General features: G+C 39.6%; 2 protein-coding genes and 1 long non-coding RNA gene across 3 annotated transcripts; 1 reads left to right on the top strand and 2 right to left on the bottom strand.

Moving 5' to 3' along the window:
* Nucleotides 1–26,593: 26,593 nt before the first annotated feature.
* syne3 (spectrin repeat containing, nuclear envelope family member 3) lies at nt 26,594–91,091 on the bottom strand. Its single transcript, XM_042500605.2, has 18 exons — nt 90,970–91,091; nt 85,976–86,133; nt 84,420–84,592; nt 83,171–83,480; nt 81,873–82,028; nt 79,194–79,553; nt 72,872–73,008; nt 68,739–68,913; nt 64,507–64,689; nt 62,357–62,500; nt 60,453–60,587; nt 56,212–56,373; nt 48,289–48,461; nt 45,948–46,572; nt 41,594–41,737; nt 37,538–37,723; nt 36,334–36,384; nt 26,594–29,631 (listed from the first exon to the last, which is right to left on the bottom strand). The coding sequence occupies exons 2-18, from the start codon at nt 86,117–86,119 to the stop codon at nt 29,449–29,451; spliced, it is 3,441 nt and encodes a 1,146-aa protein (XP_042356539.2). The 5' UTR covers nt 86,120–86,133; nt 90,970–91,091; the 3' UTR covers nt 26,594–29,448.
* On the top strand, nt 89,151–92,897 carry LOC148187563 (uncharacterized). Its single transcript, XR_015778602.1, has 2 exons — nt 89,151–90,563; nt 90,987–92,897. It is a non-coding gene; the product is annotated as an uncharacterized LOC148187563 (long non-coding RNA).
* A 2,764-nt stretch (nt 92,898–95,661) lies between these two features.
* gabrr2a (gamma-aminobutyric acid type A receptor subunit rho2a) lies at nt 95,662–168,161 on the bottom strand. Its single transcript, XM_042500606.2, has 9 exons — nt 167,747–168,161; nt 164,035–164,141; nt 135,848–135,915; nt 127,388–127,611; nt 120,417–120,499; nt 115,118–115,258; nt 111,369–111,521; nt 107,925–108,133; nt 95,662–99,561 (listed from the first exon to the last, which is right to left on the bottom strand). Exons 1-9 carry the CDS (start codon nt 168,133–168,135, stop codon nt 99,226–99,228), a joined length of 1,710 nt encoding a protein of 569 aa, XP_042356540.2. The 5' UTR covers nt 168,136–168,161; the 3' UTR covers nt 95,662–99,225.
* Nucleotides 168,162–246,228: the final 78,067 nt, after the last annotated feature.

The raw sequence follows: 246,228 nt of genomic DNA, 5'->3' as shown, positions 1-246,228 counted from the left end.
TTTTTTTGCTTTCAGCAGGATTTGTGGAATAATCTGGTATGGAAATTCAAAGCCAAACTACCATGGTGTTTCTCAGAGGTAGACTATCTCAGTTGTGTTGTATTTCCATTATATGCTCATTTGAAGACATTTATTAAAAAGTTGAAATAACTTGTCCTCTCAGGCAAATTGTTATTTGTGATAATGGGCTGTATAAATAAGACTGACTTGACTAAGCAGATCACATTTTGGTATTCAGCATTTGGTCAAATACATCACCTTGGAATGTGAGAAATTAGAACAGGCGTTTTTATTGTTTTCTGACATTTTTGTAGACTAACTGAGTAATAGATTTTCTTTTAAAGTGGTAGATTAAGTGATTGTTGCAGACCTAATTGGATGGTAAATGGACCTGCACTTGTAAAGCATATTTCTAGTCATTTTTGATCACTCAAAGTGCGTGCACACTACGAGTCAAATTCACCCATTCACACACACATTCACACACTGGTGACCACAAGGTGCCACCTGCTTTTCAGTTTATTAACCATTCACACACACTCACACAGCAATGGAACAGCCACCAGGAGCAATTTTGGGGTTCAGTATCTTGCCCAAGGATACTTTGACATGTTGACTGGAGGATTCAGGGATCAAACCACCAAACTTCTGATTAGAGGACTACCTATATACCACAGCTGCATCTTCAGAGATGATGCTATAGGCAGATTTTTCTACTTTGAACAGAGCCAGGCTAGCTGTTTCCTTCTGCTTCTAGTCTTTATGCTAAGCTAAGCTGACCATGTCCTGACTCCAGTTGTGTTTTTAACACACAGACATGAGATTGATATCCTTCTCATCGCACTCAGAGAGGAAGTGGATAAACATATTTCCCAACACCCCTGTAATATTCAAATGGAAATGACCTAAACCATGTCTGGGACTATTTAAAAAAGGCTCTAGAAAGTGAGTTGGAACCCATAATAATAGGAGACCTTAAGAACTGTATGTTAGATATTCAAATTAAAAATCATTTATTTGTGCGGAACTTTTTATGGACTAGCCCACACTCTGTTTAACCCACATGTAGATCATACACAAACTGGGATTTCTATTAATAAATAGAGATGAGAGAGATGGTGATTTTCAGAGAAGAGCACATTTGCATGCTGGCCCACATTAGTGTTACAGTTAGATGTTATTTTCCTCCTCTCCGATGCTGTCTTTTAAACAGCAGAGTCAGTACACTCCTGCCCACACTATGTAAAGCACTGGCTGATTTCATGGAACTATTTAAAGAGCAAAGTGATCATCTTCCTACTGACAAAAAAAATGTTTTTGAGGCAAAAGCAACTGAAGTGAATCAACCTTACAGTTTATCCTAATCTTTGGTGAGCTAAAATCAGTAACGGGCCAGCCTATCATCAGGAGTAATCTGTTTAAAAGCCATCTGGCACACTTTACCGCACCCAGCTGTTCAACAAATAATCAAATCACAGTGCAATACTTCCCCCACAACAATGTATTTGTTACAATTTATCATCTTACAATCAGCACACAGCATGACTCATCCAGTCCCAGCGCTAAAAATGGCTCTGCATGATGTTCCACTGCCGTCGTCTCTGATGCGGATTTATGAGACTCAATCTCATGTGTAATCACATACTTGTGTTGGGTTCGTTGACTCTGTTGGTGTGTGCAGCTTCTATCTGTAAGTGCATCAGCCTTGTAATTGCTAATGAAGAATGCAGAGAATGCCTCAGATGAGAGGGGCCTTCAGTGTTATTACATGTGTCAGAAGGCTCAGGAAGCCATTATGTACAATAACATGAAGAATGATAGCTGCAAGTTGCTAAAAAAAGAGCAGAAGCCAGGAAGTTTGCAACCAGGAGGTTTTCATGTAGGTTGTCCTGTTTCTTACAATGAAAAAAATAGCCATTAAAGCAGTGTTCTCATTATTTTAGTGTGCAAACCTCTGTAGTTTTAGAACAACAATCCTACACTAGAAACTCTGTGATGTTGTACTTATGCTAAATGCAACCACCAGCATGAGAACATGCTATAATTTGACAACATTAACATGCTAATGTTTCAGCCTGTTCTCACTCCGAACTCGTCAAATTTGACGGCTCTGTCAGTGCATTTGGTGTACGAGCGCGATGCCAAAAGTCACCTTCCGTGTCCAACACGAATGCAGCTGGACAGGGTCAAATGAGAACGCGCTTGGACAGAACGAGTGGCGTTGTAATTATACACCAGCGGATGGCACTGTGTGCGTCCACATGCAACCTGTATCACAGCATCACTTGAAAACGCATTTGGACAGAACTGTCAATGTCTGGTAATTACGCTGCTGGTAACCATGTAATCTAAGGAGCGCGAGTACGCTTATAGGGCGGGTGGGTGTGGAGATGGCTGGTTCCCACAAACAACTGACTTTAGTATGGGAGTCTGGAGTTCGCTTTCTGTGTAGATGTTAGTTTCTTTTTTCTACACTTGTAACGGGTGGTTGTAGGACCCAGATGCAGTACACCAACACGCTCGTTCAGTTGGTAATAACTTTTATTTAAACCAACACAGTCAATGCTCAGCTCACAGGCAAAGAGTTCGTTCTTCGGGCAGGAAGCCCTAGCAAAGTCTCTGGGTATCACACGAAGCGAAGAAACGAAGCTTGTACCCACAGTGGCTGGCGAGGAGGAAACCCCGTAGCTCCACGAGCCATCTCCACGTGCTGGAACGCCGACTGGAATCGAGCAGAGGGATGGTCTGGGACAGGCAGGGGTTCGGTAACCAGGAAGTCCGTCCGCGGATGTAACAGCACCGACAGGGATCAGGCAGAAGGAGGCGTCTTAGCGGCGAAGGAGTCTTTACCAGGAGAGCCGTCAGATTTCCGGAACGCCGAAACTGAACACGTGGTCGAGGACAAAGAGCAGGTAGGTTCACGGGGAGTCAGGCGAGGAGAGCAGGTCAGGAACAGGCAGAGTCAGCAACGGGAGATCTGATAGAGAAACGCTGGAAAGACATGCATAGTGCAGAGGAACAATCTGGCAATGAGTGAGTGAACTGGAGTGTCTTAAATACTGCACTGATTGGAGATGAGCTGCAGCTGAGGGGAGAGCAGGCTGCAGCAGTGGGGGTGGTTAACAGGTAGAGCAGAGCAGAAGGAGGGTGAGTGGAAAAGTACTGGCAGCAGGTAAGGAGGAGAAACAGCAGGTCCATGACAGAACCCCCCCCTCAAGGGGCGGCCCATGACGTCCCAACACAGGGCCACCGAAACCGGGTGGGCGGAGGGGGCCAGGAGGAGGGTCAGAATTCCTCCGACATGCCGGAACCCGCGTCGTCATCACCAGAGGGAGGACCATCCACCAGCCGCGACGTCGAAGCCCCCAAGCAGGAACCCAGCCCGGACGTCCCAGGAACAGGAGAAGGAGGGGCCGGGACAGAGGCGGAGGAACACCGTCTCCGGACCGCACAGGAGGGCTGATCGGGATTCAGGCGGTGGAACTCCTTCACCAACTGGTCATCAAAGATCTGCCGCGCAGGAACCCAGGACCGCTCCTCTGGGCCGTAACCCTCCCAGTCCACCAGATACTGCAGACCCCTACCCCGTCGACGGGAGCGAAGCAAGCGACGCACCGTGTAAGCCGGAGCCCCATCGATGAGACGGGGCGGTGGTCGAGAGGCGGGCTGCAGAGGACACTCCCTGGCCGGCTTGACCTTGGAGACGTGGAACGTGGGATGGATGCGCATGGAGCGGGGCAATTTGAGGCGGACCGCCAGCGGGTTGACGACCTGTTCCACCGGAAACGGACCAACAAACTTAGGAGCCAGCTTGCGGGATTCCACCCTCAGGGGAAGGTCCTTGGTGGACAGCCAAACCTTTTGTCCGACCCGGTACGGAGGAGCCTGGGAGCGGCGACGGTTGGCCGAGGAGGCGTAGCGAGCAGTGGTCCGCAGGAGTGCAGACCGAGCTCGGGACCAGGTGCGCTTACAGCGGCGGATGATATTCTCCACTGACGGGTAAGCAGTCTCTTTTTCTTGGTCAGGAAACAGGGGAGGCTGGAAGCCGTACGCACACTGGAATGGCGAGAGCCCGGTGGCAGAACTGACCAGGGTGTTGTGGGCGTATTCCACCCACAAAAGCTGTGATGACCAGGAGGCGGGCTGATTGGAAGCCATACATCGCAGCGCCGTCTCCATCTCCTGGTTTAGCTGCTCCGACTGACCGTTCGACTGTGGGTGGTATCCAGAAGACAGACTGGTGGATGCCCCCAAGAGCCGACAGAATTCCTTCCAGAACGCCGAGGTAAACTGAGGGCCCCGGTCAGAAACCACATCTGTAGGGAAGCCGTGTAGTCGGAAGACATGCAGGAGCATTAATTCAGCAGTTTCTTTGGCAGAGGGAAGCTTTGGTAATGGCACAAAGTGCGCCATCTTGCTGAACCGGTCTACCACTGTCAGGATGGCAGTGTTTCCTTCTGACAGTGGCAGACTGGTAACAAAGTCCAGAGAGATGTGAGACCAGGGACGATGAGGTACAGGGAGTGGGTGCAGGAATCCGGCAGGGGCTTGGCGGGAGGTCTTGCTCTGACTACAGACTGGGCAGGCATTGACAAAGTTCCTTGTGTCTTCATCTAGGGTGGCCCACCAAAACCGCCTTTGCAGGACCTCCTTGGTGCGGGAAACCCCAGGATGACAGGTCAGACGGGAAGCATGGGCCCACTGCAGGACCTCGGACCTGAAGTCTTGGGGGACGAACAGACAACCCTGAGGGCATGAACTGGGGCCCGGCTGGTCCTCCAACGCCGATTTAATCCTCTCCTCAATCTCCCAGGTAAGAGCTGCTAGGAGATGAGAGGAGGGAAGAATGTTGTCAGGCTGAGATGAGTCCCCCTCCTCCTCCAGGAACTGTCTGGACAGCGCGTCGGGCTTAACGTTACGGGAGCCAGGGCGGTAGGAGAGGGTAAACAAGAAACGGGTGAAGAACAGAACCCAACGAGCCGGCGAGAATTCAGTCTTTTAGCCGTTCTGATATACTCCAGGTTCTTATGATCTGTCCATACCAGAAAGGGAACAGTGGTGCCCTCCAGCCAATGACGCCACTCCTCCAATGCCAACTTGACCGCTAATAGCTCGCGGTTGCCGATGTCATAGTTCCTCTCAGCAGGGGAAAGGCGCCGGGAGAAAAAGGCGCAGGGATGCAGCTTGTCGTCTTCTGCCGAGCGCTGAGAGAGGACGGCCCCTACCCCCACATCCGAAGCGTCCACCTCCACCACAAACTGCCTCTCGGGGTCGGGAATGAGGAGAATGGGCGCCGAAGTGAAGCGTCTCTTTAAGTCTAGGAAGGCGTCATTAGCAGCTGGGGACCACCGGAATGGCACCTTGGATGAGGTGAGGGCAGAGAGGGGAGCCGCCACCGTGCTGTAGCCACGAATGAACCTGCGGTAGAAATTGGCGAACCCCAGGAATCGCTGCAGCTGCTTGCGGGAGTCGGGAATGGGCCAGGAGGAAACCGCGGAGACCTTGGCAGGGTCCATCTCCATGCGGTTGTGTCCGATGATGTAGCCAAGGAAGGAAACAGAACTGGCGTGGAATTCACACTTCTCAGCCTTTACGAACAGGGAATTCCTTAGTAGAAGCTGCAGGACCGTCTGGACATGGTGGATGTGCTCCTCTTTGGAACGAGAGAAGATCAGGATGTCATCTAGGTAGACAAAGACGTATTTATTCAACAGGTCCCTGAGAACGTCATTGACCAGAGCCTGGAAAACAGCTGGGGCGTTAGTGAGTCCGAACGGCATCACCAAATATTCGTAGTGACCCGTGGGAGTATTGAAAGCCGTCTTCCATTCGTCTCCCTCTCGGATTCGTACCAGATGGTAGGCGTTGCGTAGATCCAGCTTGGTGAAGATTGTGGCATCTTGCAACAGTTCAAAAGCCGAGGAGATGAGAGGAAGAGGGTAGCGATTTTTAACGGTGATCTCGTTCAGGCCCCGATAGTCGATGCAGGGTCGGAGAGAACCATCTTTCTTCCCCACGAAGAAGAAGCCAGCCCCTGCAGGAGACGAAGAGGGCCGGATAATTCCAGCGGCCAACGAGTCTTTAATATAGGTCACCATGGCCTCTCTTTCTGGTGCGGACAGGGAGTAGAGACGGCCCTTGGGAGGAACCGAGCCAGGCAAGAGGTCGATGGCGCAGTCATAAGCTCGGTGCGGAGGGAGAGAAGTGGCCCTGGCTTTGTTGAACACCTCGCTGTAGTCAACATACTCAGCAGGCACCATGGACAGGTCTGGAACAGAGCCGGAATTGGTGGATGGCGTGGGAGAAGCTGGTCGTGGTAGACAGACCTGTTGACAAGATGGCGCCCAAGACTGGATCGAACCCGTGGATCAGTCAATATGCGGGTTGTGACGACGAAGCCAAGGGTACCCGAGGATCAGCGGCAATCTTGGAGAGTTCAGAACGTGAAACTGGATGGTCTCACGATGACTCCCTGCCAGTAGCATGGGAACCGGAGCCGTCTGATGAGTCACCGTTCCCAGGAGATGACCGTCTAAGGCGCTGGCCGGCAGGGAACGAGGAAGAGGGACCAGCTTCATTCCCAGCTGACGAGCTAGCTCTTTGTCGATCAGGTTGACATCGGCCCCAGAATCGATGAACGTGGCGAGAGTGTGTGAACCTTCCTTGAGCTGTAGCTGGACATGGAATAGTGGGCGGGGGCTGGAAACAGAGTTCTGAAATCGGCTCAGCAGTATGCCCCCCTCTACTGTTGAGCCCGCCCTTTTACTGGACACTGGGAAACAAAGTGGCCGGCCTGTCCACAGGAGAGGCACAGGTTTCCCCGTCGTCGTCTCTCCCGTTCTTCGGTGGTTAGCCGAGTGTGTCCCACCTGCATGGGTTCTGCTCCTCCCATCACAGGATCAGAAGGAGGACTGACAAGTACAGGAGAACCATGCAGGACGTTCTGGCCCCGACGAGCACCTCCCTCCCGGATCTGCTCTCTTCTCCTTGCCTGGATGCGTCGGTCTAATCGTGTGGTGAGTTCGATTAAACCGTCTAGAGATGGAGGGAGATCGAATGAGATCAGTTCATCTTTGATATATGGGGCTAAACCACTGAGGAAGGCGTCACACTGGGCTGCCGAGTTCCAGTCGCTTTGTCGAGCCTTCGTCCTGAATTCAATGGCAAAATCAGCCACCGTCCGGTTGCCCTGTCGCTGGCTCAAAAGTCCTCCGGTGGCGTCAGGACCCACAGGAACCGGCCCAAAAACCTTGCGGAGCTCCTCAGCGAAGGCAGAAAAAGACACACAAGCCGGCGTGCCTCTCTCCCACTCCGCAGTTCCCCATAGGCGTGCTCGACCAGTGAGATGGTTGATGGTGAAGGCGACCTTAGCTGCCTCTGTGGAGAATGTGAGTGGTTGCAGTGCGAACAGGATTGAACAGTTAGTCAGGAAGGGATTGCAACCCTCTGGATCTCCGGCGTATCGCTCCGGCGTCCCAACCCGGGGCTCGTGAGCGATGCTTGGGGGTGGTGCAGGAGCGGGAGCAGACTGGACCGGACTCGGAGCAGGAGCGGTGTGCTGAGTCAGCGAGGAAGCCATTTGCTGCACTTGGTTAGCCAGTAGCGTTAGCGCCTGTTCCAACGCCGAAGCGGACTGACGAGCCTCCGCTGCGTTGGAGGTTAGTTGAGCCTCATGTTGCTGCAACATTCCCTCAACACGGGCTAAGCGGGACTGGAGAGCGCTGGGATCTGCTGGGTCCATATTTGGCCAGATTGTATTGTAACGGGTGGTTGTAGGACCCAGATGCAGTACACCAACACGCTCGTTCAGTTGGTAATAACTTTTATTTAAACCAACACAGTCAATGCTCAGCTTACAGGCAAAGAGTTCGTTCTTCGGGCAGGAAGCCCTAGCAAAGTCTCTGGGTATCACACGAAGCGAAGAAACGAAGCTTGTACCCACAGTGGCTGGCGAGGAGGAAACCCCGTAGCTCCACGAGCCGTCTCCACGTGCTGGAACGCCGACTGGAATCGAGCAGAGGGATGGTCTGGGACAGGCAGGGGTTCGGTAACCAGGAAGTCCGTCCGCGGATGTAACAGCACCGACAGGGATCAGGCAGAAGGAGCGTCTTAGCCGAGCGAAGGAGTCTTTACCAGGAGAGCCGTCAGATTTCCGGAACGCCGAAACTGAACACGTGGTCGAGGACAAAGAGCAGGTAGGTTCACGGGGAGTCAGGCGAGGAGAGCAGGTCAGGAACAGGCAGAGTCGGCAACGGGAGATCTGATAGAGAAACGCTGGAAAGACATGCATAGTGCAGAGAAACAATCTGGCAATGAGTGAGTGAACTGGAGTGTCTCATATACTGCACTGATTGGAGATGAGCTGCAGCTGAGGGGAGAGCAGGCTGCAGCAGTGGGGGTGGTTAACAGGTAGAGCAGAGCAGAGGGAGGGTGAGCGGAAAAGTACTGGCAGCAGGTAAGGAGGAGAAACAGCAGGTCCATGACAACACTTTACCATGTAGCTCTTTTGCCTAAACCTGACCACCTTTCCTTTGTCACGATTTCCTTTTTGTGATGTTTATCCAGTTCTAGGACCTCAAAATTGCTTTTCTGCTCTTTGCAAATAACGTAGTTCAGTTGACTTCATCAGAGCAATACCCTCAAGCATTGCTGCAGTTTTTCTATGTGAAGTACTCGGGATAAGAGTCAGCACTTTAAAGTCTGAGTCCATGGTTCTCTGCTGGAAACTCTAGGTTGAGAGTTAGTTGCTTAACCAAGTGAAGGAGTTCAAGTATCTCAAGGTCTTATCCAAAGGTTAGGAGCACAAGACGGACTGGTGGATTAGTGCGCCATCAGCAGTAGTGCAGCCATTGTTCCGAACCTTTGGGGTGAAGAGGGAGCTAAACCAAAAGGCTAAGCTTTTGATTTACCAGTCAGTGTATGTTCCAACCCTTATCTATGGTCATTAACTCTTGGTAAAGAATGGAGAAATTATATAGGGGATATAACTGGCTGAAATGAGCTTCCTCCATCTGGTGGCTGGGCTCACCTTTAGTGATAGGGTGAAGGGTTCAGACATCCAGAGGCAGCTCTGAGTAGAGGCGCTGCTGCTTCACATCAAAAGAAGCTGGTTCTGATCAGAACGCCTCCTGAGCACCTTCCTTTAGAGGTTATCTGGTCATGTCCAACTGGTAGGAGACCCCAGAGCAGACCCACAACATGCTGGAGTGATTACATCAATTATCTGTTCTGGGAAGTCCTCAGCATCCCAAGAGGAACTGAAAATGTTGCTAGGTAGCATATGTACACCAGCAGATGGCCGAATGGCACTGTGCACATCCACATGCAATGCGTATAGGCGACATCATTTGACTCAACTCATCAAATGCGTCAGCTCTATCGATGCATTCAGTGTAAAAGCCTGACGCCAAAAGCCACCTTCTGTGTCCAACCTGGATGTGGCTAGACAGGGTCAAATGTTGCTAGTGAGCAATATGTTGCTTTAGCTGCAAGCTGCAAAACAGCAGGAGCCAGGAAATTTGCAGCCGGGAAGTTTTTAGCGTAGATTGTTATGTTTCGTACAATGAAAACCTTTGTGAGCTGTTGAGGCTGTGTTCTCATTATTTTAGCGTGTAAATCTCTGTAGTTTTACAACAGCACGATGCTATGGGTATGGCCAAGGACAGGAAGGCTCTACATGTAACGGGTGTATGGAGGACCCAGATGCAGTACAGTACACTTCACTGGCAGTTGGTAATAACTTTTATTAAAACCAACACGAATGGAAAACAGGATACAGACTGAGAGTTCGTTCTTCAAGCTGTGAGCCCTAGTAATGTCTCTGGGAATCACACGAAGCGAAGACACGAAGCTTGTACCCACTGTGGCTGGTGACGAGGAAACCCCGTAGCTCCGTGAGACGACAACACGTGTGTGAGCGTTGTCGGGGATCGAGCGGAGAGGTGGTCGAGGGCAGGCAGGGGTTCGGTTACCAGGAAGTCCGTCCACGGAAACAACAGTACCAGCAGGGATCAGGCAGGAGAATCGTCGAAGCAGAGCAGAGAGGTCTTTACCAGGGAATCCGTCAGATTTCCGGAATGCCGAAACTGAGCACGTGGTCGGGGACAGAAGGCAGGTAGGTTCACGAGGAGTCAGGCGAGGAGAGCAGGTCGGGGACAGGCAGAGTCAGCAACGGATGATCTGTTTGGAGAGTGCTGGAAAGACATGCATGCTGCAGAGGACGATCTGGCAATGTGTGTGTGGGCTGGAGTGTCTTAAATACCGGGTTGATTGCTGATGAGCTGCAGCTGTGGGGAGAGCAGGCTGCAGCAGTGGGCGGGGCTTGCAGGTAGAGCAGGTCAGAGGAAGGTGAGTGGAATTTTACTGGCAGTGAGGGGGAGGAGATGCAGGAACCATGACACTACAGGGGCCTCATGTACAAAGACTTGCGTGGATTTCCTACTGAAACAAGGCGTACGCTCAAATCCAGAAAACGTCGTACGCACAAAAAAATCCTGATGCATGAATCTGGGCGCACGCACGAATCCAAGCACATTCCCTTTGTACATCTCAATCAGCGTGGAATTGAGCGTACATGTTGGAGTACCCGACCACTCCCTGTCCACGCCCCCATTTAAATACGCAAATCATATTTAAATAAGCCCTGCACCTGAGATTCCCCTCTCTGCACGATCAGAAAATAAGAAACAAAAGATGAGTAAGACGGGATTTTAAGCTTCCATTCATTAAGTTTATACACTTACACGGATCACACACTATTGTTGCAAATTAGTACAGAAGTGCGCCGGGGAGAAGGTGAGGCTGATAAGTCTTTACGCACACTTTACGCACGGGGTTATTAACATGAGTACGTTGCGCACAGTGACAAACAGGGGCTTGTTAGAAAGATCTGAAACTGTAGTTTAACCAGCAAAACACAGCAAGTCACTAACGCTAACCGCTGACTAGTAATGATGCGGTGAAGACGGGATATGATTTGGGGGCGCACATGCTCAATGCGCATCACAGGGACTAATATTAGGACAATTACACGACAAATTTATTTACCAAGAAGCCACCCATCGCGCACAGTGCCAGCTTGTAGTCTGTTCCCAACCATGCTGTTACTCAGAATGCGTGAATCGTGCATTGAACCAGGCCACCTCGCCACAATGTTGGTTAAGTGCATTTGCGCATCACATATGATCTGTACATTGATGGAATGAATGTGTTTCCTGTTCACGTATACAAATTCATCATGTGACGGCGCTTTTATAGCAATGTGTGTGCAGTCGATAGCTCCGATTACATTAGGAAAACCGGCTCTCGCTGCAAATTGCGCTTTAATGTTGACCTGTTCAGCTGCATGGTATGGGAATTTGATATATCTGGCTGACATGCGGATAATTCCGTCCCATACGGCTGGCATGGCTCGGCTGAGGGTCGACTGGCACAGTCCCGATCGGTCGGCCAGCTCCCTCTGGAATGCCCCGGTTGCCAGGAACCCCAGTGTGGTCAGCACCTGTATGGGCACAGGCAGCGCATGGCTCCTGGCTGTGTTGCGCTCCAAGGCCGGCCAGCTCTGCGCACAGTTCCACGAGGATTGCCCTCGGGAACCTAAAGCGGCTGATGAGCCAGTCGTCATCGTGTGCCAGTACATCGCCTCTGTCTCGAAACACACGCTCTCTTCTAATTGCACCATTTGCAATGTCCTCTAATGCTGCTAAAGCTGCCATTGTTTTCAGCGGTACTTTTTGCACCACTTTGCGCACGCTTTTATATCCACTCATGTAATTGGAGACACGTATGTTTGTGTGTGTGTGTGTTAATTGTTCACTGGTGTTAATTGTTCATGTGTCTCTGATGTGCACATCATTAAGTCATCATTCAGAGGACGGATTGGTTACACGTGTTTATTTTATGTTTCCCAGGATCACCTCTGAGTGTCGCCAAAGTATCAACGGCTGTAGAAACGTGTGTACGCCAGCTATGAAGTTGGCGTGAGGCACCGCACATTTCCAAGGTCATTTCACTCTTGATACATCTGAACTTTGCCGTGAGAAAGAGCGTACGCCACGTTTTTGTGCGTACGCACCCTTTGTACATGAGGCCCCTGGTGATTAAAACTGCCCAGAACATCACTGGTTCCCATCTACAGAGCATCAGTGACCTCCGTGAAGTGAGGCGTCTGCACAGAGCCCAAAGGACACTGAAGGAAAGCAGCCACTCCAGCCACAGTCTGTTCACCCTGCTGTCATCTGGAAAAAGATACAAAAGTATCCACTGCAGAACCACCAGACTACGGAGCAGCTTCTTTCCTCAGGCTGTGAGACTCCTCAACTACTCCAACGACACCAATAGATGTAGCAGGGTCTAAGGACAAATTTTAAGATTTGATTTAATAATAATACTACCTTGTATCCTGGATGTCTGGACTACCTTGCTTAGCTTGCTGCCACCATGACCTGGACCAGAGAATGGATGCCAGGAGAGATGATTTACTATTTCATCTTTAAAACTGATGATATCCTGAAATGAAACATTGTTGGGAAGGCTTTACAGCATAGCAACAGAATTTGAATTCTCCGCCATCCTCTTTCCGTTTGGCTGTGACATGCAAATAAACATTTTGAAGTTGCTGCCGCCTAATAGTCCACTTGCCCGCAAAGTCAGCCCAGAAATGTAGAGTACCCCAACGTTTTCTGTCATAAATGTATAGTATGGGTCCCCAACATTAAAAAGAATTGCCAGATGCTAACTTGCATATGATGGGCAATTTGCATAATTTCTCTAATTTGCATTGATGTACACAAATATATTGTCAGCTTGACAGTGACTGTCTAAAAAAATAATGTTTCTGTTCATGTTTGTAAATATTCTATGATTTCTACCTCATGTGAAGCTATTTCAATTATTTCATAAACATAAAGTAGAGTAACTTACCTGTTTAATCCAGTTAACTCAGTGTCCTCTAAAATGTCTACATTTTTTAAAACATACAGACTCCTGGTTAAAAAAAATCAATTTATTTCAGATATTTCAGTCTGGATCAATAGTGTAATAGTGATTAATAGTGTTAAGGTTATGGGCCTAATTTACATTTGCATCAGTGCCTTATGCCATTGTATCAAGCACATGCAGTATTTGAATTCACACCATTGAGTGATATGTAGACCATAATACTAATTCCAGAATCAAAGTTTTAAAGCCACAGCATTATGAAAAACCTTAAATAATGAGCATGTATTATTTACAGTAACTGACTCACTTATGAGTCACAATTCTGAATGAACTTATCAACTCATCACATTCTTCCAGACACAGTGAATGGTTTAACATTTCTGCAGCTTTGTTGGGAACATCATGTCATTTACTGCAGAACATTTGGCTGTGACAGAGCTGGCAGTGAAGACATAAACAGGAAGTGAGCCATGACTCAAGAAATATTACTAACATTCCATCTATCTATCTATCCATCTATCTATCTATCTATCTATGTATTTATCTATCCATGTATCTATCTATCTATGAACAGGCAAACTAGAGAGAGTTGCTGTTTCCTCCTCAGCTGTCTGTGAGTCATGTAACAGTTTGTAGGCGTTGCAGCCTTTCTACGGGTGTCAGTCATCACAGTGTCCTGAGGGGACGTCTCCATCAGACCCTGAGACGAGAATAGACTTCAAAGTTGAGAAAAAGGCTAACAGGACAGAGCCAGTACCTCAAGGGCATGGAGCCAATCAGGAGCAAGATGGCACACGGTAAAGTCTGCTATTTATAATATTTCTGGATCTAAGTCTAGGCATACAGTACATGTGGAATTGTGGGTATTGTCACAACATATTCTGGTTTAGAAGCACCTGGAACTCAGTATTTCACCTATCTTTGATACACTTAAGGCTGCACTCATTAACAGTCTTCATAATAACAATTAAGGACATCCCGATCCAATCTCAAACATCAGTATAAAGCGATACTATTGTTGGTTTTATGTCAACTGTCATATGTTCATGCAGATCAACTCTCCTCCCCTCAGCTGTCTCTGTCTGATAAGCTCCATGTGAGTGAAAGAGCAAAATACCACACACCATAAACAAAAACACAGAATAAGAATGCTCATTTACATTATGCATTAAAGTTACGAAGACTCATTTCATTTCAGGTCAGTCCAAGCCTCATGTTTTACCTTTGATCATAGCGCACACTGTTTCTCTGCCCCGCTCAAAGGAGAGAGGAAGAGAAGAGAACGGTGCAGACTTTACTACAACCACACTCTTCTACAGTCATTGTAGAAGACGATGACAACCCCCTGTCAGAAACATGAGGCTGCATTACATTTCAGAAACATTTAGTCAAAACATGTACACACAACTAATTGTTCCCAAATTAATTCATTACAAATATTTTAGAGACAAAACAAAGGGATTACTGTAAAACAGATATTGTTGATGCTAACTGCAAAATATGTATTAACTGCATGTGGGCTGATGTCTTAGAGCCAATAAGACAAAATCATAAACCAACACCTAAAGCCAAAAAAAAAACAAAAACAAGTTAATCCAGTCACAAACACTTCCTCATCCACCTCTCTCTCTCTCTCTCTCTCTTACACACACACACACACACACACACACACACACACACATATTGACACCTTGTCAGAACCACAAATTTCTCCCCTTGATATCACAAGCACAGTGCCCAACTTCCTGTCCATCTGTTGTGTGGCTGCCTGGATACAGAAGGCTGATGGCAGCCACACACACACACACACACACACACACACACACACACACACACACACACACACACACACACACACACACACACACACATTACAGTCACCCCTAGTTTCTCCCATGCACTGACACTATGTGCAGTTAGAGGAAGGGCAAGTCAACACTTGACTGCACAAACACACAGCTGATTCAGTGTGTGTCATCATGCAGCTAACCACAGTGAAATCTCTGTCAGAATTACAATCTGCTCAGTGTGTGTGTCCACATCTGAATCTGAAACATGACCACTGTTGAAGATCAGCCTTGAAATGAACTTTAACAATCATATAAAAATAATAAAGTGTGTTTTTATTTATTAACAGCTAGCAGGACCAGTAAAAGATAAGATATGATGATTCTTGTTGTCCTCTTTTCATATAGCCTCTGTTTAATTTTGCATGCTGTAGATGACAGGCACAGGCTGCTCATTTTACTGTCAAATCAGCATTAGGTTGCTGCTGCTGTCCTCACACTGTGTCCTGCATTCACCTTTGACATACAGTCTTACATCATGTGTTGCACGGGCTACGTTATAAAGTGATGCTGCAAGGCAGCGTATCACACTGCTGCAAAAGGTGCCTCTTTGTGTAGGTGTCTAATGCCAAAATCACTGACCAAAGGGTGGTACTTCATCATCTAATTTGACTAAAGTTAACGCTTTGAAACCTGAAATGACAGCAATTTTCTTGTGCTGTTTTTTAGATGCCTTTCACATGCATTTAGACCTTTTAAAACTTGAGCAAACTGGTTCGATTTCTTTTGAGAACATGGCTAAAAAGGCAATGAGCAACTCTGCAAAAAATGTCACGCAAATTTAAAGAAATTAGGGAAAAAAGAGAGAGAGAGAAAGAGTGAGAGATAGAGAGAGAGAGGGAGAGACCGAGGGAGAGAGAGAGAGAGATATTAGAATAATAATAAAAAAATAAAAAAAAATAGGTAACAATGTCCAGAAAACTATATTAATATAATCCAATCTGATACTAAGGAGTCACTAGAGCAGCAGCATAAAATAATCCCTCACTGGTCTCCCACTGATACATATGTTTGCTGGAACACTTGACCAGGACACTGGAACCAGCACTGAGAGTTAAACCACACACCTAACTTTTTGTTAAAAAGTGTGAATAGTAAAGATGTGAGTCACTGTTGCATTATACAAAGACTGGTAGAGCATGCTGGGATGTGGGATGCTGTGGAGTGTGTGGGTGATGATTGATGGGCAATGTGTGTGTCTGAGTGAAGACACACACACACACACACGTACAAAATGGCTAAGAGAATATTATCAGATGATGCATCATAAATGACAGACCTGCACTAAAAAAGATACAACTCTATAATTGAAGAGAGATTACTTCAGGCTGAATGATAAATCACACGCAGCCGCTGAATCTGACAAGCAGGGATGGGAGGGTTACTTTTAAACATATTCAACTACATACTACTCAATACATGCCCTAAAATCTATTTTTTATGTATTTTGTCAGAATACGTAAACTAAGTAATGTATTCAAGATACTTTTGGAATACTTAAAAACCATCTTGCTGTGCCCATTTGTCTGGGCCTCATATTTCCATGTGAAAAACACTCAGGAGTGTCCTGTCTGTGCATTGGTTCTGACAATGTCGTGTTGCACCTGCACTGCAAGCACTTTTTGTAAACCTGAGCAGCAGGCAGGTAAGTCACTGGCATCTGCAGGACCAACACGCTCTCATCCCAACCTGTCACATGGTGCTGCTCTTTTAGTGATCTTCTGCATCTACTTATAAGGTTTCAGGTATCCTTCTGCGTCAGCTGTTTACGGTCCAGCATGTCGTGATGTCAACAAATGCACATGGTGGGATGATGCTGTATGGTCGTTATGTTTACACAACTTGATCACATGGCAACTAACGCAGACTGTCATGATGGTTACAATGAGGCACCAAGAGGCACATGGTGAGATGTGGAAAAACCTCACATCCACACTAGAATTGAACACTGTACTCCTGCATGAAAGTCAGTTGTTTCTGAGACTTGTCCACCTCCTAACGCAACTGCTCTACAAGCACACTTGCACTCCTGTTATTACATCATCACCTGCAGCGTTTCAAACTGATGCCATCCTTTTGCATTTTATGCGCACAGGAACAGTTCTGTCCAAAATTGTCCTCAAGTGATGCTGCTCAGTCCAGCAGCGTAAAATAATAATGCACCTGCTTCTCTATAGCCCCGTTCTCAGCTGACGCCATCTAGCCATGTTCCACGTGAACATGGAAGGTGGCTTCATGTGTTACACTCGATGCTGGAAGCACCGACAAAGTATTTGACAATTTTGCAGTGTGAATGGGTCGGCAGAACGCACACACTCCAGACAGTGCAGTTTTGAGCTGTGGTACCATGAAGAAGCAGGCAGGAGATGGCCGGCAGAGGAACCAACACCATGTAAGCAGACCAGAGGGGCAAAATACCCAGTGTGGAGCAAGCAGAAGTAAGGTTGGGCCATGCTAGAAGCCAAGGAGCCACCAGTGATGGTGAGTAATCTCCATGATGCACACTCAAAAACAGTGTATTCTGCCACTTGGCAAATCACTCCACAGCACAGGTTAGCACAGGCAGATGAACAGGCAAACACATAGTGTCAAGTCATCTGGGAAAAACTTGAAGCAAAGTGAGTCAGAGACAGGCAGGGTTGGCATCGAGGAATCAGTCTGAGAGTAAATGCCGAAAAGTCTTGCATGGAAATGGTAAACAACAATCTGGCAAACAGTGACTGTGAGGCTGGGGTATATGATATATACTGGCTGAGTCTAATCAGGAACAGGTGAACTGAGTTGCCTTGCTGAGGTGGGCGTGACTAATGCTGAGGAGCTGGAAACCAGGGTGAAATTACTGGAATGGGTGCTGGGTGGCTGGGCAGGCAGCAGTGAGCATGTGACCACTAATGTAGAACTGTGACAACCGGTTAATTTATCATATTGAGATACAGCCATATTTGTTGTAATTATAGTATAAATTAGTAATTTGATCTATTTTGAAAAGGTTTTCTCTTTTTACTGACATAAGCCGTAAACAACAAAAACAACTGGTTCCAGTGAGGAACTAATCTGGCCATTTGTAGTGCATAAACTTTAAAGGCTTTGATGATAAGCCCATAAACTGAGCATCTCAGTGGTCTGGTTATAGCTTTCAGAGTTAAATTAAAAATATTTATATAAATTATTTTTTCTCTAAATTCTTCTAAAAGTCTGCAGGTTGAGGAGGTCTGGAACGTTCTGTGGGAGAGAGGCTGCTCTGGTATTTTTGCTCAGTGGATTTGGCAGAGTGTGAGCTCCAGATTGCAGCACAGCTCGGTGTGCCCGGCCGGGAGGGAGAGGTGAGAGCAGCGTGGGAGGCAGGCGACACACACTCAGTTAGAACACACACAGGCATGGAGATCTGATGATGACAACCTAATAATGTCTCTGGAGAAAGTGAAGTGTGGTGACGGGAGATAGTAACATGGTACATAAAAGAACACGGGAAGTGTCTATGTACCTCTGTGTCCACCTTTACAGTATTTTTGGATGTTAATTACGAGGCTAATATTAGTCCACATTTTTCTCATTTTTAGCTAATACCATAAAAAGACCAAAACTGAAAATGTGTCAGTCCATCTTTCAGTATTTTCTACACCACATGCATTGTTTTCCTCTCTTTCCTGTTGAAGCCAGGGTCATATAAGATATTCATGGGCGAATTCACAAAAGGATTACACAGCTCTAAACCTGCACAAATAAGATGAAAACAATCAGTGTAATTCTCAAAGCACCCATAAAGGGTGAAATGCACCCCCAAAGCCTCTTTTCCACTGCATAAAGAATTTGCTAAAGAGCTAACATCTGGCTTTTAAATGCAATTAGAAAGTGTACAATCACCATTTGCGCCAAAAAAAGTCAAATGACTCTGCGGTGGTCATGGGTATTTATCGCCTCCGGCTCTGATCAGCATTGATGGAAACACAACACCTGGGTGAATGTGTTGATTTCAGCTCCTTAACTGGCAAGATGCAATGATGCACTGATGCTAATTACCCTCCATCTCCACCTAAGCAGTGCTAAAATTTTGTCCACATTAGTCTGCACCAAGTTTGAAAGGAAGATTAAATTAGTAAGAAATATATAAAGAGAAGAAACCACCACAAGGTTAACAGTCCTCTGCCCATGCAGATATATTCTCTGGTCCATCTGTGAGGTTTGCCAGACACACCAAAACAATCAAAGAAAGGTGTACTCATCTGCTACAGAGCCGTGCACACAGCTCTGCTCTACTGGCAATCGGAAAGTAGTCTATAGCCTATTTTTAGCCGTGTTTATAAAATCTGCATACAAACACTTATTTTGGTAGGAAAAGAGTATAACTGTGCTGCCAAGCCAATAGTGGCTTGATGCTAAGTGCAGGTCATGGTCACAGAAAAACGGCCATATTGGTCAGCTGTGCACGTGGCTTATCATGAACCATACTTTTGTTTATTGTAAGTGCTTCTAGTGTTAATTATGGGAACAGAGGAGGAAGTGAGCTGATGTAGTATAAAAAGCAACAAAGCCTGTTTTAAGTTGTATAAAGATGGCATGTGGGAGGGATGGTGGATGCGTCAAACAAGCACAGGACTTTTCCCAGGACACAAGTGATTGTGGCCCAAAGTCAACACTGACTTCTTCTAATAACCTAGCATAGTATGTTAGAATGTGTAGCATATTATGCAAGTGACATATATGTCATCTGTCACATGACATAAGTTATGTTAATAACAAATTAAATATTTAGACTTACTAAATCTTTTTTGCCACACTTTATAGTATGGTAGTTTGGGTATTGGAACACACAACTAGTGTCATATTTTCTGAAACTGTCACTATATTCTGATAAGGACAGATGGTTGTAAAAAAAACAAAACATGTCCCTCCTCCTCTTTCTTCCGCCTCCAAAGGCATTTGCTAAGATTTCGAATGCAGTTGTCAGTCATGTCAATCGCTCAGTTAACTGCAGTAAAACCGTCAGACTAGGCAGAGCTGATCAAATATGAGTCAAAATTCTGTTGATGTTATGTTTCGCTTGGAATGAGGACCCAAATGCGGAGGAGCAGGCAGGTGGTAAGAACAAAGAGTAAGCTTTAATGTTGGGAAAAATCTTCAAAAAATGAAAATAGGCAGGCAACAAACTCAAAGTACAAAAGAAACAAGAATCATTACTAAACTGAAAACCAGGAACAAATCCAAAACAGAACACGAGAGACTGAGCAGGAACATGATGAACACTGGACGAAACACAGATAAACTGAGGGAGGGAAACAGGGATTGGCTGATCCGAAGGTGTGGCAGGGAACAGTTGGGAGGAGCAACAAGACGAAAACAGAGCAGGTGTGCAGGGAAGACTCTGGGATCAGGGAAGGACTAATGAGACTGATAGAAGACAGGTGTGATAGAAGACAGGTGTGACAGAAAACAGGCAGGCAGGATGGTCCAGGAAGCCGAGAAGTACAAGGCTGAGGACGACGTCCAGCATTTGACAAGGTGTCTGCTAAGAACGGTCTGGAGTCATGTGCTTTCAACATAAAGTCGACTGTGGAGGATGAAAAGCTTGCTGGCAAGATCAATCAGTGAGGACAAGCACAAGGAAACTACCACAGAGGATTAGGGCCACGTCTAAGAAAAAAAAAAAGTTTTCAAGAGTAGTAATATGAAATTGACGTTGTAATTTCAACAAAAAAAGTGGTAATATGAGATGAAACTTGTAAATTTATGAGAAAAAAAAGTAAAAAAGTAATAATACAAGATTAAGCTCATACATTTACGAAAGAAAAAATATTGTAATATAATGAGATTAAACTCATAAAATTACAAGAAAAAAGTCAGATTATTATGAAATTAAACTCGTAAAATGAGGAGGAAAAAAATCCTAAGATTATTTAACTTGTAAATTTACCAGCAAAAAAAAATTAAGATTATTAAACGTAGAAATTTATGATAAAAAAGATGAGATTGAACTCAGAATTTTATGAGAAATAAAGTCACATATTAAGCCTGGAGAGTTGAGTAATATGGCATAAAAGCGATTAAGTATAAATAATTGACCAAAAGTGATGAATAATTGGTTAGTGTATGGGACTTTTAAGCTGAAGGTTAGAATTCAGGTCTGCCTGCATGTTGTGATGTTCTGAGTACTATTTTTAGACTTTGTTGAATTATTATTTTAGTAGTTGGGGTAAATACAGCTGCTGAATAGACACTGTGTACATAAACTTTTGCAGAACAGATAAACAGGCATTTCATTTTTACTTTTTGCCAGGACACCCAGGTTGGACCTTTATACATCCGTGAGAGGACGTCCAGCTGATGGCCACGAGGCCGAACAGCTAGGACCCAACATGTGGTCACTGAATGTGACTCACACTGTACAGCCGTCAACACTGTTCATCAGACAGTCATTTGATCTCGCTGCAACAGACCACACACAACAAACATGAGGGTCAACCATAGTAATAGTCTACTTTATAATTCATGATACAATATCAGTCAATTTTAGCTTTGGTGAAATGTTTCGGTCGTCTCTGTAATCACAGACACCCTGTGTTTCTTTGATTTGAACCAAACTCTTATTTACGTTTCTATAATTTGTTGCTTTTCAAACCGATTTACATGACTCTTAACTTGTGACTTTATTTTAAATTTTTTAATGAAAATACAAGTTTAATCTCATAATTTTACAACTTTTTTCTCAGAAATTTACAAGTTTAATCTCGTAATATTGTGATTTTTTTCTAGTAAATTTATTCTCATTATATTATGACTTTATTGTCATAAATTTCATAATGAGCCTTTCTCATAATATTTTGACTCTTTTCCCGAAATTATTATTCTTGTAATATTATGACTTTATTCTAAACCTCTACGATTTTTATTCTTTAACATGGACCTCATCCACCGTCGCCGGAAACAGAAAAAGATGGATGGAACGATGGATGGATGGATGGATGGATGGATGGATGGATGGACGGTTTAGCCTAGCACGACAAAGACAGGAAGTAGATGGAAACTGTTAGCCCTCTATACAATATGAGAAATGAGTCCAAAGGTGTCTCATCCTCTGATTTTGTATGAAAGTGATTGAAAACAGGAGCCCCACTTGCTCAGTTGTCAAATGATCATATTCTTCAGTCCCTCCAAGATTTCACCGCCTTTTTTTTTTAATGATCTTTGTGGCCTAAAATGCCAGATTTTGTGGCAGCTTTTCTAAAAATTAGGTTGCAAGCTGCAATATTTACGTTTTTTTTTTAAAAATTTTAATCATCACAAGACTTTGTATTTTTTTTGTTACAATTACGTAAGATGCACATTATGATGTGATTCATTTTCAGAGCCAATACTGATGTAAAATAAAACAAATATTTCAAAAAAGTCTTAGCTGGTCCAAAGTTTTCTTTGTCAGTCAGGAAGATTTAGAAACAGCGAGGTGACGAGGATGAAATGGGCCAAACTGACTGTAAAGACGGCGATGACTGAGAGAACAGGCTATATTACAGATGAGGCAGACACAGATAGGAGAGAGACCACCATGTGCTTCACAGAGTCCGGGATCCAAACCACTCAAAACAAACACAGATTCCAGCACAGAATACTCAAATTGCGTTTCTTTATTTCGGAAGAATAAAAAAAAAGGTTAAATACAAGCTCTGTTTATAATATGACACTTTCCTTCTGTTTCAAAACATTAATAAAATAGAATTTTACAAAAAAAAAGCTCTTAGCTGTCACTCATTACCTGTATATTGTCATCATGAATAGCTTGATCTGAGCGCAGACGCCTGGACATTTTTGCATAACTCAAACTATTCTTCTTCTGTATGTAAAGGACCAGTTGTGCTCAGGAGATTCAAGTCATTTCATATGTTGCATAAGGTACAATGGACACTAAGTGAGCCACACGTTGCATAGGCGTCTAAGCAATACATGCATAATAAGAGACAGAGACGAGCAGTGCAATAAGCAGCAGTACCATGGAGGCGAGTTATTGATCCAGCATACAATGCAGCATTAACACATGACAGGACTACACCTTACACTGAACCTGGTTATATAAGCCTTATACAGTACATTGGCTGAGTCTTTATAAAGCTACACTGTGAATAAATAGAGGTGGTTATGGCACTGAGTACAGCTCATCAACTGGATATCATACGGACAGCTTTAAGGCCATGATAACTATATGTCTTCAATGATATGTCACGCTGCATTTAGCATATATACACGAGTCATCAGCAAAATAAGTCATGTTCTCATACACACCAGTAAGGTTGTTAAAGTGTGTGTGATATTAACTCAATATTTCCCATAAATGTGATCTGTTTTTTAATCTCATGTAAAATGATTTGATTAGAATCCTAAAACCCCAACCTGTGAGAAACCTAATGTCATTTTGTTTTCTATTCACCTCCACCATAACTAGGGAATCCTAAGACACCAGTGTGAACAGTGTGAGCCAGAACTTTCAGTGTTCCCCAACCATTCATTTATTTATGGTTCCCACCAACTAAAATATCTGCTTGCACAAACTGATTTCAGATTTTTTGGAGCTCGACCGTACTCTGGGCACAGATGGAGCAGCAGAACTTAAGTTGCAGTGAAAGTGAAACTTAACCATTCAATCTGGTGAGTCTAAAGCCCAGTTCAGACCAATGAGGAGACAAAACCGTTTAAGACCATTGCAGAGAAAAGTTGCAGCGGTGTAATTAGCTGTTGGCAGCTCAACTCAGGCCAGCTGATGGTTTTAGAACTTAAGGCACATCACCTGTTTCAACAGCCAACCAGCTCATAACAAAGTCTGCGCACACACATACAAAGTGAGTGATTAATTGGCATTGGTTATTAAAATTATTGTGGTGTCTTAACTATGATTACAATCCGTCCGAAGCTCAGGTCGCTTTGTAGATTTTTTTACCGTTTCATCAAAAGCCTACAGCAAATGCAGCTGTAGCAGGCATCTCACTAGGTGGGTTTCCATTCACCCTCAAATAGCAAATTGAAATTGCGAATATAAAATACGTCTAATGGAAACACATCAATTTAGGAAAAAACTCCCATTTATCCCAACATTTTTCTATGCTATAGTTTTGTTTTTTTTTTGTTGCTATAGACATGACACATTGTCTCATCTAGTTGCATTGATGTGAACTGGCAGGTTTTTAGAATGTTGCAGCATTGCAAGTAGCAGTGATTTTTTACTTGTCTCATTGCTTCGGTCTGAACTGGGCTTAAAAGTTTGCTTTTACTCGTAGTAGCTGCTCCCCTTATCCATTGATCTGATCAGCTCAGATCAGATCGATATATATCAATTTTCCATCTTGTGAATAAAATTCACAAACTGCTGCTGAGGAAAAAAAGACCTCATGGAGAGCTCTGCCTATGCTTAATTCATGGACCCACAAAATCCTCAGAATTTAGAGAGGGTACACAGAATGATGTAAAAGGACACAAATGCATTTAAAATAAAGAAAAAAGGAGATTGTGAAGGAAACACTTACTTAGCTTGAGAGTTTTTAACAGACAATCACGTAGTATTATTTTTGACCATGGTGTAAATAAAGTGACATGACTTCGTGGCTGTTTGAAGGTTTCCATTTCTTTTTGGGAGCTTTGATTTTATGTCTAAACTGGGACGGTTATGAGTTAGTGATCTTAAAATTAAATGTTTATATCATAATACCTGCTTTTTCATTCCCAAACAACAGCTGACTTAAACATCATAACACAAACATGTTGGAGCACTTGTCAAGTTGTGGCAAACAAAGACATGAGCTGTATGAGATGAAAAGACAACTTGATTTGGTCACTGTTGCCATGGCAACACAAGTCAATAACACACACAAACCCATCCAAAAAAGGGAAAGTAGCTGTGTGTGAGGGTGTGTGGAGGTGTGTGGGTGTATTTTTAGGAGTGTGTGGTGTGAGGAGAGAGAGAATGCAGGATAAGAAAAAAAAGGTTGCAAGTTATTTTAGGTTTGCACAAAAAAGGTGGACTGCCAGATTCGTAGCACTGGCACCGAGAGTATGCTGTGGGCCAACAGACTGTCAGGGGCCACGGCAGACGGCCTTCTAATTGTTTTCACTGTGAAAAAAACTGATCACTGTGTTCAAGCCAAAATAGCACCTTCAGAAAAGAAAAGTAGAGAAAGAGCTCTCATGAGACGCCCTTACAGTTAAAAAATAAAATAAAAATGAACAAATTAAAACTTCTTTAAACCTGCTGACACATGAAGAGAACCACAGCAGGCCTTCTTCCTCCTGCATCAGCTGTAGCAGATAAGCTGTCACATCATCAGTGCTAACAGAATAAAAATAAAAGCATAAAAATAAAAAACTTCAAGAACACAAAAGAACTCTGAGTATGTACAGTCAAATACTCTACAGACAGAATCAAACTAAAAGAAGCATTTTTGGTTCTTCGAAGTACATTATGAAAATATGACAAATATTAAAACCGTCCTCCTCAAATATATATCAGAGCACTGCAGTGTTAAGGAAATGTATCAGGTTATATGAGTTAGGAAGAGAGTGTGAGGGAAGAGAGCTACATGAGCAGAATGCTCTAACCCTAACCCTACAACCCTGAATACAGGCAGACAGCCCTTCACTCAAAAACCGTCGCTACATTTCATCAGTCATCATCTTTTCACCATCCATTCTTCATGTGCACCTCTTTGACTTATTTCTTACTGAAACATAAAGCACATCTGTGTGCCCAAACTGTGAGCAATACAACCAACCACTCTTCAACAACTCTGCAGCAACCAACAGCTTCCAACTAGGTGTCCTGTCTGGGATCAGGACATTTTGTTGCATTTTAATTATTTTAAAATCAAAGCTATGAAAAATGTCTTTCTGTCTGACTGTGCATTTGTCTGTGTACATTTATTTGGAATATATGCTGCCTTCCTACAGCCTGAATCCACAACCGAGTGCCGAGGTGAAACCAACCAACAATTTCCAGGTTCTGTTCCTGAAGTAAGACAAAATATATGTGTATATACACTATATATATTGACAAAGTACTTTTACATGATGTTAGAAAAAGTCAAATTATTGTGTAAGTCTGGCTAAAACGGGACTTTTGAAATACATGTAAACATGACAGTGCGACTGAAATCAGACTAAGTTGACTTTCTCAAAGTCGGACTAACACACCTAGATAATGCTGTCGGCAGTCGATTTAATCTTTCATGTACACGCCTCAACAGACAACAAACTGGCCGAGGTGTTCTGCACATGCTTTGTAGTCCCAGTGGTGGGTTTTGATCTGGAAGTCGACCAGCATACAATTGTAGAGGAAAGACGGGAAAACAAAAAAGAAGAAGGGAAGAAAACAAAACAGACATAGAGCATGTAAGTAATGTACAACGCCTAAAATTATCCATGTTTTCACCATTCAACATGTGTTTCCCACTTGCTAATTTGTCTGGTTTATTTTGTAATAGATCAACCAGAAGAAGGTCCAATAGCAACTAGCTGAAAGGGGGCATATCTCCACCTGCTGTCGAGGAGTCGCACATACTTCCATCAATAAATGGATTCTCCCTCAGTGCTTATATACTAGAACAAGGACAGAAGTCTAATTAACTGGCCTAATGGAGCTATAACCATCGCTCCACCAAACTGCATGGAAACGTACTTACTGTTACTCCTATAACTACATTTCCATCTTCATGAACATAACCATGCTCAAAAGCATATCCTATAGGTCATTCAATATATATATATATATATATATATATATATATATATATATATATATATATATATATATATATATATATATATATATATATATATATATATATATATATATATATATCTATAGACAGAGACAATAATCATCTAATATTTCAGCTTGTAGCTGCATTTTAAAGAATGCTAAGCCCATGTCACAGTCAAATGGAGATATATGACAATGGGAAAACTTCATAGTTTTAAAGACAGCATTAGAGAGCTCACTTTTAAAGAATCAGGCAGATTTTGAAGGTATGAAACATGTGGTGCCAAGCTGGAAAAACTGATACTGATATTTCAAAAACTCTAAAACATGTAAACCCTGCTACATGTTTCACTGTTGAGATGTTACTAGAAGAACAAAACAGCAGCTGTCCTGGAGGCGGAGTCAGAACTTGGTCTTAGGCCCTACAAAAAAACAGTTCATATGATAACATTGTGAGAACCATCCTCATGTGTGTGAATCCACAAAAACGTCCAAAAATGCTGTTGTATGCATGTCAGGCCAGTAGTTGGCGGTGTAACTTTCTAATGACACATAGTAGATCACCACGCGCCTGCATGAAGTGCTGTTGTGATGCCACCGTTCTCACAGGATTCGCACATTGCCAGGTTACATGGTGACAGAAGGGGTGCCGTTTTCAAAAAGTTTCACTCTTGAACCAGATTTCAAAAGTTTGCCTTTTTAGGCCCCCAAAACGCTGTTGTTCTGTGAACGAAAGGTCAAACTGCAACAAAAATTTCAACTTCAAGAACTGTTGCCATGTAAATGACCCCTTGGTGTACAGCACTGTATCCAACACTGGAGCCCACAGTCCACATTCAGAATGGGGTCCTTGTAGCACAGGCAGCACTTTACAACACCAGGGCTGATAACTGGTTATTAGCTATGTTGAATAAAAAGTCTTGCCAGGTCACTACTGAGTCAGAACAGGAGGATTATTGTTAGCCGAGTTGCTCTCAGTATGAAGATACAGTTACAGTCCTGCTTGATTTTAATATACTAGGAACACACAATATTTTAACCTCAAAATATTTAAAAGATAAAAGATAAACCATTTAAAATACAAAGATGCACTTTGCAGTTCTCTGCAAGCTAATTATTTGACATTGCTACATATTATTTGCACATGAAGCATTGCTTTACCTCAGCGAGTCTATGGTGGGTTTCTGAGCTGTGCCGCGGGAGGTGTCAGATACAACTTGTTGCTTTGAGGAGAGCTCCGCAGTGTCAGTTTCATTTCTGCTGCTCTTCTTTGGTTTGGTTTTGTTACATGGTTTGTATGGACCAGCTGACTTTGGCTTCTGTACAGTATGTTTTAATTTATATGAAAAATAGACAACTAATAAGTGCTAAAATAGGCCAGTTGATATTAAGCAGGTTTCATTTTGTGTCTTGTCTAGTTTTATTTGTATGAAAATTCTGATTATGTTTCTTCCCTATTAAGGTAAGCTGTTGTATCGCAGAAGCATTTTATGTTTTTAGTGTGATTTGTTGGAGTGTTTTACACTGTAAAATCTGACATGTTGACATTACTTAAAAAATCTAGGAAACTGACTGCCTTTTAAATTGTGAGTAAATATAACTAATAATCTTTATTTATGTTTACTTTATATCTAATTGTTAAGTTTACTAAAATTTAGTTATATATACTTAATATTGTGAAGTTGTTGCAAGTCAACATGTTTAATTAAATCACTCTTTCTAAGTTTTAGTAACTTCAGTAAACCAAGTTTACTGTGCTATATATCTGTATTCTGCTGGGTGCAAACTAGTCAATCATATTTGTATTTTCTTAAATATGTATACAAAACAGAACTCATTCATCTCCTAACTTCACCATTGGCAAAATCCTCTTCATCATCATCACGTTAAGTCAGACTAACTTGTTTTACTAAAGCTTCTAACACCTAAAAAGACCAAGCTCATGTCACTTGTCATAACAGCTTCATGAAATTAAGTAAATGCAGCTAAATTTTAACTAAACGTCACACTAAGATATAAAGTAAACATAAATTAATAGTTATATTTACTTAGATTTTGCAAGTAAATTGATTTCAAAGTTTATTTTACAAAAGATCAACTTGTCAGATTTTACAGTGTAATGAGGACGTTTCAATTATATTATGGTGTCAAAATAGTTTCTTGTTAAAACTGAATAGTTAGGTATGTAGTAATTACAAGAAAAAATAAGAGAATATTAGAATATTTTCTGTTATAATGATACACTGCAATGTTTTTTTTTTCTTTTTTGGCATGGTTATTAGTAATCTAAATTACTCATAGTGAGTTATATTGGTAAGTATTAAAGCAAATATAAAGTTCAGATGAACATACATTCATCATCTATTCTACAGGATAAAAGCTGACTACCATATGTAAGCTGTAAGGCATGATGCCGAAAGATGACAAAATATGACTTTGGTAAACAGATGTTAAAGCTTCTACAGTCTTCTTATTGTGCTCTGAAATTCTTAAAATGATTATTGGACTTGTAGAACTATTGGACTTATGCTATTCCTCATGATAGTAGTTAGCAGGTCATCATTTTTAAACTGTAAAGAATCATGGGATGTGAGGTTGAGAATGTGTCGAAGCATCGGGGTAATGTGGGATTGGTTGTTTACAGGTGTGTGTGCGTGCTACTTTCGCTGTTGGTTCCTTCACAGACTGTGGTCCATAGTGGAGATGAGAGAAATGTGACATGATTCACTGGTGTTAGGAAGCCATAAGAGAGATGAGTCATTTTAAAATGAGGAGAAGATTTGTTGCTCTAAAGGAAACTTGTGGTCCTGTATGTGGTCTGATACAGTCCTGATGGTCTACATTTCCTACATAAGCCATGGCCTGTTATATCATTAGAAGTTGCTGTATATAGTGAGGTCAGACATTACTCTGTCCCAGGAGGTTTTCCTATGTGGGTGGGGGTCCGTCGTATCGGAGCATGATGTTGAAGGAGCGGGCAAAGTTGTTGGACAGCGAGCAGCTGTTTCCTTCGTCCATGAGGGGCAGCAGGAAGGCCAGGAGCAGTAGAGCGAGGAGTAGGAGCCACAGAGGGAGAGCCAGCCGGCACACACGCTGACACAGGCTGGGCTTCTGCAACAGCAGCAGCAACACAGAGACACATTAACACATGTGATATCGGGCTTTATAAATAAAACTGACTTGACTATTGTTGAATTTTACAACAAGCCCTGGTGTTTGCTATGATCAGAGCAGGAAGAGTTTTCCTGAGAGAGGAGACCAGTGTCCCCTTCTTGCTTAAAAAATGTCTAAATGAAATGGTTTCTTGTCTATACCTTGAAGAAATTCAGTATACTTCGTCCAATGCCCACGCTGAGTTTCTTTAGACCAGGGGACCAATAATTTAACATATTAGCAAGGAGAGAAGTCAACCTGTGTACTAACTGTGATGGACTGTATTGTACTGTACTGGATTATATTGCACAGGACTTAGATAAGCCACAATAAGAGTTTTCTAGAGTTCATCTTGGGTCTTTCCAGACTTCTCTTAGTCTTGGTTTCACAGATTGTGTTTCTGGCCCAGCCAATGTACAGGTCGACATGTGTATGTGCTTTTTTCTGTGAGCTGGCAGTTTGTGTTATTTTATGCTACTCTGTTTTATTTGTTGTTTTTAATATTGTAGAAAAGGTAATTTTTCATGAACAAATGTAAATCTAAAATGTCTGTACTCTTCACACTGTTAGACAGACTGTGATGGATTTGTTTAATTATGAAGCAACTTTGTATTTATGTAATCACAACATTACTTCCAGGCGGGCTCCTATAGTCCACTAATAAAAGAGATGGATGCTAAATGATGGAACAGAGAGTGTGCTTGGATGACAGGAATTCTAAATCAGAGCATCTGATGCAAAAACACGAGCATGAACATGAGAGGAAATGACACCAGATGCTCAACACTGTCTCTGGCAGCATCAAGTCCTTTCTGATTGACTTTGTCATTTACTAACTCAATCAAACTTCATTTAGTTTAATTACTGTTGTAATTTGATGCATTAGATTTAGCTTCTGGCACATTCCACTCATCACTTTCTTCATGCACAGATTGCACTGAGTTATCTTTAGTGAGGGAAATTTAAAGACTTTTAAGGATGTATTTTTATCAAATGGCGCATATTAGTTTAGAATTTGAAATGCAACCCCAATTCAAACAAAAGTTATGACACTGGGTAGAACATAAAAAACAAACAAACAAAAAAATCCTGAATGCAGTGATTTGCAAATCCCCCCCCCCCTTTTTTTTTTTAACCTATATTCAGTTGAATACAGTCTAAACACAATTCACAATTTAATGTTCAATCTGCTAAACTTGTTTTTTTTTATAAATGTACACTTATTCTGAATGAAGCTGTATATCAAACAAGAATGGGGAAGGATTTCACTTTCAAACCTTCAATAATTAGTGTTCCCAAATGCATACTCAGTGTTATTTAAAGAACAAGTGACCTAACACAGTAGAAATTCAAATTCAGAATGTGTGTATATATTATAAAAATAAAATAAAACAACACAATTTTTTTTTTTTTCTGGTTTGAACATTATGTATCTTGTCTCTGTACTGTATTCAACTGAATATAGGTCAAAAAGGACTAAGATTCAAAAAGGATATTTCTCTTTCTCTGAATCTTATAAATTAAACTACAAAATACTACATACATACTACAAAACGCTAGAAACTATAATTTCTTGCCTTCTTTTATGATCTTAAGACTGCACTTTTTCTTTGATGCTTGCCTTAAAGACCACACAGTCATATATGCCATACGTTTTTTTTTTTTAGATTTCTGCTGTAAAGTCTTCACAATGTTTGCAGTGCTTTTCTTTGTCAAAATATATGAAATTTAGGATGAATGAAATCAATAATGTGATTTGTGATTGCTCATTAGGCCTGAAACACTGGAGAAACATCTAAAAACTGTAAGTATAGGAAATGTTAGGAATGCTGAGCTGAAAGCAGGAGCCGTTCACCCACACAGTCAGAAACATGCTGTACCACAGCAAAGTGATTCAGCTCAGGCTTCTGCGTTCTCTCTTTCTCCCAGACTTGTTATTCTGTGAATCATGTTTGCCGCCTACGTTTATCTTTCACCTCCTGAACACTGCGTCACACAGCCTCACTGAAACAGCTTCATGCTAAACTAAAGTGTTGCCTGCAAAGACACAATTCACTGAGGCCGAGCGTCAAACACTGATACACGGAGAAATCTTTAAGGAGTTTTGGTTCAAGATTATTATGTGAATATTATTTGTTAAAACTCATGTAGTACTAATAAAAGAGTAACTACTGCCATCATATACCAGTGAGGGAAAATTAGGATTCTGCATTATGATTGTACCACGTTAGACGTAAACTGTGCATTATGACTTCTTGCTATTGTTAAGTATGGATAATTTAAGGACTTATGTTTTGCTAAATTTACTAAATTCTCTGGACTGCATCTGTATTTAACATTTTCCATATTTATTTTACATTTTTTTTAGACATTAGGGTGAATATTCGATCCTGATTGGCTGAAGGGGGACCATTAGTTCCTGGTGATGGACACCTCCTCTGTAGTTCTGGTGAAACTGTTTATTCACTTTTCTAAATTAATGTGCTGTCTAGTATCTGCCTGTATCTGAAATGAGTCACCATAGCAACAGGGAGACAGTCAAAGCTTCTGTTTACAATTCATTTCAAACACTGAGTGTAGTCCTTCAGTGCCTCGTCCTCTGAACACAGAATGGAGAGTGTAACCATTGATGTATGAAGATAACTGGATAAAGCGTTAGAGCTGGGGCCAAGTGGCGCAAGGAGACAAAAAAGTTCAACCTCTGTGTGTATATTTTAGGGCTGTCCCAAATACCATTTTCTGGGCTTCGGAGCTTTGGCATTGATCAACAGTGAATAATCAGAGCTTTGTGTGCCTCAGAGAGAGACACCGTGCGCCATGGAGCATCAGTCTCAGATTAGGGAGAAACACTGTGCGCTTAAAGGCTTCACCGTCAGGTAAGGGAGAGGCTGGAATCACAACCATAGTTTGTAAAGTCAAAAATTCCAACAGTTACTCATTACAATAAACTTTGTCCGGTGTTATCAAGTAGTTATATTTCATTGTGTGTCTGAAATGATAAGTGTCCTCACTATGGAAGATGTTAAAATCCACCTGCTCTGTGCTGCAGGACAGGATCCACTTGGGCTGAACTGTGGGAGCCGCACATATTTGTGTTATGGTACTGCTCACACTGACACTGAAATGGTAAAAAAACATATTCATAACTGTTGAGAGGGGCCGAGCGGACCAACTTAAACTCCCAAGGTGTTGGGTTCAATGACCTTTCTATGCATGCAAACATATTGACTGTTTCCGTAAAAAATAAACAGGAGTTTTACTTCCAAAAATAGCTCCTCCCACTTCACCAGTGCATTTATGAGTACCTAAAAAGATCTCTTTCCAACAAACTGACCAGTATCACCAGTAAAAGTAACACCCCGATAAAGCTTTATAAAGCGCATTTTTCCCTGACAGTTTAATAAAGCTGTGCACGTGTCTGTAATATTACTGTAAAATGTCTTTCATTAAGCTTACTGGAGCTTGGAGACAACTAGTCACTACTATGTCAAACAGTTTTTAGTGATTACATGAATCAGTTGATGGAACTCTTTAAAATCAGACTATTTGGAGCCTTGGAGACTTTTATAGAGCTTGTGCCCCACAGCTGGAGGACAATGGTAGCTACAGAAAACAAGATTGAACTCAAATGAAATCCAAAGTTAACAATGTGGTCAAACACACAGATGGACATGCAGATGTGTTGGAGTGTGTGGGTAAATATTAATGATTGATGGAAGAGGAAGTGAAACTAGCTTCATATGACAAACACTCACAGAACAAAGGTCTGTTTGTGTGTCTCTGAGAATCAGCACTACCTCAACTCACTGTGAATGAGTGAACACACATGGCAGAGGGGTGTCTAACCCGAATTTCAGACTGTGATCATTAACAATGCAGAATATAAGGTTTCATCTAGGGGTATACCTATGGATTCTTTTTTTCTCAACTAATCTCAAAATTATCATTTTTTCCATTAGTAGAATTTTTATAATACATTTATAGCTTATTTTAAGATTTTTCTTAAATTACTTGTTTAATATACCTATTAATGTACCCAAAAATAAATATCAAAAATTTGTTTCATTATTATCTAGATAATTTTATTAAATTATTTCCTCATAAAAACAATGATAATAATGGTATATTTTAAAATGTATCTAATTTCCACATCTGCTCTGTTATGTTATTAATAATATTAATATAATTGAATTAAAAGAGACCCTCTTTTGAGATGCCTGTTCAGAAAAATATTGGACCTCAAACTCAAAAGCATTGCTGTGACACATGCATTAATTGAGACGGTGTATATCAGAGCAGCCCAGGTTTGCTGCTGGTTATTTGGGCGCCTTATGCCTGATGGCTTTGTTGTTAGACTCACACAAAGCAGCAGAAAAGTCACAAAACTCGGCATATATGTACCACTACACGTGAACTACTGTATACTGTCCTATACTTTATACAACAGTTAGTTCCAACCAAGCAATTTGATTGGTTGAAGGCACTCCATGAGTTCTGATATACAGTACAACATCACTGGGACTTTTAACTCTTCATGTATCACTCTGCTTTACTATAAACCGTTAATTAGGCTCACAGTCAGAAGTTATCTAAGGGTACCGTAGATTGAATCAATGTTTGAAGAGCAAGGAAATCCCGTCTGACCGCTATCATACCTCAGCAAAATCCTGCCTGATGCAAAAGCCCTCGACCTGCAGCCCAGGAGGCGGGCAGCTGTGATGGATGGGTTCTGATAAGTCGCCGTTTACTGGGAGTAAACCAGTAAACCAGCTGTTACAGATGTTACATAGATGTGCAGTGAGACAGAGATACACTCGTCTGACACCAGCCACAGCCTGAGACACACACACACACACACACACACACACACACACACACACACACACACACACACACACACACACACAAACTGTCTGATACTGGACTGAAGGTGATAGAGATCAGGGCAGTGAGTGGACACACGCTGGAGCGACGTACAGTCTGATCAAACTCATCTGAATCACTGGAGGTTGTGCGGTTGGACTGTATTTCATCACAGCTGTGATTAAATAAGTCATTAGCAGAGATCAGTGTTCTGATCTGAGAGTAACTCAGAATGAGAATGCTGACAAACATATTCAAGGAAAAGACAAGTAAACACTTGTGAAAACAGGAAATGGGGCTGGCGACTTCGCCCTCTTAGAGACATGAAGCCAGCAGAAGCAGAGCAGACAGAATTCAGAATGCTGAGCTGACATGCACACAAAGACGAATGTCATTCTAAAATGAGGCAACATTTAAAAGACTCTGAATTATAAAGACCTTAAACTCTGAGTTTTTTCAGCATATCAACTCATTTGGTTAAGTTAGAAGTAGCTGCTGAATTGTGGGTGTGTTTGCTTCATGGCACTAAGAAAAGAAAAAAAAGATGCCGTGACTCAACAAAGCATTGAGTCAATAAAGCAGTCAGCCCTCCTCTGCTGAAGATAAAGGCTGATGAAGGCGAGCAGCAGCTGAGCGCTCAGTCTGAGGAGAGCGTGTGAAAACACACAGGAATGTTTGAGCTGAGGGTCTAAGGGGTCAACAGGGGGCTGCTTTAAGCTGCTCAGCAGTTAATGAATGCAGGGTCGGGGGTTGGTTTGATATGCTTGACTTGATGTCAGTCCTGGGTGCTCAGGTGTTTGGCTCTCTACAGCCCAAACCTCTTAGAAATTGAAATACGTAAAATGAATGTTGGAGAAAACTTGTTGAAGACAGAGCCAAAAGTTTGATTTTTTCCCCTTATTAATCTCTATGACACAGATGGAAGACATGTTAAGTATGGAGATGCTGTGAGCTAAAGAAGTGGGAGTCTGGGGTGAACAGTGAAAGCAGCACAGCTTAAAGACGAAGGAAGGAGCGCCATCTGCAGACTGTCATACTCAGGTACTCCTCAAATGTGTTAAATTTCTTATTGTCCAACAAAACAATCAGCTTCTATAGAATATTCATTGTTCACCTGATCAAACAAGCAACAGGGCGACTCTGCTCTCTGGCTGATGAAACAGTTTATCAGTTCATTAATTTGAAAAGCAGCTGACAGACACTTAAGATTATCATGAAATGATTTCATTATTAAGCCTGAGCCCTTGCACTGTGCGTTGGGGTGTAGCCTGTCTTAGATTCCAGGAGTTTAACAATGTTCAGTAGAGAACACCTTGTTCATACAGGTGCATCTGTGCCTTGTGCACAGCGAGCCAGAGAATAATAAACTCAGACTTTTTTAAGGGAAACTGCACACAAATATGGGTTAAAGCAGAAATTTTGACTAAATAAAAATATCTCGGCGAAGTTTGGAAACTATTTCATCTTTATCTTTTCAATAAACTTTGAGTTTTGACTGGGACATGTTGAGATCACAGCCAAACTGTTAAGCTGTGATGTTAAATACCTTTGCATCCTATATCAGCTGGGCATGTGGCTTCTCATTCATTTTAAGTTTATCTAACTACTTAATGGTCCTACCTGTGAAGTTTGCAGATATGCAACACCTAAATTTGTCTGTGAAAAACTATTTTATTCCTAAATTACTGTTAATAGAACAACAAAGGATATAATTTGGGTGGTGGAGCATCATACCACAATTGTGCGTTCCAGTTATGCTGAGTCATCTTTTCAAAGTCCTAAATAATTTGGAGTTACCTTTTGCACCTTTGCTGCGATGGCTGGCTCCTCTTGTTTGGTTTGGACTCTCTGCAGACATAAAACACAGCTGAATCAATTCACAGTGTTCAGCAACAGTTACACACGCGACACCTTGTGCATTTAATCACAATACTACATTCAAACCACACTGGAGCTCTGTCTTAATGACTACTGACTCCTGCAGGAGCACAGTGCTGAACTGACAGCTGACATGCTGCACAGGCCAGTGTGCTCACAAAACAAAACAAAACAAAACAAACAAACAAACAAAAATTAACATGAGATTGTGAATACAATTGATTTCATTTAACACCACATCTGAGTCAGAATCAGAAATCAGTTCAATCAGCATCCAAGTTGCATTAAGTCTGCTGAGCAGCACAGCAGGACTCGAAATAAAGTTACACTGCCACCATGTGTTGAGAGGACACCAGTGCACTTAAAGGAGTGAAGGCACATGAGGTCATGCAGGAGCTTGCTATACAACAGCAAACACTGACAGCTTCCAAAATTAAGAACCAAAAAATCTGTTTTCCAGATTTTTTTTTTTTTTTCCTGTTTCAGTGTTCCTGCACACGGAGACCTGTTTATTATCACCCACAGCAGAGCTCTTTTAACCCTTACGGATTCTTTGGCGCATTTTCACCCTTTTCATTCCTCACTTTTTTAAATTATTTTGACTGCGTTCATGACTATGGCATAAACGCAAAAATGGTCAAATGCACACATTTATAGAAATCCAGTAAATCACACTTTTTTAAATGACAATAACAGATTCAACACATTAGCACAGTGGTGGCCCCATTAGTTTGTAACCAGCAGAGCCTGAAACAGGGAACAAACCGTGAGACCACCACGCAGAGTCACTGATCCAGGTGCTGAGCAGTCATGCAGCTTTGGTATCAGATCATAGCTTTACTGCTGGACTAAAGAAGTTGATGCATATTTTTCTCTTTTTAATAACTTTGCCTTACTGTGCATGTTTTTTGGATGAAGACAGACAATGTGAGTTTTTGACTAAGTCTTAGGAAAGTGTTGTGAACTTCATGAGTTTTGTGGTAACTACAATATAATGGTAAGCCTGAGATTATTCTACCCATTAAGGTTTGTTGCATTCATACATAAAAGCCTTGAAGTAAAAGTTTTGTGAATTGAAATGCAGGCAGTTTTTTCTCCTCTGTGATCAATGCTCTCCTCTCACCTTGGCACTGGCTCTGGCTCTGATGTCTCCCACATCCTTCAATTTGGACTTGTAAAGCATCCAGCGGTAGCGAAGTTCTTCCAGACCCACATCTTCTGTTGGTCCAGAACCAGCCTCACCGCTCTGACTCTCCTGCAGCAACAGCTGGAACTGCTCCTGACCCCAGGTCAGCCCTGCCCTCAGAGCCTGCAGCAGCACAGAGGAGTGAGCAGACTGTCTCAGTACAATAAGACAGAGACTTTCAGCTGGATGGAAAGTCACCCACAGGTCAGAATAATGATGTTTAATATAAAATTACACAGTGCATATGTGGAACATTGCAGAACATACCAGGATAACTCTTTTCTTCAACATAAAATAATAGAAACATGCAGCTGTGATTCTAGATAGCTAGCAATTTTACATTCTGAGAATTGTACAATGCAACCAATGTATTGTACAATTCTCAGAATGTAAAATTGCTAAGAACAATGTAATGTTTAAGTAACACTTTCAGCTGCAAGTTTTTTTTAATCCTAGAAAATAAAATTAAAAATGTTTTTGTTGTTAATATATCACATTACATTATATTTTCATTAAAAAATGTTGTGTAATCTCAGTCCTCAACATGTTCTGAATGTTGCTTTAAAAATGTTATACCTTTGTTCTTCTGAAACATTGTGGGAATGTTTTATAAAAGAACATTCTATGATCTGCCACCTCTAAACATCCCCACAATATTCTCAGAAAGTTGCAGTTAAAACGTTATGTCATTAGAAGGTGGAAGAAGGTAGATTTAGATTTGAAAAAAACAAACATCCTTAAAATATTCTTTGAACTTTAGATTGAAATGTTTTCTTTAAAACATTATTGCAACTTGCAGGTAATGTTAGCCAATTTGTGGGAATGCTCCCTGCTGGCTGACAACATACAGGCTGCTTTAGCTCCAAATCATCAGGCCATCTGTCCTTTGGAATGAACAGCGCAGACCTTGTGTGACAGTCACAACAGTGCTGTTGTGTTCTGCTCAGCTGCACCACGGGGGGAATATCACTGCTATACATGCTTCCAAGGCCACTACAGAACCAGGCGGCCATCTCCTATAATGAAGCAGTCTGTACTACACAACACAGTCTGACGCATATTCCAGGATGCAATTTGTTTTTCTATTCTGGGGGAAGGCATAACATACCTCACTCTCCCCAGGGCTCTCCTAAACCACCTCCTGCACCCTCCCTCTCCCCTCTTCCTCTGTGTTTCCACTATCATTTGCAGTGTCCGCCACATGAAAGCTACGTTTGCACTGCAGGGCCCAAGTGGCCCAAGCCTCTCCCAGATGGGATTGTTTGATGACAGTGTGAACAGTTCAAATCACATGGAATCAGAGCTTTTCAAATCAGATTTGGGCCACTGCCGCATGTGGTTCTAAATCAGATCCATATCTGATTTTTTTAAAATGCAAACTCAGTCTGAACAACAATGCGACCCATATCAGAATTCAATGCAACTTTTATGTCACTCTAGATCGACGTCCGTCTATAAGATGAGGAAAACTCCGTCCGTCTGCATCACTTTTCTCCTCGATGTATTGCCGAATCAACGTGGAACTGCACATGGCCATTAAGAATCGCCATCAGTGGAGACTGACGAAGCCCTTTGTCTCATTCACGCACTGCCTGGGCATGTTTTGTAAAAAAATACTTCATAGAAAACACTGACTTGCTTCTTCTTCTCACCATGAAGTCACAGCATAATAACTTAAAAATGAAACTGTAAAAGGTCACCATGGCCATGCAGCGTGGAGACGATAGCCACTCTCTGCCGCATGTTACACACATCTCTCCCACTGCTAGGAGGCAGAAAAAAAACTGCCAACCAAGATGTCTTGCAGCTCTTCTTTCTCTTTCTCTCATTTTCCATTCCTCTCTCGCGTGCTCTCTCTCTCCGCTCCGGTTCTCCACATGCTTCCTTATTCCATCACTCTTCTCTTTCTCTCTCTTTCCCCTTTTCTTGTTCCAGTCCATTAAAACTCCTGCCAAAGAGCCATTTAAGCACCAGACCGTTCACAACACTTTTTCTCAACTCCACTTCACCCAAAATAACTTCAATCAGTTGGAAAAAGTTTTCTTTCTGTGTCTCTTTTGTTGTTTGGGACCTGTTGGCAGTTGGACTGGATGTGTCTATCCATGGCAACTAACACCTCCTTATATGGTGCTCACTGGCTGTTCACAGGCGGGGATGTTTTCTAAGTGCTGACTAGCGGGAGCACGATGTCAGTTTGCAACTGACTGACATTCAGGAATGCCCAAATCCAAATTTCCTGCAGCGTTCATGAATCCAGTGCAGGTTTTCACACCAATGTGCTTTATGTGCACATCTTCTCTCAGATGTACAAACATTCCATGAATGAGACCCAGTGTGCTGAGTGCTAAACTGGCAACAACACGCAAAAACTGCACTAGAATGCTTTTCACAATTGTTCACAAACAAAGCCAAAAAAAGTAACCACTCTTCTTCCATAGTAACAGCAACCTGTGATCCATCTGACGGTGTATGACGGTTACAAACACAAGCATTTTATTTTTCATTTTAAAACTTAGTGCATTCTTAAAGGGACAGTTCACACCTGAATCAGAAAAACAGATTTTTCCTCTGACCTGTGAAGTCGTGCTATTTTTCACCGCGCAAAAGGAAACGTGCATGTACTCATGGATGAGAGGCTTGTCCTCGTGACAGAGATTTAAACATTTTTGAAATCCTCCTCATCTAAGTTGTAACATAAGCTGTAAGCTTCTCTCTTTCTCTGTCATTTATGTCATTAATGTAATTGAATTGTTTTTTACGACATCTATTGCTCGTCTGTCCGTCCTGGAAGAGGGATCCCTCCTCAGTCGCTCTTCCTGGGGTTTCTACGATTTTTTCCACCGTTTCAGGTTTTTTTGGGGGGCGTTTTTCCTTAGGCGATGTGAGGGTCTAAGGACAGAGGGATGTCGCCTGCTGTAAAGCCCTCTGAGGCAAACTGTGATAAGTCATTAAGGGTATTATAAATAAAATTGACTTGACTATTGACTTGATACAGTTGGTGGGTGTAGTTTGGCAGAGACAAAATAGTTTCTACATGAAACTGCTCACAACAAGGTCTTTGGATTATCTTGACTAACCAGGTCATGATTTCTGGAACATTGCTGTTGAGTTTTTCAAATGTATTTTTTGGTGCTTTGAACAGCACAAGCTGAGTGGCATCTAGTTCCATTATACTGGAGAGAAGACAAACATCTCTACAGTCGATATCTCCAATACTTGGCACTCGGCAACAGTTCACCCGAAACTGTGTTAAAGGGACAGTTTCGGGTGAACTGTCCCTTTAACTTCATCTTCCATCATCTGTTTTGGGCCTGTCCAAAAGTAAATCGTTTTTGGCTTAAGATTTATATATTATTAGTGACTATATTTGGGACAGCAGTCACATTTAAGAGGGATCAGCTTCTTTTTGGCCTTTTACTCTCAACATCTACAAATACAACAAAATACTTATTAGGAATATTGAGTTAAGCTGCTAGAAAAGTAGTTACAAAGTAACGGCTTCAGCCAGATGCTCCATGTGTAGAGCTGGTATGATATCATTTATGAAATCTTTGTGATGACAAGAATGACCTTTTCAAAGAGGCTGCAGGTGACTAAATTTGAAGAAATTTGGATGAAGTGTAAAATGTTTATTTTCCTAAAATGTCCTTCTTTTGTTAAAATATGTTTATTCAACTCTGTATTCCTATTTCTATTCATTTACCTTAAATGCTGAACACCCCACGTTCTATGTCTGATATTTGTGTTCTTTGTTGTTTCTTCAGTGTAAAAAAAAAACCAAACAAAAATGGTAAAATGGTTCACTCTGTAAAATAATTAATTAACGCCGATTACATAACTGTTGCTGAAAACTGAAATCAAATTAAAAAAAGTCAAACAAAACAAACTTCTTCCTCAAAGAATGAGAGTTAGTCTGTGTCTGTGTCTGTTACAGCTACAGACTGAGATGTTTAAAAAGAAAAAGTGAATGTTTTCAGGTGAACTGGACCTCACCTTGAGTGTGTCCTGTCGGATCTTGAGTTGTTTGGTGCTGAATGTTGCTCCGTTGGTGCTGAGGATCCCTGAGAGGAGTTCATTCTCTTTGGACAGCCAGGCCTCAAACTCCTTCCTCCTGGATCTGGACTGTCCTGAGCCTCCCTGTAACATAATGAACAACTCTCAAAAAGTCCTGTACACGCTGACACTATCAACAGGAAAGCAGTCATTTTGTGTCCTTTTTTGAGTTTGGGCTGGGGATGCTCGGCTGATCTCTGGACTGTTATAAAATCCATCAGTGAGAGAGGTCGGCCGCTGCAGTCACCCGTCACCACATTTCTTCTTTTTCCTTTGATATGATTTCATTTCAAGAACAATTCTCCTGGCAGACGAGTGCAACACTAGAGCAGAGGTGATTGCAGTTATTCAGAGCTTTCCGATAGTGTCGAACTAAAACTGCAAAGATGACGAACAAACATCTAAAAACTGAACAGCTCCATCCATCGCTGCCCCGCACTAACTTTATTCTGTTTCTTTCCGACTCATTCTGCCCTCATTAGTGCTGATGAAACAGCGAGCTGTGGGTCACTACTGATCTTTTTTCACTTTCACTTTTTTCAACGACTGAGTAATATGTTGCCTCGTAAGACCCATTGAATACACCCAGCAGCCTACAAAACACAAATTTGGTATTGCCTGTTTATTATTTGCCTAAAGCCCCAGAAATCAAGCACCTTTTAAAACCTGAGCAAATTGGTTTGATTTCTTTAAAAAAAAAAACATGAAAAAGAAGAAATGAGCAACAAAAGAAAGTAATGACCCAAAAATAGTAAAACATCAGTAAAAAGTGCAAGTGTTTCTAAATCTACTAATTTCATGCAGTTCGTAATTTCTTACCAAATTGTTTGTTGCTTTTCATATCATGTTTTGGAAAGAAATTGCACTTGCTGTCTGAGTGTATAAGGTGTTTTGAGTTGGACAGGCACTGACCCAGTGAGGACTCATTTTAAGCCTGATTTGGTGGCTGCTGATTAATTTTAGAAGTGAACCACTGAACTGACTGTCATTTGATAATCTGGCCAGGTTGTGATTCCTCGTTGCCTTAATGATCACTTATTTCACACGCTGAAATAGTCTGTAGTCCTAAGCCAGACAGGGTCCTCACGAGTACCAGAAATGAAAAGTTAATGCTACTTAAGACTTTCAAAAGATCATTTTCAACCCTGTTTTTGATTTTTGGACAAACCACCTTTTTTCGTTGATTTAATCCTTGCAGGTGGATCTAAAGTTATGTGAGTACTACAGTATATATGTGTCCCTGTGCATTGGTAGGTTTTTATGTAAGAATATCATTATTGGAGTGAGCCAGGTTAACTCTTTAAAACCAGAGCAAATTGGTTCAATTTCTTTCAAAAACAAAAATTATCAAAAAAAACCCTGTGAAAAAGTTACAACAAAATTACCTGAAAATAAGCTAGAAAAAAAGAAGTCTAAAACAAAAACAACAAGACAATGACCCTTTAAAGGTGTGGAAAATACAAAAATATAAAGGTGTTTATTTTATATATGCTTCTTTTTCTGTGACATAATTAAATATAGTTTTCTGTACAATTTCCACAATTTTGGGATTTCCTAATAATCCTCCCCTCCTTTTAAAGCTAATTTTTAAGCAATGTCCTTATAATGTTTAAACTTTCTTTTATCTCCCCATGTTTTTGAAAGAAATCAGACAATTTGCTCTGGTTTTAAAGGGTCAAATAGCTTGTGAAAGGAGTCTGAACGCAGCACAAGAAAACTGAAATCGATCCAGTTTTCAAAGGGTTGATGCACATTTTGCCAACAGGTTAGTGCAAGTACAAAGGAAAAAAGTCAGTTTTAGGTTCAGAAATAACTTCGACATGCAAACAGAAGAGCTTCACTCATTTTGACAAAAAGTACTTAAAAGATGAGCAAATGAAATAAAATCAAATGTTTAAGACCTTATAAATTCAATGTATATGTAAAACTATTTAATGACTGTAAATCCTAATAATTACCAGGTTGAATCTGAGACATTTTAACCCTTTGAAACATGAGCTTATTGGCTTGATTTATTTATTTATTTTTTCAAAAACAGAAAGAAATCAATGAGCAATTTGACAAGAAATTACCCCAAATTTAGCAAGAAACTAGTAAGGAGTTACAAGAGAAATACCAGAAATTCGCAAAAAAAGTAAAAGAAAGCCAAAAAGGAATAAAATAAAACTAATAATAATAATAATAAAATTATATATATTTTTTCCCGTAACCTAATTTTAAATATATAATCATAGTAGTTATTTTTATTGATATATTACTTTAGTTATTTGATAGTTTTCTAATAATTACCTTTCTCTCCTTTTTTCATATCTAGTTTTTCTTGTCTCCTTTAACTATTTTTTTCCCAGTTGACGGGACAGTTCATGCCAAGTTGGTGACTGCCTCTTTTCCCTTCAAACTATGGTTTAAATGCTTGTGAAAAGTGACTGAACGCAGCACAAGAATAGTGATGCTGGCCCAAGTTTCAAAGGGTTAATACATTAAGGACCTGTAGACAGCCTGTAGCAGTGCGCCGTGATGAAAATCAAAGTCAACTTAGCTGCACTGCAGACAGACCTTATTGTCTATTCCCAGCCATCTTTCTTCACCTCTATTCACCTATTTTTTTTTCTTCTGGTAGAAGTGCACCGAGTAAAGATACCTTTCTATTTTTCTGCAGAGAGCCGATCTGTGATTCAGCTTTTACAGGCAGCCTGGATCTTTTATACATTATTTACTTTTTTACCCTGATAGTCAATTTTACGTGACTGGATGTTGTAGATTTCCACCATCTGACGGGAGAAAAATATTACCTGATAAATTATCAGTACAAACAATGAAGCCCTTTACTGAAAAACTCTGACTTGAAAAGAGAAGTTGATCAGACCCAGAGAGGATTGCTTTGACGTCTCATTAAATACTTTCAGCAGCTGGAATCAGTTCACTGGATCACTTTGGGATGAATTCAGTTATTCAGTTTTGGATAAATTCAGTAATTCAGTTATGGTAAAGGGTTTTGCAGCAGCCTGTAGCAGTCGTGGTGATATAAATATCCCCCTCTTTATTAAAGCCACAGTTGAGATTTTCAGAATTGGGGATGTACGAGGTATTTGTCCATAGTCATTATATTATATACAGTAGATGTCAACATGCCCTCAATTTGGAGAGGCAGGCGGGAGTCCAACACTAAAGCAACAAAACCTATTTTAACCATATAAAAAATACCGCCTCAAGTGTACACTATATTAATAACACTGTACTGCTTTACTTTAAAGTCAGAGAGAGATTTCAGATGGAAAACCTAACACCGTTATGTCGCTATATCTCTTATAAAAGCCAGACTCCAGTGACAAAAACAGCCTTGCTAAGCACAGCAGCTGCTGGTCTACCACTGCCTCCATGAATTATTTTGTCTGTGTTATTGTGCAACTTAATTGACTTAAAGGGTTAGTGTGGATAAAGTCACACGATAACACAAACTACCTAACCGATGGAGGCAGTGGTAGACCAGCAGCTCCTGTGTTCAGCGAGCCAAAATGATGTTTTAGTTCATGGAGTCTGGCGGCTTTGATGAGAGCACAGATCAGGGATAATCAACTTGCTTTGCTTGGGGGCCACTTTTGCAGAGTGTCAGGAGGCCAAGGTCCAGTCACAGCAGCCCCATACATGTTGTTAGGATTTTAGGGAATTTTTGAGATTTTAGGACGTGTCTAGGATTGTAGGATATTAGGGGACCTCTGTTGCAGGGTGTGGGGGATCCTCCACTGATACTTTTTTTGATAAATAACCGCTATATTGATGCTGTTTTAAGCACTCTGACACCTTATGTATACTAAAAGTACAAAAACAATTCCCAGTGTGAAAGCACCCCCAAAAATTGTGTATTTCCAAAGTTTCTAGCTCTATGAATTAAAGGCCTTTAATAATTTTCAAACCATCCTGATTGCCTGCACCTAGATCTTTTATACCACTGTTTTTAGGTTATAAGTTCCTTCTTTTTTCTGAAGTATTCCCTTCCATGAGCACCGATGGTTTGCCTGTCTTTTTCTTATAACTACATATTTATAATTATGTCAAAAAAAACATTTCTTAGCACTTTAAGGTCTTTTTTTTTGGTTTCTGTTTTTCAGTTTTCTTTTTTGGTGTGCCTATTTGCAGGTCATTTTCTTGCAACTTTTTACTTATTTCTTGACAGTTTTTTGGGGCCTTTTCTTGCTAAACTGTCATTGCATTCTTCCCAAGAAGAATTTGCCATTTTGCTGGGGTTTCCAAAGGTTAACCAAGGGGTAGAAATATAAACAATGCTCATCCATACCGTTGTGTGTTGCATTGGTGTCGTAGATGGCTGCTTGGCTGCGTCTCTTCTGACCAGCATGAACGCTCCTCCTCCTCTCGGACTCAGGCCCTCTCCTGCCTCCACGCCACCTTCAGCAGAGCTCATGCAGACATTTGTGGTTACAGCTGCCCCCCCTCTGTCTCCCCCTGCTGACGTCTCACTGTCAGGGCTCCCATCAGCCGCAAAGTCTTTGGAGCCTTTCTGTCTTGCTCTGCTCCAGATGCTCCAAGCAGAGGAATCTACTGTGTCTCCTTTAAAGGAGCGTCCACTGTCCTCGCTTGTCCTCGGATGTTTATTGTCATCTTCAGCGAAGCTGAGGTGACCTTCTGCGTGGCCCTGGATCCACCCACCCTGCCTCTTCATCAGCTCCTCTGCTGCATCTCCCTCCAGGCTTCCTGCTCCTCCAGGCCTGGAGCTGGCTGCGGCTCCAAACAGCTCAGCTGCTTTGTCTTGTTGTCGTCCCTTCTGGCTCCTGGAGCCTGCCCTGACCCGAACTTCTCCCTCCCCCACACTCAGCTCTGCTGTTAGTGATGTGCTGTCTGCAGATGGGCCTCCAACAATCCATAAATCAGACTGTGTCTGCTGCGTGGAGCTGTTCAGCAGCCTAAGAGACAAACAAACAGAGAGATGAAGAGATTCCACAACTCACCAGCTCATCAGCTGAGCGTCTAATGCATCACAACCACAGAGGAGACTGTGGAACAACAGAAAAGCAATGCAGTTCTTTTCTGAAATAAAACTCTGAGCTGCAAGAAACTTGAGTCCAGAGAAGCTCACATTGTTTGTTTATATGCTTGCATTTACATTCTGAACTACAAGCAAGCACAACACCGGCGCTCACATTATCAGTGTGATGGCTTTGTAGCTCAGACACATCCATTTCTATTTATTTTGCCCAAATTAATTAGGAGAAATTTTCTGTGACTGCTCGGGTTCTGCCTGCTTGTGGATTCTTGCCACAACTTTGCACCTAAATTGTTTCAGATTTTTGAGTTGTGCACTCTGCTGTTTTTAATCATGTTCTGTACCACAGTCAGCTCTTCAGTCACTGAGCTTAAGGCCATGTTTGGAGAACGGCCCTGCTATAAACAGAAAAGTCTCTCCTTTGTGTATTTAAAAAAATCTGTGTTCACATGATAACATTGTGAGAATGATCCTTGTGAGCACGGAACCGCAAAAAAACCCAAAACGCTGTAGTATGAATGCCAGGCCAGTAGTTGGTGGTGTAACTTTGTAATAACACACCTAAAGGGACACCACTCGCCTGTGCATAAAGGAGGTGAGTATAAATAAACAAAAAGACAATGTCAAACGCATGCACAGGAACCGACAGCGTTATGCAACTCAGTAGCCTATTTGTCCGAAATGTAACGCATGAACTGCGGCCATGATGTCACCATTCTCTCAGGATCCACGCTTTGCCAGTTAACATGGCGACAGAAGGGGTGGAGTTTTAAAAAATGACACTTTGGAACCCGGTTTTAAAGTTTGCATTTTACAGGCCACTATAACGTTGCTGTTGTAGGAACGAAAGGCCAAACCACAACAAAACTGTCATATAATAAACTTGAATACACAACAGTTATAACATTTAATAAAATATGGTTAAAAAAGGTAAATAATGTAACTTTATAATGAAATTTTAAAAAGTATTATTGTAATTAAATAAATCAGAGCAGTATCCACGGTGCTTTTATTATGAAGGACCATGCTGTCAGACAGGAAGTGTAGATGTTTTTGCTGTGGTATTGCAGACAGCTAGTAGACAGTTAAACAGATACTGCGGCACATTTAACTGTGAGGATTCATTCACTGTGAGCAGGCGACAAACTAACAGCTCTCCAGTTCATATAATAATGGGATTTTCAAATCACAGTAGTGAACCATGGTAGCAAAATAAGACTAACTAGGCACACAGTCTGGGGCTCTGCAAAAGCCCTGCTTTGTGTGTGTTTGTGTGAGAAACAGAGAGCCGTATCAGCGAATGAGAGAGCCGCAATGCCAGTTGCTTCAAAAAACAATGTGACGATTTATACTCAATGTTCAAAAGCCGCGATACATCAAGTTTATTCGATAAATCGCTGGCCCTATGTGTAACATGCAAAGGGCGCATAGAGAAGGGGCATAGTAGCGGCTCTGTAGCATGATCTCTGTAAAAAGAGCTCCTGACTGCTGCTGCTGAGCTGCTTCCACTCTGCAGTGCTTGTAGAGGAGTCAGTGTGACCAGTGAGTCATTTCGGATAATCCTTTTTACTGCTGCCTCACACAAGGCACACCAAATTAGAAAAAGCAACACTTATTTCCCCATGTGTTAAGGTACCTGTGCAGATTGAGACTCGTGTTGTAGAGAGCCATCCAGGACTCTCGTAGGCGCTTCATGTCTCGCAGAATGTGAACCTGTCCCTCCTCTGAAGTTCTCTCCAAAACCCCCTGACCCTGGACCTCCATCTGCTGCAGCTGGAGCTCCTTCTCTGGAAACTCTCCCAGCGCTCTCTGTGGACAACAACACAACATTTTCATCAACACGGTGGTCAGAGAGGGGAGATCAAGAGCTGTGGAGGCTTTGCAGTCACACTGCTTTCATCACGCAGCCATCCTGACGTTAGTGAACTTTATTTAAACACCCCCACAGTGTCACAACCCTGCAAAATGTGGTCACCAAACTTTCCAGATGTGTCAGTGAGATCAAACTGAAGGTTGGGTGCTTTGGGCAAGGTGGCAAGAAGTACTTCAAGGGGTTACATCACAAACTTTACAGGGTAACTTCAGTTTTTTTTCAACCTGGACCTTATGTTCCTTTTTCATTTTTTACATGAATGACTAATGCAGACAACAGTTTCTGAAACTGGTCCAGTATTGAGTGAGTCACTTAACAGGTTTCAATGTTACCACTTGGGGCAAATTGTGTATTGTCAATTTATGTTCACTAAAAGTGCTTGTTTTTGCAACTGACAGGCTCAAATGGTTATTTTAAGTTTCTGGAAACATAATGGAAGGGATCCCTGAAGAGATAGACCTCTTGTTAAAGAGTAAATTCCTTTTTGATTAATCAGAAACAGTTGCAGAAATGCTGCTGCCAAACTTACAAGAATCCATTTAAATAAACAGTAATTTTAGCCTGTATAGAGGCAGCATATTTCCATATTTCCAATTCATGTAAATGGTGAAAAATAGGGGTTTATTTCAGCTAATCAGAGTTGGTTTGTTTTGCCACTCTTCCAACAATCACCAAGATGGTTTTTGTGAGTTTTGTTTTGTTTCTGTCGACTTTGAATTAATTGTGTTTTTTACAATGATCAAATTACTATTTAAATGGAGTCTGGTGGGTTTGGCAATATCAAATTTGGGTCTGTTTCTGATTAAACAAAAGGATCTTACTCTTTAAGAAAAAGGTCCATTTCTGAAGGGAGCCAGGTTTTCATTGCAGATTTGCATAAAACTTAAGCAGTATTTTTGAAATGTCAATAAAACACAGTTGCGAGATGACTGTATTTCCATTGAATGATGGTCTGTGACTTCTCCTCTGGCGATAACATTCTAGTAGCCATGGTGATGGATGTTCAAAACATTAGCAGCTTTATTTCTATTGCAGCCACCACATTCGCCGTCATCATTTACAATCCAAGGCCACATAGGCGTGTTATGGAGCCATAATGGAAAGGTGAGCCCCTTATACATGGGAGCAGCCACATATGAGGGATTTCTGGGAGGTGATAGTTCAAAATTTCACAGAGGAATTGTGGATTCAAAACTTTCAAATGATCCGCTCAACTTTTAAAGTTATGTGATGCAATACCAGCTCTTGTAGCTCCTGCTGCATCATGAGGGAGCCAGTTCCTACTGACTAGCACATACAGTAGCCATAGAAAAGACCTAGAAAAGCCAAAAAAAGTTTCTTTTGCAGTTTTGCAAAATATGGCTTTTTGAATCACCATAAATACCGATAAATGGGAGTTTTTTCAAAATTGACATGTTTCCATTAGGTGTATTTTATATTAGGAATTTCAATTTGTGCAATTTGAGGGTTAATGAAAACCCACCCTCTGTGAGTAGTAGGTTTAGATGAACTGCTGTAAACTGCTTCCCTCCGTTTATTCCCCTTTATTAGGTGTATTTTACGTTTGTCATTTAAATTTGTGCAATTTCAGGCCTAACAGAAATCTACCCATCAACAAAAACAAACACTTCTGTGGACGTAAATTGACGATGCAAAGAGCGCCCTGACTGTCAGCTGCAGCAGTCTTTGCCAATATTGGACCAAATTTTAAAAAAATGTTGTTCCCATTAGTCCCTTAGACACAAAAAAATATCAGAAAAAAGGGTCCAAGTTGAAAATACTGAAGTTACCCTTTAAGTAACATGCTCTCATTAAACTTGACATTCATGTTTGATAAAGCTGTGATCATTTGGACCAGAGGAACAGTCACGGGTCTCAGGATGTTGAGTCTAGCTTTGCATCACTCACCCTCTCACTGCTGGAGTGAGTTTCTTTCAAACTTCAGCACATTATTTCCTGTCTGTGGTGAGGCACACATATTCCTTGCTACGAGCTGTTTAACGGGAGCAAACACACTGAACCAATGGTGTTATTTGGCTGGAATGGATTTCTCCTCTCTGTACACTCTTGGTGTCTGTTTGAGGCTGATAAGATGGCCAGTGGTTTATGTCTAAAGAGGAACTCTCTGGAAACATTTTTTCTGCACATTGCTGCATATGTCTAACATCCACCGTATATTTAAGTATATAAGTATTACAGCCACATTTAACAATGCTGTGAGTTACTGAAATGCAGAGGTGAAGCATCTCAGCACGAGACTGGCAGGTAGGTTAGTGTAATGATGAACACTAATTATAGAGTCTCTTGGTATTTCCGTTTAAATTTCATCACTTGAGGTCACTGTGAGCTGCCATCAGATCTGTCACAGAGCTGGCTGACAGACTAATACATGTCAATGATATGATATCAGAAGTGCAGAAAAGTGATGCGTTTATCCATTATGAACCCCACACCTGCAGGTCTTGACTGTCACATTAAAAGGTTTTGTAAAAATATTTCAAAGAGTGCTCACAAAAAGCTAGGCTGTCTCTGCAGTAGTAAGATGCAAATATTTTTGACGTTGGCAGTACATGACCAGAGGGAAAAGACTGTGGCATTGGCTTTTTGCTCATGAGGTAGAGACAATTATCATAATGCATCAGACCAATAAATGCTCCCAGTCGTGGGTGATGAAATGCACCTCATCTGTTCTCGACTTTCGAAGAGTTATGTGATGCAATAACAGCTCTTGTAGCTCCTGCTGCATCATGAGGGAGCCAGTTCCTACTGACAAGCACATAGCCATAGCATCATGTGACCTAGAAAAGCCAAAAAAGTGTTTCCATTGCAGTTTTTGCCAAATATGATTTTTTAAATTGCCTAAAATATAACCTCATGGGAGCATAAAAAGGTTTTTTTGCAATAAATGGGAGTTTTTTCAAAATTGACATGTTTCCATTAGTCGTATTTTATATTCACGCTTTTAATTTGAGCAAACTGAGATTAATGGAAACCCGCCTACTGTTTGTATATCTGGCAAATAACATAGCACTTCAAAGATCACTTTTTTACAGAGCCGTTGGGATGAACTGCCATTTATTTCAAACACCATTTCTCCTGTTTCTGTTTAGTTTAGTGGGTTAGAATTGTCTTTTTGTTTGCTTTTTTTTTGTAGGTTGGGCAGCAGTCTGGGGAAAGATAGGTGAGTTTCTGTTTGCTATTTTGGCCTTGGTTCACCCTGAAGTCAACCCTTGACTGGGGCCTAACATGTGATCTGTTGGGTGAAGCACGACATGTTAACTTGGGCGAATCACCTGAACATTTCATTTTTCAAATTTAAACAATTCGTATGGTGTGGGCGAATTGTATTAATTGGCTTCAAATGTAAAACCACTGAATGGCCCTTTAAGTTTAAAAAGGACATAAAGGCTTATATCCTCTCTCACTCAAGTCTAGAAAAATGTATTTATTTACGAGTTTTCTAGAGACTCGATTACTTTAAATCCCCCCTATCTGGCATAAACCATAAATCACTCTTCGGCCTTCAACTAGTTCAGAACTCACCAGCAACATCACATCACCCCAATCTTTGCTTCCCTCCATTGGCTCCGTTTTCATTTATTTGAAGATTTTACTGATCACTTTTAAAGCTAATCTGGGTCTGGTCCCAAGCTCCAGAACAGAACTGTTGACCCATATGAGCCAGTTCTCAGCCTCAGGTCCTCAGGTGGGGCCCTTCTGGCTGTTCCAAAGTCGAGGGTTTAATCTAAAGGTGACCATGCCTTTGCCGTCAGGACCCCTGGGCTTTGGAAAAACCTGCCTGAGGAGATAAGACTGCAGAATCAATGACTTCTTTTAAATCACTTTTTAAAACCAATTTTATAGACATGCTTTTAATGTGATGTTGCCTTTTTATTTCTTTCATTTCCTTTTGTTTATTTCTATTTACTTTACCTATCTTATTCATGTTTTATTTATTTTATTTGTGCTTTTATTGCTTTTGGCCAATTTGTTTGTATTATTTTATTGACATTATGCATCCAGCATCTTACATTATTTTACTCGTTTTAATTTTATCCAAACTCTACCCCAGTTTGGTCTCACTTATGTTCAATAGGACTGTTTGGCTGTTTTTCTGTTGCTGTACTGCCTTGTTTATTTCTCATTTCTGCTTTTGTTTTGTTGGTCAAAGCATTTCGTCAACTCTGTTTTTAAAGGTGCTGTATATATAAACTAGTAGTTATAATAATAATAATAATAATAATAATAACAATAATAATAATAATAATAATAATAATAATTCCGTTTTTTATGGACTGACAGAATCTTGGCTAACGTTATTATTTGGCTAAAACAATCCTGTTATTTCTCATCCAGTCAGTTCCTCAAACTTTGATTGATTTATTGATCTTAAATAAAGTTATCTTGAGTAACAGTGTGTATAACTTTAACAGACAAGGGCAACGTGAGAGAATCAAAACCATGATGAGCACTCGTGTGATTGGCTGAGTGTTGATAAGGAGGATGTAGGGATGGCTCTGCCAGATGGGCTGTAGCGCTGGATAGCCAATCATCATATGTTTGGGTTTTGGATCCAGGAGCTGGTGGATGAAGAGTTCCCACTCTGAAAAAGTGATTTACCTCAGATGAAAAGGACTATCGGCCTCATTCACAAACAGTGCATTTGCACAAAACTCTGCTTAAACTAAGCATACAAACATTTTCGTTGAAATCTGGGATTCAACAATATTTTCTTTGCAGAATTTGTTTGTATTATGTGAACAGATTTAGAACTGTCTCAGATCATGCATGGCATGTTTAGTTTTGTTGTACTGCTTAATCAACTGCAGTCATTATTTTAAAAAAAGACTTTAATAAAAAACAATATTTGAAACTAATGTTCTAATTTCCTAATACATGAACGCAGCCTTTCATCCTCGTCACAATAAAAATATTCCACTATAAGAGCAGAGTGTCCCGCTCCAGTTTACAGTGGACTATACGAGAATGTCTACACTGACATAAAGCAGTTTAAGTTTCAGTGGTTTATACTAAATCTGCCTGCTGGCTAATGATGGCTGCTCCTTTATACTGTATGTGCATAGAAACACCTTCACAGTTTTCGCCATGATACACCTCTGGGCAAACACAGTTCCTTACACAGAAAGCTGGGGGCGTGGGACAGCAGGAACAGCAACGACAGCAGGGACAAGCCTGCCAGGTTAGAATGATTCTGATAAACCAGCATGGGCACAGCGCACGTGTCATGAATCTGCCAGAAATTTTGTGGGTGCTTTTATTTTGTCAGAACATTGTAGTGCACATATTAGTAAATGCGGCCATATATCAGCATGAGATCCACAACTCACCACCCCCACCGCCCCAATCACAGCAGGGGCCCAGGACTCAGCCCGACCATCCACCCCAGCTACCCCCTCCCCCCTCACCTCAGCAGCAGCTCTGTCCATCCTGGACAGAGATGTTAATAAGATCTTCAGGAGACAGAACCCCCGCAAAGCAGCTGGACCAGACTCTTTCTCCCCCTCCACCCTGAAGCACTGCGCCGATCAGCTGTCTCCAGTGTTTACAGACATGTTTAATACCTCACTGGAGTCATGCCACGTGCCATCCTGCTTCAAGGCCTCCACCACTATCCCTGTCCCCAAAAAACCAAGGACCAGAGGACTCAATGACCACAGAGCTGTCGCCCTGACCTCTGTGGTGATGAAGTCCTTTGAGCGCCTGGTACTGTCACACCTGATACACATCACGGACCCTCTCCTGGACCCCTTGCAGTTCGCCTATAGAGCCAACAGGTCTGTAGACGACGCTATCAACCTGACCCTCCACTTCATCCTCGAACATCGGGACTCAGCAGAAATCTAGGCCAGGATCCTGTTTGTGGATTTCAGCTCTGCTTTTAATACAATAATTACGGCTCTGCTACAGGACAAGCTCTCCAAGCTGAACATGCCTGACTCCACCTGCAGTTGGATCACAGACTGACAGGAAGCAGCAGGTGAAGCTGGGGAAGCATGTTTCTGACAGCAGAACCATCAGCACCGGCTCCCCTCGAGGCTGTGTTCTTTCTCCTCTACTCTTCTCCCTGTACACAAACAGCTGCACCTCAAGTCATCAGTCTGTCAAGGTCCTCAAGTTCGTGGACGACACCACCCTCATTGGACTAATCTCTGGTGGGGATGAGTCCGCCTACAGGTGGGAGGTTAACCATCTGGTGACCTGGTGCAGTGAGAACAACTTAGAGCTCCATGCTCTGAAGACAGTGGAGATGGTAGTGGATTTCACAAGGATCGCTGCCGCCCCCCACCCCCATCACCCTCTGTGACTCCCCAGTTTCCACTCTGGATTTCTTTACATGCACACTGTAGGTCAACTTTATTATTTAAACTTAAGGTATCTGCACTGTAACTATGCTTCTGAAAAATTGTACAATTCCTCCATTGCACCTTTTGTACATAGTTTTTTCTGTCCTTTATATTTTATCTTGTCATTTTATACATTTAAATTGCTTCTATATTTTTTTATCTTATGTTCTATTTTATTTAAATTCACTATTTTATTCTTCCTTTATGTTAATTGTTTTGCACCAAAACACCAAGTCACATTCCTTGTATATGTAAATGTACTTGGCAAAAAAACTAAATTCTGACTCTGAGTCTGATTCTGATTCTGAGATGAAGGGCAGGTGGAGACGGTGATGTTTAAACTCAAACAATTACGCAGCCTTCATGTGCCCCTCGGAAATATCGCATTTACGAGTTACGAGCGCATAAACCGCCCTCCAATGTTGTAATGAGTGGAAAATTGAGAAATTTCAATGATACCCGAGTTGCCGAGTTGTGACATTTGTGTGACTTTTCAGGGCAGCAGAAATGGTGGAAAGCATGGAAACAGTGTCAACAACTGACAAACTGAAAAAATGATATATTTTGTTACTTTGTTCCTAGTAGTTATCATTTACTTTTAGTAGTGTCACATTTTAGTATCTGCATCTATTAGCTGCAGCAAGCAAGCAAACTTTGAACTCTAAAGCATGCCATGGGAGTATACTATAACATTGATAGTAATGTTATTTTATAACACGAGGTGCTGACTTGATGTCATAGATTCATAAACATGGCGGGCAAAAGTAAATGTTATGTTGTATGTTGTTGTATATAAATATATAAAAATATAATTCATAAAATACAATACAAATGAATATATATATATATATATATATATATATATATATATATATATATATATATATATATATATATATATATATATACATAAACTGGACACGGCTATCAACCTCATGTTTCAACACTTTCAACATTAAAATGCAGCCCATCTTTTCTGTAGCTTCCATGGTGCTAACACTTTACGACCTCAGAGCACATGAACACAACAAAATGGGACGAAGAATTTCCCAACACCGAGACTACAACCTCCACACATCATGTGGAGTGTCCTTTTATGAATGTGTACAATGTAACAGGTTCTTTCCCAATTTCCATTGTGAAACTAAACTTTAACTAAAAGTAACTGATGTCTTCTAAAAATTGCTGATAGTGAGCGCAGAAGTGCAAAAACACACACACACACACACACACACACACACACACACACAGACACACACAGACACACACACACACACACACACACACACACACGCACACACACACACACACACACACACACCTCGGCTTCTTGCCGGCGGCCCTGGATGCTCCACTCTCCTGAGGGCCCATGGAAGGACTCCAGCTTCTGCCTCATGATCATCAGCCACTTCTCTATGTTTAGCAGGCTGTCATGGAAGCTCTCATGGTCTGCGATGCTCTCCTCGCTCTCACGCACCTTCACCTGCAGACAACAAAAAACATTTAGAAATCCATGCAGTGCACTGACAATATCTGCAACAGCCGTCATAATGCAAACTTCACTCTCCGACACAGTAACAGATGCTGTACTAGCAGTTCTGTGGAGTCCTCGGCCACTCTTGACAAAAACTAAACATTTTCAGTGTGATTAGGTTCCAGTGATGAGCAGTTGGTGCCATGTTGTTTTGTATGGAGCCAGAGCCTTTTGCTGGCAGTATGCTCTAGATTAAATCAGATTTGGTGAGTTCTCACAGGCAAAGTGGAGGCTTTGTTTACGGCAGTGTGCACAGACCGGCCAGACGGGCACGCTGAAATTTCCACACGGGCTTCTGTAATCCCCCTCCAACACACTGCCGTCTGCAGCAGGTCAACAGTGGGATGTAGCCACATGTTTTCAATTTAGTGATGAAAGTTGGGTGCATTTTAGTTTTTTAGTTGCCAGTGTGATTCAAGAGACTGTCTATGGTGGCTGTCAGTAAATGACTGCAGGGTTGCAGTGAGTATATAAGTGGTATTATTATCTCTGACGTGATGAAGAGCCTGTGAGCTCCAGATCAGCTGACATTAACCATTAATATGTTTGACTAAATTAAGTCTTTTTTTGTTACTTCTCTCTATGCTGTGCATGAGAACACACCAAAGCTAATTGTTGTGCAAGTTTGGAGTGAAAATTTGAATTTTCAGCACATTAAAATGTAAACCAGAGCAGGTTACTGTTAACTACATGTATACTATTACACTCAGGGAGACGTGAGGATGATAACAGAGCACCAATAACTATGGATAAAATCTAATGGATCGGTATTAGGCCAGATTAACGCATTTTTTTTATTGATTGGGATCCCGTATTTTGAGCATGTGCCCTTAGTTTACATTTGTCGTCACAAAGATGATATAAATGGAGAGCACAATTTGCAGCAAATATTCAGGTTTTACTGTAATGCTGCTACTCCATATTTAGAAACTTTTTTTGATGTTCAACTGAAGCTGCTACACCGCTTTTTGTGGAATTAAAATTTTTGTTGTTCATTTTTTGTTTACTTTGTGAGCTTTTACACTACTGTGAAGCAGAACTGTGATTATATTACTCATTTATAGTGTTCTGTACTTTTATTATAATGATACTACACAGATTTGAGAGTAATTTTGAAAGATGCAATTTAGTTTGTTTACTTTAATTGATTAAAAAAAAACAAATGCTGGACTTGGCGAAATTGTGATAAGAGCCATATAAATGTATTTTTAGTTTGTTTACTTTATTATTTTTGTAAAAAAAAAAAAAAAACCAAAACCTTACAGAACTGTTTGGATGCAGCCATTTTTTATTGTATTGCATTGCAGAGCTATTGAAGTGTCAATATACACACTATACATTGTTGTTAACTTTTAAGTGTGAAGTGTGCATTGTGCGGCTGCATTATCCAGGTAAATACAAGTATCTGACTGGGACTCAGTATCAACAGATAATCAATACTACACGACTCTGATAGGGTTCAGGGGCAAAAAACGTGATCAGGACATCCAGTAATTGCTACATTGCAGCATTAGGTTAGTGCTTTTGTGTTTTCTCTTCTTTTGAATGAATGAATCTGTCCTTATGGATCAAAAGATTGTCCTTATTATCAAATCTTTTCGCTTTAATTAAAACCTTGGGAAACAAATTAGCCAGATGATTGCAAAGGAAATACCCATATATTGACAAAGAATATCATGATAGTATTTCACTGTGCATATCAAAGTCCTATTTCAGTGACATGTGTTCATGTGTGATGATGGCTTACATTTATACTGCAGGCTCCTCACAGTAACTGTGAAGCTGTGAGAGAAAAATGGCTCAGTCCTTTAAGAGCAACTCATCAGTGTGTGTTTCCAGGTGTTAGTAAGTTCTACTGCGTATGTGAGACAAGTTGTAAAAAAGGGAGCTGTGTGCAGTCTGATAAATGTCCTCAAGTCATGACACTTGGGTCGGTGTCGGTTAAAGACTACAAGTTTGAAAAGTAAAAAAATCTGGAGGTGTGGAGTTAGAGAGAAGTGATCTTAAAGAAATCTGTCACCCACTGCTCATTTGCTGCAGGCTACAGGCTCCTGGATACATTGGCTGTTACTACTGTAACCCAACTGGCAGAGGTTGAGTTGCATTGTGGGTTACATAAGCACCAGACTTTGACGACAAGGAAGAATGTGCACGATAATAAAAGGATATCTATGCACCAATTTAGATCCTTTATAAATGACCATCCATTGTAAGTCCAAAAATGTTAAATTAGTGGGGTGGGCTACTAGTATTTTATTTATTTATTTATCTTTTTTTTGTTTTGTTTTTTGGCCACAACATTAAAATATTATTTTGTAGGAATGTAACGATGCACCGCGAGGTAGTTAAGAATCAAAATAAAATATGAGATTCAAATCGGTGAAATGAAAAATGAACCCCGATACTTTTTTTTTGAACAGCAGAGGGCGTAACCTGCTTTTGACTTCGCTTGCTCGATGTGCCACATCACTATGTGTTCAACGTCCTACGTCATGTCTGAGACTACAGCCAGCTCGCCAACGTAATAAGACGAAGCAAAGGCTCGAAAAGTGGGGCGGCATGTGAGACTCCTCAGGTCAGAAATATTATATTTTTCAGTCATACTTATTTCTGTAGTCTCATTTTGTATTTTAGAAAAAATCGTGAGAAAATCGTATGGTGAACCCAGTATCGTGAATCGCATCAAATCATGAGTTGAATGACTCGTTACATCCCTATTATTGCATCATAAAGTGACCAGCGTCTGCTGGAGGCAAGATGAGAGTGCTGAAAGTGAATCAAAACGGTAAAGTTTCGGGCTGTAAAATCAAAACAATGAGCTAAAGACATTTCAAGCTCAGAAGAGCTGAAAGGAACTGCACAGTTGTTAATAATTTATGTGTCGCTACATCACAGTGCATTTAGCCACCACTTAGCCCTACTACACCCACTCATTTAAACTATTGTTAAAGGAAAACTTCACCTTCCAAATGACCATTTGTATATCAGTTATTCTCCCTGTGTTATGTTGAATTTGTGAGGAAAACTTTGTTTTTCTCGCATGCCTTCATAGTGAACGAAGAATCCAAATACAGAGAAGAATTATTGATGTATTGACGTCATAGAGGTCTGCGTTTAAAAACAGCAAAACCATAACATACATAATCTACAAACTCACAAACACGTTGTGCAGTATAATCCAAGTCTGAATATGAGTCATATGCTCAGTACTTCCCAAACAGACAGCCGTTTTTCCACAGGGGACTCAACACAAAGTGAAACTTCTGTCTGCTCTCTTCAAAGACAGATTCTATTTACAAAAACAGCATTGTAACACAGCTGAACATGGGAGCTGCTGGTCTACAGCTGCCTCGATCATCGATTTTGTGTGCCAATCCGAATTAATCCTTTAAAACACCAAAGAATCATCTGAGGAACTGCAGATAGTCTGAAGAGGTTGCATTAAGTTTTACAGTAGGCGGGTTTCCATTACAGATTTCCGGAACACTTAAGCGCTATTTCAAAATGTCAATAAAACACAGTTGCGAGATGACTGCATTTTCACTGAGTGATGTTCTGCAACTTCTCCTCTGGTGATAACATGCCAAGAAGCATGCTGATGGATGTTCAAAACATTAGCAGCTTTATTTCTTTTGCAGTCACCGCACGATTTCTGGGAGGTGATAGTCCACGATTTCACAGAGGAATTGTGGATTCAAAATTTCAAGAGGATCTGCTCAACTTTTGAAGATTCAAAAACAGCTCTTGTAGCTCCTGCTGCATCATGAGGGAGCCAGTTCCTACTGACAAGCACATAGCCATAGCATCATGTGACCCCTATGACTTCTATTCATTAAGATTTTTTTCAGTTTTTGGATTCTTTGTTGACTGTGGAGGCATGCAAGAAATAGACGTCATTGATATAAAAATGTCATATAAAATGTGATATATGTAGGTATGTAATATAAAAACATGGACTGGTGCAGCTTTGACTGTGGGCTCAGTGATTCTGATAACTGTATGCATTCTACAGCACTCTCCAGTCTTACCCTGGTTGCCTTGTGCAGATGTTTCCAGTCAGTGTAAAGCCTCTCAAACTGAGTCCTGTTGCTCTGACTGGACGAAACCAGAGTCTCCATCGCTGTGATGTGGGCTTCACAGTCCTCAAGGTCCTTCTGGATCACCTGAGGACACACAGGACACACAGTGGGACAGTGTGTCATGGGAAATGATACAACAATACAACAATGTGGGTTTGGTGCAAACTCAGTTCAGGTACCATCTATCATCATTTTAAAAAGTATATCTCATCTATGGATACTTTATTATACAGTGTTCGGTATGACATTGTAGCAGCATCTTTTATAATAAATAAATCGATCACTTTGTCAGCACTAAGAGCAGACACAAGTTTGAAGGCTCCACAGTCTGATTCTTATTCTCAGCTGTAATGAAGTGAAACCAATGACTGCCTGAAGGTAGCAGAACACATCACATCACCACAGCGAGCTCTCACAAATGATGGATGTGTACAGTGGACTGGATATGTAGCAAATCAGAAACACTGCATCATAATTGTTGTTTGTTATTACACATTAACCCTTTGAACCCTAAACACATTGATTTGATTTATTTCAAAAACATTGGAAGAAGGCAATAAGCAATTTAGGAAGAAATGACCCAAACTTTACAAAATACTAACAATCTGTTTAAGTATGTACTCCTGAACTGGAGAACAGACCGAGCTCTAGCTCAACCACAGTGACATAAAGTCATACTTATTATATATTTCTTTGGATTATTTGACATGCAGCCTGCTTTTGAGAGACAAAGTTTTCCTTAGAGCATGGGAGCCTTTTATGCGCTTTATTGGATTGAATATTTCCACTATTCTTACAGCAGGGTTTATGAAGCAGGGGATTAACAGGTTTTGTCACCTTTTTTTCCTTCCTTTGTCTTTTTGTGTTAGTGTGTAGTGCCTGAGTCTCTTTCATTTATAGTATCTGTGAGCCCAGTTGTTTTTTCTGTGTTTTTTGATGAATGGTTCATGTATTGTTTTGCCCTAAAAAATAAAAAGAATATTAAAAATATTGTAAAAAAAACAAGAAATAACTCAAAATTAAAATAAGTTGACCCCCCAAAAAAAGAACATGAAAATTAGCAAAACAAAGTAAAAAACAGAAATGAAAAACTTTTTTTTTAATTGCTTAAAAATAATAATTGTAATATAATTCTAAATATAAAATTACGATCATTATAAATATAGCTTTCTGAAAATTTTTCCCCAACCTTTTCGAAAAAAAATCCTAAATCTACTAATTTCTTGCAACGTGCTAAGTATTTTTTTTGCCAAGTTGCATACTATTTTCTTTTTTTTAAGTAGTTACAATCTATTTTTTTAAAATCAAATCCAATTAAATATATAACTTTTCCAAACTGTATATATACATACTATTTAACTTAAATTATTTTGTTGTGCGTTTTTCATTATTTTTTTAATACTCATTAACATATTACATGAAAAATTACAGTGCAACACGACAAAGGATACAGTTACATTAAAAGGGAATTAAAAAAACAAAACAAAACCAAAAAAAGAGAGAACATTAAGCTTGTATAATATAGGTTATTTTGGCCAAGTTGCAAACTGCCTTTCCCCCAGTGTTTTCAGGATAAAGCAAAACAATGTGATCAGACTTCAAAGGGTTAAATACCTGTGAAAGGTGTCTGAATGCAGGTTTTAAAGGGTTAAACACTCGCGTTATTTACTGAATCTGATTAAGTCGACACTTGAGGATCTGCTTTGTGGTTATCTGCTGTGACAGAGACGTGAACATGTCACTCGATCCAAATTCATCGCTTTAATCTGCCCGAGGCTCTGATCTGCCCGTGTTCCAGCACGCGTGCTGGCTCACTTCGGCTTGGCGCCAGTCTAGTCTGGGATTAAACTCACCCTGAACTGGTCTGACTGGCTTTTCTTGGCCAGGATGTCGGGCTGGAGGCCGTCGGCTGCCACCAGCTGGTCCCGCAGAGTGGCCAGCTTGGAGCGAATCAACTCATAGGCGTCACCGAAGTCCTTGGTTCTTGAGATTAAGCCCTGAGAGAGGGAACAAGGAATCATCAGGTGTGTTGGTACACAGACACTCAGGTCTGGACTGAATGGTGAAACCGGAGTTTGTCCTCTTTGTTTTCATCTCCTCCATGATAAAGTGCGGCCTGCATATGGCGCTGAGGGCTTCTGGATTGTGGATAATGTGGCAACTTTATCTTACAAGGACAATAACACCCAGGATGGAATTACTGAGCCTGCGTGCGGGCGTGTGTGTGTTTTACCTCCCTACAATGAAGATGACAAAGGCAAATGGAATGTGTGAAAAACTAGAAGAGGTGTGGTGTTTTCAATCCTACCTGCCATTATTCACTTTAGGAGAAATAATGATTCCACATTGTGGGGTGAGAACTTAACAAATGGATTCTAAAATAACTAATAATCTCTGAGGTTTAATGAACTATTTCTAGTGAAAATCAGTTTTGAGACGGTTACTCTGATTAGGCAAACACATGAGTCTGTTAAATTGCTGTTGATAAACGCAACATTTCTTTGAATTGAATCTGGAATTACGCCACATTTACGTTACCCAACTAACGTTGTCACTATGGAAACGACTTCTCAACGAACAGCACCCACCTCTCACTCAAGGTGGGCATGCCCTTAAATATGCGTAACTTTAAGCCTTGATAACGCAAATTGGTGTGTTTATAAAAATTCACCCTTTAATTAACCCTTAGGGCCCTCTTTAATATTACACACACTCATATTGCTCTGCACACAAAGAGTGCTTTTCAAGTTCTAGCTTTAGAATTAAAATACATTATGATTTTCTACTTTCATCGAGTTGATTTTTTTAACCAACATCAGTCCTAATCATAAATAAAAAATATTTATTAATTTTCAGAATTTGACTTTGAATGCCAGGGTTTTGTCATAATCCCACTGTTTTTAAGAAAAAAACAAAAATATACACCAAAAAAATTACTTTCAATTTACTACATGCTACATGTTTTTGATTATCACAGCCTAGGGTGTGTCATTAATTTGCAGCACTGATTTTTATAAATTATTATTTTTTGTGCAGTGTTAAATACTCACACTCATTCCGCTCTGTGCACAAAATGCACTTTTCAAAATCAGGCTGCAAAAATATTATACATTGATATGACTTTCTTCTTTCACTGAGTTGAATTTTTTTAATCAACATCAGTCCTAATCCTAAAAATCAGTATTAATCCCTTAAATGCCAGGTTTCTGTCATAATGCCACTATGCTTTTTGATTTAAAAAAAAATTCTATTTCAATATACTTCATGCAGCAACATTGAACATTGATTGCAATGATTGTGACAATGCACCTAGTGGAAATAGCTAATTTTTTCATATGCCAAATATAGAAAAAAAATGAGGTCATCAGGTGGAAAATGGTAAAAATTATAAATTTCAAGGCAAAGCCCCAGAATGACACCCATAAATAAATAAATGCATTTTTATGCTTTGATGGCTGTGGGATTAAAAATGTCAGTTTGAATGAGTACTGAGGAGCATTTTTTGCACTTGACAGCCTGAATGGAACAATTTAGTCTCCACAGTGTATTTTAGACTTATTGTAGGAGCTGAGCTGGAAATTCACAGATTAAACAAAGACACACAATCTGCCCAAAAAGTTATGCCATATGCATGAACAAAACCAAAATGATCAGAAAATGAAGAATGACAAGTGTGTAAAATGTGCCAAACAGTCCCTAAGGGTTGAGCTTATTCAAATGTGAACAGGTGACTTTATGAAACTTCACCATGTACAGTTGTCATGAATTTTTAAATAAGCTTTGGAGACAAAGCCTTTTTTTGTACCAGGCTGTAAACATGTATATGCAAACTTGAGCATTTAAACATGGGGGTCTATGCTGACTGACACAGCTTGATATTTACTCAACTAGATATCCACTGCATAAACAATTCAAACATTATATGATATGAAAAACAGCTCTTTTACATTGTTCTCTTTTACATTGTAAAGGCAGATGACTGACAGTAGTGTGGTGTAAGCACCTGTAGCCGGCTCTTCCTCTGCAGCAGCTGAGTGTGCAGCAGCTCTCTGTTCCTGATGGCAGCGCTCAGCTCGCCCTGCAGGCTGTCGGCCCTGTCGGCACCGAACACAGAGTCCAGCAGGTCCCCCTTCATCTGCAGCAGACTGAGACGCTCCTGCAGCTGCACGCTGTCCCTCAGCAGACGCTGCAGGAAAGGGCAGAAATGAAGACTATGTGAAGTTTGTTGTTTTCAAACTTTTATTCGACGCTGCTGCCCAGGGAGTGCACACATATAAAAATTTACTTTCAATTCATAATTAACTCCAGTTACTCTCACATGATTTAGGTTCAACTTCAGAGAATCTCTCAGTACAGAACTTCATACGTAGTGTGTGCTGTCACAGTGATGCAACTCTTACACGAGCTTCGACTCTGAAATGTATTTTAGACTTGAAATTGGAGAGTTACAAATCTTTCTGATGTTGTTTTTAGAAGCAGGGTTCAATCACATCTTAACCCAATAAATATCAGGACTTTGAGGCAACATACAGTACTTTCTCTAAAATGACCAACGATACTCATCAGTTCTTTCTTATTACTGTATAATAGTTTTATCTTTATTATATTAAAAAACAATTAATTCTAAACATGATGAGAACTTCATATGTATATATAACGTAGGGACTGTTTCTTATTTATTAGAGTGGAGAGGGTGCAAAGACGGGGAGGCATGTCAAATCACTGTCAAGCACTGGGGGAGGGACTTTTTTTTTTTTAATTCTGGAGGTTATTCCGTAGGTTATTTTTACGTCACTACAGATTTGTTTGGAAGGCATTTTCTTCTTGAAAAAACATTTCCCCCTTTTTTTCCTTAAAAAGGTTTTGACCAAATTTAGAGGGAAAAAAAATTGCTTTTCCCCCCTTATTTTTTTAATATATAAAAAAATGTTTTTGTTGATTATTAAACACAAAAATTTTGGAGTTCTTTTCCTTTTAAACATTTTAGTGACTTTTAAAGAAAACTTTAAAAATCCCCAAAACTTACACAAATCACAACCAGAAACATTAAAAACAGATGTTATCCTTGGATTTTCACATTTCTGACAGTCCTTGAACATGTTGTCATAAAGGTTTGTGAAACAAAATAACATTACTTTTCCAAAAATTTCAGGGTATATTTCGTTTTCCAAAACTTTTCCAGGCCTGGATACTGATATTTGCAAAATCGATGACGATGAGGTGGAACAGTAGCGTGAGACAGAAAACTGAGGCTGACCAGGTATGGACTCTCTCCACTGTGTCTCTAACGTGACAAACACTGAGCTGAAAAACAACTGAAACAACTTTGTCAGGGGGAAATATATTTAGTATATTTGTGATAATGACTCATGTTAAAGTTCTCCCACATTAGACACATTATCAGATGCTTTAGCTTTGTCTGTCTGTGTGTCTGCTAGAAAGCTCTCATAGTTTCATAAAATATGTATCTGAGAGAAATATAAAGATTGGGGCAACCACACTGGCATTCAGTATTCTGTGTAATTTAGAGAGTTCACAGTGAGTGGAGAGAGGGTGGGTTTGTAATTTAGATCACAGATTCGAGACTTCAGCTCTATTATGTGCACTAGAAACTTTTCCAATGAACTCTTTTGTATTTTATTCAGGCTGCTATGGAAGCTGTCAGTCAGTCTGTGGTGAGGACAAAACACCAGATGTGTAAATGATGCATGAATGTGCATTGTATTAGTATCAGCTGAGACAGCTGTGGGGGAAATTCTGAGGTGGTTAAATACAAGTTGAGAGATAGGTAACACTGCTTCTTGGTTGTTGTGTTCTTATTTTTGTAGGCTGCACAGCGTTCTGCAGAATGTAAATCAAAGACACATTTGTAAAATTAATTTTAAATTATTTATGAGTGAGGAATTCCATCATTTTTATTTACATACATTTAAGCATCATCTCCCCGTTACTGGTCTTTTAATGTGAAGCACTTTGTAAAGTCTGTTTCAACACGAGCACTCTGAATGAATTATTGATCACCCTTCTAACGATCAATAATGATGATTGAGATTTTACCACAGTGGTGGTTTGCAGAAACATGATGAAATTATGGTACAGATGCTTCAAATATTCACAGCCGTGTGAAATGACAGCAGCTCTGTTGGAGAACCTCGCTGAGGAGAAACAGATGGTGAAATTGTTGTCTTTTTTCATATGCAAACACATGTTAAAGGTTGTTTCTACACCCATTTCTGGGCCGCTGTGGGAGTGAAAATGAGGCTTGCGCTCGATCACCCAGCTCCACAGTGATCGAGATATACAGCATAATCAGATGTACATGCTGCGTTATGAATCTGATTTTTTTTTATAACTGTATGCAAATGTCTTATGCATAGACATTGTTTTAGTTATAATTCTACAGTTTCATGCATCCAGCCCTGTAGTTTTAGCAGGACTTAAAGGCTGAATTACTGATAAACTCAGCTCTTAATTATGAACCAAAGCCATGGCTGTGGTGATTTTCTCCTATCAATCACAGAGGGATGTTATATATTCCAGCAGCTCCCCATTAAAAAGTGAGTGAAACAAAGTGAGCACCTCTGATATTACTGTACAATAAGCCTCTTTCTTGTTATCTTCTTATTACACACTAGCTCTAACTGTACAGTAGTTTTAGATTTTTCCCTCACCGGTCTGTAATGATGCTGGATGACATCAGCAAAACTGTCCGTTGAATGAGTCACTTGCCCATCTAAATGACTTGTAATTATTTATCTCATATAGCCCATGTGTTCATGTAACAGATTTATATTTCAACCAAAGTCCACTTCTTCCCCTTTTGTTAATGGTCCCCCCATATATATGTGTTTCTGTATAAATTCTTATTTTTGGGAGCTTTTATTTTGACAGCGATATTTTATTTTGTCAACCCTGACTTCTCAGCAGCGTGCCACTTCTTGTGTATTCAAGGTATTCCCTTCAGTCAGCTCCCCACTCCTGGGGAGGCAGAAGCAAATGTTTTCTGTCCCTCTGTGTCCCTCTATCTGTCCCTTCCTCTCTCTCTCTTTTTCTCCTGCTGGTTCTCCACATGTTCCCTTGTCCCATCACCTCTCTCCCCCCCCTCTTTCTCTGTCGTTTCCTCTTGGTTCAGTTAAAAAAAACTCTCACTAGAGTGGCAATTAAGCATGAGACAGTTCACAACAGTTTTACTGAGAAAGGGTCAGATCAGGCCATATCAGGTTTGGGCAAAGAATTAGAGCTCTAGTCTGAACACAAAACAGAGAGGACCTGAAAGGAGACGATGGATCTTTTTTTTCTTGGTCCAACCATTTGAACTAACCAGTGTTCAAGTTCATGAAAATCTTTCCCCACAAATGTGAGAAAACTATCAATTTGTTTCTTAAACCTGCAATTATTTAATTCTTTGCCTGCCTGGGGCAGAGGAATCAAGTTCTGAACACAACGTTGACATATTGTCACCATTTGAAGGTATAATATGCAGGAGTTGTCAGTGACTGTTTTTTAATACGTTCACTAGTGAAAATGAAAGTAAAAGCCAGCCTCAGATTTGTTCTCATTTGGGAATGAGCTTTGTACGTTTGGTGTTTTGCCTCGTTTTATTTCCCTTTTTTTCCTGCCGCTGTGTCTGCAGTTTCCTCTTGGATGCTTGTTACATTTCAATAAAGACTTGCTACATTTTAATGTAGACCACAACTGAGCGCTCTTGTTGGAACAAAATCAGAAAATCCAGGCAGAGTCTTTTCAGGTATATACACTGCCACACACCTCTAGTGGGTTATAAGTGATGACTGAGAGGAATAACTGCTGTATGAGTGTCTCTGTATGGATATCTATACAATGTATTTTAGAAAACTCCTGCAACAGTTGCTTATTTCCACATTCAGCAGTTACTGAATAGAATGATCATTTATTAGGAGCCATATTTGTGTCCGCTTGATTAATGTAAGTCCAATTTCTTTCTCTCTGTTAGCTCTGTGTTTGGTTTTCTTTAGCTCCTCAATGCTCCACTCACTGAGAGTGAACCAAAACACTAAGGTTGCAGTCAGACAGATAAACAATAAGCTGAAAGTCATTATAAATCTCTATAAAGCTGAGGGGAGCTGCAGATTCAGCTGATTATTTTCTGTAGGTTCATCATCGCTAGCCACACCTCTCACATTACACACTGTCATTTGATACATTGTTGTTATAAAACTATCATTTATAGCTGCTTTAAGCAAATATGTGTTTTACCTCTATGTTCTGCACCAACATGGCAATGTGGGAGAAGTCAGTGACCTCAGCAGAAGCCTCCAGAACCTGAGAGACCATGTGACTCCACTGTGCGTAGACCAGCAGCGGGTCCTGCAGGATGTTTCTCAGGCCGGACTCTGACTCCGAACACAGCCTAGTCGCTCTGCACTTCACACTGCAACAAGAGCACACACACATTTACAACAGACAACTTTAACAAGAGAATTTCCAAACTGACCTGCAAGCCTGTCATTCTGATTGGTGCATGTAGTATATTACTTATTATAGTAAGGTTATGTAAAAATAATATTTCCCAAGAAAAAGAAAAGTAAAACACAGCACGGTGAGAGTTGTGCATAAATATTTTTCACAGTTGCATTTATTACATAAAAGTTTAAGAATGTGAACATGTTTCCTCACAGGTTTCATTAGGTTCTCTTTAAATCATGTCACACAAAGAAAATAAATAGTTTTGGTTGAGCATCAAACCTTTTTAAATCAAAAATATTAAAAGTCTAAAACAGTTACACTCAACACACGACCCGTGGGCCAAATCTGGCCCCTGACAGGGTGCCAGATTGGTGGACCCCCAGTCATTTTCTAATTCACAATAAAAATGAAGTGATTGACACTGGGAATTGTTTTTGTACTTTCAGTATACATAAGGAGCCAGAGTGCATAAAACAGCATCAACAGAGAGCTAGTTGATCAAAAATAGTGACAGAAGAGGATCCCCCACACATATTGACAGAGGTCCTAGTTAAGCCCCTAATGTCCTAAAATCCTAGAAACATCCTGAAATCCTAAAAATGGCCGAAAATCCTACATATGTTCTAAAATTCCACAAATATCCTAAAATTCTAGAAATGTGCTAAAATCCCAGAAAAATCCTAAAATCTTAGGAATGTCTGAAAATCTGAACAATGTACTAAAATCACAGATATGTCCTAAAATCCTAAAAATTTCCAAAAATTTTTGAAAGGCCCTCAAACCTGAGAAATGTCTTAAAATCCTAGAAATGTCATAAAATATTAACAATTTCTTAAAATCCTTCAATGTCCTAAAATCCTAGAAATGTCATAAAATATTAACAATTTCTTAAAATCTTAGAAAGTCCTAAAATTGCACAAATGTCCTGAAAAAACGGGAAATGTCCAAAAATCCTAGAAATGTCATGAAATCCCAGTTATGTCCTAATTTCTAGAAATTTGCTTAAGTCCTAGAAACGTCCTAAGATCCTCTTGTCATTTTGCAAAAGTCGCCCCAGAGCAAAGAGAGTTGAGTATCCCTGCGCTAAAATAACGCTTAATGCAGACAGTATGCAGCTGCATCGTGCTCTGCGTCGTTGCTCTGGTCTCAGTCATGACTGAGTCATGGCTCTGTCGTGTTTTTAACACCCACATTCACAATATAGTTTAGAGTTGTGTTGCTGACATTTATTGTCCTAAAAGCTGTGCTGCGTGTTTATAGCTCATTAAGATGGTAACAGATGCTTTATGGTTGAGGTTGAATATGACAACTTTTTGTTGTTTCTCACTTCTCTGCTATCCCTAATTTAAATGTAAAAAGTTGCCAATCTATAGCACAGCTGATGTCACTATATATGTGTTTATTTGCCTGACAATGTCCTAAACTAAAAATCATTTTGTTGGGAGCTTGGTAACAAGTGGACTATTGGGGAATTTAGTATTTATGAGCCACCCTCCATTGTCATGACAGCAGAGACAGAAAAAAAAACATCTAAATGAAGGCAACTTCAGCCTTAATACATCTGCATTAAAACAGTGATGGTGATCACAGAGAGCAGGGGGAGACAAAGCCGAGTGTCCGTCCCTCACTTTTCTCTTTTTCTCATTACCTCCAACCTCAAAAACTAAACAAAACAAATAAAAGTTTCACCTCCGAACTCAGCCTTCATTTTGATCTCAACTACACAGCTGTAAAGTTTGTAAATATGCTTGGGCGATATCACAGTATAATGGTATAACGGGTATTTAGAAATCTGAATGGCATTTTTTTCAATACCGTTATAAATACAGGTACTCCTCTTCCTATTAAACTCACTGTATGTAGTGTACAACACGCACCACCACTCAGTCAGTGGTGCCACAAACAGGCAGCTGAGCTGAAAGACATAGCAACACCTGGTGGTGGAGGGAGAAGTTACAGGACCGTAAATAGCTGGCAGCCAGCAGGCAGAGATACTATGGGGAATTACAGTATGTTTTTTAACATCTACGCCAGGTGTTGCTATTGTGTAGACAAAAATTGTCCACAGCAGACAAACGGACAGACATCTGGAAGAGTCCTCAAAACGACTTCTGTGGTAGTTTTCACTATAATAGGTGTCTCCAGGACCACATTTTGCCATGATGACACAGACTCAGAGGGTGAAAACAAGAGCATAGGGTTTTTAAGTGTTTGAAATAAAGTATATTCAAAACTTGACAGAGCATCGTTGCTGTGTGCTCCAGCGGCACTAATTACCTGCTCTTGCCTGACAAGGAGTCACTGCACAAACCCGCCATTTATAACATCCCTTTAAGAGGGACTCTTAAACCCAGCCTGCTCTTTTTTGTTCTGAAAAAGTCATCATGCACCCCCATTCTGTAGGCTTCACTCTACATCACCAGTGAACAATGAAATACAGTGAGTGCCGCTGGACAGAGCGACCTCGCCCACATGGAGAGCACTGTCTGCGGTGGAAATGCTAAACAGATCTAGGGTCTAGGTACCTGTCGGTATGTGTTACTTTTAGTTCCAAAGGTGCTACACCAAATGCTCAGGATTCTGTTACTGCATTGCCTATTTCTCGACTCAAATGTTTTCAAAAACATATTTTAGTGTACTGTTAAGCTATGAAATGAGACAGTATGCTTTAATTGTGTTAATATCAATATAAACAATCCAGGTTTAAAAACTGTTATCCCAATGTTTTACAGGTAAGCAATTATGTGTGTTTTTGTGAGAAACAGTGAAAGTAAAGTTAACTTTGTTTATAAGAAAACTAGAAAAAGTAAAGCAATTTATTTATGTTGTTTGTTTCTGCTATTTCAGATTAATTCATGCTTGGTCCCAATTTCCTCCTGACAAAGGGAGCATTTTTCATGGGCACCATTAAGGTCTGTCAGAGTGTGAGTGCAGTTTGTTATAGAGATGCAAATATTAAAGTCCCCTCCAGTAAAAATGTGTTCTGGTTATTGTTCTTTGCTGTGCTGTTTGAGCTTCACTCAGCAGAATGATGTTTTTCACATTCATCTGCCAAGGGGAAACTATTCTTTGTGCTCATCTTGAATCTTGAACAATGCACATCTGCAGGATTTATGACATCACAACTAGTTTGGAAGCCAATTATGGTCCAATATGTTTCCTTACAATGCTATTAATACTGAAGGTGTTAAAAATGTCTGCTGTGAATATTTAAAAAAACCTCATAAAGAATTAGTTCTTTTCACTAGTAGAAAAATGGTCTTTACATAAAACTAGGCTGTCTCTGCAGCAGACACAGATACTTTTGAAATTGGTGTCCATGTACAGAGGCTGTGTCCTTGCCACAGCGGCTGCATGTTCAATTCCAGCCTCGGCCTTTTGCTGCAAGTTAAAGGCATTGCTAGCTCAATGCTGACTTAGCATTGGCATAAGTAACAAGATGTAGCCTTCCCATTTCCATTTCCATTTCCATTTCCATTACCCTAACCTTAACCGCCTCATAATACTTCATAACTAGCTAATTGCTAACTTAGCATCTCTCTGGACTTCTGCTTCTGAGCCAAGGAGCTTGCGGACTGATGTGTAGCTTTTGTGGGTGAGTAATGTAGCTGGAGGGAGAGTCACGTAACTGCTTCAGCTGCAAAGAGAGTTAGAGAGGGCGGGTCTCTCTCTCAACCCACTTCTATACTCCTTGTGTCCTAATGCGGAAGTAAAATCTGTAGTTCCAGCATCAGCCCCAGAGCCATTTAAAGTATGCTAGGCGGGGAGATCTAAGCACTGGTAAAATGAAGGGAAGTTTACCACAATTCATTTACACATATGACCCCCATTGTTATGACACAAAGCTGGTTCAAAATTGGCGAAGTATCTCTGGTTTAATCCCTGGTTTTGAGTCTCTGGGTTTTTAGCTTACAGTCACATACCTCTGATGTTCTTTGACAACAGCCAGGACATCGTCAGAAAGGTGGCGTGAGTCCTCTGAAAACCTGAAGAGCTCCTTCAGCTGAGCCTTGAGAAGTTCCACTTGGGACTCCTCTCCTGCCAGAGTATTCCTCACACCCTGAAAGACACAAAATATGGAAAATAAGTAAAGTGAGCTCAAGTCACAGCAGCAGCAGAACAAAGGGTGGGATGTCCGACAGTTAAGTCAGACACTCGCTAAGCTGTTGTCTGCACTGTTTAATGCCATTTTCATTTGACATTATTTAGACCATAAATAGTCCAAAAGTAAGCCTCTTAGTGTAAATTCAGATTTGTGGGGCTTTAAGAGGAGACAGTCACAATCACATAGCCATGATGCAATTTTTAAAAAATAATTTACCAACATTTCTATACAACATTCTTCAGGTTAAGAAATTCCTGACACATACACAATTTCTTAAAAACACTAGGGGTACAAATTCAGCACATGCATCCACTTGGACTGAACAATTAATTAATAGATTTTGGAGGTCATGGATCAAAGGTCCTCTTCTCTCCCATTCTCGTGAACATAATATCTTCAAAATGCCTTGAGGACTTTCTCCAAATTTGGCACAAACGTCTACTTGGACTCAGCAATGAACTGCTTAGATTTTGATGGTCGTCATTCAAAGGTCAAGGTAACTGTGACCTCCAGTGCCTCATTCTTGAGATTCCATACGTGGGATCTCAAGAACACCTTGAGGGAGTTTTTTCAAATTTAGCACAAATGCTCACTTGGACTCCACGATGAATCATTTACCTTGTGAATTAGCTGGATCTGCAACATCACAAGAGAATGAAGAAATCATGCACGAACTCAGCCCTGATTTGCTACAAAGCCTGCCCGGAATAGCCCCTGTGCTGAAAATATCATTGCCAAATCTCTATTTGTGGAGATTTTGACTGTCACATAACACATGAGGTAATATCGCCCATCCCTAAAGGAGGTTTGCTAACACTGTATGAATGCACCATGATGCCACATGGCTGCAGTAGTTTAGTTGTTCAGTAGTTTTCAGCAGAAATCAATTCCAAACACTGTGTTGGAGGTTGGAGAGCAGTGGCAGCCTTTCATTCTAATTTTCAATGCAATTCAACACTATAGCTACAGAGTTCTACGTCCTGTTGTTTACAGCTCAAACTTTCTAAATAAAAATAAAAATGAATGTAGTGCAAACAAAAAATAATGCACAAAGTGTGTACCAATCAATATTCCTTTAAAGCATCGGAATGTTGTAATAATTGAAATCTTCAAAAAAAAAGCTTCTAAAGTGTGTTTTGGGGTTTTGTTACACTCAGTACATTTACATGCACAGTTAAGTAGAGCGACAGTTAATGTTCAGTTAGACTATTTAAATGGACAACTGTCCTTGTCCCAGTTTAAAAGCACTGTGGGAGAAGTGATGTATTGATGGAAGCATGTGCCATTATGCCTTGGTGGGTGGAGGTATGCCCCCTTTCAGCTAGTTGCTGTTGGACCTTCTTTCAGATGACTTATTACGTCACATACCAAACACGTTAGCAAGTGGCGAGCATGTTATACTGTATGTCAAACAGTGAAACAAAAGTGCGTGGTTCTTGCTGTACCACTTGCCATGTTGATACCTTTGCCTCATTTTGTTTTCTTTCCTTCTAGCTCTTTTGTTTTCTCGGTTTTCCTCTACTAATTTATGATGCTCAACTTCCAGGTCAAAGTCCAGTCCGAGGACTGCGGCGCATACACAGAAAACCTAGGCCAGCTCAGGTCTGATCGAGGCACATACATTAGTAAATAAACCCCCAACTGCATACCTAGGTGTGCTATTCCAACTTTAAGAAGTTCAACCTAGTGCCATTTCAACCAGAGAAATATGTTATGTATTTTAAAAGTTGGGATACCACAATAATTTGACTTTTTTTAAACATCATGTAAATGTACTGTATATCTCTATGTTCTTTGAGCTATCTGGAGGCTTGGGAACACCTCTAACTCCTCTTTTCAGCTTTAAGCAGCTCATCCATGTTTGCTGTATTTGTATTTTGAGCCATGAGACTCTTCTCGTTGTGCATATTTTGACTAGTTATAGCAAGAACAGCACGGGTGCAACTAATGAAAGCAATGATGGCTCTGTCCTATTTAAATGTGCCAGTCATCAGCATATACAATGTAAGTGGCTCATGTAAATAGACTGCAGCCGTTACTAATGTCACAACACAGGTGCACATAATTGCCAATGAGTAAGTGTGCTTCAGGTGTGTCACAGAGAAAGCACCATATGTTATTGTTGGTCCAGATGCTAATTGGCTTGACTAAATAAAACACACCCATAATTACTTTTATCAGCTGCAGCTGTGATTACCCTGCTATGACACATCTGTGAAAAGAGACCACTGAAAATCCCTCACACCAAACTTCATTTACAAATCTTAAGATTGGCACAGCTTCATTTATGCACTACATTTACATTTACTTTTACAGAAATCAGAGAAATCTGAAAATGCTTCACATATACACATTTATAAATGTATTTTATGTTCATATTGAAAAAAGTAAAAGCAAAAATTGCAATGTCAAATTGACATTGATTTTAAGACCTTTAAGTCAGAACTCAGTTGAACCTTTGGCACTGATTACAGTCTCCAGTATTCCTGGCTATGATGCAACAAACGTTGCACAGCAAGATTTGGGGATTTTCTGACACTCTTTCCTACAGATCCTCTCAAGCTCTGTCAGGTTCTATGGGGACCGTCAGAGAACAGCCAGGTCTGATATATGGCATAGCTAATTTAAAGCAGGGGTCTTCAACATTTTTCAGCCCAAGGACCCCTTAGCTAAAAGAGATGGAGCAAGGACCCCAAACTACATTATAGTATAAGTATAAAACTGTGTCATATATTAAGCTGGACCAGCAATAAAGTGGCCTAAAGTGCCATGTAACATAACCTTTAATAGTGCATACAATACTAAGCTATTTGAAGAATAATTATTGGCAACTTTATATATTCATACATACATGTCTAAGGTGAACGGTGTGTCAGAGTCTCTTGCTTGAAAAGTTACAATAAGATCCACTGTGGCTCTCAAGAATGTCTGTACACTTGAAATAATACTTACATTCAGTTGGCCATTATGTTTCAATAGTACGGAACTATTAACTGCTCACTCGCTCACCTTCCTTTATGGACATGTGCTACACAAACAGGTCATTTTATCTTTGCCAATAAATAATAATAATAATAATCATGTCAATGTTGTTTTTTAAAAGTAACATATATATATATATATTTATATATATATATATATATATATATATATATATATATATATATATATATATATATATATATACATATATAATTAAATTACCAAACAATGACTTGTGTCCCCCTTCCTGCAGTAACAAGGCTGTTTCAGTAGTAGAAAAGAGAAACACAAATGCCTTTGATATTGGTGCTACATGACCGGAGAAAACAGGGAAAAAGGACTGTGGCATTCACATTCACTCAAGAGGTAGAAACCATACAGTTGCACAGACATATTACAGTTTAACAGTGAGCTAAAACATGTTTCTGAAAACATTTGAAGAAAAATATAATGCAGTAACAGAATCCAGATTATATTTGATCAGCACTGCTCAGTTTAATTTTTTTGATCTCTCTAAATCAATCTTGATTTATATTCAAGAAGCGCTGCAGAGAGAGAAAGAGAGTAGAGAGAAAGAGAGAGAGCGAGCGATAGAGAAAGAGAGAGAGAGAGGGGCGGGTGTGTCTCTCGATCTGCTTCTATACTCATGCCAGGGGTTGCTGCATGGGTGGCAAGCGATATGAGAAAGCATAATCACAGCCTGTAGTTTGAGCAACAGCCTGAAAACTGGGGGGAGGGGGTATAAAGGGGAATAAACAGAGGGAAGTTTACAACAGTTTATCTACACCTACTACTCACAGAGGGCAGATTTTCATTACCCCTAAAATTGCACAAATTGAAATTCCTCATATAAAATACACCTAATAGAAACATGTCAATTTTGAAAAAACTCCCATTTATCGCAAAAAATGTTTTTACTCTCACATGAGGTGGTATTTCTGGCGATTTAAAAAGCCATATTTTGCAAAACTGAAATGGAAACACTTTTTTGGCTTTTCTAGGTCACATGATGCTATGGCTATGTGCTTGTCAGTAGGAACTGGCTCCCTCATGATGCAGCAGGAGCTACAAGAGCTGGTATTGCATCACACAGTTGAGTGCATTAACTGGAAGTTTTGAATCCACAATTCCTCTGAAATCGTGGACTATCACCTCCCAGAAATCCCTCATACGTGGCCGCTCCCATGTATAAGGGGCACGCCTTTCCATTATGGCTCAATAACACGCCTACGTGGTCTTGGATTGGAAATAATGACGGCTAGTGAGGTGGCTGCAATAGAAATAAAGCTGCTAATGTTTTGAACATCCATCGCCATGCTTCTTGGAATGTTATCACCAGAGGAGAAGTTGCAGAACATCACTCAATCATAACATCTCTCAATTCTGTGTTATCAAATTTTTTGGAAATATTGCTTAAGTTCTGGACAAATCTGTAATGGAAATCCGTCTACTGTTTTGATAAAAAAAAAAAAAGCTGATTAGATTGACAAAGTATACCGTTAAAATATTCATACAGCTTTTTAAAACAGAAGTTACTCTTACTTTTTAAAGACGCCAAAAAGTTTAAAGCGCTTTTTTCCAGCGACATGTGCTCTCATGAATTATGAAACACATTTATTTAATACTAAGCACAGGATGTTATTTTCTTTAAGGTTAGAGCCATTACTGAAGTACATTCTATTGTTTGGCATTTCTTTCCATTATCTGTCGATGCAAATTCTCCATGGTAAAATATTTCAGCTACAGCGGCGTATTTGCAATTTCGATAAACTGGAGTTGTTTACAATCCATTTCGCATCTTCAGCTCAAAGTAAAAACAGGCTGTGTCACAGCGAGGTGACAGCCTGTCAAGATTGCAGCAGATGACAGACGGATGAGTCCACCAGATCATTTAGCATTCCAGTCACACCCAACACAAGCAGCTCCACAGGTCCACAGGAGCACAACTCCTCCTCCAAGATTCTCTGTGAACTGTGAGCCTGTCTCCTGCTGATTCTGTCACTCAGCTGTCACATACAGGTATATAAAAACACATCAAAGTTAATTCTACAGAGGCAAACACTTGTCACATTTTATTCCCACTTTTCCACTGCACAGTGCTGCTTATCACTCCAGCTGTGAGTGGCCTGACAAAGAGTGGAGTGAGCTGCGCACATGTCGCAGTGTGAGAGAAATAATAATCTGATTGTGACTCCACCACACATCTCTGAGGCATTCAGTGGATCCACTCAAGTGATAACACAGCTTCACTGGCAGGGCTGCAGAGCTGTGCCTCCACAGTGAGATAGATGTAAAATATACTGCGATGGAGAAAAGAATCCAGGCAAGAGTCATCATGTCACGGCATGTGAGATTCAATCACCTCCAGAGGGACGAGAGGAGGAATGATGTTTATGTTCAGGGGAGGAAAGGTATCGAATGAAGGCATCAGAATGACAAAGATAACAAAGAAAACAAAAAATAGGAATGAATGCATGCAAGCCCAGAGAGGAATGGGCAATAGCAAGACAGAGAGGAGAATTGGGGAGGACAGATGGAGCGCAATTATTTTGGCATGCCGGTAAGAAGTGGAGATACAAAGATTTAAACCTGGAAATATGTTCAGAGCTACTTTGTACTGAGTAGCAAAAACTGTTTAGTACTGAATTTGGCAACTGAAAATTTGTGGTGAGTTGCCTTTATTTAAAACTGATGACTAAAATGCATAGTATGGACACAGTAGGAGACCGACAGAAATAATGTCACCCACTTCAAGTTATTGTAACCACTCTGCATTACTGTAATGAGACAAAGCAAGCTTTAAAGTGGGAAACTTTGCACTTCGTAAATCATGGCCATTTAAAGGGTAAAATACTGCACATGTCAAAGTATGTCGAAGTATCCTTGGGCAAGACACTGATCCCCAAATTGCTCCCAATGCTGCACCATCAGAGTGTGAGTGTGTGTGAATGGTTGCTGAGTAGCAGGTGGCATTATGTATGGTGGCCTCTGCCACCAGTGTGTGAATGTGTGTGTGAATGGGTGAATGTGACAGTGTAGAGTGAAAAGTGCTTTGAGACCCTTCAAGGCCATCAACACAAATAAAACAATACATTTCCTGAATCTAGACCACATTTCCATTTACTTTACAATACTGCTGATATGTTGTGACAACCTACCGTGTATTTCCTCCACTGGCCCACCATCTGCTCTTCGGTCCGGTCAGTGCGGTCCCTGGCCTCCAGGCCCTCCTCTAGTTCCTGGTCCAGCCCCTGTAGCAGCACCCTGAGGTGACTGATGTCTTCTCCCAGCCGCTGGCACCGTGCCAAGTACTGACTGTGGGAGTCCAGGCTGGAGCGCAGACCTTCCCCAGCCTCACACAGGCCCTGCCGCAGCCTCTGCCAGCCTAGCCGCAGCTCCTCTGCCTCCTCTACCACCACCTCCGCCCCGGCAGGAGAGGTGTTCCCCTTCACCGCCTCCGCCGCTCCCTCAATATGCTGCAGCGTTTTCTCCTCACCGGCCACGCTATCGTCCAGAGCCTGACACAGGGCCAAGAGAAGAGATATTACATTATGACGACCTGGAGATTACAACTTGCTTTCAAGTCAGAAGTATTTCTCTATAAGATGAAATATTTGTGACCACTGAAATTTTTACAGTAGCTCACCTCTTATTTATTTATTTATGCTCAGTGCATTCAACTTGTTTTTTTCTGTAGTACTACTGCCTCAGTCATGTCATACTCTCCACTCTGCTGCTCTCATCTTCCATGTTCAAACACAGGCACTACTTCTTTACTAATTAATTCAAATTTCATCAACTCTCATGGTTACCATAAATGAAATTTAGCATCCTGCAAATGTTTCAGATTAAAGGTCTGCCACAAACTGGAAGGGTTATTCTACTACTGGGATTTTCCAGAGCTCACTAAACACTATAAAATAGAACTACAACATTTTTAAAAGATTTTAGACTAGGCATTGTAATATTGTTTTTTACTAAGCAAATGAAATGTAATGCTTTAGTATTAACTGTTTAATTTAAGCTTTCTTTACTGTGTAAACACTGACAACAAATAATTTTTTTTTTTCCTTCGGTATAAAAAATAAAGTAAATGTAATAATAAATAATTACCATTCTCTTAATAAACAATTAAATAATGTGTTATTTATATGCAATTTAAATTAAATTTCATTTCATTTCATTAAATTTAAGATATTTTTTGACATTTCGTCAGTATGTTTTTAAGTTGTCAGTTTATTAATGGTTTTAACCGTGGATAATTTTGCCGGTGGCAAACTCATGACTCCATAACTGTTGGTAATGTTATACTCAAATGAAGACACAAATCATCTGAGCTATACACTGAGAATATGCAGTGGGATTAGTCAGATTTGGATTATAGTTGGAATATTGCAGTGTTGTATACATTTTCTGCATTTGTTCTGTTGTGACTACTAATGCCAGACCACACTTGCAGTGCTGCAAAGTTGAGACCTAAAACCCTGAAATGACTCAGCTTTTTTTGCACTTCTTGATCCGTCTCAAAGTCGCTCGGTTGTCTGAGTTTTCTTTTTGGCTAGATACTTGAAATAAGGTCTGTGCTTTATGCTGCATTCCATTTAGCTAAGTAGCTGGAGCTGAGAATGACATCACACCAGCAAACCAGTTCCAGTTGAAATTTACGACTGGGAAACTCAAAAAATTCTGACCTCCCAGTGCAAACGGAATGCACCATAACACAACACACCACCCACAACCTTAAGAGATTTACTAGGGCTGTCAAATGATTGATTTTTTAATCATGAATAATAGTAGAATTTCAATTGTTCATCGCCAATAATCCCTTCTTTAAATGACATGTTTACATTTCATATTGACAAGGTGAAGCAATTCTTACTAGATTGTTTTGATTAGGAATCAAATGAAAAGCAAAAAAACTGCATGGGACGAGCATAAAGTGGGCGTGTCTGTAAAGTGGAGACAGTGTGAAATGGCCATGCTGTTTTACCAACACCAAAATTTAGCCTTATTTTGGAGCGTTATCCTGCTAGCATGTCATAATTATTATCACTTGATTTCTTGGGTCTCCTGGTTTCATTTGACACCAGTATCATCACTCAGCCCAGTACAGCCTATTGAAGACAGGAATGTCAGCCCGCAATTAATGTGAAAAAAAAAAAAAAAAAAAAAAAACCATGTTAAGTACCGACCCTAATCACAATGTGGTTAACAAGTTAACGTTGACAGCCCTAATTTTTACGTTATGTTCTAAAACATAAAATATTTGGATTCTTTTATGTGTCTTGAAAAAGGCAGTTGCTAACAAGTGGCTAAATGACAGAGAACGTCTTCAAGCTGAATAGGTGTTGACAGTCCAGTCGATGTAGTGTTGTTACAGTCATGTGACCATGGTGTAGTTGGCTTTTTTTTTTATAGCCTAGCATTAGTTTTTTACTTCTTGCAGTTATATTCAAGCTTCAAAAATCCTACAAATGGTGTTCATTTGTGAAGATTATCTTGCTGAAAGCATGCAGGTATAAACTTTTGTTTGAGAGCATATTTTCTGTAATGATCCAAAATCCAACAGAAAAATCCCACAGGCTTTTTGATGAGGAAACTAAGTTGTATTAACCTCCAGGCCAGACTAAAAAACATCATTTCTTTATCACCCTATATTGGATTCATCTATTCCTGCTCTGTTGATGTCAAGCTGAGGATAATTGCATTTACTTTTCATTTGGCTGGTAGTTGTAGAGTACATGTTAACAGCAAAGAATATTAATTCTAACTCCAAATAGAATATTCTCCCTTTCCCGCTGCCAAAAATAACCAGCAGCTTCCTAATTCAGTCTCACTTGTAAGGCTTTGAGCTTGTTCTCGGCTGTATCCTCCCTCTCCATCAGATCAGTTAGCTCCTTGGTTTTTGACAGCAGCCAGGCCTGGAACCTCTGAACGCAGCCTTGGTACGTCTGGTGCTCCTCAGCAATCTTCTGAAGCAGCGTCAGACGCTCCTAGCGCAGCAGGAGAAATCTTAGCATTGCACTTTTAAAAATGAAACAAGATCTTTGATCACACACTTCATATTTAGGTATCTGAGTGAGAAGCATGAATGTGAATTTGTATTCTCCTGTGAGAGTGAAGATCTGTTGTCTGTTACTTTGCCTGACTATTGAGAGCACGCTGAAATTTCAGAGAGAGACAACCAAACAGAGCCAGTTCACAGATGGGAGGTGCTTCCAGGAAATATAATCCTATAAAACACAACATTATATAAATCAGCATTTTCCCTTTTCGGATTCAAAAACACAGCTTTGCCAGCAGGCTGGAGTGTTCATGTGAATGCGTGATGACGGTACAGACTGATGTGTCGGCTAAAATCTGACTGACATTTTAAGAGCTGTCTGAAAAGGGAAGAAGAAGAGCTGTGTCATTGTGCGGCTCACGCACCAGAAAAGCAGCCGGTTTGTATTTGTTAATGTTGACTAATCCAACTATATCTCTCCTCTGAATGTAAATCCTCCCCTCTCAGCAAACACTAAACTGTTGTCTCTGCAGTGTCTGGATTTGATTAGAGATGCGCAGAATAAATATCTGCACGCTTTTCATTAACCTCAGATGTCGTGTACAGTTGTTTGGCTCTGAAACTGGCTCAAAGAAAGAGTGAAATTCACCTTAAACATGATTTAAAGTCTTTAATTCTTGCTCTTAATATTAATTAAGGCCAAGCTGATTTGTGGGCATATGAGGGTATAGGTGCCTGCATGTGCACGTATGTGCGTGTGGTGGTTGGGATGTAAAGAAAGAAAGAAAGAGTATAACAAGATGAAAGTCTCCATTTCAAACTGCTGGCCTCATGACTGCCACTGTTTCTCAACCTCTGTGCTTCCTGTCACAGAGGAGCGGTTCCTTCTTCAGACAAAGCAATTGTTTTTGTTTTACTCCAGAGGATTAACATGCTCTCTCTGCATGCTTCACTTTTATTGTCTCTCCGCTTGTATTGGTTTAGTTTACTCATTTACTTCTATTCTCTTCTCATGTGCTCTAAAGTATTATTCCTCTCACATTCTATCAGCTGTTCTGTGTGAAAGTTCACAGAAACCGCATGTATGATCAGCTTGGCTTGCTGCCTAGCTGCTGCTGTAGATCAGCTCACCTCAGCTCTGTCTCTGACTACATTGTAGGCCTCCTGCAGCCTCTCCTGGGCCTGCGGCTCCACGCTGGGGTCCTGGGTTCTGTTGTGCAGCGCGGCAGCCTCGTCCAGCAGCCTCTCCAGCAGCGCTGCCTGACCATGGATGTCGCTCACTACCACCCGCTGCTGGTCCACCTGCCAGAGCTTCTCCTTCACCCCCAGCTGCAGCTCCACCCCGACGTCCAGGCTGCGCTGCTGCTTCGTCAGCCACAGCTCAAACTCCTCGTAAGCCTTCAGGTACTCGCCCCAGTGGAGCCACACCCACTCTATGCGACTGGGGGTGAGGTGAAACACATGAAGAAGAGTTAAGTCTGGTACATGGTCCACGCAAGTATGTAAACACAAATGACAGCACCTGTCCTAGCTGGTACAAACACCTGGACCTGGAGGATCTACTCAGCATGCGCTCTTACGCGCTGCTGCAGGGTACAAACATCAGTGCTCAAGGGGCCGATGTAAGGCCAATCAGAGCATTTCAATGCTGTAATGTGGTAAACATTGTTACCAGTTGTAATCGCAGATAAGCAGCACCACTAGCTAGTTCACTCAGGTCACAGGATTCATGTCGTAGGACTCAATTTCACTACTCATCATGGGACCAGGACAGGACAGGGAAAAAGTTCATGGGAGCAGACGGAACAAGAATCACAATAAGAACATTGAGCTAACTCAAATTATGCCAGGTAGTTGTATGCCTCCATGCACCAGTTAGTTACACGGCTGTAAATTGCACTTACAGATTACATTCATGTCTATGAAAACATGGAAGCTACTGAAGGCCAAATAAACCAAATCTGACATCTCTGTGCAGCTCAGCTCAGGTTCAGGAAATAACCTCAAAGAATGATCTGGATAATATTTGGGGAAGCCCTGTAATTCAGTCAAGCACTGTAGCCTCGCACAGCTTTTTAAGGCATTGAAACTGTTAATACTCATTCAGCTTTTCAGCATATTTAACAGTTCAGGTGTGGGACAGCTTTTGAAAATACAGCATTAACGGCTCCACTGTAAAAGCAGCCAAAGCTGCCCTCAGGGCCAAAGAGGAGATCACACACCCACTAATCAGCGTGAGCGCACACACACACACACACACACACACACACACACACACACACACACACACACACACACACACACACACACACACACACACACACACACACACACACACACACACACAGAACACCTGCAGTGTGCAGGAGGCAGAGCACACCTGTGACAGTGGATGATGTAGGTGCAGGTCTCCTCCCACAGGCTCTTCAGGTCTTTGAGCTTAGTGTGGGTCTGGTTCCTCAGCTCCTCATCTCCGCTCTGCAAAAGGCTCTCAGCTGCCACCAGCGCCATGTCCATCTTCACACGGCCCTCATGCTCCGACTGATGGATTTTCTGCACATTCAGGTGAGCATATTATAGGCAATATAAACATGTTAACATAGTGTACTAAATAATAAGCTTTTGAAACCTGAGCAAACTGGTTTAGTTTATTTAAAAAAACATGGGAGGAAGGATCAAAGAAAAAAATTACCTAAAAATTAGCAAGAAAACTGTAAAAAAGTACAAGAAAATTTCCTGAAAATTAATACTGAAACAAAGTCACACAAAAACAAAAAACAAAAACAAAAAAACAAGCAAACAAAATGTAAAAGGTGTTTAAAAATGTTAATAATTTTGTAACATAATTTTAAATATGTAATTATGGTTTTAATAAATATTGTTTTTTTTTCTTAGCTTTCTTTTTCCCTAGACATTTTTCCTTTTTCTTTTCAAAAAAAATTTCTAAATCCATTAATTTCTCACAATTTCTGAAACAATAATAACCAAGTTGCTCATTGCATTTTAACAAGTTTTTGGGAAAAAATGCTCCAATTAGCTTAGGGTTCAAAGGTGTAAATACCTGTGAAAGGCATCTGAAAGCAACACAAGAAAAGAGATGTGGATCCAGGTTTCAAAGGGTTAAATATTAAAAATGTTAGCTGCAAGAATCTGGCTGAGAGGATTTATAGCAGCCTTTACACGCAACATGTAGGCTATCACCATCGGTGCCGATACCTTTCAAAATCAAGACCACATTTCCCATGAATCCCTGCAGTTTCTGTCAAACTTCCTGCCTTGCATCTTTGACAGAAGAGAACATGTTGGGGGTCATTTCAGTCTAAATTAATCAATAAATTGTTGTTTTCATAGGTGTTTTTTTTTTGTTTGTATGAGTATATGATTATTGTTTTGTTGTTATGGGTCTTGTTTTGATGTTAAAGGTCTTTCTTAAGGGTCTTAGTCCTGTTTTATGGGTTGTTTGTCTTAATTGGATGATTTTCATGTGAAGAAAATCTGAATAAAATCTTATAAAACCGAAAATGTAAACAGGTGAGTTATTTTAAAAAAACACCCCCTGTAAAGATGTCATGAATGTTGAGCCACAGAGATCAAAACCATTTTTTTAACCAGGCTGTAAACATGTTTATTTCTGCTGTAAAGTTGGACATTTAAGGAACTGCAGTTTTTGGCACTTTGGCATTGGCTTTATTTTTCAGAGGCTGCTGCTTGAGGACATATCTTTTTTTTTTATTATATATATATATATATATATATATATATATACTTACATGTCAAGAGAGACTGGTGACAAATAAAGAATAAAGGGTCCTCACATACTGACCTCTGCTCAGAGCAGAAACTGCAGCTGTCTGCATGGTGCAGTCTAAAGACAGGGCACCAAAGTAGCAGCAGCTGTTGGAAGTGAAGGGTCAAACAGTAAGGGAGCTATCTCACCTCTGTCTCCCTGAGCCGGCCCTCCAGAGCGTCACGGGGCCCCTGGGTGTTGTCATTGGCCTTTAGTCTCTCCTGGATGGCCCGCATCCAGGAGAGGGCAGCCTCCAGGCTCTCCATGAACTCCTGCTGCTCCTGCTGCGTCATGACCAGTCCCGGGCCTGAAAGGCAGAACAGAAGTGAGACTCTGTAGGTGTTTTTGGTTCAAACAGTTGTGGGGGTTCCCTGAGGAGAACTGTCCAATGGGAAGCTCCCGCGAAAACCACATACCTGTTTGCATTTTCACCACTAGTAGAAATACTGAAGGGACGTGAGCTGGCTAGCCAATGGTACGGCAATGTCACTTTCACCTTGATGCTTCATTACTGTGTTATATTACACTTTTCCTCTCGCACAGTCTGTATGATCAGTAAAGCCTGACTTCACTGTTGCTCCAAGTCTTTGTGTTATCATCTATTTCTGCATCATGAGCTGTTCTCACAGGTCTTAGAAGATGGTGGTTACTGGTAGGGCTGGGCGATTAATCGATTTTATCGATTAATTCAAATTTGTGGTTCATTTTTTTTTTTTAAATGCAAAGTTCAATTTTCTCCCCCTCCGCTCCCTTTGGGCTTCTGTAGTCATAGTAGCATATCGCTAAAAAATATAATATAAATGAATTCATGTTTTGTGAAATTAGTGCAGCCAAACACATCGCACTCCCCTGAAACTTCACAGTACACTTTTAAAGGCAAGTGTGCAGCTTGCACTTACACCAAAGGGAAATTCAGTTCACTTTACTAACAGAAGGGAACTTTAGTTTGCCTTTAAACTTCATTGCTAAAATAAAAGCAAAACTTCTTTGCTGGTTTTGCAATGGCTCATGTGTTTGACTAATCACCCAATATTTGTATCACTCAAGTTTTCACCCTGGAAAGATACCTGCAGGAGCTAAAACAGTCCCTAAAATGACATTCTAACAACAACAATATCTACTTGTTATGGTGACACAGTAAAAAGGAGGGTTCTTAGAACTACCAAAAAGTTCCTTCAATCCAAAAACATCTCATGTCACCATATACCAAATTTTAAGGGGAAACTACACCAATTTTATTTTGAAGAAAAAACATTTTCAGGGGTTGTTGTTTTTTTAAACAGAAAAACTGTTAACCTCCCAGACTGGGAATTTGAAGTTGAGCAGGGTCTAACAAAATATGTATATTGGTTGCATCATGGGAACTGTAGGATTTAGTGTTTATTGGCACTTGTCTCATACCAGAAACTAAAAGTCAGGATGTCTGGAGTAGAGGTCGACAAATTATCGGCCTGGTTGATTACTGGGGCTGATATTTGGCATTTTGCTGATTATCTGTACCTGCATTTTATTTTAATTATCTCCGATAAAATAAATTAATTAAAAAGTGCAAACAAAGTATCAGCATGAGAGGAACTTTTACTTTTAATGGTTATCTGTCCCATTAACTACTAATAATCAATATCGTTATTGGCCCTAAAAAAACAATATTGGTCGAGCCCTAGTCTGGAGGCTTTGATTTTGGCACTTAATATATACAGTTTTGGCAGTAAATATATACATATATGAAGGCAGTTTCCTCGCTGCAGCGGCCGTGGATTCAATTCCAGCTCGTGGTCCTTTGCTGCATGTCACTCTCTTTCCCCCTTTCATGCTATCACTCTGTCCTGTCTAATAAAGGCAAAAATGCCAAAAAATAATCTCTTAAAAAAAATGTATCTCTTGTTAGTTTCTCCAACTCTCCAGAGGCTGAATTTTAAGTTCATATTAAGTTTTGAGTTAAGTTTAAGTAGCTCTTTAAATGACCTCAACAAATAAGAGTCATACTAGCGATAAGGTACACCGCAGAACAGGTTTGTGTGATGAATCCCAGCAGACACACTTTTTGTGACAGGTCATGCAAATCTACTGGAAACCACCAACGGCAGGTAAAGTGTTGAATCAACACCTCACTGGGACACTATGAACAAAAATGGGGCTTTTTTTCCTATTTAAGTCCAACTCCTATATGATATGTCATACTTTTAGATGGCATTTGAGTAATCCGACCGCTGTGTTTTTCAGTGCATTTTCAAGAACAAGATACTGGCACTATTCCAGGAATGCAGTCAGAAGTATGAGGCTGGTAAGGCATTGTTCAGTGTGCCCTCAGGAGAAACTGCTGGAAGGGAAACCTTTAAGAGAACACATCTGGCAGAGGTAGTCAACCGTCTGCAGTAAAATGTATGGGAGGGAGGGAGGAGTCCTGGCACTGCAGGAGCACAAAGAAGCACCACATCATTTCTTAGAGGGGAAATAAAAATGAAGGCGGCATGGGCCAGTTCCCCGCATGACTCATTTCTCCCCACCACAACATTCCTTCGCCCAAATATCCGCTTGTTTTGCTTCAAACTAATGCAACTTGGTGAGATTTTAGAGCTCCCCGTGCTCTCTGAAAAACAACAAAACATTTTAAGCATTTCTATGTATATATCAAACCAAATTTTCCCATGCTAATGATTATGAAGTTTTTTTTTTTTTTACTTTAACCAAATTTCTTCTTTAAAAGTTTTCATTTTAAATGCAATTTTGTCCCTGTTAAGAATAAAACCAGGTAATTTAAGACACTTTTTGGTAAATTACTGAGAAAACCCCCAAAATTCTGTTTAAAGTGTAACTTTTAGAGCTGTATATAGATCTCTGCTATATTTCTGGGAGGAAAATATGATGCCAAGTAAAATAGTTTAGAAATGATGACCTTCAAACCCCACCCAACCTCACGCCCATGGCATAATCAGGTAAAATGCGACAGCAAATAAGGTAAAATGGGACAGTAATGTCTCTTTGTTTTTTAAGTGTTTTTTGTTCACAGCTCTGCTGCAGATCAGTATAGGAAAAAAGTCTTCCCATGAAATTTTTTTGGATCGATGTTTTAGTGCTGCTAAGGAGGAAATGGACAGTAATTAGTGACGGCACATCATTGCATCTTGCCAGTTAAGTTTGCACAGGTGTTATGCCTGAGGCCATAAATTGGGTCATTTTACCCAGGTCTGTATGCTGATTATACACTCTCTCGTTGCATTAAAAGGCAAGATGTTACCAGGTGTTAGCAAGTTTTGCATGCAGTAGGTGTAAGGCTTAGCATTACCAGACACTTAATAAACACACAGTTACCTTAGCCATGATTTTATGGCATCTTGGTAACAAGCTGGTAAGCTAAACAAGCTGGTTTGACTTTGGAAAAATGTGGCATTTAAGCTTAATTTTTTGTCCCATTTTACCTGAATGCATTGAGTACTCTCTCAAAACCATTACTGCTTACAATTTTAGCTGCAAAACTGTTATCATCAAAAAGAGATCACAACATGCTGCATGGCTTACCTTGCAAGTTCTGGGACCAGTGATTTTTGACCCTTTGTCCTGGTCACACAAGTTTTATCAAACCAATCAAAATGACAGTTCCATGTAAATCACATTCAACAACTCAAATTTTAATATTTAAAGATGAAGTATGTGAAACACTCTTTGTCCAAGTTAACCTGATGTCCTACATTACCTGACTTCATCCCCAAAAGATTTTATCTGGCAACTAAAAGTATTAAAAAGCAAACTATCAATTATTTTCTCCTTTGCAGTTCACAGTTCAAATTGTTGTATTGAATATTATCATCATATTTAGTCCATTTAGGGGACAATGCACATCAATTAACATGAAATTTTAAAAACAGTCTGTAATCTAAATGTGCAGGGGTTATATAAGCAGCTAAGGTGCAGCTGTTAGTAATCAGCACCAATTCAGAATTTGCTCTTCTATGTTACTAAAGCACTTCATTGCTCTTTCTTTTTAGTTTGAACAAATTCACAGTTGTATGTCAAAAAAATATATAAATCATTGTATAGAAAAATGAAAAAACAACTCATAGTATACCATGTCATCAAAATATAAAAAAAGCCACAGCACAGTGTGTCATAGAAATGCAAAAAATAACAAAATAAATCATAAATCAAAAAACATCATAGAATACTATGTCATAAAAATGCAAAAAAAAAAGGGTCAGTGTATTATGGCATAAAAATGTCCCAAAAGAACAGTATATGTCAAAATGCATTTTAGTATAGTATGTCATAATAATGCAAAAAAAGGTCATAGTATAGTATGTCATCAAAATACAATAAAGTCACAGTATAGTAATACATAGAAATACAACATAACAAGAAAAAAATAGCAAAGTATGTCAAAGCCATTATTATAACATGTCATCAAAATAAAAAAACGTAAATGTAAATATGTAAAAAAAAAAAAAAAAAAGCATGATAGCAAAGTATGTCATAGAAATTAAAAAAAATAGTCAGTTAATTATCATAAAATGCAACAAAAAAGTCATAGTATAGCGTGTCTTTTTTTTCTAAAAAGTGATGGCACAGTTGTGTACCTTTGAGTACAGTTAAGTATTTTTGGTTTAAACTGAGTCAAACGGCGCCAGTCCTCCAGTGTGTTGAGGACGGTGAAGCCCCTCCTCCCTCAGTTTGACAGCTCGTGCGGTGAACTCGCATTAACACTAACTTTAATCCAGTAGCTCGCACGTTCCACTGACGGCGGTAATATTCACTTTTCGCATTTTTTTTTTGCTAACTGCGGTTACCGTGCTCGTTTGTGACTCAAGGAAGCTTGTGTAGCTATATTTACAGTCGCGTTAATGCACAGAACTTCAGTGTGGTATTTACGACCTCAGCTAAGCTAATTTAGAGGTGCAGGTTTGACGTACGGACCGCAGTGGTTTCTGCTAATATGCCCGGCCACTAAACACAACATCACGTATGAGTGAGACGTAACGTTAGACTCCCGCGGCTCATTAGAGTCCAGTAATCTACTGTAGAAGTGGGGAAAGCACGAGAGATTACAGAGAGTCGTTACAGCTAAAAAGAAGAAGGCCTGTTATCATGAAGCTAACTTTAGCTGAGCAGCAGTGCACTTTAACGCCATTCGGAGAATAAAAACACTCACAGCTTTGTGCTCATCAGGTGATTGGGCCGTTGCTCTGCTGCTGTCCCGCTGTGTTGGTGTACAGTGAAGTTGGAGCAGCAGACCGGAAGTGGAGCCGAGGCCACAGGGGGCGGGGTCGACACAGCCTGCTGCATGCTGCATTCACTGACTCCTCGTAAATTCTACGACCACACGACATTACAACAAAAATGCAACTTACTAAACACAACTTTCAGTGTACAGGGAAATTGCAACTCACACAGAAACAGACTAAAGAACATACAATGCGTTTCAAATATAAGAAATACAAAAAAACTAAATAATATCACTTCAGTAATGCATTTTCCTGCTTTCTGAAAGAATGAAACAAAGTTGCTGATGGAACACTGCAGATATAGCATGACAAAAGGTGATCTTATACAATTATAGTTTAAACTGAATGTAAAAAAATAATAATAAAAACATGATATCACCATTATACACTTACACGCAAATTCCAGGCTACACTACAGTGTTGTATTTTCCAAATGGCTTTCACATGTTTAACCACAATAGCCTTAATATGTTTTTGCTTTCAAATATTAATTTCAATAGATTCTATTGACAGCAACCCGACCCCGGATAAGCAGAAGAAAATGGATGGATGGATGGATGAAAGCATTCAAATGTTTATGTCGTGTGTGTGTGTGTGTGTGTGTGTGTGTGTGTGTGTTGTTTTTTTCTCCCAAAATTTGGTTCGGGTTAGATATTGTGTTTGATTCCACATAAAACAGTGAACCTGGTATGTTACCAACTATTATTTATTTGCTTATTTATATGCTCAGGAATAAATAATATTTGCGCTATATTAAACATCTTTATTTAAAAGGGAGAGTTCTGCTGAAAACCATATGATGCCTTTAAGGTTTTCAGAGCAACCAGCTATCCGAAATTGCAAATCTTTGTGCTTAATGATTTAGCTCTCTGCTGAAAAGGGGAAAGCAGCCTTCAGACATATAAGTATAGGAAAATAAGCATTGGAGCTTCAACTCCAAATGTGAGAGGGCTTTTTGTTGTTCAACCAACCAGGATTTCATGTAGCTAGCACATTTATTTATCAAAAGCATGCATAGCAGCTGTTTTCCGTCACTTGAAATGACATTTTACCATAATTCAGTGTTTCTGACCAGTTCCTGTCTTGGTGTGCGTCAGTGTTTCCAGCAGTACATGAACTCATCAGCAGACCAGATTGAACCAGCAGAGAGAACAGTTGAGGACAGCAGCTGACTCAGAGCATCACATGTCACTGATTCAAACTGCAGGCCGCCATTCTCAACTTTGATCCTATTGGTAGAAAGAACAGCAACAGTTTCCTCACAGTTTCTACTCAAACTTTCAGAACTTCCCCCGGGTTTGAAATACAGACACACAGTGAACACTTCATGGAGGGATTTATTTTTTTTCAGATTTATTTATTTACTTGAAGTCCTAAACTAGAAAAAAAAAACAAGATATTTTTTGCTTTGCATATTTTATATCCTTGGGGCTACAACAACAAAAATCAAGGGTTTTTATTTATTTATTTATTTTGTTTTGTTTTGTTTTGTTTTGTTTTTTCAACAGACTCCATATTTTGTTTTCTGTTTTTATTTTTTTTATTATAGGCCTATACTAAACGGCTGGGGTGGCAATTCATGGTAATTGTAAAACAGAAAGAAAAAAATCACAATTACAGATCATTTACTGTTAAAATGCTGAAAAATGTTATGCCAACATATATATGAATTTGTGAACATGGAATCAGTATTATCACTAGTACTACTTTCATTTCCATACATGTATTTTAGATATTTACCATTACACTATTTTGAAAACATCTGAGAAATTGTGAAAAAAAATCATACTGATGTTATTTCTTTCATTAATTGTATGATGGCATTACATTAAATAGTATCTGGTATTAACAACAATGAATCTTTTTTTCAATTTGATAAATGCTGCTAGCATGCCATGAAAGGAATCCTTCTCACAAATCTTTGGCAACATAAAATACAGCATTAACAACCAGTTGCAGTCTGGTTCAGTTGCACTATATGTAAATATCTAATATTTAACTCTACTATAGGTGTAGTTCATTTATCCAAATTACAACACAGTATACTATTTTCACTCAGCCCTGGTGGCACCTAACCATGCACATAGCTCTGTTTTTTTGAGAGTTTTAGTTGAAATATAAAATCTATGAATCATCTGGAGTAAGTTGGTTAATATCTGCTGGTAATATGGGTGAACTGACGCTTTAAGACAAGTGAATTATTCTAACTTGTGTTCCTAAACTGCAAAGAAGAAGATTGAAGTGTATTGTTAAACAGCTGTCCTCCTTCTCTTTCCAGTCACATCTGGCTCCCTCTTTTCAATCTATGGAAATCACAAACCGTCCCAACAGAAAACTTATTCAAATTGCAGCTGGCAGGAAGCCAAACTAAAGTTTGTTTCAGGTCAAGATGGACCTGAATAGAAATGTCCGCTGCTTTCTGTCAGTGTTAGGCTGGCTTTAGTTTTTAGATTTGATTTATTAGAAAAAATCCTGTCATGATCTGCTGCCATGCAGCCCCTCCCCCTCCTTCTCCTTTATGTGTCTCTCCCTGTCTGTTACCCTTCTGTGCCTTTACCTGTGTGTGTGTGAGTGTGGGCATGGTTTGTTCTTCCCGTAGGCTGGGCCAGGTGCAGGCAATCTCCTGATAAGCAGGTGGAGTATTTAAGTTGTTGCTTCAGACCTACTTGTCACCAAATTATTACTCCTGCCAAGTGGTAGATGTTTCTCACGGCCTCTAAGTATTACCTGTTGTCGCAGGGCTTTTTCAGAGTTTTTGCCTGTGTGGCTCATTTCCTTGTGTCTTTTACCTTTTGTCTCAGAGTCGCTGCTTCCCCCACTCAGCGCAGTCACCTTTGTATATAAATCGCACTATTGTTTCACCTCAATCCTCATCTCCTGTTCTGTGTCAGCATTTAGGTCTCTGAAATGTCCAACTCATCATAAATCCCTTTGTATTTTTAAAAGTGATTCAAATATATTTTTAATCTGGCTTTTTAATTTGTAGTAAAATTACTTTGAAGTTAATATCTATATCTATATCTATATCTATATATAGATATAGATATAGATATAGATATAGATATTCTTTCTTCTTTCTCATTGCCCTCTTCCTCTCTCCAGTACCACCATCCTAAAATGTTAAATCAGAGCTGCGTTTTGTAGCTGAAACAGAGAAACAAACCTTAACAGATTCAGCCTCATGACCGTCTACACCTCAGTCAGCAACACACTCTCCATCATCATCTGTGAATAAAAACAAAATAAATAAATCCTAACAGAAAGTGTGAGGCTCCTGATAACTGGATCTGCTGAAATATTCATTTTGGGACTGAATCTCGGCATGTAAAGCAGCTGTGGTGACTGCTGCTGCTGCTGCGTCTGACTTATGAGACAGAAAGTGAGCAGCTTCTCTTTTTTGCATTCCGCTCGCCCACAAGCACTTTTATTTCCAAGGCGTGTGTGTTCAGGTGATACATATTCATGAGCACCTGTTTGTGTCTTTCTGCAGCTCCACATTCAGGGCTGTGAGACGCTGTCAGGAGCTCTGCTGTGCCATAATGTAAAATGACATCACACTGTGGCAGCTCCGCTCTTAGAGCTGGATGCTTCGGCCTCGCTGGCTCTTAAAGTGGTCACTTCTTCATGTACTGCATCTCTTTTTCTCCTGCCAAGTAAAACATGTTTCCTTACATTCTTTATGCAAACTGCAGGCTTCTCATATCTCTATAATTTGTCTGTCTTCACTATATGAGCTCTATTTTCAACAGCGCTGATTGATGAGTGCAGTTGATTTACCATTTAACAGCTATAAATTCTTATTTAATAATTGAGATTTTTACATGGAAAAAAGCTGAGCCAGAGGGTAAAGCTTTTGAATTCCTGGTCCATCTACGTCCTAACCCTCACCTATCGTCATTAACTCTGGGTAGTGACTGAAAGAATGACATTGAAGATACAACCGGCTGAAATGAGTTTCCTCTGCAGGGTGTCTGGGCTCAGTCTTAGAGAGTGGGTGAGGAGCTCAGAGTAGAGCTCCTTCACGTCTAAAGAGGCCAGTTGAGGTGGTTAGGACATCTGATCAGGTTGCCTCTCATTAAAGGTGTTCCAGGCATGTCCAATTGGTAGGAGGCCTACCCAGAAGACACTGGAGAGATTACACATCTCATCTAGCCTAGGAGCACCCTCCGATCCCCCAGGAGGAGAGTGTTGCTGGGGAGAGGGATGTCTGGGGTACAGCTCAGCCTGCTGCCCCTGTGACCCTGCCCCGGATAAGCAGATGAAAAATGGATGGATGCTTAAAAGGGTTAAAATGTATGTTCTGATTTCATGTTTTTTTTTAAAACTAGATTTGTTTTTTTCTTGGTCATTTGTTCTGTGAAGTCTTGTGTTTTGCACCTCTGGGCCACCGTATAAAGACCCAAAGCCCTGCACCCATTTGATGCACTGTCTTTGTTCCACTAGACAATGTATTTTCTTATGGACAATTTTTATTTTCAGTCTTTCAAAAAGCTGAAATTATTACAGGGCTACAGAGGTGGTCAGAAAGATTAGTTCTCTATGGAACATTGTCACTGCTGAATGCACACACAAGTTAGAATTCACAAATGACAAAAAACATAGTTAGGTGGTCTGAGGAACTGTGTTCATTACCATTTTCTTAGGTGGTCTTTAATAAACATAATAGATAAGTCATACACAAACACTCTCATACTTTTTTTTTTACCAACATGGAACCACTTCTGTCACAGTTTTTGCACCTAAATTTAAACCATTCAGATTATTTTGAACAAAACTTAATTGGTTCAGAACCTTAAAAGTTGGTTCTTAATTGGAACAAAAACTAGCAGGTTTTCCTTTTAAACGGTGATGACACCAGTGGTTGAGTCATTCTACAGGTTGGAAAGAGAGGATGAGAAGGCAACAATGGAGAAGTTAAGTGAGAAATCTTCAAAGAGCGTGCAGTGGTCTCATTAGTAGCTGGTTCATGCTTGTTTTTGGTGTAAAAACTAATATCTGTTTTAACAGAACAAAAATTTGCAGGTTATCTATGTAATCTACAATTTTGATACTATTGTTTACCTATGTTTTGCATTGTACAATGCTTTACGTTGATGACACATCCTTGATAATAGTGGTTCCATGCAACACTGGTGGAAACGCAGGCTGGTTTGCACTAAGGTTCCAAGAATCAGAACGGATCTGTTTCAAGAACCAAAGCTAGTTTGTTAAAAAAAAAAGGATATCACTGCAATTCGGAGTCATATTGTTTTGGTCACTGTTAATTCTTTTTATTAGGTTTAATGAGTCAAAATGGATTTTTTAAAAAATAACACCAGCTAAAAAACAGATTATGCTGGTTGCTGGTTTTAGTTGATCCAATTCTTGCTAGTGTTTTTGGTTTAACTGGATGGGCCACCAGCTGGACATGCCGCCTATCAAGCTGTACACATTTATCTTTATGCATATCCCATGAGAGTAGACTGAACTGATTTATGCCCTTTGCTTTGCACACTTCTCTCTCACCACACTGTTATTTTCCATACCCAAGGACACTGATTTGGTTTTAATTTTACAGGAACCTCACTGTATAAACCAGCTAGAGTGACCATCACAAGCTGGTATGAGCAGCTAAACCATCAAAACTTATGCAAAAACATACCTTACGCTGGTCAAACAAGTTGGTCAACCACCTTAACCATCTTAAGCTGTTTTTTTTCAGCAGGGAGGTGAAGTACAAGCCAGTTCAAGGAGAATATTTTTACACTATGCGAAGAGCAATTAACATAGCACCATAGTCATTTCCAAAGAAATTAAGAGAAAGTGCGTGTTCTGCTTGTTAAGAGTGACATGGATAAGAAAGCTGATTCTAGTTTCCCAAATCTGCGGTTTATTTTCTTTCAAAGCCAAGAGAAATCAACCCCCTTGACATTATATCAAATGAATGGCTGCATTCACCAGTAAGGTACTGGTTAATTCTGAAGTCATTTTTTTAAGCTAGCTTTGTTTGTTTTGTTTGCCAACAAGGATAGATGACTACAGTGACCTTTGGAGAAAATGTCCCACTGGCTAACTGATCTTTTAACCGTTATTGTACAAGTATCACCACAGTCATTAAGTAGCCTACTTGGTACATATGTCCATCACATGCTAAGGCAATTAGCAATAAATAAGATTTTCCATGAAGTCATCCAGTGTTGTGCTGTGCAGTTGCTACAAAAGTTAACCAAGAGGCCAGTTTATCAAAAAGTCATTGTAGTCTTAACACATCAGAATAGCATAAAAATAACAAAACCCATACAAAATTGGTGAAAAATCAATGCTCCTCACATAACGGTTCATATGATATCTTATGAATAGTTATGCACATGGGTGGGATATTGAATTAGTGCCCCTACTACTTTGGTTTAGGAAAATAATCATGGTTGAGTGTTGTCACTTGTGTTTTCACAAAGGACAGAACTAGCAGTCTTATGGGTCAAAGTCCTACCACCCTGACCTGCCCTACATGGACTCTGTCACTAGATGACTGGACGTCCTCCTTTTAAGTGACAGAGGACTGGTCAGATGACTACAGCCTGTTGGCTCACAATTTTGTGAGTAACATATGAATTACAGTGCATTACTTTTCATAAGTATAAGTATGAACAGTGTATGAGACTAGCCTGGAAAAGTACATGATTTAAATGTTCAGTGCTACGGAAATTTGGCCATGACTCCCAGTATCTTTTTAGGCCTGTTATCTCAAGGTTATTACTTAAATATCAAATTACTTCTTCTGCAACAGTTTAATAGCACCTGACTGGAGACTTGCCTGTCAAGCCTGGCGGAAATGACTCATTGGTTAAATCCACTCTGACTGACCATGAACTACCGTCAGATTCATTGATTAAAGTTATCCCTAGCAGTGCTAGCAGTGGAGCTCTGGGGAAGGTTCAGGGGTGATTCTCTTACTGACTGAAATATTCTGGTAAATATTAAATAGACTGATAAGCAATTCTCTACAGACATTAAGTACCCCTAGAGAATGAAACAGCCTTTGGTAATCATCTGACTTAATCTGCCTCTAGCACCACCATGGGGTTGACGTTTTTGGTTTTGAGTGAAATACCTTACTATGAACTTCAGATTGAACTGTAAAAACAGCGATCCTGAGTTTTCATCGAGTGCAATCATCATCAAGTTTATTTTTCCAGTACTTTAGCTAATAACCAAACACCAGCAAAACTCATAGCATTCCCTTCAGCCTCAGCTGTAATTGCAAATTTTTGCATGGTAAACATAACAAGCTAAAGATCTTCAGAATGTTAATATGAGCATGTCAGCTAATTGGTATTTAGCTAAAAGCACCAATAAATTAAGTCTCAACAGCCTGTTCTCATTCCAAACTGGTAAAATAGCGCCGCTTTGTCAGTGCTTTGGGCGTGAGTTGTGCCAAAAGGCACCTTTTACGTGCCCATGAGATGAGAATGTGACCAGACAGGAACTGGTTGCATTGTTATTTTACCATACACGATGGCTGGATGGCACCTGCTGAGTCCACATGATACGTATAAAGGTGGCATCATTTATTTTGAGTTAACAGGCTTAAAAATTATGGTCAAAATTTGTTATTTTACATACTGAAAATCAAGTCTTTAATAATTAAGTCATGACTGATAGATAATGGGCCTAAAAAACTCAAAATCATGGTGATTTTCAGCTTAACAATCATCGCCAATAAATGTAAATACAAAGACCCATTAACTGAGTAGCTCACAGCATGAACGCACACAAAGCGTACATTATCCCTATCTGTCAATGGCATGAGTCAAATACAAAAGTGTACTTTGTCTCCCACCAAAGCTGGTATCATCTCAGAAAAAGCATTAATGAAGACAAAGAGTTTTCAACAGCAGTTGACACTTAATGACGCTGAAAAGAGAATTAGCATCAGTAGTTTAAAAACACCATTCAAAAGATTATTTTCTTTGTTTATAGTTTAGAGCGTCAATGAACATTCAGATTGCTGCATGAGGAAAAAAAATCAAAAAAGAAGTGCTTGATCATTCCCAAAGTCTCAATGCAGAATTTTTGCATAACTTGCACTTTGTAGGACCAGACATACAGTGTAACAGCACTCATAGAATTGGTGTCCCATTCTGATGCAGCATTTGTACTGTCTGTGTGTTCACCTGGCCTCAGTCCAGACTCAGGAGTGTCTTTCAGCAGTAGACGGACCAGTAGATCAGGTTGAAGAAAATGTACGAACCAGGGAAAATCATCCGGGAGTATTTGTCAATGGCGTGTGTGTTCTGGATGATGTTGAGGGCCCGCAGGCTCTTCTTTTTCTTGGTGGTCGTGGACTCGCTGCTCACTGACAGATGGACCACCATGTGTTCAGGTTTCTCTGGAACCTCGTGCAGCTCTTCCTGCTCCTCCTCTGGCACCATCGGCTCCTCAGTGTAGCCAGCCAGGCTATTGGTGTCAGCCTCGCTGTAGGTACCATCCAGCATGGTCATGGTTCGGGTCTGGGAGATCCCGCAAGTGCAGGGCAGTGACTGGTGGGGAAGAAATACAATGTAATCAGTAATGGAATTCTAATGGATTACATCACAGTTTTGTGACATTATCAAATAACCAAAGTCTGACGTAATAAAATGAGTGATGAAAACTCATCTGTGTCCTTAGTGGATGGCTGACTTTGGTAATCCATGGTCATTTCTGTCATGCAAATTGTGGACTTTATTTACAGCAGTGATTATTAGTTTGCTTTTTACTCCAACACTTTGGTCCAAAGCAAGAAGTCTTAACAACTACAACAATGATGTAACCCCCATAAATGTAACAAATACTGTTTGAGTGTTAATTAGATTTTTCGTAATGCATTAGACACTGTTTTCATGTTATTAATGTTGTAGTTCCTAAAACCATCCACTAGGTAACTCCAAGCTCCTGTAGAATGAGAGAGTCTGCTAGCCTCTCTGAAAGTAAAGAAACAGGTTGGGAGAGACGGAAAGGAAGGTGAAAGGGAAGAGGGCAAACAGAGTTTACCGTGCAAGCAGTTAACATAAGAAAATTATCTTTAAAACTAAGTTTCTGTCCTTAATAATTGATGTCAGAGTTATCGAGAAGGAGTGTTAAAGTTTCTGAGTTTACTACTGGACCATGGAGGACCAACTTTTTATGTTTTGTGTCTTTCTCTCCCGTGAGTGCATGTTTTACTGTTCACTGCTAGCTTAAAGCAACATAACCTCATGCTAATTTCATGACCATGAACGAAAAAAACAATCGGAGAAATGTGTTTTCTTTGATAAAAAAGAATTCATTATTGTGTGTTTGTGATGTTGAAAGTTGAAACTTGATATATTTTGCTTAGTGTTGTATTTGTCATATTTACAAGTAATTATTCATGTTCATGTTCTAAGAAATTTTTGAACCATAGAGAAACACTACAGTAAAAACATGCAAGAAGAGTATGATTCTAAAACTAATTTGCATACCTTAAAATAAATCGTGGACATTAACTTGAGTTATGTTACAAGGTATGCAGGTTGTTTTCTTTATGGTCGATTTCTTAGGGAGGATTTCCAGCGGCGGGCGGTACAGTTAACCAGCACAGTGGCTGTACAAAAGGTCCAGGATCAATTCCAGGGATCTGCACCTTATTCACCACGTGGATTACAGATAAGATATAACGGAAAATAAAGATAGGGGCCCCACACTAACTAACTAAACAAAAAAAAAGGATTGTTGACTTGAACTTAACTCTTGACTTGACTAAACTGAACTGAACTGAAATCACTTTAAAGGATTATATCAGCATGCTATTTGGTTTGAATATCTGTTGTCCCCAGAGGATAATCTGATGTAAGACTAGTGACCTGGCTTTCGTAAGGTTAACATTTCAACTGGACTAATGCTTTAGTCCAACCAACACTTGGCCCAGAGCAAGAACTTTTAACAGGCAACAAGGCTACGATATTTGTTTAGAATATTCATTGTCCCCAGAGGATAATCTGATGTAATAGTATTGACTTGGCTACCATAAGGTTAACATTTAAACTTGACCAATGCTTTAGTCCCTCCAACGCTCTCGTACGGAGCAAAATTTCTCAACAACAAATATGGCAACAATACCATATTTGGTAGAAATAAACATTGTCCTCAGAGACTAATCTCACGTAACTGGCTTTTATTAGGCCAACATTTCATCTCGACTAAAACTTTAGTCCCTCCAACACTCTTGTCCAGAGCAAGAATTATCAATAACTACAGGCAACAATATATTTGGTATAATTATTCATTATTCCAAGAGGATAATCGAATGCAACATTGGTGACCTGACTCTCGTGCTGTAAATATTTTAACATGACTAACACTTCAGTTTCTTCAACACTCTGGTCTAGAGCAAAGATTCTCAACAATAACTACAGGCAACAATAACTAAATATTTGGCAGAAATATACATTGTTTCCAGAGGGTAATCAGTAAAATTAATAATAAACACAGACAAGCTGTTTCAAGAGTATTTAAATTTAACAAGTCTTTTTGTTCCCTAAAGTACAGACATCAAAGACTGGATCAGTGATTGTGGGAACAGCATTTGACTCAACAGCCTGGGCTCAGGGATATAAACCTCAACATCTATACTGACATCCCCAAATAACCCCAATAATTCACCACTGTGTTTCTGTGAGAGAGAAATTTGACAAACATTAGAAGTTAAGCAACATTTTGTTTTCTTTTTTTTAAAAAAAAAAATAAGGCTGGTATATGTAAAGTAAATTTACTATCTTAAATCCCAGTATTACCCAAAAATGAAGGGAAAAATACGTTCAGGCACCAAGAGTACAATAATGGCAGTCATCCCCATTCCTTTGTCATATTTACCTTATAATTAAAAATGAAACAAAGACATAAAGAGAGTCATATTTATTTCCCTAATACATTTATTGGAATATGAATTATGTATTAGTTTTCAGGCCATTTGTCCATTTGAAAAATTCTCCAAACTGCATGGGTTGCTTAATGTACAGTATCCTCTCTACGGATACCTGCACTCCCTGCTGGATGCTGAGGAATTATATGGTTACCATGGAGACTTGACATCTCATAAAATATATTTTTTATTCAAGGTCTAAAAGTGTTGGACTGGTACAAAGGCTTGAATTACAACACTAAGTAAAATGAATGACCATATATACTATGTACTCTGTGTTACCTTTTGTTTTGGTTTCCATTTAATTTTATATCCTAAAACTGAACTTTTTCTACATTGACACTGGAAGTTAAGGATGCCGAGAGAGACTGACTGTATACAGAAGTCAAACTACCTGCTATGCAACATTAATGGTTTTTATAGTAATGATTAGGATTATTTATATGTAACATTTAAACCCATGTTAGAATGTACCATTTTATCACGTAACCCCTTAAAATAAAGTAGTGTGTACTTGGAGTGACAAAAAAATAAAAATCAATTGTTTGATCTATTACAATGATCTTCAGAGAGCAGAAGTGAGAGAGAGGAAGAAAATATTTCACTGAGTATTTTAAAAGCCTGGAGACTTAAAAGCATCTTGCATTTCAAGAGAAAAAAAAGACAAAAATTGAGAAAAACTAGAACAAAAATGTCTTCAATAATCTTGGACTCTGCAGGACATTCTGAACTAAAGGTTGACGAAAGCATACATTACTGATATTGTTTCAAAGCGGCACAGGGCAAAAACATTTCTCATACTGAACATTGCGTTCAAACTGTTTTAGATGTAACCTGTCACAGATTAATAGGCCTGATTATCCAATGGTGTGGTGTGAGTGATTTTATCCTCCCTGATTTTCTTTGAAGAAATCCTAAATATTAAACATGTTCAATAATCACGATCAGAAATCCCATTGTGAGTGTGTGTGTGTGTGGGGTGGGGCACCGAGAACAGCTGAGCACGCACTCTGTGCATTGTCATGTGGAACAGAACGACAACCAATCAGGAAGCAAGCTGACTGAGAACAGAAGCACAACAAACATAAGACATGGCTACGGTGTTAACAGGAAGCATAAAGTGAGACGGATTTCACAAATGGAGGACTGACTTGTTGATTTGTGGCAACAACTCGAGTGTTTGTACAACATGTCGTGTAAAACATAACACAATCCAGCTGATAAAGAGAGGAGTGGGACAGAAATTACTAGCCACATTTAGCTTGTCGTCCGCCATGTCTGTTTTCTCTGAAGTCGTGTTTGACTGTGCATTATTTTGAGTTTTGAGAGTGGAGACTCTTGGACTCTTGGACTTGGTTCTTGGATAGAATCTGTTAGTGTGTTATGTGCTGTGCTGATCATCTTTTTGCACACCAAACATTATAAGAACAAAACTGTTAAATCTGTCATTATTTGTCGTTGTGTGTGTGTGTGCTCTCACATTTTCTAACTCAGTTAAGATTTTAATGATCTTTAAGTGTGTGCCAGGCTTTGATCCACAAATGCATGCTACCTCTCTTTCTCTTGCCTATATACACATGCTTTCAATTTTTCTTTTTTCAGTGTCATAAAACACCAGTAATAATAATCTAATACTGTCATACCCTCAAACTTCAACTTCTTCAATAGATCACAAAGGTAAATTTACTGTATAATAAAGTCATATCAACAGACCAGAATGAATTTGGCTCTCTGTTTGGTTATTCTGATTCAGTGACAATTGAATACCTACCCATACCTTTTGACAGCGCCCGTCAAAATAAAAATGAAAAACTATATCATTAACAAAATAGTTAAAACCAAAATAAAAGTTTGTTACTGATGTATAAGCCTGCACAGTAGTGTTTCAGTGGAGGGGAAACAACTACTTTGCAAAGATGCATCATCAGGAAATACACACTTTCACAATTTGATAAAACATTTTTTTTTTTTTTTATCCACATTTTACACACAGTTTAACAGAGATGATAATCTGCCTGGAAACACACCTGTTACCCATAATTTGCTGTAATATCTTCCCATTTGTTTGCATTTCTGCCAACTTGGAACAAACGGTGAAAACAGTAATTGGCAAACAGTCACTCAAACTGCAGCAGGGCAGCAGGCAATTAGCCCCACTTGGCTTCAATTTGTACCATTCACTTTACTTGCCAAAGGTTTTGGGCACGTGTGTTGTTGCTTTCCCCACACTCTGGGCTTTTGAAATTGTAAGCATACCACTCAGGATGTTTAATGACATTCATTCAGAATTATATTAACTTCTTGTTCACTATTTGTCACTGAACCACACTTCTTTATGTTGCCAGCAGGTAGGGATTTGCCCCACTTGTTCCATAAAACAGAATATCTCCCTCTTTCTCTTTAAGAGGCTTTGAACCCCAACTTCATATATCCATTATGCAATTTTATTGCTTCTTTTTGCATAAAATGCTCAACACTCATGGACTTTAATAGATTTGGGACAGCAGGCTGTAACAGGCTAAATTTTCCTCTTGTAACAGCCTGTTTCACGTGTTGGAGTCATTAGGCTCATTCGACATGAGCAAGATCTGTGCAGAATCGATCACTGCTGATAGCCAGCACCACACAATGCATGCTGGTTAGATTTGTGTCCGACTTCATCCTGACTTGCTCTGATGTTTTTATGCCACATTCCATTGTTCAAAGAATGATCTCCCACTCAAAAAAGTGCAATGAAAACGGCCATTCAAATCGAGATTCCAAATCAGATACTTGGGCAAGATCCATGTAGACTAAGTCGACACCACAGCAATATTCCCTATGTGCACATAGGGAAGCAGAATGATCTGTTTGACATTTTTTACTTTTATGTAGTTTTTGTGTTATGAAATGTGCTACATCAACTTTATAATGGCAAATCCATTTCGATTTAGTTGATTTGTGTTTGATAGAAGTCTTTGCAAGCATGTAGTAGCCTACTAGCCTACTCCTCCTGTCTCTGTTAGCTACCATGCAGCCCACTGCAAGAAAAATCAGCATACAGTGTTTCTCTTCACTGATGGTGCTGTCATAGCTCATGTAGGTTCTCAATACATTCTTCTGATGTTCAGCCAAGCAAACATGAGTTTCCTGCAAGCAGCCACAGGAAATAAAGACAATTCAATGTTGCTTTCCAACTTCAACTCAGTGTATTCAGTCTTCTTTAAAACTAGTTCACTGTCCTCAGGAACTAAAGACTCAGCTTTTCTCTGTCTGTCTCAGTCACTGTCCTCTCCTCCTCTACATACACTGACTCCCTTCAGCTCCCTCACAGGGCAAACAGTCAGTGTCTTGGCTGCCTGCTGGCATATTGTGGTTCTTGTAGTCTTTAACTGGATGCCATGATGGTTTGTAGTCCTTGCTGCAGCCACAGGGAGAGAATGCATCTTCCCTCAATGACTCTACCTCTCGTGACAACAACATTACATTTATATTATTTTTGTTATATTTGTTTATTCTGTTAACAGGACACATGTTGTGGCTGATGGTGATGTTTAGTGTCAGAGAGACTAAATACAGTCATTATGAACTATGTAGTTTATTATATATTCTAATTACCTATTTTAAGTAGGACTATTGAACAACACAAATACTTGTGATAAGTGGGATGTGAGAAATCTTAAAATAACATACAGACGTGAAGCCCTGACTTTAGGCTGTCTGACTGATCAGCACTGAAAGCTGTTTGACTGTCTGGCTGAGGCAAAGTATTTTTAAATTTTTTTTATATTTGGAAGATCCCAGTCTTGGACATGTCAATGATTCGCAGCAACACTGATTGTGACAGTGCACCTAATGAAAATAATTTAGGCTGTATTTTCTCCATATGCCATATATGGTTAAATTGATATTATCAGCTGGAAAATAGTCAAAATGACAAATTCCAAGGTAAAACCCAGAATGAGACCAGGTATAATACAATGCCTTGATGGCTGTGGGATCAGTTGGAATGAGTTTCAATGGTTTTTTTTGTATTTAATATGAATGTAACAAGGTTGTCTCCACAGTATATTTTAGATTATTATTATTGTAGGAGCTGAGCTGAAAATCCACAGACTAAACAAAAACTCTTGCCAAAATGCATGCATGAACACAATCAAAATGATCTAAAAATGAAAAATAATAAGCGTGTAAAATGCACCAGAGGGTTAAAACAAGTGGAGACTGCGAACAAACTGATATATGAGTCTGATAACAGTTTAATAAATCACATCTAACAGGATGTGAGTGTTTGTGTGGCTTCCTGTACAGGTTGAAGGCTGCTGGAAGCTGTTGGGAAACTGTCAAGTTTGATTGCAGCTGATTGTCATCACCTCCTGCTGCAGCCTCCTGCTGCAGCTGCCTGCTCTCACCTGCTTTCAAGGTGAGGCACAGTTAATCTCGAATGAGTGTATTAGCTTGATAAAAAAGTGTGTAAATACCTTTATAATTTCTAAGGCCCCAATAGAGCCAAAAATGTACTGGAAAACACAGCTGAGTGATGGTTTAAACTGTATGAAGAGAGGCAGTCTGTTTAAACTGACCGCTGATGTCTACCACCCACGCTGCCTGTCCCAGTCTGCCACAGCCCTGTCCTGGGAGTTTATCAGTCACATTTAGAAAGCACCAGAGAGAAACCTGTCCAGCCAAATATAACTCCACAATGCAACCTTGTACAACTATTTTTGCTGACTCAGGCTGTAAGAGCCACTTAAGGATGCAGTTGGTAACTTTTATAAGAAAAAAACTTTGTGTCTCATTTGCTGAAACTGTCACCAAATCCACTCATGGAGAATGAATTGACTGTTTTCTTCATTGCCCACTTGTGATGTTAAGTCCTCTTCATCTGAGACCCACTTAAGTCGAATGGATGATCCTTGCACAATGACTGTTCCACAGTGGTACGGTCGAGTTCATTTCCTACTGACAGAGATTTTGATAGAGATAGAGATCCTCTGGCAGTGGCCTTTTAAAAGTCCCAAAAATAAGAACCAAAATTCACGCTGAAGCATCTGTTTTATAACTATGGTCCATATTTTTGGAACAGCCTGCCTGCAGACCTGAGGGCAGCAGAGGGGGCTGGTATATAAAACCCAAGACCTTCCTTTTTAGTTTGGCTTTTAATTTAACTATCTATTTATTTATTTTTTAACTATTTTTTTTTTACACATTTTAACCTGCTGTACTAGATGGTATATTATTCAATTATTTTTAACAGTTTGTTTCTATTATTATTTATGCGGTTATCCTTTCATTTACCTTTTATCTACAATTTTTAGTATTTTATTTATTTATGTACTTACTTACTTATCATTAATATTATATTTATCTATTCTTATCTTTTTATTTATAGGTTTTATTGTATAAAGCATTTGTATGAAAAGTGCTATATATAAAACATTTGATTTCAGTTTATCTTTGCCTGATAACGTACACTTGTTTACTCAGGTTAAGTAAAAATTTTATCACATTTTCTGGCATTATTATTACATTTTCAGGAAATTATGACATTACTGGGTGGTACAAGTCTAAATATAAAATAGTTAAGTTGATGTGTAGGCTACCGTTTGGGGGAGGTTGTTAAGTCTATTTAGAGAGTTCCTTTTTTTCATTCAAAAGCAGGCCCAGTTATTCTACTTCAGCAGGCCAACTTTTTCAAATAGAACTGCTGAACATGTTTCATGGATGAGAGCTTGAACATTACCAGTTAAATATAAATTCTTATTGTTTCTGCTCTTTGTTTCATCACTGCTCTTGTTTTTGTGCATGTCTCCAGACAGCCTGACAGAAGTGAAATTGCAAAGTCAGCGAGTGTGGCTGCAGCTTCTGGTGTCTGCATCCTCTGAGCAGCTAAAGGGAATGGCTGGCACATCAGCACAGAGAGGTTTGCCTCATTGTATTAATATTACATGCCAGCTGGGAGGTTTTTCTCACAGCACTAACCAGCAGAAAGCAGAAACAGACCTGAGATCGTGCCCGCTCTCTCATCTTGCGCTCGCGGCGGTCCTGGACGGTGGACAGGTAATTGACTGCGGCGTACTCCAACACAGACAAGAAGACAAAGACGAAGCTGACCCATAGGTAAATGTCCACTGCCTTGATGTAGGACACACGGGGCATGGACGCGTTGACTCCAGTGATGATGGTGGACATGGTCAGCACTGTGGTGATGCCTGGACACAAGATACACAACGATCTGGTTAAACTACAGCAAAGACGCTGAAAATGTGTTTGACTCTGAATTTGACTAATCTGATTTTCACAGTGTGGACATGTTGTAGTGGGCTGCTCTTGATAAGGATGGTGAACTAGTGTTAGAGGGTGAAAGCATGGATGTATAAAGAGAACTGGATAAAGCACTGACCACAGGGCCCAATTTGTTTCTATGACAGTTGCTTTGTAGCACATTAAGCCAAAATGGTTCAACTGCAGTGTATAAAATCCTGGATGATCTTGGGATTATCAGTGCTACTCTCATACTGTGCAGCCCAAAGAGCAAGTGTACTAGAGACTTACACTGCTGCTGAGTGCAGCCAAGCACCAAACGTCCCACCCCATTATCATTTGGAACTCATAAAATAGCACTATTTGTCAGTGCTTTTAGTGTAAGTGCATGACGCCAAAAGGCACCTTTCATGTGTGCATGAAATGCTGCTGGACGGCATCAAGTGAAAACACAAAATCGTGCAAGGTGCTATTATACGCCTATCTCATCCACATGATTCGCACATGGGTGGCATCACTTGAGAATGCAGCTGGACGTAACCTGTGGTGTCTGCATGCGTGACAGGACAGCATCAGGTTAAAACGCTGCCAGTAGCAGCAAAATATGAAAAATGCGAGAGTGCCTTTATGGTGGGCTGGAGGGGCAGTGGATTGGTCCAACAAACCCCAGACTTCCACGCAGTAGTGTGGACGTCCCGACGTTGGTTGCCATTTAGCGTTCTGCTAACTTCAGTGGGGATAGAATGATTTCAACATGCAGCTCTTCTAGACTTTCTAAAAGTTATTGCACTAAATGGATTACATCCTGATTGTGAAATGAGTCATTTAGCAGAGACTGTGACATTCAGAATAATGTATCCACTGATTTAAAGATACCAACAAGTCCTTTTGGGCCACAGTGAGTTACATAAAGTGTAATTAAACTGTTTGGCCACTGCGAAAATTGGCTTCAAAGCCCAACACAGCTCCTGGGGTGAAAGCAGTAACATGACCACTTTAGCCTGATTTATAGTAGAGCGCTCAACACTTTTGATAATTGTCAGACAAGACATGTTTTCAACAGAAAAAAAGGTTTTGCTTTTTGTTTAATTTTAATATGTTGCAGACTTTATGTTTTGCTGGTGGTGTGATTGGTAGTGTTGTTAATGCATGGAGATTGTAGTTTTCAGTCCACACCAACTTGCATTCGGTGTCTCTGTCCACAGAAGCAGCCGTTTGTCAGCAGCAGCTCCTGCAGAGCTGAGAGGTCAGCAACTGGCCAAACTGCCTTCTTAAGGCTGACTGAGAGCCAACATCTTACTGAATCAAAATGTTTTTTGTGTAAGCGCCATGGGAAGACAACCACAGTGTTTGTATACGGATTCATTGATTTAATTTCCCAGCCCACTGTAGTGAGTGAGGAAAATCTGCTGCTCAGACAGACTGGGAGCTGCTAAATAAATAAATAAATTCTATGATAAGTTATATTTTGTATTTTATATTTTGTTTGAATTTAAACAGCTCTCTGTGTAGATTACACCTCACTGAGCACAAAAGAAATAGGTCCAAACTGTAAAAAAAAACCCACAGGGGGTCTCTGGTTACCATAGCGACAACTTCAAACCCTTTGCTGTAGCATACATTGAAAACATTGCACTACTCTCTAATTTCTGTCGAGTGACACTCATCAAAAGTTCGGAGTGCCCTACCATAAAACAGGCTTAATATGATATGATGCAATGTGGTCCAACAGCCTTGCAATAAATATTATCCTGTGAAGCTTTTTGAAGATTTACAGGTGAGAAGGTGTCAGAACTGGAATAAGTACCAAGAACTTTTTCTCAAGTAAAAGTAGTCATAATACAGTCTGGTACAAGTCAAAGTCCTGCATTCAAAAGTGTACTAATGGGCAATTTCAGAATAATGCATGTAATATTATTGGATGCATTGTGTAAGCATCATTTACATAGAGGGAATCATGGTAACAACAAAAAAGTCAACAAAATCAAGGTTTAAAAAATATTAACCATTGATATTATTTTTTACTTTAATTGAGTTCATGTTTCAACCAGCATCAGTAAATAAATAAAAATCCAAAAGTCTTTTTTTTTTTAATTTTTTTTTTTTTTTAGAATTTTAACCCTTTAAATGTTAAATTAAATAATTTTGTGAGATATTTCTTTCCAAGTTGGAGGTTGATTTTGACTTTATTCCCAATGTGTTTGAAAGAAATCAAATCAATTTGTGCAGGGCTCAGGGTCACATTGCTTGTGAGAGGCATCTGAATGCAGCACAAGAAAACTGATGGTGATGCAGGTATCAAAGGGTTGAGGAAACATTACTCAGACAAGAGTAAATAATGTATTCATTGGGGACTATTTTCAGCAGTGTATTGATCCACATTTGGTGCTCTAGTGGGTATTTGGGGCAGCAAGACAGTGTGTGTGGGATTGGGTCAAAACAAACTACAGCAGTGTTTGTGTGAATGTTGATGAGATAACATGTCCCACTCATTTATTTTTTATGATTGTAGAGATCTGTGATGCTGAGGAAAAAGATATATATCTATATACACACACACACACACACACACACACACACACGTTAATATATATATATATATATATATATATATATATATATATATATATATATATATATATATATATATATATATATCTATGTCTTGCGGTACGCACTTTCCGTAAGTCATTACTGGTAAAATTAATAAATGATTAATTGTTATTCAGTATTGTTTAAAATAAGCAAAGTTTTTGTGTTGTTTTTTTTCTTTTCAAATTAGTTTTATCTCAACCAAAATATACACATATATATATATATATATATATATAGGAAAAACAAGACATTTGTAAAAAAAAAAAAAAACACAACCTGTAAAAATATCCCATACTAACAGCAGAATTTAATAAGAGCAATGTGATGAGCTGTGAAAGGATCTCAGTGAGGGGGAAACAGGCTCCTGTTTGACAAGTACAGCAACAGCCCCAATACAGAAAATAATTCAAAAGAAAAGTGAGAGTGGTAGTGCGTGGGAGGTTTGTGTGTTCACGCGTGCATGTGTGTGTTCCCAATTTGTGGAGCCATGTCACAGCCAGCTTTCATCATTTCACAGACAGATTTTCCTCAGGCACGCACAATCACTTCAAAGGACACAAAGTTTTTTTTTGTTTTTTTTTACTTTACCCAGGGATACTCTGGCCGGCACAGCTCGGCGGTCGATCCAGAACGACACCCATGAAAGCATCACCATGAGCGTGGCGGGAAAGTATGTCTGGAGTAGGAAGAAGAAGATGTGGCGCCTCAATGTGAAGTTGATGTAGAGACGATTGTACCAGCCTGCAAACACAGCGAGAGACATGCTCAGAGGAGGAGGTGGATAACTTGAAAGTTCAACAGTGGAGAAAATGGTTACACAAAACATGTCAGAATTTACATGAGGTTTCATCTCATACATGTAAGAAATGTGGTTATTACGTTATAGAGAGTATGTAAAAATGACTATTTTAGCATAATGTAATGATAAAAGTATTCAATGCAGCATAAAAACACTAACTTTGACCTCTTATAGACTAGTTTTCAGAAAAAAATTGATTTTTGTCTGACTTAATCCATTTGCAATTTTTTCTTTTTAGTTTGAGGTTAGCCATATTGTAGTGTGGGTGGCAGGTTGTTGTGGTGTCGTATAGTGGTTAGCACTATCACCTCACAAGGGTTACAGGTTTGAACCCAGGGGCCAGATGGGACCCCTCTGTGTGGAGTTTGTGTGTTTTTCTGTGTATGCCTAGGTTTTCTCTGGCTGTTCTTCAGTTCATAGACATGCAGGTTAATTGATGGCACTAAATTGCAATTGTTTGTGAATGGCTGCCTATCTCTATCAGTATGTTTACATGATGTTAGCTGAATTACTGTGTTAGTGTGACTAAAACTGGACTTTTGAAATACATGTAAACATGTAATTCTGACTGAAATCAGACTAACTAAAGCATGGAGTCCATTTGAAATTCACAGCACTGAAAAAGTTTTCTATTTAATCACTGTTCCACATGCAACCGATTTGCTGCTTGCTAACTTTTTTGGTATGTGACCATATCATGAAGATTTTGTATTATGTTAAAAGTGAATCGAATCCCTTGAGTGTTCATATCTTTGCTTTAGTTGACAGTACAGTTAATATATCAGAATAAAATAACAGTTTTTACCTATCAGATGATGAAGGTGAAGATGGTGATACATGTGGGTACAATTCTGAAGTGTTGTCTTCACACAGTAATGGGTGTCTCTTATGACAGACTGTGCATTTCATGTCTTTGCCCCAAACTTCAGATTAGTTTATCACAATATGATCATATACCTCATTTTTCACTTTGATTCTACTTAAGCCACTTCTCAATTTTTTTTTAAAGAATTATAAGTTGCTTTAATGTGATGTTGTCTTTTTATTAATTTTACCTTTTCAATTTATGTTTTATTTATTTATTTATTTATTTATTTAATTTCCTTTTATTTGTAGTTTTCTTGCTTGGATTGCTTCCGTTGTTGTGCTCTTAGTTTATTTCTTTGTGTATTTTATATTGACATTTTACATCTTGCATTATTTGTCTTGTTTTAATGCCATGCTAACTCTCAACCAGCTTTCACTTGCTTGTGTTCAATTGTACTGTTTGACTTTCTGTTGTTGAACTGTCGTCTTTGTATCCCATTTCTGCTTTGCTTCATTTGTCAAAGCACATTGTGAACTCTGTTTTTAAAGGTTCTTCGTAAATAAAGCTACTATTATTTTTATTGCTTTAAATAACGTTTAAAAAAAAACTTTTAGAGACTTACTTCACTTCCCTTTGCATTTCCCAACTGACATTAATTGTCTTTCGGTTTCTATGTTTTCATTTTATTTTGTTGCTATCCTGCCTCTTTTAGATATCCTACTAAATTTTTTTATTGTGTAACACTTTGCAACTTTTGTTTTAATTATTATTATTATTTTTTACTTTGCATCGCATCACTTATTGCAAGCATCAGTTTCCTTTAAATCTGTGGTAAAAACAATCTTTAATACATTATATTACATCAGCTGCATTTCAGTCACTGATATTGACGTTAAAGTGAATGTGCTTTTATGTACTTTCAACTTTATCAAATGATTTGATAGACGTTTATTAATGAGAGCCATGTGTTTACATGAGACTGTATTCAGCTTTTCTTGACATAATTTAATTCTTGCTACATATATTAATTTAATTATTGGACCATGGCAAATAATAATGATGTTGCAATTAAAAACAAAACTGTAGTCTAAAGGTCAGTGAGCAGCCCAGAAACTGGCTGATGATTTGACTTTCATAAAGTAATATTTACTAAACCTATAGCCCCCTCATTATCAGGAGTGCACTTTTTTTTTCCTTTTTAGCTTGGTATTTACTGAGATGCAAACTGTCAAGGACTCATTTCATCTGATTTGCATAAAATGCTGCAAAGTAAGATCTGATGCCAGCTGAAACATTTTGTCCGGAAACAAAGTGTTTTTGCGGCTGAATGTGGATCACTGGTTGATAGGATGAAACAGCAAGTGTGTATTCATCCTGTGAGAGGAAGGTTAAATATGAGGGCATATTAGTTAAATAGCCTGATGTTGACATCATCCTGGAATTATGAATAGTCAATATGATAGATTTGTGGCAGTTTTAATCCTTTTACACTCATTTGACAATATTATTGATGTAAAAAAAAAACAACCAAAAACTGTTTATAGGCCTCCTTAATTAGTATTTGATGAGCTTCTGCAATGGACTGGACCTGTCGGAGCCATTAAAGGTCAGGACCTGTTCAGCACAAGAGAAAATGTAATATCATGTACAAATACAGACCTGTATTTTTGAAATATGGTTTAGGCTACAATTCCTACCATCCGCCCATCCCATCCTCCCCCTAAGTGCACTTTATCGCTCTATAACAACCTCACCTAATTTCCTACTTTACGCCCATTTTATATTGTTATGTTTAATTTTTTCTCCTTTGACTCAAACTCAATTTGACTGTTTAAATGCTTACAGAGGGGCCTTGAATCATTTGCAAATAACCTCCTTAGAGCCTTGCCAGCACTGGAGCTAAAAATACAATATTAGTCCTGAAGGTAGATGAAAAGGCAGAGGGGTCAAAAAAGCCTGTATTGTTATTTAGTGACTGTAGGCTGATACTTGTAGGCAGAAATGACTGCAGACATGATTCATTTGGACAAAGTAATTGTTATTCATGTCATGATATTGTCTGCAAGAACAATGTCTAACGAGCGTAATTATAGATTTAATGCAAACCCATCTGAGCTCCTGTTGCCATTGTTAATCCTTTGCGCGTGTGTGTGTCATACATATACTTGCTACATTTTGAGGACCGAAACATTTTTACCAATAGAGTGGGTACATTTTTGAATAGTGAGGACATTTTGGCTGGTCCACAGTTCCTAAAAGGCCTGTTTGAGGGTAAAGAGGGTAAATTTTTTTGTTAGGGTTTAGAATTATGTTTAGGTAAAGTTTGGGGTTAGACAATTATTTGTTAGGTTTAAGTTTGGAATTAAGGGGCCAGGGAATGCATATTATAATATTATTATGATATTTTTTATCACAAAAAAGTTTTCCACATTCATAACATTCAATTTTAACTATCCATTTTCAAAGAAATAACGCTATGTGGAAGAGAAACCCTAATTATCTTGTTATCTTATCTTATCTTACCCTAATTATCTTAAACTCTTATAATCTTTCACAGACAGACATCGCTCAAGGATGCAATAAGCACATTTGCAGTAATATCATGAAAGAAGACCTTAAAAGTCATTTTTTTTCAAAATGACAACAAACAGAAGACTCTCTCTCTCTCTCTCTCTGTGTGTGTGTGTGTGTGTGTGTGTGTGCGCGTATGTGTGTGTGTAGGCAGTGTACCTGTGCTGCTGTAGAAGGCCAAGCGAGATGTGGTGTGGAACTTCTGGATGAGGAACTGCGATAAAGAGATACGATCATCGGTGCTGAGAGACTCATCGCCGCTCTTCCAGTACAGCATCAGGTCTTCATCTGTGTAGGCATCTGCAAAACATCACACACTCCTGTCAAACTGAATCCCAGACTCAGTCATTTCCAACTGATGAAAAAAACAACCCTGTACTTCAAGTGAAAGGTGTAAAAAGAACTCAGCAAACCTCAGTTGTACTCACTTGAATTTATAAGTTTACCACGACACAAATCTGATATCAGAGAAGATCTTGATACAGCTCATATACATGGACACAGATATGCCAAAAACATCACATTCACTGAGTTAATAGAGTATGTCTCACATTATAAAGAGTTACTTATATCACTCCACCATGGAGGAATCAAAACAATGTTGTGTAAGCCTTCTTAAAATAACAAATTATCACAATTCACAGATCATACATTGCATGATAGCTAATATATTTTTCATGAAAACAACAAACATTTAGTCTAAATAAATGGTTTATAACTAGCCTAATTACCATCAATTTTCATGAAGTTGGCATTAAAAAAGTAAAAAAAAACCAAAAAAAACAATCATGCCCCAGGTTATCAGAAGTATGTATCTTTTCTTTTCAACTTGTTTATGTTTTCTGAAATGATTTATTCATGTGGGAATGTGAATATACAGTAGGGTGATGGGAGCTGATTACTCTTTTTTCAGTAAGAAAAAAGGAACGGCTTTTGATGGCTACCAACCAAGCAGCAGCCTGAGGCAGGAGTAGTCATCCAGCTCCAGTGTTCAAAAAATGATTGATGCAGCTGTGAGTCTACATCTGCGTTAGAACTCTGGGAGGTTGTAGTCATATGCTGCTTTGTGCTAAATGCACACGAACATGCTGATGATAAAAAAAAAAAGGGGTGGCAGTAGCTTCGTCCATAAGAACTTGGTTTTGGAACGGAGGGTAGACTACTCAAGTCCAGCCAAGCCAAGTACAGAGTGTGGACTGGTGGCTGCACTGCTGAGGTATGCCAAACCCCAAAGCCAAGTTCAGACCAGGACAAGACAAAACTGTTTTAAAAGCCTGAAAAGCTGGAAATCAGTACTAAAGGAGGGTGAGTTTTTGCTTAAGACATGACACAGCACCTCGCTTAATCTCATTGGTGTGAACTGGCAGGTTTTTAAGAATGTTGCAGACCAGCAAGAGTTGCTTCAACTTGCTGGTTGTGAATCCTTGGTCTGACCTAGGCTTAAGGGGCCATGTTTACCAAAAGGTTTTCTTTCCAGCTGAAAATGCCTGGCGCTTGTCAGGAAATGCCCAGCTGGAAGCGTTTTAGAGCACTGTGGAAGCGCCATGTTTTTTTCAGCTGAGATGCTTTAGTTGTGTCTGGTTGCTATGATACATAATATCTGTGGAAGTAAACATTTGGGCAAAATGGAAGAGTACTTGCTTTGGATGAGGGTAAGGCTGAAGCATGCAGGGAGAGAGGACGAACCTGCCGGTCTGTGTGGGTTCATGAGAAGAAACACAGTATAAAATATAAGCTTTATATATAAACAGACCGGCAGACATCGTTGTTGTTGCTCAGTACTTGTATCAACATGTTCGCATCCCAACTTGTCCCATGGTGCCATTTATGTAGAAAAAAAAAACACATCCAGTGGCTCTCACCTCACTGGTGATGAAAACCATTGAGAAACCAGTTAAGCACAAGATATTCAAACAGGTGGAGGACCAGCTGGACCCACTTCAGTTTGCCTATAGGGCAGCCAGAGGTGTTAAAGATGCAACCTTAACACTGTTAAATCTTTTAGTTCAACATTTAGCTCATGTTCATTGACTTCTCGTCAGCTTTTAATACTATTCAGCCTTACCTACTTGCTGAGAAACTCCTTTCTCATTTTAAATTTGAACTTGTTGGCTGGACAGTTGATTTCTTGTCAAACAGGTCACAGTGTGTTCGGGTCAATGGCACCTTATCCTTGAAATGATTGTCTTCCACAGGTTCCTTGCAGGGCTGTGTTCTGTCTCCGTTGTTTTTTATTTTGTATACTAATGACTGTAGGAGCTCTTACCAAAACAGGTATTTAGTAAAATTTTCTGATGATACAGTAATTGTAAGCCTTTTAACTAACGATGAGTGTGAGCATGGTCATGTGGTCAATGACTTTAGCACGTGGTGCAAAGATTTCTACCTACAGATTGATGTGTCTATGACCAAAAATATGATTATTGATTTTTTGTAGGTCACCACCCAGTGTTAGTCATACTGTTATCAATAATATGGATGTTGAGATTGTTCCTCAATATAAATACTTGGGAACCATTATTGATAACTCACTAAGTTTTGAATCCAATACTGATGCTGTGTGTATAAAGGTCCAACAGCAACTCTATTTCCTAAGAAAGATGAACACGTTCAAAGTGTGCAATGTCTTGATGACTCTGTTCTATTGGTGTTTTATTGAAAGTGTTCTGTAATATTGTACTGTTGCATGGTTTGGATGTCTTACTTTGTCTAGTAAAAACAGGCTGGCAAAGCTGGTCAAAGTGGCAGGCAAGGTGATTGGGGTGCAGCAGAGTCAGCTGCAGGATATCTGTCCTGACCATCCTCTCTTTGTTGAGTTTGATCTCCTTCCTTCTGGTCATCGTTACAGAATGCCTCCAACCAAAACGAAACATGCCAGAGCTTCTTTTATTCCTGTTGCCATTGAAAAGCTTAATTTGCTCATCTAATCTGGTAGTCTGTGTACTTTATGTGGGGTAGATAGATTTCTAGATTACGTCCTGGCTTTGTAGCCTGACTTTTACGTATTTATTCTTCTGTGAGCTATCTTAGCCTGAGTATTCATTATCATTTATTTTACCAACTGCATTGCACTTTATTTGACTTGATGCACTTTATATGCAGTGTCTGAAATGTTCCAGTCTCTGGTTCTGTTGAAGTGGTTGAAGTATCCTGTGTTTCACTTGAATTGTGGATTTTCTACATGTTTGTGTATCTGATGTTGTTTCGTGTACTTGTTGTGTCTTGATGGTTGCTGCTGATCTAATTTCCCTTGGGTTATGAAGTTGAACTTGAACATCCTCACGAGGAGCAAACTCCAGACTCCTGCACAAAAGTTTGCTGTTTGTGGGACCCGTCCACCTTCACGCTCGACCCCCTTATATGACAACGTTACCAACAGCTGATTTTGTCTTCATGGCTATGCTGTTTGTTTCTCCTTCATTGTGATTGAACGTAAGTAGAACATTTTTCAACTCTGTGCACTCAGAAAAAACAACCAAAAAAAGTCCAACTGGCAGCATGTGGTGCCAAATCCATGCCAGGCATTTGTAGCACAGTGTAAACCTGCAAAACCTGTTAAAATTAATTTAAAGAACGATGTTAGCCTCAGGACGCCAAAAAAACCCCACTTTGGTAGACATGGCTCCTAAGGCTCAGACAGAGGATGTTCTGCAGGTTCCACAGTACTAGGCGCACCATACATGCCAGAACCAAACCTTTATCAAAAAGGTATTTCTTTGTTAAGGTAAAAAAAAAAAATAAAACATTCATGGTTCAAATAAAAGGTTTGTCAGAGAGGGCCTTCTTTCAGGGAAATGTGCAGCCTCAACACTGTCTCTCAGCAACAACAGTCCCTGCAGCAACAGTTCTGCACTACTTAGTTCTGCTACCATGAATCCAAAGTCCATGAAGGGAGCTGAATAAAGTGTCATTTACTAATCCACTTTTACACTTAGTCAGCATAAACATGTGTGTATGGATGTAAAGCTTCACACAATGTGCAAAGTCAACTAGCTTGCATGTAGTGTTGCTGTGATAGCTCACTATGTGCAGGTGATGCTGTTTTTTGTGGAACTTAATTCTGCCACATGCTTTGTGATTACATGACGGCCTTCTTTGCTCCATGATCCTGCATGTGTGTGCTTTGCTGCTGTATTGTGTGTATGCATCTTTACTTGGTAGACGTACCCTGAAGATACACAGTACATGGCTACCAACTCTCACACGCTGACTGTGAAACTCAGGCAATTGACTTTTTTCACAATCTCATAGCTCATGTCCATTAATATCACACAGAGAATAACATTTATTAGTATTTACATTATAGTGTGGTAACCTTCCCTCTGGTGTTCACAGCTGCAGTGCACTTTTTTGTTTATTTTAGCTTTTGTTGTTTTGTTCTTCTCTTTGTTGCCTTCTGTTCTGCTCTGCTTTTGTTCAGTGTGCTCTTTTTATTAGCATTTTCTATAGATTTATTCTGAAACTCACACTCAATATTTATCAGGAGCATTTATGAGCAGTCTCTGCCTGGTGTGTGTCTGCTGGATGTGGCCCTCTAAACTACACACACTACATTGTGGTCATTCAGTGCACCTGCCTATGTGCATGTTCAGGTGTTGCGGCATGAGTGTGCTGGCATCCTGGTTCCCTTTTCAAAATGTTTTTTTAAAGTTGACAGTGTCTCTGTGCTCATTTTCCAATTTTCAAATTTCAAAATTTGAATAGGCGAAGTATACCTCTGAAGAGACAAGTGCTAAACTCAACCCTCTCAGGCCACATTTAGACAAGAACAGCCCTAAAACCAGAAAAGTCTTTCCTTTGTGTTAAAAAAAAAATCTGTGTTCATATGATAACATTATGAGAACAATCCTCGTGTATACAAATTCACAGAACCATTTGAAAACCAGTAGTTGGAAGCGTAACTTTGTAATGACACACCATAAGATCACCACAGGCCTGCGTAAAGTGCGGCTGTAATGTCAGCATTCTCACAGGATCCATGTATTGCCAGTTTACACTGTGACATAAGGGGTGGCGACTTCAAAAGATTACACTCTGGGACCTGGTTTCAAAAGTTTGCATTTTCAGGCCCCCAAAATGTCGTTGTCATGTGAATGAAAGGCCAAACTGCAACAAAACTTTAACACTTCATGCAAGAACCCTTGCCATGTAAACAGCCCCTCAGTCAGAGGGTGAAAACAGGTGTTCCAGCATAAAAAGTATGAGGAAAATAAAGTCTTTTTGATCTTTAAAACATGTAAACATATTCCATAGAAAGCCAAAATACAAGTAAGAACCTGAAAGTGGACAAAGTAAGTCCTTTTTAAATTCATTATATGTGATGAATCTAGCTGTGTTTTCTTATCCTGAACTAAAGTAAAACCAGAACTGAACTCTAATATGTTAACTCATCTTTTGGACTGGCCAGGGATATGACTACTTTACAATATTTAGAAGCAAAAATAAAACATTTACTCACAACTCTCCAACTCCAGTGAGCAGGTCTGAGAATCCAGAGGGAAGCGGCTGAAGTCCATGTTGCAGGCGGCTGTCACCGTCACTCTGTTCAACAACCCAAACGACAACAGACACACAAGGTGAGAACAGTCATGGTGATGCATGCATTTATTCAGGTCACTTTGGATTATCTGAATTCAACCGCATGCTGACTGGAAAAGATCTCCACAGTAACAAAGTGAATACCAACATTATCTTTTATGCACCGTTCCTTATTTTCTGTGGTCTGAATCAAAATGAGATTTACTTTGTGCTTGTTTTGTATGTTGTTCATGTACTGGTAGGTAATAAATTACAAGAATATCAGGCTGGATAGAAATGGCATGGAGATGCATTCTGTGGTTCCCCTAAAACCAGCCTGCTCTGATTCCAAAGTCATCTAATATGAGTGCTTTTGCTCAGCTGATTGTTGATTTTAGAAAGAAGGAGGCAAAACACACCTGTTTACATCAGTGAAACTGAGGTGGAACAGGTGAACAGTGATAGGTTCCTTGGAATTACTATCACTGAAAACCTATCTTGGTCATCTCACATGACCACCCAGGTTAAAAAAAAGCACAGAAAAGGCTCTACTTCCTGCAGAAACTTAAGAATTCCAGAGCAAGATCCTGGTTAACTTCTACAGAGGAGCAATAAAAGCATACTGACTGGAAACATCACAAACTGGCATTGTTCGTGCACGGCCCAAAAAGAGAAATTCAAAATAAGACATGCACATGCCGTAGTGGGTGCTGGATCCAAGATGAACAAATGTAAAGAGATAGCGATCCGAACACCAGGAAGCTCACTTTAAAGGATTTTTATTCTGCAAACACAATACTGGCTCGAACACCTATGTTGGCAGAAAAAAAAACCCTTTAAAGTGAGCTTCCTGGTGTTCGGATCTCTATCTCTTTACACGTGCACAGCCCAGGACAGCAAGGCTCTACAAAGGATGATTAAAACTGCCCAGAACATCACTGGTTCCTATCTACAGAACAACACTACCTTTTTAAACTACGTTTAAAACAATGACAAATAAATCCACCTTGTACTTTGATTTGCCGCTGGATGGTGTCCATATGAAGGCCAGAATACACAATCATTTACTACCACTTTATACACAAATTTGTTCCTTTCAGGTTTCATGAAGGAGTCCTTTAGTGTGCAAAGGCCTTCAGATTCTACTTGTATAATAAATACACATTTTGATATTCATATTGCTTTGAGGTGTAGGTAGGCAGATATTAGGTTACTACAAGTGCAATTCAAAGTGAATATAAGCCATAGGTGGCATGTAGATATCCAGATATATTCATAATTTTCAACACCTTTTTCTGTATAAAATATGACTATCCTTTTCATATCATACTTATGTAAACAAATGTCTGTGTTTTGTCCATCCTCAGGTAGTGGTATTTGAAAAACTGAAGGCCTTTAGAGGATTATCAAAATTCTGCCCCAGCAGCACATTAAGATATTACTGAGGATAATGGAGCAGATAGTGGCTCCAAAAAATATCCCCCTGATTTTTTTAAATTCACATTATGTTTAAATAAATCTTGTTACTCTGCTGGCTTTCTGACAGTGTCATCATCTCCCCCTAAAACCCATTTCTTTTTCAGAGTTCTTTTTCCCAAATCCTCCTGCTCTGTTCTCCAATCTGCTGTCTGAAATGAAAACTGAATGTGAGAAACTTTCATATGTGGACAGCAATCTGGTTACATCTTAATCCATCTATCACAGTGCTGTCATGTGATGCGTTCTGGTCACATTTTGACTGACACACTGGTTGCCTGTTAGCAAGTGAGCCTGTATGTTGGTACGTTCTGTCAGACTGACTCATGAAGTTGAGAAAAAAAAAATGTCTCAACGGAGGTGAGCAAACCCACAAAGAAAACTTCAAACATTGCCAGAAGAAGACTCCCTGGTTCTCCTTATTATATCCCGCTGCTGCATTACGCAAATATAAAAGTAATGTGAGCAAAACAGATGAGTTCACACACACTGATTTCTCTGGTGGCAGAGGAAACAGAGGCAGAACACAGCCTCCAGCTATGACTGTATATTGACGTGTTAACTGCTGTAATGAAGTCTGCAGGGCTTCAGTAAAAATCAGCACACTTCATTTGCATCGTATATAGTGTGTTTAGCTTTAATTGAAAAGATGAATAACTAAATGTGAGGCTGGAAAGATTAAGATGATTGAAACCTGGGCTGGATTAAGGCGCTCCAGTATCATAGATGATGGTGATGATAAACTGATGCTGCCTGGTGTGGAAGATTTTGTCATGTAATAAGAAAGGGCCTCATGCAGAAACATTCTTTTAAATTTCTTTTAGATTTTTTTTCTTATTTTTCTAACTTCTGCAGTAATGAAACTGATGTAGGCCTAATGTAAAATACACTTAAAGTCAGTAATTTTAGGGAAATGCATTGGAACATTGAAAGTAAAAGTACACATGCAAAAAGGTTTAGAATAAATTTAAAAAATCCAAATAATTAAAATAATTAAAAGAAAAAGCCTCATATACAGTTTACTGTATAAAGGCAGCTGGAGCCATGAAATGTTTTTATGCATGAAAAATAACTTGTATAACGAAAGGATTAGTTGCCAATTAATTTTCTAATTAATCGACCAATTTTTCAGCTGCACTTGTGTATTTTCATATTTTTTGTTTTTTAATTTGTAAAGTTGTTCTAATAGTAGTGAAGTAAAAAGTGCAATATTTCCCCCTGAGGTGTAGTGGAGTAGAAGTGGAAAGTGGCATGAGATTTAAAACTGAAGTTATGTAAACGTTTCTCAGTTTTGTACCTAAGTGCAGTACTTGAGTTTAAATTTAATATTCCAGTCACTATAATTATTCTAAAACATAATATGAATTTGATTAAATGATATTCATGCATTTTTAAAATGTTCCTCAAATATAAAACTTATTAAGACAACAATTTGCAGCCTGTGAAAGCAAGATGTTTTTCTCTTATCTTGGTCAGGGGGCTCTCGACCACTTGTCATGTCAAGTCATGGATACATGGAAAAAAAGAAAACATTATTTTTATATAGTTTCTTGCATTAGGATAATATTACAGCAGGAGTGCAATGCCAAACTTGAGGCGCTCTTTTATGCTAACAATTGAAGAAACTGACTGCATAATGAGTCATTTATTTCAGTGAGCCAACAGAAAATTATCACCATTTCTACAGCAGCTCTCCGGAGCTTTTCAGCCTCTTTGACGTCATTGTTTTGATTTTCAGAACTTTACCAATTTAGTTCAGTCTCACTGCTCCCATTAACCTCGTTTCAAGCCACAGCAGGAAGCTGTTTTCAGTTAAAAAGCAAGGATAAAGCCAGAGTGCTCTACCTGCTCAGCAGCAAACAGCACATAGATGGGCTGGGGAACATTCAGCAGCTAAAGAGACACACTGTCAAATCTGACAAGTTTATCTTACTTAAAATATTTTTGGAAACTGATTGCCTTGAAAAAGGACATTAAATATAATAATTAATTTTAATTTATATTTACTTTATAGCTAAATGTTAAGTTGACTCTAATTTGCTAACCACTAATTTGGTTGTATTACATCATTTTGTGAAGTTGTTTCAACTTAAAAATGACAAGTGAAATTACCTTCTTTCAAAGTGTGAGCAACTTCTGTAAACCAACTTTATCTGACTTAATTCAATTATGACAAAGAGGATTTTGCCGATGACGAAGTTCGAGGATCTGCGAGTTCTGTTTTCTTAACATGTTAAGGTATATATAAAAATATGATTGACTAGTTTACAAAAGTTGGCTTTTTGAAATGGCTAAAAATGAGAAAGACTGATTTAATTAAGTACATATAACTTAATTTTAAGTAACACTTAGATATAAAATACACATAAATTAAGACTAATAGTTATATTTACTTACAATTCCAAGGCAAACCTGGATTTTTTCAAGTAAAATAACCTCTTCAGATTTTACAGTGCAGATAAAGAGAACAGCTAAAGGGAGAGCTTACACAAACATGTATTTAAATAAAAGAGAATGTTGTGTAGCAACTGTGTCAAAATGCCATGACTAAATAATACTGTTTGTTTACCAATTGGATAGGAATAGGAGGAGGATGATGCTCAACAATGCACCGATCATTAGGCTCTAAGCCTGTTCCACTAGCTCGCCATCATCATCTTGAACCCGGTCCCGGTCCAGTTTGTGCTTCACACACTCATTCGTCACGGGTATAAGCGCGGTAGGGAACTCCTGTAGCTTGTGGCGTGTGCAGCCTCCCCACTGCTCCTACCCAGACTGAACTACCGCGGCATACTAATCGGACGCGGTTGGTCGCGCCGACCCTCGTGACCGTATAACGTCACCCACACACTCAATAACAATTGGTCAGCTGGCTCAGGTGACCACCCCGCGAGATAGATAGACGGAAGTATCACGAGAGATAACAAGATTTGTCACCTGTGTTACACCTGCTCTGTTTGTGTTGGATATGTATGTAGGTAACTGTAGGCTAATATATTAGCCACAAAATAATTGTTTGGACTAGTTAAACAAGTGTGGTATTGTTCTCCTCAAAAAGGAAAAAAAAACATATATATATAATATATATAATATATACGTTTGTACCAAATTTTTCTGTCAAGGTCATATGAAATATAATGGATGCAAGGACACAGTGACCTTGACCTTTTACCACCAAATTCAAATCTGTTTGTTCTTGAGTCTAAGTGGACGTTTGTGCCAAATTTAAATAAAAAAGTCCATCAAGGTGTTCCTGAGATATTGCATTCACAAGAATGACACAGATGAGGTTACAATGACCTTGACCTTTGACCGATGACCACCAAAATTCAATTAGTTTATCTTTGAGTCAAAATGGACGTTTGTGCCAAATTTTAAGAAATTCCTTGAGAGCGTTGTTGAGATATTGAATTCACAGGAATTGTTCAGACAGATGGACAACCTGAAAAAAAAAAGCCCCGTTGGTGCGGGAACATAAAAATATGTCTAATAGACAATGTTACATTAAAATAAAACAGGCAATCATAGCAAACACATAAAAATGTCTCTAAATGTGCACCTTTACCATCTGCAACAAGAAATAAAAAGACAATGTCTGTGAGTGACTCACTTAGCTGTGCTTTAACATATCTCTGGAGACCAGACTTGCCCCGGACCACCTGACCTGAATCCACTCTCCTCTAGCGATACAAACAATGTCACGGTGAGATGCTAAATTACCGGGTGTTTGTTCATAAGGTCTTTGCCTTTGATCTGTGCCAGCATGAACACAGGGCTGTTGCTCTGCATTGAACATGATTTTGTGTTAACTGATTTCTAATGAAACCATTTTAAATGACAAGAAATTACAAGTATAAAGTGATTTTCTCAGAATATTATTAATGCCTCTGAAGTAGCTCTTACACAGATACATATACAACTTTTCCAATTAAGCTCAGGCTAATGAATTCTGTTAAGGTTAGCAGCTCTTTCAGACAGAGTGACCCACCTCATTATTCAACAGAAGATAAGGCTTCAAAATGCGGACTTGGACTTTTCATTCAAACCATCAGTAGATTCTTGAACCCTGCTTGAGTTATGTAATCCATTGTCTGCATTATTATAATCAAAGGAGCATTGTTGTGAGGTAAAGCAGTGCAGACCTGACGCATCAATCTGCACATTCCATTATCATGCAATAATGTCACCGTGACCGTTTTATAACACTCAGAAATAAATGGAGGCCAATGGCTGCCTGGAGTTGTAGAAACAATAAATCAAAAATGATTTGGACTGTGAAATATCTATAGAGCATAGATAATTTGTGTGACTAAATATTTTCAACACAAAGGTCCAAAAGCTTTATGATCATTATACAACAAATAGACCAAGCAATTTGATTAACTTTTGGACTTTACCTTGCTCTTGAGTTAAAAATGTTTGTCATCCCCCATCAGCTGTGTCGTGACACGGAGCTACTAGCTTAAATATACAGGTGAAGTTTGCGGATGTAGTAATTATATCTGTACACGGAAAAAACCTTTTTCAGCAGATATTTTAGTTGTAACAAGACTGAGCAAGCTGAGCATTTCTGTGTTTATATCTGGTATATTTATTTAGTTTGGAAAACCCCACCATCCATCAAAAGTATAAGTGCATGTTGGCCAGCAGACTCGACAGGGACTAGAAAACATGTCTGCAGGTTGTTACTAAGGATCGGTGTACTTGCTGGAGTAGTGAACTAGGTTTCATTACATGAAGGATTCTACTGATGTGACTGATAGTCAGACTCTGTGTCTTTCCATGGAAACGGGGATCACACTCCCAAAAGTGTTTTCATTTTGAGAGCTAATTGCTCCAAAACATAAATACATTTTGATTATACATTTGTATTGTTGGTAATAGTTGTATAATTGCAATATTACACGAGAGGGTTTACTTTAACTTCATTTGAACACACGCTTGCGGACCTGTGCTAACTGCATCACTGTCATGCTCAAATGCTCAAATTTTAAATAGCAAAGCTATGCCAGTGGACCTACACATCAGAATAAACTCTAGGTATCCTCATGTGTCAATTTTAGATGTTCAGGGACAGCATGTCAATTTACGCTTCTTACATGAATTGTGTCTTTTCAAAATAGACTTCCCTTTTCACACGAAATGTACACTTTCTGCTCATTATATGCATACAGTCTTTTTTTTAAAAAAAAATGACTGTAGGTAAAACACCCAGTTTTTACATTCATTTCCTTGGGTTTAGGCAACAAAAGCTCATAATTATACTCAGACAAAAAAACATGGTTCGGCTTAAAATCAATTCTATATTGTCTTATTTTGTCCTGTCCTGAGAGATTGCTGCCTACAATGAATCCAAATATGAAATGTAATCGCTGCTTGTAGAAATTTCCTATTTTCCTATCGTGTCATTAAGGGAGATGCTGAAATGTTACAGACCTTAAGCTGTAGAGGACATGTCCATCAGGAAAGACACGCAGCATGATGTTATCAGTAGTGGTGTCGTGGATGAAGGACCTCTTAGAGTGAACAAAGAAGACATCAGGCACCCAGATCTTCTTCACCAGACGACCATCAAACGTCATGCTTTTGTTGGTGCTGCTGGTGAAGGACAGGCGCTCATCCTTCCAGTAGTGCCTCAGGTACAGAGTCATGGTGAAGTCCTGGTGGAATCAAAGGAAGCGAGGATGATGTTATCAGACTAAACCCATGACACATGAACTTTTAGTTAGTAGACTTGGTATAATTTTATCCAAACCAGTCACTGGCCGGACAGAACATGTGGTGTCTGCAAAATACGCCGCTGGACGGCATCAGGTTGAAATACTGCCAGTAACAATGTAATGTAAGGAGTACAAAGGTCCTATATGGGGGGCAGATTAAACAAACCTGGGATTTTTATGAAGGAGTCCAGTATTTGCTTCCTTTCTGAATGTGGTGTTTTTTCTCCACCTTACAATGTGCTCCATTTGTGTAAACCTAACCATCTGTGTCAGCTTGAGCTTTTATTGATTACATGGAACGTCAATAGCAGACGCCGAGGGATACCTAGAGTGTAAAATTTCGATGTGGAAACAAAGCGGCAATATGTGATGACTTGAAATGAGAACGTCTTGGAGCAACACATCCTGAGTGTGGCTGTGCTGTATGTGTGTAAGAGCTCAGTTCTGGCAGAATTTGAATGCACGTTACTTTACAGTGCATCGGTTTGTGCTAAGGCATTTTTTAATTGTCAGGTTTTAGTGAAATCAATCCATTAAGAAGTGCTGAGCACACAACTGGAAAAATGAGACTCGGATTATACAGCACAAGAGTATAATCTGTGGGAGATTGTTGTTGGCAGATGTGTTGATATAGTTTTGCTGTTGTTAAATGTGATGCCCTATTACTTCAGTTCATGAAGAATGTTCTTTTTTTATTTTTGATTATCAGTTCATCATGGAGGCATACAAGAAAAAAACAAAGCTTTCTTCATGAATTCAAAATAACATGCGATGAGTTATTCATATACAAATGGTCATTTTGCTAGTGAAGCATTCCTTTTAAACCCAATGAAATTTGTAAAAAGTTCCAACACTGTGTCCTTGAATTGATCTCTCTGTTTTACCACAGAACGTGCTCTAACTGCTGATTTACTGGCACTTTAAAGTGAGAGTATAAGCACAGCAGCCACTGAGGCCCGAGATGGTAGTTATGGGAAAATGGCATATTGGATTTTCCTTCATTTTCCAAACTGTGTGTTTGTGATTTTTTTTTATTTTCCCCGCAGGGAACAATGAAGTCATGTCTTAAAGACGTCATCAGTAGGTACCTGGACTGACAGGAAGTGGAATGGGACCACATGCAGGAAAAAAAACAAATATGTCCCCAGGTATGCTGGCCTAGTTCTTATTTTACTTTTGTGATAAAACCTCTGAAATGTTTATCTGTGACCTGCTGAAATGTAGAAGCAAAAAATCAGTGTCAAGAATCAATCTCTCTCTTTATTAAGCCATCATTAGCCACCATAAACTACTGTTCATAACAGACCAAATAAAATGTAGCAGTAAAACTCCTGAGCGGACTGAACTGAGCAAGAGCGAAACTTTACAGCTTATGAATTCAACGTTCAAATGAGTCATTTCTTCTTTCAACTGATTCACAGTCCAGCTGTGTAATGTAAAAGAAAATGATCCTGATCTGATCCTGTCAGTTCACTGATTAAAAACTGTAAAGCCTGCACCATGAAATAAAGGCCAGGAAATTATTTCTTTAAATGAAGTGTCTAAAGGCCCTTATGACAAAATACAAACACACACACACACACACACACACACACACACACACACACACATACACACACATATATATATATATATATATATATATATAATTGCATATGTGAAAAAAAGTCTCTCTTTTTTAATTATAGAAACAGATATATACATTCTTAATTGCAATTGGAACGCTAACTCTTTTTTGTCAGTTTTTCCCAAAATAGACACCTAGCGCAGACTGAATCAGAGTGTAGTGTTCATTATTCTGTCCGGGTTTCCTGAATTCTATTCACCTTCTGTTGTAACTCAGACCTCTTGACTAGTCCAGCCCACATGCCATTGTTTTAGGCTAGCCTTGATGTAAAAGCTCGATCTGAATGTTGATGAGAAAATTCTACACCCTTTCTGTGAACTCCTGTCTCCACTGCACACTGAATAAAAGCTCATCTCAACCAGCCACAGAACTGGACTGAGAGATTTTGTTGTTGTTGCTTTGATAGTAAAAAAGGACTAATTTCTTTGTTTTTTTTCTTTGCTTCCTCCTTATTCCCTCCTTAGTAGTGATTTGTTTCCATAATTTTAAGCAAATTTAGGATCATTTTGCTATAATGCACCTGTTAACCCATTAGAACCAGGTTCAACATCAGTTTTGTTGACAGCTTTCGAACAAGCATTTAAACCTCTGGGTCGTGAGTAAATCGGTTTGGTTTCTTTTGGAGACATGCTCATTGCCTTCCTGTCATGTTTTTGAATAAGTGTGTTGGTAAAAAAAATGTTTTTTTGTGGCACTATCCCTGCTGGAAATTTAGCTGCATGGTTGCTGACAAACACATTTGGGGGCTGAAAAGCTGCTAGAAACACAGTGATGACTCTAAAAACAGAAAAATTGTTGAGTCATTTATTGGTCTTTAACAGTAGCCTGCAGCTTGGCAGGCATCTCGCCTGCATGACACCTGATCCGTCATCCCCTCCACCTTCAGGTGACAGCTCATATACTACGTCACTTTAGAAATGCTGATAACGTACACATGAAATGTATAAATGCAATATATTTATGGTTTGGTCGACTGAGCTGGTCAAGACCAGATGAATGTCCAAGAACACGCCATGAACCAAAAAGCATATGTGTGAAGAAGGAAGCTGAAACAAAATGCAACTGGTTAATGAGTTTAACAGAAAGGTTGATTAACAGTAACTGTGCTCACACTGTGGGAGCAGCACTGACAGCAGCTGAACAACCAGGGAAATCTGGCTGCGGTGGAGACCATCAAAAAGCCCATCAGTTGGGGAAAAAGTGGTCACTCTTTAATTGCTTTTGGTCCTCAGTTGTCAACATTTAATTAGATTTCCTCACTTTCCTGTTTCCCTTCCGACTGACTTCATGTTGTGAGCAGTTATTCTGCCTGACAACTTTCCAAGGGACAGAACTATATTCCGGCTATTTCAAATGGAGTCACTTTGAGTGCATGGAGTCACTTAGAGGTAGAAAATGGAATTAAATTAAATTGCTTCATAATTGTATCAACAGATTATTTTACCCTTCACTGCACTGGAAGACGCTGTATGGGACTGTATAAATAACTGTATGCATACAATGATGAAGCATGATTGTTTAAGATGCTGTAATAAGAATGCAGTGAGCACCCAAGTGCAGTAAAAGTTAGGTGAAACATTTCTGGAGTTTTATTTTCTAGAAAACAAAAACCGCTACAACCAACAAGGCTTCTGACTAAATCACTTGTGACCATTAACCCTTTGAAAACTGGATTGGTTTTCTTGTGCTGCGTTCAGACACCTTTCACAAGCTATTTGACCCTCTGAAACAAAAACATAGGGGGAAAAAAATCAATGACCAAGTTGGCAAGAAACTGCAAAAATGAGTAAAAGGTGACAAGATAATTACCCCCCCCCCCCCAAAAAAAGGTTTAAAACAGGGAATGATATTTAGAAAATTACCCCCCCAAAAAAAGTCCAGAAAACTATATTATTGTAATAATTTTATATAATTTATAAAATAAGTATACGCATTTTTTTTTAATTTACAGCACATTTTAAGGCAATTTCCAAATTCCTATTTATTCATTTTAACTTTTTTGGCTTGTTTTCAGGTAACTTCTTTGTAACTTTTCTTTTTTTCCTTTCTTCTCTCCATGTCTTGTTAAGTTGCTTGATGCCTTCTCCCCATGTTTTTGAGAGAAATCAAATCAACAGGAAAAGTAAAAATCATTAAGCTAAATGTATTGTCTACTTGTCTATGTGTGTAAATCCAAGACTCAGCAAACAGAAAGGACTATTTGGCAGTGGCACTGTTTGGCCTTGGAGTCCAAGGCCCCAGAAGTTTTAGAAATCGCCCCAAATCTAAATATGCAGGCTAATTCTTTTAAACATTAAGAATAGGCCTAATAATTATTCTGTGTGTGTGTGTGTGTGTGTGTGTGTGTGTGTGTGTGTATTGAAAAAAAAAAGTTTGTAAGGTGAATAAGATGCCAGAGTGCAAAGCATCAAAATACAGCTTGTTTATCAAAAAAGATTTCCTGCACGGCACTACAAAGGTCTGGACTAAGCCCCCAATGTCCTCACATCCTCAAAATGCCCCTGCTATATGTGCTTTATATTTTTGGAAAGAGGTGCAGGCAGTGATTAAAGAAGCAGGTTATTGGCTGGGGGTTCCCCTGGCAGGAGCCTTCCTGCTGTGAGAGGGGCTGAAACAGCACCGTGGACAGCTCCCTGGCTGCTCCCAGCAGCAGGATCAGCACCTCGAAGAGCGCCACAGTGTGAAGTCCTGACAGCTGCTTTCTACTGACTTGTAATTTTCACTTATACCTAAGAATTGAAGCTAAACTGGGAAGGACTTTCCTAAAACAATAACAAAAAAAAAACAAAAAACAAAACCAAAAACATAAATATTTCATCTCAGTCATCACCTATGAGCCACACTACGCTTGTGTTGATTTTTTTTATCTGCAGACTCTTTGCTCTCTGCCTTGATTTTATTATTTTCTTCTTTTTTTCTGTTTTTGGGACGTTCCTGGGCAAAGCTCGCTGGCGAGGTTGGGCCCAGAATAATTTTGGGTCTGCAGGAGCTTGCTAGCTAGCTAGCAGCGTAGCTCATTTGGTAATTACCACTTGTAATACCGTCCTGACCTCCTGTGGAATATTATCTATATCTATATACTATCATCATTATCTTTAGCATTGTTGACTATGTTACATTTGTTAGCCGTGTTAGCACTGTTAGCAGTGTCAGCGCAGGTAGTGGTGTTAACAAATGAAATGAAGCCACCAGGCGACCTAAGGGGTGGGGATGTTCATGAAGCAACGCGCTCTGTCACAGGAAAGGTGTTATCAGCTGATCACTGAATGGGACTCTTTTTAAAAGTGTTGTTTCACTCGGGGGCGGAGCCTTACGTCCTGCGTCACACAGAGTGTTGTCTGCCTGATACATGTTCTCGTAAGCGTGCATTGAAAGTGGTTCTATTAAAGTCTATGACTAAGAGTCATTTTGTCACCTGTCGGCTAAACTTGGAAAACCGCAACCCAAGAAGTTGTTTTTTAACCTATTATTTGCCTTAACCCCAAGATTAAACCCACAGGAGACCTCATGCCTAACTATAACTTCAAACAGAGATGATTTTGAATTTTTTTGTGATCATCAGTCCACACTTTTTTAGAGAATCCCATCAGTGAACAAGCATCATTGCTAGCATGGTAGCATTAGCTTCCACCCGGGGACGGCTGTGGCTCAGAGGTAGCGTGGGTCGTCCTCTAATCAGAAGTTCAGCGGTTCGATCCCCAGCTCCTCTGGACAACATGTCAAAGTATCCTTGGGCAAGATACTGAACCCCAAATTGCTCCTGATGCTGCGTCATCGGAGTGTGAGTGTGTGTGAATGATTACTGAGTAGCAGGTGGCACAATATGGTAGCCTCGGCCACCAGTGTGTGAATGTGTGTGTGAATGGGTGAATGTGACATGTAGTGTTAAAGTGCTTTGAGTGGTCAATAAGACTAGAAAAGCGCTATACAAGTATAGTCCATTTACCATTACCACCCGAGCTGGTGTGCTGTGTAGTGTGTGGCTGAGGAACCAATGAGACCACATGTTGAAACTGGCCAACTGTCTGTCAGCAAAGACAACAGAAAATGAAATAAACGTTAAGACATTTACATCCCAGTAAAATTTCACCTTCTCTAAATGGATAGCACTTTATTATAAAGTCAGTGTCACTGAGTCAATTGAGCGCTGCCTGCACTAAAAGACCTCTTGTATTTCACTTTTTTTTTTTTTTTCCCTTAGAAGTCAACCAGTTACCTATTTACTGGGCCTATCAAAAGCAAACATAACCAGATAGTGACATTTCTAGTTGGGACTTTAGAAAAAAGTAATGTAAATAATGTGTCAGACCATAAGCAGCACCCATCCAAGAGGGTAATTACTTACTTCAAACAAGAAGGGGGCCATTCTAATGAATCAAGCCTTCATTAGTGTATTGTAATCTGCAGTCTAATTATGCGCAAATGCACACACACGCATGTACACACTCATAATTTATCTTTTTTTATTTTGTATTGCCAACTCCATTGTATATGCTTGTATCACAGTATTGTAATTTATTGTATAACTCGTAACGTATTGTATAACCTTCAGTGAGGTATTTCTATAAGCCCATATGAGCCTCTAACCTCTCCATCTCCTGTTTTCCTGTGTTCTTTTTGACCTGATCTCTGATATTGTTTTTAATGGTGCAAAATAATTAAATGTAAAAAATGTAAAAATATTGTTAACAAACAAGAACCTGTAACCAGGGTTTTACTTTGGCCCTGTCTGCCTGCTCCCATAAATTCTGTCCAGCCTATTAGCATTCTGAACCTACAGGAAGAATCAGTGATGTTTAATTCCAGCCTCAACTTGAATTACACAGCAGCAAGGTCATGCAATCCTGCACCTACATTTTAGCAATATTGCCAGAATCCATTCAGTTTTGCACTGACACAAATCCATTGCTAAACCATAAATTATTTATGCCTTCCCCACTGTGATTTTTAACAGGCAGAAATCAGAAGCTCCACATTGTATCAAATACACCAACAAGAAACAAGGAACAGGAATTTACTGCTGCACTTTTAATGACTTTACAGTCTATTATACAGCTGATTTTCAGATGTGACTCTTTGCTCTTAAAGCACTTCATGGCCCCAGATAACTTCCTCTCTCTCCTTATCAAGCTGCTCGCAGAGATGCTCAGACCTGCTGGCTGTTCCCATGGTGAGCTTTAACATCCTGTCTACACAGCAGGCGTGGTGAAAGTGGCACATTACCAGAGCGGCAGCAGCCTCTCTGTCTCAGTTCAGGCACAGTACTGAGCGGAGGTCACCTGAGTTTGGCAGCAGTTAAACACACAGTGCCTGTAATTATCACACATGATCTGATGACAATAGACTGGAGGCACAAAAAAAAAGCTTCCGTAAAGTTATGATTTTATTGTACAGTTTATATTACTGATTATTTACGCACATAAGACTAATATCTTAGATCCTCAAGTGGGGGCCCTCTGGCTGTTCCAAAGTCAATAAGGCTGCAGAATCACTGACTTATTTAAAATGACTTCTTAAATCCCATTTTTATAGACTTGCTTTTATGTTATGTTCTCCTTTTATTCATCTTTTAGTTTATCTTTTAATTTTATCTTTTAATGTATCTTTTCATTTTGTCTTAATCATGTTTATTGTTATCATTATTTTTAATGTTCTGTGTTTACTGCCTTTATTTTGTTTTTTTCTGACACGTTTTTGCCTCTAATCTGCTGTTTTATTCTGCCTTAACTCTTGTGGCTTTTGTCTTGTGGCACCATGACTTCTATTGTTTAGTCCCCTCTGGGCCTTCTTGGCTCTGCCTTGCTTTGTTTGCAAAGCACCTTGTAAACTGTATTTTTAAAGATGCTATAAAAAGAGAAGTTATTATTATTATTTGTGAATGTGAGTATGTGAACTTCATGATTGTGTACTGTGCTGCACAGGAATTTAACATATGTTATATATGTGTGTGTGTGTGTGTGTGTGTTTGTATGAACAGATTTTTTTAAATGACAACTTCTGTTGCATGAATTGCTTTGATATTTTAATCTTCTTTTGAGCGACACAAGAAGAAATATTTTTAATTATGTAGCTGTGATTATTTTAAACAGATTTTTTTTATGTTTTAGATTTTTCCGTTTATTTACCTTTACATTTTCCCCTAGCTTTAAAAAAAAATAATTTTCTAAAGCTACTTATTTCTTGCTGGGTTTTTTTTCTACTCATTTCTTTCCAAGTTGCCTTTTTCCCCATGTCTTTGAAAGATATTGCATCAATTTGTGCATGATGCAAAGGTTTACTTGTGAAAGGCATTTGAAAACACCACAAGAAAAGTGATGCTGCCCATAGTTTCTAAGCGTTAAAGCATGTTGTAAATGACCAGCACTGTAAATTTTATTATCATAATAACATTTTCCAAATAAAATCATTTGAATTTTCTACACATTGTTATAACACTTTTATTTTGAAACAATTTTTATATTTCTCCGATAGGTCTCATACTGTGGCATGCATCATCTTTAATATTGTGTGACATTATATGCAGGTGTGGATGAAGGCAGGTTTTCTTACCATATCAACCTCAGAGATGCTGTCCAAACTTTCCACCTGAACGTCCACTCCAACAGGGATAGCAGGCCCTGCCAAACAAAAACAGATCATCAGCTAAAAGATGCCAAAATACACTCATTCATAAGAGAACTATCAGGTTTTTACCAGCTGGCTGCCGTCCTCAGCTCAGGTCAAAATTTAATGTTTTAAACACACAGTTTCTTCTTTTATCAATAAATTGAAACCAAAAAATCCCAAGGCACAGTGTTTTGCAAAAGTTAAAAAGCTTTTAATAAACAGGCCTGACGCCTATGTATTTCAACTTCTATCTTCATCTGGACATATAAACCAAGTACAAGTACATGTACACCAAGTCTGATGTCAGGTGGCTCCAGATAATTGTCAGAGGTGCAATCAATACAGTGAGTGTGCACACACTCAGGTCAACTCCAACAAAAAGCACCAGTGTGTTAAAGACCAGCAAGTTCATCACACCATCAACAACATCAGATGCAAGTCACATAGTTACCCATGATAGCAGCCTCAGGAGGTGTAGGGTGGAAACACTGCAAGGTTCATTGAAGGTCTCCACTGCCAGGCTATTGAATAAGCTACTCGATATGGATGACAATATATTAATTAAAACATATTAAAATGGTATATACAACAGAATGGTGTGTGGGTAGCAGACATGCATGATTTGCATTGTAGAAGTGGATTTGAGCAATTATTCTTCAGATTAGAAAAAGACAAGAATTGGATAGATGAGATTTGGAGTGAACCAAAGCTACATGCCTACTGTGAAATTAAATATGAATATTCCACTAAAAATTTTGTCCTGAATAATTTTCTGAAGAAAAGAAGATCACTTTGTGCTCAGATTAGAGCAGGTATACGGTTGCTTCATACTGAAATGGGTAGGTATGGAGGGCTAGAAGAAGAAAGTCGAATTTTGTGACCTTAAAGAGGCCCTTATATGCTCATTTTTGGGAACATATTTGTATGTTGGGGATCTGCTAGAATACGTTTACATGTTTTAATGTTACAAAAAAACCCCAAAAAAAACACATCATGTGTCTCATACTGCCCTCTGCTGCAACACCTCTGTCTGACACAATCTGTCTGCTCTTATGTCCCGCCTCCAGAGACACCAAGTCTGCTGTGATTGGTTGGCTGTCTCTCTCTTTGAACACTTTATACTGTTTGTTACATTGTGATATCACATTGTTAGTTCTTTCAGGCTATTTAGGAGCAGAGAGAACTCCCTTTGGCTTGGACTTGGGCTTTATTACTAAGCAGACCTTTTACTAGCACAAAAATACAACACAAAACAATAAAGACAAAAGAAAAACCCAAAAAGTGTAATAAGACCCTTCTAAAGTAATAGAAAACGAGTATCACTTTGTTCTGTTCTTCAAATACTGAGAAATACTCAAATATTGATGACTCACAACAACTGACCTGGCCGTTTGGATGGTGATGGATGTTGAAAACATTAACAGCTTTATTTCTATTGCAGCCACCGCAGTAGCCGTCATCATGTCCAATCCAAGGCCACGTAAGCGTGTTATGCAAGTGATAATGGAAAGGCGGGCTCCTTATACGTGGGACGGCCACATGTAAGCTATTTCTGGGAGGTGATAGTCCACAATTTCACAGAGGAATTGTAGATTCAAAACTCTTTGAAGAATTATGTTATTCAATAACAGCTCTTGTAGCACCTGATGCGTCATGAGGGAGCCAGTTCCTATAAGCACATAGTCATAGCATCATGTGACCTAGAAAAGCCCTAAAAGTGTTTCCACTGCAGTTTTGCAAAATATGGCTTTTTTGAATTGTCTGAAATACCACAATGTAAGCATAAATACTTTTTTGCGATAAATAGTTTTTTGAACTTGATGTGTTTCCAGGTGTATTTTATTTTTGCAATTATTTGCACAATTTGGGGGTTAATGGAAACCCGCCAACAGAGTCAGTGTTACTGAACTCGAAAATCTCCGTGTGAGTTTTGGGGACCTAAACACAATAAATAGGATTTACATTTTTCAAAAAGCTTTGGTGACACCAATTTTAGTTCCATTTTGAGAAGTCACAGTGACATTTGGCCCACTTTCTCAGTGTGATTGTGTGGAATCCAGGAACTGGCAGCTGTTTCTCACAAAACATTATCCAAGTTCACAGGAAGTGGAACAAGTGACCCAAAAATGGATCTGAATTCTTTTTATGGGTTATTTGAATGGAAGAGGAGGAAATTCATGCAACACCTGTTGCACTGACTTTTTCTTAAAACTAACAGTTTTCAGCATTTTTAAAGAAATGTTTGTTTTTGTGCCTCAAGTGCTGCTGGGATATATGCTTATGTTTATACATGTTTGGTCACGTTCAGGTTTTCTCCTGAATTGTTCAATAAACCAGCTCATGCCTTTACAGTAGGTGATCTGTACCTATAGGAGGCGCCAGTGTTCTATTCAATGCACCTCACTCTGCGCTACTGTAACTGATTCTTTATAATGTCCCATATCTCTTTACAGTCTCTGCCATGACCTTTGACCTCTGCATAAGGATAACGACATTACATACGACGCTCTCACACATCAGCGGTCAGAGTGCACACACTGTATAGGTCGAGCTAAAGTGGAGGGAAGATTTAGAGACGATTTGAACCACTTTGCATCACTTATCTATACAGTCTGTAATCCAAAGAGATTAGCAGAGACGCTAAATGCTAGATTACAGTCATCAGAGCTCTCCAGATGAAGGGCTGTGGACGGATCTCTGTGTTTGGGATTATTCTTCACTTAATGGGACAATGCCATCAAGTGTTGCACTTCTTGTCACATTATGCGCAACTGGTCTGATCAACCAGTGCTCAACTAGTTCAGTATGAAGTCACTCATTCAGGCAGCTCAGAGCAGGACTCAGGAGGTGAAACATCACCACGCTCAACCTTATTTCACTGCTCCGTTGCAACTAGCTAAATCCGTAAAGTCCTCCTAAAGGTAAACTGGTTGGCGCTTAAAAGATTTCCACACACTAACATCTATGCAGTGTTTCACTTCACTCTGAGCACTCTGAACCAGACAATAACTGATTTTGTTCTTTGGTTATATGTTGTTTGTGTTTTTGTATTTATGTGTAGTTATGTAAGACAAGTGACGTCCTGGCACTCAAAACAAATCTCAGATTTTTTTTCTAATCTAACTAACTCATTCAAAGTTGTTTTTTGAATGAGTAAGCTTGCATCTAAAATTTATATCGGAGGAGGATTTCTTGGTTAAAGTGAGGAAACTGGTTAGGTTGTGATGGTTTGTGATGACTGCATTTAGGCTTTAAATATCCTGAAAGTAGTGTTGATTTTTGAATATTATTTTGATGAACAAAACCTGTAAGTATCGTATAGTAATGTGTGTTTGCCACAGAGCTTTTTTAAGCAATAATCCAAAATTCAATAGAAATATCCCATTGGCTTTTGGACGAGGGAACCAGGAAGGAGCTAAGTTTCATGTTGGCCTACAGAAAAACATCGTCCCTGCGGCATTGCATTTGTCTTTGGATCAGGCAGAAGGTCGGGCAATTTTAGGACCAGGACCAGGTAGAGCTATTAGGTCAAAGATTCAGACACCACATTCTCATCCCAACTCGTCACATGCTGCTCTGTCTACTTATGACATTTTAGGTGTGCTTCTGCTTTACATTCTGGGCTGCCATTACGGCGATGGCGGTTAGGCGTAGGCAAAAGAGGCACATGGTAAGGTGTAGAGAAAAAAAACACACACACATAACCACACAGGAAGTGAACTCTGGTCTCCTGCAGATAGGTCAGTTGTTTGTGGGACCCATCCACCTCCCCTCTACATGGTAACAGCAGCGTTTCATGCGCACATGACCAGCTCCATCTGGCTGCGCTCAAGGGACGCCCTCTAGCCATGTTCCAGTCGGATGTGGAAGGTGGCTTTTGGTGTCATGCTCGTCCACTGAAAGCACTGACAGAGCGGCAGTTTTTGATGAGTTCGCAGTGAGAACGGGGTGATTCAGATGGCTTAGAAAGCAACAAATCATCTCAAATTGGTCACTGACTGGTGGAAGGTATATGGTGCTCGTATATGTATAGCAGGGCTAATTAGGGAAAGTGGAAACAGGTTCACAGATGAATGAGAGTCAGGTGACTGGGAGTGATGGGAAGGTCTGAGGACATCTGATGGACAGGAAAAGAATGTCAGGTCTGGGGAGTTAAATGGGAGGACATAGCCTGAGGGAAGTTAGCAGGGGCTGAGGACAGAGACAGAGAATCAGACAGAGAGACAGGCCAGGCGACACAAACAACTAGACAGTCCTCATGACAATTTCTTCATGCCAAGATTGAACAGAATCTAAATCCTGTCCAAACATCCCTGCCACCACAGATACACACTGACATCCTTTATGTATCTTTAATAAAAACTACAGGAGACAATGATAATTATTACAGGAAGAGGAGTTTATGAACACAGAGCCAAAGGCTTTCAGGCATACTTTAGATTAACTGTGCAACATAAAAAAATAGATAAATATTAATTTACAGAAATATTCACAAATGAGATTGAGATGAAAGAGCGGTGCAAAAATAACTATCTGGGATGTCTATATTTATGACAAAGACCAGAAGTTGAGCAACGCTGAGTTAATTTGAATTCTGAAATATGAAGGCATTTGCCAATAAGAGAATCAACCTCCTCAGGGGCACTGGGACGTGTCTGGCTTTGGGCAACACAATGGCCAGAAATGGCCCTGAGCCAAGTTCACTACAGAAGCAGAGGAGGCAGATAACACCACCGGCCAAATACCAGACTGAGGTTGCTTTTATTAGCAGCTGGTCGTGTTTTACAAATTTCAGTCTGCACAGAGTTAAAGTTTGTTTAAATGTAATTATACAACATGTAGTTACGACCAAGCAACCCGATTGGTCCACAAAACATTTAGAATGTGCTAAAATCTGCATGACAGCACACCTTCATCATCACTGAAAATATTTCTCTTAATCACTGCTCTTGAGGAAATTATATGATTATCACACCATTTCAAGCAGGGGACAAGGGACATGTCAAAACAGTATTAATGTTTATCAATTTCACTATATTGAAGAGGGAAAACTAAAGCCAAGACAATACAGCTGATCAAATGAAAAGTAACATCCAACTCATTGATTGTATAAACTATAAACTAACAAAGACGACAATAAGCAGCATAAACCAGCATATTCTCTACAGACACATTACACACTGACAAAAAGTGACATAAAACAGCAAACTTCACTGCAAACTAAAAACTACTCAGCTGAATATTTTGTTAGTGAATTTTGGATATTAATTTTTTCACTATCTTGACTTTTGGACTTTTGGAAATGTTTGTCATCCTCCATCAGCTGTGCTATGACACAGAGCTACCAACTCAAAAATACAGGTAAAGTTCGCAGATGTAATAGCTAAATGTCTATATGGAAAGTGATTTTTTTCAGCAGATATGTTAGTCATAACAAGACTGAGAAAACGAGTCTGCAGATCATTACTAAGGTTCCACCTGATTGTTGGACTAGTAAACGAGGTTTCATTACATTTAGGATTCTACTGATGTGACTGGTTGTTTTCCAGTTATTAGTCAGGCTCCATATATCTCCATGGAAAATGAGGTAACAGTCACAATAAGCTTCTTTATTTTGAGAGCTAATTGCCCCAAAACATGTATACATTTTGATTACACATTTTTATTTTGGTGACTGCTTAAAGGGCTGCTTTCTTTTGCCAGTCCACCCCTGGCTTTTTATCTGTCTGTAGAAAGACGGTTGTTTTGTGAAAAACACAGCCTGCACACTGAGGGAGGCATTAGCACAAACCGCTGAGTTTGTTTCTTCTCTGCATAACAAACAAATAATAATACAGGAAATGAGAACTTCAAAGAGCGCTTTTTGTTCTGAGTACCTACCACTTTAACATTAGTTGGGTATAAATGAAAAAACAAAACAAAACAAATAAAAAACAGTGCATTCTGTGGATTATCCAGAGTTACAGAAACACAGTTCCTGGAGAAAAAAAAAAGAAAAAAAAAGCTATGTTATGTTGGTGTGGTGGCAGAAACTTCAGAGAATGATGATAAATAAATAAATATCTGAGTGTAATACAAGCTTTTTGTATCACGAGACACTTTTATCCTATTGCTCATCATTCTTTGTATTTGCATTTTTCCCCACTTTTGCACTGCAACTGTTGCTCAGCCGTTTCCCTTGATTGTATCTCATTTCACCAGATCTCATGGATTGCTTACAATCTCTTTGGAACTCTGCTGGATCCTGTGAGTGCTGTGACATAATGTGGATCCAGTCAGGCGCTCAGACTGTTATCAAACAAATATCCAAAAAACAGAACAGCAGAGACAGCACCAGCAGCAAACGAGTGTGAGGTTGTGCTGCACCACTGACACCTCACTGCAACACACACAACTCAAATCTTTGAAGTGCTAGTTTTCGAGTGGGTGATGACGGTTATGTTGACTCTGAAGGTGCCTTTAGATGACTATTATAATATATTTCAACAGCACCTGGCTCTGTCCCCTGTCCATTTTTGGAAGTATTGAGACAACACTGATTGCCTCTCATCTTCCATAGCAGTGAAAAGAGCAATCTTCCTTTTATTAATACATGTTTGGTGACCTCTCCAGACCCAATAAACCAAAACCATAAACATGATATAACTTAGTCAAATTAAAGAAATACTTCACCTGCAAAATGATCATTTGTATAACAATTATTACTCATGTTTTCATCTTTATTTTTAAGTCAAACAAAACTACCAGTTGTTGGTTCCAGTTTCTAACATAATTTGATGTCTCATATGCCTCTAGCAGTCATTTGTAATTATCTACATACATAATTGAGAGTCTTCATTCCCCATAAAATGAATGAATTATAATTTCACATTATTTCATACAATAAGAATATATTCATGAATATCACATGCATATGTAAATGTTTAAATGTCTGTCTGCCAGTCTGTCATCATGTATGCACACTATGCACTAAAAGCTGCTCTATGTGACAGTATGTAATGCACAAACCTGGAACTGCAACATTTAGTTTTGAGACTGTCAACATTTAATCTCTTCATGATTTGATTGTGTTGCCAATAGGTTGATCAAGTTGTTTGTTTTATGTTAATAAAATATAAAACATATTTAATTTACATGGAAATAACAAATAGTATATGACACAGTTGTAATGTTAGTAGATCCAGTTCTGTAAGACTCTCATGCCAACAAGTTCTCATTCCAAGTCACTGCACATTGCCACTTTCAGTGGACCTTTGCGTCTACATATTAAACACTAAAGATCTTTCTGTGTCTAATGTTGATGTTGCAGGATGCTGCTGCTGTGATGTCAACACAAAGCACATGGTGGGATTACGCTACATTTAGGCACAGAAGGACATGGTAACAGATGCCAGGATATCAACAAAAGCACACATTCATGAATGATAAGAATTAGGCAAAGGAGGCATATGGTAAGGTTTAGAAAAAAAAACCCCATCACCTTCAGACAGGAAGCAAACACCCAACATGTTCTCATCCCAACTTGTCACATGATGCTACTCTGTCAGTGACCTTCCACATCTACTTATTATATTTTAAGTATCCTGTATCAGCTGTTTATGCTCCAGGATGCCATTACTGTGATGTCAACAAATGCACATGGTGGGATGAGGCAGCATGATCCTTATGTTTACACAACACGGTGGACTGTCATGATGGTTAGGTTTAGGCAAAAGAGGCACCTGGTAAGAAAAAAACACACACATCAACACGAGAAGCGAACTCTGGCCTCCTAGTGAGTATAAAGTAGACCTGCAGATGGTGGTAAACGATAAGAATGTAAGAATAATTATTCTTTTAATACCTGAAACTTTTCTTCTTCCTTCTATTTTTCCCGAAGACAATCACTATGAAGGACAGGTTGTGTTTCACTGGCTATAAACAGTATGATGTTTTTCCGGAGACAAAGGAAGTAAAACTGCCAGATTTTTGTGACTTCTGTGTTATTGATTAGAGGTTTGAATGTTTACGACTTGCTGACATTACTAACTGATGCCCATTTTCCTTCTTTTATTGGCTGTTCTCAGAAACACAGTGTGTGTATTTTTGTCTCCTCCTCTTCTGTGATTTTCAGTTTTTAATGCAATAATCAAAATCAAACAAGCCTGCTATCAAAGCTGTTTTGTTGTTCTTCTACATATCTATAAAATGTTTGCTCAAGGCTCATTAATGCTAACAGCCTGCCACTTAGCCTTGCTTTATTAGACCCAGCACAGTCATGGCAACAGCAAAACAGCCAACACCGACTGCTCACTGAATGTATGCCAGCAATATTTAACACACTCTTAATGCACCAATTAATAACTGCTATGGACAAATAAAATATCAGCAGTTTATTTTAATATATCATAATGGAGATTATAGGCCTTTTCCCCTTGTGAACACAAACATTACTGGTATTTATAATGAATAGCAGCTGAGGACAGTCATAGCTCAGGTTTAATTGTTTAGTTATTAAAATAACTGTCAGATAATTTCAGATTAATAACAGATTATAGTCTTGTGTTGGTCAGGCTACAATCACTTTCATTTACAGCTAGAATTTGAGTTGTTCCAGCTGCACACTGCAATAGACAATCAATATACTGATATTACCCGAGCACAGCAGCATAGAGAGAGCACTTCTTTTGGATTATGTAACACATTACGTGTTCTTCAGCCCAATTCCATGCAAAACACAAGTCATGCAAGTATTTCTGGTGTTATAAGCATACGGTTTGCTGGCCGTGGTCAGTAGCTGCTGTATGTTTTGTATGCTGACTTGAGGTAAGTGGACTACCATTTAAGCAGGTTGCCTAAAAGTTGCCACCTTGGCAAACAACATGCACTTGTGTAAAGTTGATAAACTTCAATAACAGTTTCCAGCCTTTTCAACATTTTAGGAAGTGAATGTGCCATATCTTTTAATTTGCCATCAATGTCACACTGTCCGCACACTGTACAACACTGACAACAGAACACTACAAAAACTTCTCAACATACATCACAACATGTGTTCAGCTATGCTGTTTTCAGTGTTAGTTACAGGTGGCTTAAAGCTGATTTTATTTATTATCTTATTTATTTTGCCACTTGCATGCAGAAAACGGTGGCAAAACTGCTGGCCAATAAAGTTGTTAACCCAAAAGTGTTAACAGACTGTTAGCAAATATTATTTTAATAAAAACTAACTTTTTTTTTTAGAACCGCCACTATATCCCGACATTAGTACATGAGGCAGATGAGCGTTGGAAAACAAAAAACAAACAAATAAACAAACGAAAAACATTTCTCTGCCTCCTCATAGTGTTGCCAATGGCATTTGCAAGAATCATGAAAACAACCAATCACAGCAGATGAGTCTCTAAACACAGCTGTCAATCACTGATCTGCAGTCAAACTGTCAAACCTGGCAGCACTGATCAAATATGAATTAAGATTTTGTTAATGCATTGCCAATTTCTCACCCCAAATGTTTTTAAAAAATATATTTCAGTGTACTGTTAAGCTGTAAAAAGAGAAAGGTTGCTCCAGCTTGGTTTTAGCTCGGCTGTTTTCAACAAGGCGGCTAGGTCCCAAACTTTCTTCACCAGCAGTGATTAACAGCTGCTTACTCTGAAAAGTCCTGTTTTTGTAAAAAGTCTCGTGACGAGCTAGATTTTCCAAAGGCTGAAAACACAGCCAAGCAGATGTGCAGAAGTCTAGTGTTCTCTCAGATCACCTGAATGACAGTGATGCTCTAAAGTTATTTTGGGACCAATGGTGCAAAAATGATATAGCCAAACAATTCAGATGTCTGAGAGCATTTGCTGTGAGTTTGCAAGATGTACATGAATTGTAGTATTTGTCAGTCTGGGTGTGTGTGAGTGTTATTCTTATAGATTTGCACATTCTAATGTTGGCTCATGATAGAATTTTACTCATCACTGTGTCAAAAAAAAAAAAAAAATCATTTAAGTTTTCAAAAACTTAAATTTGTAAGAAATCATGTCAAACTAAATTAACAGACACAAAATCAAGAAAGCAGAAATCCTTACACCCTGTTTGTCTACGTACAGCAATACATTATGACTCATACTAAATAATAAGGTTAACCCTTTGAAACCTGAGCAAATCTTGATTTCTTCTTCAACTTCACAAGAGAATACAGAGCAAAAAAATAGCCTAAAACTTAAAAAAACAAACAAACAATAATAATAATTAAAAAAAAAAATCAGGGAAATCAAATCAAGGAAATGATCTGAAAAAAAGTGCTAAAAAGGAAAAAAAGAAATAATTTTAATGACACAATCATAATAATTATAAGTTTAAAATAAAGTTTAATGGATATTTTCTCATTTTGAAAAGAAAAAATTGTAATATATTCTCTGAAAAAAGAAAGCAACTAACTCATTTTCATGTCATTTTCTTGTTACATTTTCCTAATTTATCGTAATTCGCAGGGAATCTCTTGCCAAGTTGCTCATTGCCTGTTTCCCAATTACTTGAAAGAAATCAAACCACTGCTCAGATTTAAAGGGTGTAGACGCTTGTGAGAGGTGCCTATATGCCACACAAAAAAACTGATGTTAATCCATGTTCAAAGCGTTAAAATATTACCATGACAAATCATCATAATGCACAAGAAAAATATGAGATTAAAATGTATTTATTTTCCTTCACTAGCAGATGCACTTTTACAGCCAGTTTTGGGCTTCTCTTTCTTTCTGCTTCTGCTCTTCAGTTGGGGCAAAGTGTCATTTGCGGGGTAACAGCTGCCTGATGGCGTAACAGATTGGTGCCCGTGCTAATCTAAGCTGTAAGCAGGAGAAACCGCTGCCAGCTTAATCTGCTCATCTCTGCTGGAGTGGGGCCTGCCACGCAGCGAGGCAGCGTCAGGCTATGCTAACACTGTAGGCGAGCTGAAATACACTGGGCGAAACTAGCGAACCAGAGCTGGACTCCAGTCACCTCAAATTAAGCCGATATCTCCAGATGGTATCTGGGTGAACTGACCTAACCACCAATGAGCACCGCTTAAAGCTTTATCTACCAAAAGTGGAAACAAAAACTGTGTGGTGACGTTCCTCTGAGCTCATGTTCCCTTGCAGATGACACACAGGGATGGCATGTCACTTTGGTGCTTGGGGAAAAAGCAAATGACACATTTCGGCTGTTCATGACATTTAATGAGCGGAATGTCTTCTCGTGCCAATAGAAAAATCATTGCACACATTTAAACACGACAGTATTTAATTTGGCTTTACGTAATAAAGCAGCAGAGCCTAAATTAATAGATTATTACAGTTCCCTTTGATGTAGCGAGCCTGATACAATCTTCTAATTGAATCTCCACACTTCTGAAACTATAGCAGCAGCAGCAGTCACAGCGCTGATGTTTGGCGGATGTCATGCCATGTTATTTTAACACTTGTGGGGGATGATATTCAATCTCCTCATTTAGGAGTTTTTAAGAGCCTCTAAACTGAATATCAAATTGTTATGGCTTTCTGTGCATTTCACTGATGCATCAATGGCCTTTGAACCTTTTCATCAAGACTAAAAGATTAGAAACTGCTCAGTGGCAAAGCTCCCAGAGCAAGGCTGCAGCAAGGGAGTCGCTGAAAAAGACCCGCAGCCCTGCTCAGTTTCTGTGGATGAATAAAAGGGGAAAAAAGTACTTAACTTTCCTGTCCTAGTTTCACCTTCTTTATAAAGCCAGTATTCCTCAAGGTCCACTTTGCTGCCAGCTTTTTTATCACGATAGACCCACTGTTCTTTTGACTTCAATCATATACTAATATGCAGCCTGGTTGTCAGGAGAATAGGCTGCAATTGTTTATGCATACCACGGATATGTTACACATTTCCTATGTATCATATCAGCATTTGCAAGGCCTGGTCCACACATACACGGATATTTTTAGAAACGTATATTTTCCTCCTGTGGTTACAAAAAAAATCCCCGTCCACACCAAAACACAAACACAGGTGCTCAAGCGATGTCAAACGATGTTAAGCACACGCCAAAGCAACAGGTGGTAATATAACCTCTAACCTCTAATGTAAGGCAACGCCGGCCAATCAAAAGCCTAAAGTCATTAACGGAAAACTCACAACAAAAACAACAACAATAGCACACTGCAAGAGAGAATCATGTGTGGACTGACACAGAGGTGAAGTTACACACACCCGGCCTGTGTGAGCAGCACTGGTCAGCTGCGTGTTAGCCACGGCACATCTGGGTGGCTCGCTGATTTCTTGGCATGCCACACGCGGTTGGCGGCTGAAACAGACACTTAAAAATGATGTTTTACACTTTTCTTTATTTCTAAACCACCTTTTAACAGTTTTGGTGTCTATATCTGTCATAGAGAAGTGGAAAAACAAATACATCTGTTATACTTAAACTTCCCTGTTTCCATTTCAAATTAAAGTCCTCTCACAACATCACTGTCAACAGAATCCCATCAGTTGTTGGTATTTTAATGTGACACATTAACAGGACTGTGTTGTTGACAATGCAGGAGCTGCACGACTTCATAAATGAGTGGAATATGTGCTCAAAGATATGGAAATACAGAACTCATAGCAGCAGGCAGCAGAAGCATCACAGCCACCATGCTGTTGGTGTGAACACCACAGGCGTGCAACACACTGCAGGTCGGTGATGTCGCCATCACAGGCTGTTTAGGCGTGCAGCGTGTTGCTGGTGGAGATAATGATGCACACTCTGACGTCAAAAACAAAAGCGGCAAACCAAAAAAACTTTGTCCTTTGTTTAAATTATACATCATATAGGGTTCTACACTGTAACCATCATTTGTAAGACAATAAGGTCATAATTTTGGCTTGTACCATATATCAACAGACCATTTTCCTTAATACATGTGAAACATCTTGCTCCATACCTCCTGAATATCACAGAGTTCTGGAAAATTTAGATTTAGATAAAGATTTAACTCTTACTCCCAGGGATGACAATCTGAAATACCCCAATTACAGTAAATGTATTTTTAGTGAGTCTCTGATCAAACATCTTCACAAGTCTATCCCAAAGCTGAAGTATTGGACATTTACATTTTGAATGAGGGTTTTTCCAGTTCTCAAACAAAAATTTCAGTGTCACTTCAGCTCTCTGATCACTTTGTTGCAGAAACTCGTACAAAACTTCCCTCTCTATGGTAAACTTCTAAACTTCTAAACAGTTACAAATATATATTAGCTTTAAATGTTCTTGGCTATGTGACAAATTAAGTCTAATCATCTTGTTTTGGCTGATTCCACAACTCTCGCCTGTTTTCCTACTAAATGCTCCGCTATGTTCACCACTGGAAGCTAATTCTGTCTGCTGTTTGATGCTGGGCAGGTAGTTTACTGCACAGTAGCTTTAGCAGGGCTTTCTGCCAAAACTAAGTGCTTAATTTGATTTTTTTTTCCTTGGGGAAATTAATTATTTTCAGTCTATTTTTCTTCCTTTGCAGAAACACACACATACAGATCAATGTAGAAAGATGTCAGAATGATAAGACTGCTGCAGCACATTGCCTCAGGCAATTTTGGGTTTGGTGGGTAGTGTCCGACTACCAGTCCGCACTCTGTAAAACACTGCTAAAAAGCTTAATAGAGACAGCAGAACTGAAGAGTCGATAATTCCCTCTGGGTTTCCGTGTGACTCCTTTCACATCACAGGGCCTATTTTCATGGCACGCAACAACCAACACTCTGACAGTTTGGTATTTGTTTGACCTTGAAATTTGCTTTGTCTCTCTGTGATGTTTTGGTGCTCCGTGCAGAGTGCATGGTGCACAGGTAAGAGGGAAGGCTCAAACATTTTGGCTCACAATGTATCTGTTTCTGGAGCACTTAGGTAATTGTATAAACCAGAGTAAATTAAATACCTGTGAGAGATGTGCAGCAACCGTGGAAAAGTATGTAGAGGTCCAATATTATACTTATTTTCATGTTCATACTTAGATTTGGGTTTTCTACCAGAACATGTTTGCATACTTTAATGCTCAAAAGACATAATGTTTCCTCATACTGTCTGCATGAATATAACTTGCTGTTGGACATGCTCCATTTTAGAGCCTGTCTGAAATGTGGCTTGAAATAGTAAGAATGCACATATTACCGAGCAGTAAAAATGGTCAGTTTAGTGGTAAATGTGCGGTGTAAGTCACAGTTACAGTTAAACAATACTGCTGCTTCTCAAGGCTAAGTGGAGCTCCTTTTTTGCCTCCCAACTGCTGGTTAAAGGAAAGGGAGTCAACCTGAAGTTACTATGGCCCTGGAGGGAAACAACTCTCCCCTGCACTCGCTATCTACAGTCAGGGAGCTGAAGCAGGAGTAGTTACCATTAGTATCTACTCACACCTTACATTTGATTTGCTTTATCCATATTACATAATATGGATAGAGGATAACCACGTCCAAATCAACCCAGCTATGACTGTATTTCTTTGCCCCTTCTTGATACAGCAGGCTATATAGTGGATGTAGCACCTAACTGTGTTAATAAAGCAAAACATGTAGCTGACTTTTCACAAAATGTGACCTTTAAAAATGTAAACTATTTTAATGAAGTACACTCCAGACAGTAGGTGTATTTATATCAGTATAAAACAAACTGCAAAATGTTTAATGAAGTGAAAGAAATAGTTTGAAAACTTTTGGGGGGTTCACATTGAGAATATTTTCACCACTTTACCTTTCTATTAGACAGCCTGTTTAAATGGGAAAGCTGTTAACGGTTTTAGTACCCCACCAATGCTCTCTTCAAAACCACCAGACTCCATTGAGAAAATTTTAGCTGTTTAATGTAATTTTAGCTGAACTGAATACAGGAGCTGTATACCACAGTCTTGTTCAATAACACAAACTAACTGCAGCAGTAAACAAGCAGCTCCTGTTTTCATCAGTGTTAAATGACTGTTTTTCTCAATGGAGTCTGGCTGTGAAGAGAGCAATCTAACGGCATTAGTACTCTGTTCGAAGTTGCTGTCAAGGAAAAGTGGTAAAAATACCCTAGATATTGCATATATTTGAACTTATTTTTATTTTATTATGAATATAGTTATTCATTGCTGACTTCACAGGAGTAAATTGCTTAGCCTGCTTCTCCAAATTGGGGTGTGCTCGCAGTCATCTACTGAATGTAATACACTGTCTCTGAATAACACATACAATGCAACTTTGTATCACAAAAGATCCAAACTGTCCCTTAGAAGCGGGAACATTGGTCTGAATATGGTTGATTCTTTCAGTATCTGTTGCTGCTTTATGCTGTAACAATACACAGACAGTATAAATGTATCTGAATGCAGCAGGATATGTATGTTGATAAATAAGCGTCTGATTTGAGAGGTGCCACTGCCTCAGCGGTGCTATCACCCGGGACCGTTCCCTGTGTTTCCATCCATTTAATCACATTCAAATGACACCAGGCCTCTACACATATCAAACTGCTGCGCTCTTACTTGGTATTCCTTTTTTTATGCATGAGATGCTGGATTACAAGTTATCATCATTCATCTGTGCCTTCTTCTCATCTTTAGGGTTTTTTTTTCTTGAAATGCATCAGGGTACAAATGCTGCTCTCATATCTGTCACAGTGAGTGAGGTAAGATACAGCGGAAATATTGCTGAAATAATGTGATGATATTAACATTGTACAAATGAACCCTTTGATTCCTGAGCAAAATAGCTTGATTTTTTTTTCAAAAACATGGAAAAAGGGTGATGAACAACTTAATAAAACAACTGCCCCTCCAAAAGCAAGGAATTGGTAAAAAAAAAAAGTTCAAAGAAAAAGATCAGAAAATAAGCCAAAAAAGGATAAAAACAAACAAACAAAAAACAATTGGAAAATTATCTCAAGGCAGTGCATAAAAGTACATAATTTACATTATTTAGAAAATTATAAATGGTAGCTGTGTTTGAAAATATACCCTATCATGGAAATAAAGCACTATATAGTGTGCTCGACATTTTGTAGTAGTGTGATAGTGCACTAGAAAATACCCACAATGCATAGCATACATTTTAATCCTGTATCCATGTATTCCCAGAGAAGAAGAAGAAGACATTCAGAAAATTTCAGCGTAGTGTCTGAAATCTCATTTAGTTACTCTCTATATAGTTCACTATTCAATGCACACTATATAGAGAAGATTGAGTGAGTGAGTGAGTGAGTGAGTGAGTGAGTGAGTGAGTGCCAAGTTGCTCATTGTTTTTTTTCCAGTGTTTTTGAAAGAAATCATACCAATTTTCCTAGGTTTCAGAGGTTTAGATGCTAGCGATAGGCACCTGAATGCAACACTCACAACACTTAATCTAGGTGTTAGGGGTTAACTGTAAAACACATACCATCTGCTTCTATTTTTATTTGCGGCGTAGTGTTCATGTTGCACTGTTCTGTGACTTCCTGATCCTGATCTACACTCTCTCCTAGCCTGAGACCTCCCACTTTGCATATGTTGTTGCAATTGAATGATTATAATATAGCTGCCATAACTATTAATGTGAAGTAATGTGATGTTACATCTCTTAGTCACTGGGTGGTTGAAAACCGTTTTGGGGTTTCATACACTCTGTGTCATTGATTTTTATATATTTTTTTTTCTCAGCCAATGACAAAACCCAACTCACTGAATCCAGCAGTGTGCCTTTAAGGTCTGGGTGGATGATGTATAAAAGTAATGGGCAGCAAAAAATAACCCCACCTGGCTCCCTGACCTCTGGTAAATCCACGACACTGCTAAGCCACCACATTCTCTGAAAAGCACACAGTGGCTTTGGTATACAGTTAACAGATCATAACATGACTCGCTCTGAGCCCATACATCAAATGATCCGGCCGATAGGCTTTCCTTTCCCTTCAGTGTGGATTAACAACAAGCTTAATGTGTTATTTTACTGAGGATTAAGAGCAATAATACACCCCACACGTTAGCCACACTCGCCCCCCTCTGTCCACTGACAGACAGCTGACTCTGATCCACATCTGTTTGAATGTGTACAACCATGCACAATATATAACAGTCCTGCCAATGCATACACTGTGTATTACTGATGGTGACATCATGGGGTATCCCAGCTTCAGCCTGCATTCCAAACACGTGGGGTGACATTTGAAAGCCATGGGTGTTTCCCAGGCATGACGAATGAAAAAAAATGCTATTGGGCGCATTATGGGAAATGTTGGATCGAGTGTTTTGGAGGCTAAACCCATACTAGGGACTAAACGTCAAAATCAGTCTGAGAGAGGCTATGATATTTTGACATTTTTAAATAAAAGATATAAGAATCGTAGGAGTTTTATAACTAAGGAATTGCACTACTAAATTGCTTGAGAGAACCTTTAAAGTCAGGTAGTTTGGATTTTTTAAAGTTGAGTTTGTCACAAACTGGCTCAGTGAATGTGACAAGGAGGGAGTCCGCAAAGTAGATTTAGTAAAAACAATTATAATTTATTAATGGAAGACATGCAAACAAGAACAAACCACGCTAAACAAACCAAAACCAACAATGTGGGCTGGATGTCTGCTGAGGAAGGCAGAGGATGAGTGAATGTGACTATTTTCACTAGTTATATATACCGAAAATCCCACACAAATAGGTTTGCAAACTCAACAAAGTGGGGATAAAAAAATCTCAGTCACACACAAGAGTCAATACAAGATTGGTCAAACATAATATCAATGCCAAATTTAATCTTATCTAACGGATTTGATCTTCAGCGAGCCCACATTTGTCACAAACTGGCTCAGTGAATGTGACAAGGAGGGAGTCCACACAAGAGATTTAGCAAAAACATTCATGATTTATTAAAACCAAGACACACAAAAATTAATCAACTAAACCAAAACCAACAATGCAGAGTGGATGTCTGCTGGAGGAAGGGAGAGAGCAGCTTTTATAACGGTGAAGGCCCAGGAGACCAAAATCAAGCTAACAAGCCTCCCATGTCAGCCAGGTGCCTGATGAGACCAGCCATGTCAGCCTTTAAGACAGTGGAAGGGGTGTTACAGGTTGTATGAGGTATACTTATACATAGTCAGTGTACACATACGGTGTGTGGTTTAGCATGCTCTCTGTTTGGAGAAGCAGCAGGAGTACTGACATGGAAGCTAAGCAGTGTACTGCTATATTGTATGGAGGTCAGCAACAAAATGTATTTAATGTGTCGTTATCGGCTTCTGTTCCCCTTATACTGCTGCTCCTCTATACTCTCGCCAAAACCACCAGACCCCATTAACAAGAACAGTAATTTAACCTCGCCGAACAGAGGAGCTGCTGGTCTAAAATGGCAGTGACCAGTTAGTTAGTTTGTGTTTTTGTTAGGGTTGTCTGTGTGGACAGCTTAATAGAGATGTGATTAAAGTTTATCCATAAAGAATTTTTATTTTTATTTTTTTCAAATTGTGTTAATTGCAGGAAATCCCAGACATCTGAACTATCCTTTTAATAGACCTTTTCCACTGCAGACATCTGGGCTTGTTATAGTAGAAAAAACTCAGGTGTATATAATATAACACTAAGGATGGCTCTTGTTGCTTTGGACCCCAGGAAGACTAGCTTGTTGCTTAGGCGTCAGCTAATGGGAATCCTTATAATACACAAAAAATGATCCATGGACGAGCTCCAATGAGCCACTACACATGTTACCAGGAACCTGAAATTAAGTCCCTCAAATGGAATTCAGCAATTACCCCCATTAATTACACCTGTCAAGTCAAATTGTCCTCCGTGAAAGAAGGCCTGTTGAGATTCTATCTATATTTTGGGTTGTACTCAAATGAAAGAAAAAGGGAATATCGAGTAGGGTTGAAGCCTTTAATCTAAGCCTCAGGCCTGAAGCAGCTCCTGGGGATGGAGATATTCATCATCCATGATCTAACAGAGCAAAAGCACTGACCACATAGTCATGACATGTGAGATTCATGGTAATGGTTTGCATAAATAGTAAATGAATAAAATAAATAAACCTAATATTTCCATGGTGCCAGAACAATAACGCCTCTACTGGATGACTTTCTTACCTTTTCTTTAGCATCATGATTCACATTTTCCATTCATGGTGAAACAGAGGTGGTTAGGAGGCATTGTTTGAACCATCAAGGTCTTCTTCAGACAACCCTTTCCATCTTGCATTATCTAATCTACTGACAACTTCTTTTTCAGTTCTGGCACCTGAGCCCAACTGGGACTCACTGTGCCCCTTTCATGCTTCACATTTTCCACTTGGCACCAGGAACTCTAGCAATCTATTAGGCTGATTGCCATAAAAATTTCAAGGCACGGCTGTGCTGCCACGGGGATAAACTCTTAAAGCATGCAAAGATTCCAAATGAGAGGGGTGATAAAATGTACATCTTCTGCAAAGATGCAGTAGACTGACTGGTAGTGACTGTTAGTTGGGTTAACTACAACCTCAGAGCAATCAACATTACAGGAAAGCTGGGGTTTGTTTTTAACTAAAGTTTTATATTTGTCACTGAAAACAAAACAAGTCACCAAACAGGTTGTAATATCTGCTGTGTTCTATCCAAAACACAGCACTTTCAGTTTATTTTGCCTTTTTGTCTTTATTAAAAGTACAGACAAAGAGTGACAGGAAAGGGGGGAGAAGAGAGAGGGGATGACAGGCAATGAGAGACTTTAGGTTGGAATCAAACCTTGGCTGCTGGGGGGAGGACAAAGCCTCAGTACATGGGCTGCATGCTCCACCAGGTGCGCAACTGGGATGCCCAGCAACCCTACTGTTGATAAACCACACGTCCCAGTGTTGGAGGATTACTTTTAAAAATGTATTCCAATACAGACTACTGAACATATGCCCGAAAATGTTTTTGTGACGTATTCTGTTGCATTACTCAAACTAACCTGTTGAAAAATCCAGTTTGACTAGCTTCATATGGTTAGGATGGTTGAGCAGCTTGTTTGATCAGCTTAAGATATGCTTTTGCATATTTGTTGATGGTTTAGATCAGGCATGTCAAACTGGTCCTCAAAGGGCCGGTGTGGCTGCAGGTTTTTGTGCCAACCAAGCGCACACAGTTTGACCAATCAACTGTCTGAAGACGGAGATCAGTTGATTAAATGAGTCAAGTCTGGTGTGCTGCTACTTGGTTGGAAACAAAACCTGCAGCCACACCGGCCCCCCTGTGGACCGGTTTGACATGCCTGGTTTAGATGATCATAACAGCTTGTGATGGGCACTCTAGCTGGTTTATCCATTAAAGTTCCTGTTTATTAAAACCAAATCAATATCCTAGAGTATGAAGAGATAACAGCGGCATGAGGGGGAAGTATGAAAAGCAAAGGGTATAAATTGGCTAAGTCTATGGGCTGGTTACACCAGCATGTCCGGCTGGTGGCCCACACAGTTAATCCATCAAAGACCAGTAAGAACTGGTTCAGGACCACCTAAGACCATCTTTAACCAGATTAAACCAACTACTAGCATAAGCTGGTTTTTAAGCCCATTCTCACTCCGATGTTGTCACATGGTACCGTTTGGGCAGTGACGTCCTCGTCAACCTATATCTTGTTAGGTATCCCTGCCACATCAAGCTTTGATGTGCCGAGTTCGAAATGAGAACGAGTTACGTAACTATGTGATATAAAGAAGTTCGAGTGTGCCTATAGGGCGGAGGGAGGTGGATGGGCCATACAAACAACTGACTTTCTTGTGGGAGTCTCGAGTTCGGGTCCCATTTGGATGCATGTGTGTGTGTGCGTTTGTGTCCAGAGTTTGCATCCTGTGTTCATGGTGAGAATGTGTTGAGTTTTGAGCTTTTTTTTGCTAAGCTCATTTATATATATAGTGTCTTATATTTTCATGTACACAACAGTGTTCTGCCATTGTTAGGTAGCAGATGCACTGCACACACTTAAACTACATAGGCTAACTATCAGTTGTGCAACTGAATGTAGACATAACCACAAACTTGCTATATTTCTGTTTGTACTTTTGAAACAGAAAACACATGTTTTATACTATGACATTTACTGGAAACAACATGGAAGTTGCATCACTCGTGGCTGGTTAAACCATTCCAATAGAAAACAATGAAATTAAACTGGCACTGGGACGTGACACATTCAGGTAGGGCACGTGTCAGAGCTAATTCAACAAAGGAAAAAATAATCTCTTCAAGCATTTTTAAAGACAGTCAGTGCATTCAGAATACCACCAATTTAAACTGTAACAGAATACACTGGTCATATTTTTTAATTTAAATCAGTATTGTTGTAACTGTTTCTTGTATTACATTATTCCCCAACACTCATGGCCTGTAAGCAATCAGATGGTGCTGTGGGTGGGCCCTTTTGCCAATTTGTTTAAGTTCTTTGGCTTTGAAATACCCCCCCCCCATATTTATAACGAAATACTATGACACAATACATGGGATAAAACGACCAATTAATGCGCACAACACTCATTGTCATTCACGATCCAAGCCAGCACTATGAAGCAGCCATGCCGGGCTACAATCGGGTTGATATCATATGGTCTGTACCTGGCATTAGTCTGGAGTGGTGAAAATAAAATATTAAAGGCGCACAGTAATAATATTCTCCAAGCCCAAAGTGCAATCAGTTTCAGTTTGACCTCCAAATGAAGTGATATGCTTAATCTTGGTAAAGTGTTGGCTTATTCAAAATCTGTCTAATACTCTGAATGCTTGATATTTGTCTGCAATTGGACTTCTTTTAGCCCTGATCAAAGGTCTCATTAATATCAGCAAGTACAATGTTATCATGATTGAAAAAAAAGGATGCCTGCAGCTACAAAACTAAAACCCAAGTTGTGAAAATCCTTAGTAATGCAAGTTAATATACTTCCCAACATCAAGCCTCTGATTTGGTCAACAACAGGATGCTGTTTGGGCTCTGAGGCTGTTATCAACTTGCGTATATGGAAGAAGGGGTGGGGTGTGTTAAGGGGCATTTTCAATTTTCAGCCTCTTTCATTCAAATGCGGCTAAGCCTGTAGCTTACTGATCTGATTTGGTGGAAAAACCATGTTAAAGTATTATTCAATATAAAAAAAGCTACGGGTTTTAACACATCTGGAGGGTGCAGCCCTTTCTAGGGAAACAGGACAGAGTATGAGACTCTTTATACTAATGCGACTGCAGCCTTGTATCCTCTGCTGGGACTTTATGCCTGTGCTGGGGCTATTTTTAGTCCCATTTCCACTGTGACCTCTTGCTACACGCTCTGCCTTTCTCTGAAGCAGCAATCTCTCTAACAGGGGACGAGTGATCTCACTTAATGAAGGTTACATCCTCTGCTCTCAACAAGGTACAACTTCAAAAGGAAGAGGAGTCAGAAGATTTATTCCTCTCTGGCTCTGTTTCAGAGTAGAGCAGAGGTGTGGGTGTATCTTCGCATCCAAATATCTAAATGAAAGCTTGGTCAAGTTTGGAGTTTTGAGCAGTCTTAGGAGATTCATTTGATTGCTCACAAAAGATACAAGAGGCACACACTTCTGAGCTTATCAACAAAGACCTCGCCTTCAGCTACTATCTGAAGTGTTTCTGTGATAAAGTACCGCTATCTTTAGATTTAACTCACGCCTTAAAAAGATATCAAGAGGTGCAGCTTCAACGCGAGAGTGTGAAACATCTTGTGAACTGCTGTCTTTAGATGGCACACAGAGCGACGCCAGTTGTGTTTCATAACTTGGGGAACAACTTCTTAATGCTTCAGCATATCCCACTGAAATTCATCTTAAAAACCCAGGAGAAACATTGATGCTGTCAGCTTGGGAAAAAAAGCTTTACATTTAGTTTTTCTGGGGCTGCAGCAGAACAAAAACAACATGTCTGTTAATTTCATTTTGAACAGGTGCAGGGTAAAGATGCTTTGTGGTTTGAGATGGTGATTTAAATTGGCATAACTTCAAAGAGCCCTACACATCAGGCTCTGGCAGCCCAGTCACCAGAATGCCGAATGCTGGCATTGTACATTTCTGCAAACCATGGATACAATTGTATGTTTCTTATGTATATCTGTATTTCTAGAGGAATGTGATTTATGAACTGTCATGTGGAGGTGGAGGGGAGGGTGGATGATGTGACACCTCAGAGATGCCTGCCAAGCTGCAGACCACTGTTCAAGTTGGTGCAAGTCATCCTGTGCACAAATTACTGTTGCTGTATGTTGCTTCTGTAATATATTGTTTTTGCTTTTATATGTTTTTCTAATGTTTTTACACTTGCTGCAAAACATTTTTCTTTTCCTAATCATAACCAAATGTTTTTTGTGCCTCAGCCTAACCACATTTTAAGGTTTTGCAGAAATGTAAATGCCAACATTTATTCTGGTGATTAAGTTTGGTCCTGAAGACAAAGGACCAATCAATTATTAGACGTAAGGTCAGACAGAAGTGCTAACATGCAAGGTAAGCCAGGTCACACACACACGCACGCACACACACACACAAACACACAGGTCAACCAAATACTAGTTTTGCCCCCATTTCTGTCTTCATACAGGATGCTACTAGTTCCACACATAAACACAGGGATAAATGAGAACTTAACTATTTCTTTTTGAAGTATTTTGCCTGTATTTGACAGTTGACAATAAAAATTGTCAAGTCTAAGAAAAATATCATGCTGGGCTACAAAAGATAAAATAGGGGTTAAAAACTGGATATGGAGTTTGAAAGAGGGCGGTATTCACATTGATATGCATTGTGGGAAATGTAGGATCTAGCACTTTTGGAGCTTGGCGCACAAGTGGGACTAAATGTCAGGATAACTTGGCTGCTGCTGCACAGAATTGCCCTTCTATACTTTGATCTATCTCTTGTGAGTCCCCCAACTGTGGTGCATTGTTTAAGGTCATGTGTAGGATTTAGATGGATATCTTGGCAGAAATGAAAAATATAGAATCAGAAAATTTAATTTAATAGTCATAACTATGTTTTCATTAACATATAGTCACCTGAAACTAACAGCCTAAATAAATGGGCCACTGCCACAGCAGGCCCGCAGCAGAGTGCATTTGAGCTTATTAACATTCATGCTCACAGTTAACAACTGAATTTACTATAAAATGTAGAAATATATCTAAATATTATTTAACATAATAAAAATACATATATTTATATAAATATATATAAAAACCTATCGTACACACGATACACGATTTAAACTCATACACACCATATCTTATACACATACATACAACCATGCATATATTTAAAATGCCATTAAAATGACAATATACAACAGTACAACATTATACAAAATGAGAACCCCTGAAACATCAGCTGTCTATGTTTTGTTTTATTCAGTTCTGTATTGTACAATCTGTTTGTTGCTGTTGTCAGCCTGTTAGTTCTGCTCTGAATGTGTGTTAGGTTGACGACAGAAGCTGTGCTTGCCCTCACAGGCATTGCACTACTCAACATTCTTTTACACAGCTGCATTTTCTTTTTCTCTACCTGTGGCAGCACAGCAACCTTGTGTGTGTTTGTACATTTCACATTGAAATCAGTCATTCCGGTCAATGCATCCTGTAGTTAAAACGATCTAGTTAATAAGGTTAGTACCAGTTAATAATAGTCAATGCTTCCAAACGAGTAAAAACAACTGCATTATCACTTGATCAAACTCCATGGACACACAGTGAAGCTCGCAGCAACCACACGCTGTAAAGACAAAGTCTTTGTAGCCACCGTAACACGATGCCCAAACTGATGTGTTGCCGTCACCTTAGAATGCACCTAGAATGATTAGAATGTTTATATCTTATATCCTTTTCCAAATAGTCTGTAATGTTGCTCTACAATAGCCCAGAATGGACAACTCTAACAGTGGCTCTCGATAGAGCCATTTGCATTTTTGTGTTTTCACTTATTTATGTTTTTGACGTCGGCCACATTAGTTCTTACATGCATGGCACACAGATGTTTAGCCGATGCAATCAGCAACCTCACATTTAGATGCCACTAAATCTTTAATACTAAATCTTTAAATCACAGAAGTGTCCCTTTAAGTCTCAGCTTCTCAGAAGAGTATTATTTATTGTATTTTAAATATATATTATATATTGTGAAAGATTATAGGGTCTATTAAAACCTGACCAATATTGGTTTTAGGCCAGTACTGATATGAGAGAGCTCTAAAAATCTACAATGCGAATACAAAATACATTGACAGTATATTGACTGATGATATTTTTAAACAAACATAGCATTAACAAACATTTTCTATCAGTATCAATGTAATTTAGTTCTCTAAAAGCTGTGACTCAGATATTTACTGAGGGAGGGAGACATTTAACACAAAAATGCCAGGGCTGTCTGGTGTGTACAATATGTAATTTAATATAATAATAATATAACAATAATATGACCGTTCTTGTTACTTATCGGCCAAAATATATTTCCGCAATAAATTAATATTGACTGATGAAAGACCAATATAGTATGTCTGTCTAGTTCTAGAGTCTTAAGCAGAGCACACAAAAGTTAAGTTGGGTACATGGTAAGGAAATGTCCACTGCTGGGAAAAACATGGACAATTCTTGACTGAGCAATGAAATATAAATCGGTTTCAAATGTATTTGTTAAAGATATAGTCAGTGTTTTCACTGTATGAAAAGAAAGAGAAATCTTTGAAAATATCAAAGAATGTCTTGAGCTTGTATTATAATGGGAAAAAAAGCATTGCTGTGTCATCAGAGCCCAACTGTTTCAGGATGAGATATCTGATCAAAATCTCATCATGTCCTGCTGCTTAGAGCTCATATTTAGGATGGAGCTGCAGGTTTTTAGCACAAACGGTAAAAAAGTACAGGAGCTGATGAATGATGGAGTCTGAAGAGATTTAGAAAATCTGAAAAGTCTAATATTGTTCTTTGACTTCAACATCAACTACCTGGCTGTTGCGAGAGCTTTTAACCACATCACTTGTGGACAGTGGCGGCTTGTCAATAGGGGGCGCTAGGGCGCCGCCCCCATCAAAATTACAGGAAAAAGTATAGACACACAGTACACATAAATCATGCAATAAAAAGTAATTATCACATCTGTGCACTCAGAAAATGTGTCTGACTTTTAATTTTTCAAGCCTTCTTCCCATCCCATATTGGGTTTATTCAGAGTTGTTTTTTGTGCAGGCTGAAATACATATGTTTCAAAGGCGAGGGACGCCGGCCAAATGAGTGTGTATGTATGTCGTTAAACTTTTCTTCCATGTGACTTCACGGTGGTCTCTAATTTGTTACTCAAAGATTCTCCTCCGGGCGCAGCTCTCTGCGCCCGGAGGAGAATCAGCGCGTGAGAATCAGCGCGTGAGAATCAGCGCGTTGTCTGTCATTGTTCATCCAACCTGATTGATTGATGATACCTGTCAATCAAAGTCACACCCCTGGCAGCGTAGATGCGCGAGCGCATCTGTCACAAACACAGTCAACAGACGGACCCGCGCATACGGATGCAAACGGACAAGTCACGACAAGACAGGAGACAATGGCGGCAGCAAAACAAAATTCGGTTGTTTCTTTACAAAATAATAATTTCACGAGGCGTTCACTGGAGGAAAAGAAGCGGATTAAGGAGCTTGGACCGGACCAACCGGATTTAAAAATCCAGCAGCAGGCAAGTGACCGTGGGCGGAGTTACACCCGGGGCCTCTCCTGCCTGTGTTATGCTAAACACAGTTGGCTAACTGGATGTGAAGTTAGCAATGCTCTTTATTGCTTTCCCTGCTTGCTTTTTTTAAGTGTTGGCACTGAACCTCTGTGGACAACAACGGGGGTCAGAGACCTGAAACATCTCTCTGAAAAATGCAAACGGCATGAAAGTAGCCGTAGCCATCTTGACAACAGCATGAAGCTACAGTTTTCTGGCAGAATTAGCATGCTCTCCATGGAAAAGAGACTCGTTTGTGAAATGACAGATTTCAATCAGAAAGTCATTGAAAAATTTGCTGGCCTGAAGGAGAGGAGAGCAAAATTTATGTTCAAGTAGAGTTTATAGTTGTGTTGTAATCCCCACTCCCCAGTGCGCCCCCCCAAAATTTTTTATCACCAGCCGCCACTGCTTGTGGAACTCATCAGTGAATGGAGTATACAGGTCATCAGTTAAGAAAATGAGATGTGGTTAAAAGCTCAGGAGGAAAAATTATAAGTGGACCATGAGTTTGTGTTCATGTGATCACAAACACTTGTATATATACACAACAAGAAAGTGATCAACCTGGTATCACAAAAATAAGTGAATTAAATATGACCTCATAATACCATATTACCTGGTGCCTTTTTATTAAAAGTATGTGGCAGTGCCTTGCAAACAATACTAATAGAAAGCCTATTAGGATCTTTAGTTTTGGTGGACCCACAAATCCTCTGGTTCAACAGCATCACACAATGTGCAGTGGTTCATGTTTAGACCCCATAGGTAGTATAAAAAGTGAGAAAAATCTATTTACGGAGGAGGTTGGGATGGTGAATGGCCAAAAAAAACAACTGGACTTTCACCCAGGAGACTGCTGTTTGTGTCCTAACAGTGTCCTGAAAGTAAATGGTAAATTGACTGTGCTTGTATTGCCCCTTTCTAGTTTTTTTGACCATTCAAACCTTTACAGGACATGTCACATTCACCCATTCACACACTCATACATACAGTGGTGCCCGAGGACACCGTACAAGGTGCCACCTACTAGGTAGTAACCATTCATACGCATGCATACTCTGACGCAGCATCGGGAGCAATTTGGGGTTCAGTATCTAGCCAAAGGATACTTCAACATGTTGCCCGGAGGAGCCGCTGACCTTCCGATTAGAGGACGACCCACTCTACCTCTGAGCCACAGCTGCCTCATACTGACTTCTTTTCAGATTACATACTTGCGTCCTTCACTTGGTTATGTCATGTTATGTGACTTATTTAAATCACTTAATGTACTTATGTCCTGTACATAAGTTAGTTCTTTGAAATGAAAACACAATCTTTTTTCAACCCAAAGAAGTAGTTTTGGTGCCTAAACCTGACCCTGTCACACCATGTAATGTTGTGTTAAAAGGTTGTGGTCCTTTCATATATTTCAGTGAGATTAGGCCAAAAATAATACATAAACAAGGGCAGGAGAACATTTCACACCTACCTCCGAATGCTGGCCTCATGGTGAAGTCATGATCATCCACTTTGAGCAGATGCTCTGTCTTTGTTTTGCGAGACTTGGTAACATCTGGAGGCTTCTTTGGCAAGGAGCTAGAGGAAGATGACATTCGCTGTTAGAGGGTACGCAACAGGTACACTGGGGTTAGGTTTTGAAGAGAAAAAAAGCAACACACCACTCCTGGAGAATACTGATTCAATCTCCTGTGACAACTGAGACCAAGATAATTTATTTATGACCTCTTTTTTTCTCATCTTTGAGACATCTGCAATCCAAACTTCTAAAAGTCCACACGCAAAATGTCTGCAGGTGAAAGCTCAAACAGAAACTACTCATTGCATCATGGCAAGGGAAATGCAAATGAATCATAGAAATGTTGAGATCAAACCCTGTGATCAAGCAAAGCACTTACTCTGACTGCGGACATGTCATTCCTGAAATTGTGCCCTTGGTTGAATTGAAAGTCGAGCTGTGATAATTGTCAGTGTGTCTAACAGTGATGCTTGTGGAGCTGTTTGGACCACATGCTATGTTAAATCACCTCTGAGGACAAATGAGCTTGACATGGTGTGGCTTTGACAAAGCGGTGACAGACAGCTACGTTTTCTCTACCAGCGAACAGAGATAAATGCAGCGCCCTCTCTGCCTTCGTGTCCATTTCAGGTTTATATATGCAACACAGTTTGTGCACCTGACTCTGAAATTCCTAATTTTTCTGGATAAACTTTTAAACTTAATCTCTGAAATAGTGGAAATAACATATCTTTCGGGTTCCTCCAGTCAGAAGTCAAAGTGAGTCACTGCCGCTTGCTTTGCTTGAGCACAAAGTGTCCGAGGGTTTTAGTCTCGCACACATTCTGGATTGAAGCTTGACATTGATTTGAAACAGATATCAGTTTAATCAGTGGTTACTTGTGCTAAAGCTGTTGTTATACTCTGTAAGAATTTTTGTGAATTGCTTTCACAATGCCTCTAATACTCTAACACTGTGAAGTAACCCATGAGCCAAGTCAAGTTCAAGAAGTAACTGTTATGTTGAAATATAAGTCCTGCAAAGTATGCTGTTTGAAGCTGCCCTCCAGAACAACACCTCTATACATTTTCTGTCAGAAGGACAACATTGTTTGTACAAACTATAATAATTATGACTTATGACCATTTTATGATCTGATTGCAATAGTTTGGTTAGATTCAACTGTGGGAGGCGAAGGCAAACAGCTGTCTCTCATGGAAAGTCCAAAGCTGTCTCCAAGCCATGATGTTTATATAAAACAATTTTTTGGAAGAAACATATTCAACACGCCCCCACTCACCCCCCCATTGCTGGAGTGAGGTTAAAACATCTGAGACATGGGCATTGCCATCTTGTGAGGGTGATATTATTGAGAGCCGGAGCCTGCGCAGTAGCGATATCCGCGGTTGGGGAGTTCCCACAGAAAAACCCATCTGACCAATCAAAGCAGCTCCATTGAATGAGAGTGCATGGATTGGCCTTTTATTGCAATTTAATAACTCATTAAAACTGTACTTATCATGTATCACCTTTTGAGTTTATAGTTTGGCCTATGAATACTCACTAACATGGAGGAGCGGGCTTTATGACCTTTACTGCATTCAGACACCAGGGGGCGCTCCAGATTGAAAAGTTACACTTTTGGAGAGCTGTCATATCGTCTATCTTTATATCTGTCTTTGATTCCAACTATTTCGATTCATTTAACATATTGAGAAAACTGTTTTAATTAAAGTAGGCCTATCTGTAAAATTGTACAAATGCTGATACTGAACTCATCCATAAACTAGAGACTGTCTTGTAATAATGCCTACTGATCTAATGTACACACCTATAAGTTTTGTGACTGCAATTTTGCTGCATTTGCTGAAAGAATAATACAGATTGTAAAGACAATCTCTCTTATTCCAAAATGCTCCTAATACTACAACGAGTCTTCCAAACTAAGCATAAAAATGTCTTTCGGCAAATGGCAACACCAGGTGCTGAAAAATTAAAGTTAAACCAAGTTAAACCAATAAAGTAGTTAGTAGCCATTAAGAGGCTGCCTCCATTAGCAAGTCAATCCCCATGTCAAAATTCTTAACTTCACAGCAGAAATAAAAATGTTTACAGCCAGGCACAGAAATGATTTTGGTCTGTATAGCTAGTTCCCCTGTTCACGACAAATGCACAGAGTATGATTTTTTTTTTATAACTCACCCATTTATACTTTATTAAGGCATGAGGTTGCCTTTGATTAAAACAGCTTCCTCTGTGAATGACAGGCTGTCTGCAGATGGTGTCCTCCAGTTTTCAGTCATATCCACCCCTCGCTCCTCCACCCCTCCGCTCCCTCAGGTCCAAATATGGTCAATTGTGGCTCCAAAGAACCAAAGATTGCGATGGCTGAAATGTTTTTGCATTTGAATGCTTTTACACTGCTTTTTATTTTCCGATGATGCCACTATGCTTCACACTGCATGAATGAATGAATGAGTGAATGAATGGGTGCCCCCAAATGCTGTTACAACATATGGCAATATGATTCATATTCAAAGAAAAACTCTATAGGATAAGATTTTAAGGGAAGGAAGAACCAAAGCTTACTGGTGGTAGAGGCACAGTGCTCTCCAACGCTAAACAGAGTCCTTAGTTGACTCCTCCCTTGTCTTCACCCTTCAAGGTTTAGAGGCTCTATGCCAGTGTCAATGTCATAATTTACACAGCCACAAGAGGTCTTTGTCTGCTAAACATGAGAGCTGGTTGTTTTATGCATTTGCATAAATGACAGATCGTATGTGTCCAGCTGTATGTCAAAGTGTCCTTCTGAACCCCAAAGTTCTCCTTGTGAGCTGGTTAGTGTCTTGAAGGCAGCATAACCACCATTTGATAGAACTGCAGTCCAACCATCTAAAATCATCAAACCATTGTTCGTTCAGGGAAAACTGACTGAGCATTGAGCGCTTTTACAGCAATGCCCTGAGTCACATTCAGTGGGCAAAATGCAGTCACTGGTATTTAATTTGCCTCATTTTGCCAATTCATTTTGTTTTAATGATTGTCATGATTTTCTCTGATCTTCAATGCATTTCTTGACAATCTTGTTTCTAAGCGTTACCATATGCAAACTGTTGCATGCCTTTCAACAAGATGTTCTGAACAAAGCGAGAGAGCTCCACTGCTGACACACCTAATTTATGCAGTGCACAAAGTTCAGACTTGAACGGTCGCTTTGTACCAAACCAGTAAAGAAAACATTCTTTTACAACTGAAATAATACTGCTCAGAGAAATTCAATTAGGTATCAGCAAACTGACCCCGTGCTTTTCACATTTTGATAAAACATACCTTTCACCAAACATACTAATAGATTTTGAACACTGTGCAGGTGATTTCTCATTAAGAACCTTCTGTTAACTTGTTTCTTTTTGTAAGTGGTCATTTTATGATTATTTGTTATAGAGGAAAATGTAAAACATTCTAAATGATATGGCAAGACATCCTTGAGCTCCATTTCACTCAAGCTTCTTAAAGTCATCATTGTATAGAACCCAGTTTAACAATTTCTACATAAATTAGTCGTTATATGCAAATATACAAAGTGACACATTTTGTGATAATGACAATTAAGTTGGATCACTTTTTTATGCTGCACAGCTCTCCACATCAACACGTGTTTATTTTGTATTTATTCTGACTTACGTTCCATGCTTTTGGGTCTCCACGGTGCCAGTCCATCTTCGCACCCGGTGGCCGTGCTTACGGCATTCACCGGTAATAACCAGACATAAAAGTAAAATCAGAGGTTTGGTCAAATAAGGCATCTTGATGGCGCAAATCCACAGGTGAGTCGCTTGAAATCTCCTTTCAGTCGGTTCATTCCAGCAGGGCTCAGCCGGCAGCGCATGGTTCTCAGCGGAGGATGGACGCGTCCTCGGCCATGGCATCAGCGTCTGCCGCGCGAGCCTGCAGGAGAGGAAAGTGGTTGTGTGCGATGCTGTACACGGTCTGCACTTATCCTCACGAGAGAGTGAGAGGGGGAGAGAGAGAGAGAGTCGGAGAGAGAGAGCGGCAGAGAGGGGGCTGAACATCTGTAGCCTACATGCTCCGAGGGGAAATCTCCCTCTCTCTCTCTCTCTCTCTCTCTCTCTCTCTCACACACACACACACACACACACAGAGGGATTATTTGCAGCCTGGCATGACACAACAAGAGAGGCAGATTATTCCTCCCTCTTGTAAATAAAAACCTCATCATAGGAATCACGTTTCACTCAGCTCAGGGACATGGCAGAGCAGTTTAAAAGCAACCCCCGTTTTAACGGCCGGAACAAGCATTTTCTATGGCCCTGAGCAAAATCATCAACCATTTCTGAATCGGTGTTTTGACTTGTTCCCACAACATGTGATGATGGCTGCTGTTTGGTTTGATTCTCTTCTTCTCAGTAACAGTGTCCTTGAAGGGTAAATATACGAATTGCAAAGCATCTCCACAACTGTCAATGCATTAATGTCTGTGGGTGCATGTTTGACATTGCTAAGCATTAAATACATCAATGAAGTCAATGTGTATCACATTAAAAGCAGTCAATGTAGTACTATTAACCACATTTTACCAATTTTGTAGAATTTACACTCCAATGAAAAAATAATCTATGTATTTATTAACAGTCATTTACTTCATAGTATTTACTCTGTGAAAAGATGGTCTTTTCATAAAACTAGGCTGTCTATGTGCTAGAAATACACTAATTACGCCTTATGACATCAGTGGCGCATGTAGATGCAGCAGTCAGTAGCTCCTAAAAATCTTGCTAGTTTTTTTTGTTATATTTTGCTATATTTTTCTATTTATACAACTCCAGGGCCCCTTCTGCTGAAACACAGCTTTTATATGATAGAGAAGCACTTATCAACATTGGGATAAGTTGTGTGAAGTTTGGACTAAATGCAACAGACCGCAAGAGGATCCCCACCAATGGCATATATCGAGTGGCCAATGAGACCAGAGGGGAGAAATGAAACTAAAAGCACTGGACATAGAGAGAAAGGAGAGCTGGCATCAGGGTAGGCTGACCCGTCTTGGTGACACCTAGGTTGACACATTAGTTGTGATGCATTAACTGTCCATACATTGTGTTTTTTTGTGTTAATTACTGGCCAACACTCCAGTCCTTGAGAGGCTGTACCAGGTTGAGTTTTAAAGCTTAATATGATACTGGTATCAAATGAAACTAGAAGACCTAATCAGTCCAAGGGTACAAACCATGCTTTGGTCAATCAGAAAAAAAGTATTACCTTACCTTAGACAATTCTGAGGCGTGCGATTAAAAGGTGAGATCTGTAACTCAGTCCAGTTTTATTAAAATGTGTTGACAGTTACAAAAAGTAAAGTATAGTAAAGTAAAAACAAACAGATGTTTCATATCATTGGAAATCTGATATGCAGTCCATTTCTTCTTTCTTAATGACTTAATACTTTGAGAATAAGTAAAACAAAACAGAGTAAAACCAACCTTGTTTTGAGAAGGTTTGTTAAATGTATGCTGTATTAAGTAGAGATTGTTAAGAGTGGGCAGGTTGTTGCTGCACACTTGAGGTTTCTACCCAAACTTACAATTTTGGCTCAAAAATAATAATAAAAATTAGTTTGTCTTACCTTTGGAAACTATGACAGTGAAATGTTTTTCAACATCTTTTATGCGTCCATTAAAAGTTTTCTTGATCGGAAATAATGAAATCCACCCAGTTTCACAGAAATGTGTTGACATTTAAACATAGTAAAAGCAAAGGCAGTTAAAGTCACATCACAAATCCCATACACAAAACATTTCTGTTTTCTCTATGATATGATGTGTTGAGAATAAGTAAAGGAAACAGACTAAAATGAGAGTTATTCTCCATGGGTATGTTAAACATAAGTAGGGCTGAGAAGAGATTGTCAAGTGTGGGCATATTGTTGCAGCACACTTGAGGCGTTCTCAATATAATCATAAAAAGACTATGTTACCTTTGAAGACTGTGATAGTGAATTTGTTTCAGAATCTTTTATCCATTTATAAAAAATGATTCATTTCAAAATGTGAAACTCCTTCCACTTTCACCGAAATGTGTTGAAATTAAAACACAGTAAAAGCAAATCCAGTTAAAGTGGCCTCACATCACTCAAAATTTCATACGCAGCACATTTGTGTTTTGATGAAATGATGTGTTGAGAATAAGTAAAGAAAACAGATTAAAACCAGCCTTATTCGAAAAGGCTGTGTTACACATGAGTTGCATTGAGTAGAGACTGTCAAGTATTGTTACAGCACACTTAAGGTGTATACCAGAGCTAAAATTCTGGCTCAATATAATAATAAAAAGATTGTCTTGATTTTGGAAACTATGATAGTGAAATGTTTTTCAGAATCTTTTGTCCATTTGCAAAAATTCTTGGTTGAAATTAAATCACTATTTGCAGATTCACCAAAATGTGTATACAATTAAAACAGTACAGGCAACGGCAGTTAAAGAGACTTGATGTTTTACAATTTTGGCTCAATTATATATATCTCCTTTGGGCGGATTCTCTTCCTTTAAGCTCGGGTCCTTTACTAGAGGCCTGGGAGCTTGAGGGTTCTGTGCAGTATCTTAGCTGTTCCTAGGACTGCACATTTCTGGACTGCGATCTCAGATGTTGCTCCTGGTATCTGTTGGAGTCAAGTCAAGTCAATTTTATTTGTAGAGCCCATTATCACAAAACATGGTTTGCATCAGAGGGCTTTACAGTGTAATTATAAACTTTATCGAAGAGGAAGGTCTTAAGTCTACCCTTAAAAGTGGAAACGGTGTCTGCCTCCCTAACCGAAACTTGAAGATGGACCACTTCTGCCCCGACTGCTCTGACAACCACTGGTACCACCGCTGCCTTCACCTTCCACACCTTCTCTAGCTCCTCGTTCAGCCCATGGTATTTCTTGATAGGGACATCAGACAGTAGTGAGAGATGGGCTACCACACTATTGGTTTTGTTTGGTCAAGGGATTTGATGACAATTTTTAAAATATAGATTAACACCAGTCTTTCTTTTTTAAAAATTCAATGGATATTTCATCTGTGGAAAAAATTTATTTCTCTAAACTTTTCTCTATGCTCTTCAAAAGGTCAGCAATAAAGACGGTTAAAGTTGAGATCATTCAGCACATCGGAGAGCTATAAAAATGAATACATTGCACATTGCCCAATTGCTCTAAACCCAGTGATTAAAAAAGGTCAAAGTCAGAGCAAAGTGATTCTACTGCTGATCATGTGTACACAGCTTCAGGTAGTTTTCATCTGCCTGCATCTGCCTGAAGTTTTCATCTCTGTTTTGACCAGCCCACAGGGGACAAAAGACAGACAGTACAAGATCGCCAAACTTGGCAATAACAAACTGAAATGTATTATTAAAGTAGGTTATAATCATAGCCTGAGACACGTTCTTTAACCCCATGGGAGCTACCGGGTATGACACGTGCAATGTAACTGAAGTGTTGGAGGGTTGCAGCAAAATGTACTAGAAGTAAAAGGTACAAGGTACGTTCAGGTGCTCTTTGGGTGAGCTCTTTTTAGCCTCCTTAGCTGCGCTGGCCTGGAAGAACTTTTGGGTACGCTCAACGCAGTGATGGCTGATATGTGAGTGTTTGCATGTAGATGACACAATGACACCTCAGCTCTTAACAGCAAAAGACCTTCAACACACACACACACACACACACGCACACACACACACACACACACACACACATACACACACGCATACACACACACACACACACTTAAACAAATAAGGATGAGAATGGTGACAGAAGTTCCAGAACACTGAGAATTCCGAGACCTTACTTTCTTCCATCCATCGATTCTACCAGCTCAGTACAGACTTGGCATCCACACTGAACACAGCACGGAGATTATCTGCACTAACATATGAACATTTTTCCACGAGAGGAAAGCAAACCACTTTTACTGAGTAAACCTGATTTACAGAAAGCTCAGAGCAACCCAGCTCATCTGAAAACGTCTGAAAACAGACTGGTAAGTGAATGCACTTCACCAAAGATTAAGCACTAAATTGGTTCAGAGTTTAGAAATTAATTTGCACAATTCAATAAACATATTTAAAGGGTGATAGTGAAGTTTTTTAGTGAAACAGCACCAGTGAGTGAGTTTTAGTGTGAGGTAGAGGATCGGTAGTATCTATTCAGATTTACACAGAAACAAGATGAAAAGTCAACAACCAAAAAAATAGCAAAAAACAGATACGTTTTGTTGGTGTAAGGCATATTTTATATGAAAGAACAAGAGTTGAGCGACATATTTTATGGCATAGTGATTTAAATATCTTCAGTTAATTCACACATTAAGAGAAAAGCATTTCCCTCCTAAAATCCAACTGTTTTTATTGTTTAAACTTATGGCTGTTTTTTGTGGTAAAGAGAGAGGCTTGTAATTGAGGTTTTTCAGATAATACCCTGTTTCAAATTTTATAGCAAGTGAATTCAATGCACTTATTGAGAATGCATGCAAGCAATTTAAAATGTATGCAGCCACAAAAACATGTGATATGTATGTTTTCATGTATCCAAATATCACATCTGCTTATGAGTAAATTGCTTACATGCAAGAATTGTGTCAGACTACTCAGTCTCATGTATCCATTATGTGAATGTATCACATATGACATATGGTATAATTGAGAATTAGGGATAGCACATCTACTAGCACAACAAAAATTTTAAAAAGTAGAAATTGAAAGACTGGAAAGAAGCACAGGGATGCAAACATCAATAATTCAAAAGTTTCTATCAGCAAAATTGTGAGAGTCATGAACAGAACTATGACAAATCATCATGGCTTTGTTTGCAGCGTTAACACGTTATAAAAACTAATCTTATAACTGTCAGTCACAAAAGGGATAAATAAGAACATGTATTGTTCTGTAAAGCAATATGAAGAACTAATGTTTGATTCCTAAATTCCTGAAAGGTGATTTATTTTTTTTGTTGTGGGAACAACTTAGTTTTTGTGTGTGCACAAGATAATATCTTGTTCCACGTGATGTCAGTTACAGTGATATCCACACTTTTTACAAAATTTGTGTTGAAATTCTCAATACAAGACGTAAAAAGCATGTATAGCTCTACTTGTTGTGTTTCCAAACACTCTTTCGCAAAGCTTACATTTCCCCAATGTTTATGTTTCTTCACTAGATTTCTGACTCAAGTAACATGGACAAAGAAGCAGAGAACATGGATGAAATCCCCAGCTCTCCTGCATTCTCCATGATCTCGGAGTTCTCTGAGACTGACAACATCCCTATCTCAGAGGACATTGATGAGAATCTTGATTATACTGATGAGCTGTTGCAATTGTATGATCTTCTGGAGGACGAAGAGGACACCTTCCCCAGGCTCCAATCGGCCATCAGCGAGGACAGCAGGTGTCCCTCTCCTGACTCTGCGATCTCAGAGGCGATCACACCATTTGAACTGAATATTGATGAGGTGATCGCAAACGTCTGCCAAAGCTACTTGTATCCAGAGAACCTGGAGACAGAGGCAGATGATTTTGAGAAAGAAGAGGAAGTCCAGACCGTTGCAAGACCTGCCTCCTACACCAACCTCCAGGTGGATTATGAGGATGTCAAGACGTCGGAGTCCACCGAGGCTGCCTGGACACCAGAGCCCACCGAGGCTGTCCAGACATCAGAGCCCACCGAGGCTGATTTTATTGATGAGCTGATGCAAGGTTATGATCTTTTGGAGGATGAAGAAGACGCCTATCCTGCGCTCCATCCGGCCTCTTCTGACTCAGAGATCTCAGAGGCGATCACACCATTTAAACTGAATATTGATGAGGTGATGGCAAACGTCTGCCAAAGCTACTTGTATCCAGAGAACCTGGAGACAGAGGCAGATGATTTTGGAGAGGAAGAGGAAGTCCAGACTGTTGCAAGACCTGCCTCCTGTGCCTCTTCATCCTTCACCAACCTCCAGGTGGATTATGAGGATGTCAAGACGTCGGAGTCCACCGAGGCTACCTGGACACCAGAGCCCACTGAGGATGTACAAACACCAGAGCCCACCGAGGCTGCCTGGACACCAGAACCCACCGAGGATGTCCAGACACCAGAGCCCTCCGAGGCTGCCAGGACACCAGAGCCCACTGAGGCTGTCCAAACACTAGAGCCCACTGAGGCTGCCGGGACACCAGAGCCCACCGAGGCTGTCGTGACACCAGAGCCCACCAAGGCTGTCCAGACACCAGAGCCCACCAAGGCTGTCCAGACACCAGAGCCTATTAAGGCTGCCGGGACACCAGAGCCCACTGAGGATGTCGGGACACCAGAGCCCACCGAGGCTGTCGTGACACCAGAGCCCACCAAGGCTGTCCAGACACCAGAGCCTATCAAGGCTGTCCAGACACCAGAGCCTATCAAGGCTGCCGGGACACCAGAGCTCACCGAGGCTGTCCAGACACCAGAGCCTATCAAGGCTGCCGGGACACCAGAGCCCACTGAGGATGTCGGGACACCAGAGCCCACTAAGGCTCTCCAGACACCAGAGCCCACCAAGGCTGTCCAGACACCAGAGCCCACCAAGGCTGTCAGGACACCAGAGCCCACTGAGGCTGTCAGGACACCAGAGCCCACTGAGGCTGTCCTGACACAAGGGCCCCGTGTCTTGAACCCACTGCTGCAGTGGAAAAGGTGTTTCAGTGGACAGTGGAGGAACAGGATTCACCCAGCTCCACTTGTACATTTGGATGCTGTCAAGTCAGCCAGCACTGACGAGGATCAGACACCAGAAGACACCAGGGATGTTTCATCTCCATCTTCTACTTGCTTGAGTCCACCAGATCATCAGGTTGCTGAGGTCACACTTCAGTCTGACTCTGAGCGTCTCAGTAATACCAACGTTGACGCTGATAAGACCAAGACCAAGAGGAGCAACCGCTTCTCCCGCTTCTTCAGAAATATCTTCTCAAAGGTATGGAAGCATTAACAGGAAAACTCTAATCAGTGAGACTATTTTAAAAGTACACAAGAATAGATGAGACCACATCTGACCAGATAAGATGTCAGATGTTACAGACCGACAGAGACACTATGGAAGACTCCCGATGATCTGTCTCAGCTGGACTTGTTTGTTCTTGTGGATGTTTTCATCCAAGAGGCTTCATCACCTTTGAACTTCTTTCCTGTGAGTTGTGAGGTGATGAAGTTTTTCAAGGCCAAACAAGTCCAGTTGTTTTTGACATGAAAACATCTTCCGGTTATGTTTTTGTCGAACTGTAGATATTTATTTGTACCGCTGTACTGATATGTTATGTTTGTTTCTATTACTTCCTTAAAAAGAATGAGGAGAAGATGGAGAAGAAGAAGGTGCCTTCAGCATGGGATGTGACCAAACAGCCTCCTTTTTGGATGCGGCTGGTAAACTGCGGCTCATACAACTCTACATTTGAAGACTAAAGATCTGATCCGCCCCCCCTTTTTTATTTCCTCTCTCTTTAAATTTAAAGAGAGAAAAATTAATAAATTTAAAGACATTACATGCATCAAAATTCAATTTATTTTTTCAGTGTTTAAATATTCAACGACTTACATGATAACCTATGTGACAGCCCAGGCTCAGTGAATTTGAGAAAGAGGGAGATTCCATGACTAATGCAGTTTAAACAACATTTTACTTGAAACTTACTCAAATATGATGTGGTGGTGTTGTTCATGCAAAACAAATAAGGAAACCAAACCAAAAGGGTAGATGGTGACAGAGAGAAAGACAGAATGAGGAGCCAGCCTAAAAACAGTCCAGGAGGAAATGATCAAGTCCGTGGCTCCGCCCATCTCTACCTGCAGCCAATCTGTAAAGAGAAACACAAGAGATGGCAGGAGGAGCACTGACAGGGTCAGGGGCCATCACATTCAGGAGTTTAAAGAAACCATAACACATGTTGTGCTCATCAGTCGAGGGCCACACAGGGGAGCACCAAACAGACAGAAGTAGTCAAAATAGAGCTGAGTCATGTGTTTTATGAGCTTATTTACTGAGTGAATCCACTCTAAATATTAAGTGCAGCTCTCAGCAGGCATTAGTCGGCCAACATTGCACATTCAGGCAAAATCTTCAAACTTTTGCCCTCTGACAAAACACATCCATACAGTATGTGACTGTGACCAAACTTCTATTGACATTTTCACTGTGGTGTAAAAGGTGGCTAGAGGGATTTAGCTAGTTACCTTTATTTTGAGAGTCACAGCAGCAGCAGTAGCAGAGTCAGTGAAATTCAGTGGGCATGCCGAGCAGTTTGTCAAGCCAGTGTTTACTTTACTTTTATAACTATAGTGCAGTAGTGTGGTAATGCATTACATGAGTTAACACTGAGTATTTTCCAGGTGTTTTTAGATAAATTTTGTTCAAATTTTCAATAACTTTCTTTTTCATAACTTACTATTATGTTGCCTCAAGGCAACTCACCCCCAAAAAGTATCCCCCAAAAATGTTTTCTTTAAAATTTCTTTATGTGGTCTATTTTATGACCAAAAAAAAAACCCACTACAACATTTTTTCCCCAATTGGCATCATAATACGTACCATAGAGGGTTAAGCAAGCTTTGCGTTTTGCGGAATTATACTGACAGTATAACACACAGGGTAACAGTGCACGCATACGATGTGTCCCTTATCTCACATCTTTTTCTTTATTTTTTGATATATTTGGATTTAAGGAATTCATAGAACAAAAAAAAAAAGATTTAGTTTGTTGGATATGGCTTTTCATTAGTGAGAGGAGGATTGAGAAGATTGAGACTGATTGAAAAGTTACACATAGTCTGGCTTCAAGGGGAATAGCCTGGAAAAGTATGATATGATAATATGTGAAGCACAGGAAAGCTGCTTCAACAAAGCAATAAAAGCTTGAAATGAACCACAAATGATAAAACACTATGAAGGGATATCTTGCCTTGGAACAAAATGTTGGATAGATAAACAGTCCAACAAACACTGACATTTAGGTAAACTTTTAATATCTTCTTGTATTTATGACGTTGTCACAAAAGCAGGTTAAAGTGCCAGTGCAGAAATTTGATGATTCATATTGTTTCAATGAAAATAAATGCCAAAGGTTCAGTTATAATCAGCTTTTCTAGGCAAATATTTCAGCTTTCATTTAGAGTATCTTGTTCATCAACAAAGTCAAACCCAAAATATCTGGTGGACTCTCCATCACCCTGGACTATTTCAAGCCGTTTAAATTTGGTTCTTCATTTGATGTTAAAAAAGAAAAAAAGGGATACCAGTAAGCTGTAGTCTGAATACAACACCCCCACCCTAAACACACACACACACACACACACACGGATCCCCTAGTGTCCAGTTTGTGGTAGTTTAAAGTTGAATGTTGTATCTGCTGTCTGCATGGGAGGTCACCTTTAAGATGGCAATTTAACAGCTTTGCACCAGAGAGCATGTGCCCGGACACACACACACACACGCACACACACACACACACACACACACACACACACACACACACACATTAAACATCTAATATAGACATATATACACACACACACACACACACACACACACACACACATCCTGGAGCCCCCCGATCACAGATAGAGGACCTAGAAAGATGATAGAAAGATAGAAAGAGACAGCAATGGATTGTTCTCAACTCTCACTGTGGTCAGCATCTCTGTGTGTGTGTGTGAGAAAGAGAGAGTGAGAAGAGAGAATTAGAGCTGTCACTAGTCCGATAACAATGTTAAGGTGAGGAAGTGTGCTTATTACACACACACACACACACACACACACACACACACACATAAACACAGCATCTCACGGGACCCAAGACAATCCCCCAAACATCTATTTCTTGATACACATTTATGTTAAAAACCTGTGGCAGCGCTTGCCATAGGCGACAGAGGGGACGCCATTCCAAGGGGGCACCAAAATTGAGCTGAACTGAGGGAAAAATAAGTACAAGTGAGTCATCACAGTCTGTACAATGCACAAAGTGCAAGTCAAATGGATGACAAAGGATTTTTTTCTGGCCATTTAAGTATACCCACTTATTAGGCAAAAAGCCATTGGATTATTGTATAGCCTACATACTTCCTCTACATACTTCCTCCTCAGTAACCCACCAACCTGCCTCATACAACACTCACCTCATCAACTAAATGAAAAATGAAAATGAAAAAACAACAAATACGTGTTGAAATCAGCAGGAGATCCAGTGCAACAACTTGATCTGGGATGTTGGGGGTTAACCATGTCTCTGTGAAGAGAGCAGTCTCTGATCTCCCACTGCTGAGTAAGTCTGAATCACATCTCATCAATTTAACTGTCCTGCGAGTGGACATTAGCTGGAAGAAGGCCTGGTAGAGGAACAGCTCTCAGTCCAATTCGGGTCAGCCTTGCCCTGATGCCGACTCTCCTTCCTCTCTTTGTCTGGTGCTTTCAGTTTCGTTTGTCCCCTCTGGTCTGACTGGCTGCTCGGCATATGCCGTTGGTGCAGATCCTCTCCTGGTCTGCTGCATTCAGTCCAAAACCCACACAACTTTCCCCAATGTTGATAAGTGCTTCTCTATTGCAGAAAAGTCGTGCTTCAGCAAAAGGGGCCACGGAGTCGAAAAAATATAGCAAAAAAGTAGCAAGATTGTGATGAGCTACTGGCTGCTGCATCTATCGTTGTCGGTGGAGAGATTGTTATGGTTAACATTGTGATTCATTTCAGATCTATTCAGTAAAAATGAACATTAGGTGAACATAATGAACAATGTCATGATGTGTTCAATGTAATCTTGTAGAACACAGCTTTTGGCAAGAAACTTTAATAAATAAAGATTTTTTTTTGCTTATTTTTAATTAGATATGTTTTCTGTTTGAAAGTTATTTAAAGTTTGATTCATATGTGTGTATCACTGAATTTGTGCTCATATGATAGTATTTTGAAGGGCTTAATTACATCAAGACAGTGGCTATTTTTCATAGTGTAGATTTCTGTGTTTCCCTGGCACAAAATAAAAATAGAAACAAAAAACAACAAAACAACATTAGAAAAACTTTGGCACGGGCTATCAGCCAAATTGTTACTTTAATATTAGTATCAGTATTGGCCCAGAAGTTTAAAATGGGCTCATACCCAGTTCAATTAGAAAGTATTTGTTACTTTTTATTGTTATTTTTCATTATCATCTATTGTTTATTCTTTTGAGTTAGTTAGTTTATAATTGTTTTTGGCATTTTTTTAATTTATTGACTTTGTATTGATTATGGATTTATTCAATTATTATGAAACACATAAAATGTGTTACAATAGCAAATTTGCACATATATTTTGTAGATAGCTAGATTAGACTGTTTAAATTTTAATTTTCATCCATATGTAAGTGGTACCTTCAGTGAAATATTCTAAATGATTGTGATTGTGAGTTTAGTTTCAGTCTAAAATCATTTGATGTAGTAGAAATGAACTTATTTTATTTTCACAAATATAGAGTACACATTCAGTCACTCACCCACTTCCCATATTGCCAATACAACACAAACCCACACAGAACAAATGGAGGCACAGCAAACTCCACCTGCAGAGCTAGATCCAGATCACTTCCAAACACTGATGACTCACCTAACAATCACTGACTCAACATCCAATTCAATTCATCACCCACTCAGCCAGCTCCCACTGAGCAGCCTCGAGAAATGCAGCTTATCCTGATTTCCCTGCCAATCGCCTCATCAGTCAGCCACTGCATGATCTGGCTTGTCACCACTGCTGCCATGGGATGGAAAAACATTATGTAAAACTTTTGGTCTTACAAGTCCATAATAAAATAGGATGAAGCCTTCTGGTTAAATTAGCTACAAGGCTTCCAGTGCCTTCTGCAGCTATTCTCATGCTGTTAATAGGTTTTGTCATGGGTTACTGTGGATCTGAACAAAAGCTCCAGAGAGAGAACTGCACGTTTCTCTTCACTCTAACATTCATATTGATATATGATTCACAGGAAATAGGACATACAATAGTCTTTGACATGCAGAATGCTATCATCTAACCTTTGATCCTGACCAAACCTAGATTTGATGGTACTCAATACCCTCTGGTCTCAAAATGACCTCAACATCACCATTTCTATCGCAGGCCCTGCATCAAGTCCTCTATTCCTCTATGTATCTGTTTCATAAGACAGAGTCTACGAATACATGAATATAATGTATACAGAAAAGATAGAATTAAAAAAGGAGATGGAGTAGCAATATACGTTAAATCGGGTCATCTCTGATGATGAAAAACAGATTCATGCTCTTATTTCAAACGGACTCAGCTGATGTAATGCGCTTTTTACTGGAAAATACACTGAGACTTTAGCTCATTCAAAACTCTGCATTTCGGTTATTAACCAGAACCGAGATGAGAGAGCACATTAGTTCAGCTGCTCTGAACTGGCTTCCTGTTTCATTTAGAATTGACCTTGAGGTCCTCCTCCTTGAATACTAAGCCCTAGTTAACTAACATATCTGTTTATTTATGTATTCATAAGTTAAGTTTAAATAAGGAAACATATGCAGAATTATTAGCTAATGAATAATGGTGGGGGGGGGGGGTAGATTAGTTCACACTTCCTCACACTCCTTTTCGAACATGTAATTAGAATTGGCTGTTTTCTTCACCACTATTCGTTGGTTGGTTGGTTTGTGTGAGGTCTTAAGCATGTTTGAAATAAAGATTTCAATGAATCAAACTAGTTGCCCTCATAAGCACTGCAAAATCTGCTGCTGGTATATAGAAGGGTTCCTAGCATCAGCTGGAAAAAAAATCTTTGAAAAGAATGTTTAAAAGTATCTCTTCACTTAGCCTTTACCTAGCTATGACTTTCCTGACAGACCTGAAACTCTTTGTTTCTGCTGTTCACACAGCTGCAGTTGCTCAGGGATTTTACTTGATTTTATGATTTACAGTTTACAATTTTGTCATTTTATGATTTATGATTTTGCTGATGTTGAGGTATGATGCCTTCTATGTACGCCGTTTTTTTTGTTTTCAAATATCCTTTCAGACTGAATTGCCTTATTGTCCTCACTACTCATATATATGTACATATAATTCCCTGATAGTAAGCACTTTGTTCTGTATTTCTTGAATGAAAGGTGCTTTATTAATAAAGTTTCTTCTTATTATTTTTATTATTAGGCAGGAGTGATGCACAGATGTTTTTCATCCCTTTGAAATTCACTTGTGGCCTATATTAGTTTTTCGTTGCAGGCATGAACTAGCCCGGTAAGACCATCCTGATGACGTGAACTTGACATTCTGTTTCTCTCTCTGTATCAAACAGGAATTGCTGCTGCCTCTAACACTTGTCCAGAAATTAAAATTCAGTCCGGGCGAATAGTTGACAAAATAAGCAGCCAATCAGGGATTGCGTTGGTGTTGATGACATAAAAAGAGGGCTTGCAGAACAGTAGTGATAGCTCCTAAAGCAACAAGACCTAACCATGGATGTATTAAGAGAGTGCTAACTCTAACTTTAGTAGAGTGAACCAAGCAATATGTGACGTTACTGCAGAAATAGAGTTAACAACAACATTTTAACAAGCACAAGAGTATGCCCTTGCCAGATTTCTTGAAGGAAAACACTTTTTTTGCAATTCTTTATGATGAAGATGTTCCCTTGTACAAATCCAGTGTTCACTGTCGTTTCACTACTAATTGATCTAATGAAGGACAGACAGAAGACGCACCAAAGCTGGGGATCACAGCCACGCTGATTGCTGTTCACAATGCTTTGGACATACAACAAGGATGTCGCCAGCTGGTATTCGGCAGTCCAGGGGCATGGCTGCTGAATGAGAATGGCAAAACATGCTGGCAATGCCAGCTTTACTCTCCGTGTAGAAATTCCACAATTATAATTCTTTTTAACTTAAATTTGAATTGGCTAATCAGTGGGTCTGATTACTGAAAGAGGGGAGTAATGATCTTAATCTTACACAATTAATTACTGACCCTGCTAGGCCTAATTAAAAAGATCCTTCAAAATCAACTTTGTCTAATGGCAATCATAGAATTAGTGCCTGTGGGGTGTTCTATCTTGCTGTATGTCTTTATGGTTTATATATATATATATATATATATATATATATATATATATATATATATATATATATATATATATATATATATATATATATATATGTGCGTCCCTGCTTTTTGCAGATGATGTGGTTCTGTTGGCTCCGTCACACATCCAGCATGCACTGGGGCGGTTTGCAGCAGAGTGTTAAGCGGTCGGGATGAGAGTCAGCATCTCCAATCACCAACCACATCTCTGGGGCCATGGTTCTCTGCCAGAAAACGGTGGACTGTTCCCTCTGGCTAGGGAGTGAGTTGCTGCCCCAAGTGAAGGAGTTCAAGTAACTTGGGGTCTTGTTCACGACTGTGGGTAGAATGTAGCATGAGATGGACAGACGGTTTGGTGCGGCATCCACAGTGAGGCGGGAGTTGCATTGGACTGTTGCGGTAAAGAAGGAGCTGAGCCGGAAGGCGAAGCTCTTAATTTACCAGTCTATCTATGTTCCAACCCTCACCTATGGTCATGAGCTCTGGGAATTGAATGAGATTGCGGATACAAGTAGCCGAGATGAGCTTCCTTCGGAGGATGGCTGGGCCTTAGAGATAGGATGAGGAGCTCAGACATCCAGGAGGAGCTTGAAGTAGAGCCGCTGCTCCTTTGCATCGAAAAAGGGCATCTGATCAGGATCCAGGAACGTCCTACTGGCAGACCCAGGCAGACCCAGAACACACTGGGGGGAATACATATCTCATCTGGCCTGGGAACTCTCAATATATGTTACATATTTACTGGACATGGACACACATGGACAGACGTGGACACACACAGACAGACTGGAGTCTCTTTGTTCCAATGAAGGACGTTCATGAGTTCTCACGCCAGCGTCAGTGTTGAGTTAGTATTATCCCCGGTGAACTGAACTGTGCGACTGCAGGACATGGAGGACCAGAGTGTCTCAGTCACATGTGGAGGGACACTCAGCTGTTCAAAAACCTTTGCCCTCGTAGTGTCTCCACAGTAACTAAAATAAACACTAAGGAGTTTCAGTTCAACAAAAAAAAAAAAATGTTTTTATTGATTAAGAGGGAAAAGTGAGGTGGGTCCCCCAGGAGGAACTAGAAAGAATAATTTAAGCAGTTTTCTCCTGAGTTCTGGACTGTGGTGATGTTATATATGGACATGCTACTGCTTACTGTCTTTTAGACCTTGGATGTGGTCTATCACTCTGCCCTCAGACACATCATTATTGATAATTTTGATACTCACTGTTTCCTGTACAATAATGTTGATTGGCCCTCTCCTGCAGAGGGACGTAATAAATATTGGCATGAATTTATTTTCAAAGCCCTTATTGGTAAGGTACCACCATACATCTCAACAATGTTAGACTGGCCCCTATGCAGTGAAATGTTTGACTCATGCTTAGGTCCCCTGCGTTTGTTCTGACCTTAAAAGTCTACCTTTCCCTTACTGTTCCTTATTCTTGAAATGACCTTCCACATACTTTAAAGATTGATACACTCTCAACCCAGGCACATTTCAAAACCATGATCAGAAACCACTGAATATCAATATGTACCTGTTTAATGCGATTGTCTTTGTTTTAATCCTTGTTTTTATGTTTGTTTGTTTTTATTTTCTCTGTTTTTATATTTGTTTTTATTGTGTGTTTTCTGTGATGCACTTGATTGGTGTAAACAACAGCATGTTCCAATTCCTGCCAATATCCAGCAACTTGTGCACAGCTACTGAAGAGAAGTGGGCCAGCACTCCACAGTCCACAATCAGCAAGCTAATCAGCTCTATGTGAGGGACATGTGTCACACTGCATGAGGCAAAGGGTGGTCATACTAGATACTGACAACTCTTTGAGATAACATACTTTTTACCCAGAAGTTACAGTACTGTTTTAATGGTGAAAAATTATTTGTTAATACTAACCAGATTTATTATAAACTAATGATAAGAACAATGTTTTGGTTGCCAGGTTTTGCCTGATCCTCCTCTTGTTTGCATTTAAGCTCATTATGCTGAAGCCTCAAATGACCATTTTGATAATTTATTTGTCCTCTGACTTTCTGGAAAAACACAGCAAAGCCTTTTGACCAACAATGTGTCTTAACAACTTGAGTATAGCTTGAACTGAATAACAGCAATTTAAAAACTTGTGACTCTTTAAAATGACTTTAGTAATGACTTGACCTTTGAATTAAGCACCAGCCAGATGCACCTTTTACAGGGGGGAAACCCAAATGTTGTTCTCATTAAAGGTTTAAAACTGATGTGGGAAGCATGAGTAATTTTTTAATAACCATTAAATGGTAAATGGACCTGCACTAGAACTTTTCTCTTCATTCGACCACTCAAAGCACTTTCACAGTACAAGTTACTTTTGTAACACTGACTCAAATGCACTTACAAAGTATTGGAACAGCCATCGGGAGCAAGTTGGGGTTCAGTGCCTTGCCCCAACTGCCAACCTTCTGACTAGTAGATAACCTACTCTAGCCCCTGAACCACAGCTGCCCATTATGAAAGCCAGCAGGAGAAATCAGTCAGTGCACTTATAGGGAGGGCAGGTGGGGAGGTGGATGGGCCCCACAAACAAATGACTTCCGCGCAGGAGTCCAGACTTCACTTCCCATGTGGACATTTGTGGTTTTTTCTCTACACATTACAATGTGCTTCTTTGGCCAAAATCTAACTGACTGTGACATTGTTGCCTAATCCCAACCATTGTGGCAGTTCACGCTGTTGTGTAAACGTAAGGACTGTGCTGCTTCATCCCACCATGCGCTTTTGTTGACATCACCATAACAGCATTTCTGAGTGCAATCAGCTGACGCAGTGGGATGCCTAAAACATCATAAATAGATGTGTAAGGTCACTGACACCATGTGACACATTGGCATGAAAACATGTTGTTTTTTTTTTTGTTTTTTTTACAATCATAGTTATAATTATGATTATAATTAGAAGCTCACTATAGTTTAGATTTATGAGTGAGAAAATGTATGGGAAATATCCTAATAAAAAATACATTCTTTTGCCAAGTGAAAAAGACAGATTTAAATTGGGTGTTTCAGCTCTTCTGTCAGGTTTGGAAAAAATTGGAAGCATTTGTTATGAATAAGAATAAAGATAAAAAAAAGATTTCCACAATCAGCTGACAATTGGCAAGACTTGACCACTTTTTTTAAAATTCCTCCTGTCTCCAAGTGTGTGTACACCTTGTCTTGACAGTGCATGATTTTAGGGTTGGCTTTTGGTGCAGTGGGACTGGACGAGGTAATGAGCACTTTGAGCCTTTTCAAGTTGCCCACCATCAGTGTGTGATTGGGGTGTAGTATGCCTCCCCTTTGCCTAGTAGCAAGTGTTCCCTCAGGGAGAATGCTGCCAGCTCACTCATTTTCCTTTTCAAGTGCATTCAACACTATCCACAGCAGTCCACACTCATCCAGTCCTGACAGCTTTTATGATGACAAACTGGACTTGTAATTACCTATGTGGCAGATCACTGTATGTGCTGCAAAATGGCACTCCATTGAGTATGAGTCTGTAACAATGGTAATTATATACAGAATCACAACTGACTGTTTTCTATGTTGTTGGACTCCTGTTTGATAGCAGCTCATGAACTAAGCACTTAATAATCCTTTATTTAGGGGAACAATTATATAGAGTATTTTATATAAATAAATAAGTATTTATATAAATAAATGAATAAATAAAGGTATATAACACTTAACAGTGGTGCTGTGGTGGCTGATGCTTTAGCCCCTCATGTTTTATAAATAGCCCCGGATCTAAAAATGTAGACTATATATTTGTTTCAAAAATAGGAATAGGCCTTTTATATATATAAAAAAAAGTCCTTGATCTTATATGTCATTCCGTTGTTACTTGTGCTTAAATATATGTATTTTGTTACATTCCACCACTGTCAGCTTAAATTAATACGTTTAACTATTTTTCCAGCTTTAGTCAATAAAGTTTTAATGACAGTAGTTGTTAGTGTGTTTTATAACGGCATCAAATTCAAAATGATCAAATATTTGGAAAAATAACATAAAGTTTATCAGTTTGAACATTAGATATCTTTATAGTGTATTCAATTGAAAATACGTTGAAAAGGATTTGCAAACTATTGTTTTTATTTACGTTTTACACATTGGAATCAGGGTTTGTAGTCTAACAGCGAAACAGTAGAGAGGGAGAATGGTGTGAGTGTGGTCTTGTTTATGGTGTGTCATATGTCCAAAAAAAAGCCGTAAGATGGAGGCAGAGGCTGTTTCTTTTTTTTTTCTTTTTTTAAAATTTAATTAATTAATTTTTTTAGCTATATTCATGCAGAATAGCATATCTAGCATAGCTACATACCATAGACTGTATATAAAGATGAAAGTGAAAAATGAACTGTAGTGGTATGGATTTTCTGTGTTTTTGTTTTTGGGGTTTTTTTGTATATTTTGGATTTCTACTTTGTTTCTGTGTGTGCTCTCAGAGGCTGGATGTGGCTTACTGCTGCTGGAGCTCCGTGAGTGCACACCTTGTGCTCATTCCACAATTCCACATTTCATTGTTTTCGCTCGTCCTATTGTTGACTCATCTTCAGTGTTGCAGTGTTATGTGTGTGTGTGTGTGTGTGTGTGTGTGTGTGTGTCTGTGTGCGTGAGCGCGTGTATGTGCGTTTTATATTTTGTCATATTGTCCATGGACCTCCCTATGAGCTGAGTCCTTAGTTTTGAATTGAAACGTTGAAATGAATTAAACACCAAATAATCAAAGCATATATTAAATTTATATTGTGGTGGTAAATCTGACCCTACTTTTACCTTTGATTAGACTGTGTAGCAGCATTGTAGTGCTATAAAGAAGAATCTACAAAGTTAGTCTTGACCTCCTCTGACCACATTATATCCAGAATAAACTTCTGTTTGACTGCCTCTATACACGTGTAAGTAAGTTCTGTATTAACATAGAGTACACTCTTATACAACACACACCCTCCAACCTGAATTGTTTAAACCTAAATGTATAAAGGTTCCTTTCCACTGCAGATGTGCTATGAATAGATGTATCAACAAACAACATTAAAGTTATATAACATAATGGCACAAGCATGCTACATGAGCAGCTGCTACTTATGCTTACATTCTGCCCTCAAACACTTACGTGGATTGACTCGCTGTCATCTGCGTTTTACCATACACATTAAGCGTGATCAAGCCAGAATTCCTTCAATGCTTTTAGGCTCATAATGTAAAATGACCATGTGTAGATCGCACCACTAAGAACTTCGAGCCAACGTGTACTTTAACATTATAGAGAAAAATTATCAAACGGGAACAGATTATACACTTTATACATTAAGAGCTAAATAAATAAATAAAAAGCATGAAAGTACATGTCAGAGTTGGAGCTACAAAGTGCCTTTTTTGGATGTAGTTGAGAGTTTTGACACAGCACTACTATGTGCAAACTGCAGAAATACAATAGATGTCTGACAAATGCCAGAGTACGATGATTGTGTGATGAGGGAGAATTATTCTTAAGTGTTCTCTTTGATCATCAAGCTGTCTGGCTTCTGCAGAAAAGACAACACGGTGACTTAATCAGACTTCAAGTATATTGTGGGATTCCACACCATTCCCAGATCCATCACTTTAGCCTTTAATTAATGATTTCATTTACACTGTATGTTAATACAAGCTGCCTAATCCACGTAGAGCCAGAGGGAGAGCCGTGTCCATATTTTTCTGCAATTAATCAAGAATGCTCTTAGTGGAGTCACCACAGAATTATAATCCACGTCTGGCCTTAGCTGATGCTGATTAAAAAAACAGTCTGCTTTTTTTTTTTTTTTTTAACGTGTGTGTCCCTTCTTTATCATTCTATGTCCCCCCTCTAAATTTGAGCATTTGGTGGGTACTTGAATGTAGTGCCGGTGGTGCCTTTTTTAAGTTCTTTTATTCCTCAGCAATAGTTCCAGGACTTGAGTTGTGGGATAGTTAACTGATCTACTGTGAGGAGCGGCAGCTGTAGAGGGTAGTGAAAGCAAACGTTTAGACCCTGCATAAAAAATGGATTTCACTTTAACTGCGCCTAGCATTCTGTTGCTTCATCTGTGCCCAGAATAAGCTCTACCCCCCAAGAGTGTGGTGCAATGCATAATTGATCGGTATATAAATTGCAGTTGTGTCCAGTCCCAAAAATAAAAAAATCAGTTCATGAAAAAAAAAGAATTTAAAAAAAAAAAATGTGTGGGAAACACTGAGAGATTCAGCTAAAGTTCTGTCTTTTAATAAATTCTGTTTGTGATTTTCATGGACAGAGCATCCAAGAAACTGAGCAATTTCACTAGCTTGCAATAGTTATTTCTAGCCCATTCTCATACTGAAGCTGTCAAATACCACCACTTTGACAGTTCTTTTCGCCTAAGATTGGGACGGCAAAAGCCACCATTTGGACTCAAACGATATGTGTGGCAGGGAAGTGTGATCCTAACTATTCCTTTTTACCTAATCCTAACCATCTGCGCCACCATGTGCGTTTTTTGACGTTTTTGGCATTGGTTGCCATGTGCTTCTGCTGCCTAAATGTAACCACACGCAGTGTAATCCCACCATGTGCTTGTGTTGGCATGACAGTTGTGGCATCCCAAAACATAAAGAGCAGATGCAGAAGGATACAGAGAGTGTCATACGTAGATGCAGAAGGATACAGAGAGTGTAATATGTTGATGCAGAAGTCTATGGCAAAGCGGCAATATGTTACGACTTAGGATAAAAATGTGTTGGTAATTCATTGTCTTCTTCATGAGAGTTAAGGTTACACATAAGACCATAGGCAGTGATGCAGGTATTGTAACTAACTTTTATTATGGAGAGGAGGCAGATGCCAAAGACAAATTTCGACCTAAAAGTTGATTTATACAACAGACACCTGTGGTCACTAGTTTTGGGGAGTGACCAAAAAGGTGAGATAACAGATTCAAGTGGCCAAATCTGGGTGTTTTGGCTCGTCTTTGGGCTCCATCACCTTAAAAGGAGACAGTCAAGGTGGTTTTGGCACCCCTATGTAGGCATTCTGGGCACACTCAACATTGAAGGAAACCCTAAGCGAGGGATTACTGGGAATGTCTCTGGATGCTGCCAGGATGAGCTTACTGTAAAGGAAGACATTCTAGGATTAGCCTTATTCCACAGAGCTGGATAAATCCATAGATGGAATATTGTGAGGTACTCATAACTGAATGGTCTGTGATCATTAAAATTAAACATGTCACACATCTGGGGCTAGAGACTAATCTAATGCATCTATCCTGGACAGGTCAATCACAGGGCTGGCACAGATATGCAGACAATCATTCACACTCACATTCACTCCATACATAACATGACATGCTATTCAGAATTGCCAATTTATTTCACTGGCATGTCTGGACTGCGGGAGAAAACTGAGCACCTGGAGGACACGTTGGGACGTATAAAGGATGTGCCCACATGACATGCTATAAACATTTGCGCACTCTTCATTTAAAAAAATGCGCATTTCATTTAATCACTGTACAAGTCTTTATGACATATATTGGACAGATTTTTTATACATATACTTAGATACTTGCATTTTGTTCTATTCTGACTGTTGACCACAACACCAAGGCAAACTTCCTGTATATAAAAAATCCACACAACAATAAACCTGTTTCTGGTGTTGGACATGGCTCTTCATTCCATAATTATCTATTTTCCTTTAGCCTGTAGGATTTTCATAAAATTAATAGTTCTAACTTTATATTAAGAGTTCTGACTATTTTTAGGTAAAGTCAGTTGCTAAAATAGCTTGGTAAATGGGCTGCAGTTCACCATAATGCTGATGAAGATTCTCAGTCATCCAGGTCATGGTAATTTTAGGTGCTATATTGTAGGCAACTGGACTTGCTTGGTACAGTTTTTGCAGAATAGTTGCGAGTTGCAGGCTATAAAGTCTGTGTGGGTGTGACTCTTTAAGGATTCATTTTTTTCTGCAAACGTTGCCACTAATACATTCTAATCCAAAGTTGTCACATAATGCTGCTTTACTGTGGACTTCTGCATCTACATATTACACTCTAGGTATCGTTCTGCATCTGCTCTTTACATTGGGCATGCCGCTACTCTGATGTCAACACAAGAACATGGTGGGCTGACGCTGCACGTGGCTATGTTTAGGCAACAAACACACATAGCAACCTTGGAATGTTAACAAACGCACATGCTGACACAAATGGTTAGGATTAGGAAAAGAGGCTAATTGTTAGGTGTTGAAAACAAAAAATATTCAATTCAGCGCAGAGGCAGACATTAGTCTCCCACAAGAAAGTCTAAGGTCCACTCCCACCCAACATCTATCATCAAACGTCCAGCCATTCCCTGGTATATAATAACACCACAAAAGGTTCTGTCCAGCCACGTTCTCACCAGAGGCTGTGTTTCATGTGAAATCTTATGTCAAAAGCACTGTCAAAACAACAGTATTTTACAAATTTGAAATGAGAATGGGCTGTATACTAAATGTTCATTTAATATACAATTGGTAGTACAAGTAGTTTGGGACCACCCAACGTAGCTGCTTTTTGTAAAAAAAGAAGTTTTAATGTAATGGATAAGAAAGTGTGGCCAAAAAATAGTTAATGGAGTTTAAAACCGCAAATAATCAAAGCAGTGATATTGTATCACCTGTAAAATTTGTGTAGTGGCTGTAATTCTGACCCTACTTCTACCTTTGATAACACAGTAATAATTTAGTGCTATAAAGAGGAAAAGTTAGTGTTAAGACCCTCCCACTGTCCTGGAGGCTGACATGGCCGGTCTCGTCCTGCAGCTGACTGACATGGGAGGGTCGTTTGCTTGATTACGCTTAACTGGGCCTTCCTTGCCCATAAAGGTTGGCCCAGGTGTTGACTCATGTATAATCCACAGCAGATGTGCTGTAAATAGACGTAATAAACAGCATTAAAGTTATATAACATCATAGCACTCTTCTGTCAGATTTTTAGGCCGACACAAATAGTGACTTTTGGAGTCAGGATCTTACGCTGAAAGCACTGACAATGCAGCAGTATTTGATGAGTTTAGAATCACAATGGGCTGTGCCCCCGAAACCTAGTTCATAAAACTGTCGCATAAATTATGCAATACTTTCATCACTGGGCCATAGGCTCCATCCCCATTGTGTTAACTAATTTGTAATGTAATTTTATTTATTTAGACAGGTACAGTGCAGAATAAAATATTAACCTTATATAAAACAAGGAGAGATAAATTGTGGACAGAGTGATTAAACAGAGTTACTTAATGGAAATGTTTGAGATTATTTCTTTAACAAAAACTTAACCATAGTAGATTAGACATAACTACCAATTTCTCCGAACCTGGACTTTGATGTTGTTGCCATGCACATGTATTGCGGTAAATACATCATCCTATACCAACATTCCATCTGAGACAGATGAGAAAAAGAGGTAAATGAAAGAAAGGTAGGGGAAAAGTAGGACTACACATTGCCAATATCTACAGGCAAATATTGCTTGTTTCACTACAAAGACCTTCAAAGACCTTCTATCTGACAACAGACTTTGAAGAAAGTTTTTTCAAAAGTTGCTTATGGTGTGTAAGTTTTTAGGCTATAGGGACAACCTTTACAAAAATACACAAGAAAGCTAGAATATAGTTACCTGGAATGTGGAAATATGGGCAAGGGACTGATTCATATGCATTTAATCTGGTCTCATATTTCCATTCCTCTGGCACTTATTGTTTTTTTCAAATACCCTGACTCATATGACAGCTACACACCACAAATAGAATTGAAATCAAGGAGGAGAAGTTGAGGTGTACCAGGAAACACCTGATAAAATGCTCATTAATGGACTTTTGTATTTTGAAGTCACAGTAATACAGGCTGTGTGCACTGTATAGAACAGAGAGAAGCACAGAAGACAAAAGACAAATGGGATCAAGTAAATAAAATATGCAGTAATATCACCAAGGGATGAGACAATATTTAGTTGCCATAGTGATTTACCGTGCAGTATTTCACAAGCCGCAATGAGCAAGAAATTACTGTCCTAAGGCTGTCTCCACTGAGAGTCAAATTCTTTTCATTATGCTCCATTTTCAGTAAAAAGAGTCACTTAACTGAAAAAACAAAGCCGATTCAGTATGCAAATGATATCCCACATGTTCCCAAACTGCAGTCGACTGCAACTTCACTTGGATGGAGTTTCCAAGAGAGTTAATTAGTTTAATTTTATCTTTGCGGTAATGGAGCTACTTATCTCCTGTTGTGTAAAAGAAATCATATTATTAATTATGAAACAGAAACAAACCCCTAAAGTCTTAGAGACTGACACTTCTTAAGCTGATGTTGCCTTTGAGCTCATAGGTCTTAGAATTTAGATTAAATTAAGAAACCCCAATGACATATAAAGAAGTAAAGCATAACAAAAACTGGCGTTAGGTGTTTTCTTGTTCTATAAGGTTCAATGGAAACTGGCAAAAAAGAAAATTCAAATTATAAGCTGAATTCCAGCTCAGCATGGCCTCAACCCAAGGAGTGTTATAGTCTAATTTCATTTTACATATAATACTGTTTTATGTCTCTTACCACCTTTTGGAGTTACTAAATTACACCAAAAGACACTCACTCACATTTTTTTGCAAGGCTCTGCTTTTTTATGAGTTTGGAATAAGAATGGGTGGCAACCCAACCCCGGATAAACTGAAGGAAATGGATGGATGGATGGAATGAGAATGGGCTGGGTGTTATTATTTGCTGGTACCTGCTGCATCTCCATGACATGAGGCGGGATAGCAACAAGTTGAAGTGCTGCTGGTAACAACTAAATATAAGGAGCCTGATGGTGCAGAAGGGGTGGTGGGTGGTCCAACAAACCTCGGACTTTCGTGTGGGAGTCCAGTGCTTGCTTCCCATCAGAATTTGATGATGTTTTTACAACTTACCATGTGCCTCCTCTCCCTAATCTTAACCATCTATGCCAGCATGTGCTTTTGTTAATGTCCCAGCATTGGTTACCATGTGCTATTGTTGCCTAAACATAACCATGTGAAACATGATCCCACCATGTGCTTCTGTTGACACTGATAAGAACGGATGCAGAAGGATACCTTTAGCATAATATGTAGATGCAGATGTTTACCACAAAGCGGCAATATGTGATAACTTGGAATCGCAATATGTTGGAACAGCCTGTGCAGTTAGAGACTAGCTGGTGAAGCAGCTGAAGAGACAGATGTTTTTTTCTCAGGAGGTGGTGGAGACCTAACACAGAGCTAAAAGATTAGAATATTCGTCTTAGTTTCATCAGGTGAATACAAACAGCAACTCCTAAAGAATGATTATCATGCTTTGGATGTGTAAATAAGAAACACTTTGCCAAATTAACTTAAAAGGTGATGAAGTATCAATGGTGTGTTCACAACTAGTGGCTAGAAGTTATTGCAGTTTTAAATGGTTTGTATAGCTGTTGTGTAATCAACCAAAAAAAAAAAAAACAACCTCCAATACATTATTGTTGAGTATCCCTGTTGGAGAAATAGTATCTTAAACTTTATGCTCTGCAGGAGTTTTTAATTGTGGTATTATTATCCTAAATATATTTACACATTTCTTATGGAATGTAATAATAAGTAGGCACATCAGGCTGGGTTATTAGGTATATCAGTCCAATAACTGTGTGGTGCATTACAATGTAAACTAGGACAATTTTTTATTTGATGAAGACCGACAGCTGATCTCAGACGCCACACGTTACCACACCATGATTTCCTGCCCTAAAGTTCAATTTATTGAGTTTTCTCACAGCAAATCCACCCAGGAACTTGACAGAAAAACCCCTGTGTGTGTTTTTGCTGTAAAGATGTCTCTCTGTTGCAGTTCATCAGAGCTCAGTGAGGACCAACGGCACTTTGCTTTTGGTGATCATCGCAATTTGATTTACTGTGCAGGCTGGTGATACTGCAGGGGCTGCAGCCAGCAGGAAGTGCTGCTTCAGCCTAAGAGTTTGTCAACTTCTGTAGGTGGGTTTTCAATTCTCAAATTGTGCAAATTGTGAAATTGTGAATAAAAAATATGTCTAATGGAAACACATCAATTAAAAAAAAAAGATCGCAAAAAAGTTTTTACACTTGCATGAGATGGTATTTCAGGTGATTCGAATAAGCCATATTTTGCAAAACTGCAATGGAAATGCTTCTATAGCTCATATGTGCAGCATTGGGTGGCTTTATGGATGCCAACCACCAGCAAACCCAACAAAGAAGAAAAACTAAAACAGTGTCACATAGCATTCTGCAAAACATGACTCTGTATTTGCTGATGGAGGAAGAGACCAAGATCTTCTTTAAGTCTTATACGAGACAAAACATTACAGCGATATTAGATTAGCTTTATTGAGTGGCTACGATATAAATAGACCTACTAATGTTTTGGACATCCAACACCGTGCTTTTTGGAATGTTAATGCAAGAGGAAAGTCGTGTAACATTGCAAGAGAAGATGCATAACATCACTCAATGGAAATGCAGTCATCTCACAATTGTGTTTTATTGAAATTATAAAAATATAATTTACATTTTGTGCAACCCCACCTATTGACACCTTGGTGATATCCAAGGCAGATATTAAAATGGACAGGATTAAATATTATATGTATAGGTTTAAAAAACATATGGGAATTTGCATGTTCTTCTAAAAACTATGTGAGGTTCCTTAAAGTACTACACTTTCCTTCCACAGATGCAACTTTTACTCAACTAGCCATAGTATCTTTAATTGCCTGTCTGTGTAAATGTGATTTGATTTTGTGTGTGTCTGACCCAAGGTTCTAAGCTGCAACTTGCACAATGTGAGTGAAAAGGCCACTGCCATCCACAGTTATTAACAGCATTAACATATAAAATGAATTTTAAATGAATATTCTACATTTTAAGCTCTTGCTATGGTCTGTTAATACAAACTAATACAGTGCTTAAAAAATATGCAGTTGTCTACTTGAATTCACACGACAATATGACAACTCTTGCTGCTAATTGCTGTGGTAATGAGGATTGTGACAAATGAAAATGCTAGAGGAGGACAAAGCCTGTGAGAAATACAGCAGTTGTTGCGGTTTGTAACCCTGGTTTTATAAGCACAGATCAACCCTCTGGTTATTCCCTTTTTTCTCTCCCTTTCTCTCCTTCCTTCATCTAGGACTGTTTGTCTGACGGATCTTACCAATGCTTCATTCAGATGTGTCTTTGTCCTTATCTTCCAGCTCTGTCTTTGTTTATGCTATACGTTTTCTCATATCATGCAGTTAATTACTTTCTGTTTTCTCTTCTCTTCTCCCTCTGTGTAATCTTACAAATATTCCCAATAAAAATCAATTAAATAACAGGATGCAATGCAACAAAATAGGAAAAAACACCAAGGGGGGTGAATACCTTTGTAAGGCAGTATACGAATGTATTACCAGTGTGAGATGTTGACAGCTAATCTTGGATTTGTAATTAGACTCTTCCTAATGACTTACTTATTTTTCCACAGTGACAATAACCCTCTCAGTAGTCTGGGTGAGTGCTCCTCTTCTGTGAGCTTTGCTCAGGCCTGGAGCCCTTCAGCAGGGCACATGAGCCAGCCAAACACCACTCCGCTGGGCATGAACTCAGGCCATGCGGCTATATTTATTTCCACAGCAGAGAGCTATGACTAAAACCTCTCCGCATATCCCAGCAGGAGGTCACCTCTGTGGCTCTGCTCTTTGTATTCGGGCTGAGTTCTGCTCAAAGGGCACTCTGCAAGACTCCATCAGTCTGTGAGGTTTAATGAAGTCCAAGACTTGTGATGAAGTGCTCTAATTTCCTTTTTCATTTTACTCACTGTCCCTCAACCTCCGTTATCTGCTTGCACTTAAGGTAGAGAGTCCATGTGTTTCCCAGAATACCTCTCAACACGCCCCAGAAAAGGTTCTTTGTAACTGAAAGCAGTTTTTTTTGGGGAGAAAGTGAGAGTAAAGATAGAACTCTGCTACAGTTTGTGTTCAGGTTTAATTTATAAAGAAGACACTTAGGCATGCATTGGAATTCAGATATTACACATAACACATCTGACAAGATATAATCTGCAATTTCATTACATTTTTTTGACAGAGATTGTAAACAGTGGAGAAAATTGGTAACAATTGATTTCTCTCTGTCTGATTTGTACACAAACATCATGAGGTGCTGTACTCAGCTTGGCTTCACATATGAAAACTGAAGAAAGATATATTATATCCTCTTTATTTGGGAGATTTAATGGATTAGTGGGTAGCTCCTATTAGGGCTGTAAACTTCTGGACAATTGGTTGGTCGATTTGTCTCCCTGAATTCTAATTGATTGGACAATCGCTGGTGTAAGTGTAACTTTTGCAGTGCTTTTGGCATTCGATCCCATTGCCAAAAGCCACAGTTTGCATCTGCATGTTACATCCCTGCACAGCGTCAGCTGAGAGCATGGCCAGACAGAATCGTTCACAGCGTTATTATCCACCCCTGGACAGCCGGACAACACCTGCTGCAGAAGCATGATACGTGGACGGTTGGCGTCAGTTGAGAACACGGCCAGACCCAACCTTGAGTACCCACGAATGTCACTGAACAGCATGAGGTTGAAACATCCATCCATCCATCCATTTTCTTCCACTTATCTGGGGTTGGGTCGTGGGGGCAGCAGCCTAAGCAGGAAAGCCCAGACTTCCCTCTCCCCGGCCACTTCGTCCAGCTCTTCCCAGGGGAACCTGAGACGTTCCCAAGCCAGCTGAGAGACATAGTCTCTCCAGCATGTCCTGGGTCTTCCATGGGGTCTCCTACTGGTGGGACATGCCCTGAACACCTCACCAGGGAGCAGCAGCTCTACTCCAAGCCCCTCCCGGATGACCGAACCTCTCAACCTACCTCAAAGAGAGAGCCCAGCCACCCTATGGAGAAAGCTCATTTCGGCCGCTTGTACCCACGATCTTGTTCTTTCAGTCAATAACCAAAGCTTGTGACCATAGGTGAGGGTAGGAACGAAGATTGACCAGTAAATCGAGAGCTTTGCCATTTGGCTCAGCTCCCTCTTCACCACAACAGATTGGTACGAAGTCTGTATTACTGCAGACACTGCACTGATCTGCCTGTCGATCTCTCGCTCCATCCTTCTCCCACTTGTGACCAAGACCCCGAGGTACTTGAACTCCTCCACTTGGGGCAGGATCTCCTCCTCAATATGGAGAGGGCACTCCACCCTTTTCCGGCTGAGAACGATGGCCTTGGAACAAGCCAGGAGTAAAATTGTTGGCCTCTAATCTATTTTACTTCCTGCGTCACCCATCAGTCGCCTCTGCCAAGAACTTTAAACAACAGGAGCCAGCCAGGATGAAAGACAAAACAAGGCAGATTAAAAACCCAGAGGGAGAGCAACAGTCACCCCCACCCAAGGAGTGCTCTGAGCCAAAGAGGCGTCAGAGTGAAGAAGAGGAGGGGTCTCCACAAGCCTCCATCCCCCTTTACAACCACAGCACCTTTGACGGTCCACCTGCCTCACCCCCTGAAACACCCACCAGGTCTCTCTCCTCCTTACCCTCCCTCTCTCCCTCCTCACCCCACCTGGAGTTCACTGACCAGATGAAGGAGCTGGTCAATGCTGGACTAAGATGTACCCCCCGTCCCTCTCCTATCTTCTCTCCTATAAGCACACCACGTCGACCACCACCACCTCCAACGCAGGCTCCAAAGACTCTGCACTGCAACTCTTATTTCAATATATGTGTTTTTATATTTTTGGGTTTTATCTGTTGTTTTCCCACTTGCTTTTTTTAAATCACCTTTTACATGCTTCTTTTATAATGTTTTAAATGTGTTTCCTTTCCCCCTGTTGTTGTATTTCAATGTTCTGTGTGAAGCACCTTGAATTGCCTTGTTGCTGAAACGTGCTATACAAATAAACTTGCCTTGCCTTGCCTTGCCTTGGATTTGTAGGTGCTGATTCTCATCCCGGCTGCTTCACACTTGGCTGCGAAACCGATCCAGTGAGAGCTGAAGGTCATGGCCTGATGAAGCCAACAGGACCACATCATCTGCCAAAAGCAGCGACCCAATCTTGAGGTCACCAAACCGAACCCCCTCAATACCCTGGCTGCGCCTAGAAATTCTGTCCAATCCTCACCGGAAATGAGCCCGTCTTACTGCCAGCAATGCGGACCAAGCTCTGTCACCAGTCGTACAGGGAACAGACGGCTGTATCAGGGGTCCAATACCCCATATTCCCGGAGTACCCCTCAGAGGACTCACCGAGGGACACGGTCGAATGCCTTCTCCAAGTCCACAAAGCACATGTGGAGTGTTTGGGCAAACTCCCATGCACCCTCAAGGATCCTGCCAAGGGTCCAGAGCTGGTCCACAGTTCACCAGGCAGAAAAACCGCATTGCTCCTTCTGAATCCGAGGTCCGACTGTCCGGCGGATCCTCCTCTCCAGTACCCCTGATTAGACCTTACCAGGGAGGCTGAGGAGTGTGATCCCCCTATAGTTGGCACTGCCCCCGATGTCCACCATGACAACCCCACAACAACCAGGGCCCTAAGGAACAACATAATATAATGAGGACAAAGGCCTTTAAGGGACCTTTAAGCTACTCATATTATGTCGTTATAGGCAGCGTTTCAACCTGAGCAGCGTATCATACAGCCACAACAGGAGACGTCCAGCCTTGTTATAAGCTGATACAGGGCCCCTGCTTATCATACTGTTGCACCAGGTAGAAAGTTACACTTTGCACACAGCTTCTCCTCATACATCGCTTTCCATTTACTTTCCTTTGTTGGTTGTGTTAATGACCCAGTTTAACCTGAGGGAATTAATCAAGTTTAATATCAGGGGATTATGATGATATGTTTTTCACAGAAAACAAAGGTTATGCTTTCATTCATGTTCAAATGTCCTTAAGCAAATGTTTTCTTCATTGCATTTACTGTCATTTAAAGTGAATACATTGAAAAGGTGTAAATTCTTAAGAGAAGCTTGGTGTGTCTCTTTGAGGCAGTGCTCCTTTCCTGCTGTTATCTCCTCACATAAGATATAATAACAGTGATGGAGTCCAGACATATATGGGTGCCCTCCTATGTGGAGGGGAGATTTGGTGCTGCAGCAGGATTTGTGAGAGTGCAGATAGTTTTTTTTTTCTAGTCCAACAGGAGGACAAGAAATCGAACAACCACCTTGGTACCTCTGTCCATGTATCTTGAGCTTTCAGAAAACGAAATTCCTTTTGAAGACCTTTTTAATGTTAATCTGAATTGGCCGTGAAGCCATTCGAGCAGCCAAGGGAGACAGACGGGTGCCAATATTAGATCAGCTCTGTCTGAACATTCTGCAGACTAAAAGTGAAATTAAGCAAAATGCATTTTTCATGACTTGTCAATGTGTGTCCCCAGTATGTCTAGAGACATCCAACATGAATAGGGCCATACCCGTACTTTTTTTCAGGATCCATCTGTCTGAAAATAAGCAACAATGAGTTTGTTGGGTTTGATGTGGGCTGCCAACTTTTAATTTGGACCAAGAATCAACATCACTGAAGTCAGTGCATCTAATCTCAAGGAATGTTATTAAAAATATACAGCAGCCAAATTCAAAGTGTTATATCATCTATGGAAAAAAAGCCACATTGACAATCCTGGTAAATGATAAGTCTTATTGATCAGCACACTTCCCATCCAGATATTCATACTGGAAACCTGTTTTTGTCATGCATATATTGTATATTGCGTGCACATACTTGCACCTAACTGTTTGCAATTTTCTGTTTGCTAGTTTTCATATTTTATATTTTGAACCCAACATGTTCTCATCCTAAGTTGTCACATATTGCACTTTGCAATGGACTTTTGAGTCTGCATATTACGCTCTAGCTATCCTTTGGCATCTGCTATTTGGGATTACACTGCACGTGATTATATTTAGGCAACACACGGACATGGCAACAAACACACATGTTACTACAGATGGTTGGGATTAGGGAACAAGGACATGGATGGTTAGGATGAGGAAAAAAAACTCAAAAACTCAAAACAAAACACAACCAGACAGCGAACAACAGACTCCTGTATGAAAGTCTGGAGTTTGTTGGAACAATCCACCACCCATCCTGACAGCACTATAGCGACCTTCCTGCTCCTTGTATCATGTTGTTACCAGCAGAGTTTTAACACAAAAGCAGCTGTGTATCATGCAGATGCAGAAGGTGTCATACAGCCATTAGCGTGTAATAACATCACAAACGGTTCTGTCCGGCTGCGTTCTCAGCTGACACCATTCAGTGGCATATCATATGGGCGTGAAAGCACTGCAAAAGCAGATGTGTTTGAAAATGTTGGAATGAGAATGAGAATGAAAATGTTGGAATGAGAAAATGTGTAACAACCGGCTATTTGGGTTTAATGAATTCTGCCAACTTGTCAATTTAGTATGACCATCTTTAGTGCAGTCAGTGCATCTCATAATTAGGCCTTCACTGCAACCCCTACGAATGTTTTTTTTAACTGCACAGCTGCCGACTTTTGAAATTTGAAAGCATTTTTATATAGAAAGCCTTTTCAATAATGCTGGTAATAAAAATTCCTGTTGATCAGTACACTCAGCATCCAGACATTCATACAAACCTGTAATTGTATATATAGTATTTTGCTTGCACGTATTTGCACCTTGTTTGCACGTTGCTAGTTTTGATATTTTATATTTTGAGTCATATATTGTGAGCAAAAAACAAACCAAAAAAAAAAGAAACACAAGACTTCCAGTTGGCTGAATACGATAAGACAAGTTGACAAGACAAGAGATGATTTCCTCATGATTCACCTTTCCTTTTCAAATTCAGACAACTAAAAAATGTAATACAGCCTGGACAATAACTCTTTTAAGTTAAAAAAAAAAAGTTTATTTTTGAAGTGTTATATGTTGCAATTCCTGTTACCTAATTTACATTAACTTTATATTTGCTATATATTGTAATTTTCTACTTTTTTTTGTCCTTTTATATTGCATGCTTTTTATCCACACTCTTAAAACTTGTAAAGCAATTTCCCTCAAGATAAATAAAGTTTTATCTTATCTTATCTTATGTTATCTTATGCTATCTCATCTCATTTTGCCTTGTACTGTCTTGTTCTGACTTATTTTATCTTACCAATAACCCAAAGTTCACTTATAAAGTTAAAACCAGCCAAGTGTGACAGTGATGCCCATCTAGCATACTCCTATTTGTAAAATATTGTTAGTCGAACTACTAAATCAGAGTTTGGGGTCTAAGTAGCCTCAGCCTTGGCTGAATATAAAGGGGAGCGATTCAGTTTTTCACACTGCATTCACTTTTTGAAATGTCTGATGTGATTTGTTACTGTTATAATGCTGTTATGTTGTTAGGTTAAATGTTGTGTGTTGTATTTTTAAATCCACGTGTATTAACGTGAACCACAGTACGTCCTGGGAGGTAGGACACATTATAGAAAACATTATGATAACTAAGTCAAATCAGAATGTGTCTGTATGCTAACTAGATATATTCTGTTTGTTCTGTGATCACTTCCATCATTTCTATTTGACAGTTTCTATTTGATGAAATGAATTCCTGAGATGGCACATGCTGTTATAGCTGCATGAACAGAAACATAAATTTATTTGGTAGTTTAGTTAGTTGTTGTGACAGCAACAATTCCTTAATTCTGCAATATGTTAATGCTGATCTTTTTATAAACCAGGGGTCCGTTTCACAAAGCAGGTTTAGTGAAAACTCTGAGTCTGTTAACCCTGAAATGAGGGAAACTCTGAGTTTTCCGTTTCAAAAAGGGAGGTAACTCAAACCAGAGAAAGAAGTGTAACTCTAGCCTGTTTCACAGAGAGGGGTAACTTAAGCTCTCGGTCAGTTACCGTAGTAACAGACTCTATGACCCTAACCTGGTCGGGACCAGGTTTTTCTCAATGAACCTCGAGTTTCTCTTAGTCCCTAAGAGCCCTCTTTCAGCCACATACGCTATTTGATTTCCTCATTCATTCATTCAGTCAGCAGGCGAGTGTCGGAGTATAGTTCTGCCGTCCGTCAAAATGGCATGCCCTTTCATTAATGATCCAGTGGATGAAGGAGCAGCATTACTGTGCAGAGAATTAGGCCTAAATATTCATCGGGAGATTGTTTTCAGACCGCGGATAGATGTTCTCGCATTTCCGGACAGTTATCTTTTTGAGCGGTACCGTTTCACATCACAGTCCATATTATACATACACAACCTAATCCGTCCCTACATTTGCAACATTACCAACCGCAGTCACGTTTTCACATCCCATCAGATATTGTGTGTTGCGCTGCGGTTCTTTGCAAATGGCAGTTTCTTGTATGATGTCGGAGATGCAGAGCATTTAAGCAAGGCAACTGTATGCAGGGCGGTCAGAAAAGTGTGCCTGGCCCTGAAACGACTTTTACACATCTTTGTTGTTTTCCCTGGACATAAACCTGTCAGAGCCATCAAGGAGGAGTTCCACAGGACTGCAGGTGAATGATGTAGAGATCTGTTAAATTAATTTTGAATCATATTCAGTTAATGACATTGTGCTGCAACCTCAGACTGGGATTAGTAATTTTAATTTCTTTTAGGATTTCCCAGTGTGATTGGCTGCATAGATGGCACACACATTCCCATCACAGCTCCCTCACATAATGAAGCCGATTATGTGAATAGGAAGTCCATTCACAGCATAAATGTGCAGGTAGGCTACAGGTAGATTGACTACTGTTTCAAAATGTTAAAGACTGCATCATAGTTCAACATCTGTCATTCTCTGCACTGTCAAGATCGTATGTGATGCTGCACACATCATTTCCAATGTGGAGGCCAAGTGGCCTGGATCTGTTCATGACTCAAGGATTTATCGTGAGTCTAACCTGAGCAACAGACTGCAACACGGTAAGCAGCCTAAAGATTTTCAAAATATAATTCACTTATCTCCCTCCTTTAATATACTCTAATGTATGCACTATATGTTACAGGAGAGTTTGATGGCCTTCTGCTGGGTGACAGGGGTTACCCATGCCAACCTCGGCTGATGACCCCATACCCTGACCCTGAACCAGGCCCCCAACAGAACTTCAACCGGGCTCACTGCAGGACAGTTCTCCGGGTGGAGATGACCATAGGCCTGCTGAAAGCCCGTTTCCAGTGCCTACGTCACCTCAGGGTGACCCCTGAGAGGGCCTGTGATATTATTGTGGCATGTGTTGTTCTTCATAATATTGCCACTATTAGAGGAGAGCAACACCCTGCCCTACAAATTGAAGACCCAGATGATGACCCCATCCACCTGCCAGCTATCCAGGACGGCAGAGCAGTCAGAGACACCATATGCCATAATCACTTCAGAGTTTAAGTCACCATCATCACCACCACAGCAGTCAAATAAAGACATGATACACATTTCATTTGGTCTTCTTTATTTCCTGCAAATAAAAGAGCTAGTTTAGTTAATGTTCCAATAGTTAACATAATTCATCTGTGACCATGCACCCACCTCTAACTTGTGCTCCAGTATTTCAATTTCCAGATCGGCCCTCCTAATCTGGCGGTCCAAGTATTGTAATTCTTTATCTGTTTTCTGAATTTTTTTCAGCAAGTGTATTTTGTATATTTCTTTTACTGGTAACTGGGAACACATAAACATTAAATTATACAGTTGCACATGAATTCCACAGAATGAACCTCTGGTGTTTACTGAACATCCATCTCAGTGTGTCCATCTGTGCAGTGGAAGTTGAGGGACCGTCCTGCTGTTGCCCAGCCATGCTCTGTTAAAAAGGATGAGAATGTGCAATACTTCAGTGTAGGCTAAATGTCACACTCTATATTCCACCAGAATGTTAAGAAATGTGAATGGGAAGACAACTATTAGTAACATACCTCTGTATGCCTTTCTGAATCCCCCTCTGTAAAGGCAGCAGACACAGTTTCATCCTCTTCATCCTAGATGAGTGATATGTTTCAGTATACTTAAACTACCATTAAGCAAAATCTTTGGAGTATTGCCTACTTACAGTTACAAGGTCTGTTGTGGCGTGAAGGGGCTCCACCAGGCAGATAACACCATCAGAATCTGTTGGGCCAAAAGAAAAACAAAGACATGAAAGAGAAATGAATATTTGTATGAATATGCTTTAAAAATATATTTATAGGCATATTACATTTTATAAAAGCACTTGTGTCTTGGGGGGTGGCCTCAGAGGATGAGCTCCCTCCAGGGATTCCCTCAGCCACTGGCCTTCCAAAATTCTGGCTTAGGGCCAGCTCCTCTGCCTCTGTTAGAGGTGGGGGTGGGCCACCACCCGTTTTACGGGCATCTGCTTTCTTTCTGTTGGCTGAGTAGAAGTCTGTGTTAGTTTAAATAGACTTAATTATTTAACAAAACATTACATGGATGAAGACATTTAGGCTATGTGTGGGATAACAGCCACTTAATATTTAGGCTACTTTACAATGTAAAACATGATCAAAATGAGGTACCTCCATGAGATTGTGCCGAGGTCTTACCTGTTTGAACAATGTTTTTATATTTCATCTTAAGCTGCTGCCACGTGCGCTTCTCCCCCGCGGGATTGCACCTAAATGAAATAAAATGAAATAAATTAATACACTACCATTCAAACAATTTTCCCCTGTAATAGTATTGTGATTGCAAAGGACTACATTTAAACTTCCGCATTGACCCGGGCAGCAATGTTCTCCCACGCCGTCTCCCTCTCTTTTGCAGCTGCAGTGGTGTTGCGCTTCCTTCTAAAAACGTGTTCAAACTCTGCATATGAGCGCATTAAAATTTCCAATTCGAGTGGGGTGAAGAACGCAGCCCTCCGCTTCCCTGTTGCCATGGTGACTCATCGAATCGGGGCTCCATTGATGCTGGCTTTTTATAGTTGTGGTGCACGCGCTTAACTCCAGGTGAAACTACTCCGAGTTGATTAAACCAACTCAAATCAGCTCTTCTGGAACCGGAAACTCAGAGTTTCCTATCTCAGAGTAGATCAACTCAGAGTTCAGGGTTACACTCAGAGTTTGTTGAACCTGCTTTGTTAAACGGACCCCAGGTGGAATAAATCTGTCTGTTATGACAGTTCATGCTGTACTAAAGGCCTTTTTTTTCTTCTGATACTTTACTCTCTTTCAAGCCATCTGAAGGCAGCAGGTGTCTGTTCCATTCTGTAGTGTCTACTGTGGTGATGATTTCACTGTTAAACTACAGTTATGCATGGCGGATCCTCTGGTAACATTTTGTGCAAACAGCATTAGACAGCTGTAAAATAACCAAAGTACCTTCTGCAACTATGTGCACCTTAATGGTGTTCATCCATGATCTGTAACCACTTATCCCATTTAGGTTGGTTTCACATTCATTCATTTATACATTCACATTCATACCTAAGGGTAATTAAGAGTAACCTAATCTGCATGGTTTTGCACTGTGGGAGGAAGCCAGAGAACCTTTTTTTGCGAAATTCGCTTTTTTGCACCAAATGAAAGTGCATCTGCTCTTTAATCTGTTAGAGTTTTGTTGTTCTAGTGCTGCATTTAGCAGAGATATTGGGGGTTATAGTTTTGCAGAATCTGTAAAAATGCCACAACATTATTTATTACACCACACATCCTTTTATAAGGACAACCATAGAAAGGAAATTGTGTGGAACAACTTATTGGGAGTTATGGGAGTGAATGGAGTTATTACTTCTTCTTCGGTACTGATGTAATGTGCGTGATTCTGTAATTACCGCGGGAACTCCTCGGTTTCACCACTCCAGCTAATCCAGCAGGGCTGTGCCATGCCGGACTCAAAATGCAATCGATGGGAATTGACAGATGAGGGAACACAGAGCAAAACTGCAGCGTAACGCAATGCACATGCAAGCGGTGGAAATCCTGGGTCACATGTTCAAACATAACTTTAATGAGATCAGTATGAAGGTGGATGAACAAACGTGGTCTTAAAAACATGGCAGTAGTCCAGGTAATTTAAAAATCCATGTTGTTAGAATAGAATAGAATAGAATAGAATAGAATAGAATAGACTATTTTTTGTCCACATAACATTAAAAGCCAAAATATTCCTCCCAAATTCTTACTTATTGCAACTTAATACTTGTATGGCCATCCAATTATACTGTGGTAAAACAAAAGCAATGTGCAGTTTTCGCTGTAAAGCTGCCAAGGTCAGCCTGAGGGTCAAATTACAGTACACTTAAAATCACTTTCATCTAATCAGTCATGCACTTGGTGGTTTAATATGATTTGATGCTTACGTCTGGCAAGCTAAAAACACAATTTTTGCAGATAGAGCACTTTGGCTTTGTAAGGCAACATGGGGGATGTAATATACAGACATGCTGCAGCCTCCACACTCAGGCCTTTCGACTATGTTTGCCACTCAGCCCTGAGGTTTATTTCCTGTGAGAGCTACAGCACTCACCACTGACTGACTGGTCCTCTCTATCTGACAGACGCAATAATCACTGGTATATGTTTATCTATAAAGCCCTACTTGGTAAATTGTCACCTTATCCAGTGATTTTTTAGTTCTTCAGATTCTCCGTGCTTGAATTAATGTTGGCAAGACTGCTTTCTGTAATAGAGCAGCAGAATCAAGGAATCTGTTACAAAGTGACATAGGTCTACGCACTCTTGTTTCTTTTGGATGTTTTAGATCCTAACTCAATAATCGTCCACTGTCAACACGTGATTGTTTTTGTATTTATTTATTTACTTTGGATATGTATTGATGCTTATTCTACTTTTTTTAAATAGATTGTGTGTGACCTGTCAATGAAATACTATGCACACTTGGTGCCATCAAATTAGGGTCTCCCTCAATTACTTCCGAGTTTAAATAAAGTATATACCAATACACTATAACAGAACATGCAAATTTCACACAGAGGAGCCCAGGCTGTCCAGGTGATTCAAACCCAGGGTCCTCCTGCTGTGAGGTGACAGTGCTAACTAGGCTTGGGCAGTATGTAATATTTCATACCTTCATACCTTGAAATTTCATTGGGGCACACAGTATTTGACTGTAAAAATGTGCTGCCTAATCCTAACCATGGTGATGGTCTGCATTGGTTGCCATGTGCTCATGTTGTGTAAAGATAAGGACTGTGCAGCATCATCCCACCATGTGCATTTGTTGACACCATGGTGACAGGCTGCGTCATCCCACTGTGACATCACCCCACCATGTGAATTTGTTTACATCCCTGTAACGGCATACTGGAGCATAACAACTGGCACAGAAGGATACCTAAAATGTCATATGTAGATGCAGAGGGTCACTGACAGAGCGGCACCGTGTAACGATTTGGGATGAGAACGAGTTGACCTCACTGTCCTCCTCCTCTCCCCTTGTCCTGTTGTTGGCTGCAAGAACCAAAAGAAAAGACTTCACATACTCCCATCACCTCAGAAAGTAAAGACCGATTAGATTAACTTTAGTTTTATATGTCCACACAAAAACAGGAGAACTCTTTCTCAACAAGGGTCAGTAAGTTACACAGCAGGATTCACTTCAAAACTGAAGCTCAGAATGGATCAATACCAACTGTTCGTGACACAGCTTCAAGTTCATTTTAAACTCTGCCCAGAGTTTGAAATGAACTCTAGGTAGCGGTCTTCCAACTTTTGTAATAACTTAGTAAAGTCAGATTTTTCTAAGAGGCAGACTCATTTTCTGTCTCTAACCCCAAGTGTGAATTTTCCTGTTCATAATTGTATACACTGCTATTCTGTGATCAAGTATAGGAATTTTACTCATCCTAAGTCTGGTACATCAAGGTCAGGGGCTGAATCACATGAAACACTAAATGTGTGGTTTATCTGTGAAGATAAGAGTTACATTCATAATCGTGGTGCTAAATCATCTATGGCTCGGCACTTTAATAAACAGAAGCACAGCTTGATTGAAATGCATTACATGAGCATTGAGACAGTTAGGATACCACTGAGAGGTGGTAATGGAGACAGAATCCTTCTCTTGAGGGAAGTGTATTGGATACATTTCCTTGCTGCTCCCCCAACGGATGAATGAGATAATTTAATTTTGCTTGTGTCTTATGAAGTGAATACATTTTGTTTTCTTGAAAAGTAAATGATTTTGGCTCCCCTGATGGTATTTTCTGGTTAAGCTGGTTGCACTCACCTATGTAATTAACCCATAATTATTTGTAACATTGCAAGAAGACATGCTGAAGAAGGACGCCTTGCACAAAATGTGTGGCAGTATTAGAAAATGAATTGAAGCGCTATCCTTACATTCAGGATCCAGCACCCTGTCTTCAAGGTTTTATTATGAGTTGATCATGTTGTGTCATATTTTTCCAACTTCAAATTTTGGTTTTGCCATCTTCATATTTCATATTTCCTGAACCCACCAGTCTCTCTTTACAGTGAGAGAAACCATGAAAAGAGGGAGTTACGTTGGATAGGTGCCATGTTTCAGTCAAGCAATGGTCTGAAGATAACACAGCCGGCAAGCAGCATCGGAAAATGTTCTCTATCCACAGGAACACATGACCAATGTGACCTGGGAGCTCAGTAACCATCTGCCCAACCCTGAGATGACCCATGTTTCAAAAATGAAAGAGCTATGGGAGACGGTTGAAAAAAAAAGTATTGATTTTAGAAAAGAAAGAGTAATCCAAGAGAGAATCAACCCTGGGAGAAGTTTTGCTGAGAATATTCAATTTTGCACCATTTTGCTACCAGACACTTTCCCCTTACCAAAGCTATTAGGTAAGTGAGAGAGGCTGCTTGCTCACTTTCTTTTTTCTTCTGCTCAAATCTGTGTTTGTTCCAATGCCGCAGAGAACTGAAGAAGCAACAGACCAAACTGCCACGGTGGCACCAATGTGCAACTTCAGTTGCATCAGAGGGGAACAGAGGAAATCCAGAAGTTCTCCTCACAGGCCACACCAACATGATCTCTTCCCAAGTGGTTACATGATGCTGCTTTGCGGTGGACTTCCACGTCTACATATGACGCTCTGAGTATCTGGGATGCCGCTACCGTGATGTCAACAAAAGCACATGGAGGGATTGGGCTGCACATGCTTATGCATAGGCAACAAAAGCACGTGGCAACCAATGCCAAGCACATATTTAGGATTAGGTGACAACAGCATAGTTGATTAGGTCTAGGTTAAAGAGGTACGTGGTAAGATGTAGAAAAAAACATTACATTTAAATAGGAAGAACAACGGACTCCCACATAAAAGTCCATTGTTTGTTGGATATATCCACTGCTCCTCATATTACTTCATTACTGGCCACATTCTGCATTTCAACCTGATAACACTGTGGACAGTTCTGTCTGTTCTGGCTGTGTTCTCAGCTGGCAGTTGCTTTTGGCTCTGAGATTTTACACCAAAATCACTGCAAAAGTGGCGGTATTTGACAACTTTGGAGAGAATGAGCTGTTTTACCAGACTAAGGTGACAGCAGTCTAAAATAACTTATGTGCAGTTGAGATACCACAAAGGGATGGCTGCTGCAATTATTGCTATACTGTTACTTTGATACTTTAGTACTTTAATCAGGTGTCTTTTTACCAGAAGTAATTACTTGATTAATTGGTTTCACATCTTCCATTGTTATATTTCTTAATTTCCACATCCACATCCAAAGTCAGTTAGTGCAAGTGTTTACAAACTCTGCTACATGCAAACACTTTGCCTCTGCATCCCTTCACAATATGCTTTTATCTTCTGAGGTCTCTGTGGGTCACGTATTTCAAACGTCCCTTTAAAGACAAACGTCAGTCAGAGCGAAGGTTTACAGCTTTGAGAGGACTTTATATGACAGAGAGATAGAAATAGCAGTATACCTGAGGCAAAGCTTAGGAAAACCTGCAATCTTGGTGGCTGATGTTTTAAGATAAGAGAGACTTTAATGTCTTCCATCTTTTCTGCAGTACAGTACAAAGAGGGGAAAAAAGTTATTTCCCTCTCCTGGTGCAAAACTAAAGAATAAACATCAGGTAGAAACAACAAGATGAAAGGTACAAACATTGAATTTATTCATTAAATTTACCAAACATTTTCTGGTACAAGATATAAATCCTCCTCCCTACACTCTCCATCTACCAAACTGAACAAAACTTACAACACATTACTACAATACACAAGTTTAAGATAACGTAATTACACAAATGCTCACAGATCAGCCTATCTATTTTAAAAAGAGTGAACTAAAGGAGTCCGCACAACATCCTCTGAAGGCTCGTTCCATGCTTTTACCTCACGAAATGTAAAGCTTTTTTCTATTTTCAAAGAAGCACTTTAGTATGAATAATTTGTAAGATTTCCATCTTAAATTATAGATATTATTCCAAAGATGAAAGGATAAGCTGTTATATCAGATAGCCTGTGAATAAGCCTAAACACCTAATCATGTTTCCTTTGTCACTTTGGTATGCCAGTTATGGTAATTGTAACTTTCTTAACCTCTTTTTATGATATCTCAGACCCGGAATGTGTTCAGTAGTTCTTCTCTGAACTTTATATATTTTTTTACTTTATTCTATTTTAAAAGGACATCAGACTAAACTTGTAAATTCCAGATAAATCAGAAAGTTATCATCGACAGTACAGAGTTTGCCTTTCATTCATTTATTTTTTCTCAAGAGTACGTGTGGAATTCAACTACTACACCTATTCTCATCTCAACTCATTATTCACCCACTTGCTGAACCACCAGATCTCCAACTGTATAATTAACTATGCTATCTATTGCTAACCAAGTGTGTAAATGTTCACAATTTTTGGGATTTTTTTTTATCAGTATCTACCAGTTACACCAAGTACTCATACTAAGGATATTCTCTTGAATGTGGATATGTAAATGGTCCTAATAATCACTCTAAATATTTGTGTGTCATCTGATGTGCATCAGATTGTATCACACTTTTTCAATCATTTATATAGGCAACAAGCAGCAAAGGGCCAAGTACAGATCCCTGTGGAACTCAAGGCTTACCAGTTTCCAGCCTAAAGTGGCACCATTACCACCACATGCTGTTAAAATGAAGTCTTGTAACCAGTCCATAACCTTTTCAATGGTAATAGGATTTTAATTTTTAAAGTAGTCTTTCATGAGGTACTGTTACAAAAGCTTTTTGGAATTTGCTATGTGTGCAATCAACTGACTGCCCTCTATCCAAAACTGTTGACCTCTTACCAGGAACCATGACAAGCTTAAATGTAGTCTTGCTTTGTGATATAAATCCTGAATGCTAAAAAGTCTGACTGACTTGAGATGGTTGACTGTCTAAATCCTGATTAGATTTTCCATTGTCTTACACACAACAGATGTCAGACTAACTGCTTGATGATTTGTTCCCTTTTTAAAACTAATTGTATTGACTTGTGGCTCTTTCCATTGATAGAGTAAAACTGATACTTCTGATGATTTGATATATTCTGTTAGAGGTTCAGCAATCACACAAGCCAGTTCCTTTAAAATTCAAAAATGTATCACATCTGATAGACATGCTCCCATTTGTACAACTAGAGAGGGCATAAAATGAGAATATGGCCTGACAGAAAGGTTTGCGGTGTCATTATAAGCTGCTAGATGGTGCCTTTGCTGCAGTTAAAATCCTAATATAAGGAGCATGAGGATGCCTATAGGGCATGCATGAGAATCTGTGGATGGGTCTGACGAACTCTGGACTTTTGTGTGGGAGTCCTGTGTTCACTTCCTATCTAAATGTGATGTTTTTTTTCTACACCTTACCATGTGCCTGTTGTGCCTAAACTCAAATATCTGTACCAGCATGTGCATTGGTTGCCATGTTCTGTTGTTGCCTAAACATAACCGCCTGCAGCGTAATCCCATCATGTGCCTGTGTTGACATCACTGTAGCAGCATCCTGGAACATCATTAGCAATTGCAGAAGGATACCTAGAGCATAATATGTAGATGTGAAGGTCCACTACAAAGGGTAATATGTGACAACTTGGGATGAGAACATGTTGGACAATTCTCTCCAAACCCCAAATTTTCTTTTCTTGATGAATTCTTTGTCATATTACTGAAAATTTTAAATGAACAGAAACTTTTAAGTGAACTGTGAAGCTAACATCCGTTAAATAAAACAAAAGTTAGCAAACAGATTTCCACGGCTGCAAATTAGCATGTTTTATTAAAAATAGTTTTCCAGCAGCAACGGAGGGAGCAGACGGTTAAGTTCAGTTAACAAACAGACAAAATGACCATCACAGCATCAAGTGCAGTGGGAAATTATATGACATGGATATTTTGCCATGAAGGAGAGGAGATTGGGCTTCAGAGACAGATAAACTCTCTGTCTGTTTACTTCCTTAAGAACCACCGTTAGGCTAAATGTCTCCCTGTGGCTGTCTGTGTGTAGCCTACTTAACTCCCTGCTGTGTGCTTGTTGATGTTATGCTGCTTACATAATGTACTGTATCGTCTTTGCCTGGACCCTGAAGCTGTTGTGTTATAGTGGCTGTCTTCAAAAACAGTTGCACAGAAAGTGCCTGGGAGGCTTAAATTAATTTGGCATTTCTGCAGTTTTGCATTTAGTACTCACCTGTTTATGTGGGATTTTTGAGTGAGCATGTGTAGAAGGCATACTGCAGTTTACTTGGGAAGATTCCTTCAGTCCTTATTTTGTTTTTAAGCTGTTGTATGCTAATGACTTCCAATACCAATCTATAATTAAAATTAATTAAATACTACAGGCCATGTAGGCCACTTTTTCAGTGTCATGCATAAATTGAAGAGTATCCAAGTCATGAAATTGATACATGTATACTAATACTATTTGATTTGATCTGTGACATGTAGTCTTAAGTTTTCAGTGCTGTTCTTATCAGAACAAATGATTTGTAAGGACACTTTCTCAGCTCCACTTGTTGGTTCAGTTGAATCGAACTCAAGCTCATCTGCCCCCTAAGTTTGGGCAGGTATGAACCCAGCAATTGCACTCGAGTGCACACCAGAAACACTGGACCAAACCATCCTGCAGAGGTGGTCTCCGTTATGTTACAAACAAACTCTGGTACCGTTTGTTTGTCATTTGTTGGTTTGGATCATAGTCAACCTCTATCCAAACCAACTGCAGTGGCATTACGTACTGTTTAGGTTGGTTAAATGCAAGTTTCATTGCAGCATGATGACCAACCAAGGACATATGTGGAGTCTTAAAGAGGTGCAATACCTCATAGCTTTTGGTCAGATGACTATATACAGTAAGGTCACAACTTTTGACAAAACACAAAAACTTCAAAATGCTGCAGACAGCTCAGGGAAAGGAGGTTTTGGGGTCCATATGGAACAGTGTTGCATTAAGGCAAAAATACCAGTTAACCATACATTAAAGTGTATGATGGAAGGAGAAAGACAAATGTCCTTGGTTTGATGAACAGAACAAAATACTTGGGACAAACTGGTCATAGATCAAGTGGACGAGTAACATGAGGGTTCAACACTATCCCCTGCTGCCAGTGATGCCATTGATTCTTCTAGTGCAGCTGACCTGACTTGCACATTTGATATAAATTTGGATGGTGAATTTATACAAACTTTAGGATAACTTATGGTGTAGGTATACAAAGAAGTAGTATACTTTAATAATAAATGTATTTATATAGCACTTTTAAAAACACAGATTTACAAAGTGCTTTGACAGAAAGCAAAGACAGAATGAAAGACCCAAACACAGAGGAATCCCACAGCACATGCAGATAAACAAACAACAGGATATATAAACATATATATCCATACATATAAACATGTACATACACGAAACCAAACAACGTGAAGTGAGACCTGAAGGACTATAAATGATGTGACAGATAAAAGAAGTGAGAATAATAAGAGAGAAATATAAGAGTAAAAACAGATCAAGGCAGCAAAATGAAGCAGTAAAAGGAGAAAACTCTTTGCAAATATTCATGTGCACACAGAGGCAGTGGATAAAAAGAGGGTTAAGATCACATTGGTTGGCCCTCAGGCCATTATAGCATGTAACAAAAACCTGAAGCACCTGAAAAAAAGAATATTGCTCTTTTTCTTATGTTTATATTTGACCATAGGTGTCATGGACCTGCTGTTTCTCCCCCCTACCTGCTGCCAGTACTTTTCCACACACCCTCCCTCTGCTCTGCTCTACCTGCTAACCACGCCCGCTGCTGCAGCCTGCTCTCCCCTCAGCTGCAGCTCATCTCCAATCAGTGCAGTATTTAAGACACTCCAGTTCACTCACTCATTGCCAGATTGTTCCTCTGCACTATGCATGTCTTTCCAGCGTTTCTCCATCAGATCTCCCGTTGCCGACTCTGCCTGTTCCTGACCTGCTCTCCTCGCCTGACTCCCCCCGGACCTACCTGCTCTTTGTCCTCGACCACGTATTCAGTTTCGGCATTCCGGAAATCTGACGGCTCTCCTGGTAAAGACTCCTTCGCTCGGCTAAGACGCTCCTTCTGCCTGATCCCTGTCGGTACTGTTACATCCGCGGATGGACTTCCTGGTTACCGAACCCCTGCTTGTCCCAGACCATCCCTCTGCTCGATCCCAGTCGGCGTTCCAGCACGTGGAGACGGCTCGTGGAGCTACGGGGTTTCCTCCCCGCCAGCCACTGAGGGTACAAGCTTCGTTTCTTCGCCTCGTGTGAAACCCAGAGACTTTGCTAGGGCTCCCTGCTCGAAGAACGAACTCTTTGCCTGTAAGCCATATCTGTGTTGGTTATAATAAAAGTTATTACCAACTAAACAAGCTTGTTGGTGTACTGCATCTGGGTCCTACCACCACCCGTTTCAATAGGCTACTGTTGGCGTTTAAAAAAAAAAAAACCATTATGCCTACATCCTGCGTTTCAACTTTTTCTCACACTCAATAGACTATTATGTAGACAGGTATAGGCATTGAAATGTCTTTTTTCTGCCTCAGTGTGACATAATTAACAAAGAAATCATTTATTTCATCAAATAGGTGGACAGTCAAGCAGTGATACTGATGCAACATGAACAGCCATACTGATACAGATGTGTACCAAAGGAGGAAGACTGCCCATTCCTGGAGCTCAGGGTTTGAAAAAAAAGCAAGACCAAACCAACTTGATATGAATTACAGGCACACATGTGAGAGTAGAGGAATGCTGGAGGAAATGCATGGAGGTGAACTAAGCCAGGTGCCTAAAGAGACTGCTGCCTTTGAGAGGATACTGAAAGCCCAACAGCAGGCCGAGGAGAGAAGATTCCAGTCTTTGCAGGCACAGCAACAGACCACTAACCAAATGTTTCTACAACTAATGACCACTTTCACAAGCGCGTTGCATCCTGGTCAACCTTATTGCTCAACATCCTAAACCACACCGCCACCATCATCCACCCCTAATGCCTGGTCCGTCTGTTTCTGTTTAAGAAAAACACAGCCCACATTCCTGCCCAACACGTTCTCTTCCCAAGTCGTCATATATTGCAGCTCTGCAGTGGACTTCAATGTTTAGGTATCCTTCAGTGTCTGCTGTTGGTGTTCGGGGATGCTGCTACTATGAATCCCAACAAATGCACATGGTGGGATTACACTGCAAGTGGTTATGTTTCGGCAACAACAGCACATGGCAACAAATGCCAGGATATCAACAAACGCACATGCTGGCATGGATGCTTAGGATTAGGTGATAGACGCACATGGTAAGGTGAAGAATAAACACACACACATACACACACACACACACACTCACACAAACACACACATCCACATGGGAAGCAAACTCCAAACTCCTGCATATTCTAATGTGAAGACAACACTGGACTTCTGCAGCAAAGTCCAGGTTTGCTGGACCAATTCTTTATGTGACCTCACCCTCTTTATATCACGTGGTTATCAGCAGCGTTACATGCGCATGTGCCAGGTGCTATCTGGCCATCCACCAGCATATAAAAACACTGAATGGTTGTGTCCAGCTGCTTTCTTACCCATTGCCACCCAGAAGCGTTTCGTGTGCAGTGAACGGTGCCTTTTGCAGCATGCCCTTAGGCCAAAAGCACTGACAAAGCAGCGTTATTTCTTTCATTGTGCCATGGCCTTGGCATGTTTCTCTCATAAACTAATGAGGCAACAGTTTCCTTGACACTGACTTGATACCATATGCTTTCTAAAAATAGTGTTTGGGCCAGTTTGACCTTGGAAGTTTAAATTCCTTTTATTACAACACATCAGGTCAGCGGGAGTCTTTTCTACCTTCCTATTACTGTAGATCACACACATCCATGCACAAAGATGGAACTGGAAAGAAAAAGTTCCTATTCATCAACGTTTTGATACCAAACACTAACCTCCTGTGCTCCTGTGTTCTTTTCCCTTTTCACCTTTTGTGGGGCTGCAGTAATGGCAACAGTACACACTTACACTGTAACTCTCATACAGCCTCAATGACAGAGGTATAAAGCAAATAAATAGCATCAAGGTGACTAGATCATTGCCACTGATGCCTCATCAATCCAGAAAGATTCTCTGCTCAGAGAGGTGTGGAGTTAATTGTGGAACAGGGAAATTAAAAAAACAAAAAAGTGCTGTGTAAAGAGACATAAAATAGCAACTAATGGTTACATTAGCAGTACAAACCTGTATGCTGTTAACATATGTCCTTACATGAAATCATTTCCTATTGCTAATTTCCTAATCAAATATTGCTTTGAGGATACAGGTCAAAACAATTTTGAAATTATGCATTAAAATGGCCAGACACACAAAACTGACATCAGACAACTAGCAGTGAAAATTTTTTACGTCCTACCTCCCAATGTGTCTGCCAAAAAGATGCACATAAACACACAAAAATGACTGCCAACCAGCATGCACATTCATAATCCCGCCATGTGCTTGTGATGACATCACGTAAAGGGAGCGTAAAGTGCAGACGCAGATGGGTACCGAAAGAGCAGTATGTAGACGAAGAAATCCACTTAAAAGCAGCAATATGTGGCAGGACTACCAATGAGAGTGATTTTATTCACAGGTGGGCCAATGGTGCGGGACATACAGCAGTAACAACTTTGACAGATGCTAACCCAACCAACAAAGCCAACAGCCAACCACCCACATGGTGAATTTACCTAAGTGAGCCCCATATGGGTTATGCTGGGGCCATCTGGGCACAGGTGTACCAGGTGGGCAATTAACATAGAGGGCAGGGGATTTTTCCCTTTATTTATAGGACAGCTGTAGAATGACAGTAAATGTGGGAATGTAGGTAAATGTTGATCCCAGGTCTGCAAAGGGCTGCAGGCTGGGATCGAACCCAGGCCGCTGCAAAGGCCTCGGCATATGTGGTGCACACACACAGCAGGTGAGCTAGCTAGAGGCTGCCCTATGCCAGAGCCTTTAGATCGCTCATATTTAACATAAACTGATTCAAATGCTTACAAAACTAAATATATGTCATTGTAGCGATGGCGACTTAAGTTTTACTCTCATAGAGGAATCAGATCTCTGAGGCAGAAAACAGCCTGCAGAGACTCAAGGACTCTCATGGATAATTTATGGTACCTACCATATTTTTGGGGGCAATATCCAGCAATGCCTTGTGGCGATGTGGCCCGAAAAATCTCTCTCTCTCTCTCTCTCTCTCTCTCTCACACACACATACACACACACTAGAAAAAAAGTATCCTCATTTATGTGTTATGCTGAGCTAACATATAATAGCAATAGAAAGCTTTGTTTTAACATTCTTATTTTGATGCATGAACCATGGACACCAAACTAACAGTAGCTCCCCATGAGAAGAAGATGGGATGTCTGTTTCCATTAAGCAGATAAAAATGAGGAGAATGTGGGGAAAAAAAATATGTCGAAACAATGAATTCATCAGAGCTTGTAAGAAGACAGAATGCAAGCAGAAATGCCAATCCTGACTCCCACACACGCACAGGCTGTGCCTGTTCAGGATGGTCCGCTTCTCCTCTTCACCTCCTCCTGGAGAGAAAGAACACATTCCAAACATAGGTGGATTTTAATTTACACATTCATTTTCTATGCATATAGGTCAGGGGTCAGGAACCTTTACACTCAAAAGAGCCATTTTTGACCAAAAATAATTTTAAAAACCTGTCTGGGCTGCAAAACATATTTGAGCCTTATAGTTAATGTAACACAGCCTATTAAGTCAAAAGAAGTCTATCAACATTATTTGTCTAAATAAGTATTTATTAATATGTTTTACAACAATGTGGCTGCTCTACAGTCTCTCAATCTTTTTACACACTGTTACATTTTCTCCTTTCAATGGAAACTCTAGACAGGCCACTGTCACTGAGGTTTGTCAAAAATTAGAAGAAAAGGCGTCGGGCCATAGATGTATGACACAAATTAAGTTAATTCAATTATTCTGTGGGTTTTCTAGAAGTGGAAAATGTAAGCATTTATTTAGACCTAGAAAAAGAAAAAAAAATCATAATAAAATAAAATGTGTAAAAAAAAAGAATCTCCATGATTTCTTTTTTGTGTCAAAGCCATTGGAAGCCACCAGAGAGGGGCTGAAGAACCACATGTGGCTCCAGAGCCACAGGTTGCCTACCCCTGATATAGGTAGATATGCAGTATATAGACATATATACAGTGTGTACACTGGCATCTATTTTGTAATAAAAACAGATGTTATAACATAATTGCCATCTCCACTGAGCCCCCAAACTGCAGTGAGTGTGCTGAAGGCAGTCATTCTGAAAGAAAGAGACTTTGAAGGATAGAAACTCCAAATTCAAACGCTGCCACCGTCGTCCCAACCAAATTTGTCAGTAATTTGTTCGTGTCAGTCTGTCAATACAAAATCTTAAATTCAAAATCTTAATTACTGAATGTCTTGTCAAAAAATAACACCAACAACAAAAATATGGATGAATCATTATGATATTTGTGGATACTTTTTCCTTTTGTCCCATTATCAAGTCCTTTTTTAATTTGTTCAACATCTGCAAAACCAATGACATTTCCATCAAACTTAGCTGCACTTTATGTTTAGTGCTATTTAGCATGCTAACATGCTAAACTGCATTTTGTGGAAACGCTAGCATGGCTGTAGACTAAGTCTTGCTGGCTCAGTCTACCCTCTTTCATCTGTGTGTTGCTATCTGTCAACAGATACACACAGTTGGCGACTGCCTGGTGAACACAGTGGAGCATTTAACAGCTAAAGATTCAGATTGACAATATTTCTCTGGAGTTGGTGGAAACCAAACCAGAGCTAAAAGAGGAGAAAAAATTAGAAATAAATTCACCAGGTGGACAAACTTGATTTTGACTGAATGGTTATGTTGCTCTTTGACTGCTACATGCATTAATAACCTTATTCAAAGCAGGTTTCCTTTACAGATTTTCACAAAACGTACACAGTATTTTCAAAAATGTCAATAAAACATGTGAAATGACTGTGTTTCCACTGAGTGATGTTCTGCGACTTCTCCTCTGGTTATAACATTCCAAGAAGCATGCTGATGGATGTTCAAAACATTAGCAGCTTTATTTCTATTGCAGCCACCGAACTAGCTGTTACTATTTACAATCCAAGGCCACATAGGTGTGTTATGGAGCCATAATGGAAAGGCCAGCCCCTTAAACATGGGAGCGGCCACATATGAGGGATTTCTGGGAGGTGATGGTTCATGATTTCACAGAGGAATAGTGGATTCAAAACTTTCAGATGATCCGCTCAACTTAGCACCACCTCCGTAGCTCCTGCTGCATCATGAGGGAGCCGGTTCCTACTGACAAGTACATAGCCATAGCATCATGTGACCTAGAAAAACTAAAAAAGTATTTCCACTGCAGTTTTGCCAAATATGGCACAAATCATCTGAAATACCACCTTGTGTGAACATAAAAACTGTTTTGTTTTAAGTGACGTGTTTCCATTAGGCGTATTTTGTATTCACAATTTCAATTTGTGCAGTTTTAGGGTTTATGAAAACCTGCCTACAGTTGCATTTACAACTCAGTTCCACCGCCAGAAGGTAACAAAAGAATGCAGATATAGATACTGGACTCCTTAAAGAGCGAGTTGAAAAAAACATTTAATTTAACCTGGAGTTAAAATATTAAATTTATTTTTAAGCATTTATAATATTGATCACTATTGGTGTTTTTTCTTTCTGCATGTCTTCATGCTTAGTTGTGTGTCATTGCGTCATGGTGTGTGCATGGCTGTTTGTGTTAATAAGCTATATGTTGTTGCTGTGCGATTGTTTTGTACTGTTGTTCTGCTATTTCTCGTTGCTTCACATGGCTTGTGTTGTCTTTGTTGTGACTGATGCTGTCTTTATGATGTCCTGCTGTCTTTTTTAGGTGAATTTTATTATTTTACAGGTTTCAAAACATCTTGCCAAAGGAGTACAGTTGAAAATTAAAGCTGCAAGCACTGTGGCTAACACTGGCACATTTAGAGACATGCTGATTAATATGTGTTGTCCTAATAAAATACAATGAAATTAATCATTTTTAGTTGTACTTGTATAAATGATAACGGAGTAATTACTTCTACATGACTCTATACTTTATTGGTGGGGGGGGGTTCTGCATAATATATCTTTAATTAATGTCCTTATTATTCTCTACACTAGTCTCTCTAGAAAATGAGATCTTAATCTCAGTTACTGTTGAATGTTAATAAAACTGTATGTTGTCACTTAAAAATTACTCTTTAATTGGCACCAAAACTTATTCTCCTTTGATTTTCCATCACAGAAATGATTTCTACCCCCTACATTATCATTGTTGCAAGTTTATTACATAAATCATCAGTTCATCATTAGCATCCTGCAGAGTTTCAGTATGTGGAAAATGTTAACGGTATTGGATATTAGGTATTTTTGTCACGTGTCAGGTATTGGAAGGGAGGTGCAGGATCATGTGATGGCAGATGAGGGGAACTCTTTGAATGGTGGCCAGGTGAGAATTAGAACAGAGATTTCATACAATTTTACTCTTCAAAACATGAGCAAACTGGCTTGATTTCTCTCAAAAACATGTGAAGAAGGCAATGAGTAACCTAACAAGAAATGATCTAAAAATTAGCACAAAAAAACCCAAAACCCTTGTAAGAAGTAAAAGAAAATTATCTGAAAATTAGATTTTTAAAAAAGGAAGAAAAAATAAAAGTAAAAATAAAACATTTATGATAGAACTGTGCTAAAAATAACTATAGCTTTCTTGAAATTTCCCCCTAGCCTCTTTTTGGTTTTTTGTTTTATTTTTTAATCTTTATCTGATAATTTCTTGTAATTTGAAGTACATTTCTCACAAAGTTGCTCATTACATTTTTTCTCATTTTTTGAGAAGAGATCAATCTGCTCAGGTTTCAGAGGTTAAAATACTGCTGAAAGGCATCTGGATGCAGCACAAAAGAGTGATGCTGATCCAGGTTTCAAATGGTTAAAGACTAAGGGGTGTGAGATCCTTATATTTGAAGGTTAAATGGCAAAAAAGGGAGACAGAGTAAAGGGCAGTAAAGGTTCGGACCTCATACCAGCATGTCCTAAAAAGGCTTCACAATATCAGGCTATACTTTTCATTTTTGCAGAAAAAGTAAAATGCAAAGTACTTGTTCCTGTTTGTATCCCAGTCCACACACAGACGGAATATAAACAGGTTTTGTAGAATTTTCAGTATCAAGTTCAAGTATTTCTCTGCAATTTTTGATATAAAGTCTTCCACATGCAGTTTTATTGACAAAGAGTATAATGCTAACCTGCTCAGTTCACAGTGATACAGTTCAGTATATCACCTGATCATTTAATCTCCTCTTAACACTTCATTTATGTTTCTGATTATGTGGCTTGTAACTTAGCAATTAGCAACCTGCATCATCCCCTCATAGCTGGACACCCCAGAGTTAACAGAGACAGGTTATAACTGGCTTCATAATACAGGTCTGCTTATCCAGGATCATCTGTGTTTGTTTTGGTGAAGCAGGTAACCCAAAGAGAAACAGAGACCTTTAGGACAAATGGTAGCAATGTGAACTTTGGCTGCTGACCAAGTTTTATAAACTTTTCTTCTAACCCTGGACAAATTCGGAAATAATGAATTTTACTTCAACACTGGACATGCTGCCAACAATATTATTTGAGTGTTGTGTGAGTAATAGAGTCTTCATCTTGAACCTGCATCTTATCAGTCTGCTGTCTGTGTGCTTCTTTTGCCTGCAATTCTTTGTTTCATTTTGCATGCACATACACACATCTTTTGTTTCTTTTGGCATAAAATGAAAATGCTGCCTCCAGCAGACCAAGTGTTATTAAACACAGAATAATATGATCTTAAACCTGAATTGATGGATGACTATTTTGTAGTCATATACCATATGTTGTGTAAACATAAGGACATGCAGTGTCATCCCAACATGTGCGTTTGTCTTTTTAAAGATTATTTTTTGGGCTTTAGCCTTCAATGAACAGAACAGTAGAAAAGGGGGAGAGAGAGTGAATGAATTTGTTGAGATCACAGTAACGACATCCCAGAGTGTAAATAGCTGATGCAGAAGGATTACTAAAACATCATCAGTAGACTCAGAAAGTCTTGACAGAGCAGCACCATGTGACGAGTTGGAATGAGAACGTGTTGGAACACAATCAATGCCAGGATGTCAACAAAAGCACATGGTTAGGATTAGGCAACAAAGGCAGGTAGTGAGGTGTAGAAAAAAGCATGGTTGGGCTCTACATTCATACTGGAAGTAAAAACAGGATGAAAGTACTGGGTTTGATGGACCCATCCACCACTCCTCCAGCACTCCCAATAGGAACCTCCCAGCTCCTTACATTATGTTGTTACTGGCAGTATTTCAACCTGAAACCTTCCAATGGTGTTTCACACAGTTGCGACAAGTTTTAATTGACGCCACCCATCTGCGTATCATCATCCGTAAAAGGTTTTGTCTGGCTGCGTTAGAAAATGATGATGCTCAGTGGCATATCATACCGCCAAGAAAGGTTGCTTTTGGAATCAGTGTACAATGCCAAAATTGCTGGCAACACATTACATTTGGGGACATTAGTACTCCCAACAGGATACATTTTCCATTTTTTATGCTTCACAAACTCTCATCTTGTACCAATTTCAGGACAAAACATCAATATTGCACACAACATTGACATTGAAGACATTCATGATTTCAAAGGTGATTTTAATGATCTGACGCCGTTAACTGCAGAACTACATAATTTCTAAGTGCTTCCCAAAACCTTTACAAATGTCACTTAGTGTTAGGTTGTCTGATCTGCCACTTCTGTGGGTAAGTTTCTGATGTTGGTTTAGACACAGGTTTAGTCTGCTCACCCCTCACTCACGTATCTTTTTAGAACAGTACCTCCTTGAACACAGTGTACACCAGATTTCATCCCTGCAGAGAGGTCTGTGTGTTATCATACACTCGGCACACATGCAGGAACAAGTGTTAGAGAGTGAGATTATTTCTTACATGGAGATATTTAAATCTCTAAAAGCTGTTGTGGATCCTGACTGACAGACTGTACTCGCTCCCATGTCCACTGTTACAAATCTGCGTGGTGTGTGACAGCTGTTCAGTCTACACGTCTTTAGCCAACATACAGCCTGCCAGCAAATGATGGTGACGAGGGGATGAATATACAGTTTATGCATGTGGGTTTATGGTGGTGAACGCACTGAAGCAGGTGTTTGCATGATGTGAATAAGTCTGTTTGATTAATCTCTCTGTGACAGTAGAAGCGGCAGTCATCCTATGTCCCACAGAGATTTGCCTTCCAGTGCAGGTCATGGAGACAGCCAATTGTCATTGTTTTTGTGGGTATTTTTCAGGCTTAATAGCATTACCAATAGGTATGTGTGAGAGGTACAAACTGGGGTTACAGTCAGAATTCTGATAATTTTTTCTTACAAACACACACATACATGCATATGCAATAGACCTTGAAGTCTTACCAATATGCCAACAAGAGTCTACGTGCACAGTGCAAAAATATGTTTTGTGTTGAGATCATCTTTAATCTGCTGCTTTAACAGCCCAAACTCTTCTAGTTTCAGGCTCTCCACCAGATTTTGGAGCTTGGCTGCCAGCTGCTGGGACTTGCTCCCATTAGACAGGGTTTATTTTGGCATCTTCACCTTGATTGCACTGTGAAGGGAAGAAGTAGACTGGAAACTGGAAGGGAAAAGGGATATTGCATGCAAAGGACCTCAGCTGGAATCAAACCAAGTATGCTACAGTAATGTCCCATGCGCTAAAGTTTTTTGTTAACTTTTCAAAACTTGGATTGACATTATTCTTCTTGTGCTGCTTTCAGATACCACTCTTAATAAATACATTAATTTGTATCATAGCTATATATTTAAAAAATATGTTAAAGAATAGGTAGAATTTTTAGGCATTTTTTTTCAGGTTCTTTCCTTGTTTGATTTTTCCCCTGTCTTTTTTGTGCTAATTTTCAGATAATTTCAATAAATTCTCATTCCAAATTGTCACCTATTGCAGCTTTGCAGTAGACTTCAGTGTTTGAATATTGTGGTCTAGGTATTCTTATGCCTCTATTCTTTACCTTTTGGGATGCCGTCACCATGATGTCAACACAAGCTCATAGTAGGATGATGTGGTGCATAGTTACGTGTAGGCAATAATAGTGCATTCTGGTAGTTTAGTGTGTTTTTCTACTGCAGCCCAGTTTTATGTGACTGCTCGTGGCTACTGGCAGTTTAAAAGGTGAAACATTTTCTAAATTTTCATTTTACTGATGTCATATCAACTAACACACTGAAATATCAATATGAAAACACTGTCCATACCATTTGTTTTTATTGCCTCTTTTGCATTACATACACTTCATACATATTGCAATATCTGATTCATGTATAGTAAATAATGAATAAGATTAATTAGTTATTGGAGACTGTGGGTGCAATTCCCGCCGTGGTGGTTATGATGATTTGGGGCTGTCTAAACCTTTACAAGATGCAGGCTGATCCATGTGTGCTACATAGAAAAGAGATGGTTGTAGTGGAATTAAACAGGATGGTAGTCTCATCTCACCATATCTTTCATCTGCCTGCCCTTCTCATCTACACACCTGCTCCCACTTCCCTCATCTGCTCTGCTGTCCCTGACCTCCTCAGCTGCATCTCATTCCCTCATCAGCCTCATTGCATAAACCGGCCCGGATGCTTTGTTCCTCTGTCAGTTCATCAAGGTTCCAACGAAAGTGTTCCAGTGTCAAAGTGTCTATGCTTCAAGCCTTTCTGTTGCAGCCACATGCTATCTATCTGTAATCTGCAAAGCTGGATTTTCACTGCAGGCTCATCATTATCAAAGAAGTATTTCACTGCTGGAAATATGGCCTTTTAATGAATCAAGGATGTCTATGTAGAAGAAAGACGCAAATACTTTTGAAATTAGCACAAAACAAAAGAGAAAGTACAACTACCAGAATGCATCACACTACCCCAGATGCCCTGTGTGTCACCATCTGTTTGGATGGCACAGCAAAAACAACATAATACACATAATACAATTAAACAGTACGCTAAAACATGTTTCTACAAACGTTTGAGGCGAGAAATATGATATTTCGTAACAGAATCTTGGTTTACATTTGATCAGTGTTGCTTGGTTTTACAGTTTGAACTCTGTTTTTCTCAGCCTCTGTATTCACTGTGGAGGAAACAGTATGGTGTCCACTTCCTGTTTACAAACTCACTTTAACAGGGCACTAAAATGTGTTTCTAGAAACATTTCAGCAGAGAAATAGCCAGTGTAGTAAAATAATCGCGGTTCATATTCAATCAGCATCGCCTTGTTTAACAGTAGATTTGGGAATTTGTTGAAATAATATGAGTTAAAAGAAAAAAAAAACAGAAACTTGATAGAGATATAAAAGTTTTACTTCTACCTACTCCTTTTTTGACACTGTACCCTTGGTTTTTGTTTATAATATGCTTTAATTTTTGGTTCAAAATAGAGTAATTGGTTGATTGACTTACTGATTCATTCATTCATTCATACAGTCTGATTAGATTGTGATCCATGTTTGATAGACACAGATGGGGATCGATGTCTCTCTTGATCTTGATGTCTCCTCTTTGAGTCCACGGTGGTGGCATTGGTGGCCGGTAATATGAAAATGTGGAAGTATATCCTGTAGTTTGGGCAAAACCCAGAGAGCCAGCAGAACTCCACGGGATGATGTGTTTTACATCACTTTGCCAGGGATTGATATCTAGTTTCTGGTCAGACAGAGGGAAGTTCACCACAGTTTGCTGACACATATTACCCACATTGTTTGGATAAAAAGCTGGTTGAAAATCAGTGAAGAATCCCTTTGAGGACAACTCCTTTCACATTACACGCAGTCATCTTACTCATTGTTGATATGAAGTACATAAAATGTTCAATAGTGCTGCTTACAGTTTGCTCCAGGTATATTTGGAAAAGCAGATTAGTTAAATCTATATGTAGGAGACTGGGCTGTATTTTAAGGATGAGCAAAACTTTTATCTCTTACAATCCTACAGAAAGCTGTCAGACACACACTCTATCAGTGTAAGGATACAAACACAGCTTGTATTAAATGATCTCTAGGGAGATAGGAGTAAAAACTTTCTGTGCCTTCTGGGTTTGCTTAAAGCTGTGGATAAATGGATGATCATGTCATGGTAGGATGAAGTTTAACACCTACAATGATGGAGTAGGAAAGTAGTGACTAAGTAGTGACTTAGTGGAAATAAGAACTACAGAAAAAAAAACAACAACAACAAACAACAAATTGAATTTATGAATTTAAAATATGCGGAATATAAAAACTCAAGATGCAGCAGGCACTACAAGAGGTGTTATTGCATCACATAACTCTTCCGGATCATCTGGAAGTTTGAATCCACAATTCCTCTGTGAAATTGTGGACTATCACCTCCCAGAAATCCCTCATGCATGGCTGCTCCCATGTATAAGGGGCTCGCCTTTCCATTATGGCTCCATAACATGCCTATGTGGCCTTGGATTGGAAATAATGATGGCTAGTGTGGTGGCTGCAATAGAAATAAAGCTGCTAAGGTTTTGAACATCCATCACCATGCTTCTTGGCGAGGAGGGGGAGAAGTCGCAGAACATCAGTCATCTCACAATTGTGTTTTATTGTCATTTCAAAAATATCGCTTGAGTTTTATGCAAATCTGTAGTGGAAACCCACCAATAATAAGAGAGAATGCAATGTCAAAAAGATGACCAGGTTGTGTTTCAGCTTTAAATATATTAATAATTTCACCATTTGCCAGCAAGGTGCTGATTGTCTTCATGCCATTTTAGATACTTTAACTAAGGCCTTGTCCGCACATACACAGGTAGTTTTGAAAATTTGGGTTTTCATTTTTGTTTATTGTTCTATAATATTAAAACAAACCCATCCAACCACTACTGTTAAAACATTCTTTTGATAAAGAAAAATAATTTCTGCTCAAATGCATATGCAAAAAGAAGTGGGGTCAAGAGCATGCCAAATCAACAGGCTGCAAAATGCACCATACCAATTTGTCTTTTCTGCAAATGCAACAACTCAGTGGAACACTGCCTGAGGATGTGAGCTGCAGCTCTATCAGGACTATCAAAATGATTGAAAAAACAATTAAAAGCTGTTCAGCTCTGTAGTCACTGACCCTGAACTCTGGACTTTCTAACTTGTTTTTAATTTGACAAATATTCACTTGTGATGCACTGTAGTATTTTATTCTGTTTTGTAAGTGCTTTTGTGTGTAGTTTTATGGTGTATTGTATGTCTTGTGCCTTCTTTGTATCACTTTATATCATGTGCTATTGTGTGTATCATTTGTATGGTGTGTGTGTGTGTGTCTTTTTTTCTTCTTCGTGTACAACTTTATGTTATCATGTCACTGCTGTGTATTTGTTCTGACCTGCGAGGGACTGCAGATGTGCATGTGCATGTGCTGTTATCTGATTGGCTATCAAGAGGCTACATCAAAGGGTGAACATTTATGTTTTAAACTGTACATGGTCCCTTTTTAATAAAATTAAATTAATTATTATAACCCAAACCATATTGCTATGAAAAGATGAGGATGTTGGCCAATAAGAAGCCTTAAAAACAGCTATTACCTGAAGGCTACCCGGAGCAGTGTCCTCCATAATTCATTTTGACACCTTGATTCCTCAATGTGGTGGAAGATTAACTGTAAATTAAGGTTACAGACATGTACAAAAGTCTTGTAAGTGAGGTTCAACATAGCCTCATAAAATAGCTCTTATGATATCCTACAAAAATAAGATAAGATAAAGATGAGATGAGATGAGATGAGATAAACTTTATTGTCCTGAAGGAAATATATCTTGGGCAAAAGTGTTGAGCGCAGCTGCAGAATAGATGATAAAACATAAACCAACAAGACAAACAATATACACGGCGATATAGATTAAAGGAAAGCTCGATAAACAATTAAAATTTCAGTCAGAAAAATTGCATATACCCTACAAAAAAAGTAAACACATTTTATGATATTTAAATAAATTAAGGAGATGGACATACATACAAGAGAATAAACAAACATAAAACTATAAAAACTGTAAACCATAAAACTATAAAATCGTGCATTCTACAATAAAACAGAAAGTCATTTTCCCGGGCCTCTTTACCCTGCACTCTGAAACAATACACAGTTAAGATTTTACTGTTTTTTTGCTTAATAATGTTATGAATACACTCACAGTTCCTCTGATATCCTGCGAATTAGTGCCCCGTAAATGAAGTTACATCCCTGATGTACAGTACCTTTGGGGCGGCTGTGGGTCGTCCTCTCATCAGAAGGTCAGCAGTTCAGTCCCCAGCTCCTCTGGACAACATGTCAAAGTATCCTTGGGCAAGATACTGAACCCCAAATTGCTCCTGATGCTGCGTCATCAGAGTTTGAGTGTGTGTGAATGATTACTGAGTAGCAGGTGGCATCTTGTACGGTAGCCTCGGCCACCAGTGTGTGAATGTGTGTGTGAATGGGTGAATGTGACATGTAGTGTTAAAGCACTTTGAGTGGTCAATAAGACTAGAAAAGCGCTATACAAGTATAGTCCATTTACCATTTACCATAACAGAGGTTAGCTTTAGGAAGAGAAACAGGGTGAGGACGTACCTCTAACATGTTGACACAATTCCAAACATGCACCTTTTTGTTTTCTTCTGTCAGTGCATTGGTCACAAGCTCACAACATTTCAAAATAAGTGGAATAAGTACACATTTATGTACATTACTTTTCGAAGGAAAACACACGCAGTTTGTGAGAACAGTCTGCGAGCCAGCATTATTTTAGTCATATCTGCCATTGCATGACATACAGCCTCACTTGTGATGCAGTAGATAATGAGGCCTCTTTTCAGTGAGCTAAATCACAGTTTACATGGATGAAATGCAAAGAAATCTTCCCTTTTTTAAATATACCCTTGTATAATTACAGTGCTCTCTCTTCAGGCAAGTACAAAGTACATTTCTATGTTCTGACATGTGCGCTACCCAGTCAGTGTATTATTAAAATCATTGCTGCTGTTGTCCATTAGGCCCACTCATTTTTAGATCTGCAGTGAATGCAGCAATGGGCCACAGAGGTCAGTCCACAGAAAAAACAACACGTGCACTTTTCTTTTATGGATGATGCTAGTTTGACCAACAGAAATGAGCTGCTGTAAAAGAAAAACAACCTTGACTGCTTGTCAGCGTAAATTTCTGACCTTGTCCAGTTTTCTGCATTTTTACTGTGAATGCAGGAAAAAAAACTTGTTATAAAACATAAGCATCAAACCCTATTGATTTGCTTTGATAAATCTACAGCTGACAGGAAGTTTCAGGGGACAAAAAACTCCTCCTCTGCAACTGACCATCACTTTGGACATTAAAAGTAGATGTTTGAACAGACAGACCATGATCTTTGAGCAGCAGAGCACTAATAAAGACAAAGAACAACTACAGTGTCCAGACCTGGGAGCCTCTAGGTTTGGAGAACGGGCACTTGCTGCAAAATAAAAGATTTAATTGCAACATAAATCTTTTAAGCCTCTAAGGACATTTATTTCCAACCAAAACACTTTAACTTGTTCCTCCAGCTGTGGGAAAGTTATGTGATAATAAGAAAACTTGTTTACTGCCTTTTCTTTAGTACACAGCCAGATTAATGGAGCCTGGAGCTTCACTGGTATGTATCGATGGCACCGAAAACTGAAAATGAAAAGCACAGTTAAACAAGACACAGACAAATGAAGAATGTTTCGGGAGTAGTCTGATTGCTTTACTTTCCAAGTGACAGTAAATGTAATAAAATATATATAACAAGTACTGTTGCTCTCAGTAATAACCATACATTTAAAGTTGTAGGCATTATAACCACATGGTGGACCTTTTTTTAGCAATCAAATTTCTTCACTAAAAACTGTACAATATACAAAAAATCCATTTTATACAATTATGTTACTAGATTCATTATTGTTTTTAATTAATTGTGTGTGTTTATTTTTTGTGCATTAATTTTCATTGTTTATTTGATTATTTTATTAAGTTAATTTTATTTTCAACAATTTATAACCAGTCAAGCCTCCCCCTTTAAGGACACGGTTACATATGAGCAAAATTAGCATTGGCATTGGTGTTAGCGCACAGAAGAAACCATTCCTGACCATTCTTCACCACAGAGTTGCCGAACATCGAAAGCTAGTTACCAGCTACAACGAGGGCTTAAGCTAACTGAGTGGGCCAAGAGAAACCACATGTCTGCAAACTATGGTTAGCCACAAGGTTGGAAAGAAAAGGATACACTAATGTCGATCTAAAAGAGAAGTCTTTATGATAAACAGCTAACTAGCACACCCCTCTAGTAGTCAACCACAACCTGAAGGGGAGCAACATTAGAGAGTGCGCTTATTTTAGGGAATGTGATATGCATCATTACAGTTGTTTTGGGGTTTTTTTATAAATCTTTTTTTAAGTTATTTTTTGCAAAACTTACCACAAAACCTTTGACCAAACCAGCAAATCATTATACATATCTTACAAAAAGCAATCAATTCCTGCAAAACTCTTCAAACTCATTAAAAAGTGTGTATTTGTGTGAATACTGTACACACCATCCATCTTTTAAATACACACACACACAAAGCACCAACCACGCACTGATGGAATAGATGAAAAACACTTGGGCTTTTGTTTTTTCAGAGTGTAGGGCAGTTTGCAATAAAGTTGTCATATGTGGAAAACACACATATACATGCAAGATATCCAAAATGTGTAACATGCAGATGTGTATTCTAAACATAACATGGTATCAGTACAAATAAGGGGGATAATTATTTTTTTTTCTTAAAATGTTATTTCTCAAACAACAAAAGCACAGTAGAAAAAAACATTCATCAATATCTTCCTAGGTATTTTCTTAAATTCCTTAAGTTGTTCTTAAGTAAATTTTTAAGAAAACTCTACGTCAGATTCATGAATGTGTTCTTAAGCGGCAGAATTTGTTCGCAGCTGTGTTCTTAGAATTATACAGTATATGCCAACTGATGAACTTTAGTAGTTGTGAAGTGGAGGTGCTGCTGCAGGAGGTGAACCACAAATGAGCAGTAACATTTAGCAGCATGAATTCATGCAATCACACACTCTGTGAGTGCTGTATCTGGAGAAAGACACAGTGTGGATTAGGTTAAAAAGAAGTTATTTAATTTGAAATCTGACAAAAAATTAATAAAAAAAGAAAAATCACTGCAAAATTCAGACACAAGTTGCACTAGAGGGGGGCAGCAGGTAGAGCTGGACCATCATCATCAGAGAGATGGCACTATCAGCTGTGCCATCAGCTGAATGTCTGGACACAAACCTGGTCCCAAGTCAGCGGCTTCATTATTATAAATTACAAAATTATTTTCAGAATTTATATAATTTAATATCATACAACTGTACAATAGAAGAAAACTCAATAACCACTTATTTTGCTCAAACATGTCAGCACTTAAATGTGCATCAAAGTGCTCTTCAGTGTGCGTAGATGCTGTTCTGACCTAAGAACAAACATAAGTTAATGTCAGTATCTTCGTAAAAAGTGCATAAGTGTGTTTTAAGAAGACATTTCTTCTTAAAAATCGTTGGAGAATATGGTCCATTATTATCACTTTTATTATTATTACTGTTATTAATAATAATTATAATAATAATAATACTTTTTGGGGTGTAAAATTAAGGGAAGGAGGGCAGACTCAGCAGACAGTGAAAGGTTCAGTGATTTGACAGGAAAAGCTTACATACTAGTGAGGCAGACAAGGTTAAACAGCAGGAAGTCAGTCCACAAATCCAGCAGGAAATAAGTAAAGATGAGGTCCAATACACAGGCAAAATCCCCTAATAAAACATTTATTTATTAGTATCATGTTTGCATCGCATATAATTTGAACACTGACTAAATTAAAATACTTTCAGTTAATGAAAGCAAACTCAATATCTGTGTCCGTATCACAACTTAAGGCCAGTCAATAGCATCGGTTTCCTTTGTAAAACTGGACATTGCTGCAAATTGCATTTTATTATTAGTCTCCTTACCTAACTTGTGTGAACACATGATGTAAAAATGCTTCAAACCAATTATACCTCCTAACATGTCTGGCATAATGTGGCTTAAGGTTGGATTATAGATCCATCACCTGTCAGACTATTCCCTTTAAAAACTGCCAGAATTCAGAGGTTTATCAGGACATGAAGTGGGACTCGCATGGCTTGCTTCCTGTGGGTGGTTTTATGTAAAGCCCGGCCAAATGCAGCACAAAGATCCAAGAGAAAAGCTCTTAGAAATCAGAATTGGCACATAAGCCATTCATTATTATTGGCCCAAATATTCATTCGCTAAATCTTCCAACAGGGCCAAAGCAGCCTCTTGTTCATCATTTCACATGATAATTGCCTGCCTTTTTATACTCATCCCTTTGATTGTATTTGAAAAGCTACCCAATTTGTGTTGGAAGTAGCACTATTGTAAATGACAAAGAAAGGGCCTTTCTGTCATTGACTGTCAGGTAATGGACGTGATTATACTTAATGGAGTCATGCATTCGTAGGTCCTATCTGCCTGAATGAGGCATGGAAAACCATATCTGTTTAAACATAATATGGCCGTTTTCATGACTGTTTATCTAGATATTTCTGGAAAATACATTTTATGACACAATAATTACACATCCAATAACAACATGATTCCCAATTAAACTGTAAAGAATATTTTAATACATAAACAAGTAATATCTGAATTTATTATACACAATCGTGTCAATTTTGAACTGTTTCCCAAGTTTCTTCTTTTGTGACTATCCAATTTAGAATGAGATGCTTTTAATGAGTCTTCTGATATTTTGTTCTCATTTGTATCAATGAACTTTGTTCATTGCAGTTGCTATGTGGGTTCCATTTTGCTGTCTGCCTGCCTCTGCTGCTTGTTAGTCTTTTAGTGCTTCAGAAATAAATCATCAATCTGATCCTGTCTGCCTGCTTTGTGCATGTTTGGGTCTGATCCTTGTTCCCTAAAATCTAACCTGTGACAGTATGAAGTGAACAAAAATGGACTCCGCATTTGGAGCATGTGTCATGGAGGAGGTGGTTAGATGAATAATACCGTTCATTGGGCCTCATGCAAGTAACAATTTAGGAGCAAATGCTCTCTTATTTTTGCTCATATTCACAATTGTTTCTTATTTTGTCAATACCTAATTTATTGGATTAAACAACGTTTTCTTATTTTTGCATTTCTCTTAAAAAAGAGAAATGCAATAAGTGGTCTAGAGCACTCATACCAAGATAAGAGAAAAACATCTTTGAGCTTTCATAGACCACAAATTGTTGTCCAACACAAGGAAACTAGTTTTATAGTTATATATAGTTATAGTTATATATAGTTACTGTGCATCCCTCTGCTGACCTGAGCTGGAATGTAACTACATTTACTCAAGTACTGCACTTAAGTACAAATCTGAGGAACTTTTGTTACTTGATTATTTCTTTCTTGACTCTTTCCACTTCTACTCCACTGCACTTCAGAGGGAAATATTGCACTTTCTCCTCCACTAAAATTCCCCCTCCACTTCTTGACAAATTAAGATTTTTGCACACACACCAAAAATATGTAAATATAAAAGTGCAGCTTAAACAATTAGTCCATTAATTAGAAAATTATTTTGTGACTAATTATTTCATTGTGTAAGTCATTTTTCATGCAAAAAACATTTCATGGTTCCAGCTTTTCATATATTCGGTTTGTATGAGGACTTCCTGCTTTTCCTTTCTATTCTTTTAATTATTTTGATTTTTTAAATTTATTTTAACCTTTTTTTAAACCATTTGTACTTTTACTTGTAATACTTCAATACATTTCCCTGAAATCACATTTACTGTGTTTAGGTTTATGTAACAGTATGTCAGATTCACTACTGCAGAAGTTATGCAGCCTACAAACTTTTAGTTTCATATCTCCAGTCTTCTTCATGTGTCAGAGTCTTTGCACACAGCACAAAACCTGCCCTTATATAGTGTTTAGGGGGCGTTACCTGTGCTAACAGGTGACTTATAATCAAGAGGAATTCAGCATTGAGCGCACCTGGTCAGAGCAGATTTGGAAGGTGTTAGTATGCATTTTTAGGATTATGAATCTTTTATTATCTTTTATAATTATTTTATATCTCTGTATCAACCTTGTGCGAATTTATATCTTATGTGACCTTTTACCTCCTTATAGTTAAGTTAGTGACCTTGCAGGTCATGCTAGGCATATGGTAGCAATCGTGAGGAAACTAAACATCACGTCATGTACCCCTCTGGGATAGGGGCCCCCAAAGTCTGCCACAACATTTCAGAAAAGTGTCCCTGGGGTCCTGATCCTGAAGTATGGATGATTAATGGGTACTGCTTAAGTAACCCATTTCAAGTGTATATATACCAGGGTTTCAGAGTTGTTCCTTTGTCAGACAGCAACTTGCATGATTCTTTGTTTCTGTATTGACCCGAGTACTTGTATTAAACGTTTACTGATTTAACCATCAACCGGTGTCTCTCTTCTTGAATAAATCATCCTTTCAGATGGTTAAGAATGTTTGGTGCATCTGGAGTTGACTTTTCTTATATTTTCTCTCACCAGAATATTAAGAAAAAAATATAATATAAATTTAAGAGAATGTTGCTGCATGAGGCCCAGTGTCCTCTTAGTCACTGCCAAAATGACTACAATGAACACAAGGAGGCAGCTCTGTCACTGGAACTAAGGACAATGTCTTCCAAGCCTTGGCTCATGAAGTGGCAGCCTGGAGGACTTGATCATCATTCTAGCTTCAAAGTCTACTAACCCCCAGCCAGCCAGCAACCAGCTTTCACTCTGGTTGAGTTAATGAGCCTGCCGCCTACATGCCCTGAGCCAGCTAACCCACTGTTTACTCTGATCATCTTTTTAATTCAGTGGGCTTTCTTGGACAAGTTCACCAGCAATCTTGAGGTCTAATGGTTTCTTTCTGACAGCTCTTTACACAAGATATCAGGGAGTCCCCAAAAAAAGGTGTGGTCCCAACAACTCCTGATGCCACTGGCACACTCAGCTGAACCCGGCTCCTCATTGCCCAGCATTAACCTGTCAGTCAGCCATTCCTGCCAATGTCCAGCCAGACTTCCTAGATCTCCACACTGCCACATCTGTCACACCTATCTAGACATTCCAGATCTCCAGGCTGCTGCCTCCACTGATGCCCAGCCAGACCTCCTGCTGCAGACCTCCTGCTCTGCACTCCTGATGCTGCCATCTGGTCCTGCACTCCAGACATCCTCCTCTGGTCATGTAGACTGCCGCAACCTGCAGCCAGTCTTTCTGGCGCTGGCTTATCTTCCCAACCTTCAGACTCCTTACCAACCTTCCGAGCATTCTTACCAGATCAAGCCATCAAATGTTGCTGACCTACAGGCCATACTACAGAGTGGCTCCACGCATATTCCTGACCTCCTGGACATCCACCAGAGCAGCTCCAGCTGTCTGGTTGTCCCCTTGTCCATCCCCAAGAGCTGCTCCATCTGTATCCAGTATCCATGTTTGCTGTTACTGTGCCTTTGAGCCATTCATCTGAGGTTCCCAGCCCCATTCTTAAGTTCCCAGGCCACTTGTCCCTAAATCAGCTCTCCCAGAATCTTCCACCCACCCTGCTCTGGGTTCCTTACTGGCCCATAGACTGTATATAAAAGATGAACTATGCAACCCCACTTTTCCTCACTATCCTTGAAGTGAGGCTAAAATATCCAGAATATGGGGGCTGCCATTTTGCACTGGTGAAGTCATTCAGAGCCGGAGTCAGTGCAGTAGCTACTGTATATCCACATATGGGGAGTTCCAAAACACCCATTCAACCAATCAGGAGCAGCCCCTTTGAATTCGAGTGCATGATTGGCACACACAGTTGTCAATTATTAATGAAAATTCCCTTTTGTAGAGTTAAAAACTCATTAAAACCAAACTGATCGTACAAACAAACACTTGAACAAATGTGAGTGATGAGAACTACCTAAAATGACAGAAACCAACTTTGGGAAAAATGTATTTTGCGTGTACTTTTGAGTTTTTAGTTTGGCCCATGTCCCATTCACTAACATGGAGGGGTGAGCTTTATGACCTATTCTGCAGACAGACACCTGGGGGCAATCTAGATTGAAGTGTTACACTTTGGAGGAACTGTCATGTCATCCATCTTTATAAACACTCTATGGACTGGCCTGGTGGGATATTTGAGAACCATCCCCAGATCCACCTTGAATTGCTATATTTGACTTTTTTAGGGTGCTGTATCTGCATTTTCAGAACCTCCTACTGGATGCTGGCTGCTTTTGGTATGGTTCCTGGTAGCTATTTTTATAAAGTCCTGACCTCACCTGTTTTTTGTGCCCAGGAACACCCCAAGATGGAATAGAAATAAGAGAACACAGGCAAAAGACAGGCTCTCTGCAGATAAATACAACACACGAGATTTGTAATTGGTCAAAGCGATGATTGAGAGGCATTAATTTTGTATAAGTCTATGCATTTTTATTTAGGAACATCCTGCAAAGTATACCTTCAAGAAACTTCCTGGAGTTTAAGACTGTTTTGAATAAGACTGAATGGATGCTGGTTTAGTCCAAACAAATTCATTATGTCTTCACTGAATCAAGTCTTTACACTGTTTCTTGTTGACAGACAAGTGAAGACTGGATGCTGTTTTTTTTAGTGACAGATTCAAAGTCTAACCCTGGTTAGCCAGCAGTGGTTCTTAGAGGACACCTTTTATCTTTTGTATCTGTTTATTGTCAGTGGAGCCACAGACTGAAATAGCTCATGGCTGTGTACCATACCTACAGTGGAAATCAATAAACACATAAAAGTGCCACCCTGTTGCACTGGGAGACAAATAACTTCATTAGAATGTTTATGGCCAGCTGCAGTGTGTGTGTGTGTGTGTGTGTGTGTGTGTGTGAGAGAGAGAGAGAGAGAAACAAAGAGCAAGAGAGGGGGATGAAATGAGACAAAGACAAATTCATCAGCATATACAGAAATAAATGTATCATTGAAATTATATTATTGAAATAAAGTTAAATAAATAAAGTCAGTTACATCTGATGGCCAAAAATAGTAATTGATAAATGACCCCCTAATAAATGTAATTATGTTACATTACATTGGTACACATCTTTTGCTTAACGTAACTTACAATAAGTCTGTTCAACTATCAAGAACAAAATGCCAAAAATTGTAAATACATCCCTGATTAGCATCTTTGTGGAAAAGTGAAAAAAGAAAAAAAAAGATAAACACTCCCAAAATATTTAGGCTTTCTAAAGGGAAACTTATGATTTCATCTGTGTGGGACTCAGCGTTATCTTTTTCTGCACCTTCCTCAATAAAACAGATATATCTGTTCTTTGTGTCCTCAAATATGTTTTGTTTATTTCACAATAAAAGTGATTTTTAGCTATGTCAGAGACATGGCTTTTAGGGATGGTGATATTAGCTGGTCATAAGGTTTTAGGACTAACTTGGTCCAGGCTGAAATGTTTCCATGTAAAAGGTTTTTAAACTATGCAAACTATGGATTTCTATGGAATTCAAAACAGACATTCATGGTTCCTAGAGGATGAATCAGAATGACTGTGGTAATCCTCTGATTTCCCCTTACATGAACAAGCAGGTCAGGGTTTTGACTTTTTGAATAATTCAGCATCTACTGGATAAATTTCCATTTCGTTCATACATTAATGTTCCCCTAAGGATGAATTGTAATGATTTTGATCATCCCTTTTTCATCCAGTCCCACCAGAAGGTCAGAATATCCATTTGTCACTTTGGTTTATAACGAAAAATAATTACATTTCTAACAGTTTTAGCTGTACTTTAGTATGATACCAACTAGCAGGTGTCAAAGCAAGAGTGTGGGACTTTAATTCATATTTTAATAAATGTTTGTTACCTTCAAGCCCCTCCAATGGACCAACTACTAGTTGTAGGCAATAGTCCACCTGGAAAATTGTCAGTTTGATCTCTGGCTCCTCCTGTCCCCATTTCAAAGTATGATTGTGTGAATGGGTCAATGTGATAAGTAGTGTTAAAGGGCATTGAGTGGTCGGCAGACCAGGAAGTCGTCATACAAATACAAATCATTTTACCATTTTGAACGCAAGTGTAAAGGGAATTAAAATATCTAATCTTCATATTTCAAAATCTGTAGAAAACAAGAAACATTTGATTTTTGCAATTTTCATTACTTAATTTATTTTATGCTTGATTTGTTTTGTTTTTGTTGTCTTTTTCTGATTTTTTCTGATCTTTTTAGATTATTTGTACATTGAAAGTTGCCATGCCATGCATCGAGCTCAGCTGCAGGTATTGGAATTGCTCACTGTCAGAGTGGCAGAGACAAAAGTTCAGCTTAAAGACAAAATAACTAAGAAGGTGAACATGGCAAACACTGTAGCTGTAAACATCAGCGTGTAAGCATTGTCATTGTGAGCATGTTTGCATGTTAGATTTAGCCCAAAGCACCATTGTGCTTTATGGCATACATCAAACCATCTGGACTTCTGTGTCTTTTTATCACATTTTAGGTATCCTTCTGCATCTGCTGTTTACATTGTGGTATACCGCTACCATGATGTCAACACAAAAACATGGGATGATGCAACAACAAACACAACAAACACAAATGGTGGCACGGATGGTTAAGTGTAGAAAAAAATACCAGACTCTGGAATGAAAGTCTGTTGTTTGTTTGAACCATCCACCGCCACTCCCGCCCTCCCTGTAGTTGCACTTTGTTAAGCCTAAGCTTGTAGCAGATAACTGGACCCACAATGACTTGGACAGTAGGGAAGGTTATACAGCAGTTTATTGTAAACAATAGATAATGATGCAAAACGAGTCAAACTGAATGGAGCCAGGTGAGTGTGGACTGGGGAAGGCAGGAGTCCAGGATAGAGTGTTGTGGAAAATCCAGTGATGGTGAGCAGCAAACAAAAAAACAAGACTGGGTGAAGCAACAGAACAGGTGAGCATGGCAGGGCTAGAAGAAAAAGAACAGAAACAAGGTGATCAAAAAACAATTCAAAAGCTTTCAGGATAGCAATTCAAAGGTTAGTCGGCAGAGTAGTTACCACTGGGGAAACAACAACAAAGTGGCGAAGAGTGGAACGTGTGACCAGGTATTTATGCGGCGGGAGTAGGCAGTGTAGATAATCGGCAGGTGCTTGATAGAAGTGGATTGAGAGGAAACCAGGTCAGCCCCGCCCAACCTAGTATACTGACACAGACAAGAAGGACAGGACAACACACACACACACACACACACACACACACACACAGAACAAGAGGGGCAGGGGGGAACAGAGGGAAAACAAAAGGAAAAAGACAAATACCTAACACCTAACACCTTTGTGCTCTTTATATTGTCACTGGCAGCATTTTATTGTGTATTGTAATATTGCCTAAAAATGTCACAATATTGTGATACTGTTTTATTTGATCATTGTTTTATATATATATATATATATATATATGTACACCAATAGGCTTTAAGTTGTTTGCAGTGTTTACATTTATTGTAAATATTTGAAAGGGATGTATCTTGAAACCAACTGTTCAATTACATGACGTACTTCTTTCCAGAAGTTTCTTACCGACCAACATCAGCAATGTAAAAGTGTTCATGTATCATCAGTTAATTTACTTCAAGGGGGATAGTGTTGTCAAAAAAGAAGTATAAACGTCCTAGTTTTGAGATTCCTCATATGGATTCATAGCACTTTTTATGTTTTGAACCTGATCGTTTTACTTTTCCAGTTCAGTTAGAAGAAATGAAAAGCAAACTTGGTAGTCAGCATGAATAGCATAAAAGGTTTCACAGAACATCAAACTGGCCTTTTTAAAAGAAATCCCAGCCCTCACCTCAGTGTGAGTTACAGTATGAAACCATGGCAGCAGTGTGCACTTGGTACCAAAAACAAAAGCAGCAAAAGACATGGAATTCATTGATCACCACTTCATTTTCTGCTGAGGGTACTTTTCTTTTTTTCTTTTCATTATTTAGCTTAAAGACAGCAAAATGCTTTTTTTATTTATAAAAAAAATGAAATAATATATGCGACAGCCTCTCATGCTTCCACCTCTCGACCCACCCGCCCACCTCCTGTCATTCCTTTCATACAGTGAAGACTCAGACCCACAGCCTCCCACTGCCTCAATCAAGGGCTTCTTTTGCTTTGAACTGTCACTTCAAATGGAAATATGGATATGCATGAACTACTCTTTTGTTTTTACTTTCTAATGTCCATGACACAGAGGAGAAAATTATTACACTGTATTATATTACAAAAAAGCTGTCTTCTGTATTCCACAGTCCCTCCTCCGTCTTCCACTCAAAAAAGACAAGTTTTAAGCTTGAAATGATCAGACTACATCAGATCAAAGTCAGATTTATTTATTTGTCAATTTCTTCACATGTACTTGACATACAAAGGAATCGAAATTACGTTTCTCACTATCCCATGCGTTGACAGATATCACACAGGACAGGGCAAACAGTAAAGTGCACAGGCACAACAGAGTTAAAAATCGAATTAAAGAATTAAAAATATAGTCTATATAACAAAACAAAAGAACAAAAAACAAGAGCAAAAATAGTAATGAGTGCAGTAGAGAGAAAACAGATAAACCGAATGTAAACAGCAGAATAAATAGTGCAAAAACAGAATAATCAGTAAATAAACAGTGTAAACAGTGTAGTGCAAAAAAAGAATAACCAGTATATACACTGTGTAAACAAAAACATTGTAGCAGCTGTGGGGGTTATTATTGCACAAATGAGAGGTAGAATTAATAACTTAACTCTCCTCAGGAGGGGAGAGAGGGGAGAGAGTTCAGCAGTCTTACAGCCTGGTGGCTGAGGGTGGGGAGGGGAGAGAGTTCAGCAGTCTCACAGCCTGGTGGATGAAACTGTTGGTGAGTCTGGTAGTGCGGGAGCGGAGGCTCCTGTACCTCCTTCCAGAGGGCAGGAGGCTGAACAGATTGTGTGCGGGGTGGCTTGCGTCGCTCACAATTGTGGTGGCCTTTCGGGTGAGGCGGGTGGTGTAGATGTCTTGCAGAGAGGGGAGTGGTGCCCCAATGATCTTCCCAGCTGTATTCACAATGCGCTGCAGTGCTTTCCTGTTGTAGTCGGTGCAGCTCCCACTCCACACTGTAATGCAGCTGGAAATGATGCTCTCAATGGTTCCTCTGTAGAATGTAGTCAAGATGGGTGGTGGAGCACTTGCCTGCTTGAGTTTGCACAGGAAATAGAGGCGCTGCTGGGCTTTCTTGGCCAGTGATGCGGTGTTGGTAGTCCAGGAGAGATCTTCACTGATGTGCACCCCCAGGAATTTGGTGCTGCTCACCCTCTCCACTGCAGCTCCGTCGATGGTCAGTGGCATCTCTCTTAGATGAGCTTTACTTGGTCATCTGATGAGGTTTCACAGATCACAGGTAGATGCTGCCAGTCAAACAGACAAAAGGACAAATGAACCAGTTAACACTGTGGTGACAAATCTATCTCAGCCTGGTAGTTATTTATCCAAAGAAACAGTTTGAGGCAAAGAGACAGATTAAAACTGAGACAGAGATCTTGGAACGAATTCAGAGGTTGAATGGAGAAAGAGATCTTGAAAACCAGAGACAACCAGAGACCAGAGGTGGGAGGGGGGCTGCAGCCTATCCCAGTTGTCATTGGGTGACAGACGGGGTACACCCTGGACAAGTTGCAGGACTCTTGCAAAACTGACACATAGAGACAGACAACTACTCATGCTCAAATTAATCACAACTGGCAACTTAGAGGCACCAATTAACCTCATCTGCATGTCTTTGGAATGTGGGAGGAAATTTGAGATCAGGAGTATACCCATGCTCCACACAGAATGGCTCCCTCGGACAAGGACCGAACCTTACCTAAACCCAGGCTTGAATCAGGGACCTTCTTGGTGTGAGGTGACAGTGCTACCCACTACACCACCGTGCCGCCTTTCCTGCCAGTGTCCAGCGAGAAGAGAAGAACTGAGACAGAGACCTCGAAACAAACAGAAAGAGTTTGAAACAAACAGACATAAATCTTAAAAAAAAAAAAGATGAATCAGAGACAGAGCTCTTGAAACAAAGAGAGAGTTTAAAACAAAGAGACAGATCTTGAAACAAATGTGGAATAAATGACTTTGTGGAAATAAAAAGACTATACCTATAGTTTTGGTCGGAGGAAGTCGCTTGCGTCAGGAGGCGTGTCTTAAGGGGGGCACTGTGATGACTGTGATGATTCTGTTTTGGCTTTGGACTATTTTGGTGTCTTTTTGTTCTCTTCTTCCTGCAGGGCATGTGGCGGGGGGGGGCTCCTCCTGAGGCTCACCTATCTGCACTCAGCTCATCAACCTGCCTATATAAGCCTTCACTCCACCAGATCATTCTGTATAGTTCTTGACTTCTAGAGTGGCTTATTTTCTAGCAGCATTTAAGTTGCCAGTTTTGCAGTGTTTCTCGTTTGCTTGTGTTTTTTTGTACTTACCAGTGTATTTTTGTGTGTGTGTGTGTGTGTGTGTGTGTGTGTGTGCTCAGGTACTCCTGTGTGGCTCCCTGTTTCACCAGCCTTAGTGGCTTCAGTGCCATGTTCCACAACACCTATTGACATGCCCTCCTGTATACACAGTTTTTTATTAGCACCAGTAGCTCAGATTGCAGGTGCTCAAGCCAGCTCATTGCTAACATCATTAACACAGAGGCAAGAAAGGAATATTTGCTCCCAATATGGTGCCCCAGGAATTTGTCCTAAAACCTGGAAATCCTTTAGCATTTCAGCACCTCCAGTGCCCTTGTCTCAAAGTGAATGAGTTTTGGTTTTTTTTCGGTTAAGTGTCTGTTATGTAGTCTGTTATTAACACAAGCTGACAAGACTTTCATGTTTTGCTCTATGACATAAAATATGTTAGTTGATCTCTGCTGTAAACTTTGACGCTTTTCTGTGTCTTTAAAAGGTGGTTGCTAACAAGCAGCTAAATGAGACTACAAAACGTCCAATGGCCAAATCCCATAGGCTTTTTGACGAGGGAACCAGGGCAACACTACCCTCCACATTGGCCCACAGAAAACAGATCTAAACCAATCCAAACTCTTGTTCTTAATAAACAAGTCAATTTTCAAGATATTGAATGCATGCAATAAAAACCCGTCCACTCCAAAACTACGCCTGTCAAACCATTAAACCATTGAACCATTTAAAAACCTAAAATACACAAGTAGTTCCTTATTACATACAACTTGTATACAGTGTGAACTATGTTGTACTGAAACAACATACTGTGTACAGTGTGTAGTAAATTAAATTAAATTTACATTTCACTCAAACTAACGTACAGTACTAAAGTGTTTAACAAAACACTTACTCTCACAAAATGGTTACTATTTAACCAATGCAACTATGTCCACATGGCTCATACCAACACAAACAAGTCAAGGGAGTGTGACTGATATGATGGGATGATGAATGATGAATGCCATTCAGGCTTACATAAAATTAAATGCAGGCAATTATTGTCAGATTGGAAAACTACCATTGCTTTTGCCCTATAGGCCAGCACAATGACACTCCATTTAACCCACTGAAACCTGAACTGACATCAGTTTTCTTGTTCTGTAATTAGACACATTTCAAAAGCTATTTGCCTCTATAAGACCTGAGCAAAGTGGCTTCTTTCTTAAACACGGGGGAAAAGGCAATGACCAACTTGGCAAGAAATGTACCACGAATTGCAAGAAGTTAGCAAAAGATTAAAAAAAAAAAACTACCTAAATTATTTGATTATTTGAAGATTATTATAATTAATATTATTATTAATGAAAAAATTATATATATGGGAATACAAAGAACATGTCAATTAAGAATAGCTTTAATAGCACTGGTTCATTGGTTCTGGCACACCAATTGATGTTTTACAACAGTTTGACAAAGGTGTTAGCTCTGCACATGGGGAGGATTGGTTATTCGTTTGGTTCTACTGCAGCACTCATTGGTTGTTTTTTATTTAAACCAAGAAAGAAGAATTCACATCACAATGACAAATGAATCAATCAACTCCAACTCAGTGGAGTAGGTGTGGACAAGGCCAGAATTTCACTGGATAAGTAAAAATTTTTACTTGATAATGTCCCTTGATGAAGAGTAAGAGGATCACCAGAGTCATTGGGATTCATCCTGTGGGAACAATTGGCGTCTCTACCAACGTCCTCAGCAATCCATCCAATATTGCTGATATATCTGAGCCTGGATAAAAGTGCCATGTCACTGTGTGAGGCAAATTGTGATTAGTGATAATGGGCTACATCAATAAAATTGACTTGACTGGCTCTTATTTTGGAATGTTTGTGACAGCATATTTAATGCTTGTATCTGACAAAGGACAAAGACAAATGCTTTGTTCCATCTCATGCACCACATCGTTAAACCCTCGCTCAAAGCGTGCAGTGTGTTTTGTGCGGCTGACGTGTGTTTATGCATGTCAGGCATGACTGATCACACACAACATGTGTTGGACTTGACCTCTGGCCTGTGCTTCATGTTTTCTAACATCTGTTGATTGAAGCTGTTGATGACTTCAACATATCAGAGGCTTTTTAATCCTTGGTAGGATGATGGGCATGCTGGGTACCAAACCAGCACAGCGGGAGGCGGGATGGCGCTACAAATGGCAAACTAAGGAGCTTTGTAATCAAAATGGAAAAAAAAAGAATGCAATTCAGTTTTGAAATCTATAAGGAGATTATCATCACGTCTATTCTAAAAGAATTCTTGATGTTCAAGTTGTCATTTCTCTGAGCTCTTTAAGGACGTTTTGTGTCAGCAGCTCTGATATTTAATGTTTATTCTTGACCTTGGGAACAGTGCAAGTTGTAGAATGTTTTCTGTGGCTATGGGGGAGCTTTGTTAAGAATATAACCTGAGTGATGCCATAAGGGATATTAAATTGAGAGTTTATTCTATAATTTAGAGGGAGTGCGTTTGAAGGACATGGCTCCTAAGAGGCAGGTTGGAAGGATGGCTCAACAAGTCCCCTTAACATAATAATTCAAACTGTCACCATTACAAAAATGATTCAGAATAGCAGTTTTCTCATTAACATGCTCTGTGGTTGAAGTTGGGTTATGAGGAGGAGACTAGCTATATTACACATTCTCATTTCAAGCCATCACATCTTGCTGTTTTGTCAGTGGACTTCTGTCTCACATATTATGCTCTAGGTATCCCTCTGCATTATGCACATGCCTAAGATTAGGGAGCAAAGGCAAAGATGGTTTGGGAAAAAGGATACATGGTCAGGTATAGAAAACATGCATCACATTTAAAGAGGAAGCAAA

The sequence above is a fragment of the Plectropomus leopardus genome, chromosome 14, assembly GCF_026936395.1.
Source record: "Plectropomus leopardus strain MGB_pleo_1.0 chromosome 14, ASM2693639v1, whole genome shotgun sequence".
NCBI lineage: Eukaryota > Metazoa > Chordata > Actinopteri > Perciformes > Serranidae > Plectropomus > Plectropomus leopardus.
Note: the sequence above shows the minus strand (reverse complement) of the source record. Positions and strands in the feature narration are given on the sequence as shown.

What these genes read in the sequence shown, in the direction of transcription:
- gabrr2a (XM_042500606.2), bottom strand. Translation starts at nt 168,135, where the DNA reads ATGTTCAGCCCCCTCTCTGCCGCTCTCTCTCTCCGACTCTCTCTCTCT. An exon ending in CATGAGGCCAGCATTCGGAG is followed by an intron (nt 135,916 to 164,034) that starts GTAGGTGTGAAA and finishes TTTGTTTGGCAG; the next exon opens with GGCCTGCTATCCCTGTTGGA. An exon ending in GGCCTTCTACAGCAGCACAG is followed by an intron (nt 111,522 to 115,117) that starts GTACACTGCCTA and finishes CTGTGTTTGCAG; the next exon opens with GCTGGTACAATCGTCTCTAC.
- syne3 (XM_042500605.2), bottom strand. Translation starts at nt 86,119, where the DNA reads ATGACGCAGCAGGAGCAGCAGGAGTTCATGGAGAGCCTGGAGGCTGCC. An exon ending in GCCGGCTCAGGGAGACAGAG is followed by an intron (nt 84,593 to 85,975) that starts GTGAGATAGCTC and finishes CTGAATGTGCAG; the next exon opens with AAAATCCATCAGTCGGAGCA. An exon ending in GCCGCCGGCAAGAAGCCGAG is followed by an intron (nt 48,462 to 56,211) that starts GTGTGTGTGTGT and finishes TGTTGTCCACAG; the next exon opens with AGAGCGCTGGGAGAGTTTCC.